At 39.8% G+C, this 288,358-nt stretch overlaps 2 protein-coding genes across 2 annotated transcripts; both read left to right on the forward strand.

Annotated features, from left to right (window-relative positions):
• Positions 1-114,220: 114,220 nt before the first annotated feature.
• LOC107827186 (L-ascorbate oxidase homolog) lies at positions 114,221-117,176 on the forward strand. The gene is made up of 8 exons (XM_075240253.1): positions 114,221-114,335; positions 115,607-115,687; positions 115,812-116,157; positions 116,260-116,396; positions 116,453-116,624; positions 116,695-116,773; positions 116,880-117,062; positions 117,168-117,176. The coding sequence occupies exons 1-8, from the start codon at positions 114,221-114,223 to the stop codon at positions 117,174-117,176; spliced, it is 1,122 nt and encodes a 373-aa protein (XP_075096354.1).
• A 163,692-nt stretch (positions 117,177-280,868) lies between these two features.
• On the forward strand, positions 280,869-285,104 carry LOC107827188 (L-ascorbate oxidase homolog). The gene is made up of 8 exons (XM_016654280.2): positions 280,869-281,143; positions 281,294-281,403; positions 282,726-282,996; positions 283,230-283,332; positions 283,475-283,820; positions 283,942-284,304; positions 284,416-284,494; positions 284,584-285,104. Exons 1-8 carry the CDS (start codon positions 280,952-280,954, stop codon positions 284,794-284,796), a joined length of 1,677 nt encoding a protein of 558 aa, XP_016509766.1. The 5' UTR covers positions 280,869-280,951; the 3' UTR covers positions 284,797-285,104.
• Positions 285,105-288,358: the final 3,254 nt, after the last annotated feature.

Genomic DNA, 288,358 nt, shown 5'->3' on the forward strand with positions numbered 1-288,358 from the left:
GTTAGCTCGTCATCCTATTTGGATGGTTCCGACAGATAGAGAGAGGATTAAGAGGTTTGTTAATGGCCTCACTTATCAGTTTCGTATTCTCATGACCAGGGAGAGGGTGATTGGTGCTACCTTTGAAGAGGTTGTAGACATTTCTCAGGAGTTGAGTCTGTTCGTCGCCAGGAGCGTGAGGAAAGGAAGGCCAAGAGGCCTCGAGGATCTGGTAGTTATAGTGGTGCTCCTTCGAGAGGTCAGTTTCAGTGCGGCAGAGGCCGTCCATTCAGGCCTGCTCAGCCAGCTCGCCCAGGTTATTGTGGGGCATCATCAGGTCATGGTTCTCACAGTTCTCATCAGGGCCAGTCATCACTTAGTGCCCTTCCAGCTCAGAGTTCGTCCCGTGCTCCATCAGTTCAGGGCTCTTCTATGCCTAGTGCATCTGCTAGTCACTTCGGTGTGAAGGGTTCCCTTTAGTCCCCTTCTCCAGCACCTAGGAGTTGTTATGAGTGTGGAGAGATGGGCCATATGTGGAGGCAGTGCCCTCGTCGTCTTGCGAGTTCATCTTAGTAGAGGGGTTAGTCATCGGCTTCAGCGCTAGTTAATTCACCACCCACCCACCCACCTAGCTAGGGGTAGAGGTTAGTTAGCTAGGGGTTTCCCTAGAGGGGGAGGTCGATCAGGTGGCGGTTAGGCCTATTTCTATGCACTCTCAGGCAAACCCGATGTTATTGCTTCAGATGTTGTTATTACAGGTATTGTTTCAGTCTGCCATAAATATGCCTCTGTATTACTTGATCCCGGTTCCACCTTTTCTTATGTGTCATCATACTTTGCTCGTTATTTGGGTACACCCCATGAGTTTCTTGCTTTACCTGTTCATGTATCTACCCCGGTGGGCGATACTATTATTGTAGACCGTGTGTAACGGTCATGCGTGGTGACTATTGGTGGTCTGGAGACCCGTGTGGATCTTTTATTATTGTGTATGGTGGATTTTGATGTCATTTTGGGAATGGATTGGCTATCTCCGTATCGAGCTATTCTGGACTGCATGCTAGGACAATCACATGGGCTATACCGGGGGTGCCACAGATTGAGTGGCGAGGTATGACTGATTATGTTCCTAGTAGAGTGATCTCATTCTTGAAAGCCCAGTGTATGGTTGGGAAGGGTTGTCTTTCGATCTAGCCTTTGTAAGGGAGGTCGGTGCTGAGACTCCCAGTATTGATTCTGTTCCAGTTGTGAGGGATTTTCCCGATGTGTTTCCTGCAGACCTGCAGGGCATGCCGTCAGACAGGGATATTGATTTTGGTATTGACCTGGTGTCGGGCACTCAGCCCATTTCTATTCCGCCATATCATATGGCACCAGCGGAGTTGAAGGAATTAAAGAAGCAGCTTCAGGAACTCCTTGATAAGGGGTTCATTCGGCCTAGTATGTCACCTTGGGGTGTGCCAGTTCTATTTGTGAAGAAGAAGGATGACACTATGAGGATGTGCATTGATTATAGGCAATTGACCAAGGTAACAATTAAGAACAAGTATCTTTTGCCTCGCATTGATGATTTATTCAACCAGCTTCAGGGAGCGAGAGTGTTCTCCAAGATTGATCTCCGTTCAGGTTATCACTAGTTGAAGATCAGTGACTTGGATATTCTTAAGACAACTTTCAGGACCCGATATGGTCATTATGAGTTCTTGGTGATGTATTTTGGGCTGACCAATGCCCTAGCATCGTTCATGCATTTGATGAACAGTGTGTTCCGGCCTTATCTTGACTTATTTGTCATAGTCTTCATTGATGATATTCTGGTATATTCGCGTAGTCAGGAGGAGCACGCAAAACATTTGAGAGTTGTGTTGCAGAGAGTTGTGTTGCAGAGATTGAGGAAAATAACTCAAATTCACGAAGGCAACTATTTATATGTTCTGCCCAGCTAATCCGCTTCTGCGGTTATGGGACCGTACCTGCAGTCCCGCTTCTGCGACTTCTCATTTAAAGGGGAACATCCGCACCTGCGACTACCTTACCGCAAATGCGGTGCCGCTTCTGCGGTGCCCTGACCGCATCTGCGGTCAACTCCCTTTTTGCCTTAAACCGCTTCTGCGGTTGCTCGACCGCTTCTGCGGTCTCGCACTTGCGGTCCCCAAGCCGCAAGTGCAGTTATAACAACAGACTTAAAGCTTCAGCTGCAACTTTCAACTCCAAACCTTTCTGTCAAACATCTGAAATCATCCTGAGGCCCCCGGGACCTTAACCAAAAGCACGAACAAGTCATATACCATTATCCAAACTTATACCAATCCTTAGAACACCTAAAACAACATCGAAGCAACGAATCAACCACAGATTCAAGCCTAAGAACCAATACTCTAAATTTACGCTTCGATCAAAGAGTCTATCAAACCTCGTCCGAATGACCTGAAATTTTGCACACACGTCACATTCAACACATAGAGCTACTCCAACTTCCAAGATTCTATTCCGACCCTCGGATCAAAATCTAACTATCCAACCGAAAACTTCAAAATTTGACTTTCGGCATTTCAAGCCTAAATTAGCTACGGACCTCCAAAACACAATCTGAACACGCCCCTAAGGCCGAAGTCACCCAACGGAGCTAACGGAACCATGAGGCCGTCTTCACACTGTTCTGACTACGGTCAAATTTTCCAAAACTTAAGCTCTCATTTAGGGACTAAGTGTCCCAAAACTCTCCGAAACTCAAAACCGAATATCCCGACAAATTAAAATAGCAGAAATAAACACGGGAAAAGTAGTTAATAGGGGATCAGAGCGTTAATTCTTAAGACGACCGGCCTGTTCGTCACAGCCCAAGTCCCATATTTTATTATGGACCCTCCATTAATAGGGGAGCAGAATGTTTAGTTTGATTTAGTTAACTCCTAAAACATGGGCATTATCTTGTTTGAATTAAATGAGGACTTTGATATATGTTGTGTTTGGAGATTTTCAAGGGTGTTACGAGCTGCTGTGTGTTAAAGTTGCTGCTAAAATGTCACAGCATATTTGAGCAGATTTCTACTTCTCACTGTGATCTGAATATCCATTTACTACGGCTACGCTAGCAGCCATCCACACTCGGTTCGAATTCATTATCGTGTATGTTTCTTTATTGATTGATATAAGAAATGATAAGTATAGTTCTCCTTAGTCAATTGAGTTATAGTTTAAATTAATATTTTTAGTTGATATTTTCGCTATGAGCATGCCCAGGCCGTTAACATCATGAACATCGTAGTTTGCTTTGGCTTTTATTTATTATCTGATTTTATTTACATATTTGGGCCTAATGTACTAAATGTTGCTTTTTACCGCTTTGATATTATCTGAACTGTATAAAAACTGCTACGAAACCTTTCTCTTCTCATCTTCGGGGAAGTGCACGTTGGCCTGACTTCTTTTCTGTTAGTGTCATACCTTAAATTAGAAAGAGGCTCGGACAAGTTACAAAGCCGGATGACCTTTTGGTTCCCGGTACGTAGCCCCCCCGGCTCGAGTTGTCCGCTCGGGTACACTAGTCTAGCACAACATACCCAGGTTTTGAACCTGGAATAACTCAGCCTCATGCCGGATCCCTAGTAGTAACGCTTTTTTGCATCATGTGCATTTGACTTTGGGGACTCAACACAGGGGGTGGGTCCGTCTAGGACAGGTGTACCCAAAAAATAAAAGACCATCTTGATGCATCCTATGTGCTACATGTTGCATTTCTTCACGGGTAAAATGGTCACTTGGCGGACCAATGATGGCTGAGGGTAAATGAGAAAGAAAAAAGGGTGAAGTGTAAAATAAAGCAAGTAGCGCTCAGTTATAATTTTCTTTCATGCTTTTTCAAGAAAAGACCAAAAAATGAAAATGAAAAGATCCAAAAAAGATTTTGCACTTTCCCATCATTTTTTCAAAACAAAAAATAAAAAAAGATAAAAAGAAAATACAAAAAGATTTTACATGTTTCATCATTTTTCAAGAAAAAGACAAAAATATATTTTCTCTAAATTAGTTATTTTTTTATTTCTCGCCCCATATCCAATCTGCTCGAACTACGCATACCTAATTCTCGTATTTCGGGGCATGATACATAGGCAACCCACATAGAGTTTGGTCTTCCAAGTGAGTTTAGGTTCTTGGCTTTGCGGGGTCTTAGCCAAATTTTGCACTTCTAGCCACATCTTGGCCACATAAGTCATTTTGCAAAAATAGCCTCAATTATGTCTTGCATGCGTCCAGTAGGGAGTGTTATTGTCTCACATAGCATTCTAGGTCTTTAACTTTATTTTGTCTTAATTTTCTCATACAGGTGTGGATCTACTTACCAGAGTTTGGGCATGACAGATGCCTTAGGACCATCCAGTCAGGGTCGATCATTCAGGAGTTTGCTTAAGGAGATTTTTTTAGTTATTATATTTTGAGTTTGTTGTTCTTTTTTATGTCGTCTTTTACCTTCTGGTTTTGTACAATAATATCGAATTTTTGTTATTGTACTTTCTATTTTGTATTTGAAAACAGTGTTATAAATATATAAAAAAATGATTTTGCGTTTTATATTTCCGTTAGAAATTTTCTTTAGAATACTAATTCTAGAAATTAAAAAAAAATAATCTTTTGAGGTGGTTTTCCTTAGGAAGTTATTTAGAACTCAAAATAAAAAATTGTTTTTGTACCTCCTTATAGTACGTTAAGACTAAGAATTCAAAAAAAAAGTTTTCTTTAAGGTATTAATTCCAAAAAATCCAAAAAGATTTTCTTTTGAGGTTCTTCTTTGGGAAATTAATGAAAAATGAAAAAAAATCTTTTTATTTTCATTAGAACTTTAGGATATTGTACATAGAAGGAAAAAAAGAACATACTTTATTTTTGGTTTACCTTCAGACTTTCTCCTTTAGATAATCAAAACTGAAATCCAAAAAGATTTTTTATCCTTTTCATTTCTTGGTTCGAAATCTTTTTTTAAGGACGTCAAATGAAAATTCAAAATATTTTTCTTTGGTTCATTCTTTAGATTTCCTTCTTAAAAAAAGACTCAAAAATATTTTTCTCTTCTAGGGTTTTTTCCTTAATAATTTCCCATAGAGTATTTGTTTCAAAAAGAAAAAAAATACATGCTCATTAAGCTTGAGTTTAGAATAGGTTATAGAACATTCAGTCTAAAAAATTCAAAAAAAAAAAGATTTGCTTCTTTTGTTTCTCTTTTCTCATCATAGTAGTCATTAAGGTAAAAAGAAAAAGAAAAGAAGAAAAAGAAAAAGAGAACGTTAGTTTGTTTACTTTATTCTCGATCTTCCCGAACTACGCAAAGATCTGATTCATGCAGCGTCATGATACATAGGCAACCTACATAGGGTTCGATCGAATCATTTTTTTTACTAAAAGAAAAAGAAAAAGAAAAAAGGGAAACAAAAAAGAAAAGAAAAAAGAGAGGTGAAATTACGGGATGTGAGAAATGTGAGGAAAGGAAAGAGTGATAATTAGAAGGAAAAAAAAAGAGAAAGGAAAATGAGCAAGCCAAGAAGTGCTAGAAAAGAAAGAAAAGAGAAGATTGAAATGAGCAAAACTGGGATGATGCCAAGTGACCTTGTGGCCCTCGAAGTCATTTTAGAACCGTTAATTGTTGCTAGGTGCATTACATGCAATGTGATATTTTTAGCTGTTAAATGCCCTAATGCTAACAGGATGACCCAATTTTGTTCCTTTTGTTATCTTCATTGAGCAGAAGGATGGTTGATTTGTGGTTCTTAAACTGGTAACTCTTCCATACAATACAAGGTCAAAGAGCAAGGTAGCCATGACTAGCAAAGACTTGGACATGAGAGTTGTTGACCCGTCGAGGGAGTTTGTGGAGTCGGAGTCTAAATTGAAAGGGGAGGTCTAAATGTTGAAACAACAGATGGCAGAAATGTATCAATCTTGGATTAGGAGGCATTCTCCACCTTCATTCCCCACTAACTATACTGAAAACCTTGCAACTATCCCATCACTATCACAAATCCAGATTCCCACTACTGCTGATATCTCCCCACAACCTTTTCACACTCCACCCCCAGAACCACCTCGAATCCCGCTCCTTTGACCATTAATGTTTTGGTAGCTCATCTACCTTCTACCTTTCCTCGATCCTCTAACGAGACTGTGTTCAAAGTCCCCGATGCCAAACACTATGCTCCAGAACCAACTTTCAAAGTCTCGGATCCATACTCTCACGCTCCTTATTTTGAGCCTCCCGGTGAAACTGAAAAGCCTGCTAATACAGTGGAGCAAGATGAGATATCAAGGAATGTAAAAATCTTAGAGCAGTCTTTAAGAAATATGCAAGGGATAGGGAGCCAAATGAGCGTGTCTTACAAAGACTTGTGTTTGTTTCCTGACGTCCAACTGCCTGCTGGGTTTAAGATGCCAAAGTTTGACTTGTATGACGGGCACAGAGATCCCGTAGCCCATTTGAGAGGTTACTGCAGTAAGATGAGAGGCTTCGATGGGAAAGACAAATTATTGATGGCGTATTTCAGTCAGAGTCTGAGTGGAGCAGCTCTGGAGTGGTACACCCACCAAGACGTTAGCAAGTAGTACACATGGGATGATATGGCTCAGGTCTTTGCCAGGCACTTTCAGTACAATATAAAAATTGTCCCGGATCGCATGTCCCTCACCAAGATGGAAAAGAAGCTTAATGAAAGCTTTAGGGAATACAGGCTCAGATGGAGAGAGCAAGCTGCCAGAGTCAATCCCCTATGGAAGAAAAAGAGATGGTTGAGTACTTTCTTCAAGCTCAAGAGCCAACTTACTTTGGGCATTTGATCACGGTTGTGGGTAGGCCTTTTAATGATGTGGTAAAAATGGGAGAAATGGTAGAAGATGGGCTGAAGTTGAGCAAGATCATGAGCTATTCTGCTTTAAAAGTAACAACACAAGCAATTTAGAACGACATAGAAAGCTTGCTGGGTTAGAAGGAACACAATGATGTTGCATGGTTGTTTCAGAGTCACGACATGGTATGATGTTGCCAAAGGGTCTGCCTCACCAATATACCCAGCCTCAACTCCAACCCGAAATCTATCCCCGAGCTTCACATAATCCACCTCAGTATTATCCTCTGAACAATGTCCAGTCATCTGTCCAACCACTAGGTCACTCCCTATGGCGAGCGCCAGCACCACATAATGTATTCTTGCCTTCACAACATTTTCGAGCACCCAACAACCCTAGAAAACAGGGGCAGAGAGGGGAACAAAGGCAAAGAAATAGTTTCACGCCAATTGGGGAGTCCTACACAAGCTTGTTTAAAAGGTTAAAGCATTCTGGCCTAATTGAGCCGCTTCTCGGCTATCCTCCAAACCCATATGCAAAAGGTTTTGATCGTACTGTACGATGTATGTACCACTCTAACGTCCAAGGGCATAGCATTGAATATTGTCGTGCTTTGAAAAAGGAAATAGAAAGAATAATTCAAGAAAGGGTAATTGTGATTAAGGATAGTGACAGGGAGCATGCGAATCCTCTTGGGAACTTGCTGACTGAAGTTAATGATATTGAAGTTGTTAATGGTCTTGGCAATATTGATGTGGAACCCAGTGGCTAAGATGCCATGCTTGGTAATTGGAAAGACGCTCCATCTCTTGGCTAGTTGGGGAGGAGTCTTGGTGGTTTATTTTGTTGTTATTTCTGTTGTCCGGGTTATTTTCAGGGTTGTAATCCGGATATTGTCTTGTAACTCAAACCCTTCTATCCTTTTATTTTGCCTAGTTTGTTTAGTCGTAGTAGCTCATTTAGTGTTGTCTAGTTTTTTTCCAGGGTTGTAACCCCAACTTATTTTACTTGTTTTGTTGTCCAAACCCTTTTACCATCTGTCTAATGCAATTTCCTATTTTCTGTTAATTCTAGTTAGTGTTTGTTTAATTATCTTTACCTTTTATAGTTCTTTTCCTGCTGTCTCTAGTGACATGATATGCACGTGTAATTCTCAGCTTGGTCTTAAAAGTTAGTTTAGTCATGAAGCAATAAAACAATTTTGAAGATAATAGGTACATTTGAGGAAAATAAGTAAAGGCATTTTGAGATCACTTCAAGCCCGAATTGTGTGAAACTGAGGCAGATAGAACATAAAGAAACACTATTGAAATGCATCCTGCCGCATTAGGTCGAAGCTAAAGGCAACTTTGCCCCAAATTGGTAGGGGTCGTTCGTGGTAACGAGAGTGCTGTCCAATGGTGCTTTGTATTTAACATATGTAGAAGGCAAATGTGTGGATATGGTTATCAATTCTGATGTAGTCAAAAGATATTATGTATGATTTCTTTGGTTTGTTTAATTGTGTTGTTTGTATTTGGCATGCTTTGAAGATTGGAATGACGAAGATATTTTATTCTATTATCTAAACACTTTATCCTTTGTTGCCCTTTTGAACCTTATTTATTTTCTTTCATATCCCTCTTTTGGAATCAGTAGCAGAGTTTAGAAATATAATACAGAAAAAAGGAGAGAAAAGAAAAAAAAAAGAGAAAAAGAGAAAGAAAAATGGAAAAAGAGTAAAGAAAAGAAAAGAAAAAAAAGAGAGAGAAAAGTACAAAAACAAAGCAATTCCTATGTCATGAACTATGTTCGACCTGATTCATTTTAAGGATACGTAGGCATCCTCACGGTTCGGTCCCATCAAAATAAAAATTCAAAAGTCCCCAAGCAAAGAAACTGGGGCAGAAGTTGTGGTTGTTGTAAGAGATCTGATTCCAAAAGTTGTAATTTGAGCCCTTTTAAGCTGTTTTTGAGCCTTTATCCTTTCTTTCTAAACCCATCCCAAAGCCCACATTACAGTCCAAAGAAAGACCTTCCGATCAATCTTTGAGTAGTGCCAAGTCAAGCGAGTTAGAGGTATGATTCACATCAGGGGAAACACTTTGTTCTACACAAGGAAAACAAAAATGAGGGAATCTTATTGGTGGAAACCTTCACAGGCACCATAAGGCGACGGTAAGTTGAGAAAAAGAACAAAATACGAGAGGCTTGATGGTGAAAACCCTTCGGGCACTACAAGTCGAATAAGGATCGTGAATCAGATAGGACAATCGGAGCATTGAAGCCCAGTTTCATGGCAAAGAGGTACAACAAGAGTTGAGCAGTAGATTTACTTGACAAATTAGGCCACTTAATCCAAAAGTGCATGTTATGGCTATTAGAGTTGGTATCCACATCTGATAAGTTTCTACTTTGTAGTTTTCTTGTTAGGAATCATCTCTTTTTATTGTCCTTTACTATGTTCCTTTTGCCTTGTTTACTCCCTCTTGCTAAGTGTGTTTGGTCAGAATAAGTGAGAAATGACTTCAAAATTTGCTACCAGCTTTCCAATTGCACAACGCAAAGTCTAGCTAGTACATCAAAGTGGTATAAGTCAAGAAAGAGCAGTATGCGCACTGAGTTGGAGATGTTTGACGTACTTTGGGATTCATGTGAAATACAAAGATTCGGTATATGTCAATTTTGAGCACAATGCAACAGATAAAGGGTATTGGGTTTGAATGAATCAGAGGTATTTTCTATGATAAGGATGACAGAGAAAGTGGTTAGTCAATGAACAAGCAATGTCTTTCAAGTTGAAATCAAAGTTATCATGGCAAGTGAAGGAGCAATCGCCGCAAAGTCAAGGCCACAAACCAACCACCATATTTAAACTCACAAGTTTTCTTTGTCTGAAACAGGGACGGAAACTAGGTTCATATGAAAGCTTGGAAGCTTGAAATTTTCAGGTGTAATGCCCAAATTCTGCTTACGCAAAGGCTATTGAGAAAATCACACATCACCCCCAGGAGAAACACTTCATAGTTTGGGTTTTCAAGTTATATTTTGTTGTAGGAGACTCACTTCCTAAATTTAGATTTTACCCTTAAGAGACGCACTTCCTAGTTTGGATCATATGAGTTTTAGTCACTGAAGTTTTCACCCTTAGGAGACGCACTTCCTATTCTTGGTCATTTAAATTCACCCCTAGGAGATGCACATCCTAGTTGGAGTCATTGGAATTTTACCCGTTAGGAGATGCACTTTCTAGTAGGGATCTTTCAGATTATACTTTTTAGGAGATGCACTTCCTAGCTTTGGTCATTTAAATTCATTCCTAGGAGACACACTTCCTAGTTTAAGTCATTGATGTTTCACCCCTGGGAGACATACTTCCTAGTAGGGATCTTTCAGATTATACTTTTTAGAAGATGCACTTCCGAGCTTTGGTCATTTAAATTCATTCCTAGGAGACGCACTTCCTAGTTTCAGTCATTGATGTTTCACCCCTAGGAGACGCACTTCCTAGTCTGGGTCTTTCAAGTTATGTTTTGTTATAGGAGACGCACTTCCTAAATTGAGATTTCATTCATAGGAGACGCACTTCCTAGTTTGAGTCATGGAAGTTCTACCCCTAGGAGACGCACTTCATAGTCTGGTTTTGTCAGTTTATATTTTTGTTTTAGGAGACGCACTTCCTAAATTGAGATTTCACCCCTAGGAGACGCACTTCCTAGTTTGAGTCATTTAAGTTCGGCCCTAGGAGACGCACTTCCTAGTCTGGTTCATTGAAGTTTTACCTGTAGGAAACGCACTTCCTAATCAAGGTCTTTCAAGTTATTCTTTTAGGAGACACACTTCCTAAATTGAGAGTTCATTCATAGGAGACGCACTTCCTAGTTTGGTTCATTCAGGTTTTATTTTTAGCAGACGCATTTGCTAGTCAAAGTTTTTGGGTTTTACCCATAGGAGATGCATATCCTATTCTAGTCTTTAGTTTACTCTCATCATTGCATCAATAGTATAAGTGATTTACAATTTTGTTAACAACTCACAAATCTTCCTAGTGCAAACTGGGGTAGAAAATTTCATTTGTTTTGTTTGTTTTGATTGCAGGCACCCACATGGAAAACAAGGGAACACTGAAAGTTTCAGCAATCAGGCGCCCACTTGGAGAACAAGGGAAAACATATTAATTTTCACGGAAAAGCAGTTCAAGTTCAGCAATCAGGCACCCACCTACAGAACAAGGGAATACAACACGAGTTTCAAGAATAGAAAGCAGTTCAGGTTCAAGCAATCAGGCACCCACCTAGAAACCAAGGGAAGACCGTTCAAAGGAAAAGCAGTTTCAATAGAAAGCAGTTCAGGTTCAAGCAATCAGGCGCCCACCTGGAGAATAAGGGAAAACAGTTCAAGTTTCAAGGAAAAGCAGTGCAAGTGTTGGAAATCAGGCACCCACCTGGAGAACAAGGGAAAACAGTTCAAGTTTCAAGGAAAATAATGCAAGTGTTGGAAATCAGGCGCCCACCTGGAGAACAAGGGAAAACAGTTCAAGTTGCAAGGAAAAGCGGTTTCGAAGTAAGATAGTTCAAGTTCAGCAATCAGCGCCCACCTGGAGAACAAGAGAAAACGGTTCAAGTTTCAAAAGAAGACAGTTCAAGTTTTGGCAATCAGACACCTACCTAGAAAACAAGGGAATTCACTTCAGAATGCAATTCAAGTCAACAACAAAAGAAGCTCGCACCAGGAATGCGAGTCAACAGTTCGAGACGATCAATAGAAGTTAGTCACAATCCAGAATAAAAAAAAAGAAAGGCAAGAAGTGAATCCAAATGCAGAAGTTGTTGAAAGATGTGAGCTGCTCAAGACATGACTGAAGTCATAAGCATGGTGTGTTTGGTTTTTATCTGAAAAGCTGAAGAAGAATGAATTCGCACCTGCAATTGGCAAGCGTCAAGGTTCAAATCCAAAGTCTGCATGAATAACCATTCAAGACTCAAGTTCAAGCTTCAGAAGACTTATAGATATGAATCTTGTAACTCATAGTTTACAGGCTTAGTTAGTCTTTTTCATTTTTTGATTTTGATGTAATAACGGGACCGCGAACCAGAACCTCGACGGAATGGAACCTCGATCGGCTCTCCACCTTTGTATACTCCCTCATCTCACTCACCTCTGAACTACACTGACCTGATTCCTTTATATCCAAGGATATGTAGGCAACCTCGGGAGCAAGGTTCGGTCAAATCTTTAAAAATGCTTCCTACGGAGTATCCAAATGGGAAAAAATCACTCGTATTCGCTCACTTTATCTTTGCCCGAAAACCCTTTGTGTTTTCGAGCAAAGAGGGGCAGCTGTGAGCACGTGATTTTTGCCCTATGTGAAATACTCCTACAAATTAAAGAAATAGATTTTTTCCAATTGTTTGCAATTTTATAGGATTTTTGTAGGAATTATTTGTTAAATTGTTTTATATTTCTGTGCATGTTTACTTTTATTAAAGTCATGAAAAATATCAAAAATACCATGCATTGCATCTAGGTTTTTTTGTTCACATTTTAGGATTAATTAATTAATTAGTTGCTTTATTAAAAATGAAAATCACAAAAATGGCTCACTTTTACATTCTTAGCTTTTAAATTTTGGATTATTAATTTTTTTTCTTTAATTTAGGATCAACTAATTTTTATAAATTTTATAGTTAGATAATTAGCTTAATTTCAAAATTTGAATTAATTTAGGAATTTAATTTAGATTTTTTAAAATTAATTAAAGGAAGAAAAGAAAACAAAAAGAAAAGGAAATTGAAAAAAGCTGGTTTTAAATTGAATTGGGCCAAACATTTTAGAAGCCCAAATTTTACCCCAACCCAGCCCAAATCGGGTCGACCCGAACCCAAGATCCGGACCCCTTTCTTCTTAAACTAACCTAAAATCCTAATAACAAATGAGACCTAGACCCCTTTTAGCGATCCGCTGCTGGAACATAGACCTCCCCCCCCATCGGATTGAGAGTTTTTTGCTCTCACATTTGAAGACCTTTCATCTTCTCCAAGCACACAAGAGAACCAGCGGTTTCTTTTCAAAAAAACCCTAGGCATTCTTCTTCAAGACCAAAACATCTAAGTAGCAGAACCCTAGGAGTCGAGGAAAACTTCAGTCGTTGAACAAAAGAGACCAACGACCCTATGCTATCTTCTTCTCCTGGAAAAAACCCTAGACGAACTCCACCATAGCAGCCGTTACCCTAGCTTCATCTTCTTCAGATAAGAAACAACCAACTTCCATGGTTTCTTAACAGAGAACACACAAACACGGCCTTCCCTCGTCCAAATAACACCCCCTTTATCTTCTTCTCTTCACACCCCATCAGCTTCTTCTTCTTTAACAGCGGAGAATTCGCCGGAAACAGCGTGACACACACACACACACACGAACAGTAGAGAGGACATGGAGCTGACAACCGCAAAACACCCTAAATAGTCCATTTCCATGTCTGTTTCAGTTCCAGGTATTGACATTTCGAGTTCGTCGAGGTCCAGCATGTCGAGGTTTCTATTCCGAAACGTTTTCAGATTCAAGAGTTGTTGCTTTCAAGGTGCACATCACAAATCTATACTGTACTTTGTTTTGCAAGAAAACGTTGCTTATTTGGTCTAAATTCATTTAGCGTGATTGGTTGAATCTGCTTCCATTTTGTTTTAAACATAAGCAGAATGTTTAGTTTGATTTAGTTAACTCCTAAAACATGGGCATTATCTTGTTTGAATTAAATAAGGACTTTGATATATGTTGTGTTTGGAGATTTTCAAGGGTGTTGCGAGCTTCTGTGTGTTAAAGTTGCTGCTAAAATGTCACAGCATATTTGAGAAGATTTCTACTTCTCAGTGTGATCTGAATATCCATTTACTACGGCTACACTAGCTGCCATCCACACTCGGTTCAAATTCATTATCGTGTATGTTTCTTTATTGATTGATATAAGAAATGATAAGTATAGTTCTCCTTAGTCAATTGAGTTATAGTTTAAATTAGTATTTTTAGTTGATATTTTCTCTATGAGCATGCCCAGGCCGTTAACATCATGAACATTGTAGTTTGCTTTAGGCGTGCTAGTTAAATAAATTATCATAGCTACGGGTACGGTTTCCGTGACATAGTTGATGCCTAATTTCTAACTTCGGGAGTATATTTATGTGACCGGGCCATAATTTAATCTTGTTAATAAAATAAACATGTTGCGGATCGTGGGTACGGTTCCCGTGACATTATTCACAACGTGTAAATCAAATAATTAGTTGTATAACAATTAGATTATTGAAAGCGGTTTAAAAGGAATAAAATGCACATAGGTTTCAAAGATGTTTTAAAATCAAATAAATAGGCCAATAATAACAGTTGAGTGACCGTGCTGAAACCACGGAACTCGGGAATGCTTAATACCTTCTCCCGGATTAACAGAATTCCTTACCCGGTTTTCTGTGTTTCGCGGACTGTAAAACATAGTCAATCTTTCCTCGATTCAGGATTTGAATCGGTGACTTGGGACACCATAAATTAGCCCAAGTGGCGACTCTGATTTTCAATAAATAATCTCATTTCGATTGTCACTTAAATTAGAAAAAACTCCCTTATACTCCTTCCGGGGGTAGTAAAAAGGAGGTGTGACATGAGCGTGATCGAAATGAGTTTTGGTGGTCCGGAGTAGATTTAGGCTTGAATTGGCGAAAGTGGATTTTTGGCGATTTCTGGTTGGTAGGTGAGATTTTGATATAGGGGTCGGAATGGAATTCTGAGAGTTGCAGTAGTTCCGTTTGTGTTATTTGGGATGTGTGTCCAAAATTTCAGGCCATTCGGACGTGGTTTGGTTGGACTTTTGATCAAAAGCAGAATTCGGAAGATTTTGGAAACTTAGGCTTGAATCCGATGTGTTTTTTTTGATTTGATGTTGTTTGAGGTATTTTGAAGATTGCTACAAGTTTGAATAAGATTTTGGGATATGTTGGTGCCTTTGGTTGAGGTCGGGGGGCCTCGGGTGAGTTTCAGCAGGTATTTTACTCTTCGCATTCACGAGTGGACCCTCACGTTCACAAAGAGTCAGTTGAGGAAGGTGGAATTTAAGCCTTCGCGTTCGTGAGGAAGGCTACGCATTTGCGAAGGGCTAAGTGGTTGTTCATCGCGTTCGCGGGGTGGTGTCGCGTTCACATAGAAGAAAATGGGCAGCTGAGCTTCAGTGGATTTTTATTCATCGCATTCGCAAGAGGCAGAATGCGATCGCGAAGATTGGTCTGAGCAAAGAATCGCGTTCGCGATGGGGAGGTCACGATTGCGAAAGAGGAAAATTGGTAAAAGTTAATTTGTGTTTCGCGAACGCGAGGCTTTGACCGTGTTCGCGAAGAAGGATTTCAGGCCTGGGCAGAATGTTTAAATACTCGTCTTGTCCGCGATTTTGGGGTTTATTTTCCTCTATTATTGGTCGTTTTTGGAGCTTTTTGAAGGGGATTAAAGATGGATTCAAGGGGAATCACTTGGAGGTAAGATTCTTGGACTTAAAACTCGATTCTAATGTGAATTCCACCTAAATAATCATGGAAATTAAGCCAAAAATTGAAGAACTAGGGCTTGGAAACTTAGACCTTTGCTTGAGGATTTGAAGGACCATATGAGGTCGGATTTCAGAACTTTTGATATGTATGAACTCGTGGAGATATAAGGAACCTATTGATGTAAAAGTTATTAAAATCCGAGATGTGGGACCGGGTTGGGTTTTGATAATTTCAGGATTTATGTTGTAAATTGTCTATTTTTGCTTGGGCTTCGTTCCCTTAGCATATTTTGACATCCTCGTTCAGATTTTGGATAGATTCCACGCGAGTGGAGGCCGATTCGAGGGTCAAAGGCATCGCGAGTTAGAGATTTGACCGGTTTAAGGTGAGTAATGATTGTAAATAATGCTCTGAGGGTATGAAACCCCGGACTTGCACATCGTTGTGCTATATTGAGGTGACACACACGCTTGATGACGAGCGTGGGTCGTGCACTATTGGGGATTGTGACTTCGTCCGTCCCGAATGACTATTTTACCATTTATTTGACTGAAATCTATTTACTATCATCATGATTTGGGCTGAATGCCATATTTGGGCTTTGTGCCAACTATTTGAACCCTTCAGGGATTTTTATTGATATTTTCTCACTGTTTTGACTTTATACTTGAACTCAGTCGTGATATATTTCACTATTTTCATACTCAGCCATGTCTACTATGTTTTTACACTTAAATGATCTTTTAAATGATAATTGGGTTGAGAATCACTGTTTTACTATTGCCCAAGGGGCTTGTGAGGATTTTGACCGAGTAAGGCCGATGGCCTATGTTGTGAGGAAACATTTGATACTGATTATGAGGCCGAGGGTCTGAGATATGTACGCCACGAGGTGGCTTGGTTGATATGAGGCCGATATCCTAGTGATGATTCCACGAGATGGCTTGATATTGCGCTTGGGCCGTAAGGGGCCCCTCCAGGAGTCTGCACACCCCCAGTGAGCGCGGGTACCCATTGTGATGTGAGATTGATCCTGAGGGGCTGGTATTGTTCTGAGATGTTGTCCGAGGGGCGGATTTGTTGATACCGTGCCCGAGGGGCGAACCTTTATGTGTTTATCTTTTCTTAATTGCCTGTCAATTTCCATGCTTAATTGTTGAAAAAGGCTTTTCATGAAGTTAAATTTGAGTTAAAGGATTTTTACCTATCTTTCACTGGTTTATTGTTTTGATGGTTTTACTGCTTCATTATAGCATGCTTTTGTGCCGTACGTGATTTCCTGCTTTCAGTCTTTATTTATGATTATTACTCACTGAGTTGGAGTACTCACTTTACTCCCTACACCCTGTATGCAGATTCAGGCGTATCTGGTCCTGCTCATGAGTGTTGATCATTTTTGGCTCAGGCGGATCCAAGGAGTCTCTAAGTATCTAATGGCATTCGCAGCACAGAGCTCTTCCCTATCTTTCTTCTTCATGTTCTTGGTTTTCTTTATTAAACTTTGTAGTTTGATTTGGAGTATTCCATTTTGGTAGATGCTCATAACTAGTGACATCCCGGTATCGGGTTGTGTTGGGTTATTTTCCGCGAATTATGCTATTAACTACTTAAACCTTGATTTATTTGATCATGCTTAGACTGTTTCTTAATGGTTAACTGTTAAATACTGAAATGGGTAGAGTCGGCTGGCCTTGTCTTTACGAGAAGCACCATCACGACCGGGTCCGGGTTGTAGGGTTGTGACAAGTTGGTATTAGAGCCTAGGTTACATAGGTCTCACAAGTCATAAGTAGGTTTAGTAGAGTCTCGTGGATCGGTACAGAGACGTTTGTATTTATTCTCGAGAGGCTACAAAACCTTTAGGAAAAACTTCATATTCTTGAAATTCTTGTCGTGCGAATTTGTTGATCCGAGAACTAAACTTCTATTATTCTATTCTCTCACAGATGGTGAGGACACACGCTACCGGTCAGGATAGACGACCACCAGTACCACCAGCTGTGACCACCAGAGGCTGAAGACGCGGTCGTGGTCGTGGTAGGGGTAGAGCAGCACCTGCAGATCCACCAACTGCCCCAATTTAGGATCAGGTCCCAGTTATGGCTGCTCCAGCAGCACCAGCTCAGGCACCAATTGTGCCCATTGTGATTCCGGGCCTTCACGAGGCCTTGGCTCTGATTCTATCAGTTTGCACTGTCCTAGCTGAGGCGGTTTCAGCCACTACAGCCGCAACTACTTCTCAGGCTGGGGGAGGCAATCAGACTCCCGCCGCTCGTACACATGAGTAGGTCGTGCAGGGACTTCAGATGCTAGGGGCACATCCAGCCGAACCGGTTGCAGCTGCTCAGGATTATGTAGTTCCTGCCATGCCAGAGGACGAGAAGCGTAGGTTGGAGACGTTTGGTAGACTTCAGCCTCCAACCTTCAGTGGTGTAGAGGGCGAGGATGTCTAGTGCTTCTTTGACAAGTGTCAGAGGATGCTTCGTACATCGGGTATTCTGGAGACCAGCGGGGTCGCTTTCACTACTTATTAGTTTTCGGGAGCTGCCTTCACTTGGTGGGAGGCTTTTGAGAGGCGTAGGCCTGTTGGTGCAGCACCCCTTACCTGGCAGCAATTCTCCGTTCTCTTTCGGGAGAAGTATGTATCGCAGTCCCACAAAGAGGAGCTGCGTAGGGAGTTTGAGTGGTTGCGTCAGGGAGAGATGACTATGACGCAGTATGAGATGAGGTTCTCTGAGTTAGCTCGTCATCCTATTTGGATGGTTCCGACAGATAGAGAGAGGATTAAGAGGTTTGTTGATGGCCTCATTTATCAGTTTCGTATTCTCATGACCAGGGAGAGAGTGATTGGTGCTACCTTTGAAGAGGTTGTAGACATTGCTCAGGAGTTGAGTCTGTTCGTCGCCAGGAGCGTGAGGAGAGGGAGGCCAAGAGGCCTCGAGGATCTGGTAGTTATAGTGGTGCTCCTTCGAGAGGTCAGTTTCAGTGCGGCAGAGGCCGTCCATTCAGGCCTGCTCAGCCAGCTCGCCCAGGTTATTATGGGGCGTCATCAGGTCATGGTTCTTACAGTTCTCATCAGGGCCAGTCATCACTTAGTGACCTTCCAGCTTAGAGTTCGTCCCGTGCTCCATCAGTTCAGGGCTCTTCTATGCCTAGTGCATCTGCTAGTCACTTCGGTGTGAAGGGTTCCCTTTAGTCCCCTTCTCCAGCACCTAGGAGTTGTTATGAGTGTGGAGAGATGGGCCATATGTGGAGGCAGTGCCCTCGTCATCTTGCGAGTTCATCTTAGTAGAGGGGTCAGTCATCGGCTTCAGCGCTAGTTAATTCACCACCCACCCACCCACCTAACTAGGGGTAGAGGTCAGTTAGCTAGGGGTCGCCTTAGAGGGGGAGGTCGATCAGGTGGCGGTTAGGCCTATTTCTATGCACTCTCAGGCAAACCCGATACTATTGCTTCAGATGTTGTTATTACAGGTATTGTTTCAGTCTGCCATAAATATGCCTCTGTATTACTTGATCCCGGTTCCACCTTTTCTTATGTATCATCATACTTTCCTCGTTATTTGGGTACACCCCATGAGTTTCTTGCTTCACCTGTTCATGTATCTACCCCGGTGGGCGATACTATTATTGTAGACCGTGTGTAACGGTCATGTGTGGTGACTATTGGGGGTTTGGAGACCCGTGTGGATCTTTTATTATTGTGTATGGTGGATTTCGATGTCATTTTGGGCATGGATTGGCTATCTCCGTGTCGTGCTATTCTGGACTGTCATGCTAGGACAATCACATGGGCTATACCGGGGGTGCCACAGATTGAGTGGCGAGGTATGACTGATTATGTTCCTAGTAGAGTGATCTCATTCTTGAAAGCCCAGTGTATGGTTGGGAAGGGTTGTCTTTCGTATCTATCCTTTGTAAGGGAGGTCGGTGCTGAGACTCCCAGTATTGATTCTGTTCCAGTTGTGAGGGATTTTCCCGATGTGTTTCCTGCAGACCTGCAGGGCATGCCGTCGGACAGGGATATTGATTTTTGTATTGACCTGGTGCCGGGCACTCGGCCCATTTCTATTCCGCCGTATCGTATGGCACCAACGGAGTTGAAGGAATTAAAGGAGCAGCTTCAGGAACTCATTGATAAGGGGTTCATTCGGCCTAGTATGTCACCTTGGGGTGTGCTAGTTCTATTTGTGAAGAAGAAGGATGACACTATGAGGATGTGCATTGATTATAGGCAATTGACCAAGGTAACAATTAAGAACAAGTATCTTTTGCCTCGCATTGATGATTTATTCAACCAGCTTCAGGGAGCGAGAGTGTTCTCCAAGATTGATCTCCGTTCAGGTTATCACTAGTTGAAGATCAGTGACTTGGATATTCTTAAGACAACTTTCAGGACCCGATATGGTCATTATGAGTTCTTGGTGATGTATTTTGGGCTGACCAATGCCCTAGCATCGTTCATGCATTTGATGAACAGTGTGTTCCGGCCTTATCTTGACTTATTTGTCATAGTCTTCATTGATGATATTCTGGTATATTCGCGTAGTCAGGAGGAGCACGCAAAACATTTGAGAGTTGTGTTGCAGAGATTGAGGGAGGAGAATCTTTATGCAAAATTCTCCAAGTGTGAGTTTTGGCTAAGTTCAGTGGCTTTCTTGGGGCACGTGGTGTCCAGCGAGGGTATTCAGGTTGATCTGAAGAAGATATATGTGGTTCAGAGTTGGCCCAGACAGTCCTCAGCAACAAAGATTCGCAGCTTTCTTGGTTTGGCAGACTATTATCGCTGGTTTGTTCAGGGATTCTCATCTATCGCATCGCCCTTGACCAAGTTGACTCAGAAGGGTGCTTCATTTGTATGGTGGGACGAGTGTGAGGAGATCTTTCAGAAGCTCAATACAGCCTTGACCACAGCCCCAGTGTTAGCTTTTCCATCAGCTTCAGGTTCGTATACCGTGTATTGTGATGCTTCGAGAGTTGGTGTTGGCTGTGTATTGATGCAGGATGGTAAAGTTATTGCTTATGCTTCTCGTCAGTTGAAGCCCCATGAGAAGAACTACCCTGTTCATGATTTGGAGTTAGCTACCATAGTTCACGCGTTGAAGATATAAAGGCATTACTTGTATGGTGTGTCTTGTGAGGTGTTTACTGATCATCGTAGCATCTAGCACTTGTTCAAGCGGAAGGATCTTAATTTGAGTCAGCATAGATGGTTAGAGTTTCTAAAGGATTATGATATCATCATATTGTACCATCTAGGAAAGGCCAATAGTGGCCGATGCCTTGAGCCGAAAGGCGGTGAGTATGGGGAGTTTGACATATATTCCAGTTGAGGAGAGACCTCTTACAATTGATGTTCAGGCCTTGCCCAATCGGTTTGTAAGGTTATATATTCACAGCCCAGTCGGGTATTAGCTTGTGTGGTTTCTCGGTCTTCTTTATATGATCCTATTAGAGAGCGCCAGTATGATGATCCGCATTTTCTTGTCCTTAAGGACAAAGTTCAGCATGATGATTCCAGAGATGTGACCATTGGTGGTGATGGGGTGTTGAGGATGCAGGGTCGGATTTGTGTACCCAATGTGGATGGGCTTCGGGAGTTGATTCTGGAGGAGGCCCATAGCTCGCGGTATTCCATTCATCTGGGTGCCGCAAAGATGTATCAGGATTTGAGGCAACACTATTGGTGTAGAAGAATGAAGAAAGACATTGTGGGATTTGTAGCTTGGTGTCTCAATTGTCAGCAGGTGAAATATGAGCATCAGAGACCGGATGGCTTGCTTCAGCGGATGGATATTCCAGAGTAGAAATGGGAGCGGATCACTATGGACTTTATAGTTGGACTTCCACGGACTTTGAGGAAGTTCGATGCTATTTGGGTGATTGTGGATCGGCTGACCAAGTTCGCGCACTTCATTCCTGTGTGTACTACCTATTCTTCAGAGCGGTTGGCAGAGATCTATATCCGGGAGATTGTTCGTTTGCATGGTGTCCCAGTTTACATCATCTAAGATAGGGACACTTAGTTTACTTCGTAGTTTTGGAGGTCTGTGCAGTGGGAGTTGGGTTCTCAGGTTGAGTTGAGCACAACTTTTCACCCTCAGACGGACGGGCAGTCCGAGCGCACTATTTAGATATTGGAGGATATATTACGTGTTTGTGTCATTGATTTCGGAGGGTCAGAGGATCAATTTCTACCACTTGTAGAGTTTACTTATAACAATAACTACCAGTCGAGTATTCAGATGGCTCTATATAAGGCTTTGTATGGGAGGCGGTGTAGATCTCCAGTTGGTTGATTCGAGCCCGGTGAGGCTAGGCTATTGGGGACAGACCTGGCGCAGGATGCCTTAGAAAAGGTGAAGGTGATTCAAGAGAGGCTTAGTACAGCGCAGTCGAGGAAAAAGAGCTATGCTGATAGGAAGGTTCGGGATGTGTCCTACATGGTTGGAGAGAAGGTTCTGTTGAAGGTTTCACCCATGAAGGGTGTTATGAGATTTGGGAAGAAAGGGAAATTGAGTCCTCGGTTCATTGGTCCTTTTGAGGTGCTTCAGAGGATTGGGGAGGTGGCTTATGAGCTTGCTTTGCCACCCTGCTTATCGAGTGTGCATCTAGTATTTCATGTTTCTATGCTCCGGAAGTATATTGGGGATCCGTCTCATGTTCTGGATTTCAGCACGGTTCAGTTAGATGATGATTTGACCTATGATGTGGAGCTAGTAGCTATTTTGGGTCGTCAGGTTCGAAAGTTGAGGTCAAGGACATAACTTCAGTGAAAATGCAGTAGAGAAGTCGGCCCATGGAGGAGGTTACCTGGGAGACCGAGCGGGAAATGCGGAGCAGATATCCTCACCTGTTTGAGGCTTCATGTATGTTTCTTGACTCGTTCGAGGATGAACGTTTGTTTAAGTTGGGGAGGATGCGTCGACCTGGCTAGCTGTCTCATGAGTTACCACCCCGTTTTCCCCCATTTCTGCTTCTTATTGCTTTGTATAATGGTTCTATATGTGATCGGGTTGATTGGTTAGGGTTCATAAAGGAATTGGAAAGGTTTGAGACACTTAGTCTCTTTTGAGGAAGGTTAAGTTAGAAAAGTCAACCGGATGTTGACTTATGTGTTAGAGGGCTCGGATGTGATTTCCGATGGTTCGGTTAGCTTCGGTAGGTGATTTGGGACTTAGGAGCATGATCGGAATGAGTTTTGGAGGTCCGGAGTAGATTTAGGCTTGAATTGGCAAAAGTGGATTTTTGGCGATTTTCGGTTGGTAGGTGAGATTTTGATATGGGGTCGGAACGGAATTCCGAGAGTTGCAGTAGTTCCGTTGTGTCATTTGGGATGTGTGTGCAAAATTTTAGGTCATTCGGACATGGTTTGGTTGGGTTTTTGATCAAAAGCGAAATTCGGAAGATTTTGGAAACTTAGGCATGAATCCGGTGTGTTTTGATTGATTTGATTTTGTTTGAGGTGTTATGAAGATTGGTACAAGTTTGAATAAGGTTTTGGGATATGTTGGTGCTTTTGGTTGAGGTCCCGGGGGCCTCGGGTGAGTTTCGGAGGGTTGAACGGATCATTTTAAGTTGAAGAAAATTGCAGATTTTCGTTTCAGCTGTTGCAGGTATTTTACTCTTCGCGTTCGCGAGTGGACCCTCGCGTTCACGAAGAGTCAGTTGAGGAAGGTGGAATTTAAGACTTCGCGTTCATGATGAAGGCTACGCCTTCGTGAAGGGCTAAGTGGTTGTGCATCGCGTTTGCGGGGTGGTGTTGCGTTCGCATAGAAGAAAATGGGGAGCTGAGCTTCAATGGATTTTTATTCATCGCGTTCGCGAGAGGCGGAACGCGATCGCGATGTGGAGGTCGCGATCGCGAAAGAGGAAAATTGGTCAAAGTTAATTTGTGTTTCGCGAACGCGAGGCTTTGACCGCATTCGCGAATAAGGATTTCAGGCCTGGGCAGAATGTTTAAATACTCGTCTTGTCCGCAATTTTGGGGTTTATTTCCTCCATTATTGGTCGTTTTTGGAGCTTTTTGAAGGGGATTGAAGAGGGATTCAAGGGGAATCACTTGGAGGTAAGCTTCTTGGACTTAAAACTCGATTCTAATGTGAATTCCACCCAAATAATCATGGAAATTAAGCCAAAAATTGAAGAAGTAGGGCTTGGAAACTTAGACATTTACTTGAGGATTTGAAGGACCATTTGAGGTCGGATTCTAGAACTTTTGATATGTATGAACTCCTGGGGAGATAAGGAACCTATTGATGTAAAAGTTATTGAATTTCGAGACGTGAGCCCGGGGGTCGGGTTTTGGTAATTTCGGGATTTATGTTGTAAATTGACTATTTTCGCTTGGGCTTCGTTCCCTTAGCATATTTTGACGTCCTCATTCTGATTTTGGATAGATTCAACGTGAGTGGAGGCCGATTCGAGGGGCAAAGGCGTCACGAGCTAGATATTTGACCGGTTCAAGGTGAGTAATGATTGTAAATGATGTTCTGATGGTATGAAACCCAAGACTTGCACATCGTTGTGCTATATTAAGGTGATGCACACACTTGATGACGAGCGTGGGTTGTGCACTATTGGGGATTCTGACTTCGTCCGTCCCAAATAGACTATTTTACCATGTATTTGACTGAAATCTATGTGCTATCATCATGATTTGGGCTGAATGTTATATTTGGGCCTTGTGCCAACTATTTGAACCCTTAGGGATTTTTATTGATATTTCCTCACTGTTTTAACTTTATACTTGAACTCAGTCGTGATATATTTCACTGTTTTCATACTCAGCCATGTTTACTATGTTTTTACACTTAAATGATAATTGGGCTGAGAATCACTGTTTTACTATTGCCTGAGGAGCTTGTGAGGATTTTGACTGAGTAAGGCTGAGGGCCTATGTTGTGAGGAGACACTGATATTGATTTGAGGCCGAGGGCCTGAGATATGTACGCCATGAGGTGGCTTGATTGATATGAGGCCGAGAGCCTAGTGATGATGCCATGAGATGGCTTGCTATTACGTTTGGGCCGTAAAGGGCCCCTCTAGGAGTCTGCATACCCCCAGTGAGCGCGGGTACCTATTGTGATATGAGATTGAGCCCGAGGGGCTGGTATTGTTCTGAGATGTTGCCCGATGGGCGGATTTGTTGATACGGTGCCCGAGGGACGAACCTTTATATGTTTATCTTTTCTTAATTGCCTGTCAATTTCCATGCTTAATTGTTGAAAAAGGCTTTTCATGAAGTTAAATTTGAGTTAAAGGATTTTTACCTATCTTTCACTGATTTATTGTTTTAATGGTTTTACTGCTTCATTATAGCATACTTTTGTGCCTTAGATGATTTCCTGCTTTCAGTCTTTATTTATGATTATTACTCACTGAGTTGGAGTACTCACTTTACTCCCTATACCTTGTATGTAGATTCAGGCATATCTGGTCCCGCTCCTGAGTGCTGATCATTTCTGGCTCAGGCGCATCCGAGGAGTCTCTAGGTAGCTGTTGATGTTCGCAGCACGGAGCTCTTCCCTATATTTCTTCTTCATGTTCTTGGTTTTCTGTATTAAACTCTGTAGTTTGATTTGGAGTATTCCATTTTGTTAGATGCTCATGACTAGTGATACCCTGGTATCGGGCTGTGTTGGGTTATTTTCCGCAAATTATGCTATTAACTACTTAAACCTTGTTTATTTGATCATGCTTAGACTGTTTCTTAATGCTTAACTGTTAAATACTGAAATGGGTAGAGTCGGCTGGCCTTGTTTTCACGAGAGACGCTATCACGACCGAGTCCGGGTTTAGGGTCGTGACAGAGGATCTCTTGGTACCCTCAATATATATGCTAGGGATCTCTTGGTATCCCGATGATCTCTTAGTATCGTCAATATATATGCTAGGGATCTCTTGGTATCCTCAATATACGTGTTAGGGATCTCTCGGTATCCCGCAGCTCAGCTCAGCTCAAATCATAATACGTGCAGGGAATCTCCCGGAATACCGTCCCGTAGTCCCAAAGTAAAAACACACAGCAACAACACAAAAAATACTCAATTAAGCTCAATTTCGTACCAAGTAAAACATGTAATTCTAACCTAACATGCTTCACATAATACAATTAAGGCAGTTTAAGCAATAAAACAATTAAGTCAATTAAACATGCTTTTCTAATCTAACAGCAGGCCAAAAGTTCAAGTAGAGTAAGCAGGAAAGGAAAAAGACAATTAAAGCTACTTTAGTGAAGCTAGGTTTTTCAACAATTAGTACACGTACGCACTTGTCACCTCACGTACAAGGCATTTCAATTACCGTAATACCAAATCCTAAGGGGAATGTTCCCCACACAAGTTTAGGCAAGCCACTTACCTCGAACCAGCTCAAATCAATCCGAAACCATGCTCTTGCCACGAGTACTCGACTCCAAATGACCCAAATCTTTTCAATTCAATTTCATAATGTAAATAACACTTCAAGTAATTGATTCTACAAAGAAATTCTAAGCTAATACGCGAAAATAGGTAAAATGACCAAAACGCCCCTCAGGCCCACCTCAACAACGAGTTTAGGGACCAAAGACCTTACCTCAATGAATTCCTCTGAAAATCTCCCTTGCAAATGCTCCCCAAGGCTTCTTCCTGTTTGAAAAGAGGTGAAAATAACTCAAATTCACGAAGGCAACTATTTATATGTTTTGCCCAGCTAATCCGCTTCTGCGGTTATGGGACCGTACCTGCAGTCCCGCTTCTGCGACTTCTCATTTAAATGGGAACATCCGCACCTGCGACTACCTTACCGCAAATGCGGTGCCTTGACCGCATCTGCGGTCAACTCCCTTTTTGCCTTAAACCGCTTCTGCGGTTGCTCGACCGCTTCTGCGGTCTCGCACTTGCGGTCCCCAAGCCGCAAGTGCAGTTATAACAACAGACTTAAAGCTTCAGCTGCAACTTTCAACTCCAAACCTTTCTGTCAAACATCTGAAATCATCCCGAGGCCCCCGGGACCTTAACCAAAAGCACGAACAAGTCATATACCATTATCCAAACTTATACCAATCCTTAGAACACCTAAAACAACATCGAAACAACGAATCAACCACGGATTCAAGCCTAAGAACCAAAACTCTAAATTTACGCTTCGATCAAAGAGTCTATCAAACCTCGTCCGAATGACCTGAAATTTTGCACACACGTCACATTCAACACTATAGAGCTACTCCAACTTCCGAGATTCCATTCCGACCCTCGGATCAAAATCTCACTATCCAACCGAAAACTTCAAAATTTGACTTTCGGCATTTCAACCCTAAATTAGCTACGGACCTCCAAAACACAATCTGAACACGCCCCTAAGCCCGAAGTCACCCAACGGAGCTAACGGAACCATGAGGCCGTCTTCACACTGTTCTGATTGCGGTCAAATTTTCCAAAACATAAGCTCTCATTTAGGGACTAAGTGTCCCAAAACTCTCCGAAACTCAAAACCGAATATCCCGACAAATTAAAATAGCAGAAATAAACACGGGAAAAGTAGTTAATAGGGGATCAGAGCGTTAATTATTAAGACGACCGGCCTGGTCGTCACAGCCCAAGTCCCATATTTTATTATGGCCCCTCCGTGACCGTCAAAATACGAGTTCGGGTCCGTTTACTAAATATGTTGACCGAAGTCAAACTTGGCCTTTTAAGCCAACCTTAAGGAACTAAGTGTTCCGATTTCAACCCAAGCTTTTCCAAATCCCGAACCAACCATTCCCCCAAGTCATAAATCAGTTAAAGCAAGTACGGAAAGTCTTATTTAGGAAAACGGGGTTCTAGAAAGCAAAACGACAAGTCGGATCGTTACATCAAATTTCCAACTTTCGCCAATTAGTGCCGAAACCTTCTAGAAATATCCAAATACAAATTCGGACATACGCTCGAGTCCAAGATCACCATTCGAACCTAACAGATCCATTAAAACTCTGATCCGGGGTTAAATACTCAAAAGTCAAACTTGGTCAACTCTTCCAACTTAAAGACTCAAACACGAAATTCATTCTTCCAAACTAATTCCGAAATACCTGAAAACCAAAACCGACGATACATATAAGTCATAATACATCATAAGATGCTGCTCAACACTTTAAATAGCTGAACACAATGTAAATGCTCAAAACAATCGGTTGGGTCGTTACACATATTCATGTAACCACATAGTAATGTTCAATATCTTTCTTTCTCTCAAACCTCCCTTAGAGGTGAGTTGCAGTATTTATCGAACCATGCATAAGCACATTCTTATGCATAATTTTTATCACATGTATATTTTAACATTCACTTTCGGGAATGAGCCTGCATTTACAATGCATATCACAAGTCATATTCTCTTCAAGTCGACTATAATCATATGGACATGCTTTATTATTTTCATACCACATTGATGGCAGACATCAACTTCACATTTTGAAGGAATATTTGAAAAAAAGTTCTGAATCTGGGGGAACACTTCACTATATATTAATATGTTGGAACCCCCTTTATATTATTTAAAATAATATAATTTTTAATAAAGGGCGGCTTCTCCTATGTCGTGTCAAATTCGCATCGAAAAAAGAGATTTGTCCTCTCCTATAAAGAAATAAAAAAATAATTGTTTCGTAAAATCTCGTCTAATACTAATATCTAATCACTAACAAATCTAAAATTTAATAAAAAAATAAGTAATAAATTAAGGTTCTATTTCAACACGGAACAAAGGGGACAATATACAGGATGGGTAGAAAGAGGTGTGATACTTGGCTTGATTCAGGGAAACTACAAACTACAGGATAGAAAAGAATATACCAATCCTAAGGATCCGTAGGATTAATTGTGGATCCAAGACAACAATAGAAAGATTTGAGTCTTAGATTTTGATTTAGTTTTCTATATATGCCAATTTTAAAAAAAATGACACAATCACTTTTACATTTTAATAAATTAATTAGGGGAAAGGTGCAGATAACCTATAACCACTCATATTTCAAAGACTATAAGAACTTCACCAAAAAATCAAATACGGAGGAATGAGCCTTATGTTTCCAGCAAAAATATTTAAGGCTTAATGCATAATCGTGACTATTATAAATTATAACTATAATGAGTTTATATTGATTGTATATTCGAATGCCAAATTTTTAAGGTACTGTAAAATCACCTACATATTTGATAATTTTATTTTCAATGAAATACATCATGTGATGGTAAAAATATTATTACTAAAAATAGATTTTATTCGATTAAAAATTACAAAAATATTCACATACTTATAGTACAAATTTTATTTCTATTTGTAAAGAGAAAAAGAAAATCTACAAAAGTTATTTGGTTTCTTTTAATCAGAATTATAATAAATAAGTTAGCTTTAGCATATTTTTTACGTCATTTAAATAAAGTGTAAATATTTAGTTTGCCTATATCTTTCTTAGTCTAAAAATTAGTTAGTAAATTTTCTTATCTTTATATTTTATTTTATCTTTTAACGAAAAAACAAAAAAAAAAGAAGAAGAAGAAGAAGAAGAAATAAAGCAAAAGATTAATTCCTATATAATAAAACTAATCACTATTTACACATGCAACACTCCTCACGTCCCAACCCCCATGTCCCCAATTCTTTCACGCACATACACATATTCCACACCTCAACATATACACGATCTTACACCACTTCACAAGCACTGGTTTTCTAAGCACTATAAAAAATCTATACACTTCACAAATAAAAGGGGGAAGGCAATGAAATTGAGAGGAACAGAAAAGAAAAGAGTGAAAAAATACTCAAGAGAGAAAAATATTGAAAGATTACATTAGCTTTTAAAAGAGGATTTCACTTCTTCATCTTTAAAAAAGGGAAACTTAGGAAGAAGACATGGAGTCTAGATAGAGGATAAAATACGAGTTAATATTCGGGTCACTGTTAGGATTCCGATTTTACTCGAGGGGTTCAGTTCTTATTGCGGTTTCTAACTCTAATTGTTGTTGTATTTGGCTTGGATTGTCATCATTGTAAACTTGTTCTGGAGGTTCTTTCTATCATATATTGAAGAAGATTTGCATCCCCAGGTTTCTTTCTACTCTTTTTATTTTTATTTTTATTCCTTTAGGTGTTAGTAATTTGAGTTAAAAGTTGGTAAAAGATAATACAATAATTTATGAAAAGAAATACTTACAGTTTTGGATGCTTGGACTTTTAGTTACTGGCTGAATTGCATCTCCATGTTGTTTAAATTTCGTCACTTTAGTGTCAATCATGATACTGAAAGTTGTTATTTTTTTTGTTTAGATTCTAACTTGTAACCAATAATATTTCCTTGAAATCCATTTCCAGGTTAATCCATTAGTGGGTTGGACGAGAACCAATATTTAGTCAAATTTATTTATCTAGTAGAATATAATGGCGATTAAGGTTGTAGGATTCACATGTTTGGAAATTTCAGAGAATACAAAGAGAGTTCTCATTATGCTTTAATTTTCAGTACATTCTTTTATTATTTAGAGAATTATTTAATTTATACGCTACTTTGGAGATTGAGTCATAAAGTTATATTTTAAAATTGTATCAAATGAAATATATTGTTTAGGTTAATAATTAATTTTAGTGTAGTTTAATTGGTAAAATTAAGAGTTGAAGTACTTTTATTGAAGGTGAATATAGAGGAATACAATAATTTTTTTCATTTTATTTTTTCCTTTTAGTTAAATTCTTCATATCTATTCTATTCTATATTTCTATATTAAAAGCACGAAGCCCCTATCGAAATGTTGTTCGCCTTTTTTACCCTTCTTACGTGTATTTTACATTGGATATAATTGTAATTGTATCTTATAATATTTTTTGGGGGGGAAAATCAAAAACTGCCGTATATTTTCATTTTCTTTTTTTAAGATTCTTTACGAGAATCGTAGTGTATTACCTTTTCTTTTGTTTAGCATTCTAGATTTAGAATTCTCTTATACCAATGTTACTTATGGTGTGTCTTGTCTTTGTTTAAGTTTAGGATTCAAATTAGCTTTATGTCATCAAAGGTGTCGTAGGTTTAGGATACTTTTATTATCAATCTTAATTGCTCTATAAAAAGAGTGTAATCAAGACATTACTACAAAGTTTCAACAGTTTGAGTTTTATCAGAAGATATAACTTTAATCATATTTTCAACTTCTTTAGAGAGTATTCAATTAAAGTTATCTTTTGATCCTATTGCACTCTTTAAAAATATTCTTATTAATTTTTGGTGCAGTAAAAGATCAACAATTGCTAATTCTTCAAGCTAAAATGTCATTCATCTTTTTTATCTTTTGTAAGTGTATTTCATGTTGGATAAAATCGTAATTATAAACAACTAATAATTTAGTCAAGACATATGTAATTAACTTGTCGGATTTTAATTGGAGCCTTTCTTTATTTTGTTTAGTATTTATTTAGGTTTTGGATTCTTTTACCAATTAATGTTACTTACATTGTCTCTTTTCTTTGTTAAGGTCTAAAATTCACTTTAGGCTTGGGATCCCTAACAGTAAATTGATCCACATTAACGTGTTAAGGTGCAAGAACTTTACCTTTCATGATATTAACATAAAGGCTCCAGCAGAAGGCATAAAGACAGATGGTACCCATGTTGCAAGATCAAGAGGTGTCAACATTATAAAGTTACATATTAGCATTGGAGATGACTGCATATCGATTTGTGGGGAAAAGCTATGCTTAGGATTCAGCAAATAATATCGAGATCTGTGAAAATTTAAGATTGAGGCAGGAAGAAGGTAAAGAATGACTTGTGATTAAAGTAAAGTACTTCAACCCTTTGGTTGTCCAAAATATGTCATTTTATATAACTTTTATATCCAATGAATTCTTTTCTATAGTTCGCACGTATATGTTTTATTGTGTAACATTATTGTGTCATTCATCAATCTTATAGTGTCTCAAGTTTTGCTTCTAAATAAATTGCTTATACTGAAATCATCAGATGCTACTGCTTTGTTTTCTATGCTGTGGGTTAATTAAGAAAATTTATACTAAATTCATTGACATGTATGATGGAGCTAAGACTCGGGTTAGTATAGTAGGAGGCGACTCCGAACATTTTTCGATTGTTACGGGATTGCACCAAGGGTCTGCGTTTAGCCCTTTCCTATTTGCCCTGGTGATGGATGCACTAACTCATCATATTCAAGGGGAGGTGTCATAGTGCATGCTATTTGCTGATGACATAGTTCTAATTGACGAGAGACGAGGCAACGTCAACGAGAGGCTAGAGATTTGGAGACATGCCCTTGAGTCTAAAGGTTTCAGGTTGAGCAGGACGAAGACGGAATACCTCGAGTGCAAATTTGGGGCCGAGCCAACGGAAGCGGGAGTGGAAGTGAGGCTTGACTCTCAAGTCATTCCTAAGAGGGTTAGTTTCAAGTACCTTGGGTCAGTTATTCAGGAGATTAGGGAGATCAACGAGGATGTCACACACCGTATAGGGGTGGGGTGGATGAAGTGGAGGTTAGCGTCGGGAGTCCTGTGTGACAAGAAAGTGTCACTGTTACTAAAAGGTAAGTTTTATAGAGTAGTGGTTAGGCCGGCCATGTTGTATGGGACCGAGTGTTGGCCGGTTAAGAACTCACACATCCAGAAGATGAAAGTAGCAGAGATGATGATGTTGAGGTGGATGTGCGGGCATACAAAGATGGATAAGATTAGGAATGAAGATATTCGAGAGAAGGTGGGCATGGCCCCCATGGAGGACAAGATGAGGGAAGCAAGACTCGGATGGTTCAGGCACATTCAGAGGAGGAGCATTGATGCACCGGTGATGAGGTGTGAGCGACTGACTGTGGTGGGCACGAGGAGAGGTAGAGGGAAGACCTAAGAAATATTGGGGAGAGGTGATCAGGCAGGACATGACGCGACTTAGGATTACTGAGGACATGACTCTGGACAAGGAATTGTGGAGGTCGAACATTAAGGTTGTAGGTTAGGGGGAAGTTGTGAATATTTCTACAGCGCACTAGAGTGAGACTAGCCAGTTAGGAGTTAGTCTCAGGATGCTACTGGTCAGCTACTGATGCAGGGCTTTATCTGTTGGATATTATTATACCTTTCATCTTTTTCGTATTTCCTATATTTCTTATATTGCTGTTATTTTGTTATTTTATGTTATTTTATTATGAGTCTATTGATAATACTAATATATCGTCTCTTGTTGCTTTCTTGAGCCGAAGGTCTCCTGGAAACAGCCTCTCTGCCCCTCGGGGTAGGGGTAAGGTCTGCGTACATATTACCCTCCTCAGACCCCACTTGTGGGATTATACTGGGCCGTTGTTATTGTTGTTGTTATACTAAATTCATTCGGCACCTTGTGATGCCTACGACTACAGGATGGAAGATTTATGTTTTTTTCCATTTTCGTTTTTCTTTGTTTGTTCTTGTGCGTTTGCTTTGTGATTTTTTCTCCATAGATTTTAACTTCTTTTTAATCTAACTATAGCAAATAGATACTAATTATTTATGCAGTAATTGGTGGCTCTTAGAATCTTGATATATTTTCACAAAGAAGATTTATAATACAAACTATCTTAATATAATCTGGGAAATGATGTTAAATTTTCTGCCTGAATTCAAAGGGTTTACTTCTCAATAATCTTATTAAAAAGTTAGAAAAGCATATTTAGGCAAAGAACATAGTCTAAAAGAGATATTAGGTAGATGCAATAGCATAACATATTACCATCTTTTACAATAAAATATCTATAATTAGAACTACTATATAAGAACTAAACTAAATTATCATCGTCTTTGCAGGTTTAGAAGATATCATCTTTTTTAACACAATTGCTGCATCAATATAAGTAGTTGTATTATTATCATCGTCTATACATGATTATTTTTTTATATATAACTTTTTTTATTGATGCGGAATATACGTGCGAAGCACGTACACTAAAACTAGTGTGTATATATATATATTGTGTTATTTCATCGGATCAACAACGTATGTGTGGTAAAATTTCTTTATAGTTTAATTCAAAGCTTTCTGTATGTAGCTTAGTTAGTAGGATGATTTCGTTAGTTTATATTTCTTAGTTTTCTTTTTATTCTCGGTCATATTCACATCTTAAGAGTTTAGATTATAATGTAGTATTTAGTGTCATTTTGTTTAATCTTTATCATGTGTTTAATAGTTAAATTTTATATTTGTTAGCGTTAAGTTGTTGGCTTGTATCAATATTTTCATTCTGTCGAAGAACAGCTCAAGAAAGTTTTAAATAATTAGACTACATAATAATTGATCTGTAATAGTTGATTCATTTGACTTCGCCTAATAGGATAAATCTTGGGCCGATAGAAGAGTTTTGGCCTATCGTTAATGTAACGATCTGACCGGTCGTTTTGAGCTTTTGCATTCCGCTCGCCAGTTCTCGGGCATGACTAGCCCCGTGTGATGTATTATGAATTATGCAAATCGTCGGTTTTTGTTTTCAGGGTAATTAGAATGAATTTGGAAGGACATTTCTCAGTTTGAAGCTTAAAATTTGAAAGGTTTGACCAAGTTTTGACTTATTAGTATATGATCTCGGATTTGAATTTTTATAATTTGGTTAGCTCCGTTAGGTGATCTGGGACTTAGGAGCGTGATCGGAGTGTTTGGGAGGTTCGGATTAAATTTAGGTTTGAATTAGCGAAATTGGAATTTTGGTGTTTTCCGATTGGTAGGGGAGATTTTGATATAGAGGTCGGAATGAAATTTCGGAAGTTGCAGTAGGTTCGCTGTGTCAAATGTGACGTGGGTGCAAAATTTCAGGTCATTCGGACGAGGTTTGGTAGACTTTTTGATCAAAAGCGGAATTCGGAAGATTCTTGGAACCTTAGGCTTGAATCCGATGTTATTTGGTTGATTCGATGTTGTTTGAGGTGTTTTGAAGATTGGCATAAGTTTGGATAGTGGTGTATGACTTGTTCGTGCTTTTGGTTGAGGTTCCGGGGGCCTCGGGATGATTTCGGGTGGTTAACGGGTGATTTTGAGTTGGGTTTGGCAGTTGAAGTTTTTTTTCTGTTGCTGTCATAACCGCACCTGCAGCTAGGGGACCGCAAGTGCGGACTCGCAGAAGCGGATTTTGGAGTAGCATAAGCGACCAGGAGAGGGGCAGGCTGGGACCGTAGAAGCGAGGTCCTGGTCGCACCTGCGATTGCGCAGGTGCGGATTTCTTTGCGCAGATGCGACCTTGGAGTTTTAAGTGAATTTCGCAGGTGCACACCTGGGACCGCAGGTGAGGGTCCACAAGTGCGACCATTTAACTGCAGGTATGGTTTTGCTGGGTCAGAAACTATAAATTCCACCTTTGGTGATTTTTGGCCATTTTTTTCAATATATTATTCGGGAAGAAGCTTTCGAGAGCAATTTCAAGGGAGATTTTCAGAGGGATTCATTGAGGTAAGGTCCTTGGTTCCTAAGCTCGTTATTATGGTAATTTTTATCGTTGTTAGCATGAAAAGTTAAGGGAAAATCAGTGGTGAATTGAGGGTTAGGGCTTGGTTAATTGGAGAGCTTTGAGTGGTGATTTGAGGGGTCATTTGAGGTCCGATTTTGGTACTTTTAGTATGAATGAACTCGTGGCGGAATAAGAATTCTATTGATATGATTTTTATCGGATTTCGAGATGTGGGCCCAGGGGTCGGGTTTGGCTAATTTCGAGATTTTTTATGTAAATTGATTATTTTCGAGTGGGCTTTGTTCCCTTAGCATATTTTGATGGTATAAATCTGTATTTTGGTTAGATTTGAAGCATTTGGAGACCGAGTCGAGAGGCAAGGGCATCGCGGGCTAGAGTTTGGACCGGATTGAGGTAAATAATGATTGTAAATATTTGTCCCGAGGGTATGAAACCCTGAATTTCAAATCGTTGTGCTACTTTGAGGTGACACACACGCTAGATAATGAGCGTGGGGTCGTGCACCATTGGGGATTTGACTTAGTCCGTCACGTATGACTATTAAGTCGCGTATTTGATTGAAAACTATTTGTTATCATTGTGTTTTGAGAATTTTTACCATATTTTGGATTGAATGCCATATTTGGGCTTGGTGCCAGTTGTTTGGACCCTTAGGGGATTTTTACTACTATTCCTCACTGTTTTGACTTCATATTTGTACTAAGTCATGCTGTATTCTACTGTTTTTATAACTCAGCCGTATTTACTTTATTTTGATATTTTAAATGATATTTTGGGCTGAACATCATGTTTTACTGTTGCCCGAGTGGCTTGAGAGATTTCTGACTAAGTGAGACCGAGGGCCTGGGTTGTGAGGATATTGTGGGATCGGTCTGCGCGCCGCAGCGGTGTTGTACTGATTCATGATTTTGAGGTCGAGAGCCTGATTTGTTACACACGACGCGACTTGATATGAGGTTGAAAGCCTGTTTGATTATGCCAAGAGATGGCTTGTTATTGCGCTTGGGCCGTAAGGGACCCCTCCTAGAGTCTGTACACCCCCAGTGAGCGCGGGTACCCAGTGTGAGTGATATGTTGTAGCCCAAGGGGCTGTTGTTGTTTCATATTGAAGCCCGAGGGGCTGTTCTTGATCCATGTTTTCCCGAGCGGCGGTTCTTGATTCATGTTATGCTCGAGGGGCTGACTACGAGTGATTGTGAGGTAGCCCGAGGGGCGGTTTATGGCACATGTTTTACCCGAGAGGCTATTTATGTTTTCGTTATTTTTAGTCACTGTTTTATCACTTGTTTGAAACTATTGAAAGTTGTTTTAAAAGGTTTTACTGAAACTGAGCTTGATTTATGAATTAAATGATTTCTGTACTGTTTTGGAAATGTACTGTATTTGCTGTAGCTTTATGACGTGGCTTACGTGTTTTCTTAGTGCTCAGCTTTCATTTACTTTTATTACTTACTGAGTTGGCATACTCACATTACTCCCTGCACCTTGTGTGCAGATTTAAGTATTTCTGGACCCGGTAGCGGGTGTTGATTGCTCAGTGGCAGAGTCATCGGAGTTAGCGGGGTAGCTGCCCGACGTTCGCAACACTATTTTTCTCCCTCTTGTCTTCCTTAGACTGTATTTAGTACATTTTTAGGCTCTTCGTTGTATTCAGACCTTAGTAGATGCTCGTAACTTATGACACCCCGATGTCGGGCTTGTGTATTTATTCTGCGCTATTCATTTAAACTTTCATTATGAAATATTTGATTAAGTAAAGACTTAAAAATGACTTTTATTGATAAATGGTTAATTCGGGAGTTGTGTCAGCTGACCTAGTTTCACGATAGGCTCCATCACGACCGGGCCAGTTTTAGGGTCGTGACAAGTTGGTATCAGAGCCTAGGTTACATAGGTCTCATGAGTCATGATCAGATTTAGTAGAGTCTCGCGGATCAGTACGGAGACGTCTGTACTTATCCTCGGGAGGCTGTAGAACCTTTAGGAAAAACTTCACATTCTTGAATTCTTATTGTGCGTCCTTGATTCAGCTTGAAATGTAACTCTTTAAATTCCTTTCACACGTTCGTATGTGCGCATGAGCGCTCAGTATCAGCTGTGCATTGACGGCTTGTGATTCCCTGATCGAGGGGCGAGATGTGATTTTTATGCGTTGATGTTGGGCCAGTCTGGAGGACTTGAGGTCGAGTTTTCACCTGTAGCTTGAAAACCGATGTGCTGATTAGATGAACACGTGTTTTTGAACTTATAGGTTGGTAGTGTCCCTATTAGTTGAAGTGATGGCTGGATGACTATGTGATGAGTATGATATGACTGCGAGATGTACTCATATGATTTTGAAGCGACGAGAAGGGTCTGCTTGAGGATAGAAGAACTATTTGGTGCTTGGTTTCCATCATGATTTGATGTATTGCCCGAGTCCTAGGCCTGTTGAAGGATCTTTTCATGTTGCCTAGTTGAGAAGTGAAGTAGATTTTACGTTGTGATATGAGTTCAAACTCAGGAAGATTAAGTGATTGCGTAATGTTTATGACGTCGGAAGGGTATAAAGAGATGTTAGTTTGAGGCGAAGCAGGTGGGTTATCTCCTACATAGTGTTTTGAAGTTTGTGTGATCCTTATGCTATTTGTTGGAAGATCTCTGTTACCAGTGAAATATATGTGTTGCGATTTGAATTTGGGTCACTTAAGAGAGTGGGCTTGACCATTACGAGAGTGAATGCGAGATTTACAGAAGATTTGAAGTACTATATAGTCTGTGTTGCATGAGCTTATTAAGGATTGAGTTTAATCTCACTATGGGATTATGGCAGTAATAAAGTATATGCATTATGAGTTATTGTGTGTTTTGACCTATGGCTTTGATGCCAAGTGGGGGAGTCTGCTATTGATTAGGTGATTGTACGGTTATGTGCTATGTTGGTTCTAGTTTGAGGCATGCTGGTGAATCAGTTATGGCTTACGGAGATTGAGACCGAGGATGACTCGAGTAAATGAAATTTTTTGACAAAGGTTGTATTATGCTTCATAGGTGTATGAGAATCATAGAATGTCTTGAGTGGTTATTGGTAAGGGTTGTGTGGTGCATAGAGCAGGAAGTTGCTTGGTTGTAGGTGAGGTTACACCCTGTGGTGTTGGAGTGCTAATGAGGCACAGGTTGTTCGGTTCATTTGATCAGTCTAATTGAGGTTTGAGTAGAGTGGATGACTCTTGAGAATGGTCCTAATGAGTTCAAGATTTTTCATGTAAAAATTGGAAATTTTCGAGTGTATAATTTGGCTAGAAACTGAGGTTTGCATTGGAGGGTGTCAAGACTTATGTCATTTCTATACCAATTATGGGATTCTATATATCAATATTAGGAAGGTAATGGTTCTGGATTCGCTGGAAGTCTCTTCAGGGTAGGTATTTTGAATGTGGTACTTTTGGGAATATTAAAGAGAGTATTCAGCGGCTTATGAGCCTTAGACGGTGTGGTTTTATGCTTGGGTCTCGTGTGGTTAGTCTGGGTTGAGTAATTATGGTGTTATAGCAAGAAAGAGTATGAAGTTGAAGGTAAATCAGGAGAAAACTTAGATATATGGGATAGCTTGGTAGTAGGCCGGATCGGCATGGTGAGGACATGATTAGTTCTTTGGATGCTTACGAGGCAATGAGTTTCTATAGGTGTTTTGCGGCAATGCTTTTGGGTTTTAGTGGCCTATGTAGCTTGGTTGAGTTAGAAGGATTCAACCCTGACGGTTTAGTTTTGTGCAAATGGAATTCAGAGAGTTCTTGATGGTTTTTACCACGGTTAGAGATGTATATTTTCTACGAATGTAAGGAGCATGTGATGTATAGTGATTTTCTTCTAGATGGGACCAATGGAAAGTTCTTGGTTAGCTGAGTACATAGTTGCTTGTGGCTCGAAAGGGATTTGAAGTTCTCATGTTTATCCTAGGATGGTATGGTATATGCAGTATGTTGTGGAAGATTGAGATTTGCATGTGTAACGTCATGGTCTAGTTATGAAAGGAAGGTCATAAAATTATTAGGCAGATAGGCATCTTCAGATGACTTGGGAAATGATATTACTGATTGGTGTGGCTTGATGGGGTATACGTTCAGAAAAGGGAAATATGATTGAGTTGATGATAATTCATTAGTATTGTGGAACTCTCTTGTTGGATCGACCGCGAATATTCGAGTTTGCTTGGTGGCACAGAAGAATTATAGGAGTACCTCTCGCAGGTTGATTGGGTGATTGAGGTATGTTGTGTATTCGGATGGCGGAATTGGGATCGGATATGGTGATTCATGTGCTATATGGATTTGGAAACTGGGAGTTCTCATAGACAGGTTAGGTCGTGGTTGCGAACCGCGTATATCGGTCTTGTGTGGTAACTATGGGAGGTTTGGAGGCCCGAGTGGATCTTTGTTGCTTGGCAAGTTAGAATTTGACATGATATTGTGTATAGACTGGTTGTCTCAGTGTTGTGTTATTCTGGGTTGTTGCACTAAGGTAACAACGTTGGCTATGCCGGGGATGCTACGAATTGAGTGGCGAGGTTCGACGGATTATGTTCTCAGTAGGGTGGTTCCATTTTTGAAGACCCAGTGGATGGTTGGGAAGGGTTGTCTTTCTTATTTGGCCTTCGTGACGGATGGCAGTGCAGAGACTCCTACCATTGATTCAGTTCCGGTGATGAGGGATTTTCCGGATATGTTTCCTGCTGTCGGGCATGTCGCCGGACAGGGTTATTTATTTCGATATTGATTGGGTGCTGGGAACTGCATCGTTTGGCACCAGCGGAGTTGGAGGAGTTGAAGGAGCAGCTTCAGGGACTCCTTGATAAGGGGTTCATTAGTAGGCCAATGTGGATGTGTGTTCTAACTTGAGTCGGCGTGGTTGACTTCGAGTTGTATTGTTGAGGGATGTATTGATTCAATTGTTATTGAGCTTATTAGTGATCTGGGGAGATCTATGAGTTACCTTTCCATTTTGCGAGGCGTTGGGAATTGTTGGTTATAGGCACATGTGGTACGGTACTATTGGGGTCTCTCAGCGGAATTCGAATAGGAAGAGTATTGGGTATTGCTCGGCAGATAGCGTATCAGTTGTGTCCTTTCAGGTTTGTTTAATGTTATGTCAATTGCTTTGTCATGGTTATGATGATTTGCTTTGGTTCTAGACATCAAATTACGCGTGGTTGTCGATTTTGAGCATAGTGACTTGAGGTGTTTCATATGGACCAGTGTTCGGATTGAGTCGTGCATTGCAGCGAAGTTATGTAAAGGTATGATCCTGCAGGATAGATTCGTGTGTTCTGGTTCTACAATGTGTGACGGGTTCTCAGTATTTTGTTGTTGTGGTGGTACTGGTAAGCTCGCGGTACAACTCTTTCATTCGAGTCATTTTCATGATTTGAGTACGTTCGGATTGTTGCTTATTGGTGTGCGGGTTGCACGAGTTGTGGCTTTAGATGGTATTGATGTGTCATGTCACCAGAGTAGCTATGTTGGATTAGATGAGATCGTTGGGATCTAGAATGAATACTATCGGATTCGATTTCAACATATTGGAAGGATAATATTGAAGTTCGGCTTAGAAATTTACTATGGTTCTTGCCAAAGGAGAGGGAGTTTCATGAATGGTTGATCTGAGAAATGATTATGATTCTGCGTGTTTCTTTCATCATTGGCAGTATATGAAAGTGTTGGAATGAGGCTTTAGTGATAAGAGGTTTACTATCGGTATTCGGTTGTTGTGTGCAGCTGCTGTGATTAGAACTTATCGTTACAAGTGTTTGAGTTATGTGGTATGTCATGTAATTGCACTTGAGGTTGCAGGTATGAGTTATTACAGTTTGTTCGGGCTTATTTAGGGTATATATGTGAGATTAGGATCTTATGGATGATTTTAGAAGTGAAAATGTGGTTCTAAGGTTTATGGGCTAGGTTGGATGATGAAATTTCAGTTACATTGTGTTCTCGGACCTATATGAGATAGGGTGACGTAGGATCACCCCTGGGTATGTGCATGGTAAGGTTATTCAGCGATTGATTAGATTTTGGAACAACTCTGGGCACGTTCGAGGACGAACGTATGTTTAAGTGGGGGAGGATGTAATGACTCGACCGGTCGTTTTAAGCTTTTTCACTTTGCTTGTCAGTTCTCGGGCATGACTAGCCCCGTGTGATATATTATGACTTATATAAATCGTCGGTTTTGGTTTTCAGTATAATCAGAATGAATTTAGAAAAACAGTTCTTAGTTTGAAGCTTAAAATTTGAAAGGTTTGACCAAGTTTTGACTTGTTAGTAGATGACCTCGGATTGGAATTTTTATGATTTGGTTAGCTCCGTTAGATGATTTGGGACTTAGGAGCATGGTTGGAATGTGTTTCGGAAGTCCGTGGAAGGTTTAGGCTTGAATTGGCGAAATTGGAATTTTGGCATTTTCTGATTGATAGGTGAGATTTTGATATAGGGATCGGAATGGAATTTCGAAAGTTGGAGTAGGTCTGTTGTGTCATTTGTGACGTGTGTGCAAAGTTTCAGGTCATTCGGACGAGGTTTGGTAGACCTTTTAATCGAAAGCGGAATTTGGAAGTTCTTAGAATTCTTAGGCTTGAATCCAATGTGATTTTGGTGTTTTGATGTTGTTTTGAGTGTTCCGAAGGTTGGAACAAGTTTGAATGAGGTTATGGGATATGTTGGCATGTTTGGTTAAGGTCCCGAGGGCCTCAGGTGAGTTTCGGGTGGTTAAACGGATCAAATTCTTATTTTGAAAGTTGCAGATTTATTCAGTTTAGTGTTGCACGTTTTTTACCTTCGCGTTCGCGATGGATGTCCAACATTAGCGAGGTGGTCCCGCGTTCGCGAAAGGCTAAGGTCTGTGGTCATCGCGTTTGCAAGAGTTTTGTCACGTTCGCATAGAGGAAGTGGAATAGCTGGGACCCCAATGCATTTGTTCTACGCGTTCGCGTAGTAGGGGTCGCATTCGCGAAGTGTCGAGTCAGTTGTGCATCGCGTTCACGAGAGTGTTCTCGCGTTTGCGTAGAAGGATTTCCGGTCAGTGAAACTGTGTGCTTCGCAAACGTGAGGGATATGTCGCATTCGCGATGAAGAAATGTCTGGGCAGATAATTTATATTTAAAATCGAGGGTTTAAGTCCAATATCATAAAAGCCATTAAAGAGCTCGGGAGAATGTGAAATTTGAAGGGATTTTTAGTGGAGCAATTAGGGTAAGTATCTTCACTCATATCTGGTTTAATTCCTTGATTTAGTCTTGAATTTCATCATTTAATTTGAGAAATTAGAGTGGAAATTGGGGAAAAGGGAAGAAAAGTTTGAGATTTTTTTTGGGAATTTGAATGTGCAATTGAGGTCGGATTTTGATGAATTTGATAAGGGTAGAATCGTAAGAGGATGAGGATTCTATTGATGTGATTTTTATCGGATTCCGAGACGTGGGCCCGGGGGCCGGGTTTGAGTAATTTCGGGATTTTTAATGTAAATTGGATATTTTCGAGTGGGCTTTATTCCCTTATCATATTTTAATGGTTATGTACTGATTTTGGTTAGATTCGGAGCATTCAGAGGTCGATTTGAGAGGGCAAAGGCATCACGGGCTAGAATTTAGACCGGATCAAGGTGAGTAATGATTGTAAATATTGTCGTGAGGGTATGAAACCCCAAATTGCACATCATTGTGCAATATTGAGGTGATGCACACGCTAGATGACAAGCGTAAGGTCGTGTAATGTTAGAGATTGTGACTCAGTCCATCCCGAATGATTGTTTTATCGCGTATTTAACTGGAAACTATTTGCTATCATCATATTTTGGGCTGAATGCCATACTTGGGCCTCGTGCCAACTATTTGAACCCTTAGGGGATTTTTATTGATATTTCCTCACTGTTTTGACTTTATACTAGAACTCAGTCATGCTATATTCTACTGTTTTTATAACTCAGCCATGTTTACTCTGCTTTAACACATAAAATAATATTTTGGTCCGAGCATCATGTTTTACTGTTGCCCGAGTGGCTTGTGAGATTCTGACTGAGTAAGGTCGGGGCCTATGTTGTGAGGAAACACCTGATTATGATTATGAGGCCGAGGGCCTGAGATTTGTACGCCACGAGGTGGCTTGTTGATATGAGGCCGAGAGCCTATGTGATTATGCCACGAGATGGCTTGATATTACGTTTGGGCCGTAAGGGGCCCCTCCAGGAGTCTGCACACCCCCAGTGAGCGCGGGTACCCATTGTGATGTAAGATATAGCCCGAGGGGTTGGTGTTGTTCCATGTTGTTGCCCGAGGGGCTTTTTCTGTTGGTATTGTGCCCGAGGAGCGGATTTTCTGTGTTTATCTATTCTAGCTGCTTTTTAGTTTACTTGTTTAATTGTGAAAAAGGTATTTTAAAGAAATTCAAACTGAGCTAAGATGTTTTTAAGAGATTTCACTGCTTCATTGCTTTTTATTGGTTTTATACTGCTTCTATATAGCATATTGATGTGTTTTTACGTGTTTTCTTGTCGCTCATTCTTCATTTATTGTTATTAATCACTGAGTCGGAGTACTCACATTACTCCTTGCACCTTGTGTGCAGATACATGTATTTCTGAACCCGGTAGCGGGTGTTGGTTGCTCAGAGGCAGAGTCATCGGAGTTTAGCAAGATAAATACCTGGCGTTCGCGGCACTGTTTTCTCCCTCCTGATTTCATTAAACTGTCTTTAGTACATTTTTCAGACTTTCCGTGTATTTAGACCTTAGTAGATGCTCGTGACTTGTGACACCCCGATGTCGGGCTGTATCTATTTTCGCACTTGTTCTACTTCCGTTAATTTTGGGATTTATTTCTTATCAATGACTTAAATTGACTTATTAAAATTGTTAAAAGTGAATTAGGGAATTTTGTCGGCTGGCCTTGTCTTCACGAGAGGCGCCATCACGACCGGGTCCGGTTTGGGGTCGTGACACTGTTTATGTTTCCATCATTTTTACTCACTATTTTATCACTCGTTTGAAACTATTGAAAGCTGTTTTAAAAGGTTTTACTGAAACTGAGCTTGATTTATGAATTAAATGATTTATGTACTATTTTGGAAATATACTGCATTTGTTGTAGCGTTATGACGTGCCTTACATGTTTTCTTACTGCTCAGCTTTCATTTACTTTTATTACTTACCGAGTTGTCGTACTTGATAACTTAGGATTTTTATGTGTTTATGCCCCTACTTGCCTATGCTTTGAGTATAAATTGATACAAAATAGTCCCAAAATGCTCACAAGTTGTGCTCGATTGCAGATTTGATCGACAAAGTGACGAAATGTCAAAGATCGGCTCAAAAAGGAGTGAAACCTGCTCAAGTATCAAAGACCAAGAGAATTGAAGAAGAAAGGGCCTAGTGCGGACCGCGTAACAGTGACCGCGGCCACACTAGGAGGTTCAGAGACATGACATATTCAGGCTTAAAGTCACGCGACCGCAGTAGGATTTTCGCGGTCTGCGGTGAAGCTTCGCGGCCGCACTCCTGCTTTGTGCGGTCCGCGTTCATAAGGTTCAGAGAAGGGCACTTTTGATCACGCGGTCCGCGGTCACGACTGCACGGACCGCACCAGTTGCCATCGCGGCCGCGGTACACTTCCACGCGGTCCGCGTCCCCCAGTTCAAGTTATCAAACAGTTGAAGTCCAAGAGCCAGTGCGTCCGCGGTTCGTTTTGCGCGGCCCGCACTGACCCCGCCGGGGTATTTTTGTCCAATTTTTCCATCCTAGTATAAATAGAACATTTTACCATTATTAGGGGTCGGTTTTTATCGGGGGAACTTGAGACGAAAGCTGCGCTTGGTGTTGTAGCCATTTTTGGCATATTTTGCTTCCCATTAACAATAGATTATTGTAGTTTCTTCTTAGTAATTAATTAATATGTTTAGTTCTTCATCTATTTCTTCAGTTTTTTTCTTAATTATGTGTAGCTAAACTCATTAGCTAGGGTTGTGGCTCAACCCTAGTGTGAGTAATTGATGGGTGTTGCCATCTAGGGTTAGATTGATATTGGGTGTTTTCTATTTGGGTTGATTTTATGTTTTTATTCAAGAATTGGTAGTTGCAAACGCTGATTCAAGCTTAGTGGGTTTAACTCTTCTTGAGAAAGAGAGTCTATGACCCCAAAATTGACTCAACAAGAAATTGGGATGGACCCATGAGAAATGGTAGTCCCAATTAACGGGTTAAATCTCGAGAGAGTAATCACCCTACTTGAACCCTAGTTGCTTGGTCTCATTGGCCTATCCAATTGGTTTCGGGAGAGTCAATTGGGCAAAATCACTCTCTCTACTGAGAGGTTGTGAGTGGATGCAATTGTGCAACGGTTTCAGCATAATCCACAAATATGTCAATCTATCCCTAGTAACATCTACCCGTCAATTAGCCACCTAGGTAATGCTACGACCCTAGTGCTCTTCTTCCCATTAATTACAACTTAGCAATATTCTTCTAGCATCTCTAGGATAGACAGAAAATACAACTCCACTACTAGCTCCCTGTAGAAATTCGATCCCGAACCTCTATTCGGGTAAAAGCTAGTGCGACCCGCTCTTCCTACCATAGTGTAGTGTCGAGTCGGCAGCGACTACTTTTTGGCGCCGTTGCCGGAGAGCTTACGGTGTTGACTATCTGTTTAGTTAGTTTTGTATTTTACTTCTCTTTCCTTCTTGTTTACTAATTTTGTTTGTGTCGATCACTATCAGGTACAATGGCTCTTAATGCAAATGACCCTCTCGAGAATGTGATAGCGGGGGAGGAGGTAGAGGATCTAGAACAAGATGAGGTCTTACCTCAAGTTCCACGGAGAGGCCGAAATGCCAATGTAAATGCAAATGAGAACAACAATATTCCAAACCCTCCTCCTGCACCGCGGAGAGTGGCTCCCAGAGTTCTACCAAATCAAGGATACACCAGTGCTATTGTTCCTCCCCGAATCCGGGCGGGGAAGTTTAAAATCACAAATGTTATATTGACCTTGCTCGAGCAAAGAGGGTATTTCATGGGTGCCTCCGATCAAAATGCCTACAAACACTTGAAGGGGTTCATGGATACATGCTGGGGTAGCAAGCAGACAAACGTGTCCGAGGATGCGTTGAGATTGAGGCTTTTCTCGTTCTCTCTTCGGGGTAAAGCATTGGATTGGTTAAAAAGGCTCCCCAATCATTCTATTACAACATGGGATGAATTGGCAGACAAATTTATTTTCAAGTTCTTTTCTCCAAGTCATATGACAGCTCTTCGGGATGAAATTCTAGCTTTCAAGCAAGAGCCAACGGAACCTTTGCATGAGATATGGGAAAGATATAGAACAATGGTGAAAGAGTGCCCTAATAACGACATGACCGAGGCTATGATTCAACAAACCTTTTATCGGGGCATCAACACCACGAATCAATGCATTGTGAACCAATTGGCCGGAGGGAACTTTATGAAACTTTCTTACCAAGAGGCATATGATGTACTTGATGAAATGGCCGACACCTCTTCGGCATGGCAAAGCCGAGCAAATATGCCCCAAGGTGACCCGACGGTCATCCATTTGCACAAGGAATTGCATGATCATGGCCAAGCCATCGCCGAGCTTACAATAACTATGAATCAATTGGCAAAGGCACAATTGCAACAAGTCCAAAACCCGCGCCAAGTCAATGCAATGGAAGGTGTGTCTATGTTGAAAAGGAGGCAAAGAGGACAACAACCTCAAGGTAATTGTGAACAATATGACAACAACAATGATGGTGGTGGTTATTCAAATGAGTGCTATGACGATCAAATCGAAGAGGTCCAATATGTCAATAACTACCAAGGGAATATAGGCAACTCTTCGAATCAACAATTGCGTCCTCCAGGAAATTGGAACAATCAACAACAAGGCGGAAGTAAATGGAATAACAACAACCAAAACAACAATTGGGGTAATCAAATCAACCAAGGAAATTGGAATGGAAATAACAATAATTGGGGCAACAACAACAACCAAGGAGGGTGGAACAATAGCGGGAACCAAGGCAACCGAGGGCAGGCTTTCAAAGACCCCCCATGTACCAACAACCGAACAATCCACCCCCCTTTCCTTCTCAAGGTCCGAATTCGTCCGGAAGTGATATGGGAAGAATTGAAAGCATGTTCGAGCAAATGATGAAAAATAACCAAGATTCCGAGGCCTAATTAGCTTCGCATAACACATCTATCCAGAATTTGGAGGTGCAATTAGGCCAAATCTCTCAAGCATTGAATACTCGTCCCAAGGGTGCTCTACCAAGTGATACGGTGGTGAACCCGAAGGGTGGGAATAATAATCATGTGATGGCAGTTATAACAAGAAGTGGGAGAGGCGGTGATGTGAATGCCTCGATGCAAAAGCAAGCTATGGACGAAGATGTTGAGTTGCGGGATGATGATGTACCTTTGATTGTTGATGATATGGTTAATCAAAATGTGAACAATGATGTGCGGATTGATATTGATGATGAAGCCGAGGTGTAGAGTATTGGGTATTGCTCGGCGGATGGCGTATCAGTTGTGTCCTTTCAGGTTTGTTTAATGTTATGTTAATTGCTTTGTCGTGGTTATGATGATTTTCTTTGGTTCTAGACATCAAATTTCGCGTGGTTGTCGATTTTGAGCATAGTGACTTGAGGTGTTTCATATGGACCAGTGTTCGGATTGAGTCGTGCATTGCAGCGAAGTTATGTAAAGGTATGATCCTGCAGGATAGATTCGTGTGTTCTGGTTCTACAATGTGTGACGGGTTCTCAGCATTTTTTTGTTGTGGTGGTACTGGTAAGCTCGCGGTACAACTCTTTCATTCGAGTCATTTTCATGATTTGAGTACGTTCGGATTGTTTCTTATTGGTGTGCGGGTTGCACGAGTTGTGGCTTTAGATGGTATTGATGTGTCATGTCACCAGAGTAGCTATGTTGGATTAGATGAGATCGTTGGGATCTAGAATGAATACTATCGGATTCGATTTCAGCATATTGGAAGGATAATATTGAAGTTCGGCTTAGAAATTTACTATGGTTCTTGCCAAAGGAGAGGGAGTTTCATGAATGGTTGATCTGAGAAATGATTATGATTCTGCGTGTTTCTTTCATCATTGGCAGTATATGAAAGTGTTGGAATGAGGCTTTAGTGATAAGAGGTTTACTATCGGTATTCGGTTGTTGTGTGCAGCTGCTGTGATTAGAACTTATCGTTACAAGTGTTTGAGTTATGTGGTATGTCATGTAATTGCACTTGAGGTTGCAGGTATGAGTTATTACAGTTTGTTCGGGCTTATTTAGGGTATATATGTGAGATTAGGATCTTATGGATGATTTTAGAAGTGAAAATGTGGTTCTAAGGTTTATGGGCTAGGTTGGATGATGAAATTTCAGTTACATTGTGTTCTCGGACCTATATGAGATAGGGTGACGTAGGATCACCCCTGGGTATGTGCATGGTAAGGTTATTCAGCGATTGGTTAGATTTTGGAACAACTCTGGGCACGTTCGAGGACGAACGTATGTTTAAGTGGGGGAGGATGTAATGACTCGACCGGTCGTTTTAAGCTTTTTCACTTTGCTTGTCAGTTCTCGGGCATGACTAGCCCCGTGTGATGTATTATGACTTATATAAATCGTCGGTTTTGGTTTTCAGTATAATCAGAATGAATTTATTAAAACAATTCTTAGTTTGAAGCTTAAAATTTGAAAGGTTTGACCAAGTTTTGACTTGTTAGTAGATGACCTCGGATTGGAATTTTTATGATTTGGTTAGCTCCGTTAGATGATTTGGGACTTAGAAGCATGGTTGGAATGTGTTTCGGAAGTCCGTGGAAGGTTTAGGCTTGAATTGGCGAAATTGGAATTTTGGCATTTTCTGATTGATAGGTGAGATTTTGATATAGGGATCGGAATGGAATTTCGAAAGTTGGAGTAGGTCTGTTGTGTCATTTGTGACGTGTGCGCAAAGTTTCAGGTCATTCGGACGAGGTTTGGTATACTTTTTAATCGAAAGCGGAATTTGGAAGTTCTTAGAATTCTTAGGCTTGAATCCAATGTGATTTTGGTGTTTTGATGTTGTTTTGAGTGTTCCGAAGGTTGGAACAAGTTTGAATGAGGTTATGGGATATGTTGGCATGTTTGGTTAAGGTCCCGAGGGCCTCAGGTGAGTTTCGGGTGGTTAAACGGATCAAATTCTTATTTTGAAAGTTGCAGATTTATTCAGTTTAGTGTTGCACGTTTTTTACCTTCGCGTTCGCGATGGATGTCCAACATTAGCGAGGTGGTCCCGCGTTCGCGAAAGGCTAAGGTCTGTGGTCATCGCGTTTGCAAGAGTTTTGTCACGTTCGCATAGAGGAAGTGGAATAGCTGGGACCCCAATGCATTTGTTCTACGCGTTCGCGTAGTAGGGGTCGCATTCGCGAAGTGTCGAGTCAGTTGTGCATCGCGTTCGCGAGAGTGTTCTCGCGTTTGCGTAGAAGGATTTCCGGTCAGTGAAACTGTGTGCTTCGCAAACGTGAGGGATATGTCGCATTCGCGATGAAGAAATGTCTGGGCAGATAATTTATATTTAAAATCGAGGGTTTAAGTCCAATATCATAAAAGCCATTAAAGAGCTCGGGAGAATGTGAAATTTGAAGGGATTTTCAGTGGAGCAATTAGGGTAAGTATCTTCACTCATATCTGGTTTAATTCCATGATTTAGTCTTGAATTTCATCATTTAATTTAAGAAATTAGAGTGGAAATTGGGGAAAAGGGAAGAAAAGTTTGAGAATTTTTTTGGGAATTTGAATGTGCAATTGAGGTCGGATTTTGATGAATTTGATAAGGGTAGAATCGTAAGAGGATGAGGATTCTATTGATGTGATTTTTATCGGATTCCGAGACGTGGGCCCGGGGGCCGGGTTTGAATAATTTCGGGATTTTTAATGTAAATTGGATATTTTCGAGTGGGCTTTATTCCCTTATCATATTTTAATGGTTATGTACTGATTTTGGTTAGATTCGGAGCATTCAGAGGTCGATTTGAGAGGGCAAAGGCATCACGGGCTAGAATTTAGACAGGATCAAGGTGAGTAATGATTGTAAATATTGTCGTGAGGGTATGAAACCCCAAATTGCACATCATTGTGCAATATTGAGGTGATGCACACGCTAGATGACGAGCGTAAGGTCGTGTACTGTTGGAGATTGTGACTCAGTCCATCCCGAATGATTGTTTTATCGCGTATTTAACTGGAAACTATTTGCTATCATCATATTTTGGGTTGAATGCCATACTTGGGCCTCGTGCCAACTATTTGAACCCTTAGGGGATTTTTATTGATATTTCCTCACTGTTTTGACTTTATACTAGAACTCAGTCATGCTATATTCTACTGTTTTTATAACTAGGCCATGTTTACTCTGCTTTAACACATAAAATAATATTTTGGTCCGAGCATCATGTTTTACTGTTGCCCGAGTGGCTTGTGAGATTCTGACTGAGTAAGGTCGGGGCTTATGTTGTGAGGAAACACCTGATTATGATTATGAGGCCGAGGGCCTGAGATTTGTACGCCACGAGGTGGCTTGTTGATATGAGGCCGAGAGCCTATGTGATTATGCCACGAGATGGCTTGATATTACGTTTGGGCCGTAAGGGGCCCCTCCAGGAGTCTGCACACCCCCAGTGAGCGCGGGTACCCATTGTGATGTAAGATATAGCCCGAGGGGTTGGTGTTGTTCCATGTTGTTGCCCGAGGGGCTTTTTCTGTTGGTATTGTGCCCGAGGAGCGGATTTTCTGTGTTTATCTATTCTAGCTGCTTTTTAGTTTACTTGTTTAACTGTGAAAAAGGTATTTTAAAGAAATTCAAACTGAGCTAAGATGTTTTTAAGAGATTTCACTGCTTCATTGCTTTTTATTGGTTTTATACTGCTTCTATATAGCATATTGATGTGTTTTTACGTGTTTTCTTGTCGCTCATTCTTCATTTATTGTTATTAATCACTGAGTCGGAGTACTCACATTACTCCTTGCACCTTGTGTGCAGATACATGTATTTCTGAACCCGGTAGCGGGTGTTGGTTGCTCAGAGGCAGAGTCATCGGAGTTTAGCAAGATAAATACCTGGCGTTCGCGGCACTGTTTTCTCCCTCCTGATTTCATTAGACTGTCTTTAGTACATTTTTCAGACTTTCCGTGTATTTAGACCTTAGTAGATGCTCGTGACTTGTGACACCCCGATGTCGGGCTGTATCTATTTCCGCACTTGTTCTACTTCCGTTAATTTTGGGATTTATTTCTTATCAATGACTTAAATTGACTTATTAAAATTGTTAAAAGTGAATTAGGGAATTTTGTCGGCTGGCCTTGTCTTCACGAGAGGCGCCATCACGACCGGGTCCGGTTTGGGGTCGTGACACTGTTTATGTTTCCATCATTTTTACTCACTATTTTATCACTCGTTTGAAACTATTGAAAGCTGTTTTAAAAGGTTTTACTGAAACTGAGCTTGATTTATGAATTAAATGATTTATGTACTATTTTGGAAATATACTGCATTTGTTGTAGCGTTATGACGTGCCTTACATGTTTTCTTACTGCTCAGCTTTCATTTACTTTTATTACTTACCGAGTTGTCGTACTTGATAACTTAGGATTTTTATGTGTTTATGCCCCTACTTGCCTATGCTTTGAGTATAAATTGATACAAAATAGTCCCAAAATGCTCACAAGTTGTGCTCGATTGCAGATTTGATCGACAAAGTGACGAAATGTCAAAGATCGGCTCAAAAAGGAGTGAAACCTGCTCAAGTATCAAAGACCAAGAGAATTGAAGAAGAAAGGGCCTAGTGCGGACCGCGTAACAGTGACCGCGGCCACACTAGGAGGTTCAGAGACATGACATATTCAGGCTTAAAGTCACGCGACCGCAGTAGGATTTTCGCGGTCTGCGGTGAAGCTTCGCGGCCGCACTCCTGCTTTGTGCGGTCCGCGTTCATAAGGTTCAGAGAAGGGCACTTTTGATCACGCGGTCCGCGGTCACGACTGCACGGACCGCGCCAGTTTCCATCGCGGCCACGGTACACTTCCACGCGGTCCGCGTCCCCCAGTTCAAGTTATCAAACAGTTGAAGTCCAAGAGCCAGTGCGTCCGCGGTTCGTTTTGCGCGGCCCGCACTGACCCCGCCGGGGTATTTTTGTCCAATTTTTCCATCCTAGTATAAATAGAACATTTTACCATTATTAGGGGTCGGTTTTTATCGGGGGAACTTGAGACGAAAGCTGCGCTTGGTGTTGTAGCCATTTTTGGCATATTTTGCTTCCCATTAACAATAGATTATTGTAGTTTCTTCTTAGTAATTAATTAATATGTTTAGTTCTTCATCTATTTCTTCAGTTTTTTTCTTAATTATGTGTAGCTAAACTCATTAGCTAGGGTTGTGGCTCAACCCTAGTGTGAGTAATTGATGGGTGTTGCCATCTAGGGTTAGATTGATATTGGGTGTTTTCTATTTGGGTTGATTTTATGTTTTTATTCAAGAATTGGTAGTTGCAAACGCTGATTCAAGCTTAGTGGGTTTAACTCTTCTTGAGAAAGAGAGTCTATGACCCCAAAATTGACTCAACAAGAAATTGGGATGGACCCATGAGAAATGGTAGTCCCAATTAACGGGTTAAATCTCGAGAGAGTAATCACCCTACTTGAACCCTAGTTGCTTGGTCTCATTGGCCTATCCAATTGGTTTCGGGAGAGTCAATTGGGCAAAATCACTCTCTCTACTGAGAGGTTGAGAGTGGATGCAATTGTGCAACGGTTTCAGCATAATCCACAAATATGTCAATCTATCCCTAGTAACATCTACCCGTCAATTAGCCACCTAGGTAATGCTACGACCCTAGTGCTCTTCTTCCCATTAATTACAACTTAGCAATATTCTTCTAGCATCTCTAGGATAGACAGAAAATACAACTCCACTACTAGCTCCCTGTAGAAATTCGATCCCGAACCTCTATTCGGGTAAAAGCTAGTGCGACCCGCTCTTCCTACCATAGTGTAGTGTCGAGTCGGCAGCGACTACTTTTTGGCGCCGTTGCCGGAGAGCTTACGGTGTTGACTATCTGTTTAGTTAGTTTTGTATTTTACTTCTCTTTCCTTCTTGTTTACTAATTTTGTTTGTGTCGATCACTATCAGGTACAATGGCTCTTAATGCAAATGACCCTCTCGAGAATGTGATAGCGGGGGAGGAGGTAGAGGATCTAGAACAAGATGAGGTCTTACCTCAAGTTCCACGGAGAGGCCGAAATGCCAATGTAAATGCAAATGAGAACAACAATATTCCAAACCCTCCTCCTGCACCGCGGAGAGTGGCTCCCAGAGTTCTACCAAATCAAGGATACGCCAGTGCTATTGTTCCTCCCCGAATCCGGGCGGGGAAGTTTAAAATCACAAATGTTATGTTGACCTTGCTCGAGCAAAGAGGGTATTTCATGGGTGCCTCCGATCAAAATGCCTACAAACACTTGAAGGGGTTCATGGATACATGCTGGGGTAGCAAGCAGACAAACGTGTCCGAGGATGCGTTGAGATTGAGGCTTTTCTCGTTCTCTCTTCGGGGTAAAGCATTGGATTGGTTAAAAAGGCTCCCCAATCATTCTATTACAACATGGGATGAATTGGCAGACAAATTTATTTTCAAGTTCTTTTCTCCAAGTCATATGGCAGCTCTTCGGGATGAAATTCTAGCTTTCAAGCAAGAGCCAACGGAACCTTTGCATGAGATATGGGAAAGATATAGAACAATGGTGAAAGAGTGCCCTAATAACGACATGACCGAGGCTATGATTCAACAAACCTTTTATCGGGGCATCAACACCACGAATCAATGCATTGTGAACCAATTGGCCGGAGGGAACTTTATGAAACTTTCTTACCAAGAGGCATATGATGTACTTGATGAAATGGCCGACACCTCTTCGGCATGGCAAAGCCGAGCAAATATGCCCCAAGGTGACCCGACGGTCATCCATTTGCACAAGGAATTGCATGATCATGGCCAAGCCATCGCCGAGCTTACAATAACTATGAATCAATTGGCAAAGGCACAATTGCAACAAGTCCAAAACCCGCGCCAAGTCAATGCAATGGAAGGTGTGTCTATGTTGAAAAGGAGGCAAAGAGGACAACAACCTCAAGGTAATTGTGAACAATATGACAACAACAATGATGGTGGTGGTTATTCAAATGAGTGATATGACGATCAAAGCGAAGAGGTCCAATATGTCAATAACTACCAAGGGAATATAGGCAACTCTTCGAATCAACAATTGCGTCCTCCAGGAAATTGGAACAATCAACAACAAGGCGGAAGTAAATGGAATAACAACAACCAAAACAACAATTGGGGTAATCAAATCAACCAAGGAAATTGGAATGGAAATAACAATAATTGGGGCAACAACAACAACCAAGGAGGGTGGAACAATAGCGGGAACCAAGGCAACCGAGGGCAGGCTTTCAAAGACCCCCCATGTACCAACAACCGAACAATCCACCCCCTTTCCTTCTCAAGGTCCGAGTTCGTCCGGAAGTGATATGGGAAGAATTGAAAGCATGTTCGAGCAAATGATGAAAAAGAACCAAGATTCCGAGGCCTAATTAGCTTCGCATAACACATCTATCCAGAATTTGGAGGTGCAATTAGGCCAAATCTCTCAAGCATTGAATACTCGTCCCAAGGGTGCTCTACCAAGTGATACGGTGGTGAACCCGAAGGGTGGGAATAATAATCATGTGATGGCAGTTATAACAAGAAGTGGGAGAGGCGGTGATGTGAATGCCTCGATGCAAAAGCAAGCTATGGACGAAGATGTTGAGTTGCGGGATGATGATGTACCTTTGATTGTTGATGATATGGTTAATCAAAATGTGAACAATGATGTGCGGATTGATATTGATGATGAAGCCGAGGTGTAGAGTATTGGGTATTGCTCGGCAGATGGCGTATCAGTTGTGTCCTTTCAGGTTTGTTTAATGTTATGTCAATTGCTTTGTCGTGGTTATGATGATTTGCTTTGGTTCTAGACATCAAATTACGCGTGGTTGTCGATTTTGAGCATAGTGACTTGAGGTGTTTCATATGGACCAGTGTTCGGATTGAGTCGTGCATTGCAGCGAAGTTATGTAAAGGTATGATCCTGCAGGATAGATTCGTGTGTTATGGTTCTACAATGTGTGACGGGTTCTCAGCATTTTGTTGTTGTGGTGGTACTGGTAAGCTCGCGGTACAACTCTTTCATTCGAGTCATTTTCATGATTTGAGTACGTTCGGATTGTTGCTTATTGGTGTGCGGGTTGCACGAGTTGTGGCTTTAGATGGTATTGATGTGTCATGTCACCAGAGTAGCTATGTTGGATTAGATGAGATCGTTGGGATCTAGAATGAATACTATCGGATTCGATTTCAGCATATTGGAAGGATAATATTGAAGTTCGGCTTAGAAATTTACTATGGTTCTTGCCAAAGGAGAGGGAGTTTCATGAATGGTTGATCTGAGAAATGATTATGATTCTGCGTGTTTCTTTCATCATTGGCAGTATATGAAAGTGTTGGAATGAGGCTTTAGTGATAAGAGGTTTACTATCGGTATTCGGTTGTTGTGTGCAGCTGCTGTGATTAGAACTTATCGTTACAAGTGTTTGAGTTATGTGGTATGTCATGTAATTGCACTTGAGGTTGCAGGTATGAGTTATTACAGTTTGTTCGGGCTTATTTAGGGTATATATGTGAGATTAGGATCTTATGGATGATTTTAGAAGTGAAAATGTGGTTTTAAGGTTTATGGGCTAGGTTGGATGATGAAATTTCAGTTACATTGTGTTCTCGGACCTATATGAGATAGGGTGACGTAGGATCACCCCTGGGTATGTGCATGGTAAGGTTATTCAGCGATTGGTTAGATTTTGGAACAACTCTGGGCACGTTCGAGGACGAACGTATGTTTAAGTGGGGGAGGATGTAATGACTCGACCGGTCGTTTTAAGCTTTTTCACTTTGCTTGTCAGTTCTCGGGCATGACTAGCCCCGTGTGATGTATTATGACTTATATAAATCGTCGGTTTTGGTTTTCAGTATAATCAGAATGAATTTATTAAAACAATTCTTAGTTTGAAGCTTAAAATTTGAAAGGTTTGACCAAGTTTTGACTTGTTAGTAGATGACCTCGGATTGGAATTTTTATGATTTGGTTAGCTCCGTTAGATGATTTGGGACTTAGAAGCATGGTTGGAATGTGTTTCGGAAGTCCGTGGAAGGTTTAGGCTTGAATTGGCGAAATTGGAATTTTGGCATTTTCTGATTGATAGGTGAGATTTTGATATAGGGATCGGAATGGAATTTCGAAAGTTGGAGTAGGTCTGTTGTGTCATTTGTGATGTGTGCGCAAAGTTTCAGGTCATTCGGACGAGGTTTGGTATACTTTTTAATCGAAAGCGGAATTTGGAAGTTCTTAGAATTCTTAGGCTTGAATCCAATGTGATTTTGGTGTTTTGATGTTGTTTTGAGTGTTCCGAAGGTTGGAACAAGTTTGAATGAGGTTATGGGATATGTTGGCATGTTTGGTTAAGGTCCCGAGGGCCTCAGGTGAGTTTCGGGTGGTTAAACGGATCAAATTCTTATTTTGAAAGTTGCAGATTTATTCAGTTTAGTGTTGCACGTTTTTTACCTTCGCGTTCGCGATGGATGTCCAACATTAGCGAGGTGGTCCCGCGTTCGCGAAAGGCTAAGGTCTGTGGTCATCGCGTTTGCAAGAGTTTTGTCACGTTCGCATAGAGGAAGTGGAATAGCTGGGACCCCAATGCATTTGTTCTACGCGTTCGCGTAGTAGGGGTCGCATTCGCGAAGTGTCGAGTCAGTTGTGCATCGCGTTCGCGAGAGTGTTCTCGCGTTTGCGTAGAAGGATTTCCGGTCAGTGAAACTGTGTGCTTCGCAAACGTGAGGGATATGTCGCATTCGCGATGAAGAAATGTCTGGGCAGATAATTTATATTTAAAATCGAGGGTTTAAGTCCAATATCATAAAAGCCATTAAAGAGCTCGGGAGAATGTGAAATTTGAAGGGATTTTCAGTGGAGCAATTAGGGTAAGTATCTTCACTCATATCTGGTTTAATTCCATGATTTAGTCTTGAATTTCATCATTTAATTTGAGAAATTAGAGTGGAAATTGGGGAAAAGGGAAGAAAAGTTTGAGAATTTTTTTGGGAATTTGAATGTGCAATTGAGGTCGGATTTTGATGAATTTGATATGGGTAGAATCGTAAGAGGATGAGGATTCTATTGATGTGATTTTTATCGGATTCCGAGACGTGGGCACGGGGGCTGGGTTTGAGTAATTTCGGGATTTTTAATGTAAATTGGATATTTTCGAGTGGGCTTTAATCCCTTATCATATTTTAATGGTTATGTACTGATTTTGGTTAGATTCGGAGCATTCAGAGGTCGATTTGAGAGGGCAAAGGCATCACGGGCTAGAATTTAGACCGGATCAAGGTGAGTAATGATTGTAAATATTGTCGTGAGGGTATGAAACCCCAAATTGCACATCATTGTGCAATATTGAGGTGATGCACACGCTAGATGACGAGCGTAAGGTCGTGTACTGATGGAGATTGTGACTCAGTCCATCCCGAATGATTGTTTTATCGCGTATTTAACTGGAAACTATTTGCTATCATCATATTTTGGGTTGAATGTCATACTTGGGCCTCGTGCCAACTATTTGAACCCTTAGGGGATTTTTATTGATATTTCCTCACTGTTTTGACTTTATACTAGAACTCAGTCATGCTATATTCTACTGTTTTTATAACTCGGCCATGTTTACTCTGCTTTAACACATAAAATAATATTTTGGTCCGAGCATCATGTTTTACTGTTGCCCGAGTGGCTTGTGAGATTCTGACTGAGTAAGGTCGGGGCCTATGTTGTGAGGAAACACCTGATTATGATAATGAGGCCGAGGGCCTGAGATTTGTACGCCACGAGGTGGCTTGTTGATATGAGGCCGAGAGCCTATGTGATTATGCCACGAGATGGTTTGATATTACGTTTGGGCCGTAAGGGGCCCCTCCAGGAGTCTGCACACCCCCAGTGAGCGCGGGTACCCATTGTGATGTAAGATATAGCCCGAGGGGTTGGTGTTGTTCCATGTTGTTGCCCGAGGGGCTTTTTCTGTTGGTATTGTGCCCGAGGAGCGGATTTTCTGTGTTTATCTATTCTAGCTGCTTTTTATTTTACTTGTTTAACTGTGAAAAAGGTATTTTAAAGAAATTCAAACTGAGCTAAGATGTTTTTAAGAGATTTCACTGCTTCATTGCTTTTTATTGGTTTTATACTGCTTCTATATAGCATATTGATGTGTTTTTACGTGTTTTCTTGTCGCTCATTCTTCATTTATTGTTATTAATCACTGAGTCGGAGTACTCACATTACTCCTTGCACCTTGTGTGCAGATACATGTATTTCTGAACCCGGTAGCGGGTGTTGGTTGCTCAGAGGCAGAGTCATCGGAGTTTAGCAAGATAAATACCTGGCGTTCGCGGCACTGTTTTCTCCCTCCTGATTTCATTAGACTGTCTTTAGTATATTTTTCAGACTTTCCGTGTATTTAGACCTTAGTAGATGCTCGTGACTTGTGATACCCCGATGTCGGGCTGTATCTATTTCCGCACTTGTTCTACTTCCGTTAATTTTGGGATTTATTTCTTATCAATGACTTAAATTGACTTATTAAAATTGTTAAAAGTGAATTAGGGAATTTTGTCGGCTGGCCTTGTCTTCACGAGAGGCGCCATCGCGACCGGGTCCGGTTTGGGGTCGTGACACTGTTTATGTTTCCATCATTTTTACTCACTATTTTATCACTCGTTTGAAACTATTGAAAGCTGTTTTAAAAGGTTTTACTGAAACTGAGCTTGATTTATGAATTAAATGATTTATGTACTATTTTGGAAATATACTGCATTTGTTGTAGCGTTATGACGTGCCTTACATGTTTTCTTACTGCTCAGCTTTCATTTACTTTTATTACTTACCGAGTTGTCGTACTTGATAACTTAGGATTTTTATGTGTTTATGCCCCTACTTGCCTATGCTTTGAGTATAAATTGATACAAAATAGTCCCAAAATGCTCACAAGTTGTGCTCGATTGCAGATTTGATCGACAAAGTGACGAAATGTCAAAGATCGGCTCAAAAAGGAGTGAAACCTGCTCAAGTATCAAAGACCAAGAGAATTGAAGAAGAAAGGGCCTAGTGCGGACCGCGTAACAGTGACCGCGGCCACACTAGGAGGTTCAGAGACATGACATATTCAGGCTTAAAGTCACGCGACCGCAGTAGGATTTTCGCGGTCTGCGGTGAAGCTTCGCGGCCGCACTCCTGCTTTGTGCGGTCCGCGTTCATAAGGTTCAGAGAAGGGCACTTTTGATCACGCGGTCCGCGGTCACGACTGCACGGACCGCACCAGTTGCCATCGCGGCCGCGGTACACTTCCACGCGGTCCGCGTCCCCCAGTTCAAGTTATCAAACAGTTGAAGTCCAAGAGCCAGTGCGTCCGCGGTTCGTTTTGCGCGGCCCGCACTGACCCCGCCGGGGTATTTTTGTCCAATTTTTCCATCCTAGTATAAATAGAACATTTTACCATTATTAGGGGTCGGTTTTTATCGGGGGAACTTGAGACGAAAGCTGCGCTTGGTGTTGTAGCCATTTTTGGCATATTTTGCTTCCCATTAACAATAGATTATTGTAGTTTCTTCTTAGTAATTAATTAATATGTTTAGTTCTTCATCTATTTCTTCAGTTTTTTTCTTAATTATGTGTAGCTAAACTCATTAGCTAGGGTTGTGGCTCAACCCTAGTGTGAGTAATTGATGGGTGTTGCCATCTAGGGTTAGATTGATATTGGGTGTTTTCTATTTGGGTTGATTTTATGTTTTTATTCAAGAATTGGTAGTTGCAAACGCTGATTCAAGCTTAGTGGGTTTAACTCTTCTTGAGAAAGAGAGTCTATGACCCCAAAATTGACTCAACAAGAAATTGGGATGGACCCATGAGAAATGGTAGTCCCAATTAACGGGTTAAATCTCGAGAGAGTAATCACCCTACTTGAACCCTAGTTGCTTGGTCTCATTGGCCTATCCAATTGGTTTCGGGAGAGTCAATTGGGCAAAATCACTCTCTCTACTGAGAGGTTGAGAGTGGATGCAATTGTGCAACGGTTTCAGCATAATCCACAAATATGTCAATCTATCCCTAGTAACATCTACCCGTCAATTAGCCACCTAGGTAATGCTACGACCCTAGTGCTCTTCTTCCCATTAATTACAACTTAGCAATATTCTTCTAGCATCTCTAGGATAGACAGAAAATACAACTCCACTACTAGCTCCCTGTAGAAATTCGATCCCGAACCTCTATTCGGGTAAAAGCTAGTGCGACCCGCTCTTCCTACCATAGTGTAGTGTCGAGTCGGCAGCGACTACTTTTTGGCGCCGTTGCCGGAGAGCTTACGGTGTTGACTATCTGTTTAGTTAGTTTTGTATTTTACTTCTCTTTCCTTCTTGTTTACTAATTTTGTTTGTGTCGATCACTATCAGGTACAATGGCTCTTAATGCAAATGACCCTCTCGAGAATGTGATAGCGGGGGAGGAGGTAGAGGATCTAGAACAAGATGAGGTCTTACCTCAAGTTCCACGGAGAGGCCGAAATGCCAATGTAAATGCAAATGAGAACAACAATATTCCAAACCCTCCTCCTGCACCGCGGAGAGTGGCTCCCAGAGTTCTACCAAATCAAGGATACGCCAGTGCTATTGTTCCTCCCCGAATCCGGGCGGGGAAGTTTAAAATCACAAATGTTATATTGACCTTGCTCGAGCAAAGAGGGTATTTCCTGGGTGCCTCCGATCAAAATGCCTACAAACACTTGAAGGGGTTCATGGATACATGCTGGGGTAGCAAGCAGACAAACGTGTCCGAGGATGCGTTGAGATTGAGGCTTTTCCCGTTCTCTCTTCGGGGTAAAGCATTGGATTGGTTAAAAAGGCTCCCCAATCATTCTATTACAACATGGGATGAATTGGCAGACAAATTTATTTTCAAGTTCTTTTCTCCAAGTCATATGGCAGCTCTTCGGGATGAAATTCTAGCTTTCAAGCAAGAGCCAACGGAACCTTTGCATGAGATATGGGAAAGATATAGAACAATGGTGAAAGAGTGCCCTAATAACGACATGACCGAGGCTATGATTCAACAAACCTTTTATCGGGGCATCAACACCACGAATCAATGCATTGTGAACCAATTGGCCGGAGGGAACTTTATGAAACTTTCTTACCAAGAGGCATGTGATGTACTTGATGAAATGGCCGACACCTCTTCGGCATGGCAAAGCCGAGCAAATATGCCCCAAGGTGACCCGACGGTCATCCATTTGCACAAGGAATTGCATGATCATGGCCAAGCCATCGCCGAGCTTACAATAACTATGAATCAATTGGCAAAGGCACAATTGCAACAAGTCCAAAACCCGCGCCAAGTCAATGCAATGGAAGGTGTGTCTATGTTGAAAAGGAGGCAAAGAGGACAACAACCTCAAGGTAATTGTGAACAATATGACAACAACAATGATGGTGGTGGTTATTCAAATGAGTGCTATGACGATCAAAGCGAAGAGGTCCAATATGTCAATAACTACCAAGGGAATATAGGCAACTCTTCGAATCAACAATTGCGTCCTCCAGGAAATTGGAACAATCAACAACAAGGCGGAAGTAAATGGAATAACAACAACCAAAACAACAATTGGGGTAATCAAATCAACCAAGGAAATTGGAATGGAAATAACAATAATTGGGGCAACAACAACAACCAAGGAGGGTGGAACAATAGCGGGAACCAAGGCAACCGAGGGCAGGCTTTCAAAGACCCCCCATGTACCAACAACCGAACAATCCACCCCCTTTCCTTCTCAAGGTCCGAGTTCGTCCGGAAGTGATATGGGAAGAATTGAAAGCATGTTCGAGCAAATGATGAAAAAGAACCAAGATTCCGAGGCCTAATTAGCTTCGCATAACACATCTATCCAGAATTTGGAGGTGCAATTAGGCCAAATCTCTCAAGCATTGAATACTCGTCCCAAGGGTGCTCTACCAAGTGATACGGTGGTGAACCCGAAGGGTGGGAATAATAATCATGTGATGGCAGTTATAACAAGAAGTGGGAGAGGCGGTGATGTGAATGCCTCGATGCAAAAGCAAGATATGGACGAAGATGTTGAGTTGCGGGATGATGATGTACCTTTGATTGTTGATGATATGGTTAATCAAAATGTGAACAATGATGTGCGGATTGATATTGATGATGAAGCCGAGGTGTAGACTCAAGATGCCGTGAACCCATCTAGGGAACACGTGATTGACATGCCCGAGCTGGTTGTACAAAAGGACAAGGCACCTTTGCCTAGGCCACCTCCACCTTATCCTCAACGGTTAGCAAAGCAAAAGAGTGACAATCAATTCAAAAAATTCATTGACATGATGAATAACCTCACAATCAATGTCCCTTTGGTTGAGGCACTTGAGCAAATGTCGGGGTATGCGAAGTTCATGAAAGATTTGGTTACAAAGAAGAGGTCGTTGAAGTATGAAACAATTAAGATGCCTCATCAAGTGAGTGCCATAGTGCATTCAATGGCACCCAAGCTTGAGGATCCCGGAGCTTTTACTATCCCTTGTACTATCGGAAGTGCGGATTTTGCTAAGGCCCTTTGTGACTTGGGGGATAGTATTAATTTGATGCCATACTCGATCTTCAAAACTTTGGGAATTGGGCAACCTCGACCTACCTCAATGAGACTTCAAATGGCGGATCGATCGATGAAGCGACCCTTGGGCATAATTAATGATGTTCTTGTCCGTGTTGATAAATTCATATTGCCGGCCGACTTTGTCATATTAGATTGTGAGGTGGACTTTGAAGTGCCGATTATTTTTGGTAGGCCTTTTCTAGCTACGGGTAAGGCATTAGTTGATGTTGAAGCGGGTGAGTTGACATTCCGAGTGGGAGATGAGAAAGTGGTATTCCATGTTTGCAAATCAATGAGACAACCCAATAGCACGGAGGTGTGTTCATTTGTGGACATTGTTATAGCTGTGATAGTGGATGACACAAGTTCTTTGATCAATGTTGAAGATCCTCTTGAGGCCGTGCTTCTTAATATGGATGTCAATGATGATGCTAGTAGAGTGGAGTGCGTGAATGCATTGCACGGTATGGGTTCATATTCTTATGAGCCTAGAAGTCTATCTTTAGATCTTGAAAACCGCAAAACTTCACCAACAAAGCCATCGATTGAGGAGCCACCAGTGTTGGAGTTGAAGCCACTTCCTCCACACCTCAGGTATGAATTCTTGGGTTCAAATTCTACTTTACCTGTTATTCTTTCTTCTTGCCTTACTAACATGCAGGTTGAGGCCACCTTGGCGGTTCTTCAAAAGCGAAAAAGGGCAATCGGATGGACTCTAGCTGATATTCGGGGTATAAGCCCCGCCTTTTGCATGCATAAAATCATATTGGAGGAGGATGCGAGGCCTTCACTTGAGCATCAAAGAAGACTAAATGAGGCTATGCAAGAAGTAGTAAAGAAAGAGGTTATCAAGTGGCTTGACGCCGGTGTGGTTTATCCCATTTCTGATAGTTTATAGACTTCTCCGGTGCAACGTGTACAGAATAAAGGTGGAATGATTGTGGTGACCAATGGCAACAATGAGCTTATTCCGACTCGGACAGTGACGGGTTGGAGAGTTTGTATGGATTACTGGAAGCTTAACAAGGTGACTAGAAAAGATCATTTCTTGTTGTCGTTCCTTGACCAAATGCTTGATCGTCTTGCGGGCCAGGCTTTCTATTGCTTTCTGGATGGTTACTCGGGGTACAATCAAATTCTAATTGCCCCGGAAGACCAAGAGAAGACCACCTTTACATGTCCTTATGGTACATTCTCTTTCTTTAGAATGCCATTTGGATTATATAATGCTCCGGTGACCTTCCAACGTTGCATGATGGCTATTTCCACCGACATGGTGGAGGATATCTTGGAGGTCTTCATGGATGATTTCAGCGTGGTTGGGGATTCTTTTGAGGAATGCTTGGTAAACTTGGATAGAGTGTTGACTCGGTGTGAAGATACCAACCTTGTTTTAAACTGGGAAAAGTGCCATTTTATGGTAGAAGAAGGTATAGTGTTGGGTCACAAGATCTCGAAGCAAGTAATTGAAGTTGATAAGGCCAAGATTGAGATTATTTCAAGGCTTCCTCCCCCTACTTCTGTCAAAGGGGTGAGGAGTTTTCTTGGGCATGCGGGTTTCTACCGGAGGTTTATCAAAGATTTTTCTAAGGTAGTTAACTCGTTGTGCAAGTTGCTAGAGAAAGATGCCAAGTTTGTTTTCGATGAGAAGTGCATGGAGACTTTTGAGCTCCTTAAACAAAAGCTGACAACTACCCCCATCATCACCGCACCAAATTGGAGCTTACCATTTGAGCTCATGTGCGATGCTAGTGACATTGCGGTGGGGGCTGTTTTAGGCCAAAGGATCAACAAGATGTTCCATCCGGTATACTACTCAAGCAAGACCATGAATGAGGCTCAAAGGAACTATACAGTCACCAAAAAGGAGTTATTGGCTATTGTTTTTGCTATGAAAAAATTCCGTCCTTACCCTATGGGGCCAAAGTTATTGTGCACACCGACCATGCCGCCCTTAGGTATTTGATGACCAAGAAAAATTCAAAGGCAAGATTGATGAGATGGGTTCTTCTTCTTCAAGAGTTTGATTTAGAAATTGTTGACTGGAAGGGTAGTGAGAATCAAGTGGTGGACCACTTGTCCCGTTTGGAGGAGAAGGGGAGGCCTTGTGACGGCCTTGAGATCAATGGTACATTTCCCGACGAGCAACTCCTTGCGGTGTCAATGAGTGGAATGTCGTGGTTCGGTGATGTTGCCAATTACCTTGTGACCGGAATAATCCCGTGTGAGCTCTCTTCTAACCAAAGAAAAAAGCTCAAGCGGGATAGTTTGGATTTCTATTGGGATGAGCCATACTTGTTCAAGATTTGCACGGATGGTATGATTCGTAGATGTGTTCCGGAGGAGGAACAATTGAGTATCCTAGAGGCTTGCCATTCTTCACCCTATGGTGGCCATCATGGTAGGGCGAGGACGGCCTCAAAGGTACTCAGTTGTGGATTTTATTGGCCTACCTTATTTAAAGATGCCGGCGATGTGGTCAAAAGATGTGATGAATGCCAACGAGCTGGCGGAATTTCAAAAAGGGATGAGATGCCCCTCAATACAATTCTCGAGGTAGATATTTTTGATATTTGGGGCCTCGACTTCATGGGTCATTTTGTGAGCTCTTGTGGAAACACTTACATTCTTGTGGCGGTAGATTATGTCTCCAAGTGGGTTGAAGCCGTAGCTTTACCCAACAATGAAGCCCGGAGTGTTGTGGCATTTCTCAAAAAAAGTATCTTCACGAGGTTTGGCACTCCCCGTGCTATCATTAGTGACGGGGGATCTCACTTTTGCAACAAGGCTTTTGATTCATCGCTTGCCAAATATGGAGTTAATCACAAAGTGACCACCCCCTATCATCCTTAAGCTAGCAGTCAAGTAGAAGTCTCCAACCGATAAATTAAGAGTATCTTGTCCAAAACTTTCAATGCTAATAGGACCGATTGGTCGAAAAAATTGGATGATGCTCTTTGGGCCTATCAGACAGCTTACAAGACCCCAATTGGTATGCCTCCGTACCGGTTGGTGTTAGGGAAAGCTTGCCATCTTCCGGTGGAATTGGAGCACAAGGCTATGTGGGCCTTGAGGAAATTGAGCTTAGAATGGGATGTTGCTGCAAATCTGAGGGTTGAACAACTTAATTAGCTCGATGAGTTTAGATTCCATGCATACTCCAGCTCGTCCTTGTACAAGGACAAAATGAAGTATCTTCAAGACAAATATGCTCGGGGCAAGGAGTTCAAAGTTGGGGATATGGTTCTCTTGTTTAATTCCCGGCTACGTCTATTTTCGGGTAAGCTCAAGTCAAAATGGAGTAGGCCATTTGAAATTGTGTTCGTGGCCCCGTTTGGTGCTCTTGATCTAAAAAACAAAAATGGTGAAGTCTTCAGAGTTAACGGCCACCGGGTCAAGCATTATCTTGGAAAGTTTGATGGCAGCCACGTAGTGGCGCTTCTTCATCTAAAGTGATGTGGTGGTAACATGCGTCGTGCCGCGACGTTAAATCAGGCGCTTCTTGGGAGGCAACCCATGTCTTTCTCTTTGATTTTTCTTTGTAGCTTAGGAATTTTTGAGCTAATTGTTTGTGAGATGTTGCAGGGATTGTGTTGAAGTAGTGCAAAACAAAGTATGAAAATTGCATAGTCTCTGAAGTTACCAGTGCGGCCACGGTACACTTTGCGCGGTTCGCACCGACATGAGTTTAGAAGGGGACTCTCTGAAGTTCTTCACCACGGAGGCGGTCAAGTTAGTGCGGTCCGCGGAGGACTTTCGCGGTCATGTTACACTTGTGTGTGGTCCGTGTAGGGTGATTACTGAAGGGTCACACAAATAAACCCAGCGCGGTCCGCGGTCGCTTTTGTGCGGCCGCACTGGTAGGTGAGCACGGGTCCGACTGGGTACCTATAAATAGAGACCAAGGGTCTTATTTTACCCTTTTCGCAATTTGAAAACCCAGAACCCTAATTCTACGGTTCATCCTCTGCCAAGACTGAAATTATTGCTTGTTTGGATAGATTGCATTCATTCTTCCTAATCCTGGTAACATTTCATGCATTCATGATTAATACTTTCTTATTTTTTTATTTTATTTGCTTGCCAGTAGTCTGTAACTTCTTTTTCTTCACGATTTTCTTCGAATTTGTTAGTCTAGGGTAGCTTTCATGTTAGTTTAAAGTAACTAAGGATTTGGTACCTGAGTAAGGACAAGTAGGGGTAAAAATTTGAACAAAAATAGAAGAAAACATGCAACCCTAGCTTAGTCCCTGAAATTGACCCAGTGCGGTCCGCGATCGCCTTAGCGCGGTCCGCGGTGACCTAACGTGGTCCGCGTTATACTTCCATGCGTCCCGCGATGCTTTATTGACTGAGGAATAACTTGTGTCCAGCGTGGCCGCGGTAACTTTTGCGCGGTCCGCGCTGGTCCAACGAGGCCGCATACCCATTTTACGTGGACCGCAATGCTTAGATTGAGAGAAGGACTTTAGTTGGTACTTGATCAACGCGGACCGCTGTAGCCTTTGCGCGGTCCGTGGTACCCCCAACACGGCCTCTCTCCCTTGTGCGCGGGCCGTAGTGACTGGTTCTGTAGCAGTGTCTGCAACAATTTTGTTTGCTATTTGCAACTTTAATTCATTCACCTACTTCACTGCCTGTGCTTAAACTAAAAATGTTAGATGCGTTTGCTTGTAGACAATGGTAAAACAACGAGGAAGAGGTGCCAAACAACCCGTCCGAGGTAACCCCTCCCGAGGAGGAAAAGGAAAACAAGTTAAACTCACTCCTCGACCTAAACTAAAAACAAGGAAACAAGTTGTTATAGATGACCAATCGGGGAGTGAGTACGTACCCTCTCAAGACCTCTCTTCTGACTCAAGGCCAGCTCCTGCAGTCCCAGCTTCACATACTGCCCAAGCCCCACAACGTGTACCTTCTGAGTCGTTTGATGGCTCAGCAGCAGGCAGCGGTGAATACTCCACCTCCCCCACAGCTTCAGTATCTGGGGAAAGTGTAGAAGGTGGGACTAATAGTGATAATGAGGTACCGAACATTGGTGTGCCCCAGGTTGGGGATGTTGAACGAACTAGAAAACCTGAAGTTTGGGAAGATCGATTTGTCAGCCAGGTGGCGTTCCACAAGTTTAGAGAATGGTGACCGTCACGGAAGTTGATTCCTGAGAGAAGCTTCATTGACAAAGACCTTCTACCCCTACACCCCAATGTGCATAGACAGTTTCGGGCTCGAGCGGGTTGGGAGTTCTTTAAAGACAATTGTTTAAAGGCGAATGAGCATATGGTCAAGGAATTTTACAGCAATGTGGCCCATATCTTGAAGGGCACTAAGGTGACCAAGGTGAGAAACAAAAATGTGGTATTCACCGGGAGGGCATTGAATGAATACTTGGGGTTCATTGATGAAGATGAGTCCCTTTACAATGAAAAGTTAGCAATGGGCGAGGAGGTTCGTCCGTGGTTAGTTTCATACCTGGCAATCCTGGGTACGGTTCCAGAATGGTTACAAGCAGGGGCCAAAATACTTCGGAAAACTTTCAACTTCGAGGCTAGAGGGTGGTTGACCTATGTGTGCAATCGGCTCGACCCGACTATCTATGATCAGACTATTCCACTTGCCCGGGCAGTTCTTATTGCTTCTATTATGGCAGGCTATCCTATCAATATGGGCAATGTGATATCCTGCACCATTTCTACAGTGGGGGTTGAGCATGACCGGAACTACCCTTTTCCTAGCACCCTCACTATGTATTTCCGGGACTTGGAGGTGGAGAAGAGACCGTTTGACGTCAAGGTCAAACATGTGGCTCCGTTCTCCTGGTACAGTTTGAAGGGGTCAGACAACCCCAAGGACAAATATTACAAGCCGCATGTTTCAACCCCAGCTGGCCAGTCTGAGGAGCCAGTTGCAGTAGAGTCTTCTGTTGAGCCCTCCACATAGCCTTCCACCATGATGCTGCCACCACTGTTGATAATTTGCCTCCGGGACCCTCCTCTTCTACTGGCCCCAATACTTCAGCTTACCCGGGGGTTCCTTCTTCCCGGACTCATCCTTTCACGGCCCATCAATTGAGCCGGACACTAGCCAGTTTGAATAACTGGATGTCAGCTGTGACATCCAAGTTGTCTACATTGTCTGCTACAGTTGAGGCCTACTCAGCACCTTCCACTGCTCAGATTCCTCAGTCTATTGAGGATACACTGAAGAAGTTCCTGGACAATCAGGAGAAGATTATGAGGACTTAGGACGCCTTGACTAAGGCGGTGGATTTACATGGCAAGGCTTTGAGGGAGCTTGCCAAGGAGCACAAGAAGATGAGGAAGTCAAGGGCTTCCAAGGAGTCGGTGAGAGTGCTAAAGACTGATGTGGACAAGCTATTGGCGGACCAGATGCCTTTAAACTTGTTATTCGGGGATCCAGCCCCAACAACAACACTAGTGCCATAGCCACAGCAGGAGCAGGAGCAGGAACCCAAGTCTCCAAGGAAGAAGAGGAAGCTCCCCAGTTCAGTTGGTGCAGTTATTGAGCTAGAAGACCCAGGAGACCCCCTCCAGTGATGCACCTATCATCCAGCCTGGAGCAGGCCCCAGTCTCAGCAGCTGAGCAGCAGGAGATCGGGAACCAGTATGAGGTTCCCGTACATACAGAGGACTTGGGGACCACTGATGATCCCATGCAGATGGACTAGGCCTAGGGAGATCCTATATCCTTTACTTTGTTTTTGATGCTTATTTGATAGTTGGGATTGAGGACAATGCCAGCTTTTATTCGTGGGGGTGCGCCCTACTTTATTCTGGATGACAGTATATATAGATTCTTAGTTTATGTTTTTGTTGATATTTTTTTTATTTTGGGATGTATATAACTTTACATTTCTGTATGTATTCTTCCCCATTGTATATTCTACTCCCTTATTGTACATATTCATTCTATTTTCTATTTTCGCAATTTTTTTTCATTTTTAGCTTTGTAGTTAGGCTCGTAGCCTCTTGTTTTGTTTTTGACGCCTCCAATAAGCCCTTGGTTTTCTTAATGCCACGGTTCTTTCCAAGGGTGGAGTATTGTGCGAACCGGGTGGCTCTTCCTAATGATAGATGGCGTGACTACCTTCTTAAGGTTTTGAGTCCATTTCTTTGATTTTTCTTTTGTTTTTGATAGTTGTAGTTAAAGGTACCTCAAACAAAGCTTCACTTGAGCCTAGCACATTTTCCTTTGATCCCATGGTCAAAGACATAATGTTGTGTTCAGGATGGTGAAAGTTGTGGCTTTGAGACTCTTGCGTTGACCAAACAATCATCATGTGGTCTTTTCGGACCATTGTGTGCTTTAATCATAACTAAGGTCGTGGTGGGACCTCGACTAGATGTCTTTAGCAATCCCCTAGCGTGTGTGGTGAGGAATCGAAATGTGAATCAAGTCCCGAGCCAATGGTCTAGAACTTTGTCGAATGTTTGTTGAGGCAAAATCCTAGGTGAAATTTGACTTGAGAAATGATTATAGGCTCTCCTTGATCCAAATGTTAAATTGACCAATTCCATAGCCTACCAATGAGATGATCCCTAGTTAACCCTTTTGAGCCTTAAACCTTTTTCTTTCAAGAACCAATGCTATAAGCCTATACCCGTTCTAAATGATTACCCTCTCTTGGCACCCAAATCTTCCCTTGAGTAGTGGAAAATATCTAAGTTTGGGGGGAGAGACAAGAAAGGAAGCAAAGTGGTAAAAAGGTACAAAAGCAAAAGAAAAGGAAGGCAATGAAAAAGCAAGAAAAGAAAAAGACAAAAAGAAAGTCCAATGTGAACAAGAATTAAAAAAAAGGGACTCAAGGAAAACAAAAGTGAAAAAGGTGCGTGGAAAAAGTAGAAAAAAGAGAAATGTTTTGAATTGTATAAGAAAGAGTGACAATGTGTCTCTCTAACCCCTTGTAAAGAAGTGAAATACTCAAAAGAGTCAAGAGAGTTGTGCCAAAATGAATCAAAAGAAATGCTTAAGGGAAGATTGAACTCACTTGAATAAAAATATGTCCTACCCTTACCTAAAAGCCTTCACAATGACTCCACAAAAGTCCTATTTGATCTCGAGCTGAAGGGAGCTTACATTAGTGGATACTTACATAAGGGGCAAACATATGGTACTTAGAGCCGGACTTGTAACCTTCTTCTTGAGAGAGATGAGCGAAATTTCATTAACCTCAGTTTGTGTGTCAATACTTAAAAGGTGAGGTTCGCTTAGGAAGAGCTGAGGATGTAGGAGTTTGGGTTCCACAATGACCAAAGTAAGTAAAAAGCTCTTTGATGAAATGTGTCAACTCTTGATGCTCTTGTGTCACACTTGATCCATAATTTTCAAAGTTTTAAATGTGTTAATGATGCATTCGTATTGAGAGCAATTGTTAGTCCCAATTGATGCTTGTTAAGGTTCTTTCAGGATAACTGGAATTACTTGGACGTTCCTTTAAGGGGTGAGTTTTATTTTGTTTGCTTGAGGACAAGCAAAGGCTTAAGTTTGGGGGAGTTGATAACTTAGGATTTTTACGTGTTTATGCCCCTACTTGCCTATGCTTTGAGTATAAATTGATACAAAATAGTCCCAAAATGCTCACAAGTTGTGCTCGATTGCAGGTTTGATCGACAAAGTGACGAAATGTCAAAGATCGGCTCAAAAAGGAGTGAAACCTGCTCAAGTATCAAAGACCAAGAGAATTAAAGAAGAAAGGGCCTAGTGCGGACAGTGTAACAGTGACCACGGCTGCACTAGGAGGTTCAGAGACATGACATATTCAGGCTTAAATTCACGCGGCCGCGATAGGATTTTTGCGGTCCGCGGTGAAGCTTCGCGGCCGCACTCCTGCTTTGTGCGGTCCGCGTTCATAAGGTTCAGAGAAGGGCACTTTTGATCATGCGGTCTGCGGTCACGACTGCGCGGACCGCTCCAGTTGCCATCACGGCCGCGGTCCGCGTCCCCTAGTTCAAGTTATCAAACAGTTGAAGTCCAAGAGCTAGTGCGACCGCGGTACATTTTGTGCTGCCCGCACTGACCCCACAAGGGTATTTTTTTCCAGTCTAGTATAAATAGAACATTTTACCATTATTAGGGGTCAGTTTTTATCGGGGGAACTTGAGACGAAAGTTGCGCTTGGTGTTGTAGCCATTTTTGGCATATTTTGCTTCCCATTAACAATAGATTATTGTAGTTTCTTCTTAGTAATTAATTAATATGTTTAGTTCTTCATCTATTTCTTCAGTTTCTTCCTTAATTATGTGTACCTAAACCAATTAGCTAGGGTTGTGGCTCAACCCTAGTGTGAGTAATTGATGGGTGTTGCCATCTAGGGTTAGATTGATATTGGGTGTTTGCTATTTGGGTTGATTTTATGTTTTTATTCAAGAATTGGTGGTTGCAAACGCTGATTCAAGCTTAGTGGGTTTAACTCTTCTTGAGAAAGAGAGTCTATGACCCCAAAATTGACTCAACAAGAAATTGCGATGGACCCATGAGAAATGGTAGTCCCAATTAACGGGTTAAATCTCAAGAGAGTAATCACCCTACTTGAACCCTAGTTGCTTGGTCTCATTGGCCTATCTAGTTGGTCTCGGGAGAGTCAATTGGGCAAAATCACTCTCTCTACTGAGAGGTGTGAGAGTGGATGCAGTTGTGCAACAGTTTCAGCATAATCCCAAATATGTCAATCTATCCCTAGTAACATCTACCCGTCAATTAGCCACCTAGGTGATGCTACGACCCTAGTTCTCTTCTTCCCATTAATTACAACTTAGCAATATTCTCCTAGCATAATTTAGCTTTAATCCTTAGTTTTATAATAGTGGTTATAAATACAAAACTCAAGAAATGTTTGAAGTGACATTAGAAGCACAACCGCAACTCTAGGCTAGACAGAAAATACAACTCCACTACTAGCTCCCTGTGAAAATTTGATCCCGGACCTCTATTCGGGTAAAAGCTATTGCGACCCGCTCTTCCTACCATAGTGTAGTGTCGAGTCGGCAGTGATAAGTACTCACATTACTCCCTACACCTTGTGTGTAGATTTAGGTGTTTCTGGACCTGGTAGCGGGTGTTGATTGCTCAGTGGCAGAGTCATCAGAGTTAGCGGGGTAGCTGCCCGACATTCGCAGCACTGCTTTTCTCCCTCTTGTCTTCCTTAGACTGTATTTAGTACATTTTTAGGCTCTTCGTTGTATTTAGACCTTAGTAGATGCTCGTGACTTGTGACACCCCAATGTCGGACTTGTGTATTTATTCCGCACTGTTCATTTAGACTTTCATTATGAAATATTTGATTAAGTAAAGACCTAAAAATGACTTTTATTGATAAATGGTTAATTCGGGAGTTGTGTCGGCTAGTCTAGTTTTACGATAGGTGCCATCACGACCGGACCGGTTTTAGGGTCGTGACAGTAAAGAAAAAAATATTTATAAAGTAGCGAGATGAGTCATTCAGGACTCGTTGCAATAAGTAATAACAATAATAATAAAAAAATACAAAAAATGTCTCGGATCTAAAAAGATAAATAATTAGAATACTCTAAAAATGCCAGAAACGTTTTAGATGCACTTTAAATATTAGCCCATGTATTCATACCCGAACCTTGAATTGATATGCTTAAATAATAAAATGATCATGTGCGCATTTCGCGTCTTGATAACTTTAAATTTACATTAATTATGTTGTAACCACGTGTACATTCCCATACCTTAGTTTAACATCCAACTTCAAAGAAGAATACCTTGTGTGTGTACTACATCTTGGTGAAAACAGTTAGTAAAATATAATAATTAATTAAGAGGTAGTAGGCAAACCACAACCAATAAATTACAAGAATAGCCAAAAACTGATTTATGTCTTACATTAATCAATGAAAGCGACCGTGCTAGAACCACGAGACTCGAGGGGTGTCTTATACCTTCCCTCGGTCAACAAAATTCTTTACCCAGTCTTCTATTTTTGTAGACCATAAATAAGGAGTAAAATCTTCCGTTTGATAAGGGATTGAAATAAAAGGTGACTTGGAACACCAAAACTCAATTCCAAGTGACGACTCCAAATAATAAATAATCCCTTTTCAAAACGTTACTTTAATTGAAAAAACTCTTTTAACTCAACCTCATAATAGGGTCTGAAAAAAAAAAGAGGTGTGACAATATATTTGAGTTTATATAGATTAGAGTAATAATGGCGTACATGGTTTATTTTTGTGTCTATTACAATTGGTGCACTAATGTATCTTGCTAGAACCATGAGTATAATAATATGCTAGCGAGATATAGTTTTATTCCTATATGAAGATGTTGGAATACTATTAGCATTATATTGCAAAAAGAATCCTTGATATAGATTTGTTTATTCTAACAAATATTGTCAAGGTTTTGTTGGTTATACAAATGCAGGACATAATTCGTTGTTCAGATAATCTATTTGTCTGTGAGGGTACTTCCATATTGTGATATTCAACAAGATCTCAATTACATTGAAGACGGGACTGTATGCATAGTTTAATTGAAAGAAGGACTATCGAAAGAGACAAAATAAAACATATTTCACTAAAATTCTATTTCAGACATGATCGATGTTCAACAAATTTGTTCAAGTGATAAATTTGGCAAACTTCTTCACAAGGCATTGCTGACCTCAGCAATTAAAAAGTTGTTATACTAAATTGGAATTCATTATCTCCGAGATATCAAGTGATATTTTTGTCAGGGGGAGTATAGCACGCGCTGCACTCTTTTTCCCTTAGCCGAGGTTTTATCCCATTGGTTTTTCCTGGCAAGATTTTTAATGAGGTAACAAACAATGTGTATTACAAGATAAGTGTAGTTTTTTTCTTTCACTAAGATTTTTTCCCACATGGTTTTTCTTAGTAAGATTTTAACAAGGTACATTATCTATAGACATCCAAGGGGGAGTGTTATAAAATATTATATTATGTAGTGGATGTCTATAACTCCTAAAGAAGTTACTCTCACTACTTTTCTCTATTAGCCTCCCACTACTTCTTACCATTATGGTTGTAACTCCACACCTCCATAACCTCCTCCATGATCTCCCCCCATGATCTCAATAGTTAATACCCTGTCAAGACATCCCTTTGTATTATATAAATATCATCCTATAAATAGAGGGTTTGTGCATCATATTGTATACACTTGAATATATGGAAGAAATAAGAATATCTCCTCTCTCTATATATCTCTTAGCTTATTTTTTCTTGTTTTATATTGTTATTTTGAGCTAAATTTCTTAACAGTACTTCACATTTTAAGATCACAAAATTCAGAATTTTGATATGAGATACACACATTTTATTTAAGATCACAAAATTCAAAATTCTTCTTTATATTTTTAGTTTAGGTTTATTCAAACTAAAATACAATAATAAGACGGATGAAGTATTAGGTTATCCTAATGGCAAAAAAGTCACAACTTTCAACTATAGAAATATCATAAATTGATTAATCACTAAAATAAAACCGAGAAAGGTGAGTTCTAAGGGTAAAAATTTATGCCCATTTGTTATTTTACATCAAATCTATAATAACATGACATGTATTTTCTGCATTTCTGCATTTCTGCATTCTCTTCTATAGTTGATAATTATATGACACCTCATTTATTAATTAACCATAATAAGTTATAAAATTGATGTAAACACCGAATGTGAATAAATTTTTATCATTCTAAGGCCCGCATCTAAGTTGGATCTTCTCTATTAATTTTTTCCCCATATATATATATATATATATATATATATATATATATATATATATATATATAAAATATGTTGTATTTAATGTGTCATTATCATATTTCATATTGAAAGACAAGACTAAGAGTATCAAATGGACGGGTTGGACTGATTTTGGACAGGTCAAAATAGGCCGAGTGAATAAATAGGCGGGTCAATAACCCATCTAAAATTACTTGGGTTGAGATGGATTGGGTCAAGATAGGCTAAAATGTGAGTCATATCTCAACTCGCCTAGCTCTTACCGAGCTTTAATTAATGTTTATTATTTCTTATGAATTGTTTAATTATCAATAAGACTTTTTTTTTTTCTTTTGTTATAGTCATATATACATATCAAACAAAAAAAAATTATTTTAAAGATATTTTAACAAAGTTACTGAGGGATCAATTTGGCGCTAAAAATCAGTTCAACTTTAGATGAACTAAAATGGGCTGGATTAAGATGGAATAAATTCAATAAATGGGCGGGTCAATGAATGCTCTAACCTTGGGTGATTTGGGAGGGTTAGATAGGTTTGAGCTTAAATTTTCGCCCCTAGACAAGACACTAAGGGTGTGTGATGGTAGGCTAGAAACCCATATTTTAGTCGTATTTTGTACTCTAATCACTGCACTTTACTTGTAATTGAGCTTAAATAATGGTAATTTGCGCTTATTACATTTTTTCTGCCTTGCAGAAAAAAAATTCTGAGTTAAGAGGATAATTTGGAGCTAAATCGAACAAGTTGGAGTCTTGAAATTTGAGTAGAAGCTCAAGAAATTAAACCGAGATCACGTTCGGGAGTTGTTTACTTTAGGATTTGATGGATATGGTGTTTTGACTAATATTTGTAGATTTTAACTCTAGTTCTTTGTTTGAGTTTGTTTATGGAGCTTCAAATTGATTGCAATTTTGTTCACCGAATTATTTAATCGAAAGAGGAATATTTTGTGTGATTATCTTTGTATTATCTTATTTGGTTTAAGTCAGCGATTCTTTTAAGTAATCAAAAGAGCTTGTTGAATTGTTGATTAAATCAAGTTAAGAGAATATTCGAGAGACGTTTTCCTAAAGACTAGTCCATTAACGTGTTCCTGCATATTTTCATAGTGATTTATATTAGTTCACCTCGTAGAGTTAAGACTTAATCGAGAGAGGAGTCTTGGATACACGTTTGAACTAATCATCGAATGAATTCATGAGAATCATTAGAACATTAGAGTGAATTGAACTAGAGTAAGATCCTGAATAGCTATCTGACACCTATCCTGTCACGCCCCTTATTTCTCCGATTGATTATTTCGGTGTTGTTCAATTCACGTCTTTCTATGATCAATTGTTTATTGCTTTAATTTTAGCAGTTAATTTTAGTTCATAATTATTTCAATCAAAGTGTTAATAATCTTGAATAGCGTTAAACCAGAAATTACTTGAAATTAAATCCAATCCCTATGGAAATGGTAATTAAACTATATTATCTTTGGCTAGTGCATTAATTTCGTATTGTGTTTTGTGCTCATCAGATTTTGGCACTGTTGTCAGGGATTGACAATTAATAGTGTTCATAATAGATTTTGGTGCTAATTTAGCATTCTTTTTATTATTATTCATGATTCTTTCATTTGTGTGCATGCAACAGGTTAAGTTCATTGTATGACTCTATCCTCTTCCAAGGAATTGGTGCCATACAACCTAGAATTGGACAAACACCTGCGACAGTTGACAAAGGAGAAAGAATCAAGTGGAGCATTCTTGGGTACGATTTCGGCTGAAGATAAAATGGAAAACAATGAGAATGATGGAGTAGACTTAGCCGCAAGAGAGGCAACATAACATAGAGAACAAGCTGCACGGTTAGCAGCTGAAGCAGCCCTTAGTGCTGCTGATGAGATTGTCGAAGAGGATAGGTGTCACGACCCGAATTTTTCACCCTCAAGAGTCGCGATGGCGCCTACTCATGAAGGCTAGGCAAGCCAAATATTAAGGTTTTAACACATTAGCAATCAACCCAAACAGATATAAACAGTAACTAAAGCTAAGTAGATGAAAAATGCGAAAGAGTTATAACAAATTCAATTAATCCAATACATGTCTACCCACGAATCTGGTGTCACAATTTCACGAACGACTAAGATCTTTACTACAAATACAAGTCTGAAAGAAGTACAACTGTTCTCGAAAGGAAAAGAGATAGCAGAAAGCTAAAACAGGGAAGGGGACTTCAAGCTCTGCATACGCCAGCAAATTTACCTTGGTCTCCCTGGACTAAAGGCAACTACCTCAGCTACTCACCGGGTCTGGCACCGAAATCTGTACAAAAGAGTGCAGAGTGCAGTATCAGTACAACCGACCTCATGTACTAGTAAGTGTCGAGCCTAACCTCGGCGAAGTAGTGACGAGGCTAGGACACTACAACCATATAAACCTGTGCAGTTAAATCATATACAAACAAAACAGTAACAACATGGAATAACAGATAAAGATGGGAAGGGGACATGCTGCGAGGAATATCAAATTCTAACAATAAACCAATAAAGAAGCATAATGAATATCATAATTGAATTAACAAGAATAATGAAGCAGTAAAACGTGCACGACATCACCCTTCGTGCTTTTACTCTCGTCCTCACCATATGAAATGGCAGAAACGGCACGACATCACCCTTCGTGCATTACCTCTCATAATCATGGCACGGCATCACCCTTCGTGCATTAACACTCACAATATCGGTACGACATCACCCTTCGTGCATTAATACTCACTCACAATATTATGCACGACATCACCCTTCGTACTTTACACTCTTCCTCATCCAAACAATATAAATAATACGTCCCGACAAGGGAATCAATAATATAAACAATAACATCCTGGCAAGGGAATTAGCTATAACCAATCTCATTTTAACATTTACTTTACAAAAGGGATCTCAACTTGAGACAATACTCCACAATGGTCAATTATCATAAGCCTTGTTCAATATTGATAATTATCAATTTAAGCATGAATAGTGCATAATAGAGTCACAACAATCATGGTATAAGACTCACGGGCATGCTTGACATCAACGTATAGATACTCGTCATCACACCTATACGTCGTACTCGATTCTAACACATAACAAATAAGAGCACAACTTCTATTCCCTCAAGCTAAGGTTAGGCCAAACACTTACTTCAATTCCACAAATAAAATCAAGCCTCAATTACCGCTTCGCCTCTCGGTTCCCCTTCCAATCCGCTTGTATCTAGTCATAATTTAATTAATGACATCAATAAATGTTAAATAAACCAATTCTAATGCATGAAAATAGATTTTTCATTGTTTTCCCCAAAAAGTCAAAAATTGACCCCGGGCCCGCTGGGTCAAAACTCGAAGTTTGAACCAAAAAACGATCATTCATTCACCCACGAACTCAAATATGCAATTAGTTTTGAAATCGGACCTCAAATTGAGGTCCAAATACCCAAAATTTGAAAATCCTAATTTCTACCCAAAAACACCCAATTTCCCATGAAAACCCCTAGATTTTGAAGTGAAATTATGTAAAAAGATGGATTAGATTGAAGAAGATGAGTTAGAAATCACTTACTTATGATTTGGAGAAGTTTGAGCCTTTGAAAAATCGCCTAAGGATGTTTAGGGTTTGAGAAAGTTGTAAAATGATGAAAAATCCCATCTGAAATCCCACTTAACAGGTGCAATTATCGCAATTGTGATCAAGGGTTCGCATTTGCCAACCCTTTGAGAACCTGCTACCTTCGCATTTGCGACGTAGGGGCCTTCGCAATATCCAGCCCAGAGTTCGCATTTGCGATGAGGGCCTGCCCAGGCCTGGTTCGCATTTGCGACATATTGGTCGCATTTCCCAAGCGTGATCACTTCGCAATTGCGAAGCCTGATCTTGCAATTGCGAGATCAGAGGTCTGTGCAAAAATACCAGATGCACAACTGCATTTTCCTAAGTCCAAATCACACCGTAAGCTATCCAAAGCTCACTTGAGCCCTCGGGGCTCCAAACCAAACATGCACGCAAGTCTAAAAATATCATACGGACTTGCTCGTGCGATCAAATCATCAAAATAACATCAACAACTACGAATTTAACTTCAAATTCATGAAATTCTTTAAGAATATTGAAATTTCTATTTTCTCAACTAAAGGTCCGATTTATACCAAATCAACTCCGATTCTTACCAAATTTCACAAATTCAACTTATTTATTATTTTAAACCTATACCGGGCTCCGGAATCAAAATACGGGCCCGATACCATAAAAAACACACGCCATTTAATTTCCAAAAGTCCTTATATTTTTCAGCAAATAATTTTCTTTAAAAATTCTTTTCTCGGGCTAGGGACCTCGGAATTCGATTCCGGGCATACGCCCAAGTCCCATGTTTTACTACGGACCCTACGGGACCGTCAAATCACGGGTCCGGATTCATTTACCAAAAATATTGACCGAAGTCAACTTTAATCAATTGTTAAAGGCCAAATCCAATTTTTCTCTTAAAGTTCACATAAAAGCTTTCCGGAAACGCGCTGCGCACGTAAATCAAAGTGAGATAAAAGGAGGTTTTTAAGGCCTTGGAACACATAATTGATTTCTAAAACAAGAGACGACCTTTTGGGTCATCACAATAGGGGTCGAAGGTTCAATCTAAATCGACCCCTAGTTGAAGACCAGTTTGAAAATGCGGCCCTCAGGCCTGGGAGAGTATTAGGTGACTATGTCAGACCAGTCTACAATCAGGAGCTATCAAGTGTCAGACCTCCACCCGTAGCAGCGAATAATTTTGAGTTGAAGCAAGGCTTGCCTCAAATCATCTAGAACAACTATGTCTTTGAAGGGAATTTCCCTTTTCACTGAATGATGACGCGAAGCACTGGCTTTGAAGCTTACCAACTGGATCGATCAGGACATTGGAAAATATGACGAAAAAGTTTCTTGATAAGTACTTCTCAGCTTCAAAAACAGTAAAATTCTGAAGGAAAATACACAACTTCTGCCAGAAGGACAGTAAAACGGTTTTCGAAGTTCGGGAAAGATTCAAGGTGATAGTGAGAAGGTGTCAGCATAATGAAATCGAATTGTGGATGCAACTCCAGGACTTTTGGAATGGACTATCACCCTCTTATGATAGTTAATATATGAACACTTTTATCTTTACCACTTTTGTCCTCTCATTGGCACCATAACTTCTATGATAGTTAATATATGAACACTTTTATCCTTGCTAGACCACCTTTGTCCTCTCATTGGCACCATAACTTCGTTAATCTTTCATTTGTTTGTAACAAGTTTAATCTCCACTAAAATTAAAATTGATCACAATTCTTTATAAAGAGTGTACAAACTTTCATACAATAGTTAATATGAAAACTAACTCAGTGACTACTTACTTTATGCTCGTACGTATTTAACCGGAAACGAGTCTGCCTTTAGATTTATCATCTTCTAAGTTTTTCTATTCATATTCCTGAATTCCATTTTATAATAGTAAAGAAGTTGTTATTCACAAAGAAAAAGATGTTTTAAAAAAGAAGAAGTTCAAAGCGACCAAACTATGGAAGTAAGTCGCTTTGCACCTAAGTACGAGAGCCACTTTCAATGACTTAGCATTGTTATCCACACGCCTCATTCAAGCTTTACGAGGACTTGAATGTGACAATCCAATATATGGTTGTTGCAATTGCATAAGTCAGTCTAATATTGTTTTTGCACAGTTGTTAATAATGTCTATTTATTTTAAGACAGGAAAATGTATTGGCTTACACTTACAAATAAATACAGTAGAAAAAGTATAATGTGTTCAATGTTTTACACAAATTACAATAAGTAGAAAAAGTCCAACCAAATCAAAGTCGTAAAGTACAGTTTGGATTGTTAGCTCATTATATTTAGGACAGCGGACACGCTTAAGAGGAGATAACAAAAATAACCCTTGTGGTATTGTGTCTACGGGTTGTTCTAAAATAATTCTTCAAACATACGCATAAGTAGTTTAGCTAGCGTTTGGCCATATATTCCAAATTTGTTTTGAAAAATCTGATTTAGGTGAAGTTTGATTTGAAGATGAAAATGTGTTTGAACATACGTTTTCAAAACATATTTTCAACTTTATTTTAGAAAAATATGAAACATGACTTGTACCCACAAGTTTTAAAAATTATCACAAATACCCAATAGCACCTTCATCAATAACATTCATTATATTATCGCAAACCATAGTCCTGAACATAAATAAATTTGGTACAAAATTGTCTTTTTTATAATGAACCACATAATACACTATCAGATGACCGAGAAGACGAAGCAGCATTGTTACAAATAATAAATGATGGACTCTTTTATAAAATACAAAAGTTTGGGGCAATTTTTAAAAAATATAATAGTAATATTTTGGGCCAAGTTGGTTTTGGGTTTTGGGAATTTGCCAAAATATAGATAAAATTTATGAACAAACATGTATTTGCCAAAAAAAAATCCAAATATATTTTGACAAAATCTATGGCCAAACGGGTCCTTAGTATCCGTTATGTTTAAAAACACACTGTGCTAGTTATTCACTTGTGTTGTAAACATGTCATGTCAGTTAGGGAGTGTCAGTACTAGGGATGTTCAAAACTGAACCGAAACTGTTAACCGAACCGAACCGATAATTTATTAGCTTATTGGTATCGGATTATCGGGGTAATGGATGGTGAACGAATTGAGATTTTATAGTTAACGACTTAATGGTTTGGGGGCAGATTACTCAATTTTCTTATCGGGTAAACCGTTAACCCATTAAGAATTTTTATATTTACACTTTTACCCATATGTATATAAAGTACTATTGAAATCCTAAATGGCTAAATCCCTAATTTTTATTTTCTAATTCTCAATTGTCTGCAGCCATTAGAGGCAGAGAAGTCGTCAGTCTCGTCTCTCTCTTGAACTGAGAAGTCGAAAAATCGAAATCTCAATAATTAATACGTGTATGTTTATATGAGTAGTCTTGATGGTATTAAAAATTTGGTTAATATGTGTATGACAGTATGGGTAATCTTGAAGACTCTTCAATTAAAAAATACCATTTGGTTAGATTTTAGATGGTATTAAAAAATTTATATTGATTTGAAACTATTTGGTATAGTTTGAATGATTGTTCAAAAAATTTCTATTTGGTTTAGCCGATAAGTCATCGATAACCGTCCGATAATTGTTAATCCGATACCAATCTGCTCGTTATCTTATTGGATGGATATCAGATTGTTATATTAATAATCCAATAACCGTTACGCCGAACCATTAAGCGTAATTATCCGTCTGATCCGCCCGATAAGCACCCCTAGTCACTACGAATAAACGAGAATGTTGGAATTAGAAATTTATTAAATATAAAAAGAAATTACTCCCTCCATTTCATATTAGATGAGGTAGTTTGACTCGGTACATAGTTTAAAAAGAAGAAGAAGACTTTTGAAACTTGTGGTCTTAAAAGCTTAAGGGGTAAAAGGTTTGTGAGACTATAACATTTATGTGGCTATAAAAGCTTTTCATTAAGGGTAAATGAGTAAAATGAAATAGTTTAAGTTGAATTATTTCCAAATTTAGAAATATATTATTTATTTTAGAACAAACTAAAAAGGAAAACATCTCATCTAATATGAGACGGAGGAGGTATTTTTTAACATCATGTTTACATTGGGACTAAAGTGTCAAGAAAGGTCACACTTGGGGACCAAATACGCCATTTATGCGGTACCCAATTTAACAACAAAAACATTTCCATTTTCTCCATTATAATTCACTCATCACTAACCACTTGACCCGTCGGACTGCTGCAAATTCCTAAGGGCATTATTTACAAGCTTCCGGCGATATTATTTCCCGGCAGCTCCAGGAAACCCTAATAATGGCTTCTCCTATACCACCACCAAGCTCCGCCGCTTCCGGCGGCTTCCAAAACCCTAACAAGTCACTAAGCTTCTTTGCAAACGCAATGAAGAGAAAAGACAGTTTCATACAGTTCTTCGCTATGACTGGAATCCTTTTATTGAGCGTTCGATCACTCGGGCAAAAGTATCGGATACATGATCTCATGGAGGATAATGCTGCGCTGGAGGAAGAACAACAAGGACTTGTTCAGCGAATGAATCATATCAGGCAAAGCTTACTTGCTGAAGCTGCTATTGACCCCACTGGCCGCTTTGCTTCACGCCTTCACCGCCTTTTTGGCAAAGACAGTTGAAGAATATGAGTGTGTTGTTCTAGGTAATTGTTATATCCTTACATTTTTGGTTCAGTGTTAATGAAACTAGTGGTTTAGGAATTTAGGATTTCTTTTTGTAGCCATGATCTGTTGAAATGGAATGGGCCCGAATAAGGCGGAATAGATATAGAGCCCGTTTGGCATAGCTGATTTGAAGTAGCTGAAAAACATTAAATGCTTAAAACACTTTTTAAGTGCTAAAACTGATTTAATAAGCAGTTACATGTTTGGATAAAAGTGTTGAAACGTATAATAAGCAGTTGAATATAAGATTATTTGTAAAAGAAAATAATTGAACCTTCCTATACTAAAGTAAAAGATATGAATAGGATAGAAAATCAGTGTTTCTATATTTTATTTTGTTGTTTGGTCTGTGAATTTTCTTGTGAAGCACTAATTAGTGTGATTTAATTTCTGTGTCATTGAATAGTAGTTTATGCCTTACCAGATTCCTTAGACTCTATGGATTGTATAAAGATGTTTTTTTTTTTTGGATGTTTTGGTATATAAATAGTACCATTGTAAATCAGGACTTTCATGGAGATAAGTGAGATCTGATGCGAAATTGTACATCACTTTGTTCTTTGAATTTTATTCTTTTGGGGAGTTTACAAGTGTATTGAGCAAAATAAATTATAAGAATGGAATCAGAAAGTTAGAGACTTGATTAGGTGGCCTCTGTACAATTCCAGCACTTCTGAAAGGACAATTAAGTTAGTTATGCTTTGTTTTAATTCATCTGGGCATCCTTGCTTAGCTGATCGTGTTTCAATCACAAATTTCTCTTCCTTGATATACCATGGTCCATTTTGCTTTTAGTGGCTTTCTTAGATATTTGTGTTGTTTGAAAGTCTCCATCATTAGATACGAGCCCCTCAGGGCTGCTGGTTAAGTCTTGTTAGAAGATTGACGCCTTTTGTTAGCTTTTATCAATTTTCATTTAAATGGTTTATTTATGGGCAATTGATATTCCAAATTTCGTACACTTGGGTAAGTGTAGGTCCGCACGCTGCTCATCAATCTGTTTTGTTTAGACATGCTGATGCTTTTGATTATCTTTGACTCTTATCCTGCATCAAAGTTTCAAATTAGGAGGAAAACAGGTAAGATGTTTGTGTGAAAGATTCTTTTGAGACAATTGTTTATAGTAAGTTTATGCTGACCATATATAGTAGAAAAAGGAATAAATATCTATGTTGCGCGGACTCTCCAAAATGTAGCCGCACCCGTGTCGGATCCTTCAAAAATGCACTACTTTTGGTGGATCCGACACGTATCCTGCCACATTTTCGGAGAGTTCGAGCAACATAGATAAATATAGTGATAATTTTTCCTGTAAGGTTAATTGCTGACCATCATAATAGATTTGTTATGATATAAGAATCTCTCTCTCTGGGATAAATATGTCTAAGTGCTGTACTTCCTGCCAGCATTTCGTTTAGAATTAAATGTCTTTCAAATAAGCTTTTTTCCCTCAATAATATAAGTCTGATCGAATCATTTAACAGACATCTTGCTTGTTGTTTATATCCTATAGTTCTTTTTATTTTCCAAATTTCTTATGCTTGCTTTTCCAGTTTCTTAATGCCTCCCATCTCTATTTGTACTCCTCCATTTTACGTGGCAGAACTGTATACTAGTGTTGGTGTTGGTATTATCATAATATGAAGATTCCACACATTTTGGAACAATCATACAAAGAAAATCATATTATTACCTGCATCTTAAAGATATGTGGCATATTTCCATTTATAGAATGTTCGAAAATGTTTGAAACATTTCTGCCGTGGAACTTGCATTTCTAATGAATCAATCTTATTTAAAAATTTATAGTTCTAATCAAAAAGCTTGTTTAACAATCTATAGTTGTGATGCTGCAACTCTCGTCAAGGGCATTATGAACGTTCTGTTTTTTTTTTTTGTCAATGAACTAAACGTACAGGGGTTTAAATCTGAATAGAGAGGATCCAGATAATACTCTTTGCTGAATCTTGAAAAGTACCTACAGCTGACTGAGCTAAAATATGTGGTTCTCCAAATGATGTTTTATATAATAATATGATAGATCCCTCTGTTGATATGTGGATAACAAGTCAAGTTTGGATTTCTTTCATTTTACAAGTTTGTTTTACTCTGTTGAGGCTGACCGGATCGGTAAATAAACTGTAAAAGGGCTGACCCTATAATTATGCTTCTATCACAATTAAAAGCTTAAATTTTCATGTACAATTTAAGCTTTTTTTCTCTTCTTTTTTATAATATAGGGGGGAAGGGAAAGGTAGGCAGAAGGGCAAACAAAATGGAAATTGGAACTTCCACCTACATGGTCGAAGGTGGGTGAGCTCATTTCACCTAAGTTGCTCGGACTCTTCACTTTTAGTGCCGCACCCGTGTCGACACTACGTTGGTGTAGGATCCGAACCAGATCTAGTCAACCAATTTTGGGTACTTTGACCAAAATCGACGGAGAAATTCAGGACAGAGACAATGGTTTTTGAAATCAAAACAAAAGTTAGGGTGAAATAAAAAAATACCGTGCGTATAGAAATTTTTGTGTCAGTCCTTTTCCTTTTATCTCCTTCTCGGATTCCCCTCTTGATCAATATTTTTTCCTTCTTAAAATACCTTTTAATTTTTCGACATAATGTCTCATAATTTAAATATATCTTTATAACTCTATTTTTAGATATTTGAATTATTTTTGGCCGAATCCCCCCACCTGTAACCGTACCTGAATCCTTACTGAATCGTAAAATTTAGATTATGAAGGATCCAATCTCTAGACCCGCACCGAGTCCGAGCACCTTAGCATTTCACCAAGAGGCATACCTAATCCCCTTAAGTTGTTGATTTTTTACTTTTTAGTTCATTTCTTGTCTTGAAGTGGCTTTTTACTGTGAATTATGGATGATTATGAGAACAATTAGTATGATCAAACTTGGTTGATATTTGGATTCAAATGTACGTGTGGGGAAGGTTATTTGATATTTCCCATCTGGAATGCCCGTTGAATCTTGTCATACCAAAGCATTATTGACCTTCAATTCCTCAATCTCGACTCTAGAGATCATGATATGCAGTTCATTTACTTGACAATAACCTGCCACTTTGTTGCATCAATGGATGGAGATTTACTTGTGAATTTTCATTCTCTTATTGTAAAAGCTCCTTTTATTCCAGATTCATCTTTCTTATTTGAATCTCGTAATTTTTTCAACACCTTGATACTTCTTTTTTGGTTTGATTGAAAAAGGAAAGCAAGGAAACAAATCTTGAATGGATATGTAGGCAACTCTGTTTGATGTAAGGTTAAGTGAAGCCCGAAAGATTGCCTCAGTTTAGATTATTATTATCTACAACTCAGGAATATGAAGTCAGAACTTATTAATAATTGTGTAGCATACCATGTAAATGTGTGCCAGGATCGAGTCTGTAGCTTCACATTCAGAGTTCCTTAATTATTCCTTACAAGCTTGGCTGTAGAGGTCTAGCCTCTATGGGTTCAACAGAAGCTTCTTGTGATGGGCTAGCAGCTTGTGGCTGTCGTGACGCTGATTGTACCCACTGTCTTTTTCTGTAAATTTGTTGCTGGGCTGCTTGGTTTGGCTGCTTTAGTTTCCTATAGGAGTCTGGAACCAAAATGTAGTTCTTTTCGACTCAAGTGGCCGAAATGTGTGGAAAAAAAAATAGTTATCAAAATATATATAGCATCTTTTTAAAAGACGCTATACTTTAACTGGGTATAGCGTTTTTTTAAAATACTCTATACCTCTAATAATTGAACCCCTGGGCTGGTTTTTGCCTTATTTAAAAAGGTGAAGGATTTTGTAAAAATTCATTCATAAACATCTTCAAGTGTTCTAAAACTTTTCAAGTGTTAAGTTGTTTTGCATTTTGTCATAATGTATGAATAACGAAAAATTGAGGTTTCATTATAGGGGGGGGGGAGGTTGTGGTGGCGAATAACTCAGTAAGCTATAGTTTATCTCCACTGTATCATGTTAAATTGCCACTTACAATGGAGTATGCTAGATTTGCATCGTTGTTTTGTAATAAAATGAGTGTGAGCAAACGTTCAATGAATCTTAAAATAACCGGAAGATACCCGTATTCTGTGATTTCGTAAGGGGTTGCTTGTTATGTTGAGTTTAAAATCGAAGACGATGAAAATTTGAGAGATTTTTTTGGCGGCTCCGGATGAATACAGGGAATTTGTTGTGATAAAATTGTTGGAAATGTACGTCAAGGTTGAAGACGTTCGCAATAATGAGGTTGCGCAAAGTAGGGAAATCCCTCAAGCATTGGGTGGTTATTTTGGAGTTGTTTTAGCCGAACAGGTTCCGGCTGAAAGAGTTTGGCCGGATCTAAGCTTATCTCCACGGGCGAATGAGGAGGGAGGAAATAATTTCTCCTCTAGTATACATAATCGCCAAGCCGAGTGGTAAGCTTCAATTATCCTTTGTGCTACGATATGTATGTTTTTGTGTATTGTATTTGTATTAACACTCATATATTCCACATGGGGTATCGACCAAATATGAATTTTTCAAGTTATGAACCAATAGCCATTTGGAATATGTTTAGTTATGGTGTGTTGGATCATGGTGGTGCACCCAGGAGTCAGCATCAACGAGATAATGTGCATCATGAGATATCAACACATTATGATTTGTAAGTAAATATATAAAGTTATATGTATTGTTTGGACCAATTCTAGTAACTCATTATTTATTTGGTTGTGCAGTGAAAACGAGCAACTTGATGGTTCTGTCCTCACTCAATTGCCCGTAGACGACGTATTTACTCGGGATTTGGCAGATGCGTAGAGTCAGGAAGATAATAGTGATTATGACAACAATATTGATGAGTCTAGAGATGATACACCCTTCCGTGACGAGGGTGATGATGAGAAGGAAGAGAATACTGAACCTGATTTGATGAGGGAGCATGTTCCACCTCCCGTTAGACCAAGAGTGTACGAGTCTCACGTGCCGTTTTATTCAAGGCATATTCCCTACCTTGATCATTTGCCTAGTACGCCGGATGTAGATGCCCTCACAAGGGATATTGACGAAAATCGGGCAGCAATGTGGGATGAATCTAGACCAATGGTGTTGTCAAAGGGCATACTTTTTCCTGGTAAAGCATGCCTAAGCAGGGCGGTGAAAATATACAGTGCAAAAGAGTGTCGTGAGATGATTGTATGAGAGTCATCTCCGGATGTATACAAGGTTGTTTGCCGTAGATGGTTTACGAGTGTAATTGGATGCTACGTGCGATAAAGAAGAAAACAAATATGTGGAAAGTGGGTAAATACATTAGCACCCACAATTGTGAAATGGACACATTCAGTGGGAATCACTTCAACTTGGATGTTGACTTGATTTCTCTTCTCTTGATTCCACGCATTGAAGCGTCCATAAGGTACAAGATCAAAGAGTATGTTACATCCATCCACTAGGAATATGGGTGTACTGTTACCAAAAGAAATACATATCTTGAGCGCAAACGTGCATTTGAAATTGTTTACGGTGACTGGGATAAGTCATTTGCATCTCTACCCATGTAGATGTTCGCATTGCAACACTTTAACTACGGGACTGTTGTTGAATGGAAGCTTGAGTGCAGTGCAGAAATACCAGAATATATATTCAGATATGTGTTCCGTGCATTTAAACCAGCAATTGATGATGTTGTGCTTTGTCGTTTGGTAATATCCATAGACGGTACTCATGTATATGGAAAGTATGATATTAAGTTGTTGATCGTCGTTGCAGTAGATACCAATGGACAAATATTTCCCCTAGCTTTTGCCATTTTTGCCAATGAAAGCCAATAGACATGGACATTATTTTTGAACCTCTTGAAGGAGCACGTTGTCAAACAACGTTCATGTATTTGTCTAATATCTGATCGGCATGGAGGTATATTAAGTTTTGTAGAGCATTTGCCTGAATGGCAGGAACCGTATGCATACCATCGTTACTGTGTGAGGCACCTGAAGGCCAATCTCCAGAAGAAATATCCCAATAAGGACTTGTATGATTTAATGTGGATGGCTGCAACTGATCACCAGGAGTTCAAATTAAGGAGGCGCATGGAATCAATCCGGCAGGAAGACGAAAGAGCCTATCATTGGTTGATGCGACATGAGCTTCACAAGTGGACATTGCATGCAGATGGTGGCAGACGATGGGGAACCCTGACTACAAATGTATCAGAATCTTTCAACAGGTTATTGAAGTCTATGGATTGCCTGTCATTGCCATGGTGCGGATGTCATTCAAACAGATGGCGAAGAGGTTTGTTGAAAGGCATAGAGGTGTATCAGAATTGATGGAGAGGGGTGTTGAATTTATGCTAATACCAATGAAAAGATTTGAGAAATATAGGAGGTGAGCACATTGGCATTCATTTTTACAGTATTGCAACGAGCGAAATATTTTTGAATTTCGCACCGCTATCTATCAAAACCGTGGGAATAATATACACTCCGTAAATGAAGCTAGCAGGTTGTGTTTTTTTTTTTAATTAATTTCATTGGATAGATGGAAATTGACTTACCTAACGGGTTGGGTTAGGTGCCATCACGACTAGTGGGATTTTGGGTCATGACATTTAAACGCCTATAGTGGGCAGTTGCAGCCAGTGGGTGCTGAGCATTATTGGCCGTCGGAACCATTTAAAATGGTGTGTAACAAGGACTATTTGCGTCGAATATAGGTGCAGAAGAGAACGCGTATACGGAATCAAATGGATGTTAGCGATACCGTCGCGTAAATGTGGCATATGCTCGCAAATAGGACACGAAATGTCTTTCAGTTGGTTTGGGTGGCGATGGTAATCCAGCTTCTGGTGGAAGTTCATCTAATGTGCCCAACTATCAAGGATACACGTAGTGTTTTATTTTCGTAATGTGTTTGTAATAAGTGTATGTACTTGTTTATCTTGCATAATGTATGAAAGAAAATTATGTTTCCATTGCTGTTATATCTTTTTGATATTTAACATTAATACTTCAGTATAATAATCTAACATAAACCCATTTAAACAACCAAAAAAATTGTCATTCGTCATTATCGTCACTATCTGGAACTATTTCATTGTCACTGTCTTTAACTTCATCGTCAACATCGTGGATGTACCCTTCAGGACCAAGAGCATCGTAATCTAGGCCCCAGTTGACACACATTTCTCGCATTTCATCGCTATCATCAAGAATACCACTTGCATAATTTCTACAACAATATAGGACACTTACGTCCAACGTCTGTGGTAGAAACTTAGGTAGTCCCTCCTACTCGACAACTGTTGGGAGAATAGGATAATCATTGTCTTTATGCAATTTATCATTTTCTAAGAAATCCAGTATTGATCCACCATTCCTCTCAAGAAGTTAAGATCATCCATTGCATGATGAACAGCAAGTGCCTTTTCCATCTCTAGAATCCCCTTTATCAGATGCCTAATCACTTCTGGTTCATCTTTGTGTGTGTTTGTTTGGAAGGCTGCAGACAGTGCTTGTGGCACAACAAGCCCATGCCAGTGACACACTACTTCATAATCACACCGTTTTGAGTAAAGGGGAACCCATTATAGTTTTTCGCCCCAAATTCGCATACCTTCAGGCTTTGTAGAATGCACTTCGCCCTCAATAATGTGCCCTGCGACTTTGAGATCAGTGTGTATATTGATAGGTTGATTTTCCAAAGTACGGAGAACACCATACCACTTGTCATCACTCAAGTCAGTGTAGCAACTTAGCATATTTTTCTAAGGTAGGGATCGATAGTGTTAAGACGTGATCCATGTGGATCTATTGAACTACCTTCACGCGTTTGCCTCCTTTTGAACCACTTGTTAAATGTTAGTGGCATTTTTTTAATGGATGTTGTAATATTTATTCTAAAGGTCTTTGAGATACATATGACTTGGCTCAGTTTAAGAAGCTTTCTTATACCCGAAATAATGATTACCACGCGAAGCATAGCGCAATTACATATCACGTTATGTGTATTGTCTTGTCGATCTGATAAAACTGCCATTCTGCAAACGCTGCCTTTTGGAAAAGCTGTATTGTACCGTAAAGAATCATTAGCATGCGAAGCATAGCGCGGTTACATACCACGTTATGTGTACTGTCTTGTCAACCTGATAAAGCTGCCATTCTATAAAAGCTGGTCGCCTGGAAATCTATATTGTACCATAAAAAATCATTAGCACGTGAAGCATAGCGCGGTTACATACCACGTTATGTGTGTTGCCTTGCCTATGAATAACTAGTGCATTTTAGTTATTATCTGCGCTTAACCAAAACAAATAGCAACACTTTTTATAAAAGCATGGTTTTTTTTTTCATTAACAAATGTCTGGACGCAATGACCAACCAATGTGCTATTGTGGCAAACGCTGTATGATGAACTCATATTGGTCCGATGGTCATGTTGGGCGCAAATACTGGATGTGTGTAAACAGGTTTGGAGGCAATGACAGAAATTATTACTATTTTGAGGAATGGAATGATGAACCCATTGAGCAGGAATGCTATAAAAAATCTTTGCAGTATATTTGGAATATGAACTGTGAATACCGACGCTGTGAGTCTGAAATGAAACGAGAAATTGTGGAATTGCAGGAGAAACTAAAAGAGGTGGAAGAAGAAAAAATAAGCTGAAAAGAGAAATTTAAGTGGTTGGAGCAGAGAATACTAGGCGGTAGTGACTAACCAATGACATGTATGTGTTGAGTGTAGTATTTTATCTTTATGTTTTTCGTGTATTGTATTTTCATTTGTTGTACTGAATTTAAATTATGTTAAATTGCTATATTTTTGTTTATGTTGTAGTATTAAAATAACGAAGAACCAAAGAAATAATAATATAATGCATATATAATGTAAACAATAAAAATAATTTTCATTATTTACTGATTGTCATATGTACATAAAATTAAAAAAAATCAATGTGTCCCACATCCTTTATGCTTTAAAGTAGCCGCTGGCCTCAGGCGCATCCCATCCCGCCCGGAAACACTATCAGGATCATCCTCATCACGGCGCTTTTTTATTGGAGGATGATCTGCAACATGATTGTTAGTAAAGCTGACAGGCTCAGTAGAAGGGGTCGTCGGTGAAACAGTAACCTACAGAATAATGACACATATTAGTATATGAAATATATAATCGTAAAGTAAGGGTTGATTGCATAAAAATAATTAAAATATCTTACCACGGTCGCAGCGAGCTCCTGAATATACTCATCCATCTCAGGTATGTGAGTGTCGCACTTAATGGCTTCTGCGACGGGCGAGGATGATGGCTTCAATAAACAATTCTTTAGATATTTATGACTAATCACTGAGATAAACACAAAAATTAAGTAATAGTAATACAGACTAACCAAATCCTATGGAAGATCCTCAGCATCCCCCGGTGGTGAGCCATAACTAAGTCGGTGTCCACTATCCACATCTCGTACAAGACGAGCATCGGCAACCGTCGATGCCTATGGAAGGTCAGGATAATACGCATCCCAGTCTTGTGAGGTAAAGTCCGTGCACGTGATCAACAATGGAGCTGACGGGATCATCTGTGAAGTCCTTGGAGTAAGCCCTAGGCTAAATGACGGGATATCGCTAGGATCAGGGTGGTCACTCGGCTGATCAACTCCAACATACTCAACATGTGGACCACATCCTAGCTATAAGCACGTCGCTGTAGGGCATCCAAATGAACTATCACGTAAAAACAGGAACCGCAAATATACTCAACATATATAAATCCAAGCCAAGTAAACTTAAGTATAGAATTACTTGCGCGTCCTCCAGCAAATCTAACAAATCTCTGCAATACGGGATATTATGTTGAGCCTTATACTTGCGTCCGTATCCCCGGCTCTCAACCCACCTCCTAGCCAAAGGGAGAAACGGTGGAGGTGGTGCATCCTGAGCTATGGGTGGTAGAGGTGGTTGCAACTACATGAACCGCTCCCAGGCCCAAACCTAATATACAGTTTGGACGTAAAATTTAAGGTATATCTATATGATGTATGTGATAATGCAGAGAGTATTTGTCTATGTTTTCACCTGCAGCAGCGGCAAAAATTCGGTAACGTCTCGTTGGGTGCCCATGCTCGCCCGACACATCTGCCTATACAAGTAACCTAGAACAGCTGCACCCCAGCTGTAACTAGGTAAATCATCTAACCGCTCAAGATGATGAAGAAATCTCAAACTGACTAGGTTTCCCGAAGTGTTCGGGAATAACACCCCACCAAATATAAGCAGTATCAACAATCTCATGTATCGGTTGATATGAAGATCCGGTGTATCATCCGTAATGTCATCATGGATGACCTCCAAATACTGGCGGACGGGCGTCAACGAAATACGACTAGCCCTAACTAATACACCCTCATTCTCTGGCCGGAAACCAGTGAGCCGCTGCAAAATCTCCAAGTACTGAGCTCCCATATAATCTCTCATGCCTCGCGGTAAAGCAACAACAAGTCCATCAACCGGCAGCCCATAATGGACCTCCACGTCCTGCAGCGTGATAGTGGCATCGCCAATGGGCAAATAGAATATGTGCGTCTCTGGTTGCCACCGCTCTATCAAAGGCGTGGGCAATCACCAATCCAGCAGCTGACTGATCTCAATGATCTATAAAAGCACGTATCCTATATGAGTCTGACTACACGGGGATGGAGCTGACATTCCTTAAGAAAGTCCCAGACATCATCTATCCTCCTAGAACGTAAAGTCTGGGCCAATAACTCCCCCTCCCATATGTAGGAAGACCTATGTTCGGCCTGTAGCTGTAGTAGATCTAGGGAGGCAGGTCCCAGATGCAAAGACGGAACCTCCATGATGACCACTGTAAATTGAACAAAGCTAATTACATTTTTTTTTCCACTGCATAAATATATTGCAATACTTTGAATATTAAATTTTATTCGATATTTTTACTATATTTTTAATTAAGTTGATACATTTTCAATATTATACTTTTATTTTTTATACGTTACTTTAATATGTTAGTTTTATTATTTTATATGTTTGTTAGTTATTCACCTATTTTTTACTACACATAATTTAATTATTAAATATTCATATTTTGGTTCCGGACATAATATTTGAGGTCCAGTAGCACCAATGTATCCTGAATTCTTATGTTCATGACGAGAATTTTTTTCGATTATTGACTCAACTGGTCTGTTATTTTATATGTTAGTTTATTATTGTATATGTTAGTTTTATTATTTAATATGTTAGTTTATTAGTGTATGTCTTAATTTTATTATTTAATATGTTAGTTTATTATTGTATATGTTAGTTTTATTATTTTATATGTCAGTTTTATTATTTAATATGTTAGTTTATTATTGTATATGTTTGTTTGTTTATTATTGACTTATTTTTCACTATACTAAAATTAAATAATTAATTTTCATAACTAAATAAGATTTAATTATTAAATTATTATATTTTGGTTCCAGACACAATATTTGAGGCCCAGTAGTACCAATGTATCTTGAATTCTTATGTTGTTACGTTTGTTAACTATGGGAGATAATTTGTGTTTGAATATCAACTTTTTGACCTTTTTTGAGAATAAGAGGTACTTAAATGATTCATTTCTATAACTACAAGGATACTATGCTAAATGACACTACGTTTTACTATGCTAAAAAGTCACTATATTACAAATACGAACACTATATTAGGTCACAAGATACCATTACAGGGTTCTAAAGTAAAAATTTATCTATTTTACTAGTCTTTTAGCAAATTCATAATCGAAACCGAATAAAAATAACAAATCAATTTAATCACAAAATTACATATCCCAGTAAAAAGTAAGTAATTAATATTTTTTAACAACTAATAATAATTTCTCTATTTTACAAATTATTTTAGCACATTAATACTATAGTCTGGATAAAAAACAACAAATTAGTTAAATCGCAAAACAATCAAAAAATAACATAGAGCACATAAAAAATAACTAATATGCATTTTTTATACGAGTTTTATCAAAAACTAAATCGGAATACCTCAATTTAAAGTTTTAGGAAAGTCGAAGAATTTGTGATTTTGAGCCGAAACAACCAACAACGTCCGAGATAACTCCTTAGCTAGCACGTGGGACCGAGAATCTTTATTTACGTGGGACAAGTGAGCTCCACTCAAGCTTTTTGGTATTAAAAATGGAGGGGGGAGGGTGGCAAATCGATTTTTTTTTAGGGAAGGGGAGAAGATGTTATATTTATATATATAACGTCTTTTGTTAAAACGCTATAGTATATTTTCTTGCTTTTTATAATTCAAATATAACGTCTTTTTAAAAGACGCTATACTTAATTGGCCAAACGACCGTTAAAGTATAGGTCTTTTAAAAAGACGCTATATATATTTTGGTAAATATTTTTTTATTGAGTTGTGTCCTAGATCGGTGGGTTATGAATATCTTGGTCTCCTTATATGGTTTTGGGCAATCCTCACCTTACAAGCTAGCTTTTAGGGTAGAGTTAGGCCCAAGGTTCATTTTTATCATGGTATCAGAGCCAGACCCATCCAAATTTATTGTTACCGATGTTGGTGCCCTATTTATATTGTCCACGCTCTAGTTGCAGGCTTGGGCGTGGGGGGGGGGGGTGTTGAGTTGTGTCCCACATCGGTGAATTATGTGTATCTTGGTCTCTTTATATAGTCTTGGACAATCCTCACCTTACAAGCTAGCTTTTGGGGTTGAGTTAAGTCCAAGATCCATTCTTATCATCCCCCACACATTTTGGTCATTTGAGTCAAAAGGAACAATATTTTGGTTCCGGACTCTTTCCTACAGCAACTCCCCAAATATGGTTTTAGATTTTTGCTATGGAGCTAAAGAAAACGTCGATTTAGAGAAAAATAATTCTCTTTTTTTTTTCTTTCTAATTCGAATGGTAGCGCCACCATGTGAATTTGGATATTGATCTTATGCCAGAAAAGAGATACTCCGCCAAATAGCCCTATGACTTAGAGGATTCAAATTTTTAAGTACTTCTAATTTATAAATATATTTAACTATAAAGGATGTAATTTATTGGTTTTTTGTGTAATTTCCCAGAATGTAAACTTCATCATCCGAATTCATACCGAAGATTATTTAAATGCGTGAACTCCTTGTAATTTGAAACTGTTTGGAAGAACGGTGTATTCACACTTGGTAATTGGTATAAGCAAAGTATTTGTGCAACAAACGAAACATGACTTGCATGATAATTCCGTAGTGTGAACACGGTGCCTCGTTTTGTCACTTTGTTCAAAGATCATAGACTTTGCCTGCCATGTGCAGATCTGCATATAGTTAACTACCGAGACGAATCTATTTTCATATGCTCCTTTTAATTAGATACATCCAGCCAGTGGGAGTTATTAGATCGAATCTCCTTAATTAAGCTCTGACAATATTTTCTTACAGTATTACCAAATTGTAACAACATCGTATGCCACGAACTTGAGATGAAAACACAAAGCAACATAATATACAATGCACTAGAGGGAAAAAATCTGTGTTGTCACATAGCCACTGTGCATTTACTCAGTTTTATATTTGTATGTAATGTATTACTAAAAAAAATCTATAACTTTCTTTATAAGTGTAACGATCCGGCCAGTTGTTTCGAGAGTTGAAGCCATGTTCTCCCATTTTCTGTTTCTTTTGTGTTCAACAGCTGTATTATGACTTATCGGGTTAGTTGGTCTCGGTCCAGAGTAATTTCAAAATAAATTGAGACACTTACTCTCTTAATTGAAAGCTTAAGTTGGAAAAATTGATCGGATGTTGGCTTATGTGTAAACGACCTCAGTTCGAATTTTGATGGTTTCGTTAGCTCCGTTAGATGATTTTGGACTTAAGAGCGCGTCCAGATTGTGTTTTGAAGGTTCGTAGGAAATTAGGCTTGAAATGCCGAAAGTTGGAATTTTAGGAAGTTTGACCAGGAGTGGACTTTTTGATATCGGGGTCGGATTGCATTTTCGGAAGTTGGGGTAGGTTCATGCCTTCATGGTGTCATTTATGACTTGTGTGCAAAATTTGAGGTCAATCGGACATGATTTGATAGGTTTTGACGTCGTTTGTAGAATTTAAAAATTTCAAAGTTTATTAGGCTTGAATTCGTGTGTAATTCGTGTTTTGATGTTATTTGAGGTGATTTGAGGATCCGACTAAGTTTGTATGATGTTTTGGGACTTGACGGTATGTTCGGTTGAGGTCCCGAGGGCCTCGAGTGAGTTTCGGGTGGTTAACAGATCATTTTTGGCCTTTGAGTGATAGCTGATGTCTGTTGCTATGTTCTTCCGGTTTCCTTATACACGATCACATGAGTTCATATGTGATCGCGTAAGCTTATTTAGGGCAGAGATGATTTTGTTCTATGCGGTCGCAAAGTAAGGAACACGATAACGTAAATGTGCTAAGCTGTGCTTCGCGAACACGAGGGTAAGGACGTGTTCGCGTAGAAGGATTTGAGAAGAGGAAGAGGTGAGGAAATTGCTCCACGCGATTGCGTGAATCTGGGTGCGATTGTGTAGGTCTCTGAGGCAGTAGTACGCGATCGCGTGGAGGTATCCGCGTTCGCGAAAGGTAAGCTGGGAGGCAGTCTGTTTTGTGCTTCGCGATCGCGAGACTATTTTCGCGATCGCGATGAAGGAAATCTGGGCTGACAGTATTAATTTAAAAAACGAGGGTTTGAACTCATTTTTCATATTTTGAGCTAGAGATCACGGATTTGGGCGATTCTTGAAGGAATTTTCATGGAATTGATTGGGGTAAGTGATTCTTACTTATTTTTGGTTAAATTCCATGATTATATCTTTAATTTTACCATCTAATTTGTGATTTGTGGTGAAAAATTGGGGAAGAAGATGAAGTGTTCTTGAGTTAGATTTTTAAGGTTTTAAATGAGATTTTGTTATCGGATTGGAGTAAATTTGGTATGGTTGGACTTGTGAGTGAATGTGCTTTCGGATTTTGTGACTTTTGTCGAATTTCGAGATGTGTGCCTGGGGGTGGGGTTTGAGACGATTTCGGATTTTTGGCTCTAATTTAGTAATCTTCTTGTGGAATCGATCCCTTTAGCCTATATTAATTGTATTGTACTAATTGTGGCTAGATTCGGGACATTCAAAGGCCGACTCATGAGGCAAAGGAGTTTTGGAGTAGCGTTTTGGCATGTAGGCATGCACCGTGGAAATTGTGACTTGGTCCGTCCCGTGAAACCGTAATTAGAATAACTTGTTATTAGCTACATATTTATCTCGGTGTTATAGAAATTAGACTGAAATCCATGTTATACATCATGCTTAGGCTATATGTTGTCACTGTTGGGACCTGCAGAGGTCATGTACTTGTTGAATTAACTGTTATTTGTTGTCTTGTACTCAGTCATGATTTTCTTGCATATCATACCTCCATCTCTTCTTGTACCTTATTGATATATGTTATTATCTCTGTTTGAGCTGATTTATATGATTTCTGAGAGCCCGAGAGACTGGAGAGGTTGGTGACTGAGATAGGGCCTGAGTGCCGAGCTGTAATCTATGTGTGTATATATTGATCGGGTTGCACGCTACAACGAGCCTGAGTGTTGTATGTATATGGATCGGGTTGCACGCCGCAACGTGCCTGAGGGATGTATCTGTATATATATATATATATATATATATATATATATATATAATGTATGTATATGGGATCGGGTTGCGCGCCGCAACGAGCCTTATGACTATTTATACATTATGGATCGGGTGGCACGCTGCAGCGATGTAGTGCTTGGGCTGAAAGAGTCCCTCCAGAGTCTGTACACCCCCAGTGAGCACATGTACCTATTGACTGTGAGTACTGAGGGCTGAGAGCATAGTGATTGAGCTGTTATGACGAGTGTGAGTACTGAGGGCTGAGAGCCGAGTGATTGAGCTGTTGAGACGAGTTGAGTGACTATTGCCCTGAGAGGTTGTACTTGCTTTCAGTTGTTGTTGCACTTAGTTACTATCTATCATTGTTGTGAAATTTCTGAAATATCCGGTTTACTTGAACTTGAAATTGTATAAAACTGATTTAACTTAAACTACCGGATTTGAAAGCATGTCTATTCTTTGCTGAAATTACGGAAAATGAACCACAACTGTGTAGCTCCTCACTATCTTTAATTCCTTATTTATTATTTTTACTTACTGAGTTGGATGTACTCATGTTATTCCCTGCACCTCGTGTGCAGATCCAGGTATTTCCGGACACGATGGACGTTGATCTCGTGCGTGGTTGAGTATCAGAGATTCACGAGGTAGCTGCCGGCGTTCGCAGTCCTTGTCTCTCATTTCTTGTTATCTTTTCTTTCCTGTATTAGCATTTTGACTGAGACTGTTGTAGACTTTGTTTTTAGACTGGCAGTTTAGATGCTCATGACTTAGTGTACTTCAATGTTGGGCTATTTTTCTGCACTTATGCTTTGGGTTTACCCCATTTTATGAAAAACTTCAGTTATTTTAAATGTCTTAATTTATTTCTGTCAAATGTTGAAAGTGTTTTGAAAATATCGGCTTGCCTAGTACCACGATAGATGCCATCACTACGGGTTAGGTTTTGGGTCGTGACAAGTTGGTATCAAAGCCTAGGTTACATAGGTCTCACGAGTCATGAGCATGTTTAGTAGTCTTACGGATTGCTTCGGAGACGTCTGTACTTATCTTCGAGAGGCTACCGAGCCCTTAGGAAACTTTACATCTTTGAATCCTTCTTGTGCAAATCTGTTGATTCTAGTAACTAAACTTTTGTTATTCTATTCTCTCACAAATGGTGAGGACACGTGCTACTTGGCAGGACGGACAACTACCAGTACCACCAGTCAGGGCCGTGAGAGGCCAAGGTCGCGGTAGAGGCCGTGGTAGGGGTAGAGGTGCAGTTCGTACGGTAGATAGGGCAGCAACTGCAAATCCACCAGGTTCTCCAATTCAGGATCAGGTCCCGGCTGTGGATTCGTCAGTGGGACTAGCTCAGGCACCAGCTATGCCTATTGTGATTCCAGGCCTTGACTTAGATTTTGATCGTGTGCACCAGTCTTGCCCAGGCGGTCTCTATTCCGTCCGCAACAACCACGTCTCAGGCCAGGGGAGGTATCAAACTTTCTTTCGCCCGCATACCAGAGCAGGTGATGCAGGGACTCCAGACATCGGGGGCACTACTAGCCCAGCCGATGGCAACTACTCAGGCCCATGTGGTTCTTGCTATGGTTAATGATGAGCAGCGGAGACTAGAGAGGTTTGCTAGGCTCCAGCCTCCATCATTAAGTGGGGCTGACTCAGAGGATGCCCAGGACTTCTTGGATAGGTGCCAGCGGATTCTTCATACGGTGTGTATTCTGGAGACCAGTGGGGTCCCGTTCACTACTTTTCAGTTCACCAGAGCTGCCTTCACTTGGTGGGAGGCTTATGAGAGGTATAAGCTGGTTGGTGAAGCGCCACTTACATGGCAGGAGTTCTCAGTTCCTTTCTTGGAGAAGTATGTGTTGTAGTCTCACAGAGAGGAGCTACATAGATATTTCAAGCAGTTGCGTCAGGATGCTATGACTGTGACACAGTACGAGATAAGGCATTCAGAGTTGGACCATCATGCGGTTTGGCTAGTTCCTACTAATAGGGAGAGGATCAAGAGTTTCGTTGATGGCCTCACATTTCAGCTGTGGGTGCTTATGGCTAGAGAGAGGGTGTCTGGTGCTACTTTTGAGGAGGTTGTCGACATTTCTCGGGAGATAGAGTCGATCCGTCTCTAGGAGCGGGTTGAGAGGGAGGCCAAGATGTCTCATGGATTAGGTACTTTTGGTGGTGTTCCTTCTAGAGGTCAGTTCCACCACATCATGGGTCATCCCTATAGGCATGCTTAAACGGCTCGCCTAGTTCACCGTGGTGCATCATCTGGCCATGGTCTTCACGGTTCTCAGCAGGGACACTCATCTCTCAGTGACCTTCCAGCTCATAGTTCGTCCCATGCTCCATCGGTTTAAGGCACATCTGTGCCTGGTTCTTCTACTAGTTATCCTAGTGCTCGATGTCCCTTCAGTCCCCACCACCAGTACCAGGGAGTTGCTACGAGTGTGGAGAGTTTGGTCATATCAAGAGACAGTGTTCCCGCCTAGTGGGAGGTCCAGCTCAGCAGAAGAGCCAACTTACGACTTCAGCGCCAGTTACTTCACCACCCTCCCAGTCAGCTCTAGGTGGAGCTCCGTCAGCTAGGGGTCGCCCTAGTGGGGGAGGCTGATCAGGTGGAGGTTAGGCCCGTTTCTATGCATCCCTGCCAGACCATATGCTATTGCTTCAGACACAGTAATCACAGGTATTGTCCTAGTATGTCACTGAGATACTTCTTTATTATTCATATGTATCCTTGTATTTTGGTCATTATCTGGACATGCCCCGTGAGTCTTTAGTTTTATCTATTCATATATCTACGCCGGTGGGCCATACCATTATTGTAGACCGTGTGTATAGGTTGTGTGTAGTGACTATCGGGGTATTGGAGACTAGAGTTGATCTTTTGCTGCTTAGTATGGCTAATTTTGATGTGATATTGGGTATGGATTGACTGTCTCCATGTCATGCTATTTTGGACTATCACGCTAAGACTGTGATGTTGGCGATGTCGGGGTTTCCACGGATTGAGTGGTGAGGTTCTTTAGACTATGTTCTTAGTAGAGTGATTTCATACTTGAAGGCCCAGCGGATGGTTGGGAATGGTTGTTTATCTTATTTGGCCTTTGTGAGGGATGTTAGTGCTGAGACCCCTACTATTGATTTTGTTCCGGTGGTGCAACATTATCCGAATGTGTTTCCTGCAGACCTGCCAGGCATGCCACCCAATAGAGATATTGACTTTGGTATTGACTTGGTGCCGGGCACTCAGCCTGTTTCTATTCCTCCGTACCGTATGGCACCGACTGAGTTAAAGAAGTTGAAGGAGCAACTTCAGGAGCTCTTTGAGAAGGGGTTTATTAGACCTAGTGTTTCACATTGGGGTGCACCGGTCCTGTTTATGAAAAAAAGGATGGTTCTATGAGGATGTACATTGATTAAAGGTAGTTGAACAAAGTCACAATCAAGAAAAGTATCTTTTGCTGCATATTAATGATCTATTTTGCTAGCTTCAGGGAGCGAGGGCATTCTTCACGATTGATTTGAGGTTAGGGTATCACCAGTTGAAGATTCGGGACTCGGACATTCTTAAGACAACTTTCAGGACCTGTTATGGTCATTATGAGTTCCTTGTGATATCTTTTGGGCTGACCAACGCCCCATCATTGTTCATGCATCTAATGAACATTGTATTCCAGCCTTACCTCGACTCGTTTGTTATTGTATTCATTGATGATATCAGGGTGTACTCTCGTAGCGAGGAGGAGCATGCCCAATATTTGCGGATTGTGTTGCAACGGTTGAGGGAGGAGAGGCTTTATGCCAAGTTCTCCAAATGTGAGTTTTGTCTCAATTTAGTGGCGTTCTTGGGGCACATGGTGTCCAGTGAGGGTATTCAGGTGGATCCGAAGAAAATAGAGGTGGTTCAGAGTTGGCACAGACTGTCTTCAACTACAGAGATTCAGAGTTTCTTGGTTTGGCTGGTTATTACTGTTAGTTCGTGCAGGGTATCTTGTGTATTGCATCGCCCTTGGCCAAATTGACCCAAAAGGGCGCTCCTTTAAGGTGGTCAGATGAGTGTAAGGCGAGCTTTCAGAGCTTTCAAAAGCTCAAGACTACCTTGACCACAACCCAGTTCTAGTTCTACAAGCAGCTTTTAGTTCTTATACAATATATTGTGATGCTTCTCGAATTGGTATTGGGTGTGTTTTGATGCAGAATAGTAGAGTGATTGCTTATGCTTCACGTCAGCTGAAGCCCCATGAGAAGAACTACCCTGTTCATGATTTGGAGTTGGTTGACATTGTTCGTGCATTTAAGATTTGGAGGCACAATCTCTATGGTGTGTCGTGTGAGGTATTTACTGATCATAGCAGCCTCCAACACTTGTTCAAATAGAAAAATCTCAATTTGAGGCAGCGAAGATGGATAGAGCTGCTAAATGACTATGATATTATTATTCTATATCATCCGGAAAAGGCCAATGTGGTGGCCATTGCCTTGAGTTGGAATGCAGTGAGTATGGACAGTCTTGAATTCATTCCTATTGGGAAGAGACCACTTGCAGTTGATGTTCAGGCTTTGGCCAACCAGTTCGTGAAATTGGGTCTTTCGGAGCCCAATAGGGTTCTAGCTTGTGTGGTTTCTCGGTCTTCCTTATTTGATCGCATCAGAGAGCGCCAGTATGATGACCCTCATTTTCTTGTCCTCAAGGACAAGGTTCAGCACGATGATGCCAGAGATGTGTTATCGGTGATGATGGGGTGTTGAGGATGTAGGGCCAGATATGTGTGCCCAATGTAGATGGGCTACGGGAGTTGATTCTTGAGGAGGCCCACAGCTCGCGGTATTCCATCCATCCAGGTGCCGTGAAGATGTACTAGGAATTTGAGACAACACTATTGGTGGAGGAGAATGAAGAAGGATATAATTGGGTTTGTAGCTCAGTGTCTCAACTGTCAGCAGGTAAAATATGAGCATCAGAGACCGGGCGGGTTGCTTCAGAAGATAGAGATTCCAGAGTGGGATGGATCACCATGGATTTCATAGTTGGGCTCCCCCGGACTTCGAGGAAATTCGATGCCATTTAGGTGATTGTGGATCGGCTGATCAAGTCCGCACACTTCATTCCTATGAGTACTACCTATTCTTCAGAGCGGTTGGCTGAGATTTACGTCAGAGAGATTGTTCGCCTTTATAGGGTGCCAGTTTCCATCATTCCAGACAGAGGCACACAGTTTACATTGCAGTTTTGGAGGGTCGTGCAGCGAGAGTTGGGCACTCAAGTTGAGTTGAGCACAACATTTCACCCTTAGACAGACGGATAGTCCGAGCGCACTATTCAGATATTGGAGGACATGCTACATGCTTGTGTCATTAATTTTGGTGGTTCATGGGACCAGTTTCTGCCGCTCACGGAGTTTGCTTACAAAAATAGTTATCAGTCGAGTATTCAGATGGCTCTGTATGAAGATTTATATGAAAGGTGGTGTAGATATCAGGTGGTTTGGTTTGAGCCGGGCGAGGCTAGGCTATTAGGTACTGACTTGGTTCAGGATGCTTTGGACAATGTTAAATTGATTCAGGAGCGCCTTCGCACAGCGCAATTGAGACAAAAGAGTTATGCCTACATGAAGGTTCGTGATGTGTCTTACATGGTTAAGGAGAAGGTTCTGCTGAAGGTTTCACCTATGAAGGGTGTTATGAGGTTCGGGAAGAAGGCAAAGTTGAGCCCTCGGTTCATTGGGCCTTTTGAGGTACTTTATAGGAATGAGGATGTGGCTTACAAGCTCGCCTTGCCACCTAGCTTGTCGAGTGTACATCCAGTATTTCATGTTTCTATGCTCCAGAAGTATATCGGCGATCCGTCTCATGTCTTGGATTTTAGCACGGTTCATTTGGATGGTGACTTGACTTATGATGTGGATCTAGCGGCAATTTTGGGACGACAGGTTTGAAAGTTGAGGTCAAAGGATATAGCTTCAGTGAAAGTGCAGTGAAGAGGTCATCCCGTGGAGGAGGCTATTTGGGAGACTGAGCGGGAGATGTGGAGCAGATATCCACACCTATTTATAACTCTAGGTATGTTTTTAGACCCATCTGAGGACGAAGGTTTGTTTAAGAGGGGGAGGATGTAACGACCCGGCCGGTCGTTTCGAGAGTTGTAGCCCTGTTCCCATATTTTCTACTTCTTTTGTATTCTATAACTGTATTATGACTTATCGGGTTAGTTGGTTCAGACCGGAGTGATTTCAGAATAAATTGAGACACTTAGTCTCTTAATTGAAAGCTTAAGTTAAAAAAGTTGATCGGATGTTGACTTATGTATAAACGACCTCGGATTTGAATTTTGATAGTTTCTTTAGCTCTGTTAGGTGATTTTGGAATTAGAAGCACGCCTGGATTGTATTTTGGAGGTCCGTAGGAGAATTAGGCTTGGAATGCCGAAAGTTGGAATTTTGGGAAGTCCGACCAGGAGTGGACTTTTCGATATCGGGGTCGGATTGGATTTTTAGAAGTTGGACTAGGTTCGTAAGTGTCATTTATGACTTGTGTGCAAAATTTGAGGTCAATCGGACGTGATTTGATAGGTTTGACGTCATTTGTAGAATTTGGAAATTTCAACGTTCATTAGGCTTGAACCCATGTGTAATTTGTGTTTTTGATGTTGTTTGAATTGATTAGAGGATATGACTAAGTTTATATGATATTTTGGGACTTGACGGTATATTTTGTTGAGGTCCTTGCGGCCTCAGGTGAGTTTCAGGTGGTTAATGGATCATTTTTGGCCTTTGAGTGATAGCTGATGTCTGCTGGTGTGTTCTTCTGGTTTCTTTGTACTCGATCGCATGAGTTTATCTGCGATAGTGTAAGCTTATTTGGGGCATAGGTGATTTTGTTCTATGCAGTCGTGGAGTAAGGAACGTGATCACGTAAGTGTGCTAAGCTGTGCTTCACGAACGCGAGGCTAAGGGCGAGTTCGAGTAGAAGGATTTGAGCAGAGGAAGAGGTCAGTTAATTGCTCTACGCGATCGCGTGAAGCTAGGTGTGATCGCGTAGGTCTCTGAGGCAGTAGTACGCGATCGCGTGGAGGTATCCGTGTTCGCGAAAGGTAAGCTGGGAGGTAGTCTGTTTTGTGCTTCGCGATCGGTAGGCTATTTCCACGATCGCGATGAAGGAAATATGGCAGACAGTATTAATTTAAAAAATGAGGCTTTGAAATTTTTCATATTTTGAGATAGAGACCACAGATTTGGGCAATTCTTGAAGGGATTTTCGTGGAGCTGATTGGGGTAAGAGATTCTTACTTGGTTTTGGTTAAATCCCATAATATATCTTTAATTTTATCATCTAATCTGTGATTTAGGATAAAAAATTGGGGAAGAAGATGAAGTGTTCTTGAGTTAGATTTTCGAGGTTTTGAATGAGATTTTGTTATCAGATTGGTGTAAATTTGGTATGGTTAGACTTGTGAGTGAATGAGCTTTCGGGTTTTATGACTTTTGTCGGATTTTAATACGTGGGTCTGGGGGCCGGGTTTGAGCTGATTTTAGATTTTTTGCTCTAATTTAGTAGTTTTCTTGTGGAATTGATCCCTTTAGCACATATTAATTGTATTCTACTACATGTGGATAGATTCGAGACATTCGGAGGCCGACTCGCGAGGCAAAGGCATTTTGGAGTAGTGTTTTGCTCGGATTGAGGTAAGTAACAATTATAAATCTGATCTTGAGGGTATGTAACCCCGAATGTTGTGCTATGCGATTATTTGGAGGTGACACACATGCTAAATGATAGGCGTGTGGGCGTGCACCATGGGAATTGTGACTTGGTCCATCCCGTGGAACCGTAAATTGGAATAACTTGTTATTAGCTACATGTTTCTCTTAGTGTTATAGAAATTGGACTGAAATCCATGTTAGAAATCATGCTTAGGCTATATGTTGTCACTATTGGGACCCGCAGAGGTCATGTACTTGTTGAAATAACTGCTATTTGATGTCTTGTACTCAATCATGATTTTCTTGCTTATCATACCTCCATATCTTCTTGTTCCTTATTGATACATGTTATTATCTCGGTTTGGGCTGATTTATATAATTTCTCAGAGCCTGAGATACTGGAGAGATTGGTCACTGAGATAGGGCCTGAGTGCCGAGTTGTGAGCTATGTGTGTATATATGGATCGGGTTGCATGTCGCAACGAGCCTGAGGGCTGTATGTATATGGATCGGGTTGCATGCCGCAACGAGACTTAGGGCTATATATATATATGGATTTGCGGCAGCAACGAGTCTTGTGGCTATTTATACATTATGGATCGGGCTGCACGCCACAATGATATAGCGGTTGGGCTGAAGGAGCCCCTCCGGAGACCCCAGTGAGTGCATGTACCTATTGAGTGTGAGTATTGAGCATTGAGTGTCGAGTGATTGAGCTGTTGAGATGAGTTGAGTGACTGTTGCCCTGAGAGACTGTACTTGCTTTCAATTGTTGTTGCACTTAGTTGCTATCTATAGTTGTTGTGAAATTTATGAAAGATTTTTATATCCGACCTACTTGAACTTGAAACTGTATAAAACTAATTTGACTTAAACTGCCGGATTTGAAACCATGTCTATTCTTTAATGAAATTACGAAAAATGAACCATAACTGTGTAGCTTGTCACTATCTTCAGTTCCTTATTTATTATTGTTACCTACTTAGTTGGATGTACTCACGTTACTCCCTGCACCTCGTGTGTAGATCCAGGTGTTTCCAAACATGGTGAACATTAATCTCGTGAGTGGTTGAGTATTGGAGATTCACGAGGTAGCTGCCGGCAATCGCAGTCCTTGTCTCTCCTTTCTTGTTGTCTTTTCTTTCATGTATTCGCATTTTGACTGAGACTGTTGTAGACTCTACTTTTAGACTGGTTGTTTAGATGCTCTGACTTAGTGAAAACCCAATGTCGGGCTATTTTTCGCACTTATGCTTTGGGTTTACCCCGTTTTTAAAACTTCGGTTATTTTAAATGTCTTAATTCATTTATGTTAAACAATGAAAGTGATTTGAAAATGTTGGCTTGCCTATTACCATGATAGACGCCATCACGACGGGTTAGATTTTGGGTCGTGACAATAAGCTGCTCCCTCGTTTCTCTTTTACTAGCCCCTTATACTAAAATTAATTAATTTTTTACTTGTCCATTTTAACAAATCAAGAAATATTTATTATCTTCATCGATATTACCTTTAGTATTAAGTACCCGGCCACACTTTCCAAATTTACTTGAATTACAACTTTAATAACTATCTGTAAGAATAATTTAGTGAAAATCCTTTGTTTACCGTGAAAATGGTAACAACAATTAAATTTGTAAATGGGATTCTAAAAATACGTGATCTATTTTTATACTAGTTGTTTAGAGAAGTTGATGCTAAGAGTATGAAGTTTAACGAAAAGATACAAGCTAAAACGGGACAGTAACCAATTCGGGAGACTTGCTGCCCGAGCTTCGGACTGGTCAAGGAAGGACCTCGGGGTCGATATCCGGCTCGATCTCGAGCTATCGGGGGTAGTCGGAAATGGGATAACAGTTAAGATATGATTGAACAAGGCTCTTTATGGCCTATATCAAGCAATAAATGAAGAATAAGTATGAAACTGATAAATGCCAAGAGTGGCCTCGAGCTAGTAAGAACGAGCGAGTTAGAGAGAAGAAAGAGAAAGAGATATTATTGATCTTGTGGTGAATAGTTCGAGCAACAGCCGCCCTTACAAAGTAGTGTGAGTTCCCTTTATATAGGAGGGAATCCGGTTATAGTACAACCTACATTAGTTGTAAAGTATGGATATGGGACGGCTAGAGGTGACGCTTCTTCAACATAGGCTCCGGATAGGCCGACTCTATCAGACTTAGCCGCGTGCCTTGGGAGTTTCCCCCTTTGCTCTAGCCTCGGTCTTTGTCTTCTTCGAGTCGGGCCTCGACGAGTCTCGAGGGAGGGGACTCGGTCGCAACTCCATGTCCTCGGGGTCTCGAGACATTCTTCCGAAGTGGCTTGATAGCGAGAAGTTAAGTCCTCTGATTTCGCCGCACACATCCTTAATAAACAATTTCTTATGTGTCATGCCAATCAATAGAGGACTACTAGTAAAAGAGATAAGGATTATGATTTTGCAGTTAAATTTTGAGTTAATACCCCAAAATCATCCTAAACTATTATATTTTTGTCAGTTTCCTACTTAAACTATCCGGTGTCCTCAAAACCTCCTTGAACTATATCTCCCTAGTTACTAAAAACCCCTTCGTCGATTTTTTCTAGTTGTGTATGATGCACGCTCCCAATTAACTTTAAACTGTGAGTTTACAACGCGTGGCTACTTAGTTAAGCATAATTTAATTATTATTTTACTTAATGATTTGAACTAATAATCAAAATGAAAAATGGGTAAAAGCATTTGTTCTTCCATCTCCTCCAACAATGGTTACCCTTTCTATCAATCTGGATTTTCACCATTAACCTTTGATTTTACTGTAGTTTTTTTCACACTAACCTTTGATTTCACTGTAGTTTTTGGTTTAGCCAGAGATTTGGGATTTAAAAAAGCTAGGTTTTGACAAGAAAGAGAAGTTATAGAGAAATAAATAAAGAAAAATGAAGAAGATAGGTAATTCCAGAAGAAATAAGAGAATGGAAAAGTTTCAAATGGAACCAATAAGGAGAAAGGAAGAAGAAAGGTAAAAAAAATATGAAAAAAGTGGGTAAAAATAAAGAAAAAAACATGGAATAAAAAGAAAATAGAAAGGAAAAAGAAATTAAATATCTTAACACTAATTAGCCATTAGAAGTAGGCCAGGTAGGGCCATTTTATGGATAATTTCATTTTCCAGGTGTCTTTAAACGAGTTATTTCACATATTTTGTCAAAAAAGTAATGAGGGGTTTTTTAATAACTAAAGAGATATAGTTCAGGGGGATTACAGGGACACCGAATAGATTAAGTAGGAAACTGACAAAAACATGATAATTAAGGGGGATTTTAGGGTATTAACTCGTTAAATTTCAGATTGATTTATCCCATGTTTGGTTAAGCATTAGCAATCTCAAAGTTGTTTATATTACAATTGTGATATTATTTTTATCCCACACTTCATGTGGGATAACAATCTCGAGATTAGTTATTCCTGGAATAAATACCAAAATAGTATGTTCCCCATCTCGAAGACTTTTCTTCCAGAGTACTTTAAGTACCCGTTTGTCCATAGATCTTTTTCCTTTTTTTCTGGATTTTTTTTCAAAGACGTATTTGTCCATGAAGTTTTGTAAGTTTTTGAAATTTTTTCAAAAATGAGTTTTACAAAAAATTAAAAGGTGGCTTTAACTAAATTTTTTAAAATTTTAAAATTTCTTTTTCTCGTACACAAAACTGCAATATTTTTCCAAGTGAAATGAATGTCCAATCATAATTTCAAATTTCAAATTTCAAATTTCAAATACTATTTTTTAACTTAACTCCAAATAAAAAAATATTTTTTTATGTCCAAACGCCTACTAAGAAAGCCAAGGTTAACATTTGAGGAAAAAAATTCTCACGGTCTCAAGTGTAAACCAAACATGTTTTTCATATTATATCCAATGTATTTCATTTTTAATCCAATAAATTAAATATCTGCCAATAAAAATGTATAAACTAAATAATCTCATTATTATTAACCAAAATTTTATCATTATTAATCTCAAAATAACTTATTCATCAACCAAACAATCGCTTATCATCTATAAATTCCCTCACCCAGTAGACGGATATGATATGATAAAGATAAGTCAACTCTGAGCTTTGAACTTTGAACTTTGTTACTATTACATAACACCGATCACCAATTCTTAAAAGCAAGCAGAAGAAAACGACAGTTTCTTCCGTAAAGAAATGCAAATCTTTTTTCTATGTAAGGAAAAGCATCTGAGTGAAGCATATATTTAAATTTTAATAAATGAAGCAGGGAGGAAAGGAAATCGAAAAAGAAAAAAAACATGGATTACCAAGTTTCCAACTTTAAACGAAATTCAAGAATAACCTTAATTCATGAATTGAAATGACGTAAATTAAATTAAAACTTAAATTACAATGGATTTAAATTAATATATTAGCACATTAAATTGAGGTTTAGAGTCAAAAGAATAAAGAAACAATAAAACAAAAAAATTGTATTAATTGGACCTCATTAATAATTTTAGTTATCATTTAAGTCACCCATAAACTAAGCTTAAGCCACACTATACTACACTGAGATTAAAATTTTACTCACATAGAATAAAGATTTATAAATAGTTATCAATTACAATATATTAAACATAAACAATAAATTTAAATTTTACTATTTATTAATTGACCCAATGTCCCAATCAAGTCGAGCCGAGCTAGCTGGGGGACCGAGCCACATTGCATCGAGCTAAATGCAAGAGAGCCAAACCCCAAGCGACTTTGACAATTCGCCTAACCCTAGCACTCACTATTCTGACGCACTAAAGAATTTTTAAATTACTGCTTACTTATTGTCCTTAAATTTTATAGATTCGTGAGAAAAACACTGTTATTTGTGTTTACTCAAACACAGAAAATAGATTCATTACTGGCGTCATCTGTAACTTCATGATTGAACTATAGTTTAGTGATAATGGCTCATTTTCTAATTTAGTGAATTTCTTAGGGGTAACGTACTTTGGTACAAACATTAGATTTGAACAAATATTTTCCCTAGATCGGCTATGTGACTGATCACCCACATCCCAAGGGCCAAATGCTAGCATTTCTTTATTCTTTTGAGATTGTATGACCCGAAAAATGGACTTCGGTTTTGTACAATTAGGTTTGTTGAAAAATAAGGTTAATCATATCAATATCAATATTCAAGGTAGATCTAGTAGTTTATAAAATGTATAACATTAAAAAGGAAACTTGGGATAATAATGGAGCAATAATGACTTGAAAATATAAAGATTATAGTAATAACGGAAAATAAATGACTTTCAAATAGTAAATGAGATAAAGATAACCCGACAAGGGTGAGATTCTTAGAAGTCTTTCTGATAATGATGGATGGTGATAAACAATCGTAGATTCAGATTCTCATTGGAACGAGAGAGAGGAATAAAAGACGAAAAATGTAATGTCAAACTTTGTATCTATTCAATAAAGTGAGAATCTTGTACATAGAATGTTGATGAAATTCTTTACAAAAGGTCCCATGAATCTTCTAATCTACATCTTTTCCTATTTATATGGGCACATGCCACAAAACCCTAGATAGTACAACAAAGGATATTCTCTCGGGAATCTAAAATCTAAGACTGATTGCCGGTTCACAGTCTTAGATTCTCTCGTGATCATCTGCTGAGTCAACTTCTACCTCGGCGTCGCTTCGTCCTTCAACCTTAACCTCGACGTTTCGACGTCATCACGACACGTCACAACCATCAAAGGCTTTATTACCGTTGACTAAGTAAGATACATAAAATGAAGTTTTTGCCTATACATAGATAATGGTACAAAACTTTTAACACCCAATGTTTCCCCATATATTTTTTTTAATAGAAATTAACCTAAATAGCCACTCATATAACCACTTAAACTAAAATAGCAAGTGAATGTATTATATATTTTTATTTCACGTATGATATGTATATAACTGTGTATAATAAGTATGTAATCCAAATATATCAATTAGAAAAATAAATAGTAAATTCGACCGGCTATTTTTGTAAGATCCCCTATTTTTATGGCTACGAGTTAATGAGGACCACTTGTCTCACTGGTATATACTTACTCGCACCTAGTGTTTACACTAAATCAAGCAGTTTAACCATGACGTTCACAATTGAAAATGCTAATGCATATCACTTAACCACATTTGAGTAAAAAGTAGACTACATCAGTGGCGAAGCCAGGAAATTCAAAAAGGGTGTTCAAATTTGAACACTCTTTGCAAGTGGACTATGCAAGGGTGAAAGTAATATTTTGCAAGTGGACTACATACAAGACATATGTTATGCATTCATTTTCTTGGTGTAAACACCGGGTCGAGAAAGTTTTTACCTGTCTCACTAATTACCCACCAAACTTTCACTACTCTGCAGAGCACTTATAAATATGCCATCCCTTGTTTAGTCCTCCCATTCCTCTTCTTGATGTAGCAAACTTCTCAAGGAAGTAGACACTAAAAACAAGAGCAGGAATAATAAGATGCCGCTAAAACTAGTGGTAGCTGTGTTTTTAGTGGCACTAATAGTGGTGAATACAGGAGCAGAGGATCCTTACAGATTCTTTGCATGGAATGTTACTTATGGCACCACTTATCCTCTTGGTGTTCCCCAACAGGTTGGTTGCTTTTTTCATGTTGTGTTCAAGTAATATGTGAAAAGATATATTGCGCTTTAATTTGATCATGGTTTATTTGTGATAAGCTTACAGTACCGTGTGTTCTGTGTATAGGGTATTCTGATCAATGGCCAATTCCCTGGTCCTGACATTTACTCTCACCAACGAGAATATTATTATCAACGTCTTCAACGGCTTGGATGAACCTTTTCTTCTTTCTTGGTAATTTCCTTCCTTGAGAGGCAGATTCAGAATTTTAAACTTATGGGTTCCTATAACAATCTTAAGTTAATTATATGATAACTTGACCAACGAATTGTGTTCCAAGCTAAATATTCTTATACTTTTAATGAAATTTTTAATACAAATTAAATAGGCATGCTGGATTTACGGGAACCCGTAATGTTTGCTCTATATGCGCTCCTGCAGTTTCATTATCTTTCTTTGTGTTCAGACAATCAGTTTTCGGGAGATAATATTTTGATAAACACATGCAGGAATGGAGTGCAAAATAGGAGAAACTCATACGAAGACGGAGTATGGGGAACGACGTGCCCAATACCACCGGGAAAAATTTCACATACATTTTGCAAATGAAGGATCAAATTGGGAGTTTTTACTACTTCCCTTCTCTTGCATTCCACAAAGCTGCAGGTGGTTTTGGAGGCATCAGGATCCTTAGCAGGCCCCAAATTCCTGTTCCTTTCCCTTAACCTGCTGCCGACTTTACTGTACTTATTGGTGATTGGTACAAGAAGAATCACACGGTACTGTTACTCTCGCTAACAGTTTAAGATTTATTTGTTAACAGTTTCCGCTATCAATATCATTTGGTTAATTAGCTCTAAAAAGTTATCGACTCATTTTTTTTTTCAAGTTACGAAAACATGTTTAACATAAACATTAGTATTTTACTGCAACTGAATAAAAAGTGAATACTCCCCTTTAACACTTCTCTAATGCATATGCACTTTATATACATATTTGCATGAGATTACACTTATTCTAAACCCATATAATCTAGCTTCTGAATTCACCTTAGCTTTGTCTTATTATATTACTCAACCCTTTATCATAGTGAGCTATAGGAGAACGATTTAGTACAAATCACGAGATCAGTGGTTCAGTGAGGGTGATAGGACCAGACTTCTAAGTTTTATCCATCCCAAGGTAGTCATCATATTAGTGAGTAATTTATTTGAGAAAACTTTATGGAGAAAAAACTGTTCGCTGATAGTGGAAAATTGTGGAATGTGTGTTGCAAGTATTTTGTGAATGGAAGAATTTTTTTAATTCAAAAAGTGCATTTCTCCACCCAAAATTAGTTTACACGATGTCTAAAAATCAACCAAACAACTTTACCAAATAGTTTTTCTACATAAAGGTGAAATGGGTTTCATGAAGTAGATGTATAAAAACAACAATAATAACTATACTTCAATCTAAAACAAGTTAGGATCGACGATATGAATCCTCATTACTTTTATTTAGCTCAACTCATATTATCATTATGATTACCAAAATAGAGTAAGAGTGTAGTAATAATAATAGTAGTAGTAGTATGGACAACAACCTAAATTTTTCTTTTTCATTATACCCTATCTTTAGCTAAGTCTTTATTGATTCCAAGGATTTGTCGGTCTTTCGAGATATCCTTTCATGTGATTTTAGGTCTACTTGCATCCACTTTTAACACTTTCCCTCACTATGGTTTCACATAAACTACGGACCGTTACATATACAGGTCTATGTAGGACATGACCAAACCATCTGAATTTTGAAAATTTTTAATTGTTCGTTATTGTATCGACAGCAACCTATAAACACCACGGAATTTACACTTTGTTGATGATTTGCTATGGTACTTACTGTTTAGTACTATTTAAACGTCCATTTATACAGGACTTGAAAGCAATTCTTGACAGCGGCTATGAGTTACCTTTTCCTGATGGGCATTCTTATCAATGGTCGTGGCCTTAATGGTGCTTTCTTCACAGTCGAGCAAGGTACAGCCATTGCATTTCTTCTTATTAACAGAGTTCTGAAAAGAACATCACATAAATAATATTCTTCACCAAAACCACTCTCTATCTCACAATGAGTTTCTCTATGTATGAGTACTGAGTACAGGCAAAACTTATAGACTGAGGATATCCAATATTGGATTGGAAAGTTCACTCAACTTTCAGATCGACGGACACAACATGACATTGGTGGAAGTAGAAGGGACACACACCATGCAAACCACATATTCATTCCTTGATATTCATGTTGGACAATCCTACTCTGTCCTAATCACAGCTGACCAAGCACCTAAAGACTACTACATTGTTGTTTCGTCCCGTTTCTCATCTAAGGTTCTTACTACCACTGGTGTACTTCACTACAGCAACTCTAACAGCCCGGTCCCCGGCCCTCCCCCTGGTTGTCCAACCATCGAAAATGATTGGTCCCTTAACCAGGCTCGTTCTATCAGGTGTGACTTAATTGATTTCACCCTCTTTACGATTCATATTTTTTTATTTTTGTGGGTTGATCGTATTTTCGATCTAACTTGGTACTCATTTTTTGTGTCTAGGACCAACTTGTCAACTAATGGACCAAGGCCAAACCTACAAGGTGTATACCACTATGGTATGATCAATATAACTAGAACTATAAGACTTGCCAACTCTGCTGGTCAGGTCAATGGGAAGCAGAGATATGCTGTCAACAGTGTGTCCTTTGTGCCCACTGATGATACTCCGTTGAAGCTTGCTGACTTTTTCAAGATTGGAGGATTCAGTGTGAGGACATAGCTGATGCCCCCACCGGTGGAGGAATTTACCTCGGCACATCTGTATTGGGTACTGACTACAGGACATACATTGAGATTGTATTAGAGAACCGCGAGAGAATCATTCAGAGTTGGCACCTTGATGGCTACGCTTTTTGGGTAGTAGGGTAAGTTTATGAAGAAAAATAGTTGCTTTTACTATCTTTTATTTATTGAATTCTCTTAATGTTAATGCAGCATGGATGAAGGAGAATGGAGTCCTGCTAGTAGGGGTCAATACAACCTTCGCGATGCAGTTTCACGTTGCACCACTCAGGTAAGATTAGGAAGGAAAAAAAAAAAAGAGGAAGAGACTTTGATGCTACTCTACCCCAACATTTATGAGATAGAAAACTAACATGAGAAATATTTGGAAAATGCAGGTGTATCCTATGTCATGGACTGCAATTTATGTGGCACTTGACAATGTGGGCATGTGGAATCTAAGGTCTGAGTTTTGGGCTCGACATTACCTAGGACAACAATTATACATGAGGGTTTACGCCACATCGACCTCTTTACGAGATGAATATCCTGTTCCAAAGAATGCTCTTCTATGTGGCAAGGTGGCAGGCCGGCGCACACGACCTCTTTAACCTAAGCTGAAAATCAAAGCGTTTCATAGCCAATAATTATTATTGTTGTTGTTTTGTTTTTTCATGGTGGATCAGGCAAAGTGAAAAAAATAAGATTTTAATTTGATTTATGATAGGATACTTGTATGTTGTTATAGGTAGACAGCCTCAGAGAGCAATGTCAGGATTAAGTCATAGTACTAGCTTCTGCTTATTACTGCTCCCATTAGTTTACCGCTTCTAGTTCAAACCACATTGCTCCAGGTCCAATTCATGATTTCATTCTCCTTTTCCACATAACATTGCCTAGTTTCGAATTAAAGCAAATAAATTGCTTTTTTCTTTTCTCCTATTTATGCGCAGGTATTCAATTTTTCTTTTAAAAAAAATCTTTATTTCATTAATTTCTTTTCTTGACAAAAAGTTATGGTCAAACATATGCTTCACAGAGTAGTTGAAGTCAGAAAATTGAGAATACAAAAGAACATACAGCAAAACATTTCTATAACAATATTTTTTTATAACAAACATTTACTATAAAAGTCAAGTTCTTTTTGGAATTTATTTTTATATTATATTTGACCTAGCTATAATACCTTTTTATCTACAACAACAACAACAACCATCTTTAGAGCATTACATTTTTTGTCAAATTATTGTCCTCTATAATAACCATGTATAATCTCTAAGATTACCAATAATAAGTCTAAAAATTTTACCAAAAATTTTACAATTTTAATTACTACTTATAATAAAAAATATTATGTTAGAACATAATTTCGTAATTAAAGATTTCATTTAATTCCATTAAAAGATATGCTTGTATTATTTATCTCACTGCACAAACTTTTTCATAGTTTTGAAGAACCTCAACCTACTGCTACTTGGACTAAGATATAAGATTCAACTGTTAAACTCTTAGATTGTCTTCAAGCGAATGTGTCAGATGCCCTTTTGATGAAAGTTTGGACACAAATTTCCGTCAATTCAAGTGTTATACAACTAGTAAGAGATCGAAATCTATGAAACAAGTTACAATTGCATAGCTCTTCCATTAATTTTTAAAGATTTTTAATTTTCTAGTAGCTTTAAAATGTACACTTGAAGTTCAAATCTTTTCGCATTTGGTTATGAATTTATTAATAATGTATTTGCTTTCTTTAAAATTTAATTAGTAAATAAGCATATTTTTGAGATTTTAAATTTGGATATTTTTCTTATATTTTATATGTAATATTAAAAAAGGAAAAAAAATTATTTTTTGGACAACTTTTGTCAACAATAGCAAAAAAAAATATTTCAACGTTAAATGGTGTTATATATGTACAACAACCATTCACTATAAAAATAAGAAAATAGCGGTACATATGTACAACAACCATTCACTATAAAAATAAAAAAATAGCGGAACAAACAACGTTATTACAAAGAGATTGGACTAGAGAGATGAAGCGAGAGAGGCATCACAACACAAATTATTGTTTACTTTCTACAAGTCCTAGATTGGAGATAAATATACACAGGAAAAAAAGGAATTGAGAAAAATATCCAATAAGGGGAAAAGTGGGTCATATAAACAAAAACAACAAATAATTCTCTAAACTGATTGAAGAGAAATGCTTTACCTGAAGTACTCTGGTAAAAATTGAGGATGAAGGAGATGATAAAGAGGAAACAATAGAAATATGAGCAGCGATATAATACACTACTTCTCCGTTTGGGTTCTTCAATGCAGCGAGGTGGAGACTGCCTCATGAGTTCTTTGAGCAGAGAGAGTGTAGGTATTTTTTTTGTAGCAGAGAAAATGAAAGCCATATAGTCCCGGTATAAAATTTGGAATTATAGTTATTCCATATTTGATTGTGGATTTTAGCAAATACCTATAAATTTTAGGCCAAAATGGTGATCTTAGCTATCGCAATTCTATCTCTTCTTGGACTTCAATTGGGACTTTCAAATATTATATGACATCCAATTGATAGAAATGGTCCCATAAATAGATGGTCTTAGCAGAATATCCTACAATTGACGATATCCAAAAAATGACCGCGGACGCGCATACACTTATTGCCTTCGGGAATTTCTCTACGGGGATGATAAATTTTATGCTATATTTACTCTACTTATATAGTCAATTATGCACAAGCTCATACCTTCATAAGCAGTCCGCGAGGCATCCCAAATTTGCTTAACATCTCTGGATGTTGAGATCCTATTTTACTCATCATGTCCTATGCTACGATTAAGATCTTTTTTGCTTTGTCCTTTTTTTTTGGACGGATTTGATTTTTCCATCGGAGTATTTTTCTTGAGGTTTTGGTCCAGTAGGAAGTCCCTTGTCATCCACAACTATAGGAATTTTAGGACCCTTCGATGACGATGTCCCAAAGTTTCAAGTCTTCTCCTGTTAGAAAATCACATATTCTTCTTTTCTACCATCCATAGTATTTTTTATTGAACAATTAATAATGGTCTAAAAGTTAATTATCCTTTTTGAGTATTCTTAGATCCTTTTAAGGTGGTAGCCTTTGTTGAAAGAAACGACTCTAACATCAAATGTTATAAGTTGTACCTTGACACAAGAGGAGGGAGAGTGAATTGTACCTTTTCCAATTTTCACATCAAAGAATTAGGTTCTTTGATATACCTAATTCAGACACAAACAACTATAAAGCGCGAAATATGAAGTATATAATAATTTTTTTTTACGTATAACACCTTCTTGCTTAATGGAATAAAAACCACAACCTATCCATATATAATTTGCCGTTAACTTCACTAACTTCAAAAAGCGATTTCAGGTTATAACATAATAACCAAGGAGACTAACTCTAGTACCTCTCTCTTATAATCAACTCAGATGTAGCTACCTTTTTCTAAACTAACTTTAGTCTAGAAAACTAAACAAAAACTTTATGTTTATAATAACCTATGATTATACTTCTTTAAAAGCAAATATGCTACAATTCACGAACAATTGACTCAACCTAAACAACTAAAGAATCAACATCTTCATCTTTTGGAACATGTTTTTTAATTGAACAACTTTAATCTCTGGAAGCACCTTCTTGCTATAAGTTGCTATTTGCCTTGAATAAATTTTTTGTTTGCGCGAAATATCGGTCTTGAATAGCATTAATATAGCGACTTATATAGGAGCGAGTTTGGCCAAAATTCTTTTTCAAAGTTTTGCTCCAAAACCTAAAGCAATTCAGTCACCTCCCTAAGGAAAATAAATCCTAAAGGATTCTGTTTTGGTTTTTTTTAACTGACTCCTTCACGTGTCTTCCTTCATCTTCCCATAACTAGTATTAGTACCCGCGCGGATGCGCGGACATTAATCATGTCAAATATTTAAGTTATTTGGATTGTATATAAATAATCTTAAAATTTACACTTTCTCAGTAAATATAGATAATCATTGGATATTAAACGATTTTTTGATTACGACATGACTCTTATACTACGACTTGAACTCTTATTTGGTATGATATTATCTTTCAAAAATATTTCTATTTTGAAATTTCAATTTCTAAAACTTTATATGTATATATATATTATAATAATGATTATCTTTATAATGATGTAAGTGAAGATATTATCCCTAATTTAAAATTCACTTTAATTGGCTATCTAAAAATTTAAATGATTCTTTAGCCGGATTTATTTCAGTATGACTCCACTTTAAGTTTATCGATATCTCTAGCCCCAGAATTTGAATTTTTAATACCCTATATATACAAAAAATTTGTTCTTTGAATCATTATATTAAATTAGTTGATTATTATTATTATAAAACATTGCATATATTGTCTTAAAATTGTCAAGTAATTTATTTTTCGACACCATACTTGGTTTAACCTCAATGCAAACTGCTCAAATTGCATTCCAATTCAATTCGAATATCATATCAGTTTGTTAGTAATAGTGATTTTTTAAAAATGACACATAATATAAATTAAAAAAAATATTCGAAGATATCCTTATCTTATAATCTATGTATTTGAGTTGAAAAAAATATATTTGAAATCGATGAGATTAATTTTCAATTTTTTCATACTCAACAAAGATGAAACATAAGAAAAATTTTGTTGTCATCTTTTATTCTCGTTTTTAGATCTTTCTAATATTTTTTTAAATATTTATTTTCTTTTATCTTATTTTTATGTCATTATTTCTTTTGTTACAAAAAATTAATTTATTTCACTATAAAAGGACGAGTTTTAATAAAAATTGTCTACATATGAACTTTAATTATATTTTTAGTCTTTCGTTGAAATTATTTCATATTTTTCTTTTGGCTTTATCTAATCAGCCAAAATAGGTGCTCACCCAACCACTTAAATTAAAAAATTAAATGATGTGTAATTTATATATAATCCATTTATAATATGTGTATAATCGTGTGTTGTCGGTATATCATTTATTTATATTTGTTATAAAAAGTAAACAATAAATATGGACGGATATTATGTAAATATTCCATAAGATTTTAGTTTTTTGAGTTTATCCATGATATAACTTCTATTATAATAATTTTAAAACTCTCTACTAATATTAAAAAATATCTTATCGTTTTATTATCTTTGAATAAAAAAAGTAAAGAGTTTTTTCGAAATAATTTATTTACATTTTAAAAAAAATATTTCACGTCATACCAATTTTTTCTTTATATATACTCTTTGTTACACTTAAAAGTAGCTATAGAAACTATCACTTAGAAGCCAATTTATCTCTTGTTGAGTTTGGAAAAAAAACCTTTCACATAATCTAATGATTCAAAACTAATATTCTTCAACGAAAAAAAATATTATACCCTTGCAATATTGGCTTGACTACAGCTAAATGAAGGGGTTTCAACTTATACCCTTCAATTCCTTGAACGTGCTAAATTGAAATTAATGATAGCAATTGTATAACCAAAGTTTTGTTATTTGTTTGATGTCCATTTATGCAAATTGACTCTTCAAATAAATATTCTTCAAGAAGAAAAAAGAAACAACTTTTTTTTAATATTAACTGATTTTGTGATGTTTCTTTCTCCAGCATGTATGTTTAATTTATTATACATGTAACTAAACTTTTATTTGATTTTGTAAACTCTTTTTTTGTTATTTAGATAAACATAGACATGTACCCTATATATTACATTTATTTAAGAATTTCGTTTTATTCAAATTTAGCTACAATGTTTCAAAGAACTATACTTATAGGATTTTAAATGTGAAAGAGTTTTATAGTTATATGGAGTAGTTTTTTTTTTTGCTAGAGACGAAGTAGTATTTAAATAATTATAAAAAATAACAAAAGTTCCTAACATGATTGCATATGATCATTAACCGAATTAAGTATGATAACATGATAAAAAAAAAGATAAATTATATTTTTAATTTAAATTCGAATTTTAGAACTTTATATATAAATTCAAAATTATCTTTTAATTCAAATTCCGTGTGTGTGTATATATATATATATATATATATATATATATATATATATATATATATAATATTATATTATATTTGTATTTAACTAAAATAGTCAAATATAGAATAAAGTTATCATATACTATTGATATTTATTAGCTTGCCACTTGGCGTAACCATAATGTCAATTATATATGATAACTTTCTTGCTTTAACATATATAGATTAATCTTTCTATGTTAAACACAAATTCCTTCGGCCAATATTTTTCACGAACAAAATCTTTTCATTATTAGCCGGAGTTATTTTTTCAAATCAACTTGCATTAGGAGATGTCCTTCAGCTTCATATTAACAGTCTTCAAGCAACTTAGTTCTTTTGCAATTAGGGTTTGTTAATCATCAAAATCAATTTAGCTCATCTCAACAGCCTGTGACTTTACATGTGAAACACTAATTAGTGTGATGCGATTTGTATGTTATTGGATAGAGGTACCTCTTCCTTTGACTCTGTAGATTGTATAAAGATGATTTTTTGGATGTTTTGCAATAGAATTATTATCATGCATTATACTATTTCTTCATAAACTTTTACGGAGAAGTGTCCTTATCAAAAAAGTTTTATGGAGAGGTGAGTTCTGATGCTAAATTATACACGACTTCATTGCTTCAATATTTTGAAGTGTATAGAACAAAGTAATTAAAAGAGTGAAATCGAAAAATAAAAATTTGATTACAATTCTAGCACTTCTAAAAAGGATAAGTAAGTTAGCTTCCTTTATTAATTAACCATCAAAAAAGCAAGTTAACAGATGTCTCTTCCTTGATACACTTGTGGTCCACGTCGCATTAGGGGGTTTGAGTAAAACACTGTCTCCTTAGAATTTCTGATTAAGTATTCTCAGAATATCAACATTTTTTGTTAACTTCTATCGCTTTTAAATTGTCTATTTATGTTTTAGTGATCATAATAATTGTGTACATTTGGCTAAGAATAGGTGTGTACGCTGCTGATCAATCCTTTTTGTTTAGACATGTTTGTGTAAAAGATTTCTCCCAGACAATTTTATGAGGCTTCATGACTTTATACATGTTGACCGCATCCACTACTTTCTTCTCTATCTAATCTGCTGCTGGGACGAAATTTACAAGTGTTGTACTGCCTGGGAGCATTACATTTTGAATGAAATGTCTTTCAAATAAACTTTTTTTCTTTTTACTTGTGATGACCCAAAAGGTCATCTTGTATTTTAGAATTCGAATTCGGGTTCCGAGGCCTTGAAAACCTCATTTTCTTTTTTCTCGATTTACGTGCGTAGTCCGGACGCGTTTTCGGAAAACTTCTATGTGAAATTTAAGAAAAATATTGAATTTGGCCTTTAAAATTGATTAAAGTTGACTTTGGGCAACATTTTTAGTAAACGGACCCGGACCGGTGATTTGACAGTCCCGTAGGATCCATAGTAAAATATGGGACTTGGGCGTAAACCCGAAATCGAATTACGAGGTCCCTAGCTCGAGAAAAGAATTATTAAATAAAATTATTTGCTGGAAAATATAAGGATTTTGGGAAATGAAATGGTGTGTGATCTTGATGGTGTCGGGCCCGTATCTTGGTTCCGGAGCCCGGTACAGATTTAATATAATATTTAAGTCGTATCTGTGAAATTTGGTAAGAATCGGAGTTGATTTGACATGATTCGGACGTCTGGTTGTGAAAATAGTAAATTTGAAGTGTTCTTGAGGAAAATCATGAATTTGAGGTTAAATTCGTAGTTTTTGATGTTATTTTGATGATTGGTCGCACGAGCAAGTTCGTATGATGTTTTTAGATTTGCGTGCATATTTAGGTTGGAGCCCCGAGGGCTCGGGTGAGTTTTGGATGGGCCACAAAGTGATTAGAACTTAGGAAAACTGAGCTGTGCATATGGTGTTTTGCACATGCCTCTGATCTCGTAAATGCGAGATCAGGCTTCGCAAATGCGAAGTTTGCCGGCCTAGGAAATGCGACAATATTGTCGCAAATGCGAAGAAGGCCAACCTCGCAAATGCGAAACTTTGGCCGGAATTGCGAAGGCCCCAATGGTCGCAAATGCGAACGCAGCAGAAATTCAAAGGGTTTGCAATTGCGAACCCTTGGTCGCAATTGCGATAACTGCAGCCTGTTAAGTGTGATTTTAGACGGGATTTTCAATTCATTCTTCAAAATTTCAGAACCTATACTCCAAAGGGCGATTTTCCTAGAGCAAGTTCTTCCCCAAATCATAGGTAAATGAATCTTAACTCTTTTTCTTTAATCTATTTCATCTTTTTACATGATTTCACTTCAAAATCTAGGGATTTTCATGGGAAATTGGGAATTCTTGGGTAGAAATTAGAATTTTCGAATTTTGGGAATTTGGACCTCAATTTGAGGTCGGATTTCAAAACCAATTGCATGTTTGAGTTCGTGGGTAATTGGGTTTTGGTTCGAACTTCGAATTTTGACTAAGCGGGCCCGGGGTCGATTTTTAACTTTTTGGGAAAAATATTGGAAAATCTATATTCATGCATTAAAATTGGTTTATTTAGCATTTATTGATGTTATTAAGTAATTTATGACTAGATTCAAGCGGATTGGAAGTGGAACCGAGAGGTGAAGCAGTAATTGAGGCTTGATTTTGTCCGTGGAATTGAGGTAAGTGTTTGGTCTAACCTTAGCTTGAGGGAATAGGTGTTGTGGTCTTATTTGCTACGTGTTAGTATTGAGTACGACATATAGATGTGGTGATGAGTATCTATACGTTGGTGTCGAGCATGCCCATGACTTGTACCATGATTGTTGTAACTCTTATTATGTATCACCCATGCTTAAATTGATGATTATCAATGTTGAACACGACTTATGATAATTTCTTGGTAATTGACCATTGTTGATTATTGGCTCAAGTTGAGATTTATTTTGTGAAGTAACTGTTGGAACGAGATTGGTTATAGCTGAATCCCTTACCAGGATGTATTTGTTTCTATTGTTGATTCCCTTGTTGGGATGTATTGTTTCTATTGTTTGGGTGAGGAAGAGTGTAAAGTAGGAAGGGTGATGCCGTGCATGATATTGTGAGTAAGTGTTAATGCACGAAGGGTGATGCCGTGCCAATATTGTGAGTGTTAATGCACGAAGGGTGATGTCGTGCCATGATTTGAGAGTTAATGCACGAAGGCTGATGCCATGCCATGATTATGAGAGTTAATGTACGAAGGGTGATGCCCTGCCATTTATGTTGTTTCTTATGGTGAGAACGAGAGTAAAAGCACGAAGGGTGATGCCGTGCACGTATTACTGTTTCATTATTGTTGTTGATACAAATATGGTATTCATTATGCTTCTCTATTGAATTACTGTTAGAATTTGATATTCCCCGCAGCATGTTCCCCTCCCATCTTTATCTGTTATTTCCTATTATTATTGTTCTGTTCGTATATGATTTAATTGCACAAGATTATATGATTGTCGTGTCCTAGCCTCGTTACTATTTCGCTGAGGTTAGGCTCGACACTTACCAGTACATGGGATCGGTTGTATTGATACTACACTCTGCACTTTTTGTGCAGACTTTGGTGCTGGACCTTGTGAGTAGCTTGAGGTTGCTGCCTTCAATCCAAGGAGACCAAGGTATATCTGGTGGCGTTCGCAAAGCCTGAAGTCCCCTTTCCCAGCTTTAGTTTCTTCTGTCTCTTCTATTTCGAGAACAATTGTACTTCTTTCAGACTTATATTTATAGTAAATCTTAGTCATTCGTGGATTGTGACACCAGACCTATGGGGTAGTTATGTACTTGAGTTGTGGCACTGTTATATCATTTCCGCGTTTCATAATTATCTTGTTTTAACTAATACCTGTTCATGTTTGAATTAATAGTAATGGCAGTAAAACTGTAACTGTCGGCTAGCCTAACTTTCAAGAGTAGGCGCCATCACGATTCCCAAAGGTGGAAAATCCGGGTCATGACAAGTTGGTATCAGAGCTCTAGGTTGCCTAGGTCTCACAATTCACGAACAAGCTAGGTAGAGTTTGAGGGATCGGTACAGAGACGTCTGTGCTTATCCCTAGAGGCTACAGCGTTTAGGAAAATTTCGCATCTATTCCCTTCTGTCGTGCGACTTGATTTCTCAATGCTAATTGAACTTCCACTCTGTTTTTTCGCAGATGGTGAGAACACGTACCGCTTTATCAGCTGACCAGCAACTGGAGCTCCCAGTGGAAACTCCTACGAGGGGCAGAGGCCGAGTCCGTACTAGAGGCCAAGGCAGAATTAGGGGTCAGCTGAGAGCTCGAGCAGCAGCACCAGCGGCGGAGCCTCAGGTAGAGTTTGAGGATGAGGTTCATGCCCAGACAGTTCCAGTATGGCCAAATCAGGTCCCAGAGGGGTTCATCGCTACCCCGCTACTCTAGGGTGCTCTGGTCCGTCTAGTGGGCCTTATGGAGAGTGTCACTCAGGTAGGCATATTCCCTGTAGCACCAGCTGTCTCTCAAGCTGGAGGAGGAGCCCAGACTCCAGCTACTCTCACTCCAGAGTAGATGGCTCCCAAGTTTCATACTCCAGCAGCTCATCCATTTGGGGTAGTTTTGTCGGGTGTTGTGGCACAAACCGGTGATAGGTCATCTATGTCTGCTAATGCCTTATGGAGACTGGACAGGTTCACCAAGCTTTTTACTACTACATATGGTGGAACATATTTAGAGGATACCAGGATTATTTGGATAGTTGTCACAAGGTCCTACGAAATATGGGGGCAGTGGAGACCAATAGGGTCGACTTTGCTGCTTTTCGTCTGCCAGGTTCCTCCAAGAAATGGTGGAGAGATTATTGTTTGGCCAGACTAGCTGGGTCACCAACTGTGATGTGGGATCAGTACTCTCAGCTATTTTTGGAGAAGTTTCTCCCTATCACCAGGAGAGAGGATTATCGGAGGCAGTTTGAGCGCCTCCAGCAAGGTTCTATGACTGTCACCCAGTATGAGACTAGATTTGTTGATTTGGCTCGTCATGCTCTTCTTATACTCCCCAACAAGAGAGAGAGAGAGAGTGAGAGTGAGGAGGTTCATTGAGGGACTCACTCATCCTATTTGATTGCAGATGGCTAAGGAGACAGGGAATGAGATTTCTTTTCAGGATGCGGCCATGCGGCTTGAGATGGTTCTAACTTAGGGGAGCGGTCAGGGATCTGATAAGAGGCCTCGTCATTCTGGTAGTTTCACCAGTGCCTCGTCTAGAGGCAGGGATTATTTTGGTAGGGTCCATCCTTCCAGGCCGTTTCATTCAGCACTTCAGGTTTCTAATGGTGCTCCAGGTGGCCATGGTTCTCATATACAGTATTCAAATTAGCTACCCTACAGTGCATCACCAGCTCCTGTCAGTGCACCTCCGCTCCAAAGTTTTTAGGGTGGCCAATCAGGCCGTCAGGGCCAGTTTCAGGGTCAGCAGTCCTAGCAGCTGAGGACTTGTTACACTTGTGGCGATCCGAGGCACATTGCTAGATTTTGCCCTCGAGCATCGAGCAGTTCTCAGCATCAGGGTTCTCGTGCTATGTTTTAGGCACCAGGTGTTCCACCGCCGGCTCAGCCAGCTAGGAGCAGGGTCAGGCAGCTAGAGGTGGAGGTAGATATGTTAGAGGTAGAGGTAGAGGTGTTATAGGTGGAGGTCAGGCTGTTAGAGGTGGAGGCCAGCCAACAGGAGGCCGTCTTAGGGATGTAGTTCAAAGTGGTGGGGCCCAGCCCCGATGTTATGCCTTCCCAGCCAAGCCTGAGACTGAGGCATCCAATACCGTTATCACAGTTACGGTTTCCATTTGCAGTAGAGATGCTTCAGTTCTATTTGATCCAAGGTCTACATACTCCTAAATGTTACCTTATTTTGCTACGTATTTGGTTATGCCTCGTGATTCTTTGAGTGCTCCTATATATGTGTCTACATCGGTGGGTGATTCTATTATTGTAGATCGTGTCTATCGCTCGTGTGTGGTTATTATTGGGGGTCTTGAGACCCGTGTAGATCTCTTACTTCTGGATATGGTTGATTTTGATGTCATATTGGGGATGGATTGATTGTCATCTTATCATGCCATATTGGTCTGTCACACCAACACTGTGACCTTAGCTTTGCCGGAGTTGCCTTGATTGGAGTAGAGAGGGACTCTTGGTCATTCTACCAGTTGGGTCATTTCTTATATGAAGGCTCGACATATAGTCAAGAAGGTGTGTTTAGCTTACTTGGCATGTGTTCGTGATTCTAGTGTTGAGGTTCCTTCTATGGATTCCATGCCAGTTGTTCGGGAGTTTCCAGAAGTATTTCCTGCAGACCTGCCGGGGATGCCAGCCGACAGGGATATCGACTTTTGCATTGATTTGGCTCCGGGCACCCATCCTATTTATATTCCGCCATATCGTATGGCCCTGCCAGAGTTAAAAGAATTGAAGGAGCAGCTGCAAGACCTTCTTGATAAGGGTTTTATCAGACCTAGTGTCTCGCCCTGGGGTACACCGGTATTGTTTGTTAAGAAGAAGGATGAGTCGATGTGGACGTGTATAGATTATCAGCAGTTGAACAAGGTTACCATCAAGAATAAGTATCCATTGCCGAGGATTGATGACATGTTTGATCAGCTTCAGGGTGCCAAAATGTTTTCAAAGATTGATTTGTGATCTGGCTACCACTAGTTGAGGATTAGGGCATCCGATGTCCCTAAGACAGCTTTTCGCACTCGGTACGTGCATTATGAGTTCTTAGTGATGTCATTTGGGTTGATAAATGGCCCAACAACATTTATGGATTTGATGAACCGAGTGTTCAGGCCGTATCTGGATTCCTTTGTGATTGTCTTCATTGATAATATTTTGATCTACTCCCGCAGCCGAGAGGAGCATGAGCAGCATCTTCGAGTCATTCTTCAGACTTTGAGAGACAGTCAATTATATGCTAAGTTTTCGAAGTGTGAGTATTGGTTGAGTTTAGTAGCCTTCTTGGGTCACGTTGTATCAGCAAAGGGTATTCAAGTGTATCCGAAGAAGATAGAGGCAGTCAAGGACTGGCCTAGACCCACATTAACTATGGAGATCCGGAGTTTCTTGGGTTTGGCGGGTTATTACCGTCGGTTTGTGGAGGGGTTTTCATCTATAGCAGCCCCGATGACCAGGTTGACCCAGAAAGGTGCCCAGTTCAGGTGGTCAGACGAGTGTGAGGCGAGCTTTCAGAAGCTCAAGACAGCTTTGACTACAACGTCGGTGTTGGTTTTGCCCACAGGTTCAGGGTCATATATAGTATATTGTGACGCATCTCGTATTGGACTTGGTGCGGTGTTGATGCAGAATGGTAATATTATTGCATATGCTTCGCGATAGTTGAAGATTCACGAGAAGAATTATCCAGTTCATGATTTAGAGCTAGCAGCCATTGTTCACGTGCTGAAGATTTGGAGGCATTATTTATATGGCGTGTCATGTGAGGTGTTCACAGATCACAAGAGTCTACAGTATTTGTTAAAGTAGAAGGAGCTAAATTTGAGGCAGAGAAGGTGGTTGGAGCTATTGAAAGACTATGATATCACCATCTTGTATCATCCGGGAAAGGCCAATGTGGTGGCCGATGCTTTGAGTAGGAAGTCGGCTAGTATGGGTAGCCTTGCGTATATTCCAGTCGGTAAGAGACCACTTGCTTTGGATGTTCAGGCTTTAGCCAATCAGTTCGTGAGGTTGGATGTTTTTGAGCCCAACCGTGTTTTAGCTTGTATAGTCGCTCGGTCATCATTATTTGAGCGTATCAGGGATCGGTAGTATGATGATCCTCACTTGCTAGTCCTTAGGGACACAGTGCGGCACGGTGGTGCCAAGCAGGTTACAGTTGGAGATGATGGAGTTTTGAGGATGCAAGGTCGAGTTTGTATGCCTAATGTGGATGGACTTCGTGAGTTGATTCTAGCGAAGGCCCATAGTTCTCGATATTCTATTCATCCAGGTGCCGCTAAGATGTATTAGGATTTGCGACAACATTATTGGTGGAGGAGGATGAAGAAGGATATTGTTGCATATGTAGCTCGGTGTTTGAATTGTCAACAGGTAAAGTACGAGCATCAGAGACCTGGTGGTTTGCTTTAGAAGATTGAGATTCCTGAGTGGAAGTGGGAGCATATCACTATGGACTTCGTTGTTGGACTCCTACGGACTCAAAGGAAGTTCGATGTGGTATGGGTTATTGTTGATAGGCTGACTAAGTCAGCGCATTTCATTCCTATGGCAGTCTCATATTCTTCATAGAGGTAAGCTAAGATCTACATCAGGGAGATTGTTCGTCTTCATGGTGTTCCCATGTCTATTATTTCTAATCGAGGTACACAGTTTACCTCGCATTTCTGGAGGGTAGTTCAGCATGAGTTGGGTACGCGGGTCGAGTCGAGCACAACTTTTCATCCTCAGACGGACGGACGGTCCGAGCGTACTATTCAGATTTTGGAGGATATGGTTCGCGCCTTGTTATTGACTTTGGAGGTTCTTGGGGTCAGTTCTTGCCATTAGTTGAGTTTGCCTACAACAACAACTATCAGTCGAGCATCCAGATGGCTTCCTATGAGGTATTATATGGTAGACTGTGTCGGTCATCGGTTGGATGGTTTGAGCCGGTTGGGTACGGATCTAGTACAGGATGCCTTGGACAAGGTTAAGATCATTCAGGATAGGCTTCATACAGCTCAGTCCAGGCAAAAGAGTTATGCCAACCGTAAGGTTCGTGATATGGCATTCATGGTCTGAGAGCGAGTGTTGCTTTGGGTGTCGCCCATGAAGGGCGTGATGAGATTTGGGAAGAAGGGCAAGCTAAGCCCTAGGTTCATCTGACCTTTTGAGATTCTCGATCGAGTGGGAGAGGTGGCTTATGGACTTGCATTGCCACCGAGTTTATCAGCAATACATCCAGTGTTTCATGTGTCCATGCTTCGGAAGTATCACGGCAATCCATCCCACATATTAGACTTCAGCACTGTCCAGTTGGACAAGGAAATGACCTATGAGGATGAGCCGGTAGCTATTCTAGACCAGCAGGTTCGTTAGTTGAGATCGAGGAATTTCCCTTCAATTTATGTGCAGTGGAGAGGTCAGCCTGCTGAGGCAGCGTCCTGGGAGTCCGCGTCAGATATGCAGAGCCGATATCCCCATCTTTTCATTGATTCAGGTACTTTTCTATGTCCCTTCGGGGATGAATGATTATTTTAGAGGTGGAGAATGTGATGACCCAAAAGGGTCATTTTGTATTTTAGAATTCGAATCCGAGTTCTAAGGACTTGAAAACCTCATTTTCTTTCTCCTTGATTTGCGTGTGCAGTCGGAGCGCATTTTCGGAAAGCTTCTATGTGAAATTTAAGAAAAAATATTGAATTTTGCATTTAAAATTGATTAAAGTTGACTTCGGTCAACATTTTTGGTAAACGGAACCGGACCGATGATTTGACAGTCCCATAGGGTCCGTAGTAAAATTCGGGACTTGGGCGTATGCCCGGAATCGAATTCCGAGGTCCCTAGCCCGAGAAATTTTTTTTAAAGAAAATTATTTGGTGGAAAATATAAGGATTTTTGGAAATGAAATGGTGTGTGATCTTGATGGTATCAGGCTCGTATTTTGGTTGCGGAGCCCGGTACATGTTTAATATAATATTTAAGTCATATATGTAAAATTTGGTAAGAATTAGAGTTGATTTAACGTGATACGGACGTCCGGTTGTGAAAATAGTAAATTTGAAGTGTTCTTGAGGAAAATCATGAGTTTGAGGTTAAATTCGTAGTTTTTGATGTTAGTTTGATGATTGATCGCACGAGCAAGTCCGTATGATATTTTTAAACTTGCGTGCATATTTGGTTTGGAGCCCCGAGGGCTCAGGAGAGTTTTGGATAGGCCACAGAGTGATTAGAACTTAGGAAAACTCAGTTGTGCATCTGGTGTTTTGCACAAGCCTCTGATCTCGCATATGCGAGGTCAGGCTTCGCAAATGCGAAGTCTGCCGGTCTGAAGGCCTGGGAAGGCCAACCTCACAAATGCGAAACTTTAGTCGGAATTGCGAAGGCCCCAGAGGTCGCAAATGCGACATATGTGTCGCAAATGCGAAGGCAGCAGAAATTCAAAGGGTTCGCAATTGCGAACCCCTGATCGTAATTGCGAACCCCTGATCGCAATTGTGATAACTGCAACCTGTTAAGTGAGATCTTAGACGGGATTTTCACTTCATTCTTTAAAATTTCAAAACCTATACTCCAAAGGGCTATTTTCGTAGAGCAAGTTCTTCCCCAAATCATACGTAAATGAATCTTAACTCTTTTTCTTCAATCTATTTCATCTTTTAACATGATTTTACTTCAAAATCTAGGGTTTTTCGTAGGAAATTGGGAGTTCTTGGGTAGAAATTAGGGTTTTCGAATTTTGGGGATTTGGGCCTTAATTTGAGGTCGGATTTCAAAACCAATTACATATTTTAGTACGTTGGTAAGTGGGTAATCGGATTTTGGTTCGAACTTCAAGTTTTGACTAAGCGGGCCAAGGTCGTTTTTTGACTTTTTGGGGAAAATATTGAAAAATATATATTCATGCATTAGAATTGGTTTATTTAGTATTTATTGATGTTATTAAGTAAATTATGACTAGATTCAAGCGGATTGGAAGTGAAACAGAGAGGTAAAGCGGTAATTGAGGCTTGATTTTGTCTGTGGAATTGAGGTATGTGTTTGGTATAACCTTAGCTTAAGGGAATAGGTATTGTGGTCTTATTTGCTACGTGTTAGTGTTGAGTACGACGTATAGGTGTGGTGACGAGTATCTTTACATTGGTGTCGAGCATGCCCGTGAGTCTTATACCTTGATGGTTGTGAGTTTTACTATGTACCGTCCATGCTTAAATTGATGATTTTCAAGTTGAGATTTATTTTGTGAAGCAACTGTTGGAACGAGATTGGTTATAGCTGATTCCCTTGCCGAGATGTATTTGTTTTAATTGTTGATTCCCTTGCCGGGATGTATTTGTTTCTATTGTTGATTCCCTTGTCGGTATGTATTGTTTCTATTGTTTGGGTGAGGAAGAGTGTAAAGCACGAAGGGTGATGCCGTGCATGATATTGTGAGTGAGTGTTAATGCACGAAGGGTGATATCGTGCTGATATTGTGAGTGTTAATGCACGAAGGGTGATGCCGTGCCATGATTTGAGAGTTAATGCACGAAGGGTGATGCTGTGCCATGATTATGAGAGTTAATGCACGAAGGGTGATGTCGTGCCATGATTATGAGAGTTAATGCACGAAGGGTGATACCCTGCCATTTCTGTTGTTTCTTATGGTAAGAACGATAGTAAAAGCACGAAGGGTGATGTCGTGCACGTGTTACTGTTTTATTATTTTTGTTGATACAAATATGGTATTCATTATGCTTTTCTATTGAATTACCGTTAGACTTTGATATTCCCTGCAACATGTTCCCCTTCCCATCTTTATCTGTTATTTCCTGTTATTATTGTTCTGTTCGTATATGATTTAACTTTACAGGTTTATATGATTGTCGTGTCCTAGCCTCGTTACTAATTCGCCGAGGTCAGACTCGACCTTTACCAGTACATGGGGTCGGTTGTACCGATACTGCACTCTGCACTTTTTGTGCAGACTTCGGTGCCAGAACTTGTGAGTAGCTTGTGGTTACTGCCTTCAGTCTAAGGAGACCAAGGTAGATCTGCTGGCGTTCACAGAGCCTGAAGTTCCCTTTCCCTGCTTTAGTTTCTTCTGTCTCTTCTATTTCGAGAACAATTGTACTTCTTTTGGACTTATATTTGTAGTAAAGTTTAGTCGTTCGTGGATTGTGACACCAGATTTGTGGGGTAGTTATGTACTTGAGTTGTGACACTGTTATATCATTTTCGCATTTCTTTATTATCTTGTTTTAACTAATACTTGTTCCTGTTTGAATTAATAGTAATGGTAGTAAAACTGTAACTGTCAGCTAGCCTAACTTTCACGAGTAGGCGCCATCACGATTTTCGAAGGTGGCAAATCGGGTCATGACATTACTAATAATTGCTGATAGGATTTTTTTCGATAGAAAGTTGTGGAGGTCGAACATTAAGGTTGTAGGTTAGGAGACAATTGAGCATATCTAGTCTACCAGTGTGAGGCTAGGTTGATAGGATTTAGTCTTAGATTGCTAGTGGTCAATATTGTGTTTATACCACTCTTTCGTTTTCATACTGTCAGGCCTTATTTACTGGTTATTATCTTTGCTTTCCATCTATTTACTGGTTCTTGTGATGTTGTTATTATTTCTATGGATTTTTTATTGATGATACTGATATATTGTCTCTTTTTATCTTCTTGAGCCGATAACCTATCAGAAACAACCTCTAGAGGTAAGGTCTGCATACATACTATCGGTTGTTGTTGTTGCACTAGTAGTACTAATAATTGCTAATTCTCTGATCAAATAATTCAACGGACCCATCCTGCTTGTTGTTCATATCCAGTTCTTCTTTTCCAAAGTTCTTGATGCTTTCTTTTCCATATCTCTTAATGCTTCCTCCATTTCTATTCCTTACCTCAGTTTTTATCTGACACATTTCGTTCCGGTAATTATCATAATGTGAAGATTTCAGGTTTTGGAACATATTATAAAAGGAAAGTATATTTTTACCTGCACCCTAATATGTGTGGCATAACATATTTCAACTTTAGAATGTCTGAAAATGTTTTTAAGCACTTACACTTTGCAGAAGTTCTACAACATCAAAGCTTTTTAACAATTTATAGTTCTGATAAAAAAGCTTTTTTAACTATTTATCGTTAAGTATGACTTGGTAATTTTCCAATAAGATTTTATTTTACAGTAGTGCAATGAATCACTTTCAGTTACTACTTTGAGTTTATGGTCCTCTTCTACTGCAACATGTACCCTTATATAAGTCTCAATAGTTTCCTTATTAGCTTGGTGTTGAATCACCACGTGTTACATAAAACAAACACAAAAGATATAAACAGACCTGTTTGTCAATTCTCAAGAATTGATTGCTCCTGTGGCAGTTGTCATCAGAGCTCTAGCACTGACCTTCTGTTAGTGAACCTAAACAAGTAGATACCAGGTTCCCTTCTTTTAAGGTAATGTCACGATATAAAAATGGTTGTGTGAAACAAGGTAACATACTGTAGCTTAGTGCATCTGTTTATGGTACAAAGGCGAAGTCTAATCCATTGGAGTAGTCCGGAAAACTTCCTTTTCATCTTTTGCTCTGTTGAGTCCCACATGGGTTGTGGAAAAGAAAATTTGTTAGTTTATATAGTATATGGTCTTGAAAATACTCGTGAGCTAGCTTTTGGGGTTAGTTGGGCCAAACTCATTTTCTTATCACGGTATCATAGTCAGGTCCTTCCTAAGAATAACAAATTCTACAACAAATATATCTATTAGGTACTCTATCTTGGGAAATATATATAATATACTATACCTATTATATATATATATATATGTATAATATACTATACATAAATATTGTGATGAAGTAAAATCATTTATTGAAAAAAAATTCGATGTTATAAGAAAAAGGAGACGACGAGTTGAAGAACAAAACTCCACCAACTTAAATGATTGTAGCCTAGGGAAATTAAGTCCTAAATTGAAATATCCTACGATTAGGAAAGACCGTGAAAATAGTCCGCGGCGGACCTACATTGTGTTAAGAGGGGTCACCGGCACTAGATAACCTCATGATGACACCTAGTTTCTAAGACCAGGAAAGCTTAATATACATGTGGAAAAATAGTAATAATAACTTAAACATCGAATTAAACCGTTAAACAATCATAATAATACTCAAACGATACAAATGTCAATAACTTTCCAAAATCGAGTGGAACTGAGTCATAAGCTCTACAAGAGTGCACTAATAGTCTCGAGATACAATACTGTTTTGGAACAGGAAACAAACGATAATACAACTAGTAGCAGAAAGTGGCTTCGAAACCTGCGGACGTCAAACAGGTGTGAAATCTCCAAAATATAACTAATCAATCACTGGCATACAACACGGCAGATGTACATGGATCTGCATAAAAATATGCAGAAGCGTAGTATGAGTACACCACAACGGTACTCAGTAAGTATCAAGCCTAACCTCAGCAGAATAGTGACAAGGCCAGGTCAAGACACCTAATAGGACAAGATAAACTGAACAGGGTATAATAAAGACCATAACGGAGAACAAGAAAATGAATGATAACAAAGTAGTAATAATAATGTAGGCTAATAACATAATTTAAGGCAAGAAAAACACCAAGAAGTGAACACATAATGAGAACAACAAGTAATCAAAGACGGACAAATACAAGTAAGAAAATGAAAAATCAATTAGAACTGTTTGACCAACAAGCCCTTTTTAACATGGAATGTACAACAAGAATCACAACCGAGGTGCCATGTCTCATATCCACGTTTCACAATTTCAATCACAATATTTTCTTCTATCACCGCGTGAGCCTTGCATTTATTTTTGAAAATTATTTTTTCCGAAATAGCTACACGTGTTTTAGCCACCTTATCTCACTGTGTGGCTTCAAGTAATTCCCTTACTAGCAATAGGCGTATCAAGTCCATCTTATCTCACCGCATGCGTATCAACCCCTATCCTTATACCATCGCATGCTTATAAATATCACAACACAATAACAATTCGCACCACAAGTTCCCATATGCCACAACTTGCCAAAATCAACAAGACTAATTTTACCATAACAAATAGCCTACAGCTTAGCCACAATGTGTACAAGAATCTTAATAATAACAAAATAAATGAGAAATTCTCAACAAAGGGAATATATCTCAGAAATCGACAACTTCAACCTCCGTGCGATAATAGCTTTCACAATTTCAATGTCAATAATCCAACAAAAAGATAATTCCCACGGAATAATAATTTCAAGTAAGAGAAATGCAACAATAAAGAGGTAACAAGACAATAAAGAAGGTGAAAACTTCAACTAAAGTATATAAGAGCAAATATAACAAAAGAAAGAGAACAAGTGCTAACAACGTCAAATCGAGCATGTAAGAGTAGGTTAACAATGAAAGATATAACGTGTGATGACAATTCAATTAATTGCGTGGAAAGAGTCTAAATAGTCTAAACCGGTCAAATACCACATATATCCCGTGTACACACTCGTCACCTCGTGTACGCATCTTCCACATAATACAAAATAGCCCAATCAACTCAAATTCTAAGGGTTAGTTCCCCAACACAAAATTAGGCAAAATACTTACCTCAATTAGGATAAATCAACCCTCGAGAATAGCTTATTCCCAAAAATTTTCCTCCACACGACTCAAATCTAATAAAAAATAACTTAATAATATCAAACAATTCAAGAGAAACCTTTTACAACAGGTAAAACTATGATCTATACACATTTTTTAAAAAGTCAACAAAAGTTAACCCCGGGCCCGCCAGTCTAATCTCAGAACCAAGGGCAGATTCCGGCTACCCATAACCCGACGAGTTTATATGTGTTTTATTTTCAAATCCGAGTCCAAATCAACTCTCAAAATCCAAATTTTCACTTTTCATAACTTTGACTAAAATTCTCAAATTTTTCTCTTTGATTATCATAAATTTGATGTTAGATTTAAGATATAATCATGAAATATAGTTAAAAATTGATTGAAATCACTTAGCCAATATTTGTAGATGAATAACCTCTCTCAAAATCATCACCTACCGAGTCTAGGGTTCTAAAATATGAGAAATGAGATTTCATCCTGACTTTCGAGCCTTATGTTCGGTTGCAGATATCGCAATTGTGACACTGGGTTCGCAATTGTGACCCTCGCTATTTGCGAAGAAAATTTCACAAATATGGTTATTAACAGCCTAAGGGAACTTCGCAAATGCGACATTGGATTTGCAATTTCGAACCCTGTTCCCATCGCAAATGTGATAAATTATGTCACAATTGCGATCCTACCCAAATCTGCCTATGTTAACAATTGCAAGTGAGGCATCGCAATCGCGATACCTGACCCTCACCTTCTCACTTCGCAATTGCGAGGCTGGTGCTCCCAATTGCTACACCAGAGACACTAGGACGATGTTTTCAGTCTAAACCTTTCTGAAACACGTCTGAAACTCATCCGAGTTCTCGGGGCTTCAAAGCAAACATCTACACAAGTGTAAAAACATCATATGAACTCGCTCGTCTGATCAAAATACAAAAATAACATCTACAACTATGAATCAAATATCAAAATGTAAGAATTCCAAACAAAACATTCAAGGACTTCTAGAATTGCAATCAAGCGTACAAAACCTATCAAATAAACTCCAAATGACACAATTTTTCGCAGAAAAGTTCTAAATAGCATAATGGACCTATTCTAAGTCCCAAAACCAAATTCCAAACCCGATAGCCAAAAACCAACCTACGGTCAAACTTGGGAAACCTTCTAAACCTCAAATTGCCAACTTTTGTCGAAACAACACAAATCAACCTACAGGCCTCTAAATTTGATTCCCGATAGACTCCTAAGTCCAAAATCACGATACGAACCAATGAGAGCCATCAAAATATAGTTCTAGGGTTGTTTTCACAAAAGTCAAACATTTATCAACATTTCTAACTTAGGCTTCTAAGCTAAGAACCAAAGGGTCCAAATCAACCCCAAAACCTTCCGGGAATGAAACTAACCTACCCCGTTAGTCATAGAACCACAAATACACATGTGTGAAGCATCAAAACAGGAAACATGGCTCAAATACACAAAATAACAGGTCGGGTCGTTACAAAAGATTCTGTCAACAAACCTTATATATTTTAGCGGGACCCCGCTAACACAAATGCTACATCCGAGCATGGTTTGGGTGACTGATATCACGACTCGGAATTCTACTCTCGAGGCCATGATGGCGCTTAACATTTCACTTGTTTGTTAAGACAACATTAGCTATATTTATTAACCATTTTTAACAATTTAAATCAAATGTTAACAACAAAAATGAATAGTCTGAAATAAGATGACAAACTATTAAATGACGTAATCCAAAAACAATCTCAGAAACTGATGTCACAAATGCATGAGCGTCTAGAGTTCTACAGATAATGGTTTGAACAAAACTATAATGACCCGATCGATTGCTTTGTGTAATTGCGCCCTGTTACCCCTATTTTATGCTTTACACATCTTTGTTTATGACATTATGACTTACGGGGTTGGATAGTTTTGTTCCAGGAAGCTTTCGGGTTTATTTGGGCCCTTTGATTCTTGGCTTAGAAGGTTAAATTAGAGATATAGACCAAACATTGACTTTTGTGAAAATGACCCCAAAAGTGTGTTTTTATGGCTCCAACAGCTTTGTATTGCGATTTTGGACTTCGGCGTATGCTCAGAATTGATTATAAAAGTCCGTAGGTTGATATATGTCGATTTGCTGAAATTTGGCAATTTGAAGTTGAAAGATTTGATCATAGGTTGACATTTAGTGACCGAGAAATTTGATTTTGGGACTTGGAATAAGTCCTTTATGGTATTTAGAACTTGTATGCAAAATTTGGTGTCGTTTGGAGTTGATTTGATAAGATTCGGACATTTAGTTGTAATTCTGAAGTTCTTGAAAATTTCTTTGGAATTCATGCGTTTTAGTGTTCAATTCGGCATTTTAGATATTATTTTTTGTTTTTAAAGTGTGAGTGAGTTTGCATGATGTTTTTAAACTTGTGTGGATGTTTGGTTTGGAGCCCAAAGGGTTCATATGGGTTTCGAACATGTTCTGGAGTGTTTTGGATTGAAGTTGGCAAAAATCTAGTTTCAGTGCCTTTGGTGTCACAATTGTGAACACCATGGTCACATTTGCGAGCTTAGCAGGGAGCCTTAGGTATCACAATTGTGATTCCTAGCTCTTAATTGTGAAAATACTTCACGTAGAAGGTAGTTCGTATTCGCAACAAAACAGTCGCATTTGCGATGGAGACAGGCTTCGCAAATGCGAAACCAAAGTCGCAATTTTGACCTCCTCATAGGGATGACAATGTTCGTATTTGCGAGACTTGCAACTGATCGAAAGTGCTGAAAGTATGGATTTATTTCTCATTCTCTCATTTTTGAATCCTAGACTCCGCAGGAGGTGATTTGGAGAGGGGAGGTTTACCTACAAACCTTGGGTAAGTGATTCTAATCTATTTCTGATCATATTACATCAACATATCTTAGATTTTAATATCAATATCATGTGAATCAAAGTGAAAATTTGTGAAACTTTTTTAAGTTTTTGAAAAATAAGAAATTGAGTTTTTAGAGTCGATTTGGACCCGTATTTTGAAACTAATCTCATATATGAACTTGTAAAGTCATGGGCAGACAGAATTTACCATTGGACCCGGGTTTTGATGGGGCGAGCCCGGATTGACTTTTATTGACTTTTTGGGAAAAGTATAAAGATCCTAGATTTATTTACTGCGAATGATTTCGCTAGCATTGTTTGATAATATTAAGCTAATTTTTGTTAGATTTGAACCGCGTTGAGGCGAATTTTAAGGGACAAGTTATTTTCGAGTGTTGAATTGGCCTTGTTGATGTAAGTATCTTGCCTAATTTTATTTGGTGGAAACTACCCCTTAGGATTGGTAATGATTGATTCATTTTTCTTATGTAAAATCCGTGTACGCAAGGTGACGAGTGGGTATACGGGTTGTACGTGGTTTTTGACCTGCTTAGGATACTTAGATTATTTCCATGTTTTAATCAAAATGCCATCTCATGTTCTCGATTCTCATAGTCAATCTATTTTTGCTTGTATTGTTCTAACCTTATATGCCTTAAATTATTTCAGTAACACTTGTTCTACATCCTAATTGATAAATTGCTCTCATGCTTTAATTGAACTTGTTGCCTCTTTTATTGTTACATGCTATCTCTTTATTATTGATTATCATTACTTAAAATCATTATACATATTATCTCTTTCATTGTTGAAAATCATTAATTGAAGTTATTGATCATATTACCTCTTTCGTTGTTGATTGACATTTTTGAAGTATTGTTCATGTTACTTCTTTCTTTGTTGATTACCATTATTTGAAGCTATTGTTCATGTTATCTCTTTCATTGTTGATTTCCATTGTATGAAGTCATTGCTATACATTATCTCTTCCATTGTGAGTTATTCTTATCTAATATCGTGGTTATACATTATTTCTCTCATTGTTGACTTACTGATGTTGAAGTTGTGAAATCCATTATCACGTTGAGGCAAAATTGATATTGTTGAAACCTCTTCTTTGTTGAGCATTTTACATTCATTGTTGTTGTTGTTGTTGATATTCTTGTACCCGTTGTGGTGGAAGCCATGGGCTATTGTTGTACAAATATTGATATTCTTATTGTTGGCAAGTTGTAATGTATGTGCACTTATGGTACCAATTATTATTGTGATGTGATATTGACGTGCATGTGGCTGTATAAGGCTAGGGGTTAATGTGCATGCGGTAGTATAAGGTGGGACTTATGTGCGTTTGCTTGTAAGGGAACTACGTGAAGCCACGCAGCGTCATAAGGTAGGCTAAAGTGCGTGTAGCTATTTCGGGAAAAACTGTTTTCAAAACCTATTTCAAATGCAAGGCTCACGCGGCGGTATAAGGATAATTGTGATTGAAATTGAGAAATATGAATACGAGGCGGTATCTGGGTTGTGATTCTTGATTAATCGAGGTGGTACCTCGATTGTGATTTTATTTTACACGAGGCAGTACCTCGTTGTGATTCTTGCTATTTATTTCATGTTGCAAAGAGTTTTGGTGGGAATATTTCTTGTTGTTTTGTTCTTTATTGTTCTAGCAGTTGTCCATTTATGATCATTGTGGTTCTCTTTAGTTGCTTCTTTCATGCTATATCCATGTTTAATTTTCGATTTAGTTCATGTTATTATCTTGGTTCGTATCAGTTATTTCCCCGTTTTCCATTAAGTATCCTTATGACATTTTCATACTGTTTATTTATATCCTAGTAAGTGTCTTGGCTTGACCTCATTACCACTCTACTGAGGTTAGGCTTGATACTTACTAGATACTATTATGGTGTACTCATACTACGCTTCTACTTATTTTTGTGTAGATCCAGGTATGTCTGCTCATGCCAGACATTAGAGATCATTTGTAGCTGCCTTACAGAGACTTCAAGGTATGCCTGCTCGACGTCCGTAGGCCCCAGAGTCACCTTCCTTTGTTTTTTACTATGTTTTATTTCTTTTTTTTCCAGATGGTGATGTGCTAGATGTTATAGTTTTATTCATCGAGGTTATGACTCAGTTCCACCGGTTTTGGGAAAGTATTTGTTGAGATTCTTTTTCAAGAGTTATTATCTATTATTCACCCTTGTTTTAGTATTTTGGTTGATTATTTCTATCAAGTCGTTATTAACTATTAGGATTACCTAGTTGTAGAGACTAGGTGCCATCACGACATCCTATGGAGGGAAATTGTGGCGTGGGAAGATGGTATTAGAGCTCTAGATTCATAGGTGTTACGAGTCATAAACAAGTTTAGAAGAGTCTTGCAGATCGGTATGGAGAGGTCTGTACTTATCTTCAAGAGACTACGGAACTGTTAGGAAAACTTAACTTTTTTGATTCCTTATCGTGCGAATTGGTTGACTTCGAATACTGAATCTTGACTTTCTATTCTCTCACAAATGGTAAGGACATGCACTGCTGGATCCGACGATCAGACAACCGTGCCCACTGCTAAAGATGCGAGAGGTTAGGGTAGGGGGTGGGGGCAGTGGCTGAGGAGGGGCACGCGGTGCAGCCAGAGGGACAAGCACCCGAGGTGCCTATTTCCATGCTAGCACTTTAAGAGATCCTCGCACAGTTCTAGAGCATGTTAGGTACCTTAGCTCAAGCGGGGCTGATTCCACTTGTACTAGCCACATCTCAGGCTGGGGGAGGAGCTCAGACTCTCGTAGCCCATACCCTAGAGCAGCAGGTCCAGGTTGATTAGTTCCTATAGGTTATACCGTTACAACCCGTTGCTCCAGTTCAGACTGTGGTTAGGGCAGAAACATCTGAGGAGGAACAACTTAGTCTTGAGAGGTTCAAGAAGTACCATCCTCCTACTTTCAATAGTTTGGCTTCAGAGGATACACATTGTTTTCTTGAGCAGTGCCATCGTATTCTCCGTACCATGCGTACTGCGAAGATGAGTGGGGTTTATTTTACTACTTTCCAGCTATCAGGAGCAACATATCAGTGGTGGCGAGTGTATGAGGAGGGTAGTCCAGCCAATGCAGCTTCACTTACATGGACTTGGTTTTTAGATTTATTCTTGAGAGAGTTTGTTTCCCAGACCCTTCGGGATGCATGACGAAAAGAGTTTGAGTAGCTGCACTAGGGTACTATGACCGTGTCGGAGTATGATGTTGGATTCAATGATTTGTCCAGACATGCACCTGCTTTGGTTTCTACAATCAAAGAGCAAGTCTGTTAATTTATTGAGGCGCTTAACTATGGTATTAGGTTCAATATGGCTCAAGAGTTGGAGACATATATCTCATATAAACAGGTGGTAGAGATTGGACAGAGGTTGAAGGGTATGCGGGGATGTGAGAGAGATGAAAAGGAGGTCAAGGCATTGTGGTACAGAGGATTTAGTGGTGGTCACGCTACAGCTACATCCTATCATGGCAGAGGCTATGTGAGTCGTCCAGTTCACTCAGTACTTCTAGCTTCTAGTGGTGCTCCGGTTGTCCTGAGGTCTCAGGTTGCACACTTTACTCAGCCCACTTTCTAGTGCACCTCCCACACATGGTGCCTTCAGCGGTCAATCCAGCCGACCAGGCCCAAACCAATCCTAACAACTATGCCCACGGAGAGCTTGCTTTGACTGTGGTGATACCCACCACATGGTTAGAGACTGCCCCAAACTCAGTAAGGGTGTACCTCCACAGACTACTACGACTCCACAAATCAGTCAGGTTTGCCGACTTCTCAGGCCTTGATTACTGCCCTAGTTACTGCTCCATCCGTACAACCAGCTAGGGGTGGGGGATGCTTGGGTAGAGGTTTCCCTATAAGGGAAGGCCATGCTAGATTTTATGCTTTTTCGAGTGGGACGGAGGCAATTGCTTCAGACTCAGTCATTACAGGTATGGTTCTGGCTTTCCATAGAGATGCATCAGTCTTATTTGATTTGGGATCCACTTATTCATATGTGTCATCTTACTTTGCTTCGTATTTAGATATATCTCATGATTTATTGAGTTCTCCTATTTATGTATCTACGCCTATGGGAGATTCTATTGTTGTGGCCATGTGTATCGGTCGTGTTTAGTTATTATTGGTGGTTTTGTGACCAGAGTTGATCTATTGTTGCTTAGTATGGTAGACTTTGATGTTACCCCGGGCATGGACTAGTTGTTGCCCTATCATGCTATTCTGGATTGTCACGCAAGGACTGTGATACTGGCTATGCAAGGTTTGCTGCGATTACAGTGAAGGGGTGCATTAGATTATGTTCTTAGCAGGGTTGTATCATTTCTAAAGGCTCAAGAGATGGTTGAGAAGGGGTATGATGCTTATATATCCTTTGTGAGAGATGTCAGTACTGATAGTCCTACCATTGAGTCAGTTTCAGTAGTCAAAGACTTTCCGGATGTATTGTCAACGAATCTTCCGGGCATGCTGCCCGATACGAATATCAATTTTGGTATTGACTTATTGCCGGGAACTCAGCCTATTTCTATTCCACCATATCGTGTGGCCATAGAGGAGCTGAAGGAGTTAAAGGAGCAGTTGCAAGAGTTGCTTGATAAGGGTTTCACTTGGCCTAGTGTATCACCTTGGGGTGCTCCGGTCTTGTTTGTGAAGAAAAATGATGGTTTTATGCGCATGCGTATTCATTATCGACAGTTGAACAAGGTTATGGTGAAGAACATGTATCCATTAACACGTATTGATGACTTATTTGATCAGCTATAGGGTGCTAGAGTGTTCTCAAAGATTGATTTATGGTCAGGTTATCATCGGCTAAATATTCGGGATCCGGATATTTCGAAGACTACCTTTAGGACTCGGTATGATCACTACGAGTTCCTAGTGATATCATTTGGGCTGGCCAATGCCCCAACAATATTTATGCACCTGATGAACAGTGTATTCCAACCTTATCTTAATTCTTTCTTCATTATGTTTATTGATGACATCTTGGTGTATTCCCGCAGTCGGGAAAATCATAAGCAACACTTGAGGACCATGCTCCATACCTTGAGAGGAAGAAGTAGTATGCAAAAGTCTCAAAGTGTGAATTCTAGGTTGATTCGATAGCGTTTTTGGGTCATGTGGTGTTAAGTGAGGGGATCAAGGTAGACCAGAAGAAGATTAAAGCATTGCAGAGTTGGCCCAGACCATTTTCAGCTACAGAGATCCGGAATTTCCTTGGTTTTGCCGGGTATTATCGATAATTCGTGGAAGGTTTCTTATCTATTGCTTCACCTATGACCAGATTGACCCAGAAGGGTGCTAATTTCAAATGGTTCGAGGAGTGTGAGGCGAGTTTTCAAAAGCTCAAGACTGCTTTAACTATAGCCCCAATGTTGGTGTTGCCTACGGGTTCGGGATATTATACTGTGTATTGTGATGCGTTATGTGTTGGCCTTGGCGCTGTGTTGATGCAATATGGTAGGGTGATTGCCTACGTGTCTCGACAGCTGAAGACCCATAAGAAGAATTATCCATTCCATGACTTGGAGTTGGCAGCCATTGTTCATGCATTGAAGATTTGGCAGCATTATTTGTACGGTGTCCCTTGTGAGATCTTTACCGACTACCGTAGTTCACGACATCTGTTCAAATAGAAAGATCTTATCTTGCGACAGCGGAGGTGGTTAGAGTTGTTTAAGGACAGTGATATCACCATTCTGTATTGTCACGACCCCGGTTCACCCCTCCATGAACCATCATGACGACACCTAGTCTCTACGACTAGGTAAGCCTGAATTGCGGAAGATAAACCAATTTGCAAAATAAAAACAATTTAAAATAGAATTAGAGTGATATAACAATGTTTAAGAGTTCTGCTCGTATATACACAATATAAATTCTCGAAACTAATGCATTTTCCCAAAACCCGGAAACCCATGAATCACAAGCTACAAATATAATAAAAAAACTCTAACTCCGGAATGTCTACATCAACAGAAGAAAATAGAAGGGCTATCACTACAAGATAGAATGGAAAGGGACACCTCTGTCTGCAGACGCGGAAGATATACCTCGAAGTCTTTGGAGCAGTCACCTCGCCTCAAGGGTGATAGGACTGAGTCAAAGTACCTGAATCTGTACATGAAAAACATGCGCAGAAAGGGGCATGAGTATACCACAGCGGTACTCAGTAACTGCCAAGCCTAACCTCGGTTGGGTGTGACGAGGAAGGTCAGGGCCCTACTGAGATAAATAAAAATGTAAGGTATCACAGAATAAGATAAGCAGCACTCTTGAAAGCTAACAATAAGAATTAAATACAGGAATGTAAGGGACTCAATAACTGAAATAGAGGCAAAAACAATCACAAACGTATACCATTCTTCACAAGGATAATAGCCAGGGAGCTCTCAGTATCCCTAAGATCTCTTAGTACCCTCACTATATGCCAGGGATCTCTTGGTATCCCGAGGATCTCTCAGTATCCTCAATATATGCTAGGGATCTCTTGGTATCCCGAGGATCTCTTGGTATCCTCAATGTATGATAGGGATCTCTTGGTATCCCGAGGATCTCTCGGTATCCTCAATATATGTTAGGGATCTCTTGGTATCCCGAGGATCTCTTGGTATCCTCAATATACGTACTAGGGATCTCTCGGTATCCCGCACTTCAGCTCAAATCGTAAATGCATATAGGGGATCTCCCGGGATGTCGTCCCGCTGTCCCAAAGTAAAACACACAACAATGGCACAAGGATTACTCAAATAAACTCAACTTCATAACAAGGTAACACAAACAATTCTAACCTAGCATACTTCACGTAATACAAATAAGGCAGTTAAAGCAAATAAAGCAATTAAGTCAATTAGACATGCTTCTATAAACTAACAACAGATTTAAAAAGTGCAAGTAGAATAAATAGAAAAGGAAACACAATTAAAGTTACTTAATGAAAACCGGATTTTCAACAATTAGCACAAGTACGCACTCGTCACCTCACGTACAAGGCATTTCAATTATCACAATACCAATCCTAAGGGAAAAGTCCCCCACACAAGGTTAGGCAAGCCACTTACTTCGAACTAGCTCAAATCAATCCGAAACCACGCTCTTGCCACGAGTACTCGACTCCAAATGGCCCAAATATATTCAATTCAATTTCATAATGTAAATAACACTTCAAGTAACTGATTCTACAAAGAAATTCTAAGCTAATACGCGAAATTAGGTAAAATAACCAAAACGCCCCTCAGACCCACGTCTTGGAATCAGGTAAAATTTACATTTCCAGAATCCTTACACCCTCACATGTTTAGTCATACCAAAATTACCAAAATTAGACCTCAATTGGTCCTTCAAATCATCACTCAAAGTCCTCTAGTTAGTCAAGCCCTAACCCCCAATTTACCACTGATTTTCCTTAATATTTCATGCTTAAATTGATAAAAATCATTCCAATAATGAGTTTAGGGACCAAAGACCTTACCCCAATGAACTCCTCTGAAAATCCCTCTTGAAAAGTACTCCCCAAGCTTCTTATCGTTTGAAAAGAGGTGAAAAATGTCTAAATTTCGCGAAGGCAAGTATTTATATGTTTCTGCCCAGCGATTTCTGCATCTGCGGTTCTGCTTCTGCGAGAAGATGGTCGCATCTGCGACTTTTCATTTAAAGCCCAGCTTTTGCATATGCGGTAATTTTACCGCTTCTGCGGCTCCTACTGAACCTCCCCATTTCCACTTCTACGATACCAAATGCCGCTTCTACGGCTCCGCACCTGCGGTCCCACACTCGCAGGTGCGGTTATGACAGAAAACCAGCTGAAGCTGCAACTCCAAACTCCAAAATGCTTCCATCAACCATCCGAAATTATCCCGAGGCCCCCGAGATCTCAACCAAAAGCACAAACAAGTCTAATACCACTGTTCAAACTTATACCAATCCTTAAAATTCCTAAAATATCATCGAAACGACCAAATCAACTACGAATTCAAGCCTATGAACTCCAAAATTATAAAAATACGCTTTCGATCAAAAAGTCTATCAAACCTCGTCCAAATGACCTAAAATTTTGCACACACGTCACATTCAACACGACGAAGCTACTCCAACTTCCGGAATTCCATTTCGACCCTCGGATCAAAATCTCACTATCGAACCGGAAACTTCAAAATTTGACCTTTTGGCATTTCAAGCCTAAATTAGCTATGGACCTCCAAAACACCATCCGATCACGCCCCTAAGCCCAAAATCACCCAACAGAGCTAACAGAACCATCAGAATTCCATTTCGAAGTCGTCTTCACACTGTTCCGACTACAATCAACTTTCCAACACTTAAGCTCTCATTTAGGGACTAAGTATCCCAAAACTCTCTCAAACTCAAAACTGAACATCCCGACAAATCAAAATAGCGGAAGTAAACATGGGGAAAGAAATTAAGAGGGATCGAGGCACAAATTCTTAAGACGACCGGCTGGGTCGTCACATCCTTCTACACTTAAACATTCGTTCGTCCTCGAATGAGCATAGAGACATACCTGAAGTAGTGAAAAGATGAGGGTAACGGCTACGCATATCCTGCTAAGTCTTCTAGGTCGCCTCCTCGACCGGCTAACCCCGCCACTGAACCTTTACTAATGCAATGTTCTTTGATTTCAGCTTTCTAACATGTCTGTCCAATATTGCCACTGGCTCCTCAACATAAGATAGATCCTTATCCAACTGTACTGAGCTGAAATCCAACACGTGTGACGGATCATCATGATACCTCCGGAGCATCGAAACATGAAATACCGGATGAACTCCTACCAAGCCGGGAGGTAAGGCAAGCTCATAAGCAACCTCCCCAACATGCCTCAATATCTCGAAAGAGCCAATAAACCTTGGACTCAACTTTCCCTTCTTCCCAAATCTCATAACACCCTTCATAGGCTAAACCCGAAGCAGAACCCGCTCTCCAACCATATAGGAAACATCACGAACCTTCCAGTCTGCGTAACTTTTCTATCTGGACTGGGATGTATGGAGTCTATCCTGAATCACCTTAACCTTCTCCAAAGCATCCTGAACCAATTCTAGGCCCAATAATCTGACCTCACCCGGCTTAAACCAACCCACCGAAGATCTACACCGTCTACCATATAAAGCCTCATACGGTGCCATCTGAATGCTGGATTGATAGCTGTTGTTGTAGGCAAACTCTGCCAATGGCAAGAACTGATCCCAAGATCCTCCAAACTCAATCACACACGCACAGAACATATCCTCAAGAATCTGAATAGTGCTCTCGGATTGTCCGTCCATCTGAGGGTGAAATGCTGTACTCAACTCTACCCGAGTACCCAACTCATGCTGAACGACCCTCCAGAACCATGATGTGAACTGATTACCTCTATATGAAATGATGCAAACTGGGATACCATGCAGACGAACAATCTCCAGATATAAATCTCTGCTAGGCGCTCCGAAGAATAGGTAGTACGCATAGGAATGAAATGCACCGACTTGGTCAGCTGATCCATAATCACCCAAATAGCATCAAACTTTCTCAAAGTCCGTGGGAGCCCAACTACAAAGTCCATGGTGATCCGCTCCCACTTCCACTCCAGAATCTCTATCTGCTGAAGCAACCCACCCGGTCTCTAGTGCTCATACTTCACCTACTGACAATTGAGGCACCGAGCTACAAATCCAACTATATCTTTCTTCATCTACCTCTACCAATAGTGCTTCCTCAAATCCTGATACATATTCGCGGCACCCGGATGAATGGAATACCGCGAACTATGGCCTCCTCTAGAATCAACTCCCGAAGCCCATCAACATTGGGTAGACAAATCCGACCCTGTATCTTCAATACCCCATCATCACCAATAGTCACATCTATGGCATCACCGTGCTGAACCTTGTCCTTGAGGACAAGCAAATGAGGGTTATCATACTGATGCTCCCTGATACGATCAAATAAGGAAGACTGAGAAACCACGCATGATAGAACCCAACTAGGCTCCGAAACATCCAATCTCACAAACTGGCTGGCTAAGGCCTGAACATCTATCGCCATAGGCCTCTCCGATACTGGTAAATAAGCCAAACTCCCCAAACTCTCTGCCCGTGACTCAAGGCATCGACCACCACATTGGCCTTGCTTGGATGATACAAAATAGTGATATCATAGTCCTTCAGCAACTCTAACCATCTCCTCTAGTACAAATTTAGTTCTTTTTGCTTGAACAGATGCTGCAAGCTTTGATGATCAGTATAAATCTCATAAGGAACCCCGTACAAATAATGGTGCCAGATCTTCAAGGCGTGAACAATGGCAGCTAACTCAAGGTCATGGACATGGTAATTCTCCTCATGTACCTTCAAATGTCTGGATGCGTAGGCAATCACCCTACCATCCTACATCAACACCGCTCCGAGGCCAATCCTTGAAGCATCACAATAGACCGTATAAGACACCGAACCTGTAGGCAATATAAAAATTGGGGATGTAGTTAAAGCTGTCTTGAGCTTCTGAAAGCTCGCCTCACACTCTTCCATCCACTGGAATGGAGCACCCTTTTAGGTCGGTCTGGTCATAGGGGCTGCAATGGATGAAAACTTCTCAACAAAATGACAGTAGTAACCCACCAATCCAAGGAAACTACTGATCTCTGTAACTGAGGATGGTCTGGGCCAACTCTGCACGATCTCTGCTTTCTTCAGATCCACCTGAATACCCTTATTCGATACCACGTGGCCTAAAAATGCCACTAAATCCAACCAAAACTCACATTTCAAGAACTTAGCATATAACTTCTTCTCTTTCAGAGTCTGAAGCACAGTCCTCAGGTGTTGCTCATGATCTTCCCGACTCCGGGAATATACAAAAATATCATCAATAAAGACAATGACGAACAAGTTAAGATATGACCAGAACACAGTGTGCATCAAATGCATAAAGGCTGCTGGGTCATTGGTCAGCCCAAATGACATAACAAAGAACTCTTAATGACCATACCGAGTCTTGAAAACAGTTTTTGGTATATCTGGCTCCCGAATTTTCAAATGATGGTAACCTGAGCGCAAGTCAATCTTAAAAAACACCCGTATGCCCTGAAGCTAGTCAAATAGATCATCACTACGAGGCAAAGGATAACTGTTCTTTACTATAACCTTGTTCAACTGGCGATAATCAATACACATACACATAGAACCATCTTTTCTTTCTTCACAAACAAGACAAGAGCACCCCAAAGTGATACACTGGGCCAAATAAAACCCTTATCAAGCAATTCCTATAACTGATCCTTCAAATCCTTCAACTCAAGAGGATCCATACGATACAGAGGAATAGAAATAGGCCGAGTTCTTGTTAACAAATCAATGCCAAAATTAATATCTCTATCGGGCGGCATGCCCGGAAGATTAGCTGGAAATACATCTGGAAAATCCTGTACTACTAGGACTAAATCGGATTGATGCTTCTCTGTGACAAACCAGTATAATACATGTGATGACAGAATTGAAAGCAACAAGCTCGGTACAGGTACGAATGGCATAATATCCGACCTGGCCTTCCCCTCTAGCTGGCTGAGCAGGTGGGGTAGCAACTGGTGCTGTGATCATAGCCTGAGAACTCTGCGGACCACGCTGTGGCTGAGAAGTCTGTGGAGGTGCACTCCTCCCAAGCCTAGGGCAATCCCTCACCACATGCCGTGTGTCTCCACACACAAAACAAGCTCTGGGAGGACGTGGCAGTAGAAATTGTGCGGTAATGGTACTTTAAGACCCCCGAACACCTAAAATACTGTGTGAAATTTGAGATGCAAACTGAGCTGGCTGACTCACAAAACCTCTACCATGCCGTGCTCTTCCTCCAAAATAAGGACCAGTGGGTCTCTTTATGAGGTCTCCTTACTTCCCTATACTCTCTATCCTAACCTCGTCTGTCCTCTCTCTCATGGACCCACCTGTCCTCTACTCGGCGAGAGGTCCTAACCACCCGCTGAATTGGGACCATAGGCTATGTCGCCATGACACTAGGAACCTGAACAATGAGAACTCGCTGTTCTAGAGTGGGGGTGGTAAAAGTCTGGGTCCCTTCCCCGATTTGTGAAATAGTTGGTACAACCTGAATCAACCCCGCCTGAATTAATGTACCAAACATGCTTAGGAACTATGCTAACATCTCCTGAAGTGCTGGAGTAGTAGTAGCAGTAGGCATATCCGATGCCTGGGCTCTAGCTGGAACTGCTGGTGGCTCTTCGGTGGCAGCTCGCGCCGGTGCTTTGGCTGTACCACGTGCCCGTCCTCGGGCTCTACCCCGACCCCGTCCTCTGATGGCTCTCGCAGGGGGCGCGAGTGTCTAATCATCTCTAGTAACACGTGTCCTCACCATCTGTGAGAGAATGGAAGACAGAGGTTTAGGATTGTGATGTCAAAAAAAATCTTGCAAGGTAGGGAAATCAAATGAAGTGGAATTTTCCTAACGGTAACATAGCCTCCCGTAGATAAGTAAAAATATCTCCGTGCCGATCTACGAGACTCTAATAAACCGGCTTGTGATTCATGACTCCTACGAACCTAGAGCTCTGATACCAACTTGTCGGCCACGGTTCGCCCTCCATGAACCATCGTGATGGCACCTAGTCTCTACGACTAGGTAAGCCTAAATTGCGAAAGATAAACCAATTTAAGGAATAAAAACAATTTAAAACAGAATTAAAGTGATATAACAACGTTTAAGAGTGCCACTCGTAGATACACAATATAAATTCTCGAAACTAATACATTTTCCCAGAACCCGAAAACCCATGAATCACAAGCTACGAATATAATAAAAATGTTCTAATTCCGGAATGTCTACATCAACAGAAGAAAATAGAAGGGCTATCATTACAAGATAGAATGGAAAGGGAATCCTCGGTCTGTAGACGCGGCAGATATACCTTGAAGTCTCTGGAGCAGTCGCCTCGCCTCAAGGGTGATAGGACTGAGTCAAAGTACCTGGATCTGCATATGAAAATCTGTGAGAGAATAGAAGACTGGAGTTTAGAACTTTGATATCAAAATCTCGCATGATAAGGAAATCAAATGAAGTGGAATTTTCCTAACAGTTACATAGCCTCTCGTAGATAAGTACAGACGTCTCCGTACGTATTAGCGAGACTCTAATAACCTGGCTTGTGATTCATGACTCCTACGAACCTAGAGCTCTGATACCAACTTGTCACGACCCCGGTTCGCCCTCTGTAAATCATCGTGATGGAACCTAGTCTCTATGACTAGGTAAGCCTAAAATGCGAAAAATAAACCAATTTGCGGAATAAAAACAATTTAAAACAGAATTAGAGTGATATAACAACATTATAAGAGTGCCGCTCGCAGATACACAATATAAATTCTCGAAACTAATGCATTTTCCCAAAACTCGGAAACCCATGAATCACAGGCTACAAATATAATAAAAAAACTCTAACTCCGGAATGTCTATATCAGCAGAAGAAAATAGAAGGGCTATCACTACAAGATAGAATGGAAAGGGATACCTCTGTCTGCAGACGCGAAAGATATACCTCGAAGTCTTTGGAGCAGTCGCCTCGCCTCAAGGGTGATAGGACTGAGTCAAAGTACCTGAATCTGCACATGAAAAACATGCGCAGAAAGGGGCATGAGTATACCACAGCGGTACTCAGTAACTGCCAAGCCTAACCTCGTTTGGGTGTGACGAGGAAGGTCAGGGCCCTACTGAGATAAATAAAAATGTAAGGTATCACAGAATAAGATAAGCAGCACACTTGAAAGCTAATAATAAGAATTAAATACAGGAATGTAAGGGACTCAATAACTGAAATAGAGGCAAAAACAATCACAAACGTATACCATTCTTCACAAGGATAATAGCCAGGGAGCTCTCAGTATCCCTAAGATCTCTTAGTACCCTCACTATATGTCAGGGATCTCTTGGTATCCCGAGGATCTCTCAGTATCCTCAATATATGCTAGGGATCTCTTGGTATCCCGAGGATCTCTTGGTATCCTCAATGTATGATAGGGATCTCTTGGTATCCCGAGGATCTCTCGGTATCCTCAATATATGTTAGGGATCTCTTGGTATCCCGAGGATCTCTTGGTATCCTCAGTATACGTGCTGGGGATCTCTCGGTATCTTGCACTTCAGCTCAAATCGTAAATGCGTACAGGGGATCTCCCGGGATGTCGTCCCGTAGTCCCAAAGTAAAACACACAATAATGGCACAAGGAATACTCAAATAAACTCAACTTTATAACAAGGTAACACAGACAATTCTAACCTAGCATGCTTCACGTAATACAAATAAGGCAGTTAAAGCAAATAAAGCAATTAAGTCAATTATACATGCTTCTCTAAACTAACAACATGTTTAAAAATGCAAGTAGAATAAAAAGAGAGGGAAAACACAATTAAAGTTACTTAATGAAAATCGGATTTTCATCTATTAGCACAAGTACGCACTCGTCACTTCACGTACAAGGCATTTCAATTATCACAATACCAATCCTAAGGAAAAAGTCCCCCACACAAGGTTAGGCAAGCCACTTACTTCGAACTAGCTCAAATCAATCCGAAACCATGCTCTTGCCACGAGTACTCGACTCCAAATGGCCCAAATCTATTCAATTCAATTTCATAATGTAAATAACACTTCAAGTAACTGATTCTACAAAGAAATTCTAAGCTAATACGCGAAATTAGGTAAAATGACCAAAACTCCCATCGGGCCCACATATCGAAATCAGGTAAAATTTACATTTCCAGAATCCTTACACCCTCACGAGTTCAGTCATACCAAAAGTACCAAATCGGACCTCAATTGGTCCCTCAAATCATCACTCAAAGGCCTCTAATTAGTAAAGCCATAACCCCCAATTTACCACTGATTTTCCTTAATTTTTCATGCTTAAATTAATAAAAAACATTCCAATAATGATTTTAGGGACCAAAGACCTTACCCCAATGAACTCCTCTGAAAATCCCTCTTGAAAAGTGCTCCCCAAGCTTCTTCTCATTTGAAAAGAGGTGAAAAATGGCTAAATTTCGCGAAGACAAGTATTTATATGTTTCTGCCGAGCGATTTCCGCATCTGCGGTTCCGCTTCTGCGAGGACATGGTCGCATCTACGACTTTTCACTAAAGCCTAGCTTTCACATCTGCGACTCCTCATCCTAAATGCGATACCGCTCCTGCAGAAATTCTACCGTTTCTGCGGCTCCTGCTGAACCTCCCCATTTCCGCTTCTGCGATGCCAAATTCCACTTCTGCGGCTCCGCGGTCCCACACTCACAAGTGCGGTTATGATAGAAAACCATCTGAAGTTGCAACTCCAAACTCCAAAATCCTTCCGTCAACCATCCGAAATCATCCCGAGGCCCCCAAGACCTCAACCAAAAGCACAAAAAAGTCTAATACCACTGTCCAAATATATACCAATCCTTAAAACACCTAAAACAACATCGAAACAACAAAATCAATCACAGATTCAAACCTAAGAACTACAAAACTCTAAAAATACGCTTTCGATCAAAAAGTTTATCAAACCTCATCCGAATGACCTGATATTTTGTACTCACATCACATTCAACACTACGGAGCTACTCCAACTTCCAGAATTCCATTCCGACCCTCGGATCAAAATCTCACTATTGAACCGGAAACTTCAAAATTCGACCTTTCGGCATTTCAAGCCTAAATTAGCTATATACCTCCAAAACACCATCTGATCACGCCCCTAAGCCCGAAATCACCCAACGGAGCTAACGGAACCATCGGAATACCATTCCAAGGTTGTCTTCATATTGTTCCAACTATGGTCAACTTTCTAACACTTAATCTCTCATTTAGGGACTAAGTGTCCCAAAATTCTCTGAAACTCAGAATCAAACATCCAGGTAAATTAAAATAGTGGAAGTAAACATGGGGAAAGCAGTTAATAGGGGATCGAGGCATAAATTCTTAAGATGACCGGCCGGTTCGTCACATCCTCCTATACTTAAACATTCAGTCGTCCTCGAACGAGCATAGAGAGATACCTGAAGTAGTGAAAAGATGAGGGTAATGGCTGCGCATATACTGCTCGGTCTCCCAGGTTTCCTCCTCGACCGGTTGACCCTGCCACTGAACCTTTACTGATGCAATATTCTTTGACCTCAACTTTCTAACTTGCCTGTCCAATATTGCCACTGGCTCCTCAACATAAGATAGATCCTTGTGCAACTGGACTAAGCTGAAATCCAATACGTTCGGCGGATCACCGTGATACCTCTGGAGCATCGAAACGAGAAATACAAGATGAACTCCTGTCAAGCTGGGAGGTAAGGCTAGCTCATAACTGATAACGAGGGATTTTGACGTGTTTCATGCTCCTTCTTGCTTACGCTTTGATTATAAATTCTTACAAAATAGTCCCAAAAGGCTCATAAGTTGTGCTTGATTACATGTTTGATCAATAAGTGACGAGATGACAAAGATCAACTCAAAAGGAGTAAAACCTACTGAAGTACCAAAGACAAGGCAAACTAAGGATAAACTGGCCTAGTGCAACCGCATTACACTTTGTGCGGTTCGCACTAGGGGATTCAGAGAACTGGCAAATCAAGCTTCAAGGCAGTGCGGCCGCAATCGATCTTGCGCGGTCCACACTAAAGGCTCCGCGGCCGCACTACCATTTTGTGCGGTCCGCGGAGGAGAAGATCAGAGAGATGTCTAGTGCCAACTTCAAACCCATGCGGTCCGCGGTCATGTTTGTGCGGACCGCGCTAGTTGCCTCCGCGGCCGCGGTCCATTCTGCACGGTCCGCGGAGCCTGAGTTCATACAGCCAAGACTACAAGTCCAAGAGCCTAGTGCGGCCGCGGTCTATTCAGTGCGGTCCTCACTGACCTCGGAATGGCATTTTTGTCAAGTGTTTCCAGCTTAGTATAAATAGAACATTTTTCTATTTTTAGGGTATCAGTTATTTTCTAGAACGAAGATGCGCTCGTGAGAAGCTATTGTGTAGCCATTTTTGGCATCTTAACTTAGATTTAACGATAGATTCTCTGTATTTACATTAGCTTTTAATTAATATGTCTTGTTCTTCATATATTTCTCTATTTTCTTTTTCAAGCATGAGTAGTTAAACCATTAGCTAGGGTTGTGGATCAATCCTAGTGTGGGTAATTGATGGGTGTTGCCATCTATTGTTAGATTGACTATGGGTGTTTGTTATTTGGGTCAATTTTATGGTTTAATCTATGAATTGGTGGTTGCAAACACTGGTTTGTGCTAAGTTGACTTGGCTCTTCTTGAGAAAGAGAGCCTAAGTCTCCAAAATTGACCCAACAAGGAATTGGGATGGACTCAAGAGAATTGATAGTCCCAATTAAAGGGTTAAACATCGAGAGAGTAATTACTCGACTTGAACCCTAGTTGCTTAAGCTAATTTACCTACCTATTTGGCCTCGAGAGAGACAATTGGTCAAAATCATTCTCTCTACCGAGAGGTGTGAGAGTGTGTAAAATTGTGTAACGGTTATAGCATATTTTCCCAATCATGTCAATCGAACCTTAGAAGCATTTACCCGTCAATTAGCCACCTAGGTGAAAGTCACTACTCTAGTGCCTTTCTACCCATTAGATACAACTCTAGCAATTTTCTCATTAGCATAATTTAGTTCTAATTAGTAGTTGATAATATTAGTTTGGTAAAGAAAAATCAAAAGATGTTTGGAAGTGACATTTGGAACAATTACACTACTCTAGTCTAGACAGATACTCAACTCCCTTCCTAGCTCCCTGAGGAATTCGATCCCGACCCTCATATCGGGTAAAAACTATTGCATCCCTCTCTTCCTACTTTGTAGTATGCGGAGTTGGCAACGATCACTTTTTGGCACTGTTGCCGGGGAGCTAACGGTTTTGGCTATCTATTTAGTTAGTTTTGTGTATTGTTCTTCTTTCTTTCTTTGTTACTTACTTGTTTGTGTCTTTACTCAAGTACAAACAAGGCTTTAAACAATGCTAATGACCCTCTTTGATACATGATAGAGGGGGAGGAGGTAGATGATCTTGAGCTAGATGAGGTACCTCTTGCACCTCAAGGTCAACGGAGAGGCCGGAATGCCAATGCTAATCCAAATGACAATATTCCAGACCCTCCCCTGGTTCCTCCAAGAGTGGCTCCCAGAGTATTACCGAACCATGGCTACGCAAGTGCTATTGTCTTACCCCGAATCCGGGCGGGCAACTTTCAGATAACCAATGTGATGTTGACCTTACTTGAGCAACGTGGGTACTTCACGGGCGCTGCAAATAAAAATAGTTCGTAGATAAATGTTGGGGGAGCAAGCATACGAATGTATTCGAGGATGTGCTGAGATTGAGACTTTTCCTGTTCTCACTTCAGGGGTAGGCATTAGACTGGCTCGAGAGACTTCCCAACCATTCCATCACAACTTGGGTTGAGTTGGTGGATAAGTTCATTGCCAAATTCTTCTTGCCTAGTCATATGGTGGCACTTCGAGATGAAATATTGGCCTTCAAGCAAGAGCCAACGGAACCGTTGCATGAAATTTGGGAGCGGTATAGAACAATGGTGAAAGAATGCCTAAATAATGATATGACCGAGGCCATGATCCAACAAACCTTCTACCGGGGCATAAATACTACAAATCAATGCATTGTTAACCAATTGGCCGGGGGCAATTTTATGAAGCTTTATTATGAGGAGGCATGTGATGTACTTGATGAAATGGCGGGCACTTCTTCATCATGGCAAAGTAGAGCAAATGTGCCTCAAGGTGACCCTACGATTATCCATTTGCACAAGGAATTACATGATCACGGGCAAGCGATAGCTGAGCTTACTACTATGATGAATCAATTGGCTAAGTCACAGTTGCAACAAGTTCAGAATCGTCGCCAAGTGAGTGCCATGGAGGGTGTTAGTATGCTTGTCAACAAGAGAAGGCAAATGAGGTAACAAAATCAAGGAAATTATGAGCAATTTGTTGATGAATATGATGGGTGCCAAAATGATGGTTATGATGACCAAAGTGAAGAGGTACAATATGTCAACAACTATCAAGGCAATAGAGGCAACTCTTCAAACCAACAATGGCGACCCCAAGGAAATTGGGGCAATCAACAACAAAGTGGTGGCAATTGGAACAACAACAACCAAAACAACAATTGGGGTAATCAAAACAACAACCAAGGCAATTGGAATGGAAATAACAATAATTGGGGCAACAACAACAATCAAGGCGGGTGGAGAAACAATGGAAACCAAGGCAACCGGGGGCAAGGCTTTAAAAGGCCCCCAATGTACGAATAACCAAACAATCCACCCCCTTTCCCTTCTCAAGGTCCTAGTTCTTCTGGTAATGATATGGGTAGAATTGAAATGATGTTCGAGTAGATGATGAAGAGGAATGTGGATTCTGATGCACAGTTAGCTTCTCACAACACCTCTATCCGAAACTTGGAGGTGCAATTAGGCCAAATCTCTCAGTCATTGAATACTCACCCGAAGGGTGCTATACCAAGTGATACGGTAGTGAACCCAAAGGGTGGGAACAATCATGTTATGGCGGTCACAACAAGAAGTGGGAGAAGCAGTGATCTGAATGCCTTTAAGCAAAAACAAGTCATGGATGATGATGTTGAGTTGCAAGACGACGAAGTCCCTTTGGTAGTTGAAGATGTGGTTGATGAAAATGTGAACAATGATGCGAGGATCGATATTCAAGAAGCCGAGGTAGAAACTCAAGATGCCGTGAACCCGTCTAGGGAACACATAATTGACATGCCAGAGCCGGTTGTGCCCAAAGCCAAGGTTACTTTGCCAAGGTCACCTCCACCTTATACTCAAAGGCTCGCGAAGCAGAAGCATGATAATCAGTTTAAAAAGTTCATTGACATGATGAAGAGCTTATCTATTAATGTGTGTTTGGTGGAGGCACTTGAACAAATATCGGGTTATGCAAAATTCATGAAAGACTTGGTTACAAAGAAGCATTCTATGGATTGTGAAACTATAAAGATGACTTACCAAGTTAGTGCTATAGTTCATTCAATGGCCCCGAAACTTGAAGATCCCGGTGCTTTCACCATTGCTTGCACCATTGGGAGTGCGGATTTTGCCAAGGCTCTATGTGACTTAGTAGCTAGTATCAATTTAATGCCCTACTCAATTTTCAAAACTTTGGGTATTGGACAACCTAGGACAACCTCAATGAGACTTCAAATGGCGGATCGATTGATAAAGTGACCTTTGGGAATTATTGATGATGTGCTTGTCCGGGTAGACAAATTCATTTTGTCGGCTGACTTTGTTAGTTTGGATTATGAAGTGGACTATGAGGTTCCTATTATCTTGGGCAGACCTTTCCTTGCAACTGGGAAGGCATCAGTTGATGTTGAAGCGGGTGAGCTCACTTTCCGAGTGGGAGATGAAAAGGTCGTTTTCCATGTTTGCAAATCTATGAAGTAACCCAATAGCACCAAGGTGTGCTCATTTGTAGACTTTGTCACAGCTGTGATTGTGGGTGATACCAGTGCTATGATCAACGTGGAGGATCCTCTTGAAGCAGTGCTCTTAAACATGAATGTCAATGATGATGCTAGTAGAGTGGAGTGCGTGAATGCCCTACATGGGATGGGCTCTTATTCTTATGAGTCGAGGAAATTTATCTTTGGATATTGAAAATCGAAAAACTCTACCAACAAAGCCATCAACTGAGGAGCCACCAGTGTTGGAGTTGAAACCACTTCCTCCACACCTTAGGTATGAATTCTTGGGATCAAATTCTACTTTACCAGTTATTCGTTTTTCTTGCTTTACTAACATGCAGGTTGAAGCCACTTTGGCGGTTCTTCAAAAGCGAAAAAGGGCAATTAGATGGACTCTAGCCGACATTCAGGGAATAAGCCCCGCATTTTGCATGCACAAAATTATCTTGGAGGATGATGCAAAGCCTTCCTTGGAGCATCAAAGAAGATTGAATGAGGCTATGCAAGAAGTGGTAAAGAAAGAGGTGATCAAATGGTTGGATGCCAGTGTTGTGTACCCCATTTCTGATAGCTCATGGACTTCTCCGGTGCAATGTGTGTCGAAGAAGGGTGGTATGAATCTGGTGACCAATGACAACAATGAACTTAATCCTACTCGGACGGTCTCTTGGTGGAGAGTATGTATGGATTACCGGAAGCTAAACAAGGTGACCCGAAAAGATCATTTCCCATTGCCATTCCTCGACCAAATGCTAGATCGTCTTGAGGGGTGTGCTTTTTATTGCTTTTTGGATGGATACTCGGGGTACAATCAAATTTTAATTTCCATGGAGGATCAAGAGAAGAAAACTTTTACCTGTCCATATGGCACATTCGCTTTCTCTCGAATGCCGTTCGGATTGTGTAATGCTCCGGCAACCTTCCAACGATGCATGATGGCTATTTTTACCGACATGGTAGAAGATATCTTGGAGGTTTTCATGGACGATTTCAGTGTGGTTGGGGATTCCTTTGATGAGTGTTTGGGAAATTTGGATAGAGTGTTGGCCCGGTGTGAAGACACCAACATTGTACTCAATTGGGAAAAATGCCATTTCATGGTTGAAGAGGGTATAATGTTGGGTCACAAAATCGCAAAGCGAGGAATTGAAGTGGATAAAGCAAAGATAGAGGTGATTTCAAGACTTCCTCCCCCTACTTCTGTCAAAGGGGTGAGGAGTTTCCTTGGGCACGTGGGTTTTTATCGAAGGTTTATAAAGGATTTTTCAAAAGTGGTATACCCTTTGTGCCAGTTGCTAGAAAAAGATGCAAAGTTTGTGTTCGATGAGTGTTGTATGCAAGCATTCAAGCTTCTCAAGCTCAAGTTGACCTCTACCCCTATCATTACCGCACCAAATTGGAGCTTGCCTTTCGAACTTATGTGTGATGCTAGTGACGTTGCAGTTGGGGATGTTTTGGGCCAAAGGATCAACAAGATATTTCATCTGGTGTACTATGAAAGCAAGACCATGAATGAAGCTCAAAGGAACTATACAGTCACCGGGAAAGAGTTGTTGGCTATAGTGTTTGCTATGAAAAAGTTTTGACCTTATCTTATGGGGGCTAAAGTTATAGTGCACACCGATCATGCCGCCCTTAGGTATTTGATAACAAAGAAAGACTCCAAGGAAAGATTGATGAGATGGGTGCTACTACTTCAAGAGTTTGATCTAGAAATTGTGGACCATAAAGTTAGTGAGAATCAAGTGTCAGACCACTTGTACCATTTGGAGGAGGAGGGGAGGCCTTGTGATGACCTTGAGATAAATGATTCATTTCCCGACGAACAACTCATTGCGGTGTCAATGAATGATATGCCATGGTTTGCCAATGTTTCCAATTACCTTGTGACCGAAATAATCCCGTATGAGCTCTCTTCTAACCAAAGGAAGAAGCTCAAGTGGGATAGCTTGGATTTTTATTGGGACGAGCCATACTTGTTCAAGATTTGCACGGATGGTGTGATTCGTAGATGTGTCCCGGAGGAAGAACAATTGAGTATCTTAGAGGCTTGCCATTTTCACCCTATGGTGGCCATCATGGTGGGGTGAGGACCGCCTCGAAAGTTCTTAGTTGTGGATTCTATTGGCCCACCTTGTTCAAAGATGCGGGTGATTTTGCAAAGAGGTGTGACGTTTGCCAAAGAGCGGGTGAGGTTTCAAAAAGGGATGAGATGCCTCTCAATACCATTCTTGAAGTGGATATCTTTGATGTTTGGGGCATCGATTTCATGGGTCCATTTGTTAGCTCTGCTGGGAATACTTACATTCTCGTAGGGGTTGACTATGTCTCAAAATGGGTTGAAGTCGTGGATTTTCCTAACAATGAAGCTCGGAGTGTTGTTGCATTTATTAAAAAGAGCATCTTCACAAGGTTTGGCACTCCTCGTGCGACTATTAGTGATGGGGGGGTCTCACTTTTGCAATAAAGCTTTCGACACATTGCTTTCCAAGTACGGTGTTAATCATAAGGTTTCAGCCCCTTATCATACTCAAGCTAGTGGTCAAGTGGAAGTCTCCAACAGAGAAATCAAAAGTATCTTATAAAAGACGGTCAATGCAAATAGGACCGATTGGTCGAAGAAGTTGGATGACGCTTTATGGGCTTATCGGGCGGCTTACAAAACCCTGATTGGTATGTCTCCGTAGCGGTTGGTGTTTGGGAAAGCATGCCATCTTCCAGTTGAGTTAGAGCACAAGGCCATGCGGACTTTGAGGAAGTTGAACCTTGAATAGGATGTTGCAGCTAATCCGCATGTTGAACAACTCAATGAACTCGATGAATTTAGATTCCATGCCTACTCCAGTCCGTCCTTGTATAAGGACAAGAAAAGTACCTTCATGAAAAATATGCTCGTGAAAAGGAGTTCAATGTAGGTGATTTGGTTCTCTTGTTCAACTCCCGGTTACGTCTATTTCCGGGAAAGCTCAAATCCAAATGGAGTGGATGTTTGAAGTTGTGTTTGTGACCCCTTTTGGTGCTCTTGATTTGAAAAACAAAAATGGTGAAGTATTTAGAGTTAATGGGCACCGAGTCAAGCATTATCTTTGAAAGTTTGATAACAGCCACGTGGTGGCACTTCTTCATCTCAAATGATGTGGTAACATACGTCGTGCCGCGACGTTAAATCAGGCGCTTCTTGGGAGGCAACCCATATCTTTTTCTTCTTGTTTTCTTTGATTTTCTTTGTAGTGTAGGATTGATTTTTGTGCTAATTGGTTATGATATATGTAGGGATTGTATTGTTGCAGTGCAAAACATGATGGAAAAATTAAACAAGTCTCTGAAGTTGCCAGTGCGGCCGCACTACACTTTGTGCGGTCCGCACTGGTGTGACCAATGTGAGGACTCTCTGAAGTCTGCCACCGCGGCCGCATTACATTTTGTGCGGACCGCGGTGGACCTCTGCGGCCGCGGTCTGTTTTGTCTGGACCACAGAGGTTGCCTTCTCAGATTTTTTCTAAACAATACCCAGCACGGACCACGGTCCATTTTGTGCGGCCGCGCTGGTAGGTGAGTATGGGTCCCAATAGTTTTTCTGTAAATAGACCCCAGGGACCCCTATTTACACTTTTCGCAAATTTTACACTCATAGAGACTAAACATTATTCATCTTGAGCCTTGACCGTGATTGCTTGTTTTCATTGCCTTGTTTACATTCCTCTTACAACCCGGTACATTAATCTTCCCCTTTGCTTGTTAATTTTGTTAATTACAGTTAATTTTTCATTTGTTTTCGTAGCATGTATTTCTTCCATCTCTCGTATTCTCTTCACTAGATTAGTTAGATTAGTTAATTGTTAATTTAATTAGGCTTAGGTAGTACAAAATGGACTGGGTAAACATATGGAAACATCAATTAGGGACAAATTTAGGCTTAAAAGCAAAAATCTCGAACCCTAACTCGGTGCCATATTTGGGCACCCTCTGCGGTTGCGGTCGTGTTTGTGCGGTCCATGGTGCCCTTGTGCGGTCCGCAGTACCACTTTGTGCGGACCGCGGTGATGAACTTATGCAAGGTGACCTTAAGCCCAGTGTGGCTGCACTGCATTTTGTGTGGTCCGCACTGGCCCACCACAACCGCGGTACTAGTTTGTGCGGTCCGCGGTGGTCAGATTTAGAGGGGGGAATTCTGAGTCCCACCCTAGTCCGGACTGCAGTTGTTTCTATGCGGTCCGTGATGACCCCAGTGCGACCGCACTCCTTTTTGTGCGGTCCGCACTGGCCTGTTTCTGCAACTGTGTCTGCAACTGTCTATTTCTGTTCTGCAATTCTTATTGCACTGATGTCTCACTGTCTCTGCTGATACTAACAATGTTAGATGCTTGTGCTTGCAGACAATGGTTAAACAACGAGGCAAAGGTTCAAAACAACCTGGCCGAGGTGAATCCTCTCGGGGAGGGAAGCAAAGGTTGGTAAAACTCACTCCCCCAGGCTAGAAAAAAATATAAAGAACATGAGGAAAGCAATTAAGGCAGCTGACAGAGCCTGTGATCAATCGGGGAGTGAGTACATGCCTTCCCAAGACATCTCCTCCGTCTCAGTTCCAACTCACTTCGTCTCCAACTTCGGATTGACTGATGATTCTCATCCACAATCACCTATTGCCCAAGCTCCAGAGCATATACCTTCTGAGTCGTCTGAGGGCTCAGCAACCGGCAGTGGCGAGTACTCCACCTCCCTCACAACTTCATTATCCAGGGAGAGTGCAGGCGGAGGTGATGAGGGAGATGAGGAGGTACCGGAGGGGGGTGAGCCTCAGGTTGGGGGGATTGCCCGTACTAGGAAACCCGAAGTCTGGGAGGATAGGTTTGTAAGCCAAGTAGCATACCACAAATTCAAGGAGTGGTGGCCGGTGCAAAAACTGATTTTGGTGAGGAGTTTCGTAGATATAGATCTTCTACCCCTAAACCCCGATGTGCATAGACAATTTAGAACAAGAGTGGGGTGGGAGCACTTTATAGATGATTGCATGGAGGCAAATGAACACTTGGTCAAGGAGTTTTACTGTAATGTAGCCCACATCGTCAAGGGTTCCAAAGTGACCAAGGTTCGAAACAAAAAGGTGTTGTTCGACGGGAAGTCGCTAAATGAGTATTTGGGGTTTAATGAAGAGGATGAGACCCTCTATATGGAAAAGTTGGAGATGGGAGAGGAGGCCCGCCCATGGTTAGCTCAGTACCTGGAAATCCCAGGTACCATTCTGGAGTGGTTGACTGTTAGGGTAAAGATACTACAGAGGACTTTTAACTTTGAGGCGAGGGGTTGGGAGACGTTTGTATGCAGCAGATTAGACCCCACTTCCCATGATCAGACTCTACCTTTCCACCGGGCTGTCCTAGTTGCTTCCATCATAGCAGGGTACCCCATCAATGTGGGGAATGTGATGTCCCGCATCATCTCTTTTGTGGGTACTTCAGAGATTTGAAGGTAGAAAAGAGGCGGTTTGACATCAAGGTAAAGGCTATAGCCCCATTCTCATGGTATAGTTTGAGGGGACCAGACAACCCCAAGGACAAGAGCTACATGGCACCCACTTCTACCCCAACTGGCCAGTCTGAAAAGCCAGTTGTGGTAGAGGCCCCCATTGAGCCTGCCTCCACCTCTACTAAGATGCCTCCCCGACCCTCCAATTCAGATATTCCTCCAGGCCCTTCCACATCAGCGGGCCCAGAGATTCCATCTACTCGGACCCATCTTATCATTTCCCACCAGCTGAACCAGACACTTCAGAGTTTAAACAACTAGATGTATACTGCATCATCCAAGTTGTATACCTTGACCTTCACCATTATAGCTAAGTCGGCCCCTCAGCCAGCACAGGTCCCACAGTCTATAGAGGATGCCTTGAAGAAGATAATTGAAAACCAGGAGAAGATCCTCAGTACCCAGGCTGATTTGGCAAAGGTAGTGGATTCAAATGGCAAGGCTCTGAAGGAGCTTGCCAAGGAGCACAAGAAGCTGCGCAAGACACAGGCGGCTGTGGATAGACTAAAGGTAGACCAGCTGCCTTTAGACTTATTGTTTAAGGACCCGACTCCAATAGCAGTGCTAGCAGCAGAGCCACAGCATGAGCAGTCACAACGACCTCCGAAAAGGAGGAGGATGATCCCAAGCGTAGATGATGCCATCATCCAGTTGGCGGACCCACCAGAGGCTTCCTCCAGTTAGCCACAGGATGTATCTGATACACAGCCTATCGAGGTCCAGTCCCAGGTCCCAGCAGCGGAGCAGCAGGATACCAGGAACCAGTCTGAGGTTCCCGAGCATACAGAGGACCCAGGGACCGCCCATGATCCGATGCAGACGGACACGGCTTAGGGAGTCTTCATATCCTTCCTCTATTTTATTTTTGGTGCTTATTTGATTTAGTTGGCATTGGGGACAATGCCAGCTTTATTTGAGGGGGTGCGCCCTTTATCTTTGGATGACTGTATATATATTGATTTAGTTTATGCTTTCTTGATTTTCATTTGGCCTGTATATAATCTTACACTTAGTTATTTTTATCGTACTTTTTATCTTTCATTTGGTTTGTATATAAAGTTACATCATTGTATATATTTATTCCTCGTTGTATATTCAAATCCCCTATTGTATATATTCTTTCTATTTTTGCAAAATGTTTCATTTTTAGCTTCTTATTTATGTTCGTAGTTTTTTTTTGTTTCGTTTTTGGCGCTTTCAATAAACCTTTGGTTTTCTTAATGCCACAGTTCTTTCCAAAGGTGGAGTATTGTGTGAACCAGGTGACTCTTCCCGATGATGGATGGCATGACAACCTTCTAAAGGTTTTGAGTCCGTTTTTGTTTTTGTTTTTGGTAGTTGAAGTTAAGGGTACCTCAAGCAAATCTTCACTTGTGTCTAGCCCATTTGCCTTTGATCCCATGGTCAAAGACAAAATGTTATGTTTAGGATGGTGAAAGTCATGACCTTGAGACTCTTGTATTAACCAACAATCATCAAGTGGTCTTTCGGGACCATTGTGTGCTCAAAATCGTGTCTAAGGTTGTTGTGGGCCCCCGCTTTATGTCTTTAGCAATCCTTTAGCTTATGGGGTGCGAAATCGAATTGTGAGTCCAAGTCCCGAGCCATTGGTCTAGAACTTGCCCTGAATGTTTGTTGAGGCGAAATCTTAGGTGAAATTTGACTTGAGAAGTGATTATAGACTCTCCTTGATCCAAATGATAGTCGAACAATTCCATTCCCTACCAATGATATGATCCCTAGTAAACCCTTTTGAGCCTTAAACTTTTTCTTTCAGAAACCATGATACAAGCCTATACCCATTCTAAAAGATACCCTCTCTTGGCACCCGATCTTTCCTTGAGCACATGGCAAAAGTATAAGTTTGAGAGGAGAGACGAGGAATGGAACAAAGTGGCAAAAGGTACAAAAGTGAAGAAAAGGAAAGACAATGAAAAAGAAAGAAAAGAAAAAGACAAAAAGAAAACTTAATGTGAAAAAGAATAAAAAGGGATTCAAGATAAGAAAAAGAAAGAAAGGTGTGGAAAGTTAAAAAAGGAGAAACGTTTTGAATTGCATAAGAAAGAGCGACAATGTGTCTCTCTAACCCCTTAGAAAGAAGTGAGAAGACTCAACGAGTCAAGAAAACTGTGCCAAATCAATCAAAAGAAGTGCTTAAAGGAAGATGGAACCCACTTGAACAAAACATTTCCTACCTTGAACCAAAAGCCTTCACAATGACTCCACAAAAGCCCTATATGATCTTGAGTTGAATGAAGCTTACATTAGTGGATATTTACATAAAGGCCAAGCATATGGTACTTAAAGCCGGACTTGAGACCTTTTCTTGAGAGAGATGAGTGAATTCCCATTAACCTCAGTTTGTGTGCATATACTCTAAAAGGTGAGGTTTTCTTAGGGAGAGTTGAGGATGTGTTTGGGTTCCACAATGACCAAAGTAATTGAGAGAGCTCTTTGATGTAATGAGTCAACTTTTGATGCTCTTGTGTAACACTTGATCCATGGTTTTTCAAAGGTTAAATATTGTTAATGATCCATTTGTATTAAGGCAATTGTTAGTCCCAATTGATGCTAGCTGAGGCTACTTTAGGATAGCTGAAAATACTTGGATTTTCCCTTAAGGGGTGGGTCTTATTTTGTTTTCTTGAGGACAAGTAAAAGCTTAAGTTTGGGGGAGTTGATAATGAGGGATTTTGACGTGTTTCATGCTCCTTATTGCTTACGCTTTGATTGTAAATTCATACAAAATAGTCCCAAAAGGCTCATAAGTTGTGCTTGATTGCAGGTTTGATCGACAAAGTGACGAAATGTCAAAGATCAGCTCAAAAGGAGTGAAACCTGCTCAAGTATCAAAGACAAGGCAAACTAAGGACAAACAGGCCTAGTGTGGCCGCACTACACATTGTGCGGTCCGCACTAGGGGATTCAGAGAACTAGCAAATCAAGATTCAAGGTAGTGCAGCCGCAATTGATCTTGCGTGGTCCGCACTGAAGGCTTCGCGGCCGCACTACCATTTTGTGCAGTCCACGGAGGAGAAGATCAGAGAGATGTCCAGTGCCAACTTCAAACCCATGCGGTCCGCGATCATGTTTGTACGGACCGCGCTAGTTGCCATCGCGCCCATGGTCCATTCTGCACGGTCCGTGGAGCCTAAGTTCATAGAGCCAAGACTTCAAGTCCAAGAGCCTAGTGTGGCCGCGGTCCATTCTGTGCGGTCCGCACTGACACCGCAGGGGCATTTTGTCTAGTTTTTCCAGCTTAGTATAAATAGAACATTTTTCCATTTTAGGGTATCAGTTACTTTCCAGAACGAAGTTGCGCTCGTGAGAAGCTATTGTGTAGCCATTTTTTGCATCTTAACTTAGATTTAATTATAGATTCTCTGTATTTACATTAGCTTTTAATTAATATGTCTTGTTCTTCATCTATTTCTCTATTTTCTTCTTCAAGCATGAGTAGCTAAACTCATTAGCTAGGGTTGTGACACAACCCTAGTATGGGTAATTGATGGGTGTTGCCATCTAGGGTTAGATTGATTCTGGGTGTTTGCTATTTGGGTCAATTTTATGGTTTAATCTATGAATTTGTGGTTGCAAACATTAGATTCTGCTAAGTTGACTTGGCTCTTCTTGAGAAAGAGAGCCTAAGTCTCCAAAATTGACCCAACAAGGAATTGGGATGGACTCAAGAGAATTGATAGTCCCAATTAAAGGGTTAAACCTCGAGAGAGTAATTACCCGACTTGAACCCTAATTGCTTAAGCTAATTTTCCTACACATTGGTCTCGAGAGAGTCAATTAGGCAAAATCACTCTCTCTAGCGAGAGGTGTGAGAGTGGGTAAAATTGTGCAACGGTTATAGCATATTTCTCCAATCATGTCAATCGAAACTTAGAAGCATTTACCCATCAATTAGCCACCTAGGTAAAAGTCACTACTCTTGTGCCTTTCTACCTATTAGATACAACTCTAGCAATTTTCTCATTAGAATAATTTAGTTCTAATTAGTAGTTGATAATATTAGTTTGTAAAGAAAAATCAAAAGATGCTTAGAAGTGACATTTGGAACAATTACACGACTCTAGTCTAGACAGATACTCAACTCCTTTCCTAGCTCCCTGAGGAATTCGATCCCGACCCTCATATCGGGTAAAAGTTATTGCAACCCTCTCTTCCTACTTTGTAGTAGTGCGGAGTTGGAAGTGATCAATAAGCAACCTCCCCAACACGCCTCAATATCTCGAAAGGGCCAATATATCTCAGACTCAACTTTCCCTTCTTCCCAAATCTCATAACGCCCTTCATAGGCAAAATCTGAAGAAAAACCCACTCTCTAACCATATAGGAAACATCACGAACCTTTCGGTTCGTGTAACTCTTCTATCTGGAATGGGCTGCATGAAGTCTATCCTGAATCACCTTAACCTTTTCCAAAGTATCCTGAACCAATTCTGTGCCCAATAATTTGGCCTCACCCGGCTCAAACCAACCCACTGGGGATCTACACCGCCTACCATATAAAGCCTTATATGGTGCCATCTGAATGTTGGACTGATAGCTATTGGTGTAGGCAAACTCCGCCAATGGCAAGGACTGATCCCAAGACCCTTCAAACTCAATCACACATACACGGAGCATATCCTGAAGAATCTGAATAGTGTGCTCGAACTGTCTGTCCGTCTGAGGGTGAAATGTTGTACTCAACTCTACCTGAGTACCCAACTCATGCTGAACGGCCCTCCTGAACCGTGTTGTGAATTGGGTACCTCTATCGGAAATGATGGAAACTGGGATACCATGCTGACGAACAATCTCTCGAATATAAATCTCTGCTAGGCGCTCCGAAGAATAGGTAGTACACACAGGAATGAATTGCACGGACTTGGTAAGCCGATCCACAATCACCTAAATAGCATCGAACTTTCTCAAAATCCGTGGGAGCCCAACTACAAAGTCCATGGTGATCCGCTCCCACTTCCAATCAGGAATCTCTATCTACTGAAGCAACCCACCAGGTCTCTGGTGCTCATACTTCACCTGCTGATAGTTGAGGCACCGAGCTACAAATCCAACTATATCTTTCTTCATCTGCCTCCACCAATAGTGCTGCCTCAAATCCTAATACATATTCTTGACACCCGGATGAATGGAATACCGCGAACAATGTGCCTCCTCTAGAATCAACTCCCGAAGCCCATCAACATTGAGTACACAAATCCAACCGTGTATCCTCAATACCCCGTCATCACTAATAGTCACATCTCTAGCACCATCGTGCTGAACCTTGTCTTTAAGGACAAGCAAATGAGGGTCATCATACTGACGCTCCCAGATACGATCAAATACGGAAGACCGAGAAACCACGCAAGCTAGAACCCGACTGGGCTCCAAAAGATCCAATTTCACAAACTGGATGGCTAAGGCCTGAACATCCATCGCCATAGGCCTCTACTGGTAAATAAGCCAAACTCCCCAAACTCATTGCTCGGTGACTCAAGGCATCGACCACCACATTGGCCTTGTCCGAGTGATACAAAATAGCGATATATTAGTCCTTCAGCAACTCTAACCATCTCCCCTGGTGCAAATTTAGATCCTTTTGCTTGAACAGGTGCTGCAAGCTCCGATGATCGTGGATAGGGTAATTCTCCTCATGTACCTTCAACTGTTTGGATGCGTAGGCAATCACCCTACTGTTTTGAATCATCACCGCTCCGAGAACAATCCTTGAGGCATCACAATAGACCGTATAAGACCCCGAACCTGTAGGCAGTATCAAAATTGAGGCTGTAGATAAAGCTGCCTTGATCTTCTGAAAGCTCGCCTCATACTCTTTTGTCCACTGGAATGGAGCACCGTTCTAGGTCAGTCTGGTCAAAGGGGCTGCAATCAATGAAAACCCTTCAACAAAATGACGATCGTAAACCGCCAAGCCTATGAAAGTACAAATTTCTGTAGCTGAGGATGGTCTGGGCGAACTCTACACGACCTCTACTTTCTTCGGATCCACCTGAATACCCTCACTCAATACCAAGTGGACTAATAATGCCATGGAATCCAACCAAAACTCACATTTCAAGAACTTAGCATATCACATCTTCTCTCTTAGAGTATGAAGCACAGTCCTCAGGTGCTGCTCATGATCTTCCTGACTCCAGTAATATAGCAGAATATCATCAATAAAGACAATGACGAACGAGTCAAGATACAACCAGAACACACTATGCATCAAATTCATAAAGGCTGCTGGGGCATTGGTCAACCCAAATGACATAACAAAGAACTCGTAATAACCATACCGAGTCCTGAAAGCAGTCTTCGATATATCTGGCTCCCTAATCTTCAACTGATGGTAACCTAAGCGCAAGTCAATCTTAGAAAACACCCATGCGCCTTGAAGCTGGTCAGACAGATCATTAATACGAGGGAAAGGATAACGGTTCTACACTGTAACCTTGTTCAATTGGTAATAATCAATACACATACGCATATAACCATATTTTATTTCTTCACAAACAAGATAGGAGCACACCAAGGTGATACATTGGGCCGAATAAAACATTATCAAGCAATTCTTGTAACTGATCTTTGAACTCTTTCAACTCAGGAGGAGCCATACGATACGAAGGAATAGAAATGGACCGAATGCCCGGCAATAGATCAATGCAAAAATCAATATCTCTATCGGGCAGCATGCCCGAAAGATCAAATGGAAATACATAAGGAAAATCTTGTACTACTGGGACTGAATCAACGGAAGGGGTATTAATATTTACATCTCTCACAATAGCTATCTACACGTCACACCCCTTCTCAATCATACACTGAGCCTTAAGGAAAGAAAGAACTCTACTAGGAGTGTGTTCTAAAGTTCCCCTCCACTCAACACGCGGTACACCTGGCATAACCAGCATCACGATTTTTGGCGTGACAATCAAGAATAGCATAATGGGGCGATAACCTGTCCATGCCCAAAATAATACCAAAATTTACCATGCTGAGCAACAATAAATCGGCTCTGGTCTCAAAACCACTAAGAGCAACCAAACATGACCGATAAATACGGTCAACAATAAGCGAATCTCCCACAGGAGTAGAAACATAAATAGGGGAACTCAAAGAATCCTGAGGTACACCCAAATATAGAGCAAAATAAGAAGACACATAAGAGTAAGTGGAGCCTATATCGAATAGAACCGATGCATCTCTGTGACAAACTAGTAGAATACCTGCGATGACAAAACCGGAAGCAACAGAACCATCAGAATTCCATTCCAAGGTGGTCTTCACACTGTTCCGACTACAGTCAACTTTCCAACACTTAAGCTCTCATTTAGGGACTAAGTATCCCAGAATTCTCTGAAACTCAAAACCGAACATCCCGGCAAATCAAAATAGCAAAAGTAAACACGGGAAAAACAGTTAATAGCAGATTGGGGCATAAATTCTTAAGAAGACCAGCCGTGTCATCACATGTATCATCCCGAGAAGGCCAATATGGTGGCTGATGCCTTGAGTCAGAAGGCAAAGAGTTTGGGTAGTTTAGCATATCGACCGATAGGGAGCGTCCATTAGCATGAGAGGTTGAGGCTTTAGGCAACCAGTTTGTTAGATTGGATGTTTCAGAGCCCAGTAAAGTTCTTGCCTGAGTGGTTTCTAGGTCTTCTTGATATGATAATATCAGAGAGCGTTAGTATTATGACCCCCATTTGCTTGTCCTTAAGGACACGGTTCAGCATGGCGATGCTAAGGAGGTTACTATTGGAGATGAAGGTGTGTTGCAGATGTAAGGACGGTTATGTGTTCCCAATATGGATGGGTGCGTGATGTGATTCTTCAGGAGGCCCACAGTTCGCGATAATTTATTCATCCAGGAGCCACTAAGATGTACCAAGAGTTGAGGCAACACTATTGGTGGAGGAGAATGAAGAAAGACATACTGGAACATGTAGCTCGGTGCCTAAATTGTTAGCAAGTGAAGTATGAGCATCAGCGGCCAGGTGGTTTTCTTCAGCGACTTGAGATTCACAAGTTAAAATGGGAGCGTGTCACCATGGACTTCGTTGTTGAACTCCCACAGACTCAGAAGAAATTTTATGCGGTATGGGTGATTATGGACAGGTTGACCAAGTTGGCTTATTTCATTTCGGTAGTGACTACTTATTCTTTAGAGAAGCTGGCTTAGGTTTATATCCACGAGATTGTCCGAATTCATGGCGTACCAGTATCCATCATTTTTGACCAGAGTACGCAGTTCACATCGCGATTCTGGAGAGCTATACAACCTGAGCTAGGCTCACGGGTTGAGTTGAGTACATCATTTCACCCACAAACAGATGGACAGTCCGAGTGCACTATTCAGATATTGGAGGATATGATTCGTGCCTGTGTTATAAATTTCGGGGGTGCTTGGGGATCAATTCTTACCACTGGCAGAGTTTGCCTACAATAACAACAACTACCAATCAAGTATCCAAATGGCTCATTTTGAGGCCCTATATGGGAGACGGTGTTGTTCTCCAATTGGGTGGATTGAGATGGGAGAAGATAAGTTATTAGGAACAGATTTAGTTCGAGATGCTTTGGAGAAGGTCAAGATGATCCAAGATCGACTTTGTACAACCCAATCTAGACAGAAGATCTACAGAGATCGGAAGGTTCGCAATGCTGCATTCATGGTTAGAGAGCGAGTCTTTCTCTGGGTTTCACCAATGAAGGGTGTGATGAGGTTCGAAAAGAAGGGCAAGTTGAGCCCTAGGTATATCAGACCTATTCAGGTCCTTGAGAGGATCGATGAGGTGTCCTACAAGCTTGCATTGCCACCTAGTTTATCTGCGGTTCATCGGGTGTTCCATGTTTCTATGCTCCAGAAGTATTATGGTGATCCGTCTCATTTTTAGACTTGAGCACAGTCCAATTGGAGGAGGATTTGACTTATATTGAGGATCCTGCGGCTATCTTGGACTGACAAGTTCGGAAGTTGAGACAAAAGAATATTGCTTCAGTGAAGGTTTAATGGAGGGGTTATCTGGTCGAGGAGGCGACCTGGGAGACTGAGCACGACATGTGGAGTCGTTATCCTCATCTATTCACCATTTCAGGTATGTCCTTATGCACATTTTAGGATGAACTTTTGTTTTAAAATGGAGAGAATGTAATGACCCGATCAGTCATTTTGTGTAATTGCGCCCTGTTACCCATTTTTATGATTTACACATGGGTGTTTATGGTTTTATGACTTGTGGGGTTGGTTAGTTTCATTCTGGGAAGCTTTTAGATTGATTTAGACCTTTGATTCATGACTTAGAAGGTTAAATTAGAAATGTTACCAAACTTTGACTTTTGTGAAAACGACCCCGGAAATGTATTTTTATGTCTTTTATAGCTTTGTATGATGATTTCGAACTTGGGCTTATGCTCGGAATTGATTATAGAAGTCCGTAGGTTGATTTATATCGATTTGCCAAAATTTGGCAATTTAAAGTTGAAAGGTTTGACCGTAGGTTGACTTTTAGTGATCGAGCTCGGAATTTGATTTTGGGACTTGGAATAAGTCCGTTATGGTATTTAGAACTTGTCTACAAAATTTTGTGTCGTTTGGTATTGATTTGATAGGATTCGGATGTTTAGTTGTAATTCTAGAAGTCCTTGAAAATTTGTTTGGAATTCATGTGTTTAGTTTGTAGTTTTAAATGTTATTTTTGTATTTTTATTGTGCAAGCGAGTTTGAATGATATTTTTAGACTTGTGTGGATATTTGGTTTGGAGCCTCGATGGCTCAGATGAGTTTCGGACATGTTCCAGAGTGTTTTGGACTGAAGTTGGCAAAAATATGGTGTCTGTGCCTCTAGTGTCGCAATTGTGAATGCCATGGTCACATTTGCGAGCTTAGAAGGGGGCCTCGGATATCACAATTGCGATGCCTAGCTTGTAATTATGACAAAACAACCGCATTTGTGATGGAGACAAACATTGGAAATGCGAAGCCAGAATCACAATTTAGACCACCTCATAGGGCTGGAAATGGCCGCATTTGCGAGAAATACTTTGTAATTGCGAACCCATGTCGCAATTGTGTCATCTCCAACTGATCAAAAAGGCTGGAAGCCGGGATTTATCTCTCATTCTCTCATTTTTGAACCCTAGACTCAGTAGAGGCAATTTGGAGAGGGGATTGTCACCTACAACCTTGGGTAAGTGATTCTAATATATTTCTAATCATATTCCATCAACATATCTTAGATTTTAACATCAAAATCATGTGAATCAAAGCGAAAATTTGTGAAACTTTGTCATGTTTTTAAAAAATAAGAAATTGAGTTTTGAAAGTCGATTTGGACTCGAATTTTGAAACTAATCACATATATAAACTCATGCGGTCATGGATAGACGGAATCTACTATTGGACCCGGGTTTTGACCGGGCGGGCCTTGGGTTGACTTTTTGGAAAAAGTATAAAGATCTTAGGTTTATCTATTGCAAATGATTTCCCTAGCATTGTTTGATGAAATTAACTCGTTTTTGTTAGATTTGAGCTATATGGAGGCGAATTTTAAGGGAAAAGCTATTTTCGAGTGTTGAATTGGCCTAGTTGAGGTAAGTATCTCGCCTAACTTTGTGTGGTAAAACTACCCCTTAGAATTGTTAATGATTGATTCATTTTTGATATGTGAAATCCGTGTAAGCAATGTGATGAGTAGGTATACAGGTTGTACATGGTATTTGACCGGCTTAGGATACTTAGACTATTTCCATGCTTTAATCAAAATGCCATCTCATGTTCTCAATTCTCATAGTCAATCTATTCTTGCTTGTGTTGTTCTAACCTTACATGCCTTAAATGATTTCGTTAACACTTTTTCTACATCCTAATTGATAAATTGCTCTCATGCCTTAGTTGAACTTGTTTCCTCTTTTATTGTTACATGCTATCTCTTTATTGTTTATTATCATTAGTTAAAATTATTATACATATTATCTCTTTCATTGTTGAAAATCATTAATTGAAGTTATTGTTCATGTTACCTCTTTCGTTGCTGATTAACAATTTTGAAGTATTGTTCATGTTACCTCTTTCCTTGTTGATTACCATTATTTGAAGTTATTGTTCATGTTATCTCTTTCATTGTTGATTTCCATTGTTTGAAGTCATTGCTACACGTTATCTCTTCAATTGTGAGTTATTCTTATCTAATATCGTGGTTGTACATTATCTTTGTCATTGTTGAGTTATTGGTGTTGAAGTTGTGAAAGTCGTTATCACGCTGAAGAAAAATTAATGTTGTTGAAACATCTTCCTTGTTAAGCATTTTACATTCATTGTTGTTGTTGATATTCTTATACCCATTGTGGTGGAAGCCATGGGCTACTTTTGTGGAAACATTGATATTGTTATTGTTGGCAAGTTGTAATATATGGGCACTTGTGGTGCAAATTTTTATTGTGATGTGATATTGACACAGATGCAGTGATATAAGGCTTGGGGTTAATGTGCATGCAGCAGTATAAGGTGGGACTTATATGCGTGTTGCTTGTAGGGGAAAAACGTGAAGCCATGCAGCGTCATAAGGTGGGATAAAGTGCGTGTAGCTATTTTTTAGAAAACTTATTTTTATAACCTATTTCAAATGTAAGGCTTACATGGCGGTATAAGGAAAGATTGTGGTTGAAATTGAGAAATGTGAATACGAGGCGATACCTCTGTTGTGATTCTTTATTATAAGAGGCGGTACCTCGATTATGATTTTATTCTATACGAGACAGTTCTTGATGTTTATTTCATGTTGCAAAGAGTTTTGGTGGAAACATTTCTTGTTGTTTCATTCTTTGTTGTTCTAGCAGTTGTTGTTCGTTTATGATCATTGTGGTTCTCTTTAGTTGCTTCTTTCATGCTATTTTCCTTGTTTAATTTCCCGTATCAGTTCATGCTATTATTTTGGTTCGTATTAGTTATTTCCCCATTTTCCATTAATTATCCTTATGATATTTTCATACTGTTTATTTATATCCTAGTAGGTATCTTGACCTGGTATCATCACTATTATACTAAGGCTAGGCTTGATACTTATTAGGTACCGTTGCGGTGAACTCATACTACGCGTCTACACATTTTTGTACGGGTATGCCTCGGAGTCACCTGCTCGGCGTCCACATGCCTCAGAGTCACCTTCCTTTGCTTTCTTTACTGCTGTTGTATTTCTTCTCTTTTCAGACAGTGATGTACTAGATATTCTAGTTTTATTCTATAGAGCTTATGACTCCGTTCCACCGATTTTGGGAATTTTTTTGTTGAGATTCTATTTCAGGAGTTATTATCAGTTATTCACCCTTGTTTTAGTATTTTGGTTGATTATTTATGTCAAGTCATTATTAACTGTTAGTCTTACCTAGTCGTAGCTACTAGGTGCCATCACGACATCCTACGGTGAAATATTGGGGTCATGATAAAAACATAACTCTCTGAATCAAAATAAATTGCTAAGATGACATAGAAGGGGACTTCAAGGCTGCAGATGCTATGAAGCTATGCCTCAAGTCTCCACCGATAGCTAAATCCGAGCAATCTCACTCAGTATAGCTAGGGCCAACTCTGGTATCTGCACAGGAAGTGCAGAGTGAAGTATGAGTACAACTGACTCCATATACTCTGTAAGTGCCGAGCCTAACCTCGACGAAGTAGTGACGAGGCTAAGGGGGTCACTTACAATAACCTGTACGAATAATAATAATAACAGGAAAGACAGGAAATGGAAGTAAAGTAGCTAACTCGTAAAAATAATTTCAAAAGCTATCTACGAGAGAGCACAGAATAACAAGTCTTATAAAATCATCTCAAATACCAAGGCAAATCCGGCAATCACAAACAATTACAACATATACAACCTGTTGTGGCACACAGCCCGATCCCACCATATCATCATCTGTCAATATCATAATCCGTCCTTATTTCTCCATTTCAAATCATTACCTTTCAATTTTTGTTGCACCGTGCAACCCGCCCTCCAAACAATTTCAATCAACAATAGAAAACTCAATAACCAAAGTTTACAAGAATTTCTACATGAAGAGATAAAGTGTACGAAGCAATGAAGAATCACATAATAATCAAAGAATCTCTAACTGTCACGACACAGAATTCCCACCATCGGGACCGTGATGGTGCCTAATATCACACTTGCTAGGTAAGCCAACGTTAGATTATTATTAACCAAATTTCCTTTATGTTTCAATGATTAAAATTAAACAAGCTAAAACAAGTATAAATAATTGCGGAAGTAAGTAAACAACCTTTTTGTTCATATACTATTACTAATACTATTGCTATTACCACCCAGAATCCGGTGTCACAATCAACGAACATACTATGATTTTCTACAAACATCGGTCTAAAAGAAATTACAACTGTATTGGAAATAAATAAAATAGAAATAAAGAGATGTAGAAGGGGACTAAGGGCCTGCGGACGCCAACAGGATTACCTTGGGTCTCCTAACGGTGTAATCTGAAGCTAATCTCTTAATCGGCCACTACCAGCTCCAAAATCTGCACAAAAAGTGCAGAGTGCAGTATCAGTACAACCGACCCCATGTACATGTAAGTTCCGATCCTAACCTCGACGAGGTAGTGATGAGGCTACGATGGGGCAATTACAATATAACCTGCATACAGTGTATAATAAAAGCAGAAACAAGAACGGAACAAAATAAAGTAGTAACTTGCAAGGAATGAATACAGAACTCAAGTATTTTTATCAGTATCTAGCTATAACCAATCCTTAAGTGAAATGTAAAATTGCAGAGTAACTTACACAGTAGAAGAAAGATACGTCAACGCATAAATTGATGCGGCACGCATCCCGATCCCACCATATAATCAATATCAATATAAATATTCACCCTTATTACTCCATATAAATCCACCCTTATTCCGCCTGTTGCGGCGTGCAACCCGATCCCACCGGACATTAGCATTTCACCCTTATTCCTCCTCAATATATCACCCTTATTCCTTCTGTTGCGGCGCGCAACCCGATCCCACCATATCAGTATCAATTATTCAATAAGTACAGAAATTTCACAATTTAACTCAACTCCTCACAATATTTAAACCTCAAACCAAAGAAAACGGAAAGCTTGTACATTATGAAACTTTACAAGATTAATACTACTCAGCGAAACCAATCCAAATTATACCATAAAATATAGAAAAACTAGCTTAAGCCAACAATATGAAATGATGAAACTACAGTGTAGCTAATACCTTCAACAATGGACAACAATGTCTGACAAGTAGCAATTAAACATGAAAATAACAGTAAAGCATGTAGAAGTTAAGGCACAAAAGACAATATAATAAGAACGGGAAGAAACATGTTAAATAGATAAATTGGTGGCGGATAGGTACTAGTTACCTCACCTATATGCCCCTTATATGGATTTTCACATAACAATTAAGTCAAGGGTTCCTAATCTCTCAAGTCAAAATTAGAGACGACACTTACCTCGATCCATAGGCCAATCACTGCTCTATTACCGCTTTTCCTCTAGAATCCACCTCCAATCTACTCGTATCTACCATAAGTAACTTAATAACATCAAATATTGCTAAAGGAATCCATTTCAATACATAAATTTGAGTTTCCGAACATTTTCCCCAAAAAGTAAAAAATCGACCTCGGGCCCGCTTGGTCAAAACTCGAGGTTCAGACCAAAATACATTCACCCCCAAGCCAAAATATATAATTAGTTTTGGAATCCGACCCCAAATCGAGGTCTAAATTCCCTACCCCAATTCTTCCAAAAATCCCTAATTCTACCATGGAAGAACAAGATTTAGGACTAGAAATTCAATGGGTGATGATGGAAATTGAAGGAAATGAGTTAAAGAACACAAACCTATGATTTGGTGTTGAATTCCCTCTTCAAAAATTGTCCTAGGCCGAGTTCTAGTGAAAGAAATATGAAATTTTCAAGAAGTCTCAATTTTGGGTCTGTTTTAAAATCACTGGACATGCCTTCTTCACGTTTGCGAAGGGCCTGTCGTGATCGTGAGAATTAGCTGCCAAAGGCCTACGCGTTAGTGACATATCGATCGCGTTCGCAATGGCTTGTCTCGCGATGGCTTGTCCCCCTGGCCATTGCATTCGCGAAGAACAACCTACAGATCCCAGCCCACCTCCATTTACTCTACACGTTCGCATGATGCCGGTCGCATTCACGAAGAGCAGCCCCCAGTGCTCCGTGTTCGCGACAATGGATACCCATTCACGATGAACAAACCCATCCCAAGCCCAACTTACACTTCGCGTTCGCGCGAGAAGCTTCGCAAATGCGAAGAAGGAAACCAATAAGTGTTGAAGCTGTAGAAAACCAAAATTTCCTAAGTATAAAACATCCCGAAGTCTATCCGAAACTCACCCGACCCCTCGGGGCTCCAAACCAAACATGCACACAAGTTTGAAAATATCATACGGACTTCTGCGTGTGATCAAATCGTCAAAATAACACCTAGAATTACGAATTTAGCACCAAATTGAATGCAATTTTCAAGAAAGTTTAAAACTCCTAACTTCTCAACCGGACGTCCGAATTATGTCAAATCAGTTCCATTTCTTACCGAATTTCACAGATAGGATATAAATATCATAATGGATCTGTACAGGGCTCCGAAACAAAAATACGGACCCGATACCAACAAAATCAAACATTACCAAATTTCTTTAAACCATTATAATTTCTGTTTTTCAATTTTAATCAAAAATTCATATTTCGAGCTAGGGACCTCGGAATTTGATTCCGCGCATACACTCAGGTCCCATATTTTACTACGGATCCACCAGGACCGTCAAAATATGGGTCTGGATATGTTTACTCAAAACGTTGGTCAAAGTCAACTAAAATCAAATTTTTAGGCCAAAAATTATTATTTAATTAATCTTCCACATAAGAGCTTTCCGGAAACATGCTCGGATTGCGCACGCAAATCGAGGAGGGATGAAATAAGGTTTTTAATGCATTGAATCACATAATTGAGTTCTAAAATAGAAGATGAACTTTTGGGTTATCACATTCTCCACCTCTAAAATAACTGTTCGTCCTTGAATGGACATAGAAAAGTACCTGAGCTGGTGAAAAGGTGGGGATATTTGCTCCGCATATCAGACTCAGACTCCCAAGTAGCTGCCTCTACAGGCTGACCTCTCCACTGCACCCGAATCGAAGGATAACTCGTCGATCTCAACTGACGAACCTGCCGGTCTAGAATAGCTACCGACTCCTCCTCGTAGGTCAAATCCTTGTCCAACTAGACAATGCTAAAATCTAACACGTGGGATGGATCGTTGTGATACTTTCGAAGCATGGACACATGAAACACTGGATGTACCGCTTATAAACTTGGTGGCAACGCAAGTCTGTAGGCCAGTTCTCCCACTAGCTCAAGGATCTCAAAAGGGCCGATGTACCTAGGGCTTAACATGCCCTTCTTCCCAAACCTTATTATGCCCTTCATGGGTGATGCCTGAACAACACTCTCTCTCCAACCATGAATGCCATATCACGAACCTTACGGTCAGCATAACTCTTCTGCCTGGACTGAGCTGTGCAAAGTCTATCCTGAATGATCTTAACCTTATCCAAGGCAACCTGTACCAAATATATACCCAATAACCGAGCCTTCCCGAGCTCAAGCCATCCAACTGGCGATCGACATCGTCTATCATATGATGCCTCATAGGGAGCCATCTAGATGATCGACTAATAGCTGTTATTGTAGGCAAACTCTGCTAACAACAAGAATTGATCCCAAGAACCTCCAAAGTCAATAACACAGGCACGAAGCATATCCTCCAAGATTTGAATAGTATGCTCAGACTGTTCGTCTGTCTGAGGATGAAATGATGTGCTCAACTCCATCTGCGTACCCAACTCACGTTGTACTGCCCTCCAAAAGTGCGAGGTAAACTGCGTACCTCAATCAGAAATGATAGACACGAGCACACTGTGAAGACGAACGATCTCACGGATATAAATCTCTACCAACCGCTCCGAAGAATAGGAAACTACCACAGGAATTGGTCAGCCTATCCACAATAACCCAAACTTCATCGAACTTCCTTTGAGTCCATGGGAGTCCAACAATGAAATCCATAGTGATGCACTACCACTTCCACTCAGGAATCTCTATCTTCTGAAGCAAATCATCAGGTCTCTAATGCTCGTACTTTACTTATTGACAATTTAGACACTGAGCTACATATGCAACTATATCCTTCTTCATCCTCCTCATCTAATAATGCTGCCGCAAGTCCTGATACATCTTAGCGGCACCCGGATGAATTAAATACCGAGAATTTTGGGCCTCTTCTAGAATCAACTCATGAAGTCCATCCTTATTTGGCATACAAACACGACCGTGCATCCTCAAAACTCCATCATCTCTAACCGTAACCTACTTGGCATCACCGTGTCCTGCACTGTGTCCCTAAGGACAAGCAAATGAGGGACATCATACTGCCGATCTCTGATGCGCTCAAATAAGAAAGACCGAGCAACTATGCAAGCTAAAACTCGACCGAACTTAGAAAAATCCAACCTCACGAGTTGATTGGCCAAGTCCTAAACATCTAATGCAAGCGGTCTCTCACCGAGTAGAATGTACGCAAAGCATCGACCACCACATTGGCCTTCCCGTGATGATACAATATGGTAATATCATAGTCTTTCAATAACTCCAACCACCTCATCTACCTCAAATTGAGCTCCTTTTGCTTGAACAAATACTGCAAACTCTTATGATCCGTGAATACCTCAAACGACAGGCTATGCAGATAGTATCTCCAAATCTTCAGCGCGTGAACAATGGCTTCCAGATCCAAGTCATGAACTGAATAATTCTTCTCGTGAAACTTTAGCTGCCATAAAGCATATGCAATAACCTTGCCACCCTGCATCAATACCGCATCAAGTCCATTACGAGATGCGTCACAATATACTGTATTGGGCCCTGAACCTATGGGCAACACCAACACCGATGTCGTAGTCAAAGCTGTCTTAAGCTTCTGAAAACTCGCTTCACGCTCGTCTGACCATCTGAATGGGGCACCCTTCTAAGTTAACCTGGTCAACCGGGCTGCTATAGATGAAAATCGCTCCACAAACTGACGGTTATAACCCGTCAATCCCAAGAAACTATCGATCTCTATGGCTGAAGAAGGCCTAGGCCAATTTTGAACGGCCTCGATCTTCTTAAGATCCACCTAAATACCCTCTACTGATACAACGTGACCAAAAAAGCAACTAAACTCAACCAAAACTCGAATTTTGAAAACTTAACATGTAACTGGCTGTCTCTCAAAGTCTGAAGTATGATCCAAAGATGCTGCTCGAGCTCCTCTCGGCTGCAGGAGTAGATCAAGATATCATCAAAAAACACAATCACAAAGGAATCCATGTAATGCTTGAACACCCGATTCATCAAATCCATAAATGTTGTTGGTGCATTTATTAAGCCAAATGAAATCACTAGGAACTCATAATGCCCATATCGAGTTCGAAAAGGTGTCTTAGGGACATCGAATGCCCTAATCCTCAACTGATAGTAGCCAGACCTGAAATCGATCTTTGAAAACACCTTGTCCCCCTAAAGCGAATCAAATAAGTCATCAATCCTAGGCAATGGATACTTATTCTTGATAGTGACTTTGTTCAACATCCAATAATCTATGCACATCCTCAACGATCCATCTTTCTTCTTTACAAACAACATGGGCGCACCCCAAGGTGAGACACTAGGTTTAATAAAGCCATTAACAAGCAAATCTTGCAACTACTCCTTCAACTCTTTCAACTCTGGCGGGGCCATGCGATATGTTGGAATAGAAAAGGGCTGAGTTCCCGGAATTAAATCAATACAAAAGTCGATATTCCTATTGTGGGGCATCCCCGGCAGGTCTGCAGGAAATACCTCTAGAAACTCTCGAACAACTAGTACAAAATCCATGGAAGGAACCTCCACATTAGAATCATAAATATAAGCCAAATACTCCAAACACCCCTTCTAGACCATATGTCGAGCCTTCATAAGAGATAACCCTGCTGGTAGAATGACCAAGAGTCCCTCTCCTTTCTAATCGAGGCAACCACGACAAGGCTAAGGTCATGATCTTAGCGTGACAGTCTAATATAGCATGATAAGGTGATAGCCAATCCATCCCCAAAATGACATCAAAATCGACCATATTGAGAAGTAGGAGATCTATGCTAGTGTCAGGACATGCAATAATAACCACACACGAACAACAGACACAATCTACAAAAATAGAATCCCCCACCAGTGTGGAAACATACACGGGAGCACTCAAAGAATCATGAGGCAAAACCAAATATGAAGCAAAGTAAGATGACACATAGGTGTATGTAGAACCTGGAACAAATAGAACTAAAGCATCTATACTACAAACTGAAATAGTACCTGTGTCTCCCCCCATTTTCCCTCATGGGGTCTGGGTTTCGACATTCATGGGGAACAACTCATTTTCTTTTGGGAATTGGGTATTTTAATTTGAAGAGTTGCCACCTAACGGATTAAGGTGTGTTAGGGCACCTAGAGTAATTAACTCGTGTAACTAGTTTGCATTACCAAAGATTAGGGTAAGAGCTCGAAATAACCTTGAGGGGAAGGTGTTAGGCACCCCTCGCAGTCCACAATGGTGGATCCTAACCGAACTTAAACTATGTGAATTAGTCAACTAACAAGTAAGCACGTATTTGCAAAATAAAGCAGTTTCATAGTCTAAATACATATGTGATCAAGGAAATTCAGATAATGAGAGTAAAAAAGGTTTGGACAGCTTAAACACACATATATGTAAAGAAAGAGGAAGTTTAGATAATTTAAACACATACAAGAATGGGGAAAGGGAAGTCCTAAGTTGATTAGCCTATGTGATCAATATGTACAATGCCCGGTAATCCTCCTCAACTAGAGGGGCTACACATGACATTAGCGCGCAGGTCATCATATGCTTTTACTACCCATCACCCTCCCCTTAATGGTTATATAAGCGAGTTTGATTAATGACCTCTAAGCGTGCTACTTCCCGTCACTTCCTTGTGGCCCCAGAGGAATTTAGCACCTCTAAATCTGGACAGTTCTAGACAAATCTAAGGTATTTAAAAGGCAAACCTCTAGGTAACAAACAAATAACATGTAAGACAAGCAAATAGGGAAAAAGCAGTTAAAAGTCTCATGTTTACCTCCGCATTTATTTAATCAAATAAACATCACGTCTAAAATATAGATTCAGGTAATTTTTAGAAAGAATCCTAAGATAGGATATCTAAGTGAACATTAAGACACAAATCTTGCAGCGAGATTTCAAAACTTAATGGCAGGGTTCAAATTAGTTTGCCTACTGATCTTAAACCTGTAAGACTTAAGCAATTTATACACAATTAAAATACAGTTTCTAATTTTATATAAGGACATTGATCACTTACGGCTTGCCTAGGCGTAGGAACTATACATAATCACAATTATAGGAACTATTTGAATAGTTGAGATTGTTCAAACTATGAGCATGCTGATCTAGGCAACACAGGTTATAACATGTGTTTTATTTGTATTTTAGGACATGATGCCTATATGTGAGGCTGTTTAAACCTTTTGTAGATAGTGATCGGAATACACATGATTCAACAGATGCAAATAGAGTTCCTAGAAATATTGTATCTAATGCATACAGGAGATAACTATTTTTATTAAGGCAGGATTATTAACCTAATAGCAGGATCTCTAAGTGAAAGTACTTATGCAAAATCAAAGTTGGAATAACGATATATGACATGTAGTATGCTGAAGCAATAAGCGTGAATACCCTAAGAACAGGTTATCTAATGCACAAGTTCAACATGGTTCAAATGCAAATAGACATAGCAATCCTAGAACATGGCTTCTAATACAGATTTGTAGAATATAAAGCTTATAGAATGTTTTCTACCCCGTTTTACCCACATTACCATACAACTACCCTCCCGTTTCACTAGTTACCCCGATATTTGTTTGCAAATAATTATTACAGACCAAGATTGAATAAATTACCTAAATACGATATAGATTAAAATATAGGGAGCCTGATGCAGGACCAAAGCAAACCTGAGGTACCAGGCCTTCAGTAGTCTCAAATGCCCAAGATTTCATTGCCACATTTGTGTCCAGGTGTGTCAGAGTTCCCTAAGGACCTCAAGGATCCCGGGCAGTGCTCACACCCAGACTTTCCTCAGATAGAGACTGATTATGTGCAGTGTGGAAGAGCCAACCCTGATATGCCAGAGTTCAGAGAGATCTCCAGGATCTCTAAGCAGTACACTTACTAGAAGGGCAGAACCTATTGACTTAAGAGTAAAGTGAGAGTGCTTGACATAGTTTTGAAAAGTTTTTGATAAGAAAATAGTATAGAAGTGACTCTAGGAGTAAAAAGGTTTTCTGAAAATAAACATGTTTGAGAAAGGTATTAAAATACTTTTTGAAATCAGCGAACACAAATCATAGAACAACCAGATTCAGAACACTTGGCAAACAAACACATAGAATACACATCAATGTATAATGGAGCACATAAACAATGGGATGCATAGAATTCTCAATGGTTCTATAGATATAAATAGGTGATTGAGACATAGAGCAAGGATTACAGTAAAGCCATATTGAAAACACATAAACACTGGATAGGATCAAGAACACAACTAGAGTTACTCTAGAGAGTTACCCTGGAGAAACATGCTAGGCAAATATCACACAAGTATTCATAGTATAGAATTGCTAATCACACACTGAACAAAACGAGATTTAGACATGCTAGATAAAGCAGTAGACATGCAAGTATAGTTTATACATGCTAATCATATATTGAACAAGACATCATTAGGCATGCTAAGCAAGATAGTAAACAGGAACAAGAATGGAACTCATAACTGATGAACTAAGGCAGTAATGAAACACATATGGTTTAGGTTGTAAAATTTTATCAGAGACATACCAGTTTGGGAAAGAGAACACAAGATGTAAAGCAGATGTTGTGCAATATCTAGCCTTGGCTTACAGCCGGCAAGACTAATGAATATCACAAGTAGCAGAGAAGAACAAAGAGTTTTTTGAGTGAAAGGCGTTTGTGAACCAATGTTCGTGTATTATAAGTGCGAATAGAGGAGAGTATATATAGTGGTTAGGAGCAAAGCAGAATAAGGTAAAAGAGAACAATCATTCAGCAATTAAGGAAGCCACAAAATCAATTACACACAAATTAGTGCAGTTTTTCCTTAATTAGGGGTAATTACCCAACGGTAAAGGGCTTGATACATTTAAGGATAGAAAATCAAGTGAGAAATTTGGAGTAAATAGATATGAGTTCAATTAAAGAAACAATCTTGAAGAATCAGTAAGTATCACAACTAATCACATAAGGTAAGAAAACTAATTAAGGTCGTAAATAAGGGAAACAATCAAGAATCAACACATAAGTTTGACAGAGCAAATCAGTAAATCAGAAATTCGAAATAGTACTGATTAAAGGGGGGAAGAATATAAGTTTCCACAAATAGACAAATAGGCTAAAATACAATTTCATATACACACAAAAATCAGTCGAGAAGTTGAACCAGAAACCCTAATAGAGATGAACTAGGGTAAAAAGTCAAAAACAATGAATCTAACTAAGGGAAGCATGTGAATCAAACACAGAACGAAACATTGCACAAGTAACACGAAGAACTCAGAATCAAATCACAATATGGGAAAATTAGGGCTTTAGCGTAAATATACTATGGTAAGGCAAACTCAACATGAATCGGTCAGAAGCACCTAAGAACAAAAGATTAAACAATCAAAATTGGAAAGCTTTTAGAGAAAAAGATTTTCAGTAAACCCTAGTTTTTAGGAAAAACGAAGAATCAATTGAAAAACCATAAAACTTTCACAAAAATAGGTGATGTTTGATTCATCTCAGGTCTGTACAGATCTGAAAGGATAGCGATCCCAAAATTAGGGTTTTCAAAAGTAGAACAAAGATGGGATCATAGGCTTAGGAATCTATGAATTTAAGACAAAAATAAGAAGGATCTTACTCAAAGTCGAACCAAATGACCTGAAACAGGCGAGAAAAACCCAATGGTGTACACAGACCTGCCTAGGTCCCTTGAAAATCTCCTCAAGGATCTTTGAGATGGAGGTACCATAGCATAGAAGAGGCCATTAGAGGCCTGAGGTGGTGAAGAACCACCATAGGAAGGCAGTAGGTGAGTGACGACAGAGGAATTAGGGTTAGAGTTAGAGAGCGTTTGCGAGACGAAGAGAAGGGTGACGACGAGGGGAAAGGTGGAAATGATTAGGGTTAGAGGGAGGTATATGGGTGTAATTAAGGTAGGGGGATCCTGGATCGTTGATTAAGAATGATCAACGGCCAGAATTGGTTAAAGAGTTTTGGGTCGGGCAGATAGGTATTGGGCCTGCATTTTTTGGGATAATTTTATAAGTATTGGGCTAGTAGATTTTAGGCTAAAATTGAAATAAAAAAGGCTATTTGTTAAATACCCTAAACAATTGGTTAAAAATAATTTATAAAATAATTAATAATTATAAAAATGAATTTCATGCATAGAAATGTTTTAAAATAGTTATTTAGTATTTAAAATACAAAGGACTAATTTCTGGTAAAATAATACAAAAATATACGCATGGGCTATAATTGCAAGGTTTTTGCAATTATAGCCAAAATGTGCCAATTTGGCTATTTATGAAATAATTTGGACTTAATAGGACCATAATAGTAATATTAAATCAATGCATGTTCTAAATTCATTTGCGATGGAATTTTACAACTATTTATTAAAGGTAAAATACTAGGCAACTTAATTTAACAAATGTAGAAATTGTGGAAAAATACCAACTGATACTAATGAATGATTTTGAAGATATATATGTATTTTAAAACTATTATAGGGGAAAATTAGGTATCAACAACTGCCCCTCATTACTTGGGAAGGATGAAAGAGTTTTCGGGTAAAGAAATGATGGCCTATTTTGACCAATTGGGATGTTTTGAAAGATAGAGGCCAGACTCTGTTCTTTGAGCTGCCTACATATCCCTAGTTTAATAAGAATTAGGCCATGTGTATTTCCAGATTCATTGGCGGAATATACCGATGAAGTCATCATGGACACGAGATTCGGGATAGGTGAAAGAGTCGTTTTGGCTAAAAGTCATGTTTGAGATAGCTGAAGGAATTGGGGCAAGGTTGCTCCTGCTGGGATAGCGGTGCTTACTGGTCACCTGCAGATAAAGAGATGCTATGAACATGTATTTGTGCGAAAATTTAAACATGCTGCAGATTCCCTTTGGACCATGAAAGTTGTCTTCGGATGGTTATGGATGACGTCCTCAAACCATGATGTCCTGGACCATGAATTGTCCAGTGAGGGATTCACAGGCCATGAAATGATGTTCTTGGGCTATGAAAATGGTGCCTTCGAACCATGACGCCTTTGAATAATGATATGCAAATTTGAGAGATCCTCATACCATGGCATGGTGTCTTCCGGCTATGAGGATGATGCCTTTAGACTTTGATGCCTTTGGATAGATCAACGATATTTCAGCCCATGAAATGCAATAATAAGATGTTGACAAGACAAAACTTAGTCTTGCAAAATGGAGGGTAGAGCTTAGCCCAACAGAAAAGCAAATAGATAGTACCGAAATAGAGCAACATTTATGCAAGGAGGGACATGGCCTAGTCCCATGCAAATAGAAGGTAATGCTTAGCCTTATGCAAGTATGGAGGCAGACCTTAGCCTCATGCAAGATTCGGGACAGGGCTTAGTCCCATGCAAATGTAAGGTGGTGTTTAGCCTTATGCAAAAATGGAGGCAGGGCTTAGCCTCATGCAAGATGTGAGACAGGGCTTAGTCCTATGCAAATAGTAGGCAGTGCTTAGCCTTATGAAAATATGGAGGAAGGGCTTAGCCTCATGCAAGATGCGGGACAGGGCTTAGTCCCATGCAAATAGAAGGCAGTGCTTAGCCTTATGCAGATATGGAGGCAGGCTTAGCCTTATGCAAGATGCGGGACAGGGCTTAGTCCCATGCAGGTGGAAGGCAGTGCTTAGCCTTATGCAAATATGAAGGTAGGGCTTAGCATCATGCAAGGTGCGGGACATGTCTTAGTCCTATGCAGGTGGAAGGAAGTGCTTAGCCTTATGCAAATATGGAGGTAGGGCTTAGCCTCATGCAAGTTGCGGGATAGGGCTTAGTCCCATGCAGATGGAAGGCAGTGCTTAGCCTTATGCAAATATGGACGCAAGGCTTAGCCTCATACAAGATGCGGGATAGGGATTAGTCCCATGCAGGTGGAAGTCAATGCTTAGCCTTATGCAAATATGGAGGCAGGGCCTAGCCTCATGCAAGGTACGGGACAGGGCTTAGTCCCATGTAGATGGAAGGCAGTACATAGCCTTATGCAAATTTGGAGGCAGGGCTTAGCCTCATGCAAGATGCGGGACAGGGCTTAGTCCCATACAGGTGGAAGTCAATGCTTAACCTTATGCAATTATGGAGGACGGGCTTAGCCTCGTGCAAGATGCAGGACATGGCTTAGTCCCATGCAAATAGAATATCAAATAAGGGTAGAGTATTTCTTAGTTGGGAATATATTTGGTGTTCGGTGGCCTGTTTGATAGTGATTTTGCTTTGTATATATATTTGTGAATGTTATTGCTACATTAGATATTCCTGCGTTCAAAGAAGAATTGTAAGTTTTGTGAGGGAGAGGTTGGTTCGTGCCTTTGTCTGCTGGCTTTGTTTCTTCATGCTGGATGCCTTGTTTGAGTTTCCCTGGGTAACACCTAACTGTTATAGAAATAGAGTTTTTAAAAATGTGCGATTATTGATAAAAAATAGAGTTATTCTGGAAACACATTGAAATAGTAATTTTAGATGAACTAGTGATTGTAACACATTTCAGAGACATTGCAGCTTTCTCGTGTTAGAATTTTAAGGGTCCTCCTCAAAATTCTGCCCCAGTTTGGTGGATGATCCTTTGTCTGTTTGCAAGCAATGATCTCGTTGATCCTTCTTCGGAATTTTGGGAATCTTTTCAAAATTCTGCCTTAGTTTCTTAACCAATTTCTGATTTTCTGGCATGCAATGGCGCCGGCTGGACTTGCTCTGGAATTTTGAGGGTCCTCTTCAAGATTCTACCCCAGTTTCTGATTCTATGAGAAATGAAAATTTTATTATGATATGACCAAACCCACAGGGCTGCCTACGTATCCCCTTTTAAATGGGAATCAGGTCAAGCGTAGTTTAATTACATCAAATGAAGAAATGTAATAGTCTAAGCATGGTATCTCTTGACTGCGTCTGAAAGGACTAGTTTTGGCCAGACTTCTCCGTCCATTTTTGCAAGTATGAACTCTCCTCCTATTAGCACCCTATGAACCATATAAGGACCTTGCCAGTTGGGAGAGAATTTCCCTTTGGCTTCATCTTGATGTGGGAAGATCTTCTTCAGTACCAGCTATCCTGCTGCAAACTGTATTGGTTTGACCCTTTTGTTGAAAGCTCTAGACATTTTGTTCTAGTAAAGCTAACTGTGACATATTGCATTCATCCTTTTTCCATCTATAAGGCCCAATTGGTCATAACGGCTCCTTACCATTCTACATCGCTGAGTTCAGCTTCCTGTATGATCCTTAAAGAAGGAACCTCTACCTCGACTGGGATGACAGCTTCGGTACCATAAACCACCATATTGGGAGTTTCCCTGGTTGATGTGCAAACTGTAGTATGGTATCCCAACAAATAAAAGGGTAGATTCTCATGCCATCGCTTGTGGTTTTCTACCATCTTCCTTAATATCTTCTTGATGTTTTTGTTGGCAGCTTCTACGGCTCCATTCATCTGAGGTCTATAGGCTGTGGAATTCTTGTGCTTGATTTTGAAAATCTCACACATGGCTATCATCAGATCGCTGTTGAGATTGGCGGCATTATCAGTAACAACGGACTCATGGACTCCAAATCCGTAAAAAATACGATCTTTGACAAAGTCTGCGACGACTTTCTTGGTTACAGATTTGTAAGATGCAACCTCTACCTAAGTTGTGAAGTAATCAATGACTACTAGAATAAACCTATGCCCGTTTGAAATAGTGGGATCGATAGGACCGATGACATCCATTCCTGATGTTTTAGACTTCAATACCATACAAGAGGGGGGTGATTTGTGTGGTACCCATTTTTTTCTTAACTTGATTATAAAAGGACCTTGTTCTTCTAAGTGTTCCAACTACTACTGTTGCGGAATGATAGGTACAACAAATAAAGAACATAGAGATTTTACATGGAAAACACCTGGCTCAAAAGGTGAAAAAACCACGACCTACCTTCCAGTAGAATTTTTCCCAAACTCTCCATTAAAATCACTGAGCCAAAAACTGTATTTGTAAAAACTCTTTTGTAAACCTGGGATTAACTCTAATCTCATTGTGGCACACTACCTCAACTGTTGTGACAACTTCAAGTTAACTCTAATTTGAAAACTCTAAGTATCTAATACAATTGCTTCTATAAAAGCTGAAAGGTACAATGTAAAATCCCCTACTACAATTGAACTATAATAAAAGATAGACACTTGGAACTGATTCTTCTATCTGGTTCAAGTAGCTTCAGGATTGCACGCTTGAATCACACATAAACTGCTTGCAAAATCGCCTTGCTATTTTTCTCTAAATTCACGTTTAACTTCTGCTTATGTGCATTACCTGTAAAAGAAAACAACACTGATATTTAAGTGGTTAGTAATTAGAGATTGACTGGGATACAGATGCTACTCTTCTATGGTAGAAGAGTTCTAGTTCTCATACTCTAACTCTATCTTCTTCCTAAACTGTGTTCTCTTTGTGTAAGGAGTCTTTCTCTTCTTATCCAATATGCAACCTTTTCGATCAGAGCAGGAGATATTACTTCTGATAAGTTAGATTTAACTTCTTCACGTGCATCTCACATGTTTGGGTTGATCATGACTGTACTTCACAAGATGGACCTGGTCCATGTCTGAGTTCTTTTGTCAGTCTTCAAAACTTCAAATTTACTTGGGCCAACAAATTTCCCCTTTTTGATTATGACAAACTCTGTGCTTTTTACTCCCTTAGACCTTGTAAGAACTTAGTTTAATCATCAATACCAAGTTTAGAAAAATTTACTTATCATCAAGGACCAGGTAAATTAGGTTATAAATATAACATATTCAGAATATGTAAAGCACAAATATCTTCCCCCTTTTGGCATCATCGAAAAGTTCCATAAACAAAGTGTGAGTCCCAGATTTTAATAAGTACTCATGGCCATTGGGGCAACTGCAAGTGCAATCATGGATTAATCATCAGTAATCAAGCAAACATATTTAAAATATCAAGGAAATATTAATAGTCAACAAGAACAAAAACAGTAGATATCATTGATAGAAGATATGTTGCTACCACAATCCACAACTAGAAAGCAAAAATATTCAAAATATGAGCAAAAAGAAAGAAACATCCCTAATCCGGGTCATTGATGGTACTAGACAGGTTCAGGAGATAAAGGCTAGAATTCCTAAGGCTTGGGGAGCTAGAGGGTTGGTTTTGGGCTTGGAGAAGATTCAGCATATTCTGAAGAATCCCATCATTCTTCTCCTTTTCTTTGGTAAGCTCAGTTCTAAGAGCATCCCTCTCAGATTCAACCTCTGCTAAGCGAGCTTTCATCCTAGCTATCTCAGCATCCTTGGCCTCACTTTCCTGAACTAAAGCCCTGACTTTACTGTTGATAGGTGTCTTCTTGGATGAACTAGGTCCATTTGGAATGGAATTGACTAGATAGTCACAAGCAATCAGAGTATTAATTCCAAAGTAGTCCTTGCTTGTTGCCATTTCCCAATTCTTCAGAGGCACCTTGCATCGATCCAGAACAGTACTCAGAATAAAACCATAGGGGGTGGCATGGGCCTTAGAGCCATTGATAACCTTGTCCAGTAGCTTAATGATGAACGCATGCCAGTTGATTTGCCTTCCACTTTCAAGGCACTCCATCAAAACTATGTCCATATAGTTAGCAATATGCCTTCTTTCCTGCCTGGACAGTAGGCACTTATTGACAAACTCAAAGAGGACTTTGTGTTGTGGCTTCATTTCACTCTTGTGAACAAACTTGGCCTCATTCACTTCTTCAACATCATATAATCTCCTAGTGATTTCAAGGGCAGGAGGAAGGGAATCCAGACTTGGCCATCTTTGTATGGTGTAGTCATCATATCCCTCAGCGCGGATGTCAAGAATCTCTCCCAGCTTCTCTGCATTAATTGTCACTTGAACTCCTTTTACTTGGCTTGTGACTATGCCTTCTTTGACCTCAGCATTTGCCATGAATTCAGTGATCTCATTCCTGGATAGCCTTCCATCCATCTGAAGGACCATGTCTTTCCATCCCTGAACAGCTAGGGCATCAACCAAACGAACCATTCCTGGTTCCACTAAGTCTTTCAGTAATCTTCCCTTCAAAATTTTTCTTTTGCCAAACTTGGCCAGCTTGTCTTATTGACCATCAAACTCACTTTATTCTTCACCACTCCATTACTCATCTTTAGAAACTCTAACTTGTTTGTTCTTCACTGCAAACCTTGTCCTCTTAGGCAATGAAGGTTTGCAGTGAAGACTTCTTGGAAGAAGTCTTGGTATTTTGGACTTGGGGATTTGAACCTCCATTGTTGTATGGTCCTCCTGATGGACCTGTTCCATCTCCTTAACATCAACAGCTTCAGAGGACTCTGCAACCTTACCTTTTCCTTTATCCATCATCTTCCTCTTACTTTCAGCCAAAGCCTTTTGTAGGTCACTCTCACTCTGTTTCACCCTGCTTCTTGTAGCTCTTCCCTTTGGCAAGGGAGTTTCAGTAGTTGTTGGGGAGGAAGCCTTTCGTTTCTTGGAAGGTTTAGCAGTACTGGGGGCTTTTGGTGTTGGAGTTCTCCTTTTCTTTGGATCATAACTGGCACCTACTTTCTTCAGAAGGTCTGCTAGGGTCTCCTCAATAGATGAACCAGGTTCATCTGCCTATGAACTTAGATTAACCAACCCTTTAACAGCCTCCCTTGGACCACTTCCCCTGACTTTTTGCTACTTTCTTCCACAGTTGCCTATGCAACCCCATAGATAGCTGGTAACGGCAATTCAGAAGTGGGTGAAGAACCATCCATTCCTTTCCCTTTTCCTCTCACATCACCACATACACCCTCTCTCTTTTTCTTTTTCAATTTTCTTTTTACCTACACTCCTTCCCAATTCAGGCATTTCCACATCCCTAATAGGCCTAACAAAAATAAAACTATTTTCTAAATTTTCAGCCAAAGCAGAACTTACCTTAGAAGGGGAATTTTGAGTCTTCTCAGAGTCAGAAGACCCAGGTTCTTCCCCCTCACTCGCAGATTTGAACGAATCATCTGAGTTTTTAGAATCTTGGGCTTGGTCAGCCTTCAATTGTGTGTTTAATTTCTTTGACAATGCACCTGAGGCTATAGTTTTTTGGGCTAGCATTTTAACACGTAGTTTCTTAAGTTGGGGGTTTGTACAGGGTGTAGGAGGCGTGGAGGAACCAGAAGGGGATGGTGGTGGAGAATTCCCTGCGTTATCTTGAGGATTCGACATTATAGCTGATGGCTTGAGAGAGTTTGTGAATTAGGCTTTTGGAGAAGAAAACAATTTAGAATGAAAAAGGATTTTTGGATATTTAGAATAATCAGGGTGGCAGAGGGTAATAGTGGGTATTTAAAGAGAAAGAGTAATTTAATGGATAATAGTTGCTTTAGTAGTCAATTTGATGTCTAATCAACCTGAAATTGCAGGTTGAACATTCGGTTAAGCTTCCCTAGATTTTAGGCATTTTTTGTGGTGAGAATTCTAATAAGGACAGAACTGGTTCAAAAACAAACGGATAGGATTTTCTAATGTGTTGAACAATGGTAGGACTCTACTCGTGATTTAAATATTTATATTTCTAATTGTGCATAGTATCGAAAATATATCTCGTCATTCAGATGAACCAATACTGATGAACCAGGTTCTTCATTTAGAATTCTCTTGATCATGCCTCAATTTACCAAAATAGAGAAACTTTTGTTAGAGATCAGTGAGTCATATTAACACATGTCACAGGAGTATACTATTTACAGTATGAAGCTGAGTAAAATTTAATATAGATATTTACACAAGTTCCAGATTTCCTAGCAAATTTTTTTAGCTTTTTTTAATATTTTTTTTTTCATTGTGCATTCTAAGTTGGTCCCATTAAGTGATCTTAATCATCCTAATTCTAACATTTTCCTTTCAAAGCATTCTCTACTCAGTTCTTTAGTAAAGATATCATCAATTTATTTATCAGTAGCACAAAATTCTATGGTAATCAAACCTTTCTCAGAGTTGTCCCTTAAGAAGTGATGTCTAACATATATGTGCTTAGTCCTCTTATGATGAACTGGGTTCTTTGTCATACTTATAGCATTAGTGTTATCACAAAAGATAGGAATGCAACCAACTTCAATGCCAAAATCTATCAGCTGCTGTTTGATCCACAGCAATTGAGCACAACAAGAGGCAGCAGCAACATATTCAGCCTCAGCAGTGGATAAGGCCACTGAATTTTGCTTTTTAGTGGCCCATGATACAAGACATGAACCAAGAAAATGTGCCATACCTGAGGTGCTCTTCCTATCCACAAGAAAACCTGCATAGTCAGCATTAGCATATCCCACTAGATTAAAGTTACTACCTTTAGGGTACCAAAGACAAAGATCAGTAGGGCCTTTCAAATATCCCAGTATCCTCTTGACATCAGTCAAGTGAGATTCCTTACGATTTGCCTAAAAACGAGCACAAAGCCCTACACTGAAAACTATGCCAGGTCTGCTAGCAGTAAGATACAAAAGTGAACCAATCATACCCCTATACAACTTCCAATCAGCAGATGAACCAGGTTCATCTATGTCTAATTTAGTAGTTGTTGCAATGGGTGTGCCTATTTCCTTTGATTCATCCATTTTAAACATCTTAATCAACTTTTTTGCATATTTCTACTGATGGATCATGGTTTCATTTGGGTTTTGTTTGATCTGTAAGTCTAAGAAAAAGTTAAGCTCACCCATCATACTCATTTCAAACTCACTCCCCATTAATGTGGCAAAGTCCTTACTCAGTTTGTCAGTGGTTTTCCAAAAATTATGTCATCAACATATATTTGTACTACAAGAAGATCCTTACCTTTTTCCCTCACGAATAGAGTACTGTCAATTTTACCTCTCTTGTAGCCATGTTCAAATAGGAATTTGGAAAGTCCTTCATACCTTGCTCTAGGAGCCTGCTTGAGTCCATAGAAAGCCTTGTCTAATTTGTATACATTTTCCAGACACTCCTTGCTCTCAAACCTTGGAGGTTGTTTGACAAACACTTCTTCTTTTAGGTAGCCATTCAGGAAGCCACTTTTGACATCCATCTGATGAAGGGTAAATTCCATGTGTGCTGAAAAGGCTGTGAGGAGTCTTATTGCTTCCAGTCTTGCAACTGGAGCAAAGGTCTCATCACAATTTATGCCCTCCTCTTGGCTATAACCTTAGACCACCAGTCTTGCCTTGTTCCTTGTAATTGTTCCATCTACATCAAGCTTGTTTCTGAAGACCCATTTAGTGCTAATTACTGATCTGTCCTTGGGTCTTGGAACTAGATGCCAAACTTGACTTCTTTCAAACTAATTAAGTTCATCTTGCATTTCAGTTATCCAATCTGCATCCTGCAAAGCGTCAGCAACATTTTAGGTTCAATAAGAGATAAGAAAGCATCAAAAGCACACCGATTATTTAATTGTGATCTAGTTTTAACTCTAGATGTTGGATCAATAATTATATTGTCAATGAGATAAGAACTTTGATACTTTTAAGGTTTCACAACCAACTGGTTTCTGTTTGATGTTTCTCCCATGTTCTGCTGCTGAGGAACAGGCTCATGGACAGGTTCCATTAGGGGATTGGTTTCAGTTCTTCTTTGTTCAGTTCCCCCTGTCAGGTTGCCCTGGATGGAAGAACCTGTTCCATCACCTGTTCCTTCTTTTGGTGCATCTTCAGCTTGAGCTATGACTTCACTCAATTCGTTTACCAACCCAATAGCTTCATCTTTATGTTCCTGTCTCTCAGAAAGAATGTTAGTTTGATCAAAAACTACAAGTACACTTTTTTCTACACATAAAGTTCTTTTGTTGTACACTTTATAAGCTTTGATATGTGAAGAATATCCCAAGAAAACTCCCCCATCACTTCTGGGATCAAACTTACCTAGGGAGTCCCTTCCATTATTGTGCACAATGCACTTGCATCCAAATGCCCTAAGATGGGATATATTTTATTTTATCACTTTAAGTAACTCATAAGGAGTTTTCTCTACAAGAGGTCTAGTCATGCATCTATTAATGATGTAACATGCAGTATTTACAACCTCTGCCCAGAAGCTATGGGGCAGTTTACTAGAAAGAAGCATAGTCCTAGCCATATCTTCAAGAATCCTATTCTTTCTTTCAACTACTTCATTTTGTTGAGGAGTCCTAGGGGTAGATAAATTATGATTTATACCATCCTCATCACAAAATTCAGCAAACTTAGCATTTTCAAATTCAGTTTCATGATCAGACCTAATTGATGCAAGTTGATTACCTAGTTGTTTCTGAGTTTTTCTAACAAAGGTAGTAAACATGTCAAATGCTTCATACTTAGATGTTAAAAACAGTACCCAGGTAAACCTAGAATAATCATCAACAAGAACCATCACATATTTCTTACCACCTCTGCTCAATGTTCTCATTGGACCACGGAGATCCATATGAACCAGTTCCATCATCCTGGTTGTGCTTACCATTTTCTTGCTTTTAAAAGATGATCTTACCTGCTTCCCCCTTGCACATGCCTCACAAACTTTGTCTTCCTTGAACTTGATGTTAGGTAACACTATCACCAGGTCCTTGGAGACTAATTTGTTGAGTTGATTTAGACTTGCATGACCAAGTCTTTTGTGCCACAGGAGGGGATCATTGTCCAACACACTCAAGCAAGTGAGTTCCTTTTCTGAAAGAGGGGACAAATCTACAATGTAAATATTGTTAACTCTTTTTCCCTGCAAAACAATCTTGTCAGTAGTAATATTAATCACAAAACATTTGATAGAGGTGAATGCTACCAGGTTACCTCTGTCACACAGTTGTGATACACTGATTAGTCTATATTTCAAGCCATTTATCAAGTAGACATTCTCAATGGAGTGTGAGTCTGTCTTACCTACCTTTCTATCCCCAATGATCTCACCTTTCTTCGTATTTCCAAAGGAGACATTGCCTCATTTTAGATCCTCAAGTGAAAGCAACTGGTTCTTGCTTCTAGTCATATGCTTAGAGCAACCACTATCCATATACCATATTTGGCTACTTCCCTTCACTTGGACCTCTTGTTCATCGTCTGATTCTCTAATGGCCATAAGCGCCTGTTCACCTCCAGCTTCTTCTTCTGAATCCTCATCTGAGGTTTCTCCCCAAGTAGCAACCATAGCCTTTGTTGATCCTTTGTTCTTTTTGAGTTAAACATGTTCCTTCTTCTTGTTTCTTCGTTCAGCCCTTTCCTTTTTCCATTTAATTTACCACTGGGGACAATTTTTTATCATGTAGTCAGTCTTACCAAATTTGTAGCAGCCCTTGTTGTTTTGTTTTTTAGGAGCCCTTGGTTTGTTGAAGGTTGAACCTCTTTAAGAACCCTTTCCTCTCATTAGGTACTTCTTGAAATCCCTTGGAACCTTATGTACATCTCTTGGATGGTTTCTTCATCCTTCATGGTGAAATTCTCATATTGAGAATATAACAGTGTTCCTCTTGATCTCTTTACTTAAGGAGTTCCTTCATAGGCCAATTGTAGGGTGTCCTATATCTCCTTAGCTGTGGTACTACTTTGAATCCTGCAATACTCGTCTAGAACTAGTCCACACACAAGCCATTTCTTGGCCTTGGTATTCTTTTCCCATTTCTTCAAATCTTCAGCAGTATAGTCAGCTCTTGTCTTTGGCACGTCCACTCCTTCAGTATTCCTCTTTGTAGTAGCCAGGGGACCATCAGTAACTATGTCCCAGAGTTCATAGTCTTATTCTATGATGTGGTCCCTCATCCTGTTTTTTCACTAGGAATAGTACTGGCCATTAAAGAGTGGAGGCCTAGTAGTGGATTTGCCCTTCCCAGTTTCCAGGTGGTGCACTCATCTTGATCTGTTCCTAAGGTGTTAGCCTCTTCAAGGATAACTCGATCTGATACTAATTGATGTTTTAGACTTCAATACCACACAAGAGGGGGGTGATTTGTGTGGTACCCAATTTTTGCTTAACTTGATTATAGAAGGACCTGGTTCTTCTATGTGTTCCAACTACTACTGTTGCGGAATAATAAGTACATAAAATAAAGAATACAGAGATTTTACGGGGAAAACACCTGGCTCAAAAGGTGAAAAAACCACGACCTACCTTCCAGTAGGATTTTTCCCAAACTCTCCACTAAAATCACCAAGCCAAAAACTGTATTTACAAAAACTCTTTTGTAAACCTAGGATTAACTCTAATCCCGTTGTGGCACACAGCCTCAACTGTTGCGATAACTTTAAGTTAACTCTAACTTGAAAACTCTAAGTACCTAATACAATTGCTTCTATAAAAGCTGAAAGGTACAATGTAAAATTATGTACTACAATTGAACTAGAATAAAAGATAGACACTTGGAACTGGTTCTTCTATCTGGTTCAAGTAGCTTTAGGATTACACACTTGAATCACATATAAATTTCTTGCAAAATCGCCTTGCTATTTTTCTCTCAATTCACGTTTAACTTTTGCTTATGTGCATTACCTGTAAAAGAGAACAACACTGATATTTAAGGGGTTAGTAATTAGAGATTGACTGGGATACAGATGCTAATCTTCTATGGTAGAAGAGTTCTAGTTGATCTCATACTCTAACTATATCCTCTTCCTAAATCATGTTCTCTTTGTGTAAGGAGTCTTTCTCTCCTTATCTAATATGCAAGCTTTTCAATCAGATCAGGAGATATTACTTATGATAAGTTAGATTTATCTCCTTCACGTGCATCTCACATGTTTGGGTTGATCACGACTGTACTTCACAAGATGGACCTTATCCATGTCTGAGTTCTTTTGTCAGTCTTCAAAACTTCACATTTACTTGGCCAACAATTCCCCAGGCGGCAAATGGCCAAGGTGAGCTTGTTGCATTGAGCTCATTCGATGGTACCCTTATCATATCGGCATGTACTTGACATTGGTAGCATTTGCAGACATACTGGACGTAATCTGTCTCCATAGTCATCCAAAAGTAATCGGCCCTAAGTATCTTCTTGGCCAAGACAAAACCATTCATATGTGAGCTGCATGTCTCAGCACGTATTTCCTCAAGTAGCTTAGAAGTCTCTTTTGTGTCGACACATCTTAGCAATCCCAAATCAGGAGTTCTTCTGTACAAGTTTCCCCCGTTGTGGAAAAAGTGATTGGCCAATCTCCAAAGTGTACATTTCTGAGTATGGTTCGCATGCTCTGGATATTCTCCTTTTGCTAAATACTCTTTGACATTGTGAAACCAAGGCTTCCCATCTGTTTCTTCTTCAACATGGGCACAATACGCCAATTGATTATGAATTCTCACTGGGATGGGATCAATGAAATTCTTGTCCGCATGCTGTATCATAGATGACAAGGTGTCCAATGCATCGGAAAACTCATTCTGAATTCTGGACACATGCCGAAACTCTATCTTTGTGAACCTTTTTCTCAATTCCTGTACATGGTGCAGATATGGCAATATCTTGAAATTCTTGGTGGACCACTCTCCTTGTAGCTGGTGCAAAAGCAAATCTGAATCACCTATTACCAGTAGCTCCTAAATATTCATGTCGATTGCCATGTTGAGCCCTAGTATGGAGGCTTCATACTCTGCCATGTTGTTGGTGCAGGAAAATCTGAGTTTAGCAGATACCGGATAATGTTGACCTATTTTTGATACCAAAACCGCCCCAATGCCCACTCCTTTGAAATTTAGATCTCTATCGAAGAACATCCTCCAGCCGTCGTATGCTTCGGTAATGTCTTCTTCTACAAATGACACCTTTTCATCAGGAAAATACATTTTAGGGGTTCGTATTCTCCTCCCACCAGATTTTCGGCAAGATGGTCTGCCAATGCTTGTCTGTTGACCGCCATTTGAGTTACGCAGACGATATCGAACTCACTCAACAGTATCTGCCACTTGGCTAACTTCCCAGTTGGCATGGGTTTCTGAAATATGTACTTAAAAGGGTCCATCCTGGATATGAGGTATGTGGTATAGGCACAGAAGTAATGCCTCAACTTCTAGGCCATCCAGGTCAAAGCACAGCAAGTGTGTTCCAGTAGAGAGTGTCGTGCTTCATAAGGTGTGAATTTCTCACTTAGGTAGTATATGACTTGCTCATTTCTTCCTGTCTCATCATGTTGTCCCAGAACACATCCGAAGGCTCCATCCAATACAGATAGATAGAGTAGCAAAGGCCGTCCTGGTTCTGGCGGGTCCAAAATCGATGGTGTGGACAGGTACTTCTTGAATTTGTCGAAAGCTTTCTGACAATCCACGGTCCAGCTTGTTTCGGCATCTTTCCTTAGCATCTTGAAGATGGGTTCACATATAACTGTGGACTGTGCTATGAAGCAACTGATATAGTTGAGATGTCCTAGGAAGCTCATCACATCCTTTTTGCTCCTAGGCGGTGGTAACTCCTGAATAGCCTTAACTTTAGACGGGTCTAGCTCGATCCCTCAATGACTGACAATGAATCCCAGTAACTTTCCTGTGGGAACCCCGAGTGCACACTTTGCAGGGTTCAGTTTCAAGTTGTACATCCTTAACTTGTCAAAGAACCTTTTCACGTCTGCTATGTTATCTGAGGTCCTCTTGGGTTTGATAATGAAGTCGTCCACATACACCTTTATTTCTTTGTGTATCTTATCATGGGAGATGGTTGTCATGGATCTTATGTAAGTAGCCCCAGCATTCTTTCGACCAAATGGCATCATCTTGTAGCAGTATACCCCCATAGTGTAATAAAAGCTGTTTTCTCTACTTCTTCTTCATCTACCTAGATCTGGTGATAACTCGTGAAGCAATCTACAAAGGATTGGATTTCATGCTTGGTGCAATTGTCGATCATGGTATGTATATTTGGCAGTGGAAAGTCATCCTTAGGACTTGCTCTATTTAGGTCTCGATATCAATGCATGGTTGTACTTTCCCATCTTTCTTCGGAATTGGTACAATGTTGGCTAACCAAGTTGGGTATTCAACCACCTTGAGGACTTTGGCTTTGATCTGCTTAGTAACTTCCTCCTTGATTTTCAGGCTCATATCTAGTTTAAATTTTTTGAGTTTATGCTTTACCGGAGGACACATGGGATTGGTAGGCAACTTGTGAGCTACTATGGACGAGTTCAAACCGGTCATGTCATCATATGACCATGCAAAAATGTCCTCATACTCTTTTAAGAAATGAATGTACTCCTCTTTCTCTGCCGGTGATAAGTGATCGTTGATGCAAGTCTTCTTGACGGTCTCGGCGTCCCCTAAATTTATCGCTTTGGTTTCGTCCAGGTTGGACTTAGGCTTATTCTCAAAGTTCTCAACCTCCCTGACAACTTCCTCCGGTATTTCATATTATTTATCCGAGTCACTATCCTTATATTGATTGCCTCATTACAGGTCACAGTCACCGGTTCATCAGGAAAAGTAATAATAACATTGTAGAAAGAAAAAGCTTGGGAGATAATAATGAATAATAAAGAGAAATGCATTTGATTAAAAATGAAAAACATCCAAACAAGTACGGCTCGATGAATTGAGCATTTTATTTTGAAACAAGTAAGTCTTTAAAACAAAATTACTAAAAATTTTAGATGCCTAGAATGGCTATAGAAATAAAATCTGCCAAGTTACCCAGGGACTCAGCGGGCTCGGGATGGTGTGGCAATCCAGTTCCTGAGAACAACTCCCTTCTCTACAGTGTGAATAGTGAGGCCTTCTTCCTCCTCCTCCTCAATTATTTCACTATAGTCCATGTCCCCGTCTTCTAGAAATAGATTCCTCGGCCTATCTAATGCTTCTTCTTCTGCAATTCCCCATATTGTATCAGTTTAGTGAAAACTTTGACCCAGATATGGCACTGGTTTCTCGAGAGGGTAATAGGGTCCCTGCCATAGAGGAGACCAATCATCATACTCCTGCCATGTATATTGGTATCTGAGCCCGAAGGTAGTACCATGACATTTCAACTGTATCGGTTTGGTAATACCTTGGAGATTCTTCCAAAGCCCTTTGTCGGGTTCATACCCAGACCATGCCATAATGTTTTCTATTTTGCTACTCCACCATTTGTCTTTCTCAACGGCATTTATACGTTCGATGTGATGATAGGTTTACCCTCCTAGCTTTCTTCTGTTCCTGACAACCGGGATGGTTTGACTGGTGTAAATGGGGTTACACCCGTCTCCGTAAATGATCACCTCGTGATGGTTCCATTCGAATTTCACGGCTTGATATAGTGTGGAAGCCACAGCCCCAGCGATATTTATACATGGTCGGCCCAATAAAAGATTGTACGAGGCTGATATGTCGAGCACCTGTAATTCAACGTCGAACCAAGTTGGCCCCATCTGCAGGCAAAGATTAATCTCCCCAATCTTGGCCCTTTGAGACCCATAGAAAGCTTCCACGTTCATGTTTCCTGCCCATATTTCCGAAAAACCTTTGCCCAATATTTTCAAAGTATCCAACATACGAATGTTGAGGCTTGAACCCCCATCAATCAAGACCTTGGCGATGACCGTAAGACTCCTCATAAAAAGCTTCATCTGGATTTTTTCATCCTTTCCGACCCCGACAAGTTTGTCACAATAGGTCCTTAGAGGAACTCTAGGATCACCTGTACCGTCAAACATCTCGAACTTGGGAGGTTTGTACCCCTCTGGAAGTTCTACATCTGGCTGTATGCATAGGTCTTCATAGTTCAAACATTCTATCCCTTTGCCTCCTTCGACACCCTGAACTCGACTTGTCAACTTCTTGAGTTCCTCAGCCATGTTTTTGATGAGCAGGTCCTTTTCAGCAGACTATGGTGTATAGGAAGTTGGTTGGATAGAGTGAGGTACGGTTTCCACGTATATAAGATTATTTTGGTAAGTGCCAAGAGCCTTGGTGTAGTGGTGGTCATCAGTTGAGTTTTGAGGATCAGGGATGGGCTGTGGTGTGTTCTGAGGAGTGTGATAAGTGGCGGTTGGTGGGTACTAGATTGGTTGATGGTGGTCTTGTGGCGAAGTTGGCATCTGTTGGTTTATATGAGTCCAACAAACAGTAGAGTACCTGGTCCTCCACAAGATTCTGCTGAGAATGCTAATAAAATAGTATGTAAATAAGGTAAAGGATTTTTACGTGGAAAAATCCCACACAAGGGGATCAAAAAACCATGACCTATACCTGTAGCCTTTTAACTTCACTAACTTGTAAAGAACCTATTATAAGCCACTTTGCAATGACTTCTATTGCAAAAGATTTACTCAACTAACTTGTGGTACTCTTACCACACGCCACTTTGTGACTTCCTAGTTACAAAGGGTTTTTCTAACTTGTGATGCTTTCACCACAAGCCACTTTGTAATTCTACAATTACAAAGACTTTTGCTTATGACTAAATCTAGTCACAACATAAACTCAAGGAGTTTACGGATTTACAAGAGAATTCCTAGTCAAACGCTTCTAGCTAAGCAGTTTAGGAGATATAACAAGTACAATAACAAAGTTACAACTCAACTAGGACAACAACAAGCTATCTTTTAGGAACTGGTCCGTAGTTGCATTCAACTTTGTTCTTCAAGCTTGAGAGGATTGATTTCTCTATTTTGGTAAGAAACTTGAATGAGAAACTGAAACCTACAAGTGATGTTTTGTGTAAAACTCATTGTAAGTACATCTTGATCACATCACTGAAATAATGTGAGCACTTTATTTTGTTAGAGAATGAGTGGGCGCTGGAGACAGTGCAGTGCGGCAGAAACAATGCCTCAGTCACTTTATTTCCAGTTGTGTCCAATTGACTTTGTACTGCTATGAGAAAACGATAAGAGTATCAGGACCTTGTGTGGGTTCCTAGCTCCTGAAGTTGTAGCAGTTCACCTTTAGCCGGAATCCGTTAAAGCTTGCAGTATAGTCCAAGTAGGTCAGGTTCCTTATTTGGTTCTTAACATTAAGTTTGTTAGATCATCAAAACATAAGGCAAGAATATTTAAAACCTATCAATTTCCCCCTTTTTGATGATGACAAACTTAACAATTATCGAGTGGTTTTAGAGTAGTAAAGAACCAGTTTAAGTAACAGAGGAATCACAAGGTTAGAGGGTTCCTCCAAAGACTATGCATTATCGTAACAATGAGTTCCCCCATGTGTTCCCCTGAGTTGATTCCCGTGTGTTCCACCTGAGTTGATTTTCCCCTTTTGGTATCATTAAAAAACAGAATAACAATACAAAAAAGTCCAGCTAAGCTAACTCATGCCACATATGTGCGCACAATCATGATAGAGAATAGAACATAGAAAGAGAGTACTGACATAATAAAACGAGGATTCATATTAATAAAGCTTTAAATATACCTCTACTTGGAAAAAGCGAGAGGCAACACTGGACTTGTTAAAGGGAGCAGTAGTGCTTCATCCCAACCACACAAAAAAAAAGAAAACAAAAAACAACCGTTAAAACATAAAAAAACATAACAAACATATCCAGAAACAGGTCACTGAAGGGGTACTTTGGGGGCACTAGGAGTAAAAGGCTTGGTAGCTGTAGCAAGTGTTTGGAGAACGAGGTCTATTCGGGCATTTGCTGACTTTTGCTCATTGAGTAGTTCTGCTTTCTGGTTCTCTATTTGTGCCCTGAGATCAGTATTCTCCTGACTCAAATGAGCCACTTCATCATTCGACATCGGAACCCCTCGGGCTTGCTGACCTTCCAGGATAGCATTCTTGGCCTTCAATCGGCGAATTTCCTCAGTTGCACTGTTCTCAGCATTTATAAGCTGTGAAACTGTTGATGTACTTCCTACCCCCATACTTTTCTACACACTCGCACTCTTCCAAAGTCATCTGTGAAAAGGTCTGCTTCCTAGTCCCCACTTTGCCCATCCCTAGTGGGACTTTAAAGAATTTGAAAACTGGAGTCAGCAGGAATCCATAGGGAAGGCCATGATTGCCATCTTTGAAAGTGGAAACATTTTGCATGTGTTCAATCATAATAGCAAGCAGACTCACAGAAGTAAAACTGTCCAGTTGCTCCATCAAGAATAGGTCAGACTTTGAAGTCACTAACCTCCTTTCAGCTCGAGGCAATAGAACTTTGTTAACCAATTCAAACATCAGCTGTTAAATAGGGAGTAGGGCTTTTTATGGATCTGGTCCCCTTTCTGGTTAGCATTGTCTTTTACCACTGCATTTCTAAAGTTATACTGACAAACATCTCTTACACTGGACATACCGACTGTAGGAACTTCTAAAATCTCTCCAAGCAACTTTACATCAAAAATGATGTCCACCCCATTGACCAAGGCACAAATATAGTCAGCATCAACTGGAAAGAGGCTAGCAAAGAAACTTTGTACCTCCTCCTCATATACCATAGGTGGATCAATTTGAAATAGATGCACCCAACGTTGAAACTCGACCATTTCCAGAACTTGGCGCATTCCAGCCATCTCAGAGACTGCTGGGTCAAACGTACGACCTAGAAGAACTTTTTGATGCCTCAGGCGCTCAAAGTCAAGGTTGACTTCACTTTTCATTTTCTTCACAGAAACAGGTTCTTCAAAAGGTTCAAACTTGCGTTTCCCGGACTTCTCTCCACTAACTTTACCTTTTCCCCTTGGATTTGACTAGGGCATCCTCATCAGACATGGAAAACTCACTCACCACCTCTTTCATCTTAGACTTAAATGTTGACCCTTTCTTTATTGAAGTAGGCTTCATCTTTTTCGAAGACCGTCTAAAAAAGTGAACCAGGTTCATCTAGGATTTCCTCTTCCACCTCGACTACAGGGATCACCTCATCACTCACAAGTACACCATCTTTCACCAACTTTCTTATTTTCTTCTGACTACTCTTCTTGCTCTTTTGAAGAGCAAAATTGTAGGCCACTTTAACTTTAAGCGTAGTAGTAGGTCGTTTGATTTCAAACTTAGGGGGGACACAACCCTCTGCTTGCTTATGAATGCATCAAGAGCCACATTATCTAGGTCTTCTTTATCACTAGATCTCATTTCAGGTACTTGAATTTCCAAAGGCACAACATCAAATGTAGGAACAACACTGTTCTGGGAATGAGCGCCCTGACTTGGGTCCTCCGGAGAGGGATCAGGTTCCTCATGTGATACCCCAGTAGTATCTGCTACTGCATCCCCGTCAATATCTACAATGGCCCTTTATTCCTCCACACTTTGTGTCTCATTTTCCTGAGATGTAATCTCATGTAGTACACCATCAACGGATACCACAAACACGGCTACAACATTTTTCTCTTCCTCAACTGGTGCTTCCACCACCATGGAATCGGTAGAAATGATGGCAAAACTCTTTGTAACCTTAGGATTTTGACCTTGTTCTCCACTTAGTGGTTGACTGGTGGGAACATCAGACGATAGGGAGAACAGAGCAGTAGTTTCAAGGGTTTCTGAAGATTGGGAAACTGGGAGAGGTGTGATTATAGCAACAAGAGTAATAGAGGGTGAGGATGGCTCAGTGAAAGCGGAAGGTTCCATAGATTAATCAGTGGTAGTTACAACTGAGGCAGGGAGATCGGAAGTCGTCTTAGCCATTGAAAGAAGTGGTGTGACGATCCTTTTTTGGTGATTCTAGTGTAAGACTTAAGGTTAAGAAGAGTAGAAAAAAGGGTTTTTAAATGGAGAGGATAATTATGAAGAGAGAGTAATAGGCACTGGTTCTAAAACGACGGTTGGACGTAAAGAATTGCAATGTTTCAGATGAGATGGAACGATTTGAAATAAAGATATGTGGCAGCAGGATTTGAAAATTTGATGACACGACATTTGTGTTTTGTACCCTTTTTTAAGACGTGTATTAAAGGATGCACAGAACTACTAACCTTTGGCACAAGAACTAGGTTCTTGACCCTTTTTTTTAAAGAATCAATCCTCTTTTATCATTCATGCACTGCATCTACCGCTTCTATACTCATCATGCGTGTTTACCTACAACGGTATTGAAGTGAGTTAGAGATGGCCAGAAAACACTTTGGGCCATTTATTTCTAGAAGGTAAAAGTCAGCTAAAGAGGAATCAGGTTCTCAATTGGGCTTTAAAAGCCCCACCTTCATTCTGTTTCTTTCAAACTAATCCCTACTTAGTGCCTTGGTGAAAATATCTGCAATTTGATCTTCTGTGCTACAAAACTTCATACATATCATCCCTTTCTCCATATTGTCTCTCAGAAAATGATGCCTCACATTGATATATTGTGTCCTTTTGTGTTGAACTGGATTCTTGGCCATATTGAGTGCATTGGTGTTGTCACATAGAAGGGGCACACTCTTAGTGAGTACCCCAAAGTCCTCCAGTTGATGCTTGATCCATAGGTGCTGAGTACAGCAGGATGCTGCAGCTACATATTCAGCTTTAGCTGTTGAAAGAGCCACTAAATTTTGCTTCCTTGTTCCCCAAGAGATAAGGCATGAACCTAAGAAGTAAGCCATTCTAGAAGTGCTTTTTCTATCCACAAGATAACCTGCATAATCTGCATTAGCATACCCAATCAGATTGAAACTGTCACCTAATGGATAATACAACACCACGTCTTGTATTCCTTTGAGATATCTTAGTATTCTTTTGGCAGCCTTCAAGTGAGATTCCTTGGGATTTGATTGAAATCTTGCACATAGCCCCACATTGAAAACAATACCAGGCCTACTGGTAGTGAGATAGAGGAGAGACCCAATGATGCCTCTATACTTGGTTTGATTCACAGGAGATCCAATTTCATCCATGTCTAGTCGAGTGGTAGTAGCAATGGGAGTGTCTATCACCTTTGATGCTTCCATGTCAAACCTCTTCAAGAGTTCCCTGATGTATTTTTGCTAATAAATGGATAAACCCTTTGGGGACTATTTTACTTGAATACCCAAAAAGAAGTTCAGTTCCCCCATCATGCTCATTTCAAATTCACTTCCCATGAGTTTTGAAAATTCTTCACAAAGAGAATCAACTGTTGCTCCAAAAATGATATCATCAAGATAAACCTGAACAATGAGCAGGTTCCTTCCTCGTTTTTTTTAAGAAAAGAGTGTTGTCAATTTTCCCTCTTTTAAAACCATTTTCCAGGAGGAACTTTGACAATCTTTCATACTAAGCTCGAGGAACCTGCTTTAACCCGTACAGAGCTATGTCCAGTTTAAACACATATTCAGGGTGCTCATGACATTCAAACCCTGGGGGTTACTTCACATAGACTTCTTCCTTAAGGAGTCCATTGAAAAATGCACTCTTGACATCCATTTGGAACAAGGTGAATTCCATATGAGATGCAAAAACGATTAGAATTCTAATAGCTTCCATACGAGCCATTGGAGCAAATGTTTCATCATAGTTAATCCATTCTTCCTGATTGTAGCCTTGCACCACTAGCCTGGCCTTATTCCTTATGGTAATTCCATGTTCATCGAGCTTGTTTCTGAATACCCACCTGGTTCCTATAATGGTTCGATCTGGGGGTCTAGGTACCAGGTGCCACACATTGTTTCTCTCAAACTAATGCAGCTCGTCTTGCATGGCCGTAATCCAATCTGCATTTTTCAAGGTTTCCTTGATATTTTTGGGTTCTATCTAGGAGAGAAAGGTTGAGAAGGCAAGTGAATTTCTGGCTCTTGACCTGGTTTGTACTCTAGAATCTAGAGGGGTGATAATGTTGTCTATTGGATGAAAGCTTTGGTGTCTCCAGTTAGACGCCTGAGGTTCATTTTGAGAGGAGGAAGATATGTTTATCTGATTTTCCTCTATCCTTCTCTCAGGTTCTAGTGGGGTTCCCAGAACTGCATCCACCACTCTTTCTTCAGCTTTAGTGGTTGTAATGAAGTGCTTGGTTCTCTTGAAGATGAAGCAGCGTTGTCTTCATTTGGCTCCTTTACTTGACTCACCATATCTGCCTTTCCATTTGTCATGTTAATGATTTCACCAGGAACTAGTGAGGGTTCTCCATCTTGATCTTCCTCAGTAGTCTTCTCAAATGATGGCTAATATTCATCAAAAATACCATGAACACTTTCCTCAACACATTGAGTCCGCTTATTATATATCTTGTAAGCCTTTCTTTGAGAGGAGTAGCCTAGAAATATTCCTTCTTCACTCTTGGCATCAAATTTACCAAGCTGATCCTTTCCATTGTTGAGAACATAGCATTTGCACCCAAATGTTCTTAGGTGAGTCAGTTGGGGTTTCCTTCAATTAAACAGTTCATATGGGATTTTGTTCAGAAGTGATCTAATCATGCACCTATTCACCAAGTAGTAGGCAGTATTGACAGCTTCAGCCTAGAATTTCTTTGCAATTCCACTGTCAATTAGCATTGTTCTTGCCATTTCCTCCAGAGTTCTGTTCTTCCTTTCTACTACTCCATTTTGCTGGGGAGTTCTGGGAGTTGAGAAGTTGTGTGTGATGCCATTTTCATTGCAGAATTTATCAAATTTAACATTGTCAAATTCTGTCCCATGATCTGATCTAATGCATGTGACTCTAGATTCCATCTTCACCTGGATTTTCTTCACAAATACGTCAACAATTTCATCTTTGGTTCTGAGAAATAAAGTCCATGTGAATCTAGAGTAGTCATGTACTATCACGAAAATGTATCTTTTTTATCCTCTACTTTGCACTCTCATAGGTCCACACAGATCTATATGCAGAAGCTTTAGCGTCTTTGAGGTGCTCACATCTCTTTTAGGCTTAAAAGAGGACTCCACATGTTTTCCACTAGCACATGCATCACATACTTTTTGCATCTTGAATTGTGACATAGGAAAACCATGGACCAGGTCCTTCTGAATTAGTTTGTTCAGAAGAGAAAAACTTGCATGGCCCAGTCTTCTGTGTCATAGTACAGCTTCATCATCAACAACTTTTAGACAACTCAGATCACCATTCTATAAGGACTCGAAATCAGTGACATAGATGTTCTTGTATCTTTTGGCCACAAGTACAATTTCGCCAGTCACAAGATCAGTGACTGTACATATTTTGGACAAGAATTCCGCCTTGTTTCCTTTATCACAGATTTGAGAAACACTCAAGAGATTGTACTTAAGGCCATTTACATAGTACACATTTTCAATAGAATGAGTGAGTGACTTCCCGACTTTTCCAACTCCAAGAATGTACCCCTTTTTTCCATTGCCAAAGGATGCACTCCCTCATTGTAGGGCTTTTAGTGAAAGAAAGTCCGTGGTGCTCCCAGTCATGTGTTTTGAACACCTACTATCCATGAATCATTTTTTACTCTTTCCAGATTAGTTTGGAGAAGCTCATTTTTCTCAATTTCAGCATGCATCCTAAATCTCATAGCTTTCATCTCATTTTCAATCATAATGTGTTCCTTACTTGCTATCTCCTTCCCCTTTCCAGAACTTTCAGGTTTTGACTTAGTCCATGGTTTCACTATTATTTCCCTTAGGTCTGCAATTTCTGCCAACAGATTACTCTTTTCTTTTCTGAGGGTTTCAATGGTTTTCTTATGGTCAGTAACTACAACCACTAAGTCATCTCTAGTTTGTTCAGATTCTCCTAATTCTAAGGTCAAAGAATCCCTATCCTCCACAAGACTATGAAAAGAAGTGATTAATACATGATCTAAAGACATGAGTTTTTTTGGAGAATAGGATTTCAGATTTCTCTGAACATCCTTGAAGTTTACCTCTTTGTTGCCATTGTCTTCATCATCATCTGATTCAGCCATCAAAGCAAAAGTTGAGTCATATCCATTCTGTTCGCCTTCAACTGCTATCATAGAACTATCACCAGTATTAGGTTCATCTTCAAACTTACTAGATGAAACCCCCTATGCTGCAAGAGCATGTCTCATCATATTGTCAGCAGTTCTTTTTCTCTTGAAGTCCTTGACAGGAACCAGGTTCGTCTTAGTTGTTTTGTCATGATGGTTCTTGGAGAATTCTTGCTCTAGGATAGGACAGTCTTTCATGAAGTGTCCATGTACCTTTTTAGCATTTCTCCATTTCTTTTGACCATCTTCTGAAATCTTTTGGTTAGGTAAGCCATGTCGCTGTCTTCCTCACTTGAATCATTGTAATCAGCTTTAAGTACCAAGTTCTTTCCCCTTTTTGGTTTGCTTCTTTCACTGTTTATCTTTTTCTCTAACTCATGGGTCTTCAAGTTTCCGATCAGCTCTTCTAAGGTCAGCTCTAGCTTGTTTCTGGGAATGATTTCATCAAGGGAGTGTAACTCATTTATGATGGAAGTGAATCTCATATGCATATCTTGAATAGATTCATCATCTCTCATTTTGAAGAGTTCATACTCGGTAGTGAGCATGTCAATCTTAGACTGTTTTACTTGTGTAGTTCCCTCATGAGTTATTTGCAAAGCTTCCCATATCTCCTTGGCAGTGTCACAGGTAGAGATTCTATAGTACTCTTCAGGTCCTATTCCACATACTAGAAATTTCTTGGCACGAGAATTCTTCTCCATAGCTATCTTGTCTGCTTTAGTGTACTCTTTGCTAGTTTTTGTCATTGAAAATGGAAGTTCCTCTAGTACTCTGGTTGGAACATAAGGACCATCGCATATGATATCCCATAACTCACAATCCTCAGCCATGATAAAATCATGCATTCTTGCTTTCCACCACCCATAGTATTGTCCATTGAACTTGGGTGGTCGGTATGTAGATTGACCTTCTTCCAAATTTGGTGGGACAACCATGACGATTCTTCCTAGGTGTTAGCCTAATAGGAAAAACCTCGCTTTGATACCAATTGTTAGTTTGTATGAGTCCACCAAATAGTAGAGTAACTGGTCCTCTATAAGATTCTGCTGAGAATGCTAATAAAACAGTATGTAAATAAGGCAGAGAATTTTTATGTGGAAAAATCCCACACAAGGGGATCAAAAACCCACGACCTACACCTGTAGGCTTTTAACTTCACTAACCTGTAAAGAACCTATTACAAGCCACTTTGCAATGACTCCTATTGTAAAGGATTTACTCAACTAACTTGTGGTACTCTTACCACAAGCCCCTTTGTGACTTCCTAGTTACAAAGGCTTTTTCTAACTTGTGATGCTTTCACCACAAGCCACTTTGTAATTCTACAATTACAAAGACTTTTTCTTATGACTAAATCTAGTCACAACATAAACTCAAGGAGTTTACGGATTTATAAGAGGATTCCTAATCAAACGCTTCTAGCTAAGTAGTTTAGGAGATATAACAAGTACAATAACAAAGTTACAACTCAACTAGGACAACAATAAGCTATCTTTTAGGAACTAGTCCATAGTTGCGTTCAACTTTGTTCTTCAAGCTTGAGAGGATTGATTTCTCTATTTGGCAAGAAGCTTGAATGAGAAACTGAAACCTACAAGTGATGTTTTGTATAAAACACAATGTAAGTACATCTTAATCACATCATTTGAAATGATGTGAGCACTTTATTTGGTTAGAGAATGAGTGGGTGCTGGAGACAGTGCAGTGCGGCAGAAATAGTGTTGTCAGTCACTTCATTTCTAGCTGTGTCTAATTGACTTTGTATTGCTATGAGGAAACCACAAGAGTATCAGGTCCTTGTGTGGGTTCCTAGCTCCTGAAGCTATAGCAGTTCACCTTTAGCTGGAATCCGTTAAATCTTGTAGTATAGTCCAATTAGGACAGGTTCCTTATCTGGTTCTTAATAGTAAGTTTGTTAGATCATCAAAACATAAGCCAAGAATATTTAAAACCTATCAGTATCGGTAAGGGATTGATATTTTGAGGTGGGGTTGCATATTGATACGGTATGGGATGGTTTTATGAATGTTGGTTCAGTGTGTTTTGTGGAGGTGATGGGTTTTTAGTGTTTTGTTGGTTGACATCGGGGACATTCAGGGTGAGGGATAGGTTTGCCAAGTTGTGGACCTGCTCAAGCTCTCCCTGTAACTCTAGTATCTTTTGTTCCAACCTCAAAACTAAATCATTTGGTGCTGGAGTACTCTGACCTTCTGAAGTTTCTGCATTTTCCACATTCTCCTTTTGAATATCACTTAAGTCATCCATTTTAGCTTTCCCTTTGCTATTTGTATTACATGGAGGATGAGGAGGTGGAGGGACTCTAGATCTGGTGTGATATGCTGACGATGCCAGTATGTGCGAACCAACCTTAGGGGATGGGAATAAAGAATAAAGAAAAACAAAAGATAAACAAGTCAGTAAGGGTTCTAAAATGTTTGCAGTTTTTAAACACATATTGCGGGAATGTAAATTTGCATCCTAATTTGGGAGCTCTATTGTGCCCGAGGTAGGCCTAGCGACAAATAAATTTGGAGAAATTCAATGCCAATAATTGCCTCATTTCATTAATGTAAAAGTAAACGACCCAAAACGACACTAAATAAGATAACGTTGCTAGTGGCACTTGGCCTTATTACCTTTAAAAGGAAAGCAAGTAAATCTAATCTACTTGGTCACAGAAGGACCCTCTCAGATTGGGTGCTGTTGTCGATCAACACTCCCAGCTCGCGCAGGTTCAGCAGTAGGAATGCCCTTGCCAGATGCCCTCCTTCATTTCCTTTAGCATTGTGGCAGTAGGTGACCCTCTTCCTTATCTTCCCTTCCAATTCCATTAAACTGTATTCCAGATATTCCAGCCTCTCGCTGGATTTAACAGCTCTTTCTTTCCACTCATTAATCATTTCCATGTCGGCCTTATGTTGCGCCATATGCTTAGCTTCAGACTCTCGAACGCTTTTGTGCAGCTTGTACTTCACCTCTGCTTTGGCAAACTCATCTGTGACCCTGTTTCCTGGACCAACCCTTGGCTCAAAGACTCCTAATAGATTTGCATCCAACCATGAGGTGTAAAAGTATGAATGGTCCACATGATATTGGTCTGGCTCGATGGTATCCTTCTCCACAATAATCTTCAAAGTCCACATTTGTTGTGCTTCATTCTTATATGGGATGGTGTCACCTTGGAAATTAGCTATGAAGTGACTCATCTTAGCAACCCATGGTATGACTTGTCTCCTACCTTCCTGTCTCATAACTCTAAGGGGAGAATAACGGTATATCCCTCTTAACCCGATCAACACCAAATGTGGGACATCTCTAGATCTTATGATGAACTCGTTGGTGGACAAACACTCGAACATCCACTGAACCTGTTCCTCAGTCAACTTGTTGAAAAATTGCACCCATCCTACAACATCATTAGGTTGATCGAACATGTCTGGAATGTAAGTCATTCTCTTAGGGTGCCGGAAGACTGTGGTCATTCTACGGCCTTCGTGGAAACTCTTGGCGGTATTGACCCCTTTGGAGATGTTCTAACAGCCAGACTTGTAATAGCAAATTGCAACCCTCAAAGAACCTGTACCCCTTCTGATAGTGTTCCAAGGCCCGGTACATATCTGCAATGATCATAGGGACAATAGTATATGCCTGCCCCTCGATCCCGTCCATCAGAGTTTTGGCCACCATGGCCAGCCTAGTATGGATTATATCCCCTTGGATTGGGAATACCAACATGCCCAAGAATCACACAATGAACATGAAGACCCTACGATGAACCCATCCCAAAGAGGTTATTAAGAACTCATTATCAAAAATACGGTAAGAGCTACTGTGACCATATCTTTCATAAAGGAAATCAAAAGGTATGTAGGAGTTTAGCCCCATCATCTTAAGGAACCCTCTGGTGGTGCGGTTTTCAGGTGCCAACAGACCAGGGCTATCCCATGGCAGCCCGGCAAATCCTCCTATTTCTTCTAGGAGGGGAGTTATTTCTATATCCCCAAAGTGGAACACATCCATTTCCTTATCCCAAAACAGAGTGGCGGCCTCGATCAACATTTTGTTTGGTTAAAGATCCAATAGTGACAAAAAATTCCCTAAGACTCTTTTCACATGATTTTGGTCATTTAAGGGAAGATCCATCCACCAGTCTATCAAAAGTGGAGGTATGCTACCAACCATACCGAATCTGGGAACTTCGTGCCTCATTTTCTACAAAACAAGACAGAGTTAGGCCCTTTCCCCCTCTAGGTTCGTCTATTTAGACAGTAATGATTAGCATATTGGCACTTATTTCTCCAAATTAATGCACACAATCGTGATTATGTCCATTTGGATTGTGGAAAACCCGATGGACTTTTGGACGAGCCTTGTCTTAAAGGGTTATTATGCGGACAACATATTAACCCGGCTAGGTTTGACCATGATGAATGTATAATTAATCAAAGTAAGGCTTTTATAGAGGTCTAGACTAGGACCCCCAAGCGGACAACTTGAGGGGGAAAGGCACGGAACCATCGAATGCACCGTTGATCGAATAGTTTTACCGCAAATACGCCTTTCCGAATTTAAAGGGTGATATATAGGAAGAACGCAAAGACTCATCAAGCGTTGCTATTGGATTGATTACGCACGAGTAGAATATGATGTTGAGCATGATTTATGCAATAATAAATAGCATGTTGTCAAGTATTTGCACGCAAAAAATGATAAATGTAGTATTTAAATAATTAAAAGACAGTTACGGAAAAAGAAAATGAAGAGACAAGTTAGTTTCAGGAAAATAAAGAAATTATAAATAAGCAGTTAAATCCAAATAAAGGGGAAATGGTACACGGGATAAAGCATGCTTGGACTAATTCAAAAAATAAGTTCGTTATGGTAAAAGCCTAGAACATCCACAGCAGATTCGCCATGTTGTCGCGCCCCCTTCTCCCTCGCGAGGTCCGGGTTTCAACATTCATAGGGGAATAACTCATTTCCTTTTGGGAATTGGGTATTTGAATTTGAAGAGTCGTCACCTAACGGATTAAGGTGCGTTAGGGCACCTAGAGTAATTAACTCGTGTAACTAGTTTGCATTACCTGAGATTACGGTAAGGGCTCAAAATAACCTTGAAGGGAAGGTGTTAGGCACCCCTCGCGGTCCACAATGGTAGATCCCGGCCGAACTTAAACTATGTGAATTAGTTAACTAACAAGTAAGCATGTATTTACAAAATAAATTAGTTTTCACAGTCTAAATACATATGTGATCAAGGAAATTTAGAAAATGAAAGTAAAAGAGGTTTGGACAGCTTAAACACACATATATATAAAGAAAGAGGAAGTTTAGATAATTTAAACACATATAGGAATGGGGAAAGGGAAATCCTAAGTTGATTAGCCTACAAGATCAATCTGTACAATGCCTGGTAATACTCATCAACTAGAGGGGCTACACATGACATTAGCACATAGGTCATAATATCCTTTTACTACCCATTACACTCCCCTTAATGGTTATATAAGCGAATGTGATTAACGACCTCTAAGCATGTTGCTACCTGTCCCTTCCTTGTGGCCCCGGAGGAATTTAGGACCTCTAAATCTGGACAGTTCTGGACAAATCTAAGGTATTTAAAAGGCAAAAATCTAGGCAACAAACATGTAGGACAGGCAGATAAGGAAAAATCAGTTAAAAGGCTTATGTTTACCTCCGTATGTATATAGGTAAATAAACAGCACGTCTAAAATACAGATTCAGGTAATTTTTAGAAAGAATCCTAAAACAGGATATCTAAGTGAACATTAAGACACAAATCTTGCAGCGAGATTTCAAAATATAATGGCATGGTCCAAATCAGTTTGCCTACTGATCTTAAACTTGTAAGACTTAAGCAATTTATACACAATTAAAATGCAGTTTCCAGTTTTATATAAGGACATTGATCACCTATGGCTTGCCTAGGCGTAGGAACTATACATAATCACAATTATAGGAACTATTTGAATAGTTGAGATTGTTCAAACTATGAGCATGCTGATCTAGGCGACATAGGTTATAACATGTGTTTTATTTGTATTTTAGGACATGATGCCTATATGTGAGGCTGTTTAAACCTTTTGTAGATAGTGATTGGAATACACATGATTCAACAGATGCAAATAGAGTTCCTAGAAATATGGTATCTAATGCATACAGGAGATGACTATTTTTATTAAGGCAGGATTATTAACCTAATAGCAGGATCTCTAAGTGAAAGTACTTATGCAAAATCAAAGTTGGAATAGCGATATATGACATGTAGTATGCTGAAGCAATACACGTGAATACCCTAAGAATAGGTTATCTAATGCACAAGTTCAACATTGTTCAAATGCAAATAGACATAGCAATCCTAGAACATGGCTTCTAATATAGATTTGAAGAATATAAAGCCTATAGCATGTTTTCTACCCCATTTTACCAACAGTACCATACAACTACCCTCCTGTTTCACTAGTTACCTCAATATCTGTTTACAAATAATTATTACAGACCAAGATTGAATAAATCACCTAAATACGATATAGATTAAACTATAGGAAGCTTGATGTAGGCCCAATGTAAACCTGATGTACCAGGCCTTCAGTAGTCTCAAATGCCCAAAATTTCATTACCACGTTTGTGTCCAGGTGTGTCAGAGTTCCCTAAGGACCTCAAGGATCCCGAGCAGTGCTCGAACCCAGACTTTTCTCAAATAGAGACTGATTATGTGCAGCGTGGAAGAGCCATCCCTGATATGCCAGAGTTCAAAGAGATCTCCAGGATCTCTAAGCAGTACACATACTAGAGGGGCAGAACCTATTGACTTAAGAGTAAAGTGAGTGTGCTTGACATAGTTTTGAAATATTTTTGATAAGAAAACAGTATAGAAGTGACTCTAGGAGTGAAAAGGTTTTCTAAAAATAAACATGTTTGAGAAAGGTATTAAAATACTTTTTGAAATCAACCAACACAAATCACAGAACAACCAGATTCGGAACACTTGGCAAACAGATACATAGAATACACATCAATGTATAATGGAGCACATAAAATAACAGAATGCATAGAATTCTCAAGGGTTCTACAGCTATAAGGTAGGTGATTGAGACATAAAGCAAGGATTACAGTAAAGTCATATTAAAAACACATAAACACTGGACGGGATAAAGCACACAACTAGAGTTACTCTAGAAAGACTAGATAACTTAGTATGATCTCATTAGCAAAGCAGAAAAGGTAAGAACTTAAATGAACATGCTAGGCAAATATCACACAAGCATTCATAGTGTAGAAACGCTAATCACACACTGAACAAAACGAGATTTAGACATGCTAGATAAAGCAGTAGACAGGCAAGTATAGTTTAGACATGCTAATCATATATTGAATAAGACAGTGTTAGGCATGCTAAGCAAGATAGTAAGCAGGAACAAGAATGGAACTCATAATTGATGAACTAAGGCAGTAATGAAACACATAGGGTTTATGTTTTAAAATGTACTCAGGGACATACCAGTAGGGAAAGAGAACACAAGATGTAAAGCAGATGTTGTGCAATATCTAGCCTTGGCTTACAGCCGGCAAGACTAATGAATATCATAAGTAGCAGAGAAGAACAGAGAGCTTTTTAGAGTGAAAGTGTGTTTGTGAACAAATGTTTGTGTGTTAGAAGTGAGAATAGAGGAGAGTATATATAGTGGTTAAGAGCAAAGCAGAATAAGGTAAAGAAGATCAATCATTCAGCAATTAAGGAAGCCACAGAATGAATTACACACAATTTAGTACAAGTTTTCCTTAATTAGGGGTAATTACCCAACGGTTAAGGGAAAGATACATTTAAGGAAAGAAAATCAAGTGAGCAATTAGGGGTAAATAGATAGGAGTTCAATTAAGGAAACAATCTTGATGAATCAGTAAGTATCATAACTAATCACATAAGGTAAGAAAACTAATTAAGGTCGTAAATAAGGGAAACAATCAAGAATCAGCACAAAAGTTTGACAGAGCAAATCAGTAAATCAGAAATTTGAAATAGTACTGATTAAATAGGGGGAAGAATATAGGTTTCCATAAATAGACAAATAGGCTAAAATACAATTTCATAAACACACAGAAATCAGTCGAGAAGTCGAACCAGAAACCCTAATAGAGATGAACTAAGGTAAAAAGTCAAAAACAATGAATCTGACAAAGGGAAGAATGTGAATCAAACACAAAACGAAACATTGCCCAAGTAACACGAAGAACTCAGAATCGAATCACAATATGGAAAAATTAGAGCTTTAGCGTAAGTCGACTAGGTTAAGGCAAACTCAACATAAATCGGTCGGAAGCACGTAAGAACAGAAGATTAAACAATCAAAATCGGAAAGCTTTTAGAGAAGATGATTTTTAGTAAACCCTAATTTTTAGGAAAAATGGAGAATCAATTGAAAAACCATAAAACTTTCACAAAAAAAAGGTGAGATAGGTTCGATTCGTCTCAGATCTGTATAGATCTGAAAGGACCAGAGACCCAAAATTAGGATTTTCAAAAGTAGAACTGAGACGAGATCATAGGCTTAGGAATCCATGAATTTAAGACAAAAATAAGAAGGATCTTACTCAAAGTCGAACCAAATGGCGTGATACAGGCGAGAAAAACCCAAAGGTGTACACAGACCTGCCTAGGTCCCTTGAGAATATCCTCAAGGATCTTGTAGATGGAGGTACCATAGCATAGAAGAAGACATTAGAGGCCTGAGGTGGTGAAGAACCACCATAGGAAGGCAGTAGGTGAGTGACGACGGGGGAATTAGGGTTAGAGTTAGAGAGTGTTTGAGAGATAGAGAGAAGGGTGATGGCGGGGGAAGGGTGGAAATGATTAGGGTTAGAGGGGGGTATATAGGTATAATTAAGGTAGGGGGATTCTGGACTGTTGATCAAGAATGATCAACGGCCAGGATTGGCCAAAGGGTCTTGGGCCGGGCAGATAGGGTACTGAGCTTGGGTTTTTTGGGCTAATTTTATAAGTATTGGGCTGGTAGATTTTAGGGTAAAATTGAAATAAAAAGGCTATTTGTTAAATACCCCAAATAATTGATTAAAACTAATTTGTAAAATAATTACTAATTATAAAAATGAATTTCATGCATAGAAATGTTTTAAAAATACTTATTTAGTATTTAAAAATACAAAGGACTAATTTCTTGTAAAATAATACAAAAATGTACGCATGGGCTATAATTGCAAGGTTATTGCAATTATAGCCAAAATGTGTCAATTTGGCTATTTATGAAATAATTTCGACTCAATTGGACCATAATAGTAATATTAAATCAAGGCATGCTCTAAATTCATTTGTGATGCAATTTTACAACTATTTATTAAAGGTAAAATACTAGGCAAATATATTTAACAAATGTGGAAATTGTGGGAAAATACCAACTGATGCTAATGCATGATTTTGAAGATATGTATGCATTTTAAAACTATTATAGGAAAAAATTGGGCATCAACAATCTGTGAGAACAACATCAGATGACTCAGTCTCAGGCCTGGCTGGGAAAGCATAACATCGGGGCTGGGGCCCACTACTCTGAACAATATCTCTAGGACGGTCGTTTGCTGGCTGGCCTCCACCTTTAGCAGCCTGGCCTCCACCTCTAACGACCTGACCTCCACCTCTAGCGGCCTGACCTCTACCTCTGGCTCCCTGACTCCTACCTCTAGCTGGCTAAGCAGGAGGTGCAGTAACTTGTGCTAGAACCATGGCACAAGAACCCTGATGGTGTGGCTGAACGCCCAATAATCTTGGACAAGTCCTCCGGATATGCTCATACTCACCACACTTGAAATATCCATCCTGATACTGCCGCTATGGAAACTGAGACTGACCCTGACGAGCCGTCTGACCGCGATAATAATTCTGAAGAGGAGGTGCTCTAATAGGAGCTGGTGGTGCACTATAAGCTGACTGCCCTGAAGGAGGTACATAAGGACCAAGACTCCCTGAAGCTCCATGGGATGTCTGAAGTGTTGAATGAAACAGCCTGGGAGGATGGACCATACCAAAAGTACCTTGACCTCCAGTTGAGGCCCCACTGAATCCACCGGAGTGATGCGGCCTCTTGTAAGACCCCTTACCACTCCCCTGAGATAAAATCATCTCAACTCGTCTAGCCACATTGGTTGTATCCTGGAAAGAAATCCCACTCCCTGTCTCCTTAGCCATTTGGAATCTGATAGGCTAAGCAAGTCCCTTAATACTCCCTTAATACACAGTATAATACTGCCTTTTACTTTAACGGAAAGTTAGCCGTTAAAGTTAAACGCAGTACTATACTGCGTTTTATTAATAAATTAATTTTTTTAGTAAACGCAGTATTGTACTGTGTTTCCCTGTAATATTTGGGCCCACTTCTACAGGACATTTAAATCCCTATAATTTATTATAGTAAAATGCATTACAATACTGTATTTAAGGAAACGCAGTATTGTACTGCGTTTTCCTATAATAAATTATACGGACCTTTCGTCTTCCTTGGTTTCATGACAGAAGCCATTGTCCCCCACCATTGCTGGTCCCCCCCTACCGCGATTTAAAAAAAATCTTGGGCCCCACTTGTACACAAAAAGTGAAGAGTGTAGGTCCCGCACACATCACAAGCCTTGGATTCCTTTTTTCGGATTGAAAAATTCAATTTGGATCTATTTCAAAAAACTTAAATCAAGGTATTTCGATTTTGTTTATGTGAAAACTCGTAGAGCATATGCATATTTGTTTAATTGAATGTGTTTTCACGTTGATTTGTGTTTAAATTTTTATGTTATTTTTACCCGGATTGAATTATTAGCCTTGGGACAAAAAATAGTTAATTATTAGCCTTGAATTATTTATTTAATTTGTTGTTCATATATATGTTATGTTTGTTGTTTTTATATTTAATAGTGGCCTTTTAGCGTAGTAAAATATAGAGCCTTTTAGCGTAGTAAAATATAGAGCCTTTTAGCGTAGTAAAATATTGAGCCTTTTAGCGTAGTAAAATATAGAGCCTTTTAGCGTAGAGTCTCTGTAGTTTAAGTATGCACTAACTACAAACTCTATCCAATTACACTTTACAAAATTTATTATTTAATTTATAAAAATAAACTTACAAAACTAACAAATTAATATATGTTGTCAAATTAACTCAAATATTGAGCCTGGAACCCATAGACAATTACTCAGTCCAAATCAATAATTAATTATTTAATTTATTAAACTAACAAAATTCTAAAAATATTGAAATTGACACACATAATAATTAAGGATAGCTTGGTGCTACTGGGCCTCAAATATCGAGCCTAGAACCCATTGATAATTACTCAGTCCAATTTTTAAAATAATTATTTAATTTATTAAACTAACAAAATTCTAAAAATATTGAAATTGACACACATAATAATTAAGGATAATTTGGTGCTACTGGGCCTCAAATATCGAGCCTGGAACACATTGATAATTACTCGGTCCAATTTTAAAAATAATTATTTAATTTATTAAGCTAACAAAATTCTAAAAATATTAAAATTGACACACATAATAATTAAAGATAACTTGGTGCTACCGGGCCTCAAATATCGAGCCTGGAACCCATAGATAATTACTCAGTCCAATTATAAAATTAATTATTTAATTTATTAAATTAACAAAATTCTAAAAATATTGAAATTGACACACATAATAATTAAGGATAACTTGGTGCTACCGGGCCTCAAATATCGAGCCTAGAACCCATAGATAATTGCTCAGTCCAATTAAAAAATTAATTATTTAATTTATTAAATTAACAAAATTCTAAGAATGTTGAAATTGACACACATAATAATTAAGGATAATTTGGTGCTACCGGACCTCAAATATCGAGCCTGGAACCCATAGATAATTACTCAGTCCAATTAAATAATTATTTATATAATTTATTATAACACAAACACACAATTAATATTGTTTAAATTATTGTAGACGACATGGACTTGCCTCCTGTGCATCCTGGACCAGCCGAGGATGAGTTATTAGTGTTGTAGGGCGACCATAGGTCCTCCAATGTATGGGAGGGACATCTATCAGATCAGCCTCTCCGCACCAGGAGACCTGATGATTTGTGGGACTTCTTGAGGGAGCGTCATTTCCATCCCCACGTAGTCGAGCGCCTACAGGCTACAGGCTTCTTTACGATTTTTCGGATTGGGCAGATGCAGCTTGATTGGTCTCTCATCACGGCCTTGGTAGAGCGGTGGCGACCGGAGACGCACACTTTTCACTTGCCCACTGGAGAGGCCACCATCACGCTTGAGGATGTTCGGGTTTTGTATGGGCTGCGCGTAGATGGACTGGCCATTGCACTGCCACTGTACATGAGATCCATGACGCGTGCCTAGTATTTGGATTTGATGGGGCAGTATACTGGTTACATGCCACAGGGTGAGGCTGTACTTAGAGGGGGCAGTCGGCATTTCTTTGTCAGCTATCAAAGAGCATATGGAGGTATTGCACCCAGACATTACCGACGAGACAGAGGCTATCCATATTGAGCGGTACACGAGGTTGGCGCTGCTCCTGCTTTTTGGGGGTGTCTTGTTCCCGAACACTTCGGGAAGTCTATTAAGCATGCGCTTTCTGCATCATCTGCAGCTAGATGATTTACCCCTGTACAGCTGGAGTGCTGCTATTCTAGCATACCTGTACAAGAGTATGTGTCGGGCGAGCATGCTTTTCCAGGTGGACATATGTAGTTTTCTGCCCCTTCTACAGGTGACAATATTTTCGAATACTCTGTTCATTACTCTGAATTCTATATGGTCGAAATGACTCTTAAATTTTACGTCAACCTTTTATCTTAGGTTTGGGCCTGGCAGCGGATCATGCCATTGCAGCCACCTCTACCACCACTAGAGCCAGGTGAAGCCCCTCCGTTTCTCCCTCTAGCTACGAGGTGGGTTCTCCGGTGTGGGAACTACCGAGGGACTGATGCTCATCATAATCTCCCCCTTATCAGGGATGTGTTAGATATGCTGGTGGCCGGACAGGTAAATATGTACGTACACTTACTTGTTATAAATTGAGTTGTGTTGCGCATACTTACTTTTATGTTATTATTTGGTAGTTCATTTGGATGCCATACAGCAACGAGTTGCTAGCTCAGCTACCAGATTATTGCTCAGTCAACCGATTGCTTTGGAGCACTTCCGTCCCAATGATCTTCTTCGATGTGGTTGAGTATCATGCCACAGAGCATGTGCTTCGCTAGTTTCACCGTCCCTAGCCTATATCGGGGGAGCCTACATGGGTGCCTACACATTATCAGCGGGATGATCGTACCAGGGTGGACGTTGCATTTATGGGATGGCTAGACCAGCATGTCCATATTTGGGAGCAGCGAGGTGACCGTATTCTGCCACCAACTTCATTTACCCAGGAGGCCACTATTCAGCTGTATACATCATGGTACCGCCATCACACCCGACTGATGATCGGGAACCCCATTCATGTACTTGGCGAGCGCTACAGACCATACGCCGGAAGGCACAAGGCACTGGTATATTTTTGTGTCTTATTAATATCTTATAATTGTGATATAGCGTTATTTATTTAATATTTTAAATGTTTCGCAGGCTATTGGGCATCACCAGTTCTACCAGTTGGGACAGGAGATGCAGCAGCATGACGACAATGCTTCAATCGTTGAGTATGGCCGGCGAGTGGAAGAGCTGGCTCGTCGGACCCTGTTTCAAGCGAGAGATGGCGTAAGGTTGGATCACGAGGCTGAGTATGCGGCACCAGAGGAGTACCATCGGGGTAGGGCTATCCCATGAGGTAGGGGTAGGGCATGAGGCAGGGCTGTCCCACGAGGGAGGGGTGCCCCACGAGGTCACGGAGGACGGTGAGGAGGTGGTCCCCAGCAAGGGGGCGTTGAGTCACCTGTCGACCCGCCTGTTGAGGCACATGATTAGGATCTTGAAGATGAGGATCTTGGAGATGATCAGCCGGGTTATTTCCCTCATGTAGATGAGCCTTCCAGCAGCATGCCTTCTTACAGCCTTCAACTATCTTTGCCAGCATCATAGGTCACCCCGTCAGATGCATTGTTGATCACAGGTACATTCGACAGGGATGTAGACCAGTTCTTTTCAGGCCCATCTACCACAGCTGAGGATCGGCCGACCTGGGACGTGGATGGATAGCGCAGGTTACGTTATGCCTCATCCCCGACAGTTTATCCGGATCACCGCAGGCGTAGGTATGTTTTTATTACTGTAAAAATTAAATTTGTTTTCTTTTTTTCTTAATGATTTGCCATTAATTAATTTTTAATTTTCTTATTAAGGCTACGTCCCAGCCCATCACGGAGGCCGTTGTATGCGTTGATGAGGATACCACGAATGCATATACTCAGGAGGCTGACGAGAAAATATTTTTGACTTAACACGTACAATACTAATATACATTCTCAAATGCTAAGCATAGTACTTGTTTTGTAGGTTGTTGACGTCCCGACGGCCTCTTCTACCGATCTTGCGAGCTGTACTGGCGAAAGCTAGTGGAAATATTTATCCGTTGGCATCTACTGCAACTGCAATCAAAAGCATAATATCATACTTTCCATAGACATGAGTACCGTCTATGGAAATTATAGGACGACAATGCACAAAACCATTAATTCCTGGTTTAAATGACCAGAACACATAGTTGAAAATATATTCTGATCTATCCGGACTCCGCTCAAACCTCCATTCAACAACAGTCCCAGGGTTAAAATGTTACAGTGCGGCCATGTACCTGGGAAGCGATGAAAAAGACTTATCCCAGTCGCCATAAATAAGTTCAAAGGAACGTTTGCGACTGAAATATGCCTTTCTTTTGGTTACAGTACAACCATACTCCTGGTGGACGGCTGTAATACACTCTTTAATCGTGAACCTAATGGACACTTCCAAATATGGAATCAAGACAAGAGAAATCAAGTCTACATCTAGGTTGAAATGATTCTCATTGAATGTGTCCATTTCACATCTGTGGGTACTAATAAATTTACCCACTTTCCACAAACCTGATTTCTTCTTGCTGGCATGCAACATTCAGTGACAACCCATAAAGTCTCTACGGCATACAGCCTTGTATACCTCCGTAGTTGACTCCCTTACCGTCATCTCACGACACTCTCTTACACTATAGATTTTTACAGCCCTAATTAGGCGAGCTTTATCGGGGAAATACATGCCCTTTGTCAGAACCGCTGGTCTAGACTCATCCCACATCGCTGACCGAATTTCGTCATCATCCCTTGTGAGGGCATCCACGTTCGGCATACTTGGCAAATTATCAAGGTAGGGAATATTCTGCTCATGAAATGGCATATGGGACTCATACACTCTTGGTCTAGCAGGAGGTGGAGGAACATGCTCCCTCGTCAGCTCAGGTTCAACATTCACTTCCTCTTCATCATCACCCTCATCAGGGAAGGGTGTGTCATCTCCAAACTCATCCGCATTGTTGTCATAATCACTATCATCTTCCTGACACTGTGCATCTTCCAAATCACAAGTCAATATATCATCTATGGGCAACTGTGTGAGGTTAGGAACATCAAGAAGCTCGTTTTCACTGCACAAAAAGAACAAAATGATAAGTTACCCAACTAGATAAATACTTTACATATAGCTATATCACTTTACTTACAAGTCGTATTGACTTGACATTTCATGATGGATATTTTCTTGTTGGTGATGACTCCCGGATGGACCACCGTGGTCCAATACGCCAGAACTACGCATATTCCAACTAGGGGCGGGGTACATAACTTGTAAAATTCATATCCTGACGGTACCCCCTATGAAAATTATAAGTGTTAATACAAATCCAATTAAAACATAAAATAAACAATGCTAAAGCGTAGAAAAATTGAAGTTTATCAGTCGTCTTGTAGATTATATAATGTCGAAAAATTATTTTGTGGCTGCTCATTCGCCGGTGGTGACAAGTTTAAATCAAGGCAAGCTCTTTCATCAGCAATCTGTCCAGCAAAAACTGCTCCAGAATAACCACCCGATGATTGGAGGTTATCCCTACTATGCACGCCCTCATTATTGGGAACGTCTTCAACCTTGACGTATATTTCCAACAATTTTATTACAATAAATTCCTTGTATTCATCCGAAATCCACAAAAAATCTCTAAGAGTTTCATCATCTTCGATGTTAAACTCATAATAATAAGCAAACCCCTGCGGAGTCACTGAATACAGAAATCTACTGATTACTTTAAGGTTAATCGAACGCTTCCTCACACTCATTTTTTTACGTAACAACGATACCAATTTATCGTACTCCATTGTAAGCGGCAATTTAACATGACACTGTGGAGGCGAGCTATACCTCACAGAGTTATTCTCCAGCACAACCTCACCCCCTAAAATAATGAAATCCATATTTTTGGCTCTTCAGACATTATAAAAAAATGATTGATAAGAAGAAGAGAGAAGTATGAACGGAAGTTTGAAGAAAGTATTGAATGGATTTTCATAAAATTAAAACGCCTTTAAATAAGGCAAGTCCGAGCTTGGGGTGCAGAATTTCTTTATGTAAAACACAGTACAATACCACGTTTTATGTATTTGAATTATTGTTATGTCAGTTATCCGTAAAACACTTATTGGTGGGCCCAAAAATCAGAGTAAAACGCAGTATAATAATACGTTTCAGTGTAAAATGCAGTATAATACTGTGTTTTACACTAAAAATGAATATTCTCTGCAGTCCTACAGAAGTGGGCCCAAATATTATAGGGAAACGCAGTACAATACTGCGTTTAAGTTAAACGTAGTATTGTAATGCATTATTTTTAAAAAAATTATTTTTTAATAAAACGCAGTATAGTACTGCATTTAACTTTAACAACTAACTTTTCGTTAAATTAAAATGCAGTATTATACTGCGTTTTATGTATTTATGTAACTTTTTTTAACAGTAGAAACGTATTTTGTACCATTTTTGGCACTATTTAAGTTTCGAACCCAACCCCCAATATAGTACTTTGCTCATAAAGGTAAAATATCCTATTGGTACATGTGTATAACGGTCTAGTACGGACATGTACCATTTCATACAATCCTTATCCTATAATAAATGCTCTGAATGTTGCAAGTCTCTCGAAGGACATTAAGAGCCTGTTTGACATAAAAAAAATTTCCTTTTTTCAAAAAAATTTTACTTTTTTCGAAATCAGTGTTTATTCATAAAATTTTTAATTTTCACTTGAAGATGCATTTTGGAAATATAAAAACTCCAAAAATTTATTTTTCAAAATTTTCACTCACAAAACTTCAAAAACAACCCAAACTGAAATTTATGTCCAAATACAACTCTAAATTTCAAATACAATTTTTCCTTAAAAATTTTTGTCACCATTTTTTGGAATTTTACAATTCTTATGTCCAAACACCTACTAAGAGATTGTGTTTCTTTTTGTCGATCAACTAAACATTTTAGGGGTCCATCCCTAAATAAAGAGGATGTAGATAATACTTCGCAAAAAGGCAGAATACATAAATAACCCCTTAAACATAACAATAATTTTTACTTAAATACCTAAACTAGTACTTATACCTATTAGACACTTCAACTTTATTTAATGTATACATATTAAACCATTCATGATTAGCCAGCAAAAAAGACTGAGCGCGTGCACACACATATTGATGTGGCAAAAGTGACGAATAAAAAATAGCCATATAGCATTTGATTTAAAAAAAGATTTTTAACATAAAAGACAAAATAAAATAAAATAATGTATTTAGAATCCTCCAAACCTTCTCCCCCTCCCCACACTACAACATTGTCCTGTGCCCCCCACGACATCCCCCTCGCAAACAAAATTTCTAAATAATCGTTGTTTCTTTTTTTATTCTTGGTTTCTTCTTCTCTCTTTCCTTATAAAATTTGTGCTTCTTTTTCCCCCACTAATAATCATCAATAGAAACAAAGGGAAGTACTACTGCGGCAGTTTAACATGTTATAAACGCATCAGATACGCTTTTGAAAAAGTTTATGAGATAGATTTTGAATCATAAGACTTAACAAGGAGCTCAAATTAGCAAAAGTCAGAAAAAGAAATCAACCCACAAAAGTTGATGCTTCCAATGGTAGCAGTAGAACTATTTTGGTGGAGACGCTGGCAGGGAGAGAATAGAGTAGATATGGTGGAGGAGAGAGGAAAGAAGGAAGGAGAAATGGAAAAAATAAAAATTGAAATTATGGTTTTTCATGTTGTATAAAATAATATTGTTGTTTTATACCTGATACCACAATTTTCGTGTGCACTAGATTATCGAAGGACATGGTTCTTGTATGTGTTCCTTACACTAAAATTATGAAATAAGTAATGTAGAAAGTAAAGAACACGAGTATTTTTACGTGAAAAATACCCGGCTCAAAAAAGTCGACATGGGCCCACATCTCGGAATCAGGTAAAAGTTACAAAATACGAACACCCATTCAACTACGAGTTCAACCATACACAATTTATCAAAATCAGACACCAAATCGCCAATTTAAACTCTCCAAATCCCTAGTCTCAAACTCCCAAATTTCACCTTAAATGCATACAAACTAGGTGAGAAAATCAATAGGGAAACAATATTATTGAATAAAAAGGTAAAATAGCCTAGTAAATCCCTATACTTGTTTTGGTTTTTCATCATGATCCCTGTATTTCACGAAATTTTATTCAAACACTTGTATTCGATCAAAATGAATAGTTTAAACCCCTCCTTATATGCGTGAGTCTCACTTGTGCTGACATGGATAACACACCAGATTCATGTCAGATGCATATATCCACATCACCATCTTCTTCTTTGCAACTAAATTATCTTTTTCCTCCACGTCCATTTTGCACTTTCACAATATTCTCTCCATTTTCAGAACCTCCAAGAAATTCACCAAAAAATTCATTTGCTTCATCTTCTTCTCTCTTTTTTTCACCATAATTACTGTTTGTGAAACTATTAGATTCAATTTTTCTGATTAAGGAGATTGTTGCAGAAACAATAAGGCACCAGAGAGATCCCAGCCTTTTTCCTCAAACCACAGTTTTTTTCACCCAAAGAGTTCCCAATTTTTCATATAATCTAATTGCTATCATCATCGTGATCTTGACCTTTGTCGAAGCAAGTGTTTATAAGCAAAATCAGGAGTTTGCTCACGAATGACTTAATTGTCGTTTTCCGCAAACTCATCCGCCATAGCCAATGCTTATTAGATCTCAAGGCCAGTCGTTAATGACTCAATCCAGAAATTCTTTATTTTCAAATTTCTTTATGACTCGTTGAAATTTGCATTTCCTTCAATTAAACTCCCAACTTAAAGAACAGGAAAAAAGCCGTAATTGTTATATCCAATGTAGTTCTCATTTACGTCCTTCATATGAAAGGTGGTGGTGGTCTTGATGGAGGAGGGGTATGGGTAGAAGGAAACAAGTGGGGGATGGGTAGCTTAACTTTTCTGGGGATTCTGGATAGGTTTGAAGATGGGAGGAGGGGTTATTTTCCCTTCTACTTTTATTTGTTCTATTATTCTTTTTCTTTCTTTATTTATTATAATTGACTTTTTGCGTTAAAAAAAATTGGATTATAAGTTCACGCTCTCTATGCGCATGCATACTACGCAATTCATATTACTCAGCAAAACAAATGCCACATAATCTTGGTCAACGGTCAGAGGGGTGTAAAATATTTATTTTGATTGAGTACAAGTATTTGAATGAAACTTCGTGAAATATAGGGACCGGGATGACAAACCTGAAAAAGTAAAGGAGTCTACTAGGCTATTCTACCGAATAAAAATGATCACAAGTGACTAACCTCAAGCATTTCGTCAAAAAGCCTCTCAAAAATCGCCTTAGACTGAGCTTGCAAAGTCCAAAATGAGAGAAATCATGAAACTCTTCGATTTAAAACGCTGCCCAGCATTTCCGCTTTTGCAGTCCAAAATCCGCTTCTACGGAACCGCTTTTGGAGTGAAATCTCCGTATTTGCGGCGTTCACATAAACTCCCAGATTCTTCACCTGCGCGTAATCATCCGCATCTACGGAAGCACTTCTGCAGCCCCTCGTCAGCTTTTGCGAAAACCATGGCCACCTTAGTTCCCTCACCCACTCCGCTTCGGAGATCATACTTCCGTAGAATTAGCTCCGCTTCTACGGCCTTCATGCACCAGCGAACATTGGCCATCCTCATCATCCCCGCTTCTGCCAGTTCACACCTACGTTCAATCTTGCGCAGACACCAGAATTGGTGCACTTAAGTCATTCTTACAAGTTCAAATCTAGTACGTTAACCTCCCGGAATCCACCCGAGGTCCCTGGAACCTCAACCAAATATACCAACCAGCACTACAACGTCATATGAACTTAGTCGAGACCTTAAATCACATAAAAAAATTCTAAAAACATGAGCAGCGGATCGGTTCAAGCCTAATGAACTTTAAAACTTCAAACTTCTACATCCGATGCCGAAACCTATAAAACCAAGTCCTATTGGCCTAAAATTTTGCACTCAAGTCATAACTGACGTTACGGACCTACTCCAACTTCTGAAATGAAAATTTGACCCCAATATCAAAAAGTCAAACCTTAGAAACATTCCAAAAGTCATCCAACTTTCGCCAATTAATGCTGAAATGATCTACGGACCTCCAAATCAACATCCGAACACGCCCCTAACACCAAAATACCCTATGGATCTAATAGAACCATCAAAACTCCATTCCAAAATCATCTTCACATAATTCAAACTATGGTCGATTCCTACGACTTAAACTTCCATTTTAGGGAATATATGTCCCATTTCACTCCGAAACAAAAAACCAAACCTCCCGATGAGCCAAAAAACCCAGAAATGAAATAGGGAAGCAATAAATAGGGGTTTGGGGCTAATACTCTCAAAACGACCGGCCAGGTCATTATATCCTCCCACTCTTATAACAAAAGTTCGTCCTTGAACGAGTATAAAGACATACCTGAAGTGGTGAAAAGATGAGGATAACGGCTACGCATATCATGCTCGGTCTCCCAAGTCGCCTCCATGACCGAATGAGCCCTCTACTGAACCTTCATTGAAGCGATGTTCTTTGACCTTAATTTCCGAACCTGCCTATCCAAAATGGCCACCGATCCTCAACATAAGATTGATCCTTGTCCAGCTGGACTGAGGTGAAATTTAACATATAGGACGGATCGCCGTGATACTTCCAGAGCACGGAAACATGGAATACTAAATAAAGAGACTAGGCGGTAGTGCAAGTTTGTAAGCCACCTCTCCAACCCTCTCAAGAATCTCAAAAGGCCCAATATACTTAGGGCTCAACTTTCCCTTCTTTAAGAACCTCAAAACACCCTTCATGGGCGAAACCCGGAATAAGACCGCTCCCTAACCATGAATGCAACATCGCAAGCCTTCTGATCCGCATAACTCTTTTGTCTAGACTAGGTTGTACGAAGTTGGTCCTAAATTAATTTAACCTTTTTGAAAGCATCCTAAACCAAATTTGTACCCAATAGTCTAGCCTCACCTAGCTCAAACCAACCCATGGAAGACCGACATTGCCTTCCATATAAAGCCTCATACAGTGCCATCTGAATGCTCGACTGATAACTGTTGTTGTAGGGATAATCCGTAAGTGGCAAAAACTGATCCCAAGAACCCCCAAAATCCATCACACACGCACAGAGCATATCCTCAAATATCTGAATAGTCGTCCATCTAAGGGTGAAATGTTGTCTTTAACTCCTCCCAAGTACCCATCTCATGTTGTATGGCCCTTTAGAACAGTGATGTAAACTGCGTATGCCGGTCAGAGATGATAGATACTGGTACGCCATGTAGCCTGACAATCTCAAATGTAGATCTGAGCCAGTTGCTCTGAAGAATAAGTAGTAACCACATGAATGAAATGAGCTGACTTAATCAATGTATCCAAAATCACCCATACTGCATCAAACTTCCTCCGAGCCTGTGGGATCCCAACAACAAAATTCATAGTGATCCGCTCCCATTTCCACTCTGGAATCTCTAATTTCTAAAGCAATCCACCCCGCCCCTGATGCTCATACTTCACTTGCTGACAATTTAGGCACCAAGCTACATACTCCACTATGTCCTTCTTCATCTGTCTCCACCAATAGTGTTGCCTCAAATCCTGATACATATTCGTAGCACCTGGATGAATGGAGTACTGTGAACTATGAGCTTCCTAGAGAATCAACTCACGTATGCCATCTACATTGGGTACACATATCCTGCCCTATATCCATAATACATAATCATCTCCAATAGTGACCTCATTGGTATCGCCGTACTGAACCGTGTCCTGAGTACATGTAGATGGGGGTCATCATACTGACGCTCTCTAATACGATCATAAAGAGAAGACTGAGAAACCACACAAGCCAAAACTCGACTTGGAGACATCCAATCTGACAAACTGGTTGGCCAAGGCCTAAACATCCAAGGCTAAAGGCCTCTCTGCTACCAGAAGATATGTTAAGCTGCCCAAATTCTCCGCCTTGCGACTCAAGGCATTGGCCACTATATTTGCCTTCCCGAGATGATAAAGAATAGTGATGTCATAATCCTTAAGCAACTCCAACTATCTCCGCTACCGCAAGTTAAGATCCTTCTATTTAAACAGATGTTATAGACTCTGGTATTCGGTGTAGACCTCACAATGGACACCATAAAAATAGTGTCGTCAAATCTTCAAGGCATGAACAATAGCTGCTAACTCGAGGTCCTGGACATGATAGTTATTCTCATGCACCTTCAGTTGTCTGGACGCATAGGCAATCACCCTATTGTCCTGCATCAACACCACATCGAGACCAATGCGCGAAGCATCATAATACGTTGTATAAGACCCCGAAACAATAGGCAATACCAACACTGGAGCTGTAGTCAAATTTGTCTTGAGTTTTGAAAGATCTCCTCACATTCCTCAGTCCACCTAAACAGAGCACCTTCTGGGTCAGTCAGGTTATAGATGCTATAATATATGAGAAACCCTCTACAAATTGACGATAATACCCCGCCAAACCAAGAAAACTCTAGATCCCCGTAGCTGAGGATGGTCTGTATTGTGCCCCATTTTTCCTCGTGAAGTCCAGGTTTCGACATTCATCGAGGAATAACTCATTTCCTTTTGGGAATTGGGTATTTGAATTTGAAGAGTCGCCACCTAAAGAATTTTAAGGTGCGTTAGGGGACCTAGATCAAATAACTCATGAAATCGATTTGCATTACCAGAGATTTTTGTAAGGGCTCAAAATAACCTTGAGGGAAAGGTGTTAGGCACCCCTCGCAGTCCATAACAGTGGGTCCCGGCCAAACTCAATTATGTAAATTAGCCATTTACCGAATAGGCAGTCTAAGCACACATACAAGATAAAGGAAACTTGACAGGTAAGTAGTCTAAGCACACATATGCAAATAAGATGAGGGAATTCCTAGGTTTGTTAGCCTATAGGATTACATCTGTACAATGCCCGGTAAGCCTTCCTCAACTAGAGGGGTTACACGTGGCATTGGCGCACATATCATCATATCCTTTACTACCCAATTACCCTCCCCTTGGTCATAGCCTAAAGCGTTCTAGCAACCTTAAGATGTATCTTATGCGTGTACTACCCGTCCCTTTACTTATATAGTCCCGGAGGTGTTTCAGTATAAACAACAAAGTAAGAGACTCCAAGAAAGCAAACTAAATTTATAGATACGAAAGTTTCCCTACAAAGGGGATGGCTTCAACAACCCATAAGGGACGGCTTGCCAAGCTAAACAAACAGTTAATTTGTTTTTAGTCGCAAAAATTTTCCTACAACGGGCTGGCTTCAACAACCCATAAGGGACGATTTTCCAAGCTACACAACTCAGAAAACTTTTGTACTATAACCAACGTTAGCTGTTTATATCTCAGAAAACTTTTGTACTACACTAAGCTAACTTTAAAAGAGTATTCTTACTCTATTTTCATACATGGACCGGCCTTTTCATCCATTCGAAAGAAAGAACAAGAGGGAAATTTAGAAAGCACTCATATGTAATATATCACAAAAGATTTACAAAGGTTACAAGATGATTTTCCAACTGCTACAAGGCCTCATTTATATAGGACTAGGAGGTTATTATAAGACAAACTTACATGATAAAATAAACCTAGATTACCTCTACATATGGGTCCTTCTTGGCATGTGAAGGACTTTAGGCAAAACAACTAAAAAGCTCCTAAAAACATGTGAACGGGGCGAAATATACATGGTATAGCAAGTGAAAGTATGAGGGAGCATGTGACTACATGTGAAAGTAGGGTGTTGCATGTGACGAAGCATGTGGAAGCATGTGAAAACAAGTGGAAGTAGGGCTCGAATAGTATGGAAAGATGTGAAAATTTGTCTTGGCATGGGTAGATGATTTTGAATGGTTTTTTGGTGGGTAATGTAGGATTATGGTGGGATTAGTAGGGATTTAGATAATTATCCTTCATTGATTCTAGGGTTGTCTTCTAGGCATCTTTTCAAAGACCTTGTGTAGTAATGCCTGGAACTTGACGGTCCTTCTCCGCTGTGTTCTTTCTCCTTTGGATTGAGAAATATAATCCACAACTTTAACTGGAAATGTCGTGAGTGATTTTTTCTCGGTTGACTTCGTATGGGGTTTGATACTCTTTTGCTGCTTCCCGAACTCTTTCACAGTGAGGATGAGTGTTGGTATAATTCCAGCTTGCCTAATCTTTTGGCCATATCTCTCTCGGGATGCACCTATTTTGTTGGAAAAGGATTCTTTGTGCCTCGCTATATTGTTCCTCCATTGATAAAATGGACACGGAAAATTTCCACCAGAATGATGCATCTGCTTGCTCCTGGACTTTTCCATTAATAATCTTCACTGGCCTATGGAACATGAATACCTTTGTTGTGTAGGAATCGTTGAAATATTTTATCCAATATCTTATAGGTTTGAACAATGGCAAAAATACTTTAAGGGCTGGTGCAATTTTATCAAAATCCTTGAAGACGTTGCATTTGAATTCCATGAAAATATGATACTGATGACATAGGTACCAGAAAAACCATAATAGTTCTTGTGGAAAATCCTTGGCTTGAGCTATGAATATATGGCAGAACGGATATTCTGGATTGACCCCATATGGCTTAAGAATGGATCCTCCATGTTGCCGAAAAACTTGGAGCTCATAATAAATTCTTCTTTCCATAATAATTGTCGGATCAAAGGGATTCATGAGGTTGAACAACTCCGGTGGATGATGTGTTGGCTTTAATGAACTTGTTCGTGGTATATTTGAAAGCATGAAGATGTGGCTAATTAGCTTTTGCTTTGACGTCAGTTTTGCTGGGGAAAATCTTTCTGAGAATTCTTCCAGTTGAGACAGAAAATCCGCGAGAATATTATCCTTTCCTTTCAGGTGCTTGACTTGAAATTTGTATGGAGAGAATCATTGAGCCCATCTGAGAAGCTGAGGATTGGGAATAAATTTTTGCATTTATCTGGATCATCTTTAGGAAGGCCTTAATATCCATCTCTATTAGAAATTCTGTATGAATAAGGAAGAAATTGAATTTCTTGATTCCATTCTTTACTGTAAGAATTTCCTTGAAAGTGGAGTGATAATGTTGCTCGGCATCTTTGAACTTTCCACTAGCGTATCCGCATATTTTCCTCTGGCCATCTTTTTCTTCAAATAGAACAGCATTCCAATATTCATTGCTGGCATCAGTTTGTAGTATCTTCTTTCCATCTGGAGGGATGTAGAGGGACTTGACATTTTTAGATATCTCCTTTATTTTTCTGAGTGCTTCATCCTTTTTCTCTCCCTATTATGGAGCATGTTTCTTGAGCATTTCTGTGAGCGGTGAAATGTATGTAGAGATATTTGGGATGAAATCTCTTACATAATTTATTACACCCAAGAACTGCTAGATCTGCTTTGTTGTGAGGTTGGAATCCGGAAATTTGAGTAATTCCTGACATCTATGTAGTCCTGGACTGTATTCACCTTGGACAAAATACATTCCGAGAAAATCGATCACCTTTTGAGCAAGACCCATATTTTTTGCTAAAAGCATGATTCCGTACTATTTTACCAATGCCTCAAATTGACGAAGCGAATTGACATGTTCTTCCAATGTATAACTAAATAATAAGATGTCATCAATGTAAACTAAGGAGGTATGGAGGATGGATTGGAAGATTTTTATCATGGCTTTTTGGAACAAAGACGGTGTAGTTTTCAACCTAAAGGGCATGACTTTCCATTGGAAGTGATGATCGGGGATGCAAAATCCCGTTTTGGGTCGTTCTTCAGGGTGGATTCCCAATTTCCAAAATCCAGATTTTAAATCAAACTTGGAAAAATATTTGGCCTTGGCTAAGTGGGAGAAAAAAGTGAGTTTATTTGGGATGGGGAATTTATCATCTTGGAGGAAATGGTTAAGTTGCTGGTAATTAATAACTAACCTGAGTTTTTCTCTTGTCTGCTCAGCTCTTTTGTTGACATAAAATGCTTCGCATGCCCATTATGAATATGATGGCTCTATCAGATCAAACTCCAAAAGTTCTTCGCATTCTTTCTTTGCAAGCTGAAGATGATATGGATTCATGCCTGAATGACTGGCCTTTGTCGGATTGATGTTTTCATTTTTCTTGAAAGGGAGCTTGATAAAAAACTCTTGGTTTTTCCATAACGGGCTTTTCCCTTTCTTTATGAAATCCTTGTGGGATTCAGCACATGAATTTTCAATGAGATTTTGCTCAATCTCTTTAATTTGTTCGTCATTAGTGATTTGGAATAGCCTTGGAATCTCAAAATAAAGTTTGACTACTTTTTAAAAGCTATCCTGTTAGCCTTGATTTGGAGTTGATCCCTAAGTTGTCTGTAAATGTTGAATCCAACAATAAGATCTTTTCCTGGTACATCAGACCTTATTAGCTTGGTTCTGTACTTCAATCCTGGAAAGAACTCAATTATGACTCAATGCTTTGTGATGACGGTGGTAGTCATGATTCCATTTGATGTAGTGTTAAAATCCTTAAAGTGTGGCACCTATTGATCTTCAGGGACAACAACAGGATTTATGAGTGAGAAAGCAGCTCCGGTGTCGATGAAAGAAATAACTCGAGTTGGTTTATCCCATTTGGATGAATAGACCTTGAGTTCTACTTGAGGAACGACTACGAGAGCGTTGATCTCCTCTCGGGTTTCGATCACTGGTTCTGAAATTAGGTAGTGATCATTGCCTTGATCTTCATAGACATCAAGAGAGAATAAAGTTTCTTTATTAGGTTCATCATCCACAGAGAATATGGATTCAAGGTCCTTCTCTTTTCCAAGATATATGCCAGTGTAATCTTCAATCTCTTCAAGGAGTTTGACAGATCTTCTCGATTGGGGATAGTTTTTAGCGAAATGTCCAATCTTGTGGAAAATAAAACATCTATTTTTCTTGTAAAAATTTCCTGACCTTCAACGTCTGAAATATTTTATGCGTCCCTTGGACCTTGATTTCCCGTCTGGAATTCTTGGAAATTTGAACCTCCTAAATTCTCTCTGTCGCCTAGATGCGTGGCAGGAACATCCTGACCCGGTGATTAGGTCAGATTTGCGAAATTCTTTGTCAAGAGCTGGATTATGTTGGATAATTTGTTTTAAGGCAGAGCGCTTCGTACAAATGTCATCTAATGCGACGAAAATAGCTTGCCTGATATAACCAATTTGAGGAATTGTTATATATTGAAACTTTTCTTCAATGATGGTCATAGTTCGGCTTGCCAACAACTTTGGAAGGGAAGAGACAAAGGCTTGCTTTAGATTGATGTCTCCACCGATCTCGAAGTATATCTTCGCCATTTTCTGAAAATGCATGTCAATGTCATTTTTGTCGAATGATACACACTTCATTTCGAAGAGTTGTCTTCGTATTTTCTCCTGTCTTTGGCCAGTATCTCCGCAGAAAACTTCATGTAGGATTCTGATGTTGAAGGCAAAATCTTGGGAAGTAAGAAAAGTATTTTTGTCTTGAATTCCAAGTGAGTTCCACCAATCTCTGAAAATTACTAAGAACCGTGAAGTGAGTTTTGACAGGATGATATACTTTTCTCATTCCACCAAAATTTTGGTCACCATCCAAGTATAGAAGTCTTGGATCCTTTGAGGCCATCTTGAAACATTGACATCATCTAAGGTGAAAGTGTGGAAGCCAGTTCTAATTGGTTTTAATGCCATGAGCTCATATCTACTTTCTGGGATTGGTTCATCTGTCATGCCTTCTTGTTCCTCATCTACTTCAGATACTTCTGGGTCTCTTGACTAATTTACAAATATTGGGGGTTGTCATCTTCGGAAGAGTTTGTTGTGGATTCATTGCTTGATTGAGAGCTATCTTCCACTGTTTCATCGTTTGATGAATTCAGAGATTCCGACCATGGAGTATCTTCTTCTGATATGTATCTTGGCTGGGAGACATAGAGGTCTGGAGCCTTCTGGTCAGAAACCATCAGTTTTTCGGGGTTCGATCTTTTTGAACTTTCTCCTTGGTCTCGCCTTTTCTTTGTTTGTTTTTGTGCCTCAAGAGTGTCCTTCCTTTCCCAAACCATTTTTGCAATATCAAAATCACGTTCTTCTTTTAAGGGTTGGGTGAAAGGGATTGAATTTTGTGAGGTAGATGGAAAAGTAGAAAAGGTGTAGTCTAATTTATATGGGGAATATGCTTGTGGAGACATAGGGAAGAAGGTAGGTTTTGAGGGGAAAATTGGGGCATTTTGTGGCTCAAAGTGGTCATTTCTCAAAAGTTGAATTTGTTCTTTGATGGAAATCGTCTCCTTTTGTTGTTGTTGGAAAAATTGAAAAAGTGAAGTTCCTGGAGGACAAATCTCGTATTGTAACCTTTCCAACCTCAGTTCCAAGGCTTTGATTAGTCTGGCATGGTGAAAAGACGTTTGCTCCATATTTTTCTCAATTGTTTCCACTTTGTCATCATTTTGTTTTGTGTATGGGCCACATTCTTTATGGTGTTCCCAATGTTGTTCAACACCTTATTTTGGCAGATGGAGTTTTCTGATTGCCAGTTCATTGTTGCTTCGATGTCACTTGTTGGGGGTTTTTCTCCAGTAGGTAGCACTATGTTTTTCTTGGGAATTTTTGGAGCATGGCTTATACCCTCATTTTCAAAAGGTTGAAGTGAAGGAAAATCTAGGGTATGACTGGAGCTTGAAGGACTTAGCATGAATATCTGTGGTAGTGTGGGATTTGTGGTTTTTTGAGTTGGTGAGGTTTCAAGTTTAGGTGGCTTTTTGGATTCTGGGGTATGAGCTGATGGTGATTTGGGTTTGGGTGTGGTTTCACTATCCTCTCAGCTTGGAGTGAATTTTTTTGGTAATTTTGGCAATTCCTGGGGTTTGTAAGTAACAAGAAATTTATATTTACCTGGACGGCTGTGACGACACGGCCGGTCGTCTTAAGAATTAATGTCTCGATCCCCTATTAACTATTTTTCCCAAGGTTATTTCTGCTAATGTGATTTGCCGGGATGCTTGGTTTTGAGTTTTGAGGAGTTTTGGGACACTTAGTCCCTAAATGAGAGCTTAAGTGTTAGAAAGTTGACCGAAGTTGGAACAATGGGGAGACAGCCTCGGAATGGAAATCTGACGGTTCCGTTAGCTTCGTTAGGTGAATTTGGGGCTGGGAGCGTGTTCGAAATGTGTTTTGGAGGTCCGTAGCTAATTTACGCTTGAAATGCCGAAGTCTGAATTTTTGAAGTTTCCGGTCCGATAGTGAGATTTTGATCCGAGGGTCGGAATGGAATTATGGAAGTTTTAGTAGCTCCGTCATGTCATTTGAGATATGTGTGCAAAATTTTAGGTCATTCGGAAGAGATTTGATACAGTTTTTATCGAAAACATAATTTAAGAGTTCTTGGAGTTCTTAGGCTTGAATCTTATGTGAAATTGGTGATTTGATGTTTTTATAAGCATTCCGAAGTGTTGATCGAGTTTGAACGATGTCATGGGATGTGTTGGTATAATTGGTTTGAAGTTCCGGGAGTTCCGGGTAGGTTCCGGGATGTTTTAGTGCAAAAATCATAGTTGTAGCAGGTGTACAGGGGTTGCAGGCCCCGGAACTCACTCACGTGGTCCGCACAAAAATTAGTGCGCCTGCATTGAGTGCTGTGTGGACCGCACAAAAGCGGGCGCGGCCGCGGTAGGCATCGCGCGGACCGCACAAAGTGCGGCGCGGCCGCGGTGAAGGCCCCTCCCACTGGTCCTACTTCGGAAGCTCATATATTTTGATCTACAGGGAATTTTTAGGTGATTCAAAAACGAAAGTTGTAGCCCTTCGTGTCTAGTTTTTTAGGAAGGTAAAGATATCGCAATTTGGACATTTTTAGCAAAGGCTATAACCAAAATACTAAAGCCTGTCACTGTAAAGGGAGGCCTGTGTGGCCGCACGTTGCCTTTGTGCGGACTGCAATGGCTTGCGCGGACTGCGTGAGTTTTAGTGCGGCCCGCTGTAGCTGGAAACCTAAGGGGTACCTATAAATACGAGGTTTTGGGTTTTATTTAATATTTTGACCTAGAGAGCTCGGATTTTGGCAATTTTTCGAAGGTTTTTCAAGAAATTCATCGGGGTAAGTGATTTTAACTCAGATTTGGCTAGAATACATGAATCTAACACTGAATTCATTATTTAATTCGTGATTTAAGAGGGAATTTGGGAAGAAAATTGTGAAACCTTTCAAAAATGTAAAATGATGATTTAAAGGACCAAATAGTGTAGGAATTGTCTAATTTTTGTATGGTTAGACTCGTGAGAGTGCGAGGTTTCTGGGAATATAATTTTTTACCGATTCCGAGATGTGGACCCGAGGGGCGTTTTGGTCATTTTCCATAATTTCCCGTATTAGCTTTGAATTAAAACATAGAATCATTTGTTTGAGATGATATTTACGATATGCAATTGAATTGATTAGATTTGGGCCATTTGGAGTTGGATACTCGTGGCAAAAGGGTGGTTTCTAGTTGATTTTGAGCCGGTTCGAGGTAAGTGGCTTGTCTAACCTTGTGTGGGGGACCTTTCCCCTTAGGATGTGCTATATTTGATAATTGAAATGCCCTGTACGTGAGGTGACGAGCGCGTACTTGAGCTAATTGTTGAAAATCCGATTTTTCCTTAAGTATTTCAATTGAGTTCATTTATTGTTTTACTCTACTTATGAATTTAGCATGTTGCTAGTCTATAAAGGCATGTTTAGTTGACTTAATTGCCTATTTGCTTAAATTGCCTAAATTGCATTACGTGAAGCATGTTAGGCTAGAAGTAAATGTTTACTTGGTACGAAATTAGCGTTTCATTTAATATTCTTGTGTTGCAGCTCTGTGTTTTAAATTGGGACTACGGGTTAGATTCCCGGGAGATTCCCCCTGCACATTTACTTTGGGACTAAGGGTTAGATTCTCGGGAGATTCCCCCTGCACATTTACTTTGAGACTACGGGTTAGATTCCCGGGAGGTTCCCCCTGCACATTTATTTTGGGACTACGGGTTAGATTCCCGGGAGATCCCCCGTACATATATTGAGGATACCGAGCGATCCTCGGGATACCAAGAGATCCCTAGTACATATTGAGGATACCAAGAGATCCTCGGGATACCAAGAGATCCTTGGCTTATATTGAGGATACCAAGAGTTCCCTGGCTTATATTGAGGATACCGAGAGATCCTCGGGATACCAAGAGATCCCTAGTACATGTAGAGGATACTAAGAGGTCCTCGGGATACTTAGAGATCCCCAGTTACTTTCCTTATGGTTTGCTTTCATCATTGTTTCCGTTATTGTACTCTTATTATCCTGCATAGATTCTTACTGTAGGTTCTCAATTGCACTGCTTATCTTATCCTGCCATCTTTATATTTTATATAACCTCAGTAGGGCCCTGACCTTCCTCGTCACTACCCAACTGAGGTTAGGCTTGACACTTACTCAGTATCGCTGTGGTGTACTCATGCCTCTTCTGCGCATATTTGTTTTTCATGTGCAGATCCAGGTACCTCTACTCAGGCGCACTATCAGTGAGGCAGGAGGACTACAGAGACTTCGAGGTAGATCTGCTGCGTCCGCAGGCCGATGAGTCTCCCTCTTTATTCTATCTTTAGTACTTAGCTCTCTTTCCTTCCGTTTGTTTGATATTCTGGAGTTTGGAGCCTTACTATACATTTTTGTAGCCTGTGTTTTCCCGTGAGTTTCCGGGTTTTGGAAATGTTTTAGTCTTGACATATTGAGTCATATATGCCGAGCGGCATTTAGTACAATTTCCTTTTTAGATAATTAAATATGGTATTCTATTTTTCTGCAATTATTATGTTTCCGCAAGTGTTAGGCTTACCTGGTCACGGAGACTAGGTGTCGTCATGACATGTTCACGGTTGGTGAACTAGGGTCCTGACAAGTTGGTATCAAAGCTCTAGGTTCGTAGGAGTCACGGAACACAGGCCAGTTTATTAGAGTCTCGCTGATCGGTACGGAGACGTCTGTACTTATCTACGAGAGGTTATGTAACTGCTTAGGAAAATTCTTCACTTCATTGATCTCCTTGTCGTGCGATATTTTTGACATCAACTCTAAACATCTATCTTCTATTCTCTCACAGATGGTGAGGACACGTGCTACTCGGGACGATCAGGCACCCGCACCCCCTCCTGCAGCTGTCAGAGGCAGGGGTCGGGGCAGAGGCCGTGGACGCGCACGGGGTGCAGCTAGAGCACCTGCGCGAGCTGCCGCTGAGGTACCGCCAGCAGATCCAGCTAGAGTTCAGGCACCCGACACACCTACAACCACAACTACTCCAGCCCTTCATGAGACATTGGCACAGTTTATGAGTATGTATACCACGCTGGCTCAGGCTGGGTTGCTTCCCCTTGTTGCAGCCACATCCCAGGCCGGGGGAGGGGCATAGACTCCCACCACCCGCACTCCTGAGGAGCGAGTGCCGGTTGAGAAGGTCCCAGAGATCATTCCTATACAGACTACAGTACCAGTTCATCTCGGGGATGGGGCAGCTGCTTCTGAGGATAAGCAGCAGAGACACGAAAGGTTCAAGAAGTATGATCCTCCAGTTTTTAGTGGACTAGCGACAGATGATGCCTTGGGATTTGTGGAGGATTGCCACCGTATTCTTTGCACTATGGGTATTACCGGATCGAGCAGGGCTTCCTTCACTGATTTCTAAATTCGGGGAGCCGCCTATGAGTGGTGGCACACCTATGAGTTAGACAGTCCAGACGAGGCTGCTTCACTGACTTGGACCCAGTTCTCAGATATGTTCTTGAGAGAGAGAGAGTTCCTCAGAGCCTGAGGGACGCATGGCGCTCAAAGTTTGAGCATTTGCACTAGGGAGCTATGACTATTTCAGAGTATGATATCTGTTACACCAGATTGGCTAGGCATGCACAAGCCTTGGTTGCTACTGTCCGCGAGAGGGTTCGCCGGATTATTGAGGGGATTATTCCTCCCATCAGATCTAGCATGGCTCGTGAGTTGGAGATGGACATTACTTATCAGCAGGTGGTGAGCATTGCTAGGAGCATTGAGGGTATGCATGGTAGGGATAGGGAGGAGAGGGAGGCCAAGAGGTCTCGTGAGTCGGGCCATTATTCAGGTGCCCGTACCCCAGTTGCAGGTCGTCATGGTAGGGGCTATATGAGTCTCCCCGTTCATTCAGCTTTTCCAGCAGCCAGCAATGCTCCAACTCCTCCCAGATCTCAGGAGCCATATTATGCACCTCCGGTTTCTAGCGCGCCTCCTGCGCGGGGTGCTTTCAGAGGTCAGTCTAGCAGACCTGGCCCTAGCCAGTCACAACCACCACGTCCTCCCAGAGCTTGTTTCGAGTGTGGTGACACACGCCACTTGGTGAGGGAGTTCCCTAGACTTGGGAGGGGTGCACCTCCACAGACTTCTTAGCCACAGCGTGCCCCGCAGAGTTCTCAGGCTATGGTTACAGCTCCAGTTGCTACCCCACCTACTCAGCCAGCTAGAGGTGGAGGTCGGGGAGGTAGAGGTCGACCTAGAGGGGGAGGCCAGGCCAGATATTATGCCATTCCTGCTTGTACCGAGGTTGTTGCCTCTGATTCCGTCATCACAGGTATTATACTGGTTTGTCATAGAGATGCATCAGTTCTATTCGATCCAGGCTCCACTTATTCTTATGTGTCTTCTTATTTTGCTCCGTATTTGGGTGTAGCCCGAGATTCGTTGAGTTCTCATGTTTATGTTTCTACTCCTGTGGGAGATTCTCTTATTGTGGACCGCGTTTATCGGTCGTGTTTGGTTACTATTTGTGGTTTTGAGACTAGAGCAGATCTATTGTTACTCAACATGGTTGATTTTGATATTATTCTGGGCATGGACTGGTTGTCGCCCCATTATGCTATTCTTGATTGTCACGCCAAGACCGTGACGCTGGTCATGCCAGGTATTCCGCGTGTTGAGTGTAGTGGTAATTTAGATCACACTCTCAGTAGAGTTATCTCTTTTCTTAAAGCTCAGTGTATGGTTGGAAAGGGGTGTGTCGTGTATTTAGCTTATGTGAGAGACGTCAGTATTGATACTCCTTTAGTTGATTCAGTTCTAGTAGTACGGGATTTTCCCGATGTGTTTCCAGCTGATCTTCCAGGCATGCCACCTGATAGAGATATTGATTTTGGCATTGATCTGTTGCCGGTCACTCAGCCCATTTCTATTCCCCCATATCGTATGGCGCCTCCTGAGTTGAAGAAGTTGAAGGATCAGTTACAAGAATTGCTTAATAAGGGTTTTATTCGGCCCAGTGTATCGCCTTGGGGTGATCCTATCTTGTTTGTGAAGAAAAAGGATGGTTCTATGCGTATGTGTATTGATTATCGCCAATTGAACAAAGTTACAGTTAAGAACCGTTATCCTTTGCCTCGTATTGATGATCTGTTTTACCAGCTTCAGGGTGCACGGATGTTTTCTTAGGTTGATTTGCGCTCAGCTTACCATCAGTTGAAGATTCAGGAACCAGATATCCCGAAGACTGCTTTCAGGACTCGGTATGGCCATTACGAGTTCCTTGTTATGTTATTTGGGCTGACCAATGCCCCAGCAGCCTTTATGCATTTGATGCACAGTGTGTTCCGGCCATATCTTGACTCGTTCGTCATTGTCTTTATTGATGATATTCTGGTGTATTCCCGGAGTCGGGAAGATCATGAGCAGCACCTAGGAACTGTGCTTCAAACTCTGAGAGAGAAGAAGTTATATGCTAAGTTCTCGAAATGTGAGTTTTTGTTGGATTCAGTGGCATTTTTAGGCCACATGATATCGAGTGAAGGTATTCAGGTGGATCCAAAAAAGATAAAGCCGTGCAGAGTTGGCCCAGACCATCCTCAGCTACCGAGATCTGTAGTTTCCTTGATTTGGCTGGCTACTACCGTCGTTTTATGGAGGGGTTTTCATCGATTGCATCCCCTATGACCAGGTTTACCCAGAAAGGTGCTCCATTTCAGTGGACGGAGGAGTGTGAGGCGAGCTTTCAGAAGCTCAATATAGCTTTGACCACAGCCCTAATTTTGATACTACCTACAGGTTCGGGGTCTTATACAGTCTATTGTGATGCCTCGAGGGTTGGCCTCGGAGCGGTGTTGATGCAGGATGGTATGGTGATTGCCTACGCATCCAGACAGTTGAAGATACATGAGAAGAACTACCATGTTCACGACCTTGAGTTAGCTGCCATTGTTCACGCCCTGAAGATTTGGTGCCATTACTTATATGGTGTGCCTTGTGAGATTTATACTGACCATCGGATCTTGCAGCACTTGTTCAAGCAAAAGGATCTAAATTTCCGCCAGAGGAGGTGGTTAGAGTTGCTGAAGGACTATGACATCACTATCTTGTATCACCCGGGCAAGGCCAATGTGGTGGCCGATGCTTTGAGTCACCGGGCGGAGAGTTTGGGGAGTTTGGCATATCTACCAGCATCAAAGAGGCCTATGGAATTGGATGTTCAGGCCTTAGCCAACCATTTTGTGAGATTGGACCTTTCGAAGCCGAGTCGAGTCCTAGCTTGTGTGGTTTCTCGGTCTTCCTTGTTTAACCGTATCAGAGAGCGGTAGTATGATGACCCTCATTTGCTTGTCCTCAAGGACAAGGTTCAACACGGTGATGCCAAAGATGTGACTATTGGTGATGATCAGGTATTGAGGATGCAGGGTCGGGTCTGTGTACCCAATGTTGATGGTATTCGGGAGTTGATATTGGAGGAGGCTCATAGTTCGCGGTATTCTATTCATCCAGGTGTCGTGCGACTTTTCTAAGGTTTTACAAGAAATTCATCGGGGTAAGTGATTTTAACTCAGATTTGGCTAGAATACATGAATCTAACACTGAATTCTTCATTTAATTCATGATTTGAGAGGGAATCTGGGAAGAAAATTGTGAAACCTTTTAAAAATGTAAAATGATGATTTAAAGAACCAAATAGTGTTGGAATTGTATAATTTTCATATGGTTAGACTCGTGAGAGTGCGAGGTTTCTAGGAATATAATTTTTTACCGATTCCGAGACGTGGGCCCGAGGGGCGTTTTGGTCATTTTCCATAATTTTGCGTATTAGCTTTGAATTAAAACATAAGATCATTTGTTTGAGATGATATTTACGATATGCAATTGAATTGATTAGATTTGGGCCATTTGGAGTCGGATACTCGTGGCAAAAGCGTGCTTTCTAGTTGATTTTGAGCCGGTTCGAGGTAAGTGGCTTATCTAACCTTGTGTGGGGGACTTTTCCCCTTAGGATGTGCTATATTTGATAATTGAAATGCCCTGTACGTGAGGTGACAAGCGCGTACTTGAGCTAATTGTTGAAAATCCGATTTTTCCTTAAGTATTTCAATTGAGTTCTTTTCTTGTTTTACTCTACTTGTGAATTTAGCATGTTGCTAGTCTAGAAAGGCATGTTTAGTTGACTTAATTGCCTATTTGCTTAAATTGCCTAAATTGCATTACGTGAAGCATGTTAGGCTAGAAGTAAATGTTTACTTGGTACGAAATTAGCGTTTAATTTAATATTCTTGTGTTGATGCTCTGTGTTTTAAATTGGGACTACGGGTTAGATTCCTGGGAGATTCCCCCTGCACATTTACATTGGGACTACGGGTTAGATTCCCGGGAGATTCCCCCTGCACATTTACTTTGGGACTACCGGTTAGATTTCCGGGAGGTTCCCCCTGCACATTTACTTTGGGACTACGGGTTAGATTCCCGGGAGATCCCCCGTACATATATTGAGGATACCGAGCAATCCTCGGGATACCAAGAGATCCCTAGTACATATTGAGGATACCAAGAGATCCTCGGGATACCAAGAGATCCCTGGCTTATATTGAGGATACCAAGAGATCCCTAGTACATGTCGAGGATACTAAGAGATCCTTGGGATACTTAGAGATCCCCGGTTACTTTCCTTATGGTTTGCTTTCATCATTGTTTCCATTATTGTACTCTTATTATCCTCCAAAGATTCTTACTGTAGGTTCTCAGTTGCACTACTTATCTTATCCTGCCATCTTTATATTTTATATAACCTTAGTAGGGCCCTGACCTTCCTTGTCACTACCCAACCGAGGTTAGGCTTGACACTTACTGAGTACCGCTGTGGTGTACTCACGCCTCTTCTGCGCAAGTTTTTTTTTCATGTGCAGATCCAGGTACCTCTACTCATGCGCACTATCAATGAGGCAGGAGGACTACAGAGACTTTGAGGTAGATCTGCTGCGTCTGCAGACCGACGAGTCTCCCTCTTTATTCTATCTTTAGTACTTAGTTCTCTTTCCTTCCGTTTGTTAGATATTCTGGAGTTTGGAGCCTCACTATACATTTCTATAGCCTGTGTTTTCCCATGAGTTTTCGGGTTTTGGGATTGTTTTAGTCTTGAGATATTGAGTCGTATATGCCGAGCGGCATTTAGTACAATTTCCTTTTTAGATAATTAAATATGGTATTCTATTTTTCCACAATTATTATGTTTCCGCAAGTGGTAGGCGTACCTGGTCACGGAGACTAGGTATCGTCATGACATGTTCATGGTTGGTGAACTAGGGTCGTGACAAGTTGGTATCAGAGCTCTAGGTTCATAGGAGTCACGGAACACAGGCCGGTTTATTAAAGTCTCGCTGATCGGTACGGAGATGTCTGTACTTATCTACGAGAGGCTATGTAACTGTTTAGGAAATTTCTTCACTTCATTGATCTCCTTGTCGCGCGATATTTTTGACATCAATTCTAAACTTCTGTCTTCTATTCTCTCACAAATGGTGAGGACATGTGCTACTCGGGACGATCAGGCACCCGCACCCCTTCCTGCAGCCGGCAGAGGCAAGGGTCGGGGCAGAGGCCGTGGACGTGCACGGGGTGCAGCCAGAGCATATGCACGAGCTACCGCTGAGGTACCACTAGCAGATCCAGCCGGTGTTCAGGCACCCGACACGCCTACAACCACTACTACTCCAGCCCTTTAGGAGACATTGGCACAACTTATGAGTATGTACACCACGCTGGCTTAGGCAAGGTTGCTTCCCCTTGCTGCAGCCACAACCCAGGCCGGGGGAGGGGCACAGACTCCTGTCGCCCGCACTCCTGAGCAGCGAGTGCAGGTTGAGCAGGTCCCAGAGATCATTCCTGTACAGAATACAGTACCAGTTCAGCCCGAGGATGGGGCAGCGGCTTCTGAGGATTAGCAGCGGAGACTCTAGAGGTTCAAGAAGTATGATCCTCCGGTTTTTAGTGGACTAGCGACAAACGATGCCTTGGGATTTCTGGAAGATTGCCACCGTATTCTTCCCACTATGGGTATTACCGGATCGAGCGGGGTTTCCTTCATTGCTTTCCAACTTCGGGGAGTCGCCTATGAGTGGTGGCAAACCTATGAGTTAGACAGTCCATACGAGGCTGCTTCACTGACTTTGACCCAGTTCTCAGATATGTTCTTGAGAGAGTTCGTTCCTCAGAGCCTCAAGGACGAATGGCGCTCAGAGTTTGAGCATTTGCACCAGGGAGCTATGACTGTTTCAGAGTATGATATCAGTTACACCAGATTGGCTAGGCATGCACTAGCCTTGGTTGCTACTGTCCGCGAGAGGGTTCGCCTGTTTATTGAGGGGCTTATTCCTCCCATCAGATCTAGCATGGCTCGTGAATTGGAGATGGACATTTCTTATCAGCAGGTGGTGAGCGTTGCTAGGAGGATTGAGGGTATGCATGCTAGGGAGAGGGAGGAGAGGGAGGCCAAGAGGTCTCATGAGTCGGGCCATTATTCTGGTGCCCGTACCCCAGCTGCAGGTCGTCATGGTCGGAGCTATAAGAGTCGCCCCGTTCATTTAGCTCATCCAGCAGTAAGCAATGCTCCAACTCCTCCCAGATCTCAGGAGCCATATTATGCACCTCCGGTTTCTAGCACGCCTCCTACGCGGGGTTCTTTTAGAGGTCAGTCTAGCAGACCTGGCCCTAGCCAATTACAGCCACCACGTCCTCCCAGAGCTTGTTTCGAGTATGGTGACACACGCCACTTAGTGAGAGAGTTCCCTAGACTTGGGAGGGGTGAACCTCTACAGACTTCTCAGCCACAACGTGCCCCGCAGAGTTCTCAGGCTATGGTTACAGCTCCAGTTGCTACCCCACCTACTCAGCCAGCTAGAAGTGGAGGTCGGGGAGGTAGAGGTTTCCCTAGAGGGGGAGGCCAGGCCAGATATTATGCCATTCCTGCTCGTACCGAGGTTGTTGCCTCCGATTCTGTCATCACAGGTATTATACTGGTTTGTCACAGAGATGCATCGGTTCTATTCGATCCAGGCTCCTCTTATTCTTATGTGTCTTCTTATTTTGCTCCGTATTTGGGTGTAGCCCGAGATTCATTTAGTTCTCCTGTTTATGTTTCTACTCCTGTGGGAGATTCTCTTGTTATGGACCGCGTTTATCGGTCGTGTTTGGTTACTATTCGTGGTTTTGAGACCAGAGCAGATCTATTGTTACTCAACATGGTTGATTTTGATATTATTCTGGGCATGGACTAGTTGTCGCCCCATTATGCTATTCTTGATTGTCACGCCAAGACCGTAACACTGGCCATGCCAGGTATTCCGCGTGTTGAGTGTAGTGGTACTTTAGATCACACTCCCAGTAGAGTTATCTCTTTTCTTAAAGCTCAGCGTATGGTTGGAAAGGGGTGTGCCGCGTATTTATCTTATGCGAGAGACGTCAGTATTAATACTCCTTCAGTTGATTCAGTTCCAGTAGTACGTGATTTTCCCGATGTGTTTCCAACGGATCTTCCAGGCACATTTATTTGTTGCCGGGCACTCAGCCCATTTCTATTCCCCCATATCGTATGGCTCCTCCTGAGTTGAAGGAGTTGAAGGATCAATTACAAGAATTGCTTGATAAGGGTTTTATTCGGCCCAGTGTATCGCCTTGGGGTGCTCCTATCTTGTTTGTGAAGAAAAAGGATGGTTTTATGCATATGTGTATTGATTATCGCCAATTAAACAAAGTTACAGTTAAGAACTGTTATCCTTTGCCTCATATTGATGATCTGTTTGACCAGCTTTAGGGCGCACGGGTGTATTCTAAGATTGATTTGCGCTCAGGTTACCATCAGTTGAAGATTCGGGAACCAGATATCCCGAAGACTGCTTTCAGGACTCGGTATGGCCATTACGAGTTCCTTGTTATGTCATTTGGGCTGACCAATGCCCCAGCAGCCTTTATGCATTTGATGCACAGTGTGTTCCGGCCATATCTTGACTCGTTCGTCATTGTCTTTATTGATGATATTCTGGTGTATTCCCGGAGTCGGGAAGATCATGAGCAGCACCTGGGAACTGTGCTTCAGACTCTGAGAGAGAAGAAGTTATATGCTAAGTTCTCAAAATGTGAGTTTTGGTTAGATTCAGTGGCATTCTTAGGCCACATGATATCGAGTGAAGGTATTCAGGTGGATTCAAAGAAGATAGAGGCCGTGCAGAGTTGGCCCAGACCATCCTTAGCTACCGAGATCTATAGTTTCCTTGGTTTGGCTGGCTACTACCGTTGTTTTGTGGAGGGGTTTTCGTCGATTGCAGCCCCTATGACCTGGTTGACCCAGAAGGGTGCTCCATTTCAGTGGATGGATGAGTGTGAGGCGAGCTTTCAGAAGCTCAAAACAGCCTTGACCACAACCCCAATTTTGATACTGCCTACAGGTTCGAGTCTTATACAGTCTATTGTGATGCCTCGAGGGTTGGCCTCGGAGCAGTGTTGATGCAGGATGGTAGGGTGATTGCCTACGCGTCTAGACAGTTGAAGATACATGAGAAGAACTACCCTGTTCACGACTTTGAGTTAGCTGCCATTGTTCACGCCCTGAACTTAAGTAGTTATGTGCAGTGTGGAAGGGCCAGCCCCAGTGTGCCAGAGTTTGGAGGAATCTCGTGGATTCCTAGGCAGTACGCACACTGGAGGGGCAAAACTTAAGTAATCTAAGAGTGGAAGTGAGATTGCTTGATATAGTTGATTTTTGAAAACAGTATAGAGGTAAAATATTTAGGAGTGAAAATACTTTAGGAGTAGTAATAGTTTGGAGAAACATATCAGGAGTGAAAAACATATTGAAAACCATTTGAGGGAAAGGAAGGTTCAGCAAACAACAGCATAATCGCAAAAGCATCACACTGCCCAATTTCAACTTCACTTTTTCAATCAGTTCTAGATGTATAAACAGTTACACAAAAGGGAGCATGGGTTGGGAACACAAGACACTTGGAAGAGGAGCACATAAGAAGAAGGGTAAAGGCAGTCATGTTAGTTAATAGAGACATAGAGCAGGTAGGAATACTGATTTAAGGTCTAAATTACAATCATACTTAGTGATAGGCATGCTATTTAAGAACACACATGACTTAAATACTGCAATAAATATGCTGGCTAAACACAGTGAGACATAAGTCTGGATACAGAGGCAATCATGCTGAAGAATACAGGAAGAACCACAAAGATTCAATCACACAAAGTAGCCATACTAGTTGGGGTTACAGGACAGGAAAGCCACAAAAGTAAACAGGCTATTTAAGACCATATTGAATACTTGAGCAGAATAGACATGCTGATTAAAACACTGAACAAGAGAGGGTGAAACTTAAATATACTGATCACACCAGCAAACGAGAAAGAATAGTTAAGTACCTAAGCAATTAAACTAGTGCAAAAAGAGACATGGATTCAACAAGGAGCACATAGATTTGAATTTCGGAATGACATTGAAATAGGAACATACCAGTTAAGGAAGAAAAAGCAGAAAGTAAAGCGAGCAGGATTCCACAGTTTAGCCTTGGCTTTCGGCCGACTAAACAAGCAATGAGCACAAGTAGAAGAAAGAGGGATGAGAGAAAGTTTGTGCGTGTTTTTTTTTTGAACTACTATCCGTCTTTGAGAGGTACAACAAGAGTGTATATATAGCACTTAGGGAGTAGGACGAATAAGGTAAAGAGAATCAGAAGTCAATCAATTAAGGACAATCAAATAATCACATAATCAATTTCCATGAGGGTGTCCAGAATAGACCCCTTAATAAGGGGTAATCACTTAACGGTCACAACAAGGGGGGTTAATTAGGGCAAGGAATCCATATTATACCAAATAGGGAGTTAGCAAAAATTCCAAAATCATACGGATGCCTAATTAAGGCAAGTGTGATCAATTAAAGTTACAAATAATGAAACAAATAAGATCTGTGTGCACAGATTTTAACCGAGCAAAATAATAGGAAATAATCAGTAAAAATCTCCAAAGAAATATTGATTTTTAGGAAAGAATTACTCAGATTCCCTTAATAGAAATCAATTAAATAAAACCTCACAAAAATATAGGATTTAACAAGAAAAACAGGTTCGAACCATTAATAGAGATCAATTAGGGCAAAATCCCCAAAGAATACTAGGTTTTATAGGAAAAACCTTTAAGTTCAGAAGACGGAATATCTTAATACGACTGGCATCACAGAAACAACCAAAATGTCAAAACAAAATTGAAGAAAATCAATATATCCCACAGAATTGTCTAGGGTTTGAGCATTCATGCAAAAACCAATCAAGATGATGAAAGAACAATTAATTAAATACTGAGAAGTTAGAAAAATCTTTGAAGAAAGTATGGGATAAACTCTAGTTTTAGAAAAACAATTAAAATTGAAATAGTTAATTAGAACAAGGAATTTTTAAAGGAAAACACTTAATAATGCTCGAATCACCTCAGATCTATAAAGATCTGAGAAGAATCGACAGTATCGAACTAGGGTTTTCAGAAAATAGTAGAGGTGAAGAGAATAGGTCAAGAACCCATGGATTCGTAATAAAAACAAGAGGAATAATAATGGTAGGTTTGATTGTGGACCGTTGATCAATATGATCAACGGACCCGATTAATGGGGCTATTGGGTCGGGTTATGCAGATTGGGACTAAGGGGATTTTGGGCTGCTTTTGGGTTAATACTAAGGGGTTTGGGCTGGTTTTAAAAGAGGCCAGGTCTGAAAAAATAAAAGGCTATTTGTTAAATACCCCTTTAATTGATAAAAATAATTTTTAAAAATAATTAACAGATTATGAAAATGGTTTCCATGCCTAGAAATATTTAAAAATGATTACTCAATATTTTTAAAAATACAATGATCTATTTTCTGGTAAAATAATGTAATAATGCATGCATGGGCTATAATTGCAAAGTTATTGCAATTGTAACCCAAAAATATAAATGTGGCTATTTGTGCCATAATTTGAGCCTGATATAAATGAAAATAGCAATAATAAGCCATGAAATTGTTATAATGTCCTTTGTGATGCACTTTGTACTTATTTATATAAATAAAATACTGGATAAATTAATTAAAATCCCTAAAATGTAGAAATTATGAAACATATCAATTGATGTTAATGCATAGTTTTGAAGGTATACATGCATTTGAAAAAAATATTATAGGAAAAAATTGGGTATCAATAGTCTGGGCTAACTCTGCACTTCTTCAATATTCTTCGGATCTACCTTGATCCCCTCACTCGACACTACATGACCCAAAAAGGCCACTGAATCTAGCCAGAATTCACGCTTCGAAAATTTTGCATATAACTTCTTCTCCCTCAAAATCCGGAGCACAGTCCTCAGGTGTTGCTCATGATCCTCTCGACTCTAGGAGTACACCAGAATGTCGTCAATAGACACAATGATGAATAAGTCAAGGTATGGCTGAAATACACTGTTCATCAAGTGCATGAATGATGTTGGGGCGTTGGTCAGCCCAAAAGACATCACAAGGAACTTGTAATTGCCATACCGAGTCCTAAAAGCAGTCTTCGGGATATCTGGCTCCCGAATCTTCAACTGATGATAGCGTGAACGCAAGTCAATCTTGGAGAAAACTCTGGCACCTTATAATTGATCAAATAGATCATCAATACATGGCAGTGGATACCTGTTCTTTGCAGTAACCCTGTTCAACTGACGATAATCGATGCACATATGCATAGAACCATCCTTCTTGTTCACAAACAAGACTGGCGTATCCTAAGGCGACACACTGGGTCTAATGAAGCCCTTATCAAGCAACTCCTGAAACTATTCCTTTTATTTCCTCAACTGTACTGGGGCCATACGATAGGGTGGAATAGAAACGGGCTGAGTGTCTGGTAGCAAATCAATACCAAAGTCTATGTCCCTATCAGGCAGCATGCCCGGAAGATCTGTCGGGAATACATCTAGAAAATCCCTCACTACCGGAACTAACTCAATGGTAGGGGTATCAATACTGACATCTCTCACATAAGCTAGATACGCATCACACCCCTTCTTAACCATACGCTAAGCCTTTAAAAATGAAATAACTTTGCTAGGAACATAATCTAAGGTACTTCTCCACTCTAGCCGCAGTAGACCTGGAATAACAAATGTCACCGTCTTGGCATGACAATAAAGGATACCGTGATAGGGTGATAACCAGTCCATGACCAAAATAACATCAAAGTCTACCATACTGAGTAGGAATAAATTAGCTCTAGTCTCAAAACCACTGATAACAACCAAACACGATCGATACACACAGTACACAACAATAAAATCTCCCACGGGTGTAGACACATAGACCGGAGAACTCAAACAATCATGGTATATGCCCAAATATGGAGCAAAATAAGATGACACATAAGAATAAGTGGATCCTGGATCAATTAAGATGGATGGATCTCTATGACAAACCAGAACAATATCTGTGATGACAGAGTCGGATGCAATTGCCTCCATCCTAGTAGAAAGGGCATAATATCTGGCCTGGCCTCCCCCTCTAGGGCGACCTCCACCTCTAGCTGGTTGTGCAGGTAGGGTGACATCTACCGCGACAACTATGGACTGAGAAGCCTGAGGACCTGGTGGGATACACAGGGCCTAAGTGGCCTGCAGAGATACACCCCTCCCGAGTCTAAGGCAATCTCCAACCACATGATGAGTGTCACCACACTAAAAATAAGCTCTCGAAGGACGTGGCTGCTATGACTGGCTCGAGCTTGATCGGTTGGACTGACCGCTGAAAGTACCCCGTGCAAGAGGTATGTTAGACACTTGCGGTGCATAATAACGAGCCTAGGGCCTAGGAGTGGCCGGAATACCGCTAGCGGATAGAAATGCTAAATGAACAAGGCAACTAACATGGCCCCTACAATGACGAGCTGCAGCTGGGACACAAGTACCACTATATGTTCTAGACTCTCAAGGCCTCTTGGCCTCTCTCTCTTGTCTCTCCCAAATTAGCATAACCTCCAATCTCCTAGCAATCCCCACTAACTACTAGTATGCGATGTCCATATCCAATTCTTGGGCCATGCTAAACCTGATGCTGGGGTTGAGCCCCTCGATGAATCGACGGACCCGTTCTCTAATAGTAGCAACCAAGGCTAGTGCATACATAGACAAATTACTGAACCGGACCGCATACTCCGACACGGTCATAGAACACTAGCACAACTGCTCAAACTCTGCGCACCATGCATCTCTGAGACTCTGGGGAACATACTCCTCCAAGAATATATCTGAGAAATGAGTCCTAGTGAGTGAAGCTGCGTCGGCCAGGCTATCCAACTCATATGCTCGTCACCACTGATAGGCTACTCCTCTAAGCTAGACCGTAGTAAAAGAAACACTACTAGACTCCGCAACACCCATAGTACAGAGAGTACGGTGGCACTCCTCAATAAAACCCTAGGCATCCTCTAACGCCAAGCCACCGAAAGTAATAGTGTGGTACTTCTTGTAACTCTCGAGCCTAAGCTACTCCTTCTCAAAAATTGTTGCCCTAGCATCTGGCCAAACTAGGGCTACTGGCTACACTAGTACGACCTCCGGAACTTGGTCAACTTAAAACCATTGGTCTTGGGTACAGGGGGCGGGAATCTGTGCTCATCCCCCAGCCTGAGATGTGGCAGGAGCAAGTGGTATCAAAACTACCTAAGACAAAGTGCTAAACATAATCAGAAAGTGGGCGAGGGTCTCCTGAAGAGCTGGTGCGTTAACAAGCCTCAGATGTCTGCCCTCTAACTGGAGCTATTGGTGGCTCCTCTATAGCAGCTCGTGCGGGTGCTCTAGCTGCACTACGCAGATGTCCTCGGGCTCTAACCCGAACCTGGCCTTACGCAGCTCTAGTAGGGGGTGTGGGTGTCTAGTCATCTAATCAAGTTGTACGTGTCCTCACTATCTGTGAAAAAATAGAAAGGCAAAAATTTAGAGTCCGAAGTCAAAATTTCGCAGGATAAGGAATCAAAGAAGTGAAACTTTTCCTAACAGTTCCATAGCATCTCGAAGATAAGTACAGACGTCTTTGTACCGATCCGCGAGACTCTACTAAACCAGCTTGTGACTCATAACACCTATAAACCTAAAGCTCTGATACCAACTTGTCACGACCCCATTTTCCCTCCGTGGGATGTCGTGATGGCACCTAGTCTCGAAGACTAGGTAAGCCTAACAATTATACAAAATAGCTGAATATTAAGCTGAAACTCAAATAGCAACATCGAAAAATCTGGAAGAAATAAAGCTTTTGAGAGTAATGCTAAGTATCTCTATACATCAGAGTCTAAGGAAAATAAGGAAAAACAACATAGTAAGGATGGAGGGGGATTCCGAGGTCTGTGGACGCTGGCAGATGTACCTTGAAGTCTCCACGTACGGGCTATCTCACTATTATCTGGCCTGGTAGGAAAACCTGGGTCTACACAAAAAGATGTGCAGAAGAGTAGCATGAGTACACCACAAAGGTACCTAGTAAGTGCCAAGTGTAACCTCAGTAGAGTAGTGACGAGGTCAGGATAGGGCCCTACTGGAATAAAAAGAGAAACAAGATAGAAGATATAATATAATGAAAAGACTGAAAATTAAACAATGAAAAATTACAAAAGGTAACAACACATCAAATAAAGGTAAACGACAGGGGTGCTCCCGAGGTACTGCCTCATAGTCCCAAAAGTAAATACACAATAGGGAAGCTCCCGAGATACCGCCTCGTAGTCCCAAAAGTAAATATACAATAGGGGAGCTCCTGAGGTACCGCCTCGTAGTCCCAAAAGTAAATATGCAACTCGTAATCGATGGAACAACGAATTTACAACAAGAAATCCGACAATTAAATGTATGGGTAGGTCGGGGACCTGTTCCGTTCATAGTACATCTATTATTAGAGGCTTGTAGATATGTCTTGTCAGTTAATACAGTATGTTGGACTGGTAGGCCCTATACGTATATTTTGTTGGCTTGTCAGTTGTAGTAAATATGACGGCCTTGCCGACTGAATAAAAAATCAAGGAAGCACGAATTCAACTAAGCATGTTTCACATATTTCAAGTATAAATTTAGACACGTAGACATGCGATATTAGGCTAAACATGATACTACACATCTAAGGCAACTCAGTTAAGGAATTAAAATAAAACTACTCAGCAAGAACCAAATTTTTTTCATTATTTAACCCGAGTAAGAACTCATTACCTCACGTACATAGTCTTCATGTATTTCAAATACCATAACAGTGCCAAAACCTAAGGGGAATTTTCACCACATAAGGTTAGACAAGTCACTTACCTCAAATCAAGATCAATCGGTCAATAAGAATGCCTTTTGCTACTTTTCGACTCCGAACGGCCCATATCTATCCAAAAGCAATTACATACTATAAATACAACTATAAGAAGCTAAGTTAAATAGTGAAACTACGACTTTAGCAAGGAATTAAAAAATCGCTCAAAAAAGACGACCCAGACCCGTATCTCGGAATCTATGCCAAATTTATCAAAATACGCATACTCATTCAACCACGAGTCCATCTATGCCAAATTTATCAAAATCCAACACCAAATTGCCACTCAAACCCCCAATTTAAACTCTCCAAATCCCTAGCCTCAAACTCCCAAATTCTACCTTAAATACACACAAACTAGGTGGGAAATCCAATGGGGAAACAATATTATTGAATAAAAATGATCACAAGTGACTTACCTCAAAAAATCCCTCGAAATTCCTCTCAAAAATCACCTTAGATCGAGTTTGAAAAGTCCAAAATGAGAGAAATCACGAAACTCTTTGGTTTAAAACACTGCCTAGCATTTCGGTTTTTGCGGTCTAAATTCCGCTTCTGCAGTACCTCTTTTGCAATGAAATATCCACATCTGCGGAGTTCACTTAAACTCCCAGATTTTGCACCTTCGCACAATCATCCGTATCTATAGAAGTGCTTCTGTGGCCCCTCGTCTGCTTCTGCGGAAGCCATGGCCACCTCAGCTCCCTCACCTACTCCGCTTCTGCGATCACACTTACGCTGAAGCGCCTCCACTTCTACGTCCTTCATGTTGCACCTGTGACCATTAGCTATCCTCATCATCCCCGCATTTACGATCGCCTGCTCGCTTCTGCAAGCTCTCACCTACGGTCAATCTTGCGCAAGTGTGATTGCAGCAGAACTAGTGCACTTCAGCCATTCTCACAAGTGCAAATCTAGTCTGTTAACCACCCGAAATCCACCCGAGACCCCCGGTATCGTAACCAAATATGCCAACCAATCCTACAATATCATACGAACATGATCTAGCCGTAAAATCAGATCAAACAATGCTAGAAACACGATCCGCGCATTGATTCAAACCTAATGAACTTTAACACTTCAAACTACTACATCTGATGTCGAAACCTATCAAATCAAGTCCGATTGACCTCAAATTTTTCACACAAGTCATAATTGATGTTATGGACCTACAATAACTTCTGGAATCGGAATCCGATTTCGATATCAAAAAGTCCACTCTCGGTCAAACTTTTCAAAGTTCATCCAACTTTCCAACTTTTGCCAATTAACGCCAAAATGATCTACGGACCTCCAAATCAATATCAGACACGCTTCTAAAATGAAAATCACAATACGGAGCTATTGGAACCATCGAAACTTCATTCTAGAGTCGTCTTCACACAATTAAAACTACGATCAATTCCTACGACTTAAACTTCCATTCTAGGGACTATGTGTCCCATTTTACTCCGAAACCAAAAACCAAATATTTCGATGAGCCACAAAACCACAAAAATGAAATAGGGGAAGCAATAATAGGGTTTCAAGGCTAATACTCTCAAAACAACCAATCGGGTCGTTATAGGTTAGGACTAGGAAGGACTAGGTTATTGGTTCTTGGATTGAAACAGCATAATCATATACTGAAGAATGCCACATTCTTCTCCTTCTCCTTTGAAAGCTCAGACTTGAGAAAGTCCCTCTCAGCCTCAAATTCAACCAACCATTTCTTCAGCCATTCAATCTCAGCATGCTTTGCCCCACTCTCCTGCTCCAGTGCTCGAACCTTGCTATTCTTAGGTACCCTCTTGGATTACCAAGTTCTTTGGGTGAAGTTTGGACTTAGTAGTCACAATCGGTCAAAGTTTCAGCCCCAAAGTAATCTTTACTAGTGCATACATCCAATTTTTTAAGAGGGGACTTGAAGGAGGCAAGCACAACAATTAGGATAAAGACAGAGGGAATGACATGAGTTTTGGTGCCACAAACAACCGAATGAAAGAGCTAGACTATAAAACCTGACCACTGTCTAGGCTATATACCTTCTTTCCTGCTTGGGAAGAACCACCTTGCTCACAAACTCAAAAAGCACCTCGTGAGAGGGCTTCATCTCACTCTTGTACATAGCTTTAGGTTCTCCCTCCAAGTCATTATCAACAAATTTCTTTAAGATAACTAGTAAGGTGGGAAGATTATCTAGACTACACCAATTTAGCTTTGTATAATCATTATACCCCTCAATAGGTATACCTAGAATCTCCCCAAGATTTTTGTCATTAAAGCTTATTTTCACTCCTTTAACCTCACTAGTGACCCTTCCATTATCCACCTCATGATTTGCCAAAAAAATTCCACAATTTCAGCCTGGCCAACCTTCCTTCCAACTGAAGGACCATGTCCTTCCATTCTTGTAACTCTAATTTTTCTAGCAGCAAAACCATGCTTTCTTCCTCCACATCGTGAAGAAGCCTTCCCTTCAAAATGGTCATTTTCTAGAACTTTACCAACTTATCTTCCTCCTCGTCAGTATCTTCTTCATTTTTTCCTATACTACTTGAACGAACTTGGCTTTTCTAGCAGAACCGGTTCTCTTGGACAAGACAGAGTCTTCTACCTCAGCAGCCGTTTCTTGAGAAATCTTTCTTTACTTAGCACTGGGAGCTAGTACTTCCATATCCTATGTCTCATTCTTATCCTGAGGGACCAGCTCCATCTCCTCTATCTAAATTGCTTTAGTTGTTTCCCCAATATTGTTCTTCCCCTTGGTAGCAGCATTCTTGGCACTCTAAGCTAAGGTCTTTTTCAAGCTGGCCTCACTCTGCTTTATTTGGCTCCTTGTAGTTCTTCCTCTTGTAGGAGAAGTCTCTACATGGATAGAAGAGGCAACCTTTCTCTTCTTGTCACCCATACCCTTTCCACGAGTTTTTACACCAGCATTCTTATTCTTTTTAGGGTTGTAGCTGTCAAACACCTTCTGCGGAAAATCATGAAGGGGTTCTTTTCTAGAAGGAACAGGTTCTTGAAACCGTTTCCCCAACCTAACCAACCTTTTAGCTGCAGTAGTGTCACCAGATCCACTACCTCTTTCCTGAGTCTTCCTTCTAGATTTCCCTCCTCATCATCACTCTTCTCACCCCATACAACTGTTGCTCATGTTTCTTTATTCAGCACAATACGAGTGGGTGAAGTAGATCCATCTACTCGTTCTTTTTCCCTTCCCCTTACATGTGCCTCAACACCCTCACTCTCTTTTTCTTTTTTCTTTTTCTTTTTCATTTTCACCACTAATATTATTAGTACCAACATCTCCCTTGTCAATATCAGCCACAGACCAAACCAAAGCAAAGCAATTTTCACGATTTTCTTGACTTTTAGGCCTAGCAGTAGAAGAGTTGAAACCAGAAACTATCTATTCAATTTCAGATGAAACTGGTCTTCCCCCTCAGTCGCAGACTAGAAAAAATTATCAAAATTTTGTGGTTCTTCTACTTGACTAGCTTTCAATATCTCATTCAACTTCTTGGCTTATTCTCTGCTTGTTACTGTTTCGTGTGCAATCATTTGTATATGCTTTTTCTTGGGGGTTTGGGTGGTTGAAGATGTGGTTGATAATGGAGGTAAAGGGTTTTTATTTGGTGAAGACGAGATCTCGAAGGTCTCAGGAGTTTCATAAGTCTTTGTCATTTCAAGAATCTGAGAAAGTTTGAAAGTGATTTAGGGTTTTGATGTTTGATCCTTCAAAGGTTTGAAGAGAATAAGGGAAAGTCGAATCAATTTAAAGGGGAAAGGTTGAGTGTATAATGACAACTTTTGGATGTTAAAAGTCTTTTCGCATTGGGAGTATCAATTTGAAGAGACGTTGGACATTTCCCCAAAGTTTTATCAATCATGGCACGTGGGGATCGGGTTGGTGGAAATTGGTTCATTTGTAACTGCTAAGTTTAAAAAAAAGTTTAGGATAAAGTGTGACTCATTTTCAGATCATGATTCTTTAGTATTTATTTTAACTTATAAGCTCGATGAACCAGGTTCTTCACTGAAAATACTCGTGTGTAAGACTGAGTTTTCCAAGCAAATAAGGGTAATATTATTAGATATCAGTACGACATTTTAGTACATGGCACAAGATAATACTAATAAAAGATTGAAACTGAGCAATATATAATCTAATAATTTACAAAATTCACAAGTTATCTAACCAATCATTGAGTTAGAACCAGTTTATTTTAATTGATTTTAATTATCCTTAATTCTAACATGTTTCTTTCAAAGTGATCCCTACTCAAAACTTTTGTGAAGGTGTGAGCAATTTTTTTAAATTAGTAGCACATAATTCCATAGTGATCAAAACCCTTCTCAAAATTATCCCTTAAAAAATGATGCCTAACATCTATATGCTTAGTTTTTTGTCATGGACTGAGTTCTTGGTTATATTGATTGCAGTTGCATTGTCACAAAAGATAGGGATACAACCTACATCAATTTCAAAATCCATTAATTGTTGCTGCAATGATCCGATCGGTAGTTTTGAGCTCTAGCGCGTTGTTCGGCGGTTTGAAGCCTTGAGTATCTTCACTTTATGTTTTATTACTTGTACGTGTAGTCGGAATCGAATTTCGGGAAGTTCAGAGTCGATTCGGATGGAAAATTTTTAATTCGGAAGCTTTAAGTTGGAAGAGTTGACCAAGGTTTGACTTTTGAGTAAATGACCTCGGAATAGAGATTTGAGGTTCCTATATGTTTGTATGATGATTTCAGACATTGGTGTGTGTTCAGGTTGAGTATCGGGTGGTCCGCAAGCATTTCAGCGTTTATTGTGGAAACATGGCATTTTGAAGGCTTTAGAATTTTCTAAGATTGATTTGAAGTGAACTTTGATTTTAGTGATGTTGTTTGAGATTTTGAGTCTTGGAATAAGTTCGTATCGTGATTTGTGACTTGCACATAAAGTTTGGCATCATTCCAGAACGTTTAAGTATAATTCGGACGCGTTCGGCGAAGTTTTAAAGTTGGAAGAAGGGTTATGATCGTCAATTCATAGTTTGGATGTTGTTTGGTGTGATTTGAGGCCTCGAGCAAGTTTGCATCATGTTTTGGGAATGGTTGCTATGATTGTACAGGGTCCCGGGGGCCTCGGTTGTGTTTCGGATGGGCTACGGATTATTTCGCCATGTTTAAGCTACTGTTTTTGAGATCTGGTGCATCCTTCTTCGCGATTGTGAAGAAAGGGCCGCGACCGCGAAGAGCAAAGTGCTGTTCAAGGCCTTGTGAATCATGATCACAAAGGAAATTCGCGATCGCGCAGATGGAATTTCTACTATTAGTGGTCTGAATTCGGAAGCTTATATCTTGTAATATATAAGGAATTTAGGAATGATCAAAAAAGGAAAATTGTATCCATTTGAATCTAGTTTTCAGAAATTTAAATCGTTTGTCATTTTGAATGTTATACAAAAAGTTATGGCCATTATACCGAAGGGTATCTGTGAAGAGAAAACAAAATTTGTACATTGCGAATGTGAGGTTTTTGCCACGATCGCGATGAAGGAAACGATGCTGGAACTTTTGTTAATCGCGATCACTTGGATAATGACTGCGATCACGAAGAAGGAGGCCTATTAGGTGTATTCAACATCTAATTTCGGGATTTTGAGCTCATTTCATCACTTTTAAGTCCTTGGAGCTCATGAGGGGCAAATTTGGGGTGATTCTTGAATATCGTTTTCGCCATATATCATAGGGTAAGTTATTCCTGTTTGTTTCTAGTTAAATACATGTGTTACATATGGATTTTAACATGGAAATTTGATAGAAATTATGGAATTTTTGGAAGAAAACCCAGAAATGGCATTTTAGATTTTGACAATGATATTGGACATGGAATTAGGAATAAATTATATATTTGAGTTTTTGGCATTATGGGTAATGTTTATCTTCAAAATAATTCGGAATTCGGGCATATGGGCCCGAGGTTTGACTTGGTTAACTTTTTGAGAAGATTTGAAAATAATTATAAATTGATTAATTATGATGTTGGAGTATATTTTTATTGGTTTTCGTGATTGTTTGACTAGTTTCGGATAGCAGGGCATCAGTTTGAGGCATTAGAGAGGCATTGGAGCCGGTTATGGAATTTTGGAGCAAGGTAAGTCTCCTATCTAACCTTGTGATAGGAAAATTACCCTGTAGGTGTTATATTCTTATGTGCTACATATTGTGGGAGCTATGCACGTATGAGGTAATGAGTGTCCACGTGTATGCTAGGATTTTTTATTATGTTTGGGTAGACTTAGACTCACGCCATGCTTAAATTGTACTATTTGAGTCCTTCCTGCTTGTTTAAATGCTCTAACATACATTTATCATGAGATTAGACTCACGTAGAGCATCTTACTCACTATTTAGATATTTGACGAGCTACTGGGTTAGCTGTAGAAATTGTGCTTCCCTTACGGATATCTTCCGCGCTGTACGTATCCATCAGAAAGTTTTTCTTGAATCTCATAACGCACACGTACATTTGTGAGTGGGGTAAAAGGCCCATAAAAGCTTAATATTCTAGCGGGATCGAGCTGTTCGCCTTGGCAGTATCATGTATCATATTCTTATGGGATCGGGCTGTTCACCTCGGCAGGATATTGTAAAACACTCATATGGGATCGGGTCGTTTTCCTTGGCGGGATATTGTAACACACTCTTATAGGATCGGGTCATTCATCTTGGTAGTATCATGTATCATATTCTTATGGGATCGGGTCGTTCGCCTCGGTAGTATCATGTATCATATTCTTATGTGATCAGGCTATTCACCTCGGCAGTATCATGTATCATACTCTTATGAGATCGGGCCGCTCGCCTCATCATTTCTATAAAACCACTCTTATGGGATCGGGCCACTCGCCTCGGTAGAATCATGCGAAATACTTGATAAGAAGTGTGTGTATTCATGAATTTATCAAACTTGAGATGTGACTGTTGATTTGGTGTTGACCATTACATACTCTATTTAAGAGGTATCCTGTATTTAAGGACTTTGTGTTCATGATTTAGCTGTAGATCGTATTATTTACATATACATGTACTCATTGTTACCTTACCATGTTTCATACTTGTCTACCTTATTATATTTGATTTATTGGACCACTAGTAAGTGTCAATGTCGACCCCTCGTCACTACCTCTTCGGGGTTAGGCTAGATACTTACTAGGTACACGTTGAATTACGTAATTATGATGCACTTCTGCACTTAATGTGTAGGATTTGACAGGTTCATTTGATGGTTAGTTGGGCGCGGAGGCGCAGTTGCTGAGGGGACTCTATGGTGAGTTGTATTCCATGCCACGATTCGCAGCACACTAAGTTTCCATCATAATTATTTACCTTATCTTATCTACCTTGTATTCCATACAAATGATGTATTGTTATTGTACTTCCTAGTAGATGCTCATGTGCTTGTGACATCGGGTTTCGGGATGTTCTAGAAGTTGTTTGTGGTTTTGCTTAGCATTTACACACTTTTATTATCTATTCTATTTAAATTTTAATTTTTCACAATTTTAATGCGTTGATTTCTTTATCTAATAAAATTCACGATTTTGTAAATAATAAAATACATAATTAAGTTGGTAGTTCACCGTTGGCTTGCCTAATAGCGATGTTGGGCGCCATCAGGACCTGTAGTGGGTTTTGGGCCGTGACTGTTGTTTAATCCACAATAATGGAGCACATCATAAGGCAGCAACCACTTACTCAACTTTAGCAGTAGAAAAACCCATAGAGTTTTACTTTTTGGTAGCCCAAGATACAAGACATGAACCAAGAAACTGTGCCATACCTAAAGTACTCTTTCCATCCTCAAGAAAACTTGCATAATTAGTATTAGCATATCTCACCAAATAAATATTACTACCTTTTTGGATATCATAGGCAGAGTTTAGTTGTGCCTTTTAAGTATCTCAAGATCATCTTGACAGCCTTCAAGTGGGACTCCTTTGTCGCCTGAAATGTAGCACAAAGGCCTACACTGAAAACAATGTCAGGTCTACCAACAGTGAGATATAACAAAGAGCCATTTGTTCCCCTATGCATTTACTGATCAACTGATTAACTAGGTTAATCCAAATCCAATTTTATGGTTGTTGCTATAGGAGTATCAATTTCTTTGAAATCTTTCATCTTAAACCTTTTGAGCAACTCTTTGACATACGTTTGCTTATGGATAATAGTTCCATTTGAAGTTTGTTAAATCTGCAAGCAGAAAAAGAAATTAAGCTCACCTATCATATTCATTTCAAATTCACTCCCCATTAGCTTATCAAATTCATTACTTAACCTATCAGTTGTTGCTCCAAAGATTATGTCATCAACATATAACTGAACAAATGTTAGTTTCATCATAAACAACACGCACACTTCCTCCTATACACGTAATTTTTTTTATTGTATATCTTATATGCTTTACTATGTGAAGAATATCTCAAGAATACTCCCTTATCACTTCTGTGATCAAACTTTCCTAGGGAGTATTTTTCATTATTGTGAACAAAGACTTGCATTCAAATGTCCTAAGATGGGATATATTTGGCTTTTTTTCCCTTTAAGTAACTCATAGGGAGTTTTCTCAACAAGAGGTCTAGTCTGCACCTTTTTATGATGCAGCATGCAGTATTTACAGATTCTGCCCAGAAGCTATGAGGCAACTTACTTGCAAGTAACATGGTTCTAGCCATTTCCTCCAAAGTCCTATTCTTTATTTCAACTACTCCATTTTATTGTAGAGTTCCAGGAGTAGAAAAATATGATCTATGCCATGCTCATCACAAATTTCAGAAAACTTAACATTCTCAAACGCAGTACCATGATCAGACTAATTGATGCAAGTTAATTACCTAGTTGTGTCTGAGTTTTTCTAACAAATGAAGTGAACATGGAAAATGCTTCATCTTTAGATGTTAAGAATAGTGTCCAAATAAATCTAGAGTAATCATCAACAAGTACCATATTATTTCTCTTACCATCTCTGCTCATTATCCTCATTGGTCCAAAGAAATACATATGGACCAGTTCGATCAACCTAGTAGTACTCACCATTTTCTTACTTTTGAAAGAAGATCTTAACTGCTTCCCCCTTGCACAAGCCTCACAAATCTTTTCTTCCTTGAACTTAATGTTAGGCAGCCCTATCACCAAATCCTTGGAGACTAGTTTATTGAGTTAACTTAGACTATCATGTGCAAGTCTCTTATTCCAAAGGAGGGATCACTGTCTATGACACTCAAGCAAGTGAGTTTATTATTCAAAAGTGTAGACAGATCCACCACATATATATTATTCACTTTTCTTCCCTGCAAAACTATTTGTAAGTGGTAAGATTACTTATAAAACATTTTGCAGAGCTGAAAGCTACCATGTTTTCTCTATCACATAATTGTGACATATTTATCAGGTTATATTTTAGCCCATCTATCGGGTAGACATTCTTAATTGAGTGAGAATCAAAAATTTCCAACCTTCCCAACTCCAATGATCTCACCTTTCTTTTCATTTTCAAAGGAGACATTACATTCTTTAAAGGCCACAAGTGAAAGGAACTAGTTCCTTTTTTCTGTCATGTGCTTTGAACAACCACAATCTATGTATCATATTTGGCTACTCTCCTTCACTTGGACCTGCAAAAGAAAATCAGGGGGTTAGTATTAGGAACCCAAACTAATTTGGGTCCATTTCTATAGGCAAAAGGATAAATTAGATTCTTCTTTTCCCAAATTGACAACATATTCTTTCCTAGAACAAAATTTTTGTTCCTTAAACTTACTTATTCTTTTGCTACACATTCACTCTTACAGTGTCCAGTTTTACCATAACGAGTGTAAATCTTATTCTCAGAAAGTGTTAGGTACTTGCTTTTGGGCTCCCATTTAGGTTTTAAGTTCCCAAAGCCAAGTCCCTTTTTGTTGCTGCTATAGTGTTCTTCTAGTCGTGAAAGTGCATTAGATGACCCGTTCCATTTACATGTTCTATCAAGCTTATGTTTAACCCTTATCAAGTCCTAATTCAAATATTCTTACATGTTCATCCCTTTTGTATAACTCATCTTTTATCTTTCTTAAATCTCCTTCTAGTGCGAGTTGTGTATCACCGGCCATTTCTTTACCCGTCCCTAACTTCAAGTTTAGATTTTCAGATCTAAGTTCTAAGTCAGTTGTATTAAATGCATGAACCTGGTTCTTCAAGGCAGTATTTTCTTTTTCAATTTCACAAGACCAAATTTCCAAATTTTTGCACTCTGCTTTCAAGATAACACACTCCTTTGATAGATGTTCCATTTTAGAACTTACATCCTCAGACTCATCAATTAAAGCTAATAGAAGTTCAGATAATCTCTCTTTAGAAAGGAATTTGATTATCATTTAATTCAAGAAAATTTATCTAGGTTCTTCTTCAGATTCTCCAATAGTCATAAGTTCTCATTCATGTCATCATAATCTTTATCATAACCCTTATCTAAGATGACTTCCCAAGCAACAACCATTGCTTTAGTTGATCCTTTGATATGTCTCTTCTTGGTATAAATTTGTCACTTCGTTCAACTCTCTCCTTTTTTCACTCAATATCCCACATAGGATAGTTCTTGATTATGTGATCAGTTTTTTCACATTTGCATAATACATCAATCACCTGCTTTTCAGTTGCTTTGGCTTTTCATAGATTCCACTTCTTGGAAAACCTTTTCCTCTCCGTAGGTGCTTCTTGAAGTATTTGGTGATCATTTTTATTTCATCATCTTTTAAATCAGAACCCTCAGTTATTCTGAGTGTCAAAATCCTTTCCTTGTTGGGCACGTCTACCTTCATGGTTTGATTCTTGAATGGCAGTGATCTTGATTTCCCAAGTGACTGGTAGAACCCTAGTTAAGATTTTCTCAACCTTTTCTTCTTCAATGAGAATCCTTCCAAGAGAGCTTAATTTATTTGTCAAGGTAGTGAATCTTGTGTACAATTCCTGAATGGTTTCTCCATTTTTCATGGAAAAGTTTTCATATTGTGAAAACATCAAAGTTCCTCTTGATATTTTTACTTGACTTGTTCATTCATGATCTATTTGCAGTGTGTCCCATATTTGTGTTGCAGTGGAACATACTTGAATTTTATTGTACTCGTCAGAACCAAGTCCACTAATAAGACATTTCTTGGCTTTAGCATTTTTTCCCACTACTTAAGATCCTCAAGATTGTAGTCAACTCTTATTTTTGGAACATCCTCACCTTGAGCATTCTTCTTTAGTGTTGATAGTGGTCCATCGGTGACTATGTCCCATAACTCATAATCTTTTGCTTGTAAGTGGTCTCTCATCTTCTCCTTCCACTATGAGTAGTACTGGCCATTGAAGAGTGGTGGCCTAGTAGTGGATTACCCTTCATAATTTTTTGTTAGTGCACTCATCTTGATCTTTTCCTAAGGTGTTGCCTCTTCAATGATAACCTGCTCTGATACCAATTGATGTTTTGTACTTCAATACCACACAAGAGGATGGTGATTTGTGTGGTACCTAATTTTCGTGTGCACTGGATTATGGAAGGATCTAGTTCTTCTATGCATTCCTTACACTACAATTGCGGAATAAGTAATGCATAAAGTAAAGAACACAAGTTTTTTTACGTGAAAAATACTCTATTCAAAAGGTAAAAAAACCACGACCTACTACCCAGTAGAATTTTTCCCAAATACATCACTAAACTCTGAGCCAAAAAAAAGTTTACAAACTTTTGCAAACCTAAGTATTAAACTCTAATCCTTGTAGCAATATATCATAGGTTGTTGCAACTACGTTAAGTTAACTCTAACTTGAAAAATACAACTCAAGTACCTATTACGATTTGTTTCTAAAGAAAGCTGAAAGGTACAAATCAAAAGCTCCTACTATAATTGAACTAGAGTTAAAAACAGACACATAGAACCTCAATCTCGTTCATGTAGCTTCATATTCGCACTCTTGAATCTCACATGAATTGCTCACAAAATACCTTTTTATTTTGCTCTCAATTCTTGCTTTACTTCAGTAAGTATCCGCCAGCTGTAAAACAGAACAAATTGATATTTATAGAGTTAGTAGGATTAGGATTAACTAGAGATTTGATACTTTACTCTTCCTTGGTGAAAGAGTTTTAGTTAACTTCAACTTCTAACTCTTTCCTTTTCTTGGATAGAGTTCTGTTCAACTGAGGAGTCCTGCTCCTTATCAAATAAGCAATCTTTTCGTTAAGGCATTATCAGAAATAATTACTTATATTTATCCTTGCACGTCGTAACCTGTGTACAGTGTCCATGAACCTGATTCATGCATGTGTTCCTTTGTTGATCATCAAAACCTATACCGCTTAGGTCAACAAATTTGATAGACTACGTTGATAGGTAAATAGGAATTCAAATTTAAATGTGCTATCTTACAAGTTTCTTCTACTCGGTGGAGGCTAAATGATATGTTTTCTTGCAAGGTCTTTTCCTACAATTTCACTTCCCTTTTAAGTTTTTTTTAAACCCCTCCCAAATTAGGAGGATCTATAGTTTTTTCACACTTCCCCTCCATGGTGACTCGAACTCAGGACCTAACAGTTGTTGGTGGAGGTGCTTTTACCAACTGAGCAAGCATCACTTGTCACTTCCCTTTTAAGTTGCTTTTACTATGAAATTATTACAGTTGTACTAATTATACTCCAATTAATTTGACCTGGAACTTGGTTGACTATTCTCAGGCATCGGGATTTATAGACTGCTTGGCTAAGCTTATTTTTGGTCAAAAGTGTTTTTTTTTTCAAAAACATTTTTGGCCAAAAATTGAGGTGTTTGGCCAAGTTTTTGGAAAGAAAAAAGTGTTTTTGAGGAGAAGCAGAAGTAGTTTTGGAGAAACAGAAAAAATAGCTTCTTTCCAAAAGCACTTTTTTGAGAAACGCTTTTGAGAAAAATACACTTAGAAGCAGTTTTTTAAAGCTTGGCCAAACACTAATTGCTACTCAGAAGTGCTTTTCAAATTAATTAACCAAAAACAAAATGTTTCTCACCAAAAGTACTTTTGAGAAAAATATTTTAAAAAAAAAAATACTTCTCAAAATAAGCTGATTTTTGCAGCTTGGCCAAACGGGTTATTAATTACATGTGTTGGGTGGTATACTTCCTGTCTGGATGCGCGTTCTATCTTGTCCGCACTAAAACAGAATTGACTATCAATTCCCAGTCATGAGATCTTGAAATGTAGTTCATTTACTTGACAGTAGCCTGCCATTTTATTGCTTTGAATGATGGAGATTAACTTGTCAACTTTCATGTCTGATATTGAAAGCTCCTTTTTTATGCCAGATTTATCTTTGGTATTTACATTTCGTAATTTTGTGAACGCCCCTCGTACTACTTTTCTTTGGTCTAATTGAAAAGGCAAGTCCAGGAAACAAATCTTCGAATTTGCTAAGAATTGCAGATTCATATTTTAGAAGGATATAGATCAGAATTAAAATTCAGCACGTCTAGTTTCACAGGATATAAGCAACTTCCTTTGATGCAGGAACAGAATAACAGCAAACCGTTTTCGCCCATAGCACTTTGGTCTAATAGTAATAGCGCAACGCATGTGGGTTAGATCATGTCACATGTTCAAATCATGACCAGATAAAAGTATGATATTTATGTGGAGAAGGGTAAAGTGGTAAATTAGGAATGAATTCATTATCCATCGAGTTTGGTACTTGGTACCGTTTGCACATTACCCTGCTGATTTTCTTTTTAGTTTACTGTCAAGCGGTTTAGATCTTTGGCTTTGGAGCAGTTAATGGGAAAAAGTCAATCTCGAGAACTATTTCCCTTTTTTTTTATTTTTCTCTTTCTAATTTAAATATCAGCGCGAGCATGTGAATTTGGATAGTGATCATATGCCAGAATTAATAGATATCTGCCCAATAGCGCTATAACTATTTATAGAAGTCAAACAGTTAGTTTCTTTTATTACCATTACATTTCATGTATTTCCAAATATATTTAACGATTAACTTTTGCCACTTATATAGTACTATGTTTATGTAGTTTTTTTAGATTAATATGAATTTTAATATTTGAATTCATACTGAAATTAATTTTTGGAAGGGTGTAAGTAGTAAAATAATCAATCATTTGCAGACAACAGAAGCATAGTATCACTTTCCACTTCATTTTCATACGACGCGATGGCATTAAATTGCCCACAGATTGCGGCATGTTGGGCTGTACTACTTTCAACATTATATTCAATCAAAACTTGATAGCTGTGGCTTTAATGTGGACTACGATTTCTTCAATTTCCATGGCCTACTTGTTCTTTATTTTTTGGCTATGTCCTACTTATTGGCGTAACTGTAAAGCGAACATGTTTCAACTCTTTTTATTCTTTAGTTATTGTGGTAACCCTTATGGTTTTAGCTTGAAGCGCGTTAACATAATACTTTTTAAACTCATGATTTAGCAGTGTAGTAGTAGACCCGTGAATGTGGGGGGAACCAGAAGATCAAATTAAAGAGAGGAAAGGCGTGTACATCGGTGTGGTTTGCAGTGTTATTGAAGTGATTTCTGGCTCATCGATGTAAATGCAGCAAAGTCTACGTTCCAGATGGAATAATTAACAAATCATATGATGGTATCTGCAATTATGGCACATGCAATTGGGGATTTCCCGCCTTTGTAATTGAGAACCTTCTAGGATACTACCTTCCTAATTACCTCGAACGTTATTGTAAAATCAAAACGTTCTAGAAAATGATTACTTACATTTCAATAGAAGAAAATAATTCTATTTTATTTGCCTATCTTTTTAATTTTATCCATCTATTACGAGAAGGGTATATAACTATATATAAAAGAACATCGGTAATGAGCCATAAAATCGATCTCCCCAAACGTGTCATGTTGTTTCTCTTGCAATTAAAGAAACTTAGACACCCTTACTTATGCCTTCCCCATAATTAATTTGATGCATGTATTTATATCGCGAATTTCCTAATTTCTCAGTACGGAGTGCTTGTACCCAAGGGGCAAATTAAATCTGATGATCAATAGGTCACCACTTTTTAATTGCTATTTTATGAATTCTGGTGTTCATATAGACTTTCTCTCGACTCGTATCTTAATTAAGTGAACAAGTAAAGAACACAAAAAAAAAAAAGGGTGGGTGGGGGGTGGGGGTGGGAGGTTATCTTGTTTAACTCTATTCTTCCCCACCACTAAAAGAAAATTAAAGAAAACAAAGTGCCGCCTTTAATTTGAATTCATATTATTAACCAATTTCCCTCTATGTTTGCTAAAATTAGTGCTAATGATGTGGATTATGATCCTCAGATCCCTTAGGTGATTTTGTTGGTTAAGGTATATCATAAAGTAAGTGTTTTTTTTTAATTTAGTCAAAATTAAAGTCTCCCCTATCCCTCGCCTCTCTTCCTATTAGTAAGACTTGAACTTAGTCCACTTGTCTTATAGCCCGTTTGGTCAAACTGCAAAAATCAGCTTATTTTGAAAAGTGTTTTTCTCAAAAGTATTTTTGATGAGAAACAGTTTGTGTTTGACTAATTAGTTTGAAAAGCACTTGTGAGCAGCAATTAGTGTTTGGCCAAACTTTTAAAAACTGCTTCTAAGTATATTTTTCTCAAAAGTACTTGTCAAAAAAGTACTTTTGGAGAGAAACTATTTTTTTCTGCTTCTCCAAAACTGCTTCTGTTTCTCCTCAAAAGCATTTTTTTTCCTTCCAAAAACTTGGCCAAACACCTCAATTTTTGGCCAAAAGTACTTTTGGCAAAAAAAAAAAGCACTTTTGGCCAAAAAGAAGCTTGGCCAAACAACTATTATTATGGTAGCTAGCAAGGCTTAGCTTAAGCAAAAAATTTATGCAAAGAACGAGCAATATGATGTGCACTTCAAGTTCAAAATTTAGACTGTGATTATTTTTTTTTTTTAATATTTTATTTGGGGGTTTGGGTGAGAGGTTACGTAGGTTAATATTCAAATTTCAAAGTATAGACTTTTGTGTGTCATGTGCAGATAGATCTGCATTTTGCTGAATATGTAGAGAGACAAATCCGTTTCCACTTCCTCTTAGATATATCCTGCACGTGAATGGAATTATCAAATTCTTCTCAGGCTCTGATACTCTTACAGTACTAATTAACATATTATACACTGATATCAAATGCCATTAACTTTGAAACAAAAGCATATACCCCGTATAAAACACCTAATACAACTAAAGGAAGAAAGAGTACTATGGTCCATGCATTCTGTACTATATACTGTCTTATGTATATTTACTGTTATCCAAATTCCACGAGGATTATTAAAGTGCAACGAGACACTCTAAAATTGAATATTTGTCACCTTTCTGATCGGCACCTTGGATTAGTAGCTGGACTCCGAGGCATTACGGAACCATGGTTATCGCCTATTGACAATATAATTTCTTTTTGACACAAGCAAGTTGCTTACATACTAATTATATGTAACCATAAGTATTGATGGATAATATATAGCAGCACACATCACAATGAGAATGCAGATCACACAGTTGGACTAGCTTACGCATAGGGAAGACTTTCAAGAATACTCGAATTTTAAAATCCCAGTATTCATTCCTTCCTCAAACAAATTGGCTAGGATTTGATAATTGTTGAGTCAACTCTCTAAGCTTTGAAATTTGGGATTATAATTACCACCAATCACCAATCACAAATCACCAATTCATGACTAGTGCGCCAGAGATTCAGACCAAGCAGAAGAAAACAGCATTGCATGTGAGGAGACCACATGATCATTAGTACTCGTGGTTGAGCACCCACTATTCTTACTTAGTTACCGAGTCAAGATTTAGATGCTCGAGTATTGAGCTGAAAATCTGAATTCTAAAATACATATCCAACTTTATCTATATAAAACGTTAAAAATTATTGTTAACAAGTCCTCTTATTATCACTGAAAGATGTAGTATAATAGTAAAAATTTCTTCATCCTTAATCAATAGTCTCAAATTCTAATCATGAGAATAGAACTCTCTAGGGAATGCTTAAACTCTCTCGGGCTAGTGAATATTACTTTGGAAAAAAATACACTCACTATCCTTAAATTTTAAAAGTACTCCCTCCGGTTCACTTTAATTAATTTCTTGATCTTTTTTTTTTGTGGTCTACAACATTTAATTTTTTCAGATGTCAAGAAGGAATTATTTTATTTTTTTCAAAGTTGCCCTTAGAATAAAAAAACCTACGAGTATTTGTTATATTTTCAATAAACAAATTAAGGTTAATATGGCCAATTTAATTGTTATTTAATACTAAAAGATGGATTACTTAACATATGTGAAAACAAAAAAAAAAACAATTAAAGTGGACAGGAGGAAGTACGTGATTTAGACTCTTTAGTAATGCCTCATATGGTGATTAATGTCTTTCTTGAACTTTAATCTTAATTATGGTATTAACACCTAATTTGAATAATCTTATATTTTTGTCTAGATCCGCTATGTATGCTTTCACCGACACCCCCATGGGCCAACTCCTTTTTCTTTATTCTTTTTGCTAGTTCTACTTCTCCATTTTAAAATTAAACTCCTGTCTCAAAATCTTTCCCTCCCTATTTTTACAGCTATGAGTAACTGAGGTCCACTTGCTCACAAGTTACTTAAATTTTACTAGTCTATACACCACTTATAAATATGACATTGTCTTCATCTTCATGTTCACTTTAATTCCCTTCTACTCCCAACTCATCAGAAAATCAAGAACAAGAAAAATGCCACTAAAACTAGCAGTAGCTGTGTTTTTAGTGGCACTATTAGTTGTGAATACAGTAGCAGAGAGTCCTTACAGATTCTATGAATTTAATGTTACTTATGGCACCATTTCTCCTCTTGGTGTTAAACAAAAGGTTGGTTTCTTTTTATCTTTTTGTTTTCAATAATGTGAAAAAGATTATTGTCCTTTTTTGGACCTTGTTTTCTTGGGTTTGTAAGTGATCATTTATCTTACAGTAATCTGTGTTTCTTTTTTTTTTTCTTTTTCTTTTTTGTGTGTGTAGGGAATTCTGATCAATGGCCAATTCCCTGGTCCTGACATTTACTCTGTTACTAATGACAATGTTATCATCAACGTCTTCAACTACTTGGATGAGCCTTTTCTTATTTCATGGTAATTTACCTTTACAACCCCTTCCATATGCGTACTTTTAAAAGTTTGACATTTAATTTATCTAGGCTCTATATCTTGGATATGTGTTCATTCATTTACCGGTCGAAAAATGTAAATACTGCATTATCTTGAGAAAACTAGTTGGACATGCATGTATAATGTCATGTTATATTGTTGAAAGAATTTATGGCGATTCATTAACTCTCCATTTCACAAAAATTGAAGTCCTTGCATTTGATCCTTGTGAATCCCTGCCCCTCTTCCCCTTTAACATGTTAAAACTAAATCATTTCCAAATATATATAAATTAAAAAAATTAAAATGAACCTATAAGAAAAGGTGTCGTATAACATGCAAAGAGAATGTAAAGTTTAAAGGCCACACATAATAAGTTTAGTGATTTTTTACAGCTGGTTTTAGGTCGCTTATCTAGCTTTTTTCTTTAACTAGCTTTGAGCTATCTTATTATTATACTGTAACCATAAGATTTATCAGTTTATTTGCAATTAATCCATAGGAAAACGATGTAACAGTGTTTTGATCCCAGGGTGTGTGGAAATTAGGCAATCAATACTATTTGAATTGTTTCTCTCAATATTTGAAAGTCACATGGTTTTTGTTTGAATGAATACTCAAATGTTTGAAACACTAGACTAGAGTAGGTAATCATGTGACAAACATGTGAAAGATAGTTTAGTCATTATGTACTTCTTCCTCTTGTGTCTTTGCATGTGAACTCAAATAACTGCACTAAAGAAAGATAGTAGTAGTAGTAATAATAATAATAATAATAATAATAATAATAATAATAATAATAATAATAATAATAATAATAATAATAATAGCACTCATCCAATGTCCCTCGAAATTTTTCCCCTCAATGGAAGTTAGAAAATGCGAAGTTTAAAAAAAAAAAAAACTAAAGTTAATAGAAGCAACAGCGGCCAAAGGACGGCGAATGTAAGTTTTCCCGTTGTTTCATTTGTGAAAAAGCGTCAAATTTGGCCTTGATTCCTAATGGAGCTCTAACCTGAAAGTGATTTAAACTGTAGTCAATGTTGAAACATAAATATAAATCTTTTTTGTCGAACAATTTGGATACGTAAAGTCCACTCATTTACATTGAAGCTCCGTTATAAATAATGGCAAATACGAGACAATTTACTAACAGTAAAGTCTAAAGACATGAATATCTGAAAAGTTTAACTCAATGCAAAGTTGGACCTTTTTCCTTCTTTTAATTTCTTGCATTTGTTTCTTATTTTTTCCTTCTCTAGGAAATATGATTGATAGTTTTTTGTGAAATATATATATATATATAGGAATGGAATTCAAAACAGGAGAAACTCATTCCAAGACGGAGTATGGGGAACGACGTGCCCAATTCCACCAGGGAAGAATTTCACATACGTTTTGCAAGTGAAGGATCAAATAGGGAGCTTCTACTATTTTCCTTCTACTGCATTTCACAAAGCTGCAGGTGGTTTTGGAGGATTCAGGATCCTCAGCAGGCCTGGAATTCCTGTTCCTTTCCCTGAACCTGCTGGTGATTTCACCGTCCTTATTGGTGATTGGTACAAGAGCAATCACACGGTACTATATTTTATCCTCGCTAATAACTTAAGCTTTGTTTACTGACAGTATAAATGAATTTTACACGCTCAATGTGATTTGATTAACGAGACAAGCTAGATGCTTTACTGTGGAAAATCTTAATCGCTCGTCAATAATATTGAATGGAATGTATTAAAACCATGAGATTTGTATTTGTTTTGATGATCTGCTCTGATACTTACCGGTTACTATTTGAACTTCCATTTATGCAGTACTTGAAATCAATTCTTGACAGAAACCACAAGTTGCCTTTTGTTGATGGCATTCTTATCAATGGTCAAGGCCGTAATGGTGCTTCCTTCACAGTTGAGCAAGGTAAAACAATTGCAGGCGCTCGAATTTGAAGCCCAAGTCAATGCATTTCTTATTTGTATAACAGAGTTTGAAAAGAAAAATCATATTAAGATTCTTGACAGATAGCTTTCTCTGATGATCTAACAATGAGAATCTCTTACAGGGAAAACTTATAGACTGAGGATATGCAATGTTGGATTGGAACATTCACTCAACTTCCGAATCCAAGATCATAAAATGACATTGGTGGAAGTAGAGGGTACACACACAATGCAAGAGATTTATTCCTCCCTTGATGTTCATGTTGGACAATGCTACTCTGTCCTCTTCACAGCTGACCAAGCTCCTAAGGATTACTACATTGTTGCTTCAAACCGTTTCTCGTCTATTCTTATTGATACCACTGCTGTACTTCACTACAGCAACTCTAACCAGCAAGTCTCCGGCTTCCCCCCTGGTGGTCCGACCATTGAAATTGGTTGGTCGCTTAACCAGGCTCGTTCTATCAGGTATCACATGCTTTCACCTCTTCGCTAGTTATATTTGCTCTTTGTCAACAATTTCATTTTTTGGGTTGAACATATCATACACTTCTAGCATGGTATTCATATTCATTTTTTTGTGTCTTAGGACCAACTTATCGGCTAGTGGACCAAGGCCAAATCCACAAGGATCATACCATTATGGTATGATCAACACAACTAGAACTATCAGACTTGCAAACTCTGCTGGACAAGTCAATGGAAAGCAGAGATATGCTGTCAACAGTGTGTCCTTTGTGCCAACTGATACTCCGCTCAAGCTTGTTGATTACTTCAAGATTGGAGGCTTTACTGTAGGAAACATACCTGACGCCCCACCCGGTGGAGGAATTCACCTCGATACATCTGTTTTGCAGACTGACTATAGGACATTCATTGAGATTGTATTCGAGAACAAGGAGGGGATCATGCAGAGTTGGCATCTTAATGGCTACGCTTTCTGGGTTGTAGGGTAAGCTGCTTATGAAGAGAAACAACACAAGATGTTTTTAATGTCATGACCTAAATGTTATGCACTTGTATTCTTTCTTAATTTTTACTTCTCTTGACATTCTTAATGCAGTATGGACGGAGGAAAATGGACTCCGGCTAGTAGGAACCAATACAATCTACGCGATGCAGTTTCACGAAGCACAACTCAGGTAAGATAGAAGGAAAACATATGATGTTACTTTGTTCCAACATTAATGAGAAAGAAAATTAACATGAGAAAATTTTTGGAAAAATGCAGGTGTATCCCAAGTCATGGACAGCAATATATATTGCATTGGACAATGTGGGACTGTGGAACCTTAGGTCCGAGTTTTGGGCTCGACAGTATCTTGGACAGCAGTTATACATGAATGTATACACAGAATCAACCTCTTTGCGAGATGTATATCCCATTCCAATTAACGCTCTTCTATGTGGCAAAGTGGCTGGCAGGCATAAAAGACCGCTTTAGGCTAAACTGCAAATCGTGAAATCATTCTGCTGCTATACTTTTTCATGCCATCAAGCTCAGGCAAAGTGAAAAAGAGAAGAATTTGACTTACATTTGATTCTTGTGTTATGTTATACACAGGCTCAGAGAGCAAAGTTAGGATAAAGTAATAGCTTATTACTGCCCCTATTAGTTTACCACAACTAGTTTGAATGACCTCAACTCAAGCTCCCATTCTTTCGTTGTTTCCACTAAACGTTGTTGTTCTGTTCTATCTTCATTGTTTTAGTTGTCTTGAATAACAATAAACGAATTGCTGTTTGTTTTCATATCTAGGAGCAGAAATTCATGTTTTTTCTGTTTACCCTTAAAACGGATTAAAATTAAATTTGTACGTGGTTTTAAGGATACGTGGATAGATTCAACACAAATAATCAAAGATATTAGATAAACGAGTGAAAGGCAAAATGAATAATCAAACCATTTGTAATGTTATAGCCCAGCTTGAACTTGGGTTGGACAATAGTTTTGCCCTCGATCGAACCCTCGGTTCGGAGCCAATAGAGAATGAATAACAAAGAGTAAAATAATAGTATTGCTATAGCTATAGAGAGCAATAAAAATGAAATTATATTGTCTTGGTTTGCGTGTTACAATGTGTTCTATTAAATAAGAAGCTTCCCCTTTATATTGTAGGAGAATTTCATGCCTCGTATAATTCTAAAAAAAGTAAAAATCTTCCTTTCTCGTTAATTACTGATCTGTTACCGAGATCGAGCGAGATCTACGCCATGATATCCGGTCGAATGCGGATATCACGGCCCACTGTTAGTCGTGTACAGTCGTTTGCCATATTTTCTGAGGTCTTGGAGCTCGTTCTGGGTTCGGGGAGTGTTGTCTTATCGGGTCCGATGGTAAGAACTCCCTTCGGGCCTTGATACAAAGAGTTTCCGACTTCGATTTCGATCTCATATATTCATACTCTTACTTTGTTTGATCCTCCGAGAAATCGGGGTGTGCGTTAATCCCGATTTCACCCATATACAGATAGTATTGGCCCAAGTAAATGTGAAGTTTTGAAGACTGGCAAAAGAACTCAGACATGGACCAGGTCCATCTTGTGAAGCACAGTCGTGATCAATCCAAACATGTGAGATGCACGTGAAGGAGATAAATCTAACTTATCAGAAGTAATATCTCTTGATCATGATCGAAAAGGTTGCATATTGGATAAGGAAAAAGACTCCTTACAATATATTGAATAAAGAGAAAGACTCCTTACACAAAGAGAACACAGTTTAGGAAAATGATAGAGTTAGAGTATGAGATCAACTAGAACTCTTCCACCATGGAAGAGTAGCATCTGTATCCTAGTAAATCTCTAATTACTAACTCCTTAAATATCAGCGGTGTTCTCTTTTATAGGTAATGCACATAAGCAGAAGTAAAACGTGAATTAGAGCAAAATAGCAAGGCAATTTTGCAAGCAATTTATGTGTGATTCACACGTGCAATCCTGAAGCTATTTGAACCAGATAGAAGAACCAGCTCCAAGTGTCTATCTTTTACTCTAGTTCAATTGTAGTAGGTGATTTTACACTGTACCTTTCAGTTTTTATAGAAGCAATTGTATTAGGTACTTAGAGTTTTCAAGTTAGAGTTAACTTGAAATTGTCGCAACAGTTGAGGCTGTGTGCCACAACGGGATTAGAGTTAATCCTAGGTTTACAAAAGAGTTTTTGTAAATGCAGTTTTTGGCTCAGTGATTTTAGTGGAGAGTTTGGGAAAATCCTACTGGAAAGTAGGTCGTAGTTTTTTCACCTTTTGAGCCAGGTATTTTCCATGTAAAAATCTTTGTGTTCTTTATTTTATGTACTTATTATTCTACAACAGTAGTAGTTAGAACACATAGAAGAACCGGGTCCTTCTATAATGAAGTTAAGCGAAAATTGGGTACCACACAAATCACTCCCCCCCTCTTGTGTGGTATTGAAGTATAAAACATTAATTTGTATCAGAGCGGGTTATCCTTGAAGAGGCTAACACCTTAGGAACAGATCAAGATGAGTGCACCACCTGAAAACTGGGAAGGGCAATCCATTGCTAGGCCTCCACTCTTTAATGGCCAGTACTATTCTTGGTGGAAGAATAGGATGAGAGAACACATCATAGGAGAAGACTATGAACTCTAGGACATAGTTACTGATGGTCCCCTGGCTACTACAAAGAATAATGTTGAAGGAGTGGACTGCCAAAGACAAGAGCTGACTGTACTACTTAAGATTTGAAGAAATGGGAAAAGAATGTCAAGGCCAAGAAATAGCTTGTGTGTGGACTAGGTCCAAACGAGTATAGCAGGATTCAAAGATGTACCACTGCTAAGGAGATCTGGGACACTCTACAAGTGGCCCATAAAGGAACTCCTCAAGTAAAGAGATCAAGAGGAACACTACTATATTCTCAATAGGAGAATTTCACCATGAAGGAAGGAGAAACCATCCAAGAGATGTACACAAGGTTCACAATACTAACAAATGAACTTAAGTCTCTTGGAAGAATTATCCTTGATGAAGACAAGGTTGAGAAAATCTTGACAAGGGTCTTGCCAGTAACTTGGGAAAGCAAAATCACGGCTATTCAGGAATCAAAGAACATTCCTACTCTCAAGTTGGATGAGCTGATTGGAAATCTCACTGCCTATGAACTGAGAAGGCAAACCATGAAGATGAATGCACCCAAGAAGGAAAGAAGCCTGACTCTCAGAATAGCTAAGGGTGCAAACTTAGAGGATGATGAAATGGCTATGATCACAAGGGATTTCAAGAAGTACCTAATGAGAGGAAAGGGTTCTTCAAGAGGTGCAACCTTCAACAAACCAACGGCTCCTGAAAAACAGACCAACGAGGGTTGCTACAAATGTGGTAAGATTGATCACATGATCAAGAATTGTCCTCAGTGGGAAATTTAACGGAAGAAGGAAAGGGTTGAACAAAGAAATAGGAAGAAGGAACAGGTTCAACCCAACAGGAACAAAGGATCAACAAAGGCTATAGCTGCTGCTTGGGGAGAAACCTCAGATGAGGATTCAGAAGAAGAAGCTGGAGATGAGCAAGCACTTATGGCCATTGGAGAATCAAACGATGAACAAGAGGTAAGTGTTATTCATCTCAAAAACTAGATTAAATTTTTGTCTAAAAAAAGGCTATCTGAATTACTGCTAGACTTCATTGATGAGTCTGAGGTCACAAATAATGAGAAGGAACAACTGTCTAGGGAATGTGTGATCCTAAAAGCCAAGGGCAAAAATATGGAATTTAGGGCTAGTGAAAGTGATAGTAAAAATACTGAGTTGAAGAACCGGGTTCTTGAACTTGACACCATTGTCTTAGAACTTAGGTTTGAAAATTTAAAACTAAAATTAGGAACAGGTAAGAAGAAAGCTGATCACATACATCTCACCTTAGAAGAAAATCTGGGAAAAATGAAGGATAAGTTGTACAAGAAAGATGAGCAGATAAGAGTCCTAAAAGAAGATCTAGGCAAGGTGAAGCATAAACTAGATAGAACTTGCAAATGGAATAAG

Source organism: Nicotiana tabacum, chromosome 20 (genome assembly GCF_000715075.1).
Source record: "Nicotiana tabacum cultivar K326 chromosome 20, ASM71507v2, whole genome shotgun sequence".
Classification (NCBI taxonomy): Eukaryota; Viridiplantae; Streptophyta; class Magnoliopsida; order Solanales; family Solanaceae; genus Nicotiana; species Nicotiana tabacum.

Bases quoted from the DNA above. Each gene is read 5' to 3' on its own strand.
- LOC107827186 (XM_075240253.1), top strand. From the start codon at position 114,221: ATGGGGAACGACGTGCCCAATACCACCGGGAAAAATTTCACATACATT. The intron at 116,625-116,694 runs GTAAGTTTATGA...ATGTTAATGCAG, and splicing joins TACGCTTTTTGGGTAGTAGG to CATGGATGAAGGAGAATGGA. The intron at 116,774-116,879 runs GTAAGATTAGGA...TGGAAAATGCAG, and splicing joins TTTCACGTTGCACCACTCAG to GTGTATCCTATGTCATGGAC.
- LOC107827188 (XM_016654280.2), top strand. From the start codon at position 280,952: ATGTTCACTTTAATTCCCTTCTACTCCCAACTCATCAGAAAATCAAGA. The intron at 281,144-281,293 runs GTTGGTTTCTTT...TTGTGTGTGTAG, and splicing joins CTCTTGGTGTTAAACAAAAG to GGAATTCTGATCAATGGCCA. The intron at 281,404-282,725 runs GTAATTTACCTT...ATATATATATAG, and splicing joins GAGCCTTTTCTTATTTCATG to GAATGGAATTCAAAACAGGA.